General features: G+C 43.3%; 10 protein-coding genes, 1 long non-coding RNA gene and 1 pseudogene across 12 annotated transcripts; 6 read left to right on the forward strand and 6 right to left on the reverse strand.

Moving 5' to 3' along the window:
• The first annotated feature begins 19,603 nt into the window (after window positions 1–19,603).
• Window positions 19,604–111,161, forward strand: kcnd3 (potassium voltage-gated channel, Shal-related subfamily, member 3). The gene is made up of 7 exons (XM_084553122.1): window positions 19,604–20,732; window positions 93,711–93,879; window positions 105,708–105,809; window positions 108,851–108,883; window positions 108,997–109,089; window positions 110,185–110,438; window positions 110,981–111,161. The coding sequence occupies exons 1-7, from the start codon at window positions 19,630–19,632 to the stop codon at window positions 111,153–111,155; spliced, it is 1,929 nt and encodes a 642-aa protein (XP_084409248.1). The 5' UTR covers window positions 19,604–19,629; the 3' UTR covers window positions 111,156–111,161.
• Window positions 111,162–114,205: 3,044 nt separating this feature from the next.
• Window positions 114,206–115,842, reverse strand: LOC311494199 (D(2)-like dopamine receptor). Its single transcript, XM_084553123.1, has 2 exons — window positions 114,756–115,842; window positions 114,206–114,383 (listed from the first exon to the last, which is right to left on the reverse strand). The coding sequence occupies exons 1-2, from the start codon at window positions 115,812–115,814 to the stop codon at window positions 114,228–114,230; spliced, it is 1,215 nt and encodes a 404-aa protein (XP_084409249.1). The 5' UTR covers window positions 115,815–115,842; the 3' UTR covers window positions 114,206–114,227.
• A 38-nt stretch (window positions 115,843–115,880) lies between these two features.
• ddx20 (DEAD (Asp-Glu-Ala-Asp) box polypeptide 20) lies at window positions 115,881–124,300 on the reverse strand. Its single transcript, XM_084553121.1, has 11 exons — window positions 124,099–124,300; window positions 121,445–121,539; window positions 120,876–121,044; window positions 120,678–120,792; window positions 120,357–120,499; window positions 119,964–120,102; window positions 119,765–119,823; window positions 118,870–118,952; window positions 118,639–118,744; window positions 117,891–117,992; window positions 115,881–117,795 (listed from the first exon to the last, which is right to left on the reverse strand). Exons 1-11 carry the CDS (start codon window positions 124,292–124,294, stop codon window positions 116,576–116,578), a joined length of 2,427 nt encoding a protein of 808 aa, XP_084409247.1. The 5' UTR covers window positions 124,295–124,300; the 3' UTR covers window positions 115,881–116,575.
• LOC311494200 lies at window positions 118,326–119,326 on the forward strand. The gene is made up of 3 exons (XR_014699269.1): window positions 118,326–118,669; window positions 118,873–118,976; window positions 119,069–119,326. It is a non-coding gene; the product is annotated as an uncharacterized lncRNA (long non-coding RNA).
• Window positions 124,301–125,523: 1,223 nt separating the features above from the next.
• On the forward strand, window positions 125,524–127,797 carry parapinopsina (parapinopsin a). Its single transcript, XM_084552749.1, has 5 exons — window positions 125,524–125,888; window positions 126,090–126,180; window positions 126,276–126,513; window positions 126,624–126,866; window positions 126,961–127,797. The coding sequence occupies exons 1-5, from the start codon at window positions 125,564–125,566 to the stop codon at window positions 127,099–127,101; spliced, it is 1,038 nt and encodes a 345-aa protein (XP_084408875.1). The 5' UTR covers window positions 125,524–125,563; the 3' UTR covers window positions 127,102–127,797.
• Window positions 127,798–127,960: 163 nt separating this feature from the next.
• Window positions 127,961–167,862, reverse strand: LOC311494422 (cyclin-dependent kinase 17-like). Its single transcript, XM_084553468.1, has 16 exons — window positions 167,442–167,862; window positions 161,215–161,375; window positions 147,603–147,736; window positions 143,655–143,780; window positions 138,193–138,249; window positions 137,984–138,098; window positions 137,682–137,776; window positions 137,540–137,602; window positions 137,322–137,445; window positions 136,166–136,286; window positions 135,697–135,794; window positions 135,502–135,607; window positions 135,319–135,361; window positions 135,139–135,229; window positions 134,982–135,059; window positions 127,961–131,145 (listed from the first exon to the last, which is right to left on the reverse strand). The coding sequence occupies exons 2-16, from the start codon at window positions 161,342–161,344 to the stop codon at window positions 131,108–131,110; spliced, it is 1,419 nt and encodes a 472-aa protein (XP_084409594.1). The 5' UTR covers window positions 161,345–161,375; window positions 167,442–167,862; the 3' UTR covers window positions 127,961–131,107.
• A 4,366-nt stretch (window positions 167,863–172,228) lies between these two features.
• Window positions 172,229–181,716, forward strand: LOC311494711 (transmembrane prolyl 4-hydroxylase-like). The gene is made up of 9 exons (XM_084553900.1): window positions 172,229–172,975; window positions 173,197–173,278; window positions 177,677–177,873; window positions 178,019–178,109; window positions 178,965–179,127; window positions 179,211–179,396; window positions 179,538–179,628; window positions 179,837–179,960; window positions 180,627–181,716. Exons 1-9 carry the CDS (start codon window positions 172,607–172,609, stop codon window positions 180,839–180,841), a joined length of 1,518 nt encoding a protein of 505 aa, XP_084410026.1. The 5' UTR covers window positions 172,229–172,606; the 3' UTR covers window positions 180,842–181,716.
• Window positions 173,634–175,390, reverse strand: LOC311494712 (secreted frizzled-related protein 5; the record flags this gene model as incomplete). The annotated part of the gene is made up of 4 exons (XM_084553901.1): window positions 173,634–173,953; window positions 174,085–174,171; window positions 174,254–174,423; window positions 174,861–175,390. The coding sequence occupies 4 exons, from the start codon at window positions 175,388–175,390 to the stop codon at window positions 173,634–173,636; spliced, it is 1,107 nt and encodes a 368-aa protein (XP_084410027.1).
• A 1,097-nt stretch (window positions 181,717–182,813) lies between the features above and the next one.
• LOC311494000 (sodium- and chloride-dependent creatine transporter 1) lies at window positions 182,814–196,845 on the forward strand. The gene is made up of 14 exons (XM_084552830.1): window positions 182,814–183,463; window positions 184,740–185,042; window positions 188,247–188,378; window positions 188,497–188,833; window positions 189,685–189,817; window positions 191,083–191,217; window positions 191,359–191,462; window positions 193,307–193,431; window positions 193,533–193,645; window positions 194,599–194,739; window positions 195,023–195,125; window positions 195,212–195,312; window positions 195,391–195,561; window positions 195,789–196,845. The coding sequence occupies exons 1-14, from the start codon at window positions 183,433–183,435 to the stop codon at window positions 195,915–195,917; spliced, it is 2,058 nt and encodes a 685-aa protein (XP_084408956.1). The 5' UTR covers window positions 182,814–183,432; the 3' UTR covers window positions 195,918–196,845.
• A 1,486-nt stretch (window positions 196,846–198,331) lies between these two features.
• LOC311494952 (solute carrier family 26 member 6-like) lies at window positions 198,332–206,602 on the reverse strand (the record flags this gene model as incomplete). The annotated part of the gene is given in 19 exon segments (XM_084554235.1): window positions 198,332–198,361; window positions 198,363–198,466; window positions 198,704–198,758; window positions 198,886–199,218; window positions 199,313–199,423; window positions 199,592–199,684; window positions 200,336–200,405; window positions 200,525–200,631; window positions 200,721–200,816; window positions 200,932–201,009; window positions 201,282–201,395; window positions 202,598–202,745; window positions 203,191–203,273; window positions 203,484–203,636; window positions 203,934–204,098; window positions 204,196–204,368; window positions 204,471–204,581; window positions 204,944–205,083; window positions 205,690–206,602. Coding segments are annotated over 19 exon segments (2,304 nt in total). The 5' UTR covers window positions 205,830–206,602.
• A 6,732-nt stretch (window positions 206,603–213,334) lies between these two features.
• LOC311494039 (kelch repeat and BTB domain-containing protein 12-like) lies at window positions 213,335–217,158 on the forward strand. The gene is made up of 9 exons (XM_084552881.1): window positions 213,335–213,578; window positions 213,677–213,858; window positions 213,989–214,121; window positions 214,218–214,451; window positions 214,536–214,894; window positions 215,101–215,374; window positions 215,964–216,111; window positions 216,197–216,394; window positions 216,618–217,158. Exons 1-9 carry the CDS (start codon window positions 213,408–213,410, stop codon window positions 216,764–216,766), a joined length of 1,848 nt encoding a protein of 615 aa, XP_084409007.1. The 5' UTR covers window positions 213,335–213,407; the 3' UTR covers window positions 216,767–217,158.
• Window positions 217,159–233,342: 16,184 nt separating this feature from the next.
• LOC311493941 (solute carrier family 26 member 6-like) lies at window positions 233,343–241,095 on the reverse strand (annotated as a pseudogene). Its single transcript, XR_014699964.1, has 18 exons — window positions 240,583–241,095; window positions 239,893–240,032; window positions 239,487–239,597; window positions 239,212–239,384; window positions 238,950–239,114; window positions 238,500–238,652; window positions 238,206–238,288; window positions 237,594–237,741; window positions 236,281–236,394; window positions 235,931–236,008; window positions 235,720–235,815; window positions 235,524–235,630; window positions 235,335–235,404; window positions 234,585–234,677; window positions 234,306–234,416; window positions 233,867–234,211; window positions 233,675–233,729; window positions 233,343–233,477 (listed from the first exon to the last, which is right to left on the reverse strand). The product of XR_014699964.1 is annotated as a solute carrier family 26 member 6-like (transcript).
• Between the last annotated feature and the right edge of the window lie 30,348 nt (window positions 241,096–271,443).

The raw sequence follows: 271,443 nt of genomic DNA on the forward strand, positions 1-271,443 counted from the left end.
AACCAATCAGCGCCATTCTGTTGTAAAACTAAATCAGTCATTAACGAATTATCGTTATTTATTAGATTAAGGCCCTGTCCACACGTACGAAAACGATCTTTTTCCTCTCCGTTTTCGACGTCATCATTTCAAGAAATATCCGCGTCCACACGGGTCCGTTTCTGCTCGACCGAAAACGCTACTTCCTATTCCAGGCCTATAAGTGGCGCTGTTTCGGTTTCAGAAAATCACCAAAAATGGAGAGGAAGATGCGGAGCATGCGCACAAAGCTTGAGCGCTGTTTACAAATCGCCTTTTTTGCTCAGCGTGGTGGCACAGGAGCATGATATTTTGCCCTAGTAACCCTAATAGGCTCAATATCGTCTCCAGCATGAAAACTAGCATGTAGTCCGCCATTGTTGTTGATGTTGTTACGAGACGTCTCGCGGGATGTGGAAGGCTGCTCGGGAGTGTGGCGATGACGTCATCGTTTTCCCGTTTTCCCCGTCCACAAGAAAACGCAGGAGCTGCGTTTTCGAATTTCTCCACCCTGGGACCCGTTTTCAGAAAAGTGCGTTTTAGGGCTATGCGTTTACAGGATACGTGTGGACGCTCGGCCAAAACGATTAAAAAAACCTCCGTTTTGGCGTATTTGGGTTTACGTGTGGACAGGGCCTAAAAGTTAGAAAAATATATGGTACAGGCAGCAGTGTCAGAAAGAAAACAACACCGAAACATCCAGCAGTAGCTTAAAAGGCGACAGGTGCATGCATGAGTTTGAGATAAGCTGTAACTCTGAGGTAAGAGTCAGCGTCCATGCGGGCGTAACAGGCCAAAATCTTGTTTTTTTTGTCAGCTACATGTATTGCTATCCTCAGTGTCATTCATTGCACTCTTGATCCATCACTTACTATTTTTATGAAGACATATTCTGTATCAGTACTTAGAGAAATAATGAGTAGTGTTTTCAAGTACAATCACACTGATCACAATTATCTTAAGAGTAATAGTGTTCTTGAACAGCCGAGTCTCAAGCTGCGATCAGTGCCTTTGCTCCACTCCTGACGACACCCACAAGTCCCTCTCAGCTTCATCACAGAGCATTCAGCCTCTTTGTTCATGAACCATAACTAATCAATATTCATGTGAGAAGGAGAAGGGAGTGATCAATGTGGCTCAAGGCTTTGAAGGGAGCAAAGCAGCAACTTCCCTCCTGTCTTCCTCTCTCCCGCTCTGCTCCCTCTTTCCCTCCTCCTCCTCCTCCTCCATTCATCATGCCGTTAAGAGCGCATGAGAGCATGAATATTATCTCTCCCCTGCACGAGCATAGCATGATGCAATGCATTTCAGCGTAGCCTTTGTGTGGATTTGGGGGATGTGTGTTACTGTTTCACACGGTGCCACTGGAAAGGCTTGGGATATGACCTACATGCAATTATACTAAACTCAATGCAGAAACAACTGCATTAATTATGAGCCAGGGTGTCTGCGAAGACAGACACCGATGCGGGAAACGTGTAGGAACATACTCTAGGCTCCGTCTGTTCTCCACCACACTTTTACTCTTCTCATTTTCATGCTGCTTAGCAGACGGAGGGTACTACTATGTCCCTGATAGCGCCCACCTGCAGGATTTCCAGTGAATCCTCCTGTTTTTTTTTTTAGTTGAACCACTGACACTCACATCTACTCTGCTCGGATTACCTCATGCTCCTCCGCTGAAAGAGCTGCTGGGAGTGATTGCGCTGTGATTGTTGTGTAATTTTTTACGGGAATGGTGCTGGAAAAGGAGGCTGCATTTAATAGCGATATCTATGAGCGCTCTCTAAAACGCAGAAAAAGATGAAAAAAAATCCCGCTTGAGAAGGATTTTAACACATTATGGTGTTGCACAGGAGAATGAATGCAAATGTGACAACTGCGGAATGCATAAAATGCAAACCAGCCTATGCATGAATGTGTATTATACTTCTGCGCCTGTGCATTTAAGCTTCTGTGTGCAGGCATTTGAATTTCTTTATCTGCTTCTCATTACTGTATTGTGAAAATGATCATATTCACACACAGACTGCTGAAGCACAAAGAAGTCATTCAGTACGAACGGCCTTCAAATCCATCAGGAACTTGGAAGGAAAGGTATCATTGCCTTTAAATAGGGGGGATAAAGTCGGGCAAAATAGCTCAGTGATCGAGTAGGATCATGCAGTGAAGGAAGGGGAAATGTTTTAAGCTTCTTTGAGAAAGAGAAAACTGGAATGCTGTGAGAGGGAAAAAAGAAAGCATTGAAAATGGGGTGTCATGAGAGCGATGAGTCTCCAGAGTTACAGGGACTGGTAGGGCTGGTGTTGATGCAGGCCATGAATAAGGAATTAGGCCTGAAAGTCCAGTGGGGGAGATGAGCGCTGTCCCACAGAGCTACCCAGGTCTGAGCCCAAGGGAGATTTGTCTCATTCATCATGAACTGCAGCTTAAGGTGAATGAAGGCAGAGGGACCAGAGAGATGAAGGGGGGTGTGATGCGACACGGGAGAGGGAAGATGACAGATGACGGCAGAGCTGGAAAAAGATTATTGAGGAGTTGGAAAATCAGATCAAGCCGAGGGAGAACGATGATGTGGAGGATGGGAAAAAAAAAATAAAAAATTCAAGGACGGGAAGGAAGACTGAAAAGAAATCGTGAATTAAAAGAGGAGGATAAGATGAGAAGGTGAAAGATGAATGAGGGGATATATCCATGGACACACAATCACAGTGCACAGTAACACAATGCTGCCTTTCGTTTATGATGATGAAGTGTTTAGTTCCATCATTACTGTGATTGCAAGAACAAAATGTTGCAGAATTTAAAGCAATTCATGAATAGGTCAATATTAAAAGTTTCTTTCAAATCTGCAAGAGTAGTAGAGATGTCACATTTATTAGGCGATGAGACACTGGACATTAAGCCATAGTCAGAAAAGTGAGGCACACTTTCATGGTACATGCACTGATCAGCCACAATATTAAAACCACTGACAGGAGAAGTAAATAACATTGACCATCTTGTGACAATACAATGTTCTTCTGGGAAATGTTTGGACCTGGCATTCATGTGGATGTTACTTAGACATGTAGCACCCACCTAGACCAGACCAGGCACCCCGACCCCATAGCAATGACACTCCTTGATAGCAGCAGCCATCCCCAGCAGGATGCAGCCTGACACTGGTGCACACACAAAAAAAAGGTTTAGGAGCAACTCAAAAAAAGAACAGCACAAGGTGTTGACCTGGCCTCCAAATTCACTAGATCCCAAACTGATCAAGTATCTGTGGGATGCACTGGAACAAGCCAGATCCACGGAGGCCCATCCTCTAAGCCCATAGGACCCAAAGGCCCCCACTACACGACACCCTCAGAAGGCCCATGTCCATTCTCTGATGGGTCAGGCCTTGAGTAGGACACCCTAGGACAGATTTTACATGCACCCCGTGATGAGGAGTTGCAGGTGGATGTATATATTTGTGTTAGCACCCCTGAAAATGTGAACATTATCACTTCTGTGTAACATTAAATATCCATTATTAAATTTGCAGCAGCAGTCAGAGATTGAAACAACTCCCCGGGGTATTACTTTAAAATGAATCCACTTCAACAGGATTTTGTCTCTCATCTTTGATTTATGGCGGCTTGGCAGCAAAATCAAACGAGCCACAGTGGTCGTTAGGTTTGGACAGAGATGTTGCTAGATTTCGGCTGGTGCTCGTAACATATGTGATGCTGACCCCCTCCTGTTAATAAATAATTAAAACTGTCTTAACTTTGGCACCTTTTTGAAAACTGTGCATCAATAGTTAATAGTATCACAGCTCATTGACAATGTTGTGATGTTTTAGTGGCCCTTAAGGGTTCATGTGCACAAAACTAAAGAAAAGCTTCTGTTATGGAAGCCCTTAACAGAATTTAATGAGCTGTTCGTCTCCTACAACAAAAATCATTGCGAACTGCGAGTGGTCATTCTTAGCAGGCAAGTTTGTAGTTAATTGATGGGTTCATCTGAAAAGGAAGAGCTAGCTGTCAGCAGGCACCAGCTGTGGACCAGCATGCTTGGTCAGCCAGTGTTCAGCTGTAGCTCGCGTTGCTTCCTCGTCTCTCTGTGTCTGCTCCTACATGTCACTTCTCTGTCTTCCTTTCTTTTTGTATCCCTCTGTTCCAACATACATAACTTGACTGAATCAACCAACTATGACAGCTGCAGCGAAGTCAACCTATGTGTGTATGCAGCAGTTTTTCCTCAGATGGGCTGCCCGATATGGATTTCCTGTCAAATGAGAATTCAGAGCATATACATGCTGTATGCCTTTCCCAGAGCCTAATTAATTCCCCGTTTTCCAAGGGCAATCTTGACACGTGTCCCAGAATGCAAGGCTGCCTTGGCAGATCGCTTTATGCATTCTGACTCTTTCCCTGTAGGTTTCCATGTATACCTACAGGATCGGCGCTCGTGCCAGCGAGCAAGGATGCTGAGGAAAAACGCTTTACAAAATATGCAAATTACGTACAGCAGGCGAACGCAGCGGCAGCGGCGTCGTAGAGGTGGTTGCGTTGAACAATACGAGAGTTGTACGTGCAGGTGTTCGAACTACAAGAGAGTGCATTCGGTTTGCAGCAGTTCCCCCACTTCAAAGGGGAGCTTTAGGTGTGTTTGTGTGTGAATATGTGGCTCGATATGTTAAAAGAACACTGACGCATTGTTTGAGAGCGCCTTTGATGTTGCAGAGGAGGAGTGTATCCGCGCCACAGTTAAAGGCAAATCAACTGATTATTAATCAACGTAGAATATTCTAATGACTTGGATCCAGACGCTAATCACACTCTCCTCACTGACTTTGATCATTTTTCAGTCTGAGCGGTCGGAGTACTTTAAAAAAAAAAAAACTCAAAGAAGCAGACAAGTTTAAGAGAAACAGATGAAAACAAGATCAAATACCTTCACTCTCAGTCTCCTCTTAACTAAAAGAGAGTGATGGTGTTGGTGGTGATGCGTTGTTTTGGTTTTTTTCTTAGATCGGGTAGTGGATCAGGTGCATTTCGTAATTACTACGTGACAGGGCGATAATACACGAACAAACGCTTACAGACACATGCAAACAAACCCACACAAGTGCACACATGCACACACACAAATGTCTCAAGCAGGTCAAGACACAGCTGTTTCATGGTCTGCAGCCCATTCCAGGTTTTTCAAAATACACAAGCCACAAATAGATCACTGCCTGTGTCTTTGAGCCAGGGCATTTGCGTTTAAAATGTCTTGATTTTTAGACAAGAAGGCTGAGGCACATCTCTATTCAGAGTGCCTGTCATCACCATCATCAGTTTCCATCCAAGTGAGGATCTAAGGCTGTGTGACACATCTTAATCATTGGCATAATGAATGGAGAATGAGCCCTTGTGAATTCCAGTTTTGGTCTGACAGAGGTGATCAATAACTACATACCACACCATCTCGTTAGGCTCTGCCCGGCCTGCTGAAGAGGACGGATCCTCCTGTAGCGTCTGATGCACGTAGTGTTAGTGGGGTCCCCGTCATTCAAAATTCCTTAGACTGACGAAGGAACAAAATATGAAAGAAAAGAAACACAGCGATGAATGTTAGTTTGTGTAATTTTGGCTGCGCAACATTGTGAAAGTTCACCTATCTGCCACAACATTAAAACCACTGTCAGGAGATGTGAATAACATTGACCATCTTGCGACGATTCAATGTTCTGCTGGGAAATGTTCGGACCTGGCATTCATGTGGATGTTACTTAGACATGTACCACCCTCCTAGACCAGACCAGGCACCCCCACCTCATAGCAATGACACGCCTTGATGGCAGCAGTCATCCCCAGGAGGATGCAACCTGACACAGGCACACACACAAAAATGGTTTAGGAACAACTCAAAAATCATTAAAAACAACACAAGGTGTTGACCTGGCCTCCAAATTCCCTAGAGCCCAAACTGATCAAGTATCTGTGAGGTGCACTGGTACAAGCCAGATCCCAAGCCCCCCCCCCCCCCCCCCCCCCATGTCCATTCTCTGATGAGTCCTGATGAGGACTGTTTTGGAGGCACCTACACAGTATTAGGAAGGTGGTCATAATGTTGTGCCTGATCTGTGTATGTCACAGACTGTAAAGATTAAGCAACAATGGAAAGATATATAGATATTTTATATGTTACAACTCATCAAGACTGTTTTTCCATGTAATATTCTTGCTACCTTGCTGCAGTTTTCTTAAAGAAAATGTTCGTCCAGTTGCAGGCTTCTATTTGGGAGCATTATCTCTTGCAACCCTCCATTGCACAGCTAATGTGATGAACCACTGATTCAGCAAACAGCAGAAATTCAAGGATGCCCGGTTGCAGTGTTGAATCTTTTTCGATGCCTGTCTGATTTATGGTAATAAGGCATCAGAAGAGTCTCTTCAATGCACTGCTCTCCTCTCGCTTTACCTGTTTCGGAGTAGAAGTGCATTTTCAGCAAGAAAACAATGACAGCTCGGCAAAACAGACCATATGCCATAGAATAAATGATATTACATCTCATTATAAATGGATTCATCTGCTTTGAATAGACTCCAGTTCTCCCGCCTTGGGACTTTCAATTACCAAATTACCCGACCCGCTGGGTACACACTGTCACTGATCTATAAGGGCCTTTTTAAACTCTGATTCACATGTTCTTTTCCTCCTTTCCATTTTCTTGGCACTCTTTTGTGTGTGCATGAGATAAAAATCTCCCGTGTCTACAAACCGCCCTTCTTTTAAACCTATCGGCCAGCTCCGTTTCATTTCATAGAGGTCTTTATCTCGTAATATTAATTTCACTGTTCAAAGTGGATGTTTGAATACATTTTTAGAAGGTTCTGAGTTATACAATGGATTCAATCAATTATGGAACAGATGTTAGCCTGTCAGTCAGAAAAGCAAACGAATTAACTGAGTCTCTCATAAGGTCATAGCTAATTGCTCACATGCTCATAAATAATACAAATGGTCATTTTGCATTAAGTAGCAGGGCGAGTATATGCAATAGAGTGCAACAAATTCCATCTGTTACATGACAGTAGAGCAAATTACTGATATTCTAATCTACAACTGGGAAGGTTTTGTAAAAGTATTGAGTATATCTATATAATCAATTGATATTTATGAACCCTTTGGTTTTTTTCATCTTTTTTAGGTTTGTCACTTCAACAGACGTTTGCAAATTATTTTGTTTTTATTTTTTTGCTCACTGTTAGACTGCGAGCAGCACTTTTTGATGGCGAAATTGGAAGTGAATCGGGACAAAGAAAGCAACAGTAATCACTGCTCAAAATTGAGGCAGGGCTGAGACATCAAAAGGAAGCTGAGGATAACTACGAGATAAGAGGGCATAAGACGGTGATGAGCACGGCAAGGAGCAGAACCTCAGTATTGTGATTCAGGCAAATCAAGAAAAATGAAATAGTCACTAGTATAATGGTCCCTCCTCATCTGCAGACCACCAACCAAGGGGCTCCCATCCTTTGTCAATACCGGAACATCTACATTACTGTAAACAAACTATAGCAGTGCAGGGGTCCATTGTGATTATTTCAAAAATGTGAAAAATGTACAGCTGACAAGTGGAGTGGAGGAAATGACCACACAGCGATCTATACTGAGAAGTAGTGAAAAGACTAGTGATATTTCCAATGACTGCTAACATTAGCACGGTGGCTAATGCTAGCTGAAGACTTTTTTGTTAACAGTATGAACACGAGAAACAATGAAAGCGTTGCACATGTGAGTTGCTCTGAGACAGACTTAAAATCCTAATATGAGCACAGCCTCAAATCAGAGCAAATAGTGGTCCGGTGAATTCAACTAAGCGGCATGTGGAGGCTGACTCTTCTGTGTAAGCCATGTGAGCCCTTGGAAAACTCTTGCGTAACATCGCCAATCTCCATTTATTTTTTTTTGTTCACCTAACAAATTAATAAACATCACCAGCAGTCATGTTTGATCTCGTTGCCCCTGAAACAAATTGAGACATATCCTGCTTTTTATCTGTCCGTTGCAGCCACCTTGCAGTTCTTGGTTGGCAATTATCTATTCCGTGATTGATGTATTCGGCTCTCACAGCACCTCTTTATTGCCGATAATGACAATAAGCCCAATAAGAGCAGCAAGTCTGAGCTCCCACACTAGTTGGGCCAGGGGTAGTTTACTTTGTTCTCTTAATTAGACCCCTCCAAATCCTGTCGGCAAAGTTTGACACATCATGCTCTAATTGCTAACATGCACAGATGCGATAAAGTATATTTGCTGTAGGATAAGGGGATTAGGATGCACTCCATGCACAAATCTGAACCTTGGGGATATGCAGTGGGAGCTGCGGGAAATGTTTGTGTGTACGAGGAAGTCACTGCGGAGAAAGAGGTGAACATGGTGCGTTAACTAATGCAGCATCAATAGGATATTGAACCAGGTGTCTCAGATGAGATTGGTGAAATGTTCCTATCGCCTTGAACACTGAATTCATAAACAGAACTCCTGAATAAGAGATTCACAGAAACTAATATAAAATAGATAGTTTCTTGCCGTCCTCCAAGACCCCCTGTGCCCTTGAATGACGGCTCTCCAACCGCTGATTAATCACAGTATCGGGTTAAAGGGTTTAAATAGTTTAACACCATATTTGAGGTCACTACAACTTTCTGTAAGTGGAGCAATACATGAGTTTCCAAATGCTATTCGATATTATCGTGGCCAGAGAAGAAAGCCACATTAAAACTGAACCAGTATTCCTTCTCCCTCAGGCTTCAGGCAGGGCTACAAATAGATCCAGTCCCCACTGAACCACAGTGACCTAGACACACCTGAGACAGCCCTCAGCCAATCAGCAGACAGGACACATGTCACACATGGCAGAAGATGGCCAGACACAAGGAAAATGGGTCACATGCAACATGCTAAATCTATCTATCCATCTATCCATCTATCTATCTAACTATCTAGCCAGGAGAATGTCAAGAAAACAGTAAGGTACAGAGAGTTCACCTCTTCAGAAAGGGTATCTGGGAATTTGACGGATGAATTTTGACATTGACAGTGTCCTCTCCATTAAAGCGCAAGAATTACTCAGGATCCTCCCACGGAAATAGAATCGTTCTCCCAGGCCAGTATTCCCACTTGAATTTCCCATATTGGCTATAATGTATTCATTAGTCCACAGATCACTCATGGCAGGGTTATGTTCCGCCATATTAGCTACGTATAGAAAATAATGAGAAATGCATATGCAGAGGGGGTGAAGCAATCTCAAAGCACGGCATAAAAAATGCAACGGCGCTGTGCACAAGGAAAGTCACATTAACCCATGCACACACACTTTCCTTCCGCTGTATGTACATATTCATATGAAAGTCCCCACACATGTAAACAGAGATTTATGTGTGTCCACATCAGACTCCTATAAAACACGGATCCTTTTAGCCAATGTTGCCGTGGTTACTGCATAAGCATTGGCTCACTTCCCCGCCTGCCCGTCTAAAAGTGACAGTGCGATCCGTGCCAAGCCTCTCACCCACCATCACCTCCGACCATTACTCTGTCTGCGTCTATCCTTAACAGTCATCAGTATCTCTCCTCTACTACAAAAGGACAGCCAGCTCTCCCTGAGTTATATTCGATCTTGTCAAAGTCACTCCCTTCCTTGCCAAACCCGGTGAGTGGCTACAAAACTCCAGTGGCAGTAGGCTTTCTTGCAGTGTGTGTATGGTGTATTATGCATTATGCATTTTAAAAATGTGTGAGAGTTGTGGGGAGAGCACTAAATTGAAGGAGGTTACTATATAAACACGGATGAATAAACTTCAGACATACACATATAGCACATAGTTTATAACTACATGTGTAGGCCCCTATAGGCAGTTTAGGCTTCTGCGTAAATTTGATGTCGTAGCTACGGCAACAGCGCAAAGCCGTAGCCAACGTGCACCTCCCCAGAAATGTAATGACACATCGTGGCGATGCTGACCGCAAGAGCTCTGATTGGTCCTCTTGGTAGTAGCGTATTTCTGCTTTAGTATTTCCAGCTGCTTCTCCATCTCTGCACTTTTCGAAATGATTGTTTTGGATCAATAAAGATGGAACACGTCGAGCAAAGGTCGACTGAGGAGGTTCGGAGATACAAACATTCGTACGACTCGTCTTCGGCAAAATTTCGGCAGAAGTTTCAGTTGCCATTGTTGAAAGTGAAGCAGTTAGTGGAACGTGAAGCAGGAAGTAGAAACAAAAATCAACCCGACCGTCAGAAAAGACACAGCAGCGACTAGCGTTTCGGTGGAGTTTTTACAGAGCGAGCCAGACTGACTAGCACACAAGTATACATGTCTCACACCAGCGTGTTCTATGTGCGTAGGTTACAGCGTCTATGTCCCGGCAGTACCCTAAATGAGCCTTTAGGTCTCAGAAAGGGGTGATTGGAAATGGTAAAATGAGCAGTAAAAGTGAAGCCGGGTGAATATCAGGAAAATTACTTTACCCCTTGTTAAACCTCACACTTCTTACCCTTGTTTTAAAGAGAAAAGTGAGCAAATGTCCCCGAAAGCATTAAAGACTGCTGCAATATATCTCAATTATTGATCACAGTAAAGTCATATTATTGTTATCTGCATTCCAGTTTTGCAAGATTTGAGTTTTGTTCTCTCAAAGCCAGGAGGCAGCAACTATTCAACCAGACGGACCTGCCCTGATTAGTGCTGCTCACCCTCATTAACCTTCAGTGATTACTTCTCATCATCACCATTAGGATGCCGTGGAGTTCTAGGTACTTAAGTAATCATCCAAGAAGTTTCGGGGCTCCTAATACAAATGAAAAAGAAGACAACCACCCTTGAAAAGAGATTGGTTTAATTAGGCAAAACAGCAAGTTGCTATTTTGCGACGAACAACACTTAATGACAATCTGATTGGAAAAAGTGTTAGGCAGAATCAAAGGGACGTGTCCCTGCTTTTCTCTGCCCGTCTGACGGAGTTCCTCTGCTGAACATCTGCAAAAGTGATTTGTGTGATCCTTGATTTCTGCTGCGTTTGATTGTGTATGTCGCATAATGTGATGCAGAGGAGCCTCTGGAATGAGAACTGAGCACTTTATTAGTCTCCCTTGGAAGCATTAGAGATGAGTCACAAAGAATAGGAAAGGAGACAAATCACCTTGGTGAGCCTCCTGTGAGCGTGATTGTGTGTTTGCGTTGAAGATGCTGGTATCAGTGATGATTTCATGACTAGTTTGAAACTTAACGGATAAACAGACCAGTATAAAGGTAGTTTAGAAAGTGTGGTGCCATCATATAGCATGACTGCCAGAAAGTAATATGAGTTTTGTTTTGTTAGGTTTTTAAGTCTAAGACCTAAGGGTCTTGAAGCACCAAGGTGGCAGTTGGTCATTTGCCAATGCTGGGCTGTTGGTGAGTGTGTATGACCCTAGTCGGACGCCTCTTTTTCAGATTCAGATTCAGTATGCTGCAGTATGTTACGCTGATCAACAAATCCATAGGGCACAGTCTCATCTTATTCCATCTCATTGTAACATTCGAATACATATTCACGACAACATGCACTGATCAGCACCATTCAATAGAGGCCAGCTCTATACGACAGTTAGTAGCATTTCCGAGTTTCCAAGCTTTCCAGCCAATCCTAGTTCTCCCGGTTTCCTCTTTTGAATTGACTTCTGCCACCTGCTGGCTCTTGCAGGTGCTAGCTGGCCCTTGACTGAAGTCTTTGTGGCGTGTTCAAGTGCAACTACTTGGTCCAGGCACAGGAGACGTGAAACGACATCCCAGTTTGATTTCATTTTACACTTTTGTTCGTCCGTATTGTATTGTGCCAGCGCTTCTTGAATGTGTAAAGCTTGTTTTAGATGAAAAATATACCTTTGCCTTATCGGCCTCACTGAAGCGCCTGTGTCAAGGTTCTGTAAAAGGTGTTTAGATTGAAGCTAGAGAAATCCTACAGTGTATTTCATTCCTGGCCTTGTAAAGTAAAGTATGCAGTCGTATGGATGTGTGTGTATTTGTGCGTTGCACTGAAAAGGTGTCTGTCCCTCTAGCTCCTTGTTTAACAGTGACTGTGACTGATTAGGGGAAAAGTGTGTCTGTTCAATGTACAGTAGACGTGGTGGTAGGGCTCTGACACTCACTTGGTGTTGAGTGAGTATAACTATCTGCGGAAGACGTGACCCTGAACCGAATCCACTGTCAGCAAGAGATTATATTCTCTCCAAGAAGATCTAGGAGTCAGTAATTAAAAGAGCGCCCTGAAACACGGAATCTGAGTTGATACAGCATGAGCGTGTCTGTCAATTCTTTGACTTTATCACAGCATATTCTTGACAGGTGATGTCTTATGTCTTAGTACTGTAATGTTATTGCTACTTGCCAAATACTGAACCATGGATTTCTGTAACAAAAGGGATTTGTGGCCTGTGAATCATTTAAGATTAGCGTTTGTGAGAAGTTTAATCAATGAGAAATTTTCTGATGTTCACATGAATTAACTAATGTAATCAAAGATCGTATTACGCCTTTAGAGTTGTTTAATGCAGCTGAGATGAGGATTAAACTAAATCCCTCCTCCTGGATGGTCAAACAATGAATAATCAGGTGCACCAGATGTAGTGACGCAGACGTGATTTGTATGCTTTGTTAACATTGAACCAAGGTGCAAACCAGGTGTGAGGACGTGGTGAAGACGCGCCTGCTTTCCTCCTCTTCAGCATCTATCAGGCGCTGATAAGCAGGAAGTGACCTCATTTAGATTCGGAGCATGGCGATGGATATGTTGCGAGTTGTGACTGCACCTGCGAGGAGTCTGACAAGGCCTCTTTGGAAAAAGAGATCTTAGCCGGCGTGCTCGGCCTGTTGCCACCGTGGCCCTGATCTGCATAAGCGTTTAAGCAAATGAGAGATGGATGAACTCATGTCTTGTTTTCCTTAACATAGTACAGGATGTGATACAAAGGTCCTTCTTTTGCTTCAGATACAAGAAAATTGCACAAGAAAAGAGGACTACTGAAGACTCTTTGTTGTGTATAATAATTCAAAAAGCCATACAGATAATGTATTTTAAATCACGCTGTGAATTTATTTTTGTGCAGACATAAAAGTCTCAAGGGATAGCAAATAATGCTCTGAGCTCTTCCATTTCCCAGTGTCATTTTTTATTATTTTTTTGTCTCCAAAGTTTAAGGCAAATGTAAAATGAAATCTTTATTTCTCTCCGGAAAAGAAGGAAAAACGATTGCGCCACCAGTTCTTCGGTCGTGTTTGTCGCGAGATTATCCCACAATTAATTTTCTTCAACAGGGGATCCACACACTTCTCCCTTGTGTAGGCTAATACATCGTTTGAAAATGAGTGAACTTTCGTAAACACCAATTTATCTAGAAAACTGGCAGCTAAAATTAAAACGGATACTGAGAAATGAGGTTCCACTGATGGCGCATGTGTTAAAAAGCATAGTTTTTGTTGTTGTTGTTGTTGTTTTGTACCTACATTTTTGTAGCAGCATTTGACAGATACTAAAATATAAAGAAAATACAGTTGCGACATTCACTGTTGGCAATCTTCCTGTATGGTCTGCATGCGTGTGTGTGTTGCTGCCAGATTTTCTGGAAGAGTGTATGTCTAGAATATCAACATCTTCTTTACGCCTCTGATTGCTCTGCCCTGAGGAGCAGACTGATGAAAAGGAAAATTGGGTCTTGAGTCACGGGTGAGTTTCAAGGCTTTTCTCCCTGCATGCCCTCCTGAGGAAATGACCCTATAGAGTGTTTCCTCATTGTAAACTCACTGTCGGATCAAACACACGAACCGTCAGAACCGTGTCTTCCTTGCAATTATTATGCTACAACACCTCACCTCGCTTACTGCTACCGTCTTGAAAGGAGCGCACTGTTATGTAGTCAAATCAATGGTTGATTTAAGGTTGAATACAGGGCCCACTCTAGCAAAGTTGGGCATCAGCAGGAAAAAACAAAAGCGTGACATTTTACAGGTTTGGAAGGGGGTGTCTCAGTCTCTCCGTGTGCTGGAATGGGGCCAAGAGCACATCTATAACCTCCCCTGTGTCACTGGCTGCCTAACTGAACCGTAGACAAAAGGGGTTGCCAAGTCGGTGTTTGGCACTCTGACAATAAACTCCGGCGGAGAGTAAATCCGCGAGGAAGATTTCAGATACCTAATGGGGATTAGACGAAGTGAGAAGGCAGGTTGTGAGGGAGTTTTAGAATAAGCGAACTCAAGGAAGCGGAAAAAACAAATGCACAACGAGGGAAAAGTCAAATGTCACGAGCTTACTTACGAATAAGCTGCACGCGAGGGAGGGTGGGGGGCAGCCTCGAGGCGGTCACCAGTGGTCAGCAGAGGTATTAAGGTAGCGGCATCTAGTCAGATAGGGGTGGCAAATTAATTGTCACTTTTACCTTAGCTTTACTGTCAGTAAACCGAGCTCATTAGATCAGAGCTGTTTGCTCTCTGGGAGTTAGAGACCCTTTAAATCACATCTTTCAAAGTACAAGTCGTGTACAAGCTGCATCAGGTGGGTAACATCATTATCTGCCTGGATGCCTTTTATATTCACGCATATTAACAGAAATGCTGCAATAATGCATGAGCACAGGGTTCCCAGGTCCACAAATGATGATCTTGAATAAATATATTACCTAAAATTGTAAATTAAAAGGCTTGGGGCAGGTGTTTAGTGCTTCAGTGCTTCTATAAAAACAGTTTGATAATGCATGTGGATGTCTGGACTTCTCACTAAACACTGTAAAATAAAATCATTATCAGCTCTTATAACATATTTTTTTTAAATGAGAATGACCTCCTCTTAAACTCAGTAGTTATTAATAATAATTGAATCCATACAAAACATGAAAAACTTGACAAGATACTTCAACAAGCAGACTAACGACGTGATGTCTCACTGCTTGGGATTATTATCCACCGGTATCGCCGCTTGTCTCCCTTAGGACAGCCGTTAAACAAACCTGTTTACTCACCTAATCCTCAAAGTTTTGCCAGTGAAACGCGGCTGGCTCGTTTCCCCGAGGCACGGCGGGGCAGCGAGGATTTAGAATTCTAATGTCAGCGTAGTGTCTTCGGATAATTACAGAAGGCAGTTGACCATGAAATTCAACCCACCTTGTTATTCAGTGACATTTGAATTATTGGAATCGCTCACAGACTCATCAGTTGAAAAGGCCAGCCTCTGAGCGCTATGTGTCCGTGTATTTAGGTGTGTGGACAATAACGTGTGCCTGTGTGGTTTTCTGGAACTTCTTCTGACAGCAGGGTTTAAGGAGTGGGGATATTTTTCACAAGGTGAGGTCATCTTGGTCATTCTGTATTTTTTATTTATTTTTTTTTACCAAGGGGCCAGTTTACGGTCAGGGACTTAATTGAGCCAACAAAAGGTGCTTCAGCGGATAGCTATACAAAGGGCGCGGAGGCACAAACAAGTGTGTGTGGCTGCGTATAGCGGTATGTCTAAGCAATAATCACGAGCAATTTGTCATTTTCAAACAAGGCCTTATAAAACCCACGGGGTGACTTTACATTGAATAACACAGTGTGTGCAGAAGTAGTTATTTTCCATATCGTGCCCATGCTCTGCATCCATGATCATAATGAGATAAACAGATGTGTTTCAGTCTGCATGTGAGCTGCGACCTCTGACGCTATTGGTATTCCAGTAGGCTATCAGAAGGGATCGAGTCCCCGCTGACTCAATTAGGACTGCATATTAGGACTGCATATTGTTCTGCATTGACTAATGTGGGAACACGGACATTGAAACGGCCCGAGTCTGAATATAAATGAACATTCACACAAGTTATTCCCCTCCCATTTACAGGCCGCAGCATCGACGGCTGTGCCACAGACTTCAGGATTGATTGACGTGTTTCAGCAAAGGGGTGAGAAAGCCAAAGCGGATCGACTTCTACTTGTCAGTCAGAATAACTTGCAACAGTCTTCGTCACCTGCTTCAGCGAATTGCACAGGCTTTACACGTACTTTGCAGCGCTGCTTGGTGTAAAAGGTGGGGTGTGTGAGCCCCGGCGCTACAGTTCACAGAAATGTACTTACTGTATGTGCTGCACCTGCTTGTTTTCATTGCAGACGCTGATTGCTCTGAGAGCTTTTCCACTGGAGCACTTTTGTTTGTTTTTGCTTTCATGTGTAAAGTTACATGTAGAGATGATTACCAGACTCTGCAGAGGCTCCCAGAAAAGAATGCAAACAGAAAATGTTATGGACCGAGATATACTATACTGTGCTGCAAGCTGAAGAGACACAGCAAAATATTATTTTATGTCCTTTTTTTATTGTATAGTTTTCTGACTGGCTGAATAAATATTGTCAGCCTTGCTGGAGTTCATCATCTCCATTAAAATGTCAGATTTACATTGTATTGCACTTCTGGGTAGGGTAATACAGTATATTACTGTATGTCTCTGGTACGAGGTGGGTCTCTAGAGCTGAGGTTGTTACGGTTCAACTCGGTTTTAAGGAATCAGGTCCAAGACCGGATATTCTCAGTGCAATCGAGTTGGATGGGATATTGGTTTTCTGGCACAAGTCTCCACTCTGTGAGTCAATATCTAACTCCAGAGTGGATCCAAACGGACTTGAGCATCACTTCTGATCAAACAATGACCCCAGGAGAATATTTTTCTAAACCAAAACGTAAAAGGTTCACGTAATGAAATAGCAATTATACTTTGGAATTTACTTTCAAAGAATTGTAACCTTCTCTCGCACTTAAGGACGTTATTTTTGTTTTGTTGTTCTTAGGACAACAGATTACTGTTCTTCAGATCAGCTCTCTGTTTTGGGACTATTGATTTATGCAGACTGGTTTTGGGTGGGTTTTGCAGAGGTTTGTTTTGGACCTGTGATAAAACATTATGTAAAGTTGGATAAAGCCTCGCTGATGTCTCCCACAGGACCCCTGAAGAGGAGTTTTATAGATCGGTGTAGTGGCTCCGGTCATCAGTAAGTTGGCATTGCCTGGATCCAAACTGACTGAACAATGGTCAAAGAGCTAGAGCATGAGTGAATTAGAACAACCTATGATGGGCCCTTGCTGTCTCTTAAAGTAGCCACTCCCTAAAAAATGCATAACTTAATCCTCGAAAGGGGTTAATAGCTATAGCGACAAAAAAGTTTTTTTGTGTACCCATCTCAAGTGGTCATACAAGGAATTTGCATTTTTCTTGCACCTCTACATTGGTTTTATTTGTCTTCCGAAGAGGTTGCCTCTTGTATAAGACCTCTGCTCAGAAGGAACAAAGGTCAACAGCTGAGGATGGCTGCTGCCATCAAGGAGTGTCATTGCTATGGGCTGGGGGTGCCTGGTCTGGTCTCGGTGGATGGTACATATCTAAGTAACATCCACACGAATGTCAGGTCCAGACGTTTCCCAGCAGAACATTGCATCGCCACAAGATGGTCAATGCTGTTCATTTCTTCTGTCAGTGGTTTTAATGTTGTGGCTGATCAGCGTATAGTCCTGCTTTTTCCTTTGTTCTTTGTCGAGTCATCTGTTATATTTTCCTCCTGTGCTGTTACCTCTGAAGTCACCTCTGTGGATTTTCCTTGTGGTCCCTGTTGTTGTTTCCTACCGTTTCAGTTCAGTTCAGTGAGTTTTTGTGGAGCTTTGTTTTCACGATTTTTTCTTGGATCTTCTTGTTTTTGGATTACCCCGCCGTCCCTGCAGCACCCTTTGTTCCTGTTTCTGTAAGTCATTAAATTTACTTTCAGTGGCTCAGTCTGCCTCTCTGGACTGTGTCTCTTGCATCGGTTGCTACATATCGTGACAGCAACAGGATCTCACCTTTTTAATAATAGTATCTGCAATAGTGCAGAAGGGAGCCAAGAACAGTGTTTCAAATGGTGTATAAAGAATGCACAGAATTCCTAACAAGTTCGTCTTAAAAAAAAAAAAAAGCATTAGTGTGTTTCTGTTAGCCACCCAATTGACAGTAAATAAATAATAAATACAATTAAAAAAAAAAATAAAAGTCACTACAGCTTTAATTAGCCTCAAGACAAAGGGGCCCAAAAGTAAAATTGTTTCAGGGCCCCCTGAATTCGCAGCTGTGGCCCTGCTGGGATGAATCGTGCAGATAACTCATCTGGAAACGCATACAGTGTAGCAGGATGTTCGTTTAAGAGGAGGAAACCCATTTATTTTTCCTGCGCATGGTCCTGAGCTCTGATCAGGGTCTGTGTGCAGTTTCGGTTCACAGTCGGCCCTGCGCCGAGAGAGGAAGAGAGAGAGAGAAAAAAAAAAGAGCGAGAGAGAGAGAGGGAGGGAGAGAGAGCGCTCCTCCTCTTCCTCCGTTTCTCGTCCACCACTCATCCCGAAACGCCAAGGTAAGACGGTCCTCACGACGGAGTCCTCTCATCGTTCTACCCCCTCGCATAATGGAAACTGAACTAAAACAGCTGTGGTACGTCCGTCACCGGCACTTTTACGCTTTCCCATCAGCTTTGTCTATTTATCCATTTCTCCCCCTCCTCGCAAAATAACTTCTTTCCTGGTATATATTTTTTCCCCCCTCTTTTCCTCCAGACGCGCTTTAAGACATAACCAAACCTACGACTTGTTACTAAAACTGCTTCGGAGGAAGGAAGGTCGTGCGTCTTTGGATGGAGAATTTTGAGTCGGTGAGTTGCAGGCTAATCGGTCACTGTGGTTCAAGACAAAGAGCGCTACTGTCAGCTGTGTTTAGTCATCAACCTGTTCGGCAAATTGGGTCGATCGCTTATTCCCGTGCTCAGTTTCGGCAGCCAATCTGTCAATTACAAATATCCGATATGCTTGTCTAGAATCGCAGTCATGTAGTCTAATTCAGTCGCGAGTTTGAGCTTAATAATCACAAACTAGTTTAATAAATCTTGAGCAAAAACAAAGATGCATCAGCAGTTTTCTTGCTGGAACTCAACAGGTTTTGGATGTCCTGTTCCCCTCTTAGGAAAACCTGCGAGAGAAAGCCCAGAGTTTTAGGAGGATGAGCAGTTGAACCTGTGGTGCAGTTGCTTTTTGATTGCTTGCCTTCAGTTTTTAGTGAACTGCGATCGGTAGAAGGCTATTTCTTAACAGTAACTCAGTAGAGGGGAACTGAAGAATATAGCCTTGAAGTAATTATAAGGAAGGTGATGCTTATTGGAAATCCGGTATGTACCTGTAATCACATTGAAGCTTCCTATATAGAAAGGCAGAGTGCACATAAAAGTCTTTAACCTAAGTGTGATGTTAAATTGAATTTCCATACTTGTACTTTTTTGCTATCTCAGCTAGACTGCCTTGTAGGAAAATGAATTCATTGTCGTTCATTCTGTGAATTCTCTTTTCTTGCTGGCCAACTGCATCAATGTCCGAGTGTCTCAGTTCGTCTTCCTTTTGTCTCTTTCCTCATTGACTGATCTCTTCCCTGTCACGATGAAAACAACAGTCATCCGCGACCCTGTGCTCATAAACTCCCTCCCTCTCTTGCCTTTAGATGGTGAATGAGCTGAAGTCAAGCTGGTTGTGAAGGTGCAGGACTTGTTCTCCCCTACGCCCCAAGCCGGACCCAACATGGCGGCGGGAGTAGCGGCATGGCTTCCCTTTGCCCGGGCGGCCGCGATCGGCTGGATGCCCGTGGCCAATTTGCCCATGCCAGTGGCTCCCACTGAAAAGAACAAGAGGCAGGATGAGCTCATCATTCTCAATGTCAGTGGACGGCGCTTTCAGACATGGAAGAACACGCTGGACCGCTACCCAGACACACTGCTGGGCAGCTCGGAGAAGGAGTTCTTCTACAACGAGGAGACCAAAGAGTACTTCTTCGACCGCGACCCTGACATGTTCCGCAGCGTGCTCAACTTCTACCGCACCGGCAAGCTCCACTATCCACGCTCTGAGTGCATCTCCTCTTATGACGAGGAGCTGGCCTTTTTTGGCATCATCCCAGAGATCATTGGTGACTGCTGCTACGAAGAGTACAAGGACAGGAAGAGGGAGAACGCGGAGCGTCTGATGGATGACCAGGAGGACAACAAGGATGCTAAGCTGCCCAACATGACCTTCAGGGAGACCATGTGGCGGGCTTTCGAGAACCCTCACACTTCCACCATGGCCCTCGTCTTCTACTACGTCACTGGCTTCTTCATTGCTGTCTCAGTCATCACCAATGTGGTAGAGACGGTGCCCTGTGGGTCAGCGCCCAACCAAAAGGAAGTGCCATGCGGTGAGCGCTACACTGTGGCCTTTTTCTGCATGGACACCGCCTGCGTCATGATCTTCACCGTGGAGTACCTGATGCGCTTGTTTGCTGCACCCAGCCGCTACCGTTTCATGAGATCCGTCATGAGCATCATCGACGTGGTGGCCATCCTACCCTACTACATTGGCCTGGTGATGACTGACAACGAGGATGTGAGTGGCGCTTTCGTGACACTCCGAGTTTTCCGCGTGTTCCGTATCTTTAAGTTCTCCCGTCACTCGCAGGGCCTGCGCATCCTAGGCTACACGCTGAAGAGCTGTGCCTCGGAGCTGGGCTTCCTGCTCTTCTCACTCACTATGGCCATAATTATCTTTGCTACCGTCATGTTCTACGCAGAGAAGGGTTCAAGCTCCAGCAAATTCACCAGCATCCCAGCCTCCTTCTGGTACACCATCGTTACTATGACAACGCTCGGGTAAGAGCAGAGCAGACTCCTCTCTTTTATCTCGTTGTGAGCGCCGTGTGTGTGTGTGAGTGTGTGTGTGTGTAAGTGCAAGCTTGTGTATGCGAGCGTGTGTGAATTTTGCGGACTCTCTTATGAGTGAGTAAATGTTTGATTGTGATCTGTGTGCCTGAGTTTGTGGCCCAAAAACCTACAATTGCTGCAGAAGCCGGTGCCACCCTCTGCTTTGCAAACTTCACGCATAATGACATGAAACCGGAGTGAAAGGGCACTTCACAGTCGACTGTGCCCACTGTGATTTTACTCATGGTATATGGGGGAAGAGCAGCCAGAGTTGTTCTCTCTCAGTAATGACTGTGCCATCGCTCGCCCTTTATACATCACTGATAAGAGGGAGAGAGAGATGTAGAGAAAAGGGGAAAGTTGAAAGCATCTCGGTGAAACAAAAGGTTAGGAAACAGGAGCAGATTATACTACTTCACTCTAACTTGCCCTGTGGTTAGCAGCAGTGCACTTTCAGAATTAACTGAAGCAGCGGCTTTGCATGTTGAGAACCCTCTTCCTTAGCTCATTGTTTGCGAGTTACTAGTTGCAGGACTTGACGTGCCTTAGGGGTTAAGGTCTCAGATGCAGGATATCAGAACACTCTCCATTTTAAGAGACAGGGCTTCATTTAATTGCGTTTAGGTTACCGGCAGCGCTAATTATTGTTATTGACACGCAATTTTAAAGGCATGCATGTTCCCATTATTTACCGAATGCCTAATTAAACTGCTGCCCAGAGCTGTTGATGTTGCATCCTTTTACTGGAGGCGTGAATTTATAAGACGAACACGTGGAACATTTTGCTGCATTGATCTGTTTTGTCTGGTTTGCCATCATTTTTATGCCATTGTGTATTTCTACCAGTCATTTTATGGCAGCGAGGGGAACCTCACATACATCATTAATTTTACAGTGAACACACACACACAGCTATGTGATGCGGCACTATTAGGGGCTAATGGTAATGTGTTTTATGAGTGTGCCCTGTTGTGGATGTGTGAGTCAGACTGAGAGGCTGACAAATTGCAGCATCCTGCTAAATGTCAGAGTCATGGAGGCCATAAATGGCTCTGAGCTCATTGCTGTGACACACTTGGCACCCTGTCATTGCGCCGTGCCATTCACAACCTGCCCAGAAGATCTGGTGTTTTGCAGATATTTGATTCTGGATCGGTTGTTTGGTCTACAGGCAGACAAGTAGCCGTTGAACCTTGGAGAGCAGAACGATGTTATCTGCTCTGTTTGTTCATTTTCTGGACACACAGCAGGAGCTTTTGTTGCTCTCCATCTCATCCCACAGACTGCCTCCTTTCACGTGAGATGCTGAAGTGGTCTCCTGTTGCGTTTACAGTAGGACTGGAATGTGTGTGTGGGTGTGTGTGTGTGTGTGACTGTGTTTTAAGAGAGGGGTAGTTCTTGAGCTTGGCCTCATCAATAAAGCAGGGGCCAGAAGTGGGTGTCAGAGTGACTAATGATGTGGCCCACTGCATCTGCTGACTAATGTAAACCTGCCTGACATTCTGGTCTCTGCTCACCGTTTACGTCATAAACACACAATCTAACCATGTACACATAGGCAATATTTGTCTTTGTGCATAAGACAAATATTGGCATGCATGTTTTATGCATGCGTGTGAGTTTAAAACTTTAACAGTGATCATTCTTGTGGATCTGCAGTCAAAAAATGTGCAATACAGCCATGGAACGACATCTTTTTTCTTACGTCCTCCACTTGCTCGCAGAGGTATTTGTGAAAAAGTACCTCCACCGTCTTCTGTGCAGCACTATATACTCATCTATCTAAATATGATAAAAGCCATTTCACAGAGACAATGTTTTCCTTGTCTTCTCACCTTCTCGTCTAGTTTCCTCGGGGCGTATAGCTGTGCTCTTGAGTGTCTTCGTCTTTGTTCTCCTCACCGAGACACTCATATCATCTGCGCTCTCATATTTAATTTACCGCTAACTTCTGAGCTTTAGCCCTCGTCTTTAAGATGTACTCAGAGAATTTTTGTCTGTGTTTTGACTTTCTTTTTGCTTGCAAGTGAATGTATGAGATTGTCAGATTGAGTGCACATTGGCGCTATGACACACTTCAATAGGGGTGCCCTACCTGGGCCACTCAGTGCATGCAGCCTTGCCCACTGTGGGTTTTTGAGCATTTTGTTTGTCTGTCTATAATCCGACCTGAATCAGAATCCATAATCCTCCTGCAACAACAGACAATGAAATACCAGGTGAATAGCTTTTTGAAGAGGAGCTATTCTCCTATTTCTTCCTGGAAATGAAAGTTTCTTTAATGATAGCCACATGGCAGAGGAGGAGGGAAATGGGGAAAGAGGTGAAAAAAAGTAGGACGCAATTCAAAATAGGGATGCAAGCATTTGGATTTGATCTTTTTTGCTTTATCAAAAGTAGAGTGCAGGAAGATTAAATTGCATGCAACATACAGTGTTTTAGTGTGAACTCGCTTTGATACCACAATGATAAGAGTCTCAAATCCTTTCAAGCAGACCATAAATTATGTGCTGCTCCTAATGACCCCCCCAAAAAAGGATTTAAACATCCAAGTGAGTTTGCAAGCTACCAACTGGCATCCTTAGAGGCTTGCGCTCACTCCATAGCAGGGCTAAAAAGCTTAGCTCAAATCCCGCAAATGAGGCACGCAGGCAGGCTGGCAGGCAATGGCGAGGCTTTAGCTAAATCAGAGACATTTAGGCAATAGGACCTGTGAGGGATTTTGTTCTCTAGGTTGTTAAACAAATTGATTGTGACCTTTGTGTGATATTAATTTTGTGCGTTTGTCATATTTGGCTTAACCTGTGCTATAAACGGGGGGAAAGCAGAGCCAGCGTTCATATGTGTTTGTGAGAGAAACATGGCAAAAGGCTAAACCTCAGTTTGTCATCATTGGTGACCGGTCCAGACATTGTGTATTAATCGCACTGCGAAAGAGACAAAGGGAATAATGGAAGAGAAGTGCATTAGTGCGAATGCAGTGCAGCTTTTTGGAATTATCGCTTACAAAACTTTTTGTATCTGTTGAATGGAACAAGGGTTTTGACTTGCATTTTAAATATTGTAAGCCTAAAATGTTGTCACAGATGAAACCCTAAAAAAATAGCAAATGCCCACTACACTATCTATAAGCCATTAAAGTTAATGATATTTAAGATGTCACATATCATATACCATACATTTCGACTTTAGCAATGAGTCAGACCGCTGTATTACATTTAGAATCACTTCACTGTTTTGTTCCCAGTGACATTATGCTCATTAAAATGTTAATGCAGTCACAGACCGAGATACTCTCCTGTCTGTGTCTTATCAAATTTTACTCCCTGACTGCACCACTTGAGAAACTCATTTTCTCCACCTAGGCAACAGAACGTGCATTATCTAATTAACAGAAGCAAATAAATTGCTTTGTCCATGTATGGTCCCTTCTCAGAGTGCCTCTTTGGTGATTCTTAAGAAACATTAAAACCATATGAAGGTTGACGTATAAAAATCTGCCGTGAAGATCCCCGCTGCTGTTTTGAAGTAAGCCCCAGTGATTTCTCTCTGCTGTTAGGCTGATATTGCTCTCAAGTGTTGCCAGCTGGTGAGACTCTGAGGGTCAAAGCTGGCATTAGTGGTACAACTAGCTATTTGGAATATAGCACTAGTATCTGAGGCAGTTATTGGTACGCTGTTAACGTTTCCATCGCTGTAATGCTGTTCCAGATCGCCCAATCACTGCCAACATCCAAACTGTTCAGTAGTTTTTGTACTTCTAATGCCGTGCTTGTTGATGTTCATTTCTCTGAGTTGGTGAAAATGGAAACCAATTAGGGCTCTGTAGCCAGGATTTAAATTGTGTCATATTCCTGCATACACACATTAGCTTGTAAGCTGATATGTGACTGTAAATGTTCACAGGCATGGATTCAAGTGACGCGGCTGTGCAGTTAGTTGCTGCCTTTCAGAAATTTCCAAATTGCTGCACTTCAAATATATCGCTGCCAACTACCACTACAGTACCACGGCCTCTGTGTCTGATGGTGGCGGGGTGGATGGTTCGCTCGCCACTTAGATGCAATATTGTGCCAGTTCGCTCTCCATAAGAGCCCACTCAAAGTCCAGTTCTCGCGGATTAAAATGATCTCACATTCATGTGCAATTTTGAATGTTGAACTAAATTCACAATCCCAAAAATGAACTACTTAATGTTCATTTCTTTCCTTTTTTTTAATGAGCTGCTCAGAAATTGATTCTTTCTCAGTAGAACCTCCGCCTTCTCGTCTATCTTCAGCTCCCTAACTCTTCATAAACTTTCTGCATGCAACTGTAGGATTGCAGAGATCACTTTTAAAAGCCAAGGCTGCTGTTTATAGATTTATTTCTTTTTTTTGCAGACGTGGGTCGACTTTTAGACTTGTTATGCACACACTGTACAAAATGTGAGCTCTTTGTCAGTTGGAATCTGAACTTGAATCTGAGCTTATTTGCTCATATAACCACTTTAAATATTCATATGCTCCGGACTCAGCAGCACCAGCAGTCAAATGGTCTGAATCGCCAGTTGCACTAGAGATGCCGGTGTTGCAGAAAGCAAATATTGTGCTTCAGTGCCGTCACGTTCCATTACATTAGTCGCGACCGTATGCGCTCAGTTCATGGTTCACCGTGGTCAGTGAACACGCTCATTTAGTGTGTCCATGCACAGACTATTTGATATTTGTGCAAATCAACAAAACGCCATCTAACATGTGCACCGTGTCAGGCTGGGTTAACAAAGCCTTTTGTTGGCATGTAAAGAAAAACTTTCTTTTAGTCCTTTTATTACTGTGGTATACAGCCTCAGTAGTGATTGTATGCATGTCCGTCATTGTGTATTTGAGAAGCTGTTGCTTTTTCAAATACAGGAAATGTTGAATATTTGCATAATAAAAGTAAAATGTCACACAATGCAATTCGCTCCAAACTCATTTTTTTCGGAACATCATCACCACTTAAGCACTTAGGATTGCATTTTGTAATTTGCGTTTCTTGCCATGTGATCACTTTACAAGACGACAGTTGGATGTAGTCGACGGTGTCTATTTGAGGATGGAAAAAACACCAGTAGTCCCCGTCTTTTGTTAAAAGGTTGTCGACGCAATTCAAGCACAACAAAGCGTGTTAGCTGCTCTCTATGCATCCCGTCATCTTTGTGGTCTCTTTGGCTGTCCCAGCTGATGAAGCGCAGATAAGAGCTCGAGTGCAGGTTGTATCGTAGTCATTAGCATAGCTATGCCGGAGTGTGATTAATATCCTTATCAAAAATCGTCTCCTTTTGATCACGGCGCCTTGAGGATCAATGCGCCGCTCTCTGTCTCCCAGACAACCGTGCAAGACCTCTCTGGTACATTGTAGTTGGCCGCGGTGTCGCGGGTTTAATGTGCACGCGGCAGATAAACACAAATTTGTGCCAATAAATATGGGTGCCTTCTTTGTGTTTATGTTTCCACTGTTTTTCCACTGTCTTCCGCGCGGCGCCCGGCCCTGATTTATCGACCATTTATTTTGGAGCCAACAGCTTGTGCAAAACGATGATCGATGCAGATGAGTGAGTATCGATCCGGGCGGCAGAGAGAAACGGGACAGCCATTGTTAGTGTTACTAATTGATATGGGTGATGAGACTGTGAGTGAGACCTTTTACCTTGGCTTTATGAGAGCAGATAAGGAAGTAATTTCTCCATGATGATATAGACGTAGATCTGTTTGTAACCTTTTTTCCCTTTATTTTCGTTTTAAGGTCAGGAGTTTGCATAATGGCAGGAGATCATTAGTGCAAGGCGTACACAACAGAGGTTTGGAGGAGTGTAAATGATTTATTCATCTACAATATGGCTTATTTATTATAACTTGCAAGAAAAGTGGCTTTAGGGTTGTGTAGAATCCTGGTACAGAAATATACGCTGAAAAGGAAACTAGTCTCTATGTACGGTCAGATCATTCCAGGGCATACACCGAGTCAAATCAACACATTTTCTCTTTTAAATATTTTTAATTTCTTAAGTAGATCAAGTCATTTGAGGGGTTTAATCGTGGCTACTGTATGTTGATAAATGAAGATATTCCAGGCAGCAATGAGATTGTATCACCACGCTATAATGTCGGCTGAGCTCATCATCCCCAAACCAAGCCAGTGCACAACCATGCTTCAAGGATTCAAGGATTCAAGGATTCTTTATTGTCATTACAACACATGTTGGTACATGGGAAGGAACGAAATTGGTTTCTCTGGTCCCGATTCAAGCCATAAGTAAAAAAAAAAAGTATAAATATAGAATAGAATTAGCTATCTAAGTATGGTACAGTGTATAAATATAGGCGGTAAAGGTATCAACACTAAGGTTAACTGCAATGAATGACCAGTGATATTCAGTCCTGTACCATTGCGGTAGTGTGCAAATGTGCAAAAGTGACAGTGCAAACCCAACTGCAATCTGTGCAGATGTGTCCGCGGGTGGCTGTTCTTAGCGGTTAAATAATTTCCTTTGCAGAAAATATGTAATAATAAAGTGCTTGTTCGTGTACATTAGTGGCCTACACTACAGCAGCAAAAACTACTACTTATCACAGTAGGTAAAACAAAGCGTTGAGCGGGTACTTCACTATCACTACCACTCCATTTACTCCTGGCGTTAACATGCAGTCTCTGCCTAGGTGGGAAAAAAAATAAAAAAAATAGAAATGTGTAAAATGTAAATCTCCAGATAAAGTTCGCATGGTAATAATGTGACCAAGCAACACGTCAGCCCACGTCCCTAAGCTGAACACCTAACCCCCCGTTTTAGCTCGTTTTCCGCACCAAAACATGATGCATTGACTGTCCCGACATTAATATTTTGCAGCCGATGGAGAAATATGGACAGAAGGTCGCGGGTCAAAGATTTCACTTTCTGGTTCTATTCTCCAGAGTGGTCCGCCGGCTTGCGCAGTCTCATTTTTCTCACTTTTGTGTTGTTCTTTTTTTTTTGTCCGCAACAGCAAACAGGGAATAAAGCTATGGCAGAACAGGCATTTGGCAGGAACCCAGCCACGTCCCCCAACTTTAAATAGCAGTTAAGAGATGGGGAAGGCTTTGTATCTTGATTTTAATATACTGGAGATTGCCATGAATTATGCATTTAATTACTTCTCCTTACCTACACTGACACTGGCGGGTGGAAGACAAACATTACAACATAGCATAATCCATAATAAATGGTCCACTTTTTCTTATTCCCGTGGAGAATGAAAACCGCATTTGCGTTGACTATCATTATTCGTTCTTGTTTGCTATAGAGAGAAAACGCTGCATTAAAAAGCTTCAGCTACAACTACAGTTACCTTTGGCCTTAAGGTGGTTGCTATAGAACCGTGACCTCCGTTTGAACTCAATGATATTGAAATCATTCTTTATTACACATACACAAGCGCCTATCGGAGAAATGAGTCTAAACCTTTGACCCCTGAGCGGTTATTTTCCTTCCGTTTGTCTTTCCTCCTGCTGCCTTCCAGGAGCATGAGGAGATAATGTCCTCTATGCTGCCGCCTCTCACTTACCCAGAATCTGATGCTCCTTTCTTCTTCCACTGGCACAAAAGGAAAACAAACGGGGAAGAAAATAGAAATGTTAGCCCGTTTCCATCTTTCTCACCTTGACAATTTGTTCCAGGTATTCATTGTTTTCAGATGGCAAATCCTATCAACTGGATTACCAACTTGTTTTATCTGAACGTCTCCCTTGCCCACTGCTTCTCATTCTTATTCTGAACTCACGTGTCGGACTGAGTGTGCATGCCAACACTGCAGTGAAGCTAATACAGCAAGCACATATACATTTAGCATGTTCTGTTCTGAAACCTCTTATTCAGTGAAGTAATTATGTGCTTCCACATTTAGTTTCACAACCCATGGCCACTGAATTGTGACTATACTGGGCTTGTTATAAAGGCAGAAAAAAAAATCAAAAGTCATTTTCCAGGTCTGTGGTCTCTAAGTACACTGCAATAGCTCGCAGTATTTTCCTGTTTCTGCCGAAGCTACTGAATGAAACGTACAACTGCCTCAATTACGGACGGGGATGCAGCGTCCGCTGTGATGCACCAGAGCGCAAGAGGAGAAATCACAAGCCTAAATTGTGTGTTTAACCCTGTGGGACCGTTTTAGTCGGTCTTTGTAATACCTTGTGGCATCTCTGCCGTATAGATGCAGTAATACATCGTGCTTAAAGAAAACCGACTCCAAAGCAACATTTGTATCTCAATAAAGAACTGATAGCAGCAGCGTGTTAACATGGGGATTATATGGGGTTGTTTTGTAGTGACTGCTCTAAAGAACAAGCTCATTTATTGCCACAATAATAGCAACTGTTTAAAATGAAGCCTAAAAAGCCTAAAGCGCTGCCTGACTCAAAAAAAACAACAACCAAAAAAAACCCTACAAACTCCATCATCTGTATGAATCAAGAAACTTTTACTATATAATAATATTTTGATGATTGTGCAGGTCTTTTTCTTCTGCCGTCATAGCTGCTGCTTTGCTTTGAATCAGCAGAATCTTTATTGGCCAGGCATGTCAACGCATAGATGGAATTTTGCTTCTCTCAATAAACTCACATTAATAGAGCAGACTTACAGCAGAACAAGTACATCAAAGTCAGTTTTATTATAAATCCCTATATCGGATTTCAAACATTTGCCTCGAGCTATTATTAAATTCCTTCAAAGCTCTTTCCCGTAACATATACAGTACACGTGAGTCTGAACAGACATGGATTGAAACTGCAACATAAGATGTTGGCAGACAGCTGCACGGCAGTAATTTTAGTTTATATGAAATAATAATAATGGAGCGAAACTGCATACCTGATGAAATGATTTATTGTAGAAGGGGTTTTTAAAATATGTTGTATTAGATCTACAGATCTGCAGCCTTGCTGAGCCAAGCAATAACTTTAGCCTGTTCACGTTAAAAGGACTCGTTTGTAGGAATTAGTTGGAATAGGCAGAAATAGAATATAGTATTCACATTTTTGGGATTGTGTTAGAATGAATCCTTCTTATATGATGCAGGTAGCAGGTTCTCCAGTGGAGACTTTGCCGCCATGTTTCCAGGCCTGAACAGACAAACCAAGCAATGGCTCCAGAGGATGCCTTTCAAAAATTTTACAGTGAAGCATGTAGGTTGTGCTACATGCTTGGAAAGGTCATATTCAGTTGTTAGCAGTGTCACCTTTATATATTTCTAATAAGAACTGAACACAAAGCACAGCCAAGATTCACAGGACCATGTGAATTATGTCATTTTTCAAGTATTTGTTTGGTGGAATTAATTTTTTGTATTATTTATTTAATATAACTTGATAATGATGACACATGTTTGTCTCCTCGATGCCTTTGATGGTCAGAATTTCATGTCAGTCCATCCAGTGTGTTGAGATGTTTCAGGCAGGACTAAACACTGAACTGTCAGACTGACCGTCAAACTGACACTATCATTACCCCTGATAGCAAGATTGACATTGGTCATATTTTGTGTAGTGGCAGTTACTTTCCTAGTACAGTGAAGGTGTCTTCCAGAGATGTTATATCAATGGACTTCAGTACCCTGTTATTTATCTGTGACTGCAGAGACCCAGCTAAAGATTGATTGATCCAAGAACCTCAAATGAAACCTGCAAACATTCAGCAAACTCTATATGAAGAATAACCAGAGTAAAAGTGTCAAAGGGAAGTTATCTGCTAGTTAGTTCAGTTGTTGTCTGCTCATATTTTTGTGTCGAGGTCAGTACTGCACCGCGGTCTGAAATGATTCCTTACAGCTCTGCTAGATCCCCGCTCGGACCTCCCCTCTTGGTATGTATTTAGCCCTCTTTTCATGCAGAGATCTGGATGGTTGCCCACTCTTTGAAAAGCGGTATAGAACGCCAAGCCTTCCAAACATTTGCAGATGGGTATTTACCTGACCACTTGTCAGCCAAGGAGAGAAGGAAGGGAGGGGGGTGGCTTATTGTCACAATGTGACTTTGAAGGGTAATTTTCAAGGAGGGTCTTTCTGTAAGATATACAAGACATGTGCTTTGTTTTGCTACCCCCTTTTCATCCTTGATGTGCCATGCATGCAAATGTTGCCCATACACATAGGACACTGCGTCCTGACTAACTTAATCTTGACTAACTGATAGAAGTGATTGGAGTGATGCTCAAGGTGCTGAAAGGTGTTGAGGCATCATGGACATACGTCAGACGTGTGAACATTTCATTATAGAAACCGTCTCTCTCCCCTGCCTCCCCGTCTCTATTTTGCTGTTTGTCACAGGTGATTGCCTTCGGCTATGGTCCTTCCAAGCCTACTGCACTTGTGCCCAGTCCAATTCAATTACCAGCCGACACTCAGTGAGGAGCCTGAAAATGAGTTGGTGATTATCAGTTTCCAGGGTGTTTAGCAGCTTTCTGGGCAGCTGATGACTGCTGTACACACCAAGCCCTGAAGCCTTCTCATAATTTCCCACAAACATTCGGACTTTGCGGTTGTCGCCATGGTACCAACACGGCCATTGTGATTGCCTCCAAAATAAGTAGTTCATGGTCAATGGAGGATGAACTGCAGTCACTTTGGTGATCCCTTAACTTTTCATCTTGCTAAACACTGGCAGAAACGACCCCATCAAACTGAGCTGTGCTTTGCTTGTAGTTCTAATAGATAAAGCTGAGCATGCTAACATGCTTAACCAAGATGACAGGCATGTTAAACAATGCACCTTCCTAAAATCTAGTTTGCAAGCAAGAACAAGGCAAATCTCATTCAGAAAGATATAATGGCCATTAAATGTATAGACCAGACAAAGGGATGTGATTTCCAACTCCTTTTTGGTGTGATTGCCCTACCTCGCATCAATAAAGGCTGATTAAAGAGGACGATTGCACCATCACTTAGTAGAGCATTGTAGTTGTTGCTTTACTGGAGTGGCCCTTGATTTAGCTGGCTGTAAGCAAACACCCGAATGTAAACAATTATGGATTAGACCGCATTGCATCCACTGGGCAGACACGCTCATTACTGAGTGGATAATGTGGGCTGAAGTGATTGTGAGTGATAGTTCTCCATATATGTAGGCCAAGTTATAGAAATAAATCGCCTCTCATTTCCCTGTAGAGAATGTGATAAACGCGGTCTGAATGGCTCTGAATAATCTTCCCTTATTCGCAGCCAGGCTTTTGAACAGGTAGACATTATTGTTCCTTGTTTGTTTTTTTTTGTTGTTCTCTCACTCCTATATGCATTTGCTCTCACTCACACTCACACTGCGTCTTTCTGGGCGTACTGTAATTCATAAACTGTGTTCTGTGCTGATTATCCAGGGTGACAAAAGCAATTGTTCTGCTACACTAAATCTGTGGGGATTAATGCTCGTCTCTGGAGCTGTTCCCTCTGCTTTTACAGGCATGTGTGTCTTTGCCTGTGTGTGTGTGTGGTTGTGTATGTGCGGTTGTGTTCTCCTTTTCCCTCCCCTCCACCCTGTCAGCCTTCACCAAGGATGATCTTAGTGAATTTCTTGTCAGGACATTTGATTTGTTGCAGTTTATTAAAGAAATATACAACAAAGTAAAGTGTGTAAAAGTGTGCTCCTCAGTCAGCGGTTGAAAATGGTCTCATCCGCTGTGAATTGTCATTCTCATGTCAGTACATGGGCACAGGACGTGTCCTTCACAAAGCTAGGAATCAACTTATTTTTTTCCATACAGATGTCTTTGGGGGATTACCCATGCTGAGGGATTAATCCAGCCATGTGCCATCTGACAGCAACAAGCACTGGGAAGAGCATAAAAGTCAAGTCATGGACTAACACCATTAATAGATTTCAGTAAGCCTTTTTTCCCCTTTAAAGGTTGACTGGTGGCAATATTAATTCAATTTCCCCTCCCCTCTTACGAGTAACCCGTCTTCTACCTCTGTGCTCCGTGAGGGGGACAAGGCCACGGTCCACTGCTGCTCAATAAGAAGTGTCCTCAAAGGATTTTTTTTTGCCAGCCTCATTTCACGGGAGACAATCTGCATTATGTTTTAATCTTATTAGCAATGAATTAACACCACATCAATGACCTGCTCAAAACAGAGCGCTGCTTAGACCATCCAGTTTTCAGCCGGTCGGCAAAACCGATTTAGGAGGAAGGAGGCTCATTGAAGCTATCAGTTTACCGTGGGTTACAAAACACGCTGAACGCAACATAACCGAACCGCTTAAGCTTTTAAGGGAAGATGGTCCGTAACCTCGGTATCAAATATAAGAGCAATACACTTCAGTCTCGCACACGAGGGGCAATTGAACATGTGCAGTGTGAGCAAATTGATTTTCTCTCTCTGCAGAGGCCTGGTGGATAGGAAATAACCTCTACATCCAGATGCTGTGCACAACATAAAGGGTTTATCCTGGAAATAGGATTTTGTTAAATGCACATAGGATTGACCGATTGTGCCAAAAGTAAAACAAAAAATAAAATAAAAAATTGGTTCAGTCTCGGTTCAAATGAAATTTGTAAGTACAGGGTGTGTATCTGTTAAAGGCTGTACAGACCATGAAGTAAATCAAGTGGTGTTTTGTTGAGGATTTAATCTGCAGACTTCTTACAACTTCAAATTTTATTATTGTTTTTTCAGCCCGATATCTTATTAAAGATAATTTGGGACCATAAATCACCTCAGTTAAGATGTCATTTGTAAAGATAAACGACAAGAAATTAAATTTTGCAGGGAAACACTTAAAATCTCTCTTGCATATGCAATCTTAATACCCTATCTTGCATTATGTGTCGGCTCGCTTATCTCCTTTCCTTCTTTTTTATTTCTTTATAACACATATTTGGTTTCTTACTTACTCTCTCTGTCTGCCTCCTATTTTCTTTCCCCCTGATGTTGCAACAACTAGAAAAAGAGACTTTAGACTTCAGGTTGTTTTTAAGTGTTCCCTTGTCAAGTTGTGCATTGCAGTGCCTTGACGTCCAAGAGAAGCTTGCATATACTCTTCTCCGAATCTTGAACCCCCCGACACACACGATGACTTCCAACCTGCATTGCTGCAGTGCACAGGCATCCAGTCGAACCAAGCCACATTACAATTATTTTGTCAGAGTTTGTGCTCTGTGCTCAATAGCCCTGGGCATGTGCAGGCACACGGCAGGGGAATCTCATCTCCCCAGCATGTTTTTTTTTTTTGTTTTGTTTTGTTTTATTTTGAGGTGAAATAGAAAATGATCTGCTGTTCATTATTAATATTACAAAAGCAAGAGCAGAGGAGGGGAAGGATGAAGCAGGAGGAGAAACAAAGCCCGTTGGTTTGATCGCCGCTTCTATGGAACGCATAAATACGCTGAAACAACTGGTGCGCAACGTTATCGCATTTCACAGAGGGTTGTCACATTTGAGAGAGTATTCTTGGTAATGAGTGGAAAAACACTCAGCGGAGTCCGTACTTCAATAAAGTAAAGAAATTTCCCTCTGCTGCTCTGGCAGAATGAAAATTAACTGTATGTCTTTATGAAGCTTCTCACTGCTGCCATTGCAGCGGGGAAAGGAAACATCCAGTGTTTGGTAACCTCTGTGTGTGGCTCTACTGGCAGATTTATTTTATTTCTTTCATCTTTTCGGTCAGTGCAGAGAGAATGATAACTGAAGAATGTTAATATACATCGGGCTCAGATAATGTACTTGAAGGTAGGGCTGGGCAATCATATATATATATATATAAATTCATCAAGATTACGACCGACCCAGTTTTAATTATGCCGATACGTTGGGTAAATTAATTCTTCCACTTGCGCTTAATGCTCTGGAGCTGCCTCAACTTCCCTATAACGTCAGAAACAAATGGAAGTCTACTTTAAAGAATAACTTTGTGATTTCTTTAACCTTATGCCTTATTTTCCTATGTATTTAAATGTAAATGATCAATGTAGGGATAAAAATCTTCCCTATTGGCCAACCTGAGCCAGACGAATGTACCTGGAAAGCAACCCATTATAGTTATTATCTGAAGGGAAACAACCAATGACAGTTCAGCCATTGTCATTTCACTCATCAACATGACCACCTTCCTAATATTGTGTAGGTCTCCCTTGTGCCTCCAAAACAATTCTGAATGGACATGGGCCTTCTGAGGGTGTCCTGTGGTGTCTGGTAACATAATGTACTATGGGGGAGGGGGGGTACAACTAGTCTGCTCTAGTTGTTTGGTATATGTCTAAATAACATCCATATGAATGCAGCAGAACATTGTATTGTCACGAGATGGTCAATAATGCTACCCCTGATTGGCGCATACATCTATGGTTTGACTGAATCAGCATAGCAATCAGTAGTTCTTATAAGGAACTGCTCGCAGCAAAAAAGCTCATTTGGTTTTCATAAGAGTGACTGTCATGCACAAACCTTCCTTCCAAAGTCAGAAATTATCTACGCACACACTATCTGCTGTACACAACCCCCTGGGGCTCTCCTATTGCATGTTATGGCTTGTTGATCTGATATGTTAAAGCTAACGCTTAACACGGGTCTGAACCAGTGAAGGTGATGTAAGAATTTCACTCAGATATACACAGTCTGATGCATTAAACACAACAACAGATTGAGTTTAGTGCAATAATAAAACACACACACACTATTTGTTTCAATAAATAATAGTAATATTGATTTTAGAAACTGAAAGTGGGTTGTCTGCATGACTAAAACACTATAGCTGTCCTTGGGGGGGTATATCTTTAAAGTCCAGGTTTCTGTCGGCTCACATTACCAATGTGCCTAATCAGTGTTGGATGGGGATGATACCGCCGGCCTAATGGGTGGATATAGATCAGGCTTCAGTGATGGATGCGTTGGTCAAGTGCTCTGGACCATGATGAATGTTCCCAGCCCAAGGTGGGCCAGGTTAGCAGCAGGTGGCTGTAAGTGGAGCAACAGCTTTCCAGTAGTTCCCCTTTAACTGTGAACGTTGTGGCCAGACGCGGCATTGAGCGCTCTGAGCTCCACTCTGTTCATGCCACATTTGACAAATTGCATGCATGTACGATCCAAAAACAATCTCTCAAGAGCGAAGAACAATTCAGAAGTTGAGTGACGGATGCAAAATGAACCCCACGCGACACACAGCTCCGGGAGTGTGGAGGCCTCTGTGTTGGTTGTGCTGTAGCTGTACCATAGGGGAGCTGTGACGTTTAAACACATGCAGATGAGGCCCGAGCTGCTGTAATTAGCAGATGTTGGACTGTAAATTGCAATTCAACTTTCACCTCTGTATTATCTGTTTCTCTTCCAATGTAATTCCAAACAGCTGCAGAAGAGACCTTAAACGCTACCTTCGAGGTTTGTCCTAGACTTGAAAACATCTTGTGGGCTTTTTTTTTTTTTTTTTTTTTTACATGCTGTTCATCATTAGTGAGCCTGACAAATTTGCTTTTCACAAAGACAAAGTGAAGACACTTTGGAAGGAGGAGTGTGGAGAAACAAATAGTTGCCCAGATGAGGTTGAAGAGGGCATTTTGTCGACCTGTCAAATGAGAGATACTGAAGCGGAGAGACAAAAGATGGTCAGGGAGCACGCTAAAGTTGTTAAGGAAGACAGAGCAGTGGTAGAAAAGCGTGTGTGTGCGTGTGTCTGTGTGTGTTTGTTTTTCCTCTCCCTGTAGAGCAGCTCTTAGTCGTAAACTTGGCCTGTGCTCCAGTCTCCAGCCGAGAGGTCATTGATGTGTGTTCTATACAGAAGGCATGCTGGGAAACGGTAACAGATTTGAGCCAGGCCCCATGGACAAGCAGTCTGATACCAAGAACCTGGCCAAATGGTTTTAGAAATTCACAGATGGCTGCTATTGAGTGTTTACCATGCCAAATGTGTGTGTGTGCGCGCGTTTGTGCATGTGTGCGCCGTGTCTGTCTGTGCATACATGCAGGGCTTCGTTTGTGTGTGCAGTATATGGATACAAAGATGAAGCAGATTCAGCAGAGTGGTTAAATAGCTTTTGCAGATTAGTCTTAAAATTTGTAGAAAAATAAAGCATGTTCTGTGCTTCAGACTCCACAGTGTGCAGAGGCGTGTTGGCCTAACCAGTCGAATTGTTTGCCTGCCATCACAGGCTATCAAAATAATCTGTGTTTGTCCTAAAATATCAGATGATGTTTGCGTCGCCTCGCAGAATATCGTATTCTCCCTCTCAGTTTCATTATGTTTGTTTAGCGGTTATGAAGAAGCTTTAAGGTCTAACGCACAACACCTTGTAAATCGTCCCTTTGCTTCACCTGCGCGCGTTGTTGTTCGACTGCAGCTGTAATTGTTGTACTCCGAGGTTTGGTTATGGCTATTTTTAGTACCCCCGGTCGTGATTGCCCCTTAATCTTTTATGCATCCCCCGCGGGTGTGAAGACTAAACAGATGAACAAAACAAGACTGCAGTGATTTTATTAGCGGGATGCGACTCCAGCCGGAGCCCAACAAGACCTGGGGGTGTTGACATAATCAGAACAGACTGAGGCCAACATTAATACCTAAAGTATAAATATTGCAATTTTAAACCACGCCGGCATGGCAGTGTGGGATGGCAATCGGTCACTTTGGCCCAGAGAGAAACATCCCTGCGGCTGTTTAATGGAATGCCGTGGAATTTGGTAAATTTGATAATCCTCCGTGTTTCCTCTGGAGCCTTCATCAGGTCAAGATTGAACTTTGTCCCACTTTTTTTAATGATGAAATGCATGTGAAACTAATGACATCCACTCCATCAGTCGCTGTACTTTATGTCCACTGACATCGTACCTGAAATACAAGAATTAGACCTGCTAAACATGAGCATGTTAGCATTTAGCTCAAAGCAAGATGTGGTCTTTTCTTACTGCCCTGAATATTAAAACTGCAGTGATGTATCAGCTACAACGCAGACTGGTACAATACTCTTCCCTGAATAACTCCATCCCTGCCAGTCACGCTCGGATTTGTTATTGGTGCACGACAGCCCCTCGCGAGAGCGATTCAGAAAGACTGGGACAGAAAAGGGGACATGAGATGGTCTCCGTTGGACACAGATGCAGTTATGATTAGACCAACGTCAGAGGACGGCGCAATTCATCAGGCCATTTATGAGAGGATCATCAGATAAATGCTTTAGTAAGTGGAGGCCGGTCGCAGAACGGGGTGATGGATGTGATAGCGGTATAATCCAATAAGTGGTTGTGGCCCCTGCACTGCAGCATTACAGTACAAAGATGTATCGCGGAACGGGAAGTCCCATTTATTATTGGTATGGTAATTTGGCCGCAGCTGATTTGACTCTCTCTGAACCATCACTCATATTAGTGTCTTACCTCCGAGTGCATTTGTTGTGCTTAGTATGGTGTTAGAAAAAAACATTCTTGGCTACGTTACTGTTGGGCTGTTTTGATTTTGCTCCTCAAACTGGATTTATTGATTGATGTCGCTTAATCCATCTCTAATGTGTGTGTGTGTGTGTGTGTGTGTGTGTGTGTGTGTGTGTGTGTGTGGCTCCGTATCCCAGTCATTTTGGGATTAAGAAGTGATTGAATGGCTTTATGGGTATAATCCTGATTTGATTTCATCATGATATGAATTTTTTTTTTCCCCCTTCTCCGCGGTGTTTCCATTGTGCGTTCAGTTTCATTTTAACGCATTCAATTTATGTGGTTTTATGGAAGCTTTCGGCACCTTTGCCTCCTGGCAGGGAAAGAAAATATTGAGGGCAACAGTTATCTTCAGTTGCTCATCTGAAAAATGGACTGTAATTACATTAGATACGGGGGTTTTATCTACACAGAAAGGCAATTTAACGATGCCGCACAAAGTAAAGATTTCACGGTTCAGACGTGAAAACACACAGAGGCGTAGTCTGCCAAAGTCTCTCTTACTCCGTGGTGTGAACACCTATTGGCATATATCACACATGCGGGCTAAAAATAGAAGCCATCCACGCTCTCATCATCAGCCCCTCCCTCCTATTATCTCCCCTTTCTCAACACATCTCCCTCCTCCTGCCTCCTCCTGCCTCCTCCTGCCTCCTCCCCGCCCTCTTCACATGCACACAACACCACACCTCTCATCCACCACCGTGCACAATATGTACATTCTCTATATCCTAACGGGAGCGGTCGAGACGCATACATGTGAAGACGAGGCATGAGCAATTTTTAGGTGTCATATTTTTAAACATGTCACCTCCTGATGGGCTGTTTGTGTTTCCGTGGTAACCCTTGCGGCTGTAAATGAGAAATATGTGTCGGGCACGTAATTATAACACATGCGCGCATTCGTGGCTGCGGCGGCAGAGGTTCCCACCTAAGAGGAGCAGTGGTAGAGTGTTAAGATCTCTCTCCTCCGTTTTCACAGCATCCTAAAATTTGTTTCAAGTATCTGATTTGTTATTACTACGTCTTCCTCTCTTCACCCACTCTTACATCTCTCTCTCTCTCTTGTTAGATAGATAGATAGATAGATAGATAGATAGATAGATAGATAGATAGATAGATAGATAGATAGATGCTTGTTACTGCAACATTATGTGTTTAATTACTGAGGTGACCTGATAAAAATAGCGTTGCAAGGGTATTTGAGTATTTTTCACGCCGAGAGCAAAGAGAAGTCAATCAAACTAGTCTTCATTCTGCTCAGCTCATGTGGTTAATACACAATGACTCACTCATGTGTGAACGCCGTCTACATCAGACACCTGTTGCGGCTCTAATTGTTCCGTGTGACAGTTTACCACGGTCAGATTGGCTGTATATGACGGCGTCTTTGTGACATGCAGGCAGGAGCCAGCTGTTACCCCGAATAGCTCTTGGCTTCCACCAGGTTTTTCGTCGGTGTGTGTGTGTGTGTGTGTGTGTGTGTGTGTGTGTGTGTGAGACAAATTGGACATCAACTCCTTGGCCCATTACTCCCGAGCTTCCATTTCGTTTTCTTTGCATCTTCGTCTTGTGCCGCCTCTCCTCTCTCTGTCTTTATAAAGGAGCGTACGCGCGTGTTTATATGAATGTGTGTGCGTGAACGCCTCCCCACAGGCTCCTCGGTGCTGATGATTGCACCGGCCATTTCCCTTTGAGGCTCTCCCTGGATGACAGTTTCACACATCCGTTATCAGCCCTCTCTTTCCCACAAAATCGATAGTCCTTCCTCAGTTTTCTCTGCATATATCTGAGGGGTGTTGCTGCAGCTGCTTTTTTAGTGCATGCACTCAGCATTGTGGATACACACGGCTTGCTATAGACATGGGAAAAACATGTAAACCTAAAAGCATGGATTTGTAGATTAAATTCTGATTCATAAGGTCTCCCTTTGATTCGATCAGTTTTGCTTGGGTGCAATTGTGGCGCACAATTGGAAGGATTTAGATGGTGCGTTGTCAGTAATCTTGGAACTTTATGACTCGGACAGCAACATGGAAGCTATGACTGACAGTATCATTTGCATTACATCCGCTGTGTTAGCTCATAAATGTCGGCTGCGACTTGCATGTTCGCAGTCGGCCTCGGCTGTTTCGTTGCTGCTTCTGCTTCGTGTTGTAAATTATACATGAGTTTGGTCCATAGACCAGCCGACATCAGAAAATATTACGCGCGGACATGTGAGGTTCCTCAATATGAGGAGCCTCGTAGTACAATAGCTAAAAGAGATCAATCAAACTTTACTGATCTGCGGTTGCTGTGTGTCGTCCCACAATTCCACAAACGCTGGGGGGGTCACCGAATAAGACTTTGCATGAAATCCGAAATAGAAACGAACATCACAGCTCGAGAAGCTCCCCTCGAGCTGATTCAGAAAAGATTGATCTGTGGGTTTTACAAATCAATATGAGACCAATCAAATAATAACAGATTTGAATTCAGTTTTGCAATAGAACTCTAACGGCCTTAAAGTTGTCTCTGTGGCATTTCATCTGTCAGAGCCTAAAGAGCCTATGGTCATTATCATTACCACATCCGCATGAAACACCAGCCAGAGACATACATGAGGCTATGTCTCTGTTATTATTTTGTGGACTAATGGAAGGAGATGACAAGGGAGAACAGGCGGGAAATAATTACGTAGCGGGGGAACGGTATACGCGCACGAAAGATGCACGTGACGTTGGCGGCGTGTTATTGTCACTGAAGGCTGCAGACAGTCACAGAGACATCTGACATTCGTATAAAGAACCAATGGCAGCATGGAGCGCTCATCTATCATTGCTCTTTCTCTGATCCTCACAGTACTGCCGCCATATATAATTCATCAGCACAGAGGACCGGGAGCGACAGGCATGATGAGTGCACTGTTGGTGAAAGATGGGAGGCAGTTGTGTACAATAATACACACTCGACAGCTATGACCATAAAGATGACGACGTTTAGAACATGTATGAACATTTGTGGTACACTATCTGCCTCATACAAACACAATAGATGATTTTTATTTTTTTTCTGTGAAGATTAATAGAAAAAATCCCCAGTGAAAGGAAAACAGTTAAGATTAATGTGGCCCATCAAAGAGGTTTGTAATTGAACTTCATTTAGTGCAGTCAGTCTTCTTGACGGAAGAAAAAAATGCATTTATGTTTCATTGTAAATTGTACAGGTGTGATGCATTGTGGTTTTGTTACAATTAAAAAACAGCCCCTTCCTGGTTTTGCTTCGTTACCCGTGTACTCCCATCGGGAATGATTCATTTCACACCAGCGATATTAAGGAAGACAGGGATAATGTGCCAAAGCTGACTTCCTCTGTGTGTGCATTAACTTCACAACATGGAGCCAAAGACTGATTACTACAAAGTTTTACCCGTTTTCCAGCGGTTATTATAACATAAAGCCGCACTGATCCCAGCAGTTTGCTGCAGCGCAGAGCAATTACCCTCTAGCTTGATGGTTAGAAAAGAATCTTCCGGTGTTGGAAAGACAATTATTTGCTATAAGTTGGTGAAATCACTATGTATTATTCGCATTACGTGCACAGTTTCGGGTCAGGGGTGGCAATTTTGTCGCAGCAGGTGGCTTGATAGAGAAAAAGACTGACGCTAAGAGCTCTCCAAGTGCACCCACCCAACTCTGGCTCCAACGCTGCTGCGACCACATTACATACTCTGCAGAGCGTGCAGCGCCGCACATGAGCTCCACTCTCCATTTCTTCCCCTCTCGCTCTGACTGTACCACATGACCCCTCCAATCACCCGCGCTCATTCCACCTCTCTGCTCTGTTTTCCGCCACTTCGTTCATCCCGGCTCCACAGCACATTTTACCCCCCCACCCACTATCCTCCCATTCTGCCATCACTCCCCGTTTCAAAGGGCGTCTGTGTTATTTATCAAAAAATGCGATGCGGGTCGAAGGCCTCGCCGACAGGCAAGAGCTGTAAGAAATGGCAAGGAGGGGAAAGATGAAAGGGCAGACAGGATTGGACAATGACCTAGAGACAGACTGTGTAATCAGTCTGTCTGTCTCTTACCTTCACTGGTGCGGCAGGTAGCTTGCAGGGTCACGAGAACAGTGTTTGATTGGTACAAGGTTGTCAAGGCACAGTCATTTGGAGGGCCAGCATTGGCAGAGGAGTGGCTGCAGGCAACTTGCTGACAGTATCTTCCAGATTGATGAGGGCTGACTTTCACCCCCTTGACACCTTTCCATGAGCCCTTGTCCCAGTGAAGCGGGTGGGAGACAAAAGAGCTATTTTTGGCACCCGGGGTGTCTTCAGTGTCGAAAAGATGCCATAAACGAGATGATAAGCGGAAAGGAGGATAGTAAAGCCTGTGGAATGGGAAGGACAACGTAGGAGACAATTCCAAATGTTTTCTCATGTCGTTTATTAAACCATTGTTTCCCACCTGGCTACATTAAACAGAGTAAACCATAATACATGTTTAATGCTTATTAAACCGTTACAGGCATCTGCATTTTACTTAGTGAATTACTGATGCCACTTATTACTCATAAGTAGCAGACAGCTATATATACATGTTGGACGTTAGAGTATTAGAGCTCTGTTTCTCTCTGTTTCCTCTCTTGGCTTCATGATTCTTGGACATGAAAGATGCAGAGTGTCGTAGGTGGGAGAGTTGTGTAAGTGAGGAGGCGCAGGAAGAGATGGGAGGTCAAGTAGCGCTGATTATGTAAAAAGAGTCAGAGAGGGCTGGAAACACATGCTGCTGTACCTTTGGAGAGATTAGATTATGGGGAGTGCGATTCTCCTAATGCACTGAGTAACTGAGACATGTCATTTGTATTAACTTCCTTTCATCTTTATTTTTAATTCGGTCTCCAGCCACCCGTGTTTCAAGTCGTCAACTTCACTTTTCCTTTTCAAGTGTTCTCCCAGCTGCATCATTTAGTTTCTCTTTTAGATGAGTTCATGTGAATAAGATGGGTTGTCTGAGCCCCGAGGAGGAGACTGTCTGAACATCAGCACTGACAGCAGTTCACCCTTCAGGGACCACAGAATGGACATACACACAAGCTGTCTGATAACACGCACAGGCATACGCTGCAGTTCATCATCTCCATCGTATCATTTTTCATCTGACATCTTGATTCATTACTCAGGTTCACTCATTTGTCTTTTCTGTTTAACACATTTTTCTCACACCAAAAACTGCCTTGAGAAATTGGGCTTATCACTCTTCCACAAACAAAAATAAGAGAAGCAGATGTACAGTGTTCACGGCCGGTTGCAAATTGACCCAGCGCTATTTTTAACCAAACCCCGATTTGAAAGATTTTATTTACAGCATGTTTTTTAATAGTCTCTTAAAGCGTCGATCATTGTCTAAGGTCATGATATGTAGCAAGGCAGGGAGGACCCAGGTGCAAGACACACAGTCCAGAGAGGCAGGCTGAGCAACTCACAGGAAATTTAACAACTTACAAAAACAGGAACAGAAGATGCTGCAGGGATGGCGGGGTAATCCAAACAAACTGGTGAAGGCGAAAAACCAAAAGCTCAACAAAAACTCACTGAACTGAATTGAACTGAAACGCTAGGAAACAACAACAACAACAGGGGTAACGCCACGAGGAAAATCCACACAGGTGACTTCACATGGGTAACAGCACGGGAGGAAAATGTAACAGATGACTTGACAAAGAACAAAGGGAAAGGCAGGACTATACACTGATCTGCCACAACATCAAAACCACTGACAGGACGAGTAAATATAACTGACAATGCAATGTTTTGCTGGGAAACTTTTAGACCTGGCAATTGTGTGGATGTTACTTAGACATGTACAGCCCACCTAGACCAGACTGGACACCCCCACCCCACTGTTGGATAACACTTGTAATTGGATAACACCTATGGCAATACTGCTTATTGCCATAGATGCTGCCAAACAGAACAACAATTTATTTGAGATTGCCACTTTGTTTCTTGACAGTATAATTGGAAAAATGAATAAATTCTATGAGCCCAAGGTCAGTTGCCAGCATTCACGGATCTATGTGAATTTATAGACACGTGTTTTTCAAAAAGAGGTCGGTATGCGTTTCTTTCCTTCAATACTGTCTGACGCTCACTGGACTGTGTGTCCTTGGTAAAAGAGTGAAGGACCAGTACATACGTCACTGCCACTTCTCATGACTGTTTCCACATCCCTTTATTCATCACTCCCATGCGGCGTTCTGGCACCCTGCTGAGAGCACAGATATGGAGTGTAAAGGAAATGGAATTGCCACACTGGAGGATCTGCGCTTTTATTTTCCTCCCACATCAACGAACAGCAGACATGTGATCTGAGTAGGGAATTAGCCTATAAAACGGAAACAGGGTCTATATATTCACAATAGATGGCTGTGTGCGTGTGCGTTAGTGCTGGTGTTGATTTTTTGTGTATATGTGGGGTATGAGTCTTAGACTCAGAGTGGGAAGCTGCAGGTGTTGTGTGTGTGTGTGTGTGTGTGTGTGTGTGTGTGTGTGTGTGTGTTAATAGAGGGTGTAAGGGGGGAGTATAAGCCATCAGCTTACATGCCTGTGGCTAGCCCAACTTATTCATGACTTTGATCCAGTGCTCAGAAGAGCAGCCCAACAGATCTCAGTAGAGGGATAGGGGAGGAATAGCCAAAAGTAACAGATAACAAACAACAAATGGAGAAGCATGGAAAGAAGGCGGATGAAGTGGTATGGTGGAGAAAATCGATGACTGATTGATCATTAAAGACAGGAACGCTGATGGATAGCTCCTTGATTGATTTCGAATTCTCTAGTCTGCCTCAAAAGGATAAGGTGAATGGACAAATGGGGGGTAGGAGAGTCAAAGGTGTGGGGATGTGATGAAAGAAGGGATCAGCAGTGATTTCCCAGGAGGGATAGAGGTAGATGAATGAAGAAGAGATTACGGATGGAACGGGCAGTAAAGCGAAAATGAGAAGACTTAATTAAATGCCAGCCGCCCAAGGGGTAGCTGGTACCCTCGGCCTTGAAATGCACCCCCTGAGCCGGGCAGTGACCCGCAACCTCACATTCTCAACTTTACAATGACAAATAATGCCCATTGTGTATTATTCTTTAAAGTGTCGTAAAATACCGGAGTCTTAAAGGCATAGTTTGACATTTTGGGAAATGTTCTTATTTGCTTTTTTTGTTGTGAATTAGTCAAAAAGATTCATACAACTCTCATCCATTTTTTATGCTACAGCCGGGCGACTGCTAGCTTAGATAACCACAAGAAATATTCAGACTTTTTTTTGGCCACAGAGGACACAAAACATAAAAATGTATGCCTACTGGCACGTCTTAACATAATTTATTAACATGTTCGGTTTTGATTGGCCAGGTATCGTGTCTTCCGGGCTAGCTGTTCCCCCTGCTACCAATTTTTATGCTAAGGTGTAGCTTCATATTCAACGTTGTGTTTTCACAAAACGTTTTGTATTCAAATCGTCAACTGTAGGTTCTGTGAAGGCCGCTGAAAGCGCCAAGGCTAAAACTAATGACCAGGCAGCTTACTGTTGGACATTTTAAGAGGTGTCAAACTCATTTTAGTTCGGGGGCCACATACGCCCAATTTGGTCTCAAGCAGGCCAGACCAGTAACAGTTAATTTCTGCTATGTAATTTTCGCACTTCATGCTGCGGGCCTGACTAGATCCTCTGGTGGGCCACTTTTGGCCCACGGGCCGTTTGTTTGACACCTGTGTTTTAAGGCATAACGCACAGATGAGGCCGTTGAGAACATCAGTACTTTACTCATACATGTTATAAAACTACAAACACCAGCAAACATGGCACAACTCGTGAACTCTGACCTTTCTAGTTACGAGGTCTTGAATACCAGAGAAGGCTGTTCATATGAGCTCTTCTTGTGAAGACGGTAAACACATTTGAAGGCAGCATTACAGACAGGCGTGAGAGTGGCATCTATCTTCAAGTGCTGAAAAGGAAGAAGCAGGTAACCACTACATTGGTATTTCTGTTTCACTTGATTACGAATGTGTTGCTTGTCAAAATAGCTGTTGAAAGTGTCGGAACAGAAAGAAAAATTAACGAGTGATGACAGGTGATTGCTGATGGAATAGTTAAACTGGAACGATAGCGCACAATTATGCAGGAAGGATGCAGTGGAAAAACAAAAACGCCTGGAGTCTGATGTCACGCTTCAAATGAGTAACTATGAATCACTGGGCCCCTTCGTCCCTGTCCGATTGTCTTTAGACGGATGAATGGCACGCCTTGGGTCAAGAGTAGTAGCTCGGTTAGCAGCTGGGGCCTGCGATGATAGAACGGAGTGAGCCCCGGGAGCACACTCGGCGAGATCTTGCTAAACTTGGAGCAACTGGAAAATAGACTCATTCATCTGCCGGCTACCTCCAGCTAATCCTGACCTGCTGTGAATCATTAATGACAACTCATCTGCTTCACGCGCTGTCATGGGGACTTAGAAGATGCCTTCAGACCTACGTCTAGAATACTAAGTACATACACTCGCTAATTGGCCTTGTGTGAAGGCTGACACATTTACAGGGAAACATCCAAAGATTTGCTTTTTTTTTTCTCTTTTGTATTAGCAAGCTACTTGATCATAATGTCGTCACACTTGCTTGACTCATATTCAAGCTCAAGAGGCGGTAGAAATAATGTGTTTTGATTAATATTTTGAAGTGTCATTCATCATCAGTTGCACAGAAGACGTTTTTACGATGGTTTCGCTTTTTCCGAGTTGAGGTGCACTCAATGGGAGATGGAAACACAGTCGTTTTCAAATACGTTCTCATGTAGGAAACATTTAATTAATTAAGTTTCTGCTCTTCTGAATAAGACAGTGTCTCTCCCATGTGTATGCCGCCCATCATTGTTGTATGGCTCTTGATGCGTGCATTCAAATTTTGCATTCATCTCTGTATTCATTCATTACAACTTGCCCACTTGAGGAAACTGACAGTTGTGTTCCTTCACCTTGATGGAAACTAATTTAAAATTTTCTTTCTCTCTTCTTCATTTTTTGTGCTTGGTATGTTAAGTTGAAACGTAAGTGTATCCAACACTATCCAACCAAATGCTGAGGAGACACTAATAATGTCATGTAGACATGAGGGAGACAAATAAGAAGTGAGGGAGGGCGTGAGGGGGGAATGATACGGATGGATGGTTTTTGAGTCCAGCTTTCCATTCTTTCCCCAGTGGAAAACAGTGAGGAGGTGTCCAAGGTTGCTTGATCTTAGATTAGATGGCTGCGCTCTCGCAGTGGGCTCCCTAGCATAGCACAGCACGCCACACATGCTTGCAAACCCACGCGACACACAGGCACACACGTACAATTCCCTTACTTTTATCGAGATAAGCCCAAGACGCAAATGAACCGTTATTAGAGCAAAATTGCCACCTTTATGTCATATGTCCCCTGGAACGACTATAATGTGGAGGGATTTAACAGTTTAACCATTTTAGAACTCATTAAACTGGCTGCAATCTTAGTGTCCTTACACAAGTTTATTTTTAGTTTCACGGTGTCTTACAACCACTAAGAAACGTTCCTTTTATGTATGAATTTAGCAGCAGCTTCGGGGACCATTTGAGTCATCATGCACTCGTGATTGGTATGTGTGGTTCTGGCAAGCATTGCTGTGACAGATGGACCGCAGACATGATATTGTCCTAGGAGGCCTGAACCACTGACTTCTAGCAGCGGGGTTCATGAGAGGGGAGGATTGGATCGTCCCAGGTGGGAGTCAGAGCCAAACAGTAGAGGCTAGTCTCACGCTAAGACGCCTAATGAACCAGGCTGTCTCTGTGGTCCGAGACTGCAGGTGCGGCGAGGGAGCACGGGGAGAGGCAGGGAAAACGGGAGGAGGTTGGAAAGGAACGATGGAAAGTAAAAGGGAGAATTAACATGGTTCCAGGATGATGTCATCCACGTAGATGGGATGGGCGGAGGGGGCTGGCCTCATTGGCTGCATCTTCATTTGGTTACATATGTGTCGCTCCATGCCTGCATGTCAGTGTTGCTGTTTTTCATAACGGATGCCTTTTGTATGTGGGCATGGATGCGAACGCGCGTGAGACATGGATGTTTATATCTCTCGCCCCAGGTGACGCTTCGTCATCACATTTTCTTTCATTTGCAAAGGCTGAGCACATAGGTTAGCCTGACACCACTTCAGAGCCGCGTTTGTTTGCTGCTTACTTATTTAGGGCCTAAAGCTGAGATGGAAAGGTTGCGCAAGTCAAGACCCCTTTTCCCGCACGGCACAAAGCTTATTTTCATCTTCAATAACTGTTTACTTACGTTGCCTGTCAGACATGATGTTAAATCTGCCAGATCGTTGTCTGATGGAAATATGAAACTGTTTGGATTCCCGGGGAGCCACAAAGGATGGGAAAACAAGGGGGTGAGAGAGAGAGAGAGGGAGGGAGGGAGGGAGGGAGGGAGAGGGAAACCTTGCGAAGCGCGCACTGTCAAAGACTAATGTTGGGCCCAGTGATGTGGGGTAATCTGTCAGCGCTAACAGATTGTGTGATAGGGTAAATAGGGCTTGTTGTGGTGGCTGTCTGGCTGGCTGGCCGGCCGTCTGCATCTCCCGTTCTCTCTCCGCTCTCTTTGGTATTCATGGCCTGTGGAATAATGAATATGATGCATTATCCAGAATCTGTTGCCCGTGGTTGTGGGTCGCAGCACAGCAGCTGGACACGGCCCTCTCTCCAACTTGCTTTCTCTCTTGTGCACGCGGAAACGTTCGCACACACACACAATTAACCCTCCAGCCAGAGGCCTTTCAGAGAGTGATTTTGACACATTTGAGATTTTTATCTATTTCATTTGTCCAGGGCTTTTCTGGCATGTGCGTGTGCTCTCTTTCACCCGTTTAATGGCCGCTACATTGAGATGCACACCACAAAGCCTCCTGTTTTGTATTTCGTCGGTTGAAGAAAAGTTTTGTTAAACAGTGGGACATGAGTGAACGCTGGGCTCATCTGTGTGCCTCTGCATGTCCCTGTTTTCCTCTCACAAGGAGAAGGAAGGAAGGAAGGAAGGAACAAAATGCGCGATGAAACAACTGTCATTTTGAATACCGTCCATTTGCAACAGGATGTCACATTTTTGGCTTTCAAGCTCTTTTGTACTCTGCTGCAAATTTGTGTCGGGTCATTTGTGTTACAAGGAAAGTCTCATCCTTCCTTTCATTATGTTGTTCACAAGGTGTTTCAGTCTTGCAGAGAGAAGCCATTACCGTTCTTCAAAGATAGAATGGAAATGGTGATATGTGAAGCAAAATGCTCGGTCGCGGAAAAGGTGATATTGCGCGAATTACTATTTTCATAACTCAGGTTTTGGTGGATTCTGAAACCTGAAAAAATACCATTGTCAAATCTTGAAATAGGTGTTATGAGGAAATAACTTTCTCTCAGTGTTTCTGTCTGCCATCATCATTAACTTTTTCCATCGTTTGTGTTTCATAAACTTCAAGGCAGCATGCCCTGGTCCTCAATGTGACTCGCTCATTTTTTCTCATCTTACACAACTCTCACGCATACTTTTGTGATGTTTAATGATCCTCAGACAGCAGTCCATAGATTCAGAAGCTGCCAGATGAAGGATCCAGTTAGGTGGAACTGAAAGGTATTACTTATCAACTCTGAGAGTGCTGGCCTGGGGCTTCAGTTGAAGGCAGTCTCAAAACAAGCCGTACCGGGGGACGAGACAAGACAAAGGATTTCCAGTTTAGACTATTTTATTTGTGGTTTTCGCTTGGGAGGGGGGAAAATGCACCATTGCAGACTGAGGTGGGTGTCGGAAACTTTTGATGATCTGTTCCGTAGAAAAATATTAACCCTCAATAACCCTGAAAGCAATCTGATTTGATCTGGAAAACATGCATTGTTTCTGTAAGTGTGGCAAACATCAGGTGACGTGACCAGGAATAGAAACATGGCGGTAACGAAACAATGAGTTATTTGAGTGTTTGGAAGGATGAACAAAGCTGTAATCAATGTGGTCAGCAAGGTTGGAAATGTGGATCTGCCTCAGTCCGTCTCGGCCATTTTTTTTATTTATTTTTTTTACTTTTTTAATGAATTCAGACAAAAGTCTTCAGTTATAATCCCAGCAGAGTATCAAAAAAGTTATAATCTGCCTGATGTTCTAGGGGCTATAACTTATCAAATCATTTTATTGGAGAACCAAAAGTTAGTTTCAGTAGGACTGAAGAAATACTGTCCATGTAAATGTAGCTATTTTTTGTGTAAAGCTTGGTTAGCACTAAACATGACAATCAGTAATCAGTACAGTTTGAAGATAACCAAGTCAGTACATTTGGAGGTTATCATCGCATTCAAACCATCGTTACTTGCAACCAAAATAGCGTTTACAATCACAATAAAATAGTCTATCCCCCTAGAACTAGAGTTCCTGGGACTGAGAATTAATACTGCTGACGTTGCTTGGCAACAGCTGGAACTTTTGACATGTTTCCACAATGTAAAGAGACAGAAAACTATTTTTTCATTCTCACATCATAAGTATCAAAATCCTCAGTGGAAAGGGGAATCGTGTTGCATCCTCAAACACAACAGATTGAATAACAGATAAAAAAGAAAGAAATGTTGGTCAGTATTTTCTTGGGTACTCTCCATTAAAACATTTAACAGTAGGCAGACTCCTTTTTTAACATGCTTAACGTACCAATATATAGGCCTACAATATAATTTTTGGACTTTATAGTGATCAGCCTTGTCAAACGTGTGGCATTTTTCCACTCTCTGCTCTGATTTATCTCCATTTTTACATCCACTCGTGTTCTATACTTGCTACTATACTATAAACAGGCGGTCACACGTATACCATCCCACGCTACCACTACTGCTGTTTACTTCCTCAAGTGACTTGTACTATCAAGGTGTTTTTCTAATGCAAGCGGCGTTTATGATCTCTATTATAATTCTGTCTCGGCAGAGTTTTTAAATTAAATATTACTCTTTTCAGGAACATTTGCTCATTACAGTAACCCACGGGTCAAACAACAACAACAACAACATCATAATTGTAAATAAAAAAATGGCATCAATATTGTTTATTGCCCTTGCACTGACATTGATAAATTGCTCCTGAGGAGTGTGAGTTAGTTGTTTGAGGAAGATTTATTTTCCAGCTCCGAGCAGATTGCCTGTTTAATTGTGATTCAGCAGAAGTCACAACTCAGCACTTTTAATCCAGGGAAACAGTCCTGCTTGGGTGGAAGTGTGTCATGTGGGGAGAGGGTGTTCAGAGGATCGGGAGCAGGCATCTCCCGTCATCCCAGGGCAATTTATCACTGTGTCTCTGCCTCTAATGTGAGCATAGTTAAACAGGAGGTCTGGACGGCTAGTGGCTGCATTTTTAATATTTGTGTCGATCAATAAAAAAAAAAAAAAAAAAAGGCTGCTGTACTTAATAGCTTTGGCCCTGGAGGCTGTTTGGCCCTGTTTAGGTTACTTTCCTCTTTCCTGTGTAAACATAAATTAGCTGTAATTGAACAAACAGTCACATTTGCACGGCTGAACGCGTGCTACTGTGAGCTGTATGCCAGCCAGTCAGCCCTGACTCGGTGATCAACACACTTTGCTCTCTCTCTCTCCCTCCCTCTCCCTCTCTCTCCCTCTTCTCCAGTCATCTCGCTGTCACTTCCTCTCTAGCTGTCATCATTTCGTGCCTCCGCCTCACTGATCTGCGTTCTCTCTCTCGTTCAAATTAATTAGGCGTTTTAGTTAATTACCTGCCTGCTTTAGCATAATGGCAGCACCCCCATACAGTTGTTTTATGGAAACCGAGACAGCCGTCATTAACCTCCAGTCTCTTCATTGCGTTCGCTCCGTCTCTCTTTAACTAACTCTCCGCGTAGCTGTCATCCGCCTGCAGTACGCCGCTGCAGTTCACTGTCGACTTTTGTTTTTGCTTTTTCAACATTCCTTTTTTATTTTTTCATCTCCACATTTCGCATCGAAGGACAACAACAGAAATCTCTTGAAACAACATTAGTGTTTCTCCATCACCGGGGGGCATCAGCTCTTTTACGAATGAGTGGGGTTTTCATGTGTTGCCTCGGCATTGATGAGGCCTCTTGTTTACTCAACAGGCTTATATTTACTTTGTTTTTATGAAGTGAATCCTGCTCCTTTCACTGCTTAGAACCTCTCCATTATGCCTTATTAAAATGGCCTGAGAGACGCTATTACTAGGGTGTGACTGTCACTCCGGGAGGGCAAACCTTATTTAAATTTCTCTGAAACAGTTCTCGTCCTCCCGCTGTGTGTTGGTGACTCCTTGTTATTATGTTTGTCTGTTCCTCTCTGCGTGCATCTCACTCTGCGTGTCTCTCTAAGTGCCCGCTGTTGTCGGTATTACTCAGGGTCGGCCGTACCCAGGTGTGTGTATGTGTAATTATCAGCGCAGAGAGCTTGTCTCCATTCATTTTTAATGAGCAATGAGGCTGCGTTGCCTCCATTAATAGAGAATTAGACCGTCCATCAGCCGCTACGGCGCATAAAAGCCTTGTTCTCTGTATTCGGGGTTCAGACTGTACTGCGAGAGGCGATTAATGATGCCTCGTGACTCCCTGACAATAACTCAGAGAGTATAAGATGGACAGAGAGAAGTAAGGAGGGAGGGGAAAGGAGGAAGAAGTGAGGATGGGAGGGGTTACACAAGGGAGCCCTTCAGCACTCACAACACTGTCAGTGTGAGGCAATGAGGCTTAACCACAAGTACTGGGTGTTTCAGAGGGATTCATTAGCATGAGACTGTAGTGTAGAACTTGATAGTGTTATGGTAACACATCTGTGCATGCATATGTTTGTGCGTATGTTACCAAGGAAATTGCTGGGATATGAGGTTGCAATGATCCTGCTTTAAGTTGATCAGAATAAAACGATCAATCACACAGGTTGTAAATGAACTCCAGTTTGAACACGGCGCTGAGTCTTTTTGGCCAGTCAGGTTAAGTTTTGTTTCTACTTCCTGCTTAACTTTCAAAAACTGCGACTGAAACTTTCGCCAAAGACGAATCGTACAAATGTTTGTATCTCCGGACCTCCTCAGTTAACCTTTCCTAGATTTGTTCCATCTTGATTGATCCAAAACAATCAATTTGAAAACTGCGGAGATGGAGAAGCAGCCGGAAATACTGAAGCGGAAACACGCTACTACCAAGCGGACCAATCACAGCTTTTGCGGTCTGCGTCGTCGCACCTCGTAGTCACATTTCTGGGGAGCAGGGCCTGTAGCTTCTGCGTCAATTTCATGCAGAAGCCTAAACTGCCTATTTCAGTGGTAGTGCATGTGTGGATGAAAGGTTTGCAAAGTAAAAGTAAACCTTTATTTTTGCAAACTTATTGCTGCAGCACACGAGCTGACTCATAGAATGTTCTTAAAAGGACAGTGTAAGACGGTGTTTAAAGTCTGTCTGATTCTGCGACTGAGCTGCAAACTGCAAATTAATTATTCCACATACTCAGTCCGGAGGCGAGCCCGAACTTCCCCCGCGGACGACATTTTTGTGACGGACACTTGGTCTGGAGTCACACTTGCTAATTTGAGATTAGAACGTTCACGGGTCCAGCTTCTCAGCAGTGGTTACCTAAGGCTATGTGGTTGGGATTGTTTCTCTCTGCTGTTTTATAGACTAATTATTCAGGTAATTGAGGAAATAAGATAAGAAATTAAAATTATTAGATGCAGTCCTAAGTGTCACTAATCATGCTGATGAGAGTAATCTTATAGTCAATACTCAAAATGCATATGAAAGCATGTGTGCGTGTGTGTGTGGGTGTGTTTGGGTGTCTGCAGACCAGCTACCTGGACTATCTGGTGCTCAGCCCTATCTAAGCTCTGCCGTTCTTCCTTTGAGTGAGGTATTTAAGAGAGGAAGCAATTTATTACCATAATATTGAATCATGTACTTTCTTATGGTCGGTAATGAAAAATGAATGGTTATTTTTTTTCCGTGGCGATCCTGCAGGAGCTGATTGCCAGACATTATACACATCAACACGCACACGGCCTTGAGAGACGGGACCAACTGCTGCCGCTGGGCCGCCATTCATTTAGAAGAGAATTGGAAAATCACGCCAACTGAGTGATTAGTCAGGCTTATTTCTTTGTGAAGTTGAGAATTTAACCTGCATTAACCCAACCGTTGGATGATCCCGGCGCTTAGGATTGTGGGTGTGCCGAGGATGACACCGGATCTTCTCCAGGCTCTGTCCCTGTGTCGCTGCTGTCGGTGATGGGTTAGGAGAAACCATTGAACCCCTCACCTCAATTTCCAGGGAAATGACAATGACAAAGATGTTATGTTGCACTTGCAGGAGAGCGAAAAGCTGCGTAACACCTTGGTAATCTATGATACTCGGTACAATGGAACATGAGGCGGCGCGCAGGCTGCCCTTCTGCTGCCTGATGCAGTGTATGCCACATTGCTCTTCCTGTCACACGGGGAAACAGGATTTATCACGAGCCCGTTTCAAGGCAGCAACGTGTGTCTGGAATTGATTTCTCATCTCGTCTATGAGAAAAGCTGCAATGCATGTGACTATTTTTCTGATTGTGCCTCATGACATTCAGCTATTACCGAGGGCCCTCATAATCTGTCTCTGGAGTGTGTTTAATTTGGTCATCCAAATGTTTACCTCTATCACTGCACTGTTTAGCGCCTCCAGAGAGACCCCTGTGTGTTGCATTGACCCGTATAAGTGTGTTTCATCTGCGTGCGTACGTCTGGAGTCTGTTTCGTGTGATCTTCGCTTGCGTGGGAATGTTACCGGCCCTCGGTGCCAGTGCAACACTGTCGCACAAGTCTCTGTGGGATCTCCACTCCTGCGCTCTTTGCATACACACTAATTACAGGCAGCTGAGACCACCGAGGACAGCCACGACAGGCTGATGCACTCGGATCAGATAATACACACAAACACACGCAGCGGCACACACTTACACAGGCTTTGCACGACGCTGTGCTTTTTCATGGATTGCAAGAGATTTCGTTCGTTCAGTTGGTTGCCGTTGAAATTAACGTTATGTGACCCTCACTTTCCAAAAACATGCTTAGAGAACTTGTAAATCCATCCCTGGGATTGCTGTTCTGTTTTACCTTGCGCCTTCGCGTTTTTCCTCTTGAGGATTTTTTGGTAAAGAGGATTTGGGGCTTAAATGTGAGCAAATGTCCTCAAAAAAGTATTTTTAGGCGTATTTCTGCTTGGCCGTGAGATGCTCTTTGCTACGTTTATCGTGCATGCAGGCACAGTGACACATGCGTCACTCACCCTCGTATCTCTGGGCAGTCACACAGACAATACTGTAACACGCTCTCCTGTGGTCGCAGACAGACCGATCAATAGTGGCTCTTAAAAGAGTTCTATATAGAAACAAATCTTTAGCTCAAATGGCTCTGCAGCAACACCGCCGAGCAGGTCTATAGCGTTCAACCTGAGTACTAATGTGTGTGACATTATGCCTCGGGACATGAGTGCATTAATGTTTGGTGGTGCTGATGGAGATTTTTAAGCTCTGCGTGGCACAGAAGGGAGGCGTATCATACCGGAACATCATTCCATAAGCGTTGGGTACATTTTGAATGTGTAGGAGTGGGGACTGTGGCTCACTTGCAACGATGTTCTCGTTTGCAGCCTTTTCCATGCCTCGGTAAATTAACTGCATCACTCTGACCCAGAAACTCCCTCATCCCAAAGATGCTACAGTTGCCAAGAAACATGCGCGTTTGTGTGTTTCCTCCATGCTCCACTGACTTACATTAGAGTCCAGCCTTTCTGTGTGCTCACATTAGCTTGGCCTGGCTACCACAGTAGCACAGTGGCTACCTGGAGGCCACGGACGAGCACAACAGCACTGCTTCTTGTTGCCTGGCATTTTATTGTGTCTCATATACTGAGATGAATGCCATTACTAAAGCAAGAAACTCACTTAGAACAAATCAAAAAGTCTCCTGTCACTCACTGCAGCCCAGCGCCACATACGTCAAATCCAGCAGAAGCAGACTATCGGTGGTGACTCAAGAAAATGGCAGAAATATACAAAAAATATGTAAATATAATTCATTTTACTCATAGTGCTCCTCATATTTGCTGCCCTGAAAGTGGTGGACACACCCTTTCTCCGGCTGAGTAAGGCTAGCTAGCTCCATGGTTAGGCAGCCTGTCCTCACAATATCCAGCTTTTCCTTCCGTCCGCCGTGAAAATGGCTTTCTAAGAAGATCTGCAACCAAATTGAACCAAATCCTTCCACCATCATGGGTTCAAAAAAAAAAAAGAAATAGATTTGCTTCTGCAGCTCTCAACAAAACTGAGCTTAAACTAATCTGACCGCCCTATCAGAGGATGCAAAAACGCTTACGCTACCGTAGGCCACAGAGAAGGCCTAAGAATACGGACTTGATATGTGACTGATTAAAGGAACTGCGTCATTACAATGTGTGCCAAGCTTCAGCCGCCTGCAGTTTTGATTGTGAAGGCCCAGGGAGATTTCTTTGACTCCGGCAACACATGAAGGCTGAAATATGACACTATAGAAGCACTGCAGCAGAGAGACAGACAAGCCATAACATGAAAAGAATGGCTCTAACGGCTCACCACTGCTTTTTAGGGAGACATTTTTTAGAAAAGTCTTTTTTTTTCCCCCTGCTGTGACTGAATAGGTTAACTTCATAGAGTATTTGTGAACAAACAAGCATGTTAAATATATGTTGTGCTGCACATAAACTCCACAGTTTATGTTGTTTTTGATTAAGATACTGCCACAGGCTCAACACTCATGTTCTAAAGGATATTTTGAAGTTGTTTGTTTTTGAGTTTTTGTCTTCTAGATTCAGTTCACACCATTTGCACTTACCTTGAGCTGAACATTATTGGTTTGGAGACAGAGAAAAAGCCAGAAAAGAACATGAACTGCAGTACTGCGCAAACTTTCCAGACTTTGTAGACTTTTAATAATAATGCAGTGCATAGTCATCAGTTACTGTCAGTAAAAAAGAAAAGCAAAGAACGAAATCTAACAGCTCAAGTTCGGTCTCCTTGATATATTTGCACGCAAGTTTTTATGGTAGCTTGTTCCAAGCATTTTAGATAACTCGCCGCAGTTCTGTGCATTTACTCTGCTTCTGCCTCGTCATGTGGTCCCAGACTGACTCTATGATGTTGAGATCAGGGCTCTGTGGGGGGCATTGTTTCAGGACTCCTTGTTCTGTCACTGAATATAGTTTTTTTGGAGTTTTTATCACTCAGTAGAATGGATTCGGTACAATATGACTGAATAAAAAAAAAAGTAAAGATCTCTACTGCCAAAGAAAATGTGCACACTATTGTATGTGTGTCCCCCGTGCAGACCTTTGTGCTTTCTGTGTTAGTGACTTATTGATCCTTAAGGTGCAGATGTATTGACCTCAGCTTGGTAAAGTATTGATTTCCTTCAGGGGATCTACAATGAAATTAGTGCTTTTGAACTGTCCACACCAAAGGATCTGCTATTAACATGTTGCTCTGCAGGCTGGTGGCCACAGAGGCCCCACGTTCCGCAAGACAGACTCTAAAGAAACAACATTCGCAAATATCAATCAAGGGGTGTTTGGCTTCTCGGGATAATGAGAATTCATCTATTTAGCCTCCAGTACAGAAGCTAATGAAATACGGTAGAGCACATTTGTCTGTCTTTGTTTGTATACCTTTGTTTTGGATTTATCCAGTCTGCATGCAGCGCTGTGCGAGACCAGAGCGCAGGGTGAATGAAGTTACGGTTTGCTGACAGCAATGCAGCATCGTTTTGGTGCAGGAATACAGTATTGATGAAATAACGAGGTTGTACAATGTACAAACACAAATGCACACATATACAATACATGCATGCATACATTCAAGCTCCAGATTCGTGTCAGGCTTATGCAGCTGCTCTAGTCCATTTAATCCAAATGTACAGATCACTGACACTGAGTCCTTGTTCGCTATGCGTGTGCACAAAACAAAGAAGTTTCCCAGCTACTCAATAAAGCTATTTTTGTTTGTCCATTTTGATTGCAAATCTTGTTTTCCAAATGAGCGCGTGAACAAACAAACTGGCAGCGCGCACAAATTCTCCCATTCAGCCGAGCCATTTCTGAAACCTGGGCTAATATTTGTATGGATTATTGGCCTTTGTGCTTATCTGCTGCACCATATTGCCGGACTAAAACCTTATTACCAGCCCACTGAATGAGGGAAAAAGAAAAAAAAAGGCTTTCGACATGCACACACAGTCACGCGCTCACAAACCGGTTTCACAGAGACGCACAAACATTTGTTCGACATGTAACAAAAGCGCACACGGTGGCTAAGGGCAAAGCAGGCCAAAAGTTCAACACAGCCTCATTCAGTCCAGGAGCTGCTGTAATAAATGCTTGTTTTATTTTTTTTTACCCTATAGGGAAAATTAAGGAATACTTTAGATGTGTAATAGCATTATGGGGAATGAAATCACTTCCACGGCTTTGCAGAGACCTACTGCAAGGCTGTTGCTTCCTTTCCTCCTTGGTCTCATCTGTGATCCTCTATTGATTAACTGTTCTCCTCTCTGTTGTATATCTGTCCATGTGTCCAGGGCCCCTCACCTCTGCATCTTTTAGCGCCCTGCGCGAACATACAAGGGAGTAGGAAATGGCTGAGTACTGAGGGAGGAGGAGGGGGAGGAGGGGAGGGGGGGGGCATGTACAAGTGTTACCGCTGGGCTTCAGTGAGTAATGACTGGTCTTATTGCTGGCAAATCAGGAAGGCCCTCCCGAGACAAAGAGGAACAACCTCTGCATCCCCTCCTTAACTTCAGCAGCTTGTCTTCTCAGTCCGCGCCCCCCCTCTCGTGCGTTTCCTCCTCTTTGTTTTTTTGACGGAGGTCTTATTCCTCGCGCTCTTTACGCTCTCCTTTCTTCCGAGCCACCACTTCATCATCCATGTAATGTTGTTTCATAGCTCCGTGACTTTCCCATTCCTCATGTCGCAGCAACAAGTGTTCCCATGGCAACTTTCCTAGAGATAAAAGAAGACTTATAAGGGGACACGGGGACGGGCAAAATTACGTAAACTAGCGTGCAATAAGCCGATGGTAAACAGGCGCAATGCAGAGGGAATGATGGAAGACGTTTCTGTTTGACTCCGTCAGTAGAGTTTGTAATGGACCTGTCGGGAAATCTCTGGCAGAGTTTGTGTTCCAGTGTCAACAGAAAGTGACAGATATGTTTTTCAGTGTAGGAGATTGGTGCTGGGTGTCAGAGTGAGCTGTAAGTGGCTGGGTATTGACATCATACCGGGTGCCAAGTCTGTCTGTGTGTTCATTCCTCCTCCTGGCAGCTAATGAAAAAACCTGTTTTTGATATGTCACTTTTACTCCCTCCCGGTACATATATAGCAAGGATTATACGGAGACATGACTGACGAGCACGTGGGCGCGTGGGCCTGCGCGTGGGTGCGCTGGGGGGAGGGAGGGAGGCTCGACAAGAAGACAAGAGGAGAGCACGTAAATTGGCGGCATGTGTTTAAACATCAGGCACATCGAGCAGAAAACACAGAGACGTTCAGTAGGTCTCCATGTTCAAATGTCAGGCCCCAGGTTATTTATAGCCACTCTAATTAAACCATGCGCTGTGCCTTGCCTGCTGTCTCTCTTTCTTTTTCTCTCATGGCCCTCTTTCTTACCCTTTACTCCTCCCATTTCTCTTTTTCTTTCTCAACTAATTTTCTCTCTCACTGTCTTTTTTGTTATTTTATTTTTTTTTACCACCCCTTCCCCCTTCCCCCTTCCCCCCATCTCGAGTTTTCTACTGCGCTATCCTCCACAGGCCGGTCATTAGTGCGGAAATCCTATAAATCCTGTTTGATTGTGATCCGCCGCGCTTCTCTTTTGTGCAGCTCTTATGATAAACACTAGACACACTTGATCTGCTGAGATTAAACTCTGTCTCGCCCTGTCAGCCCGGTGACAGGAACGCGCACAAACGCACACGTCATTTCAAGGCTTGATTGTCAGCTGGCCTACTCCTGGGGGATGGTTTCCATAGCGACCCCAGATGTAGCATCCGAGGGTGTTGTTGCTGTGTATTTCGAGCGCCATGTTTATTTTTTCCCCTTGTGATACTCTACCCCTCTATCCAACGAAGCACAGTCGCACAGAGGGGCCTTAACCCAGATTACGCATCAACATGTAATTATGCACCCATTACGTTACATCCTCCCTTGAAGACAGTGCTTTGTACGAGATGTCTCTCTGTGTGCCTCTCGAGGCAAAACTACATTAAAATAGAATGAAAGAAGCATCAATCAAAGCGTATGTAACATTTTCACAGACACACACACAAAAAAAGTTTTTACAATTACTTTGAGTGTATGCTTTTGGTGCATGCAGCAACCGATCAGGCATAACATTAAAACCACTGACAGGAGAAGTGAATAATGTTGACCATCTTGTGGCAATACAATGTTCTGCTGGGAACATTTTGGACCTGGTATTCATTCATTCATGTGGGACCACCCACCTAGACCAGACCAGGCACCCCCACCCCATAGCAATGACACTCCTTGATGGCAGCAGCCATGCCCAGCAGGATGCAGCCTGACACAGACACAAAAACAGTTTAGGAACAACTTAAAAAAGATGGAAAACATCATAAGTTGTTGACCTGGCCTCCAATTTCACGAGATTCCAAACTCTCTGGAACAAGCCTGACACAGAGGCCACTCTCCTCAACCCATAGGACCCAAAGGACCCCACTAACAACATTCTGTTGCCAGACACCACTGTCAAGACAGTTTGCAAGGTAAGGAGATTAGGACCCAGATGCAGGATTGAACAGGCTGAGCCAGGTGTAGGCGAAAAGGTATTTAACAAACAAACAAAAAAAAAAAACAAAGGCGCTTCAGACGAGGCAGGGAATCTTAACTTGATGAAACCAAAAACTTCTTTGAAACATAACCTATGAACTTGCATCTAAACCATGAGAAAACCAAAAACTGTGACAAGTTACTAGAATCAAGGCTCGAGCTAAACAAGATGAGGCAAAACTGTGGGACATGTACGACGTGTGACGAGTGCGACGTCACAGAGAACAAAGGGGAAGGCAGGGCTATATATACACGCAGAGGGGACAGAGGCATGACGAGACACAGGTGACACAAATCAAGACAGAACACAAGGAGAAACCAATGACCTAATCAAAAGGGGAGGAACACAAAACAGGAAATCAAGAACTTAACAAAATAAAACAGGAAATAGAAACGCTTGAAAACCTTTTTCACAAGATCACGACAACAACATAACACCCTCAGAAGACCCATTCTCTGATGAGTCCCAACTGTTTTACAAAGGGAGACCTACACGATATTAGGAAGGTGGTCATAATGTTATGCCTGATCGGTGTATGTGCATCCACGTCCGTGTGCCTAAGGCCACGAGAGCTCAACAGCATGTGTCCGCTGATGAGAGGCTTGTCATTGTATCATGGTATTAATCGCAGCAAGGGGCGAGAGACTGTTGACCTGTCAGATTCTGCCCTTCTCCCCCCATGCTGTCATCACTTACCTCCTGCCCTCTTTAATGTTCCCTGGAAGCTACACACCAAACGCAGACGTGCCTCTGACGCCCTCACCTTCCTTCCTTGCTTTAAAAAATCTCTGTGTCAGGAGGATTTGCAACTTTAAGAGCTTCCATGTTCAGCTGCACTTCATCCTGCCATCACTGAACACGTCACTCAGCACGCGAAATCTACGCACCGTGTGATTTTGTGATGCAGAGAATTGGCTTCTTAACTGGGGATTATAGCAACTAATTAAAATGACTATGTTTGCGTCAACCGCTGATTCAAGTGAGTCACGAGTTGATTAAAACTGTGTTTTTGCCAAGCAGTCCACCTCATCAGCCGTCTATAGACCGTGTTTGCTATGGTAACGCTGGCCCGCAATCATCCTGATTGTAAACTAGCGTCGCATGCCTGCATCGGGCTAAAAACAGTTCTGCGAAGCTAAAGGTTCGTCCTGTCTTGGTGTAGGTGGATGTCTTTGTATGTACATGTCTGTAAGTGCGTGTGCCCGTTGCTATTTATACACTTCCTCATCCATATATGGTTCATCTTCTCCGCATGGATGGCCAGGAAAAGCTGCAATTATGAGACGGGGCTTATAAATAGAACAGCTGACTGTAAAGTCTCCTGCTGGTTGAATATAAGCATGTGGGTTTTGTGTGTTTGTTCATGTGTGTGTGTGTCTGTGTGTGTGTGTGTGTGTGTGCGCGCTGTGATGAGGCAGCCAGTCTGAGCCTCCGTATGCCAGTCTGCGTCTCTCCTGTGCGGTGACACTTGCACATCAGAGGAATCAGGCGGGGGAATTGTAAACCAGACTCTCATTTTCCTCTTGTCCTCTCATCTCTGAGTAGATTTCCACTCGTGGTGTCTTTGTGCCTCGCTACCACGTTACAGTAACTCGCATGGAAATGAAATGTTCTCTAACGGAGCTGCTGACAAATACTGCAATTAACCCAATCCGGGGGGAGCGGTAGCTCTCTGCGCAACCCCAGTAACACTTGAGTGGAGGCAGGAAATAACCTGACTTCATTTTTATTATCTTTCGCTGCGTGTCTCGTATTGCGTATCTGCAAATTCTGTTCTTTCCCCCCCGTTATTTTGAGTTTGTAAGTGTGTTTATTCTGACAGTAATAAATTGGCAAAGTTAACTAAAATGATAGGATCTTTCAAACTTGTTCAAATAACAGCTGAGAAATCTGCTGCTGTTGCTTTTGTATCAAGTACCACTAGACTGTAGCCGGATAGAAGCCATCTGCATGGATTAATCTTGAAGTTTTGATGTCACAAAAAGAAGGAGAAAAACATTAGCATGGTTGATCAACTCTTCAAACGTTGCAGTCTTCAGGTCCGGTGAGTGCTCAACTTTCTGTGTTCAATTTTAAACAACAGTAGTGTTTCGAAATTCACTCACTACACAAGTGAGTGAATATTGTACACCGTGTACTTCAGGGAATTGCATAAACAGAAGTGCGTAATTTAAGGTGTGCTGTTGGCTTTGCGTGCCAGCCACTCAGTAAATGCTTTCCACAACCTGCTTTCTGTCTAAAACCAGCTCCTCATTATACACCGGCCTCATTACCGGAGCTCAGAGCCATCTAGAGTCGCACTCTGTCAAAGAGAAATGCATCTCAGCGTCACACCGTCAGAGTCATCAGCGCAGCCATCTCAGACCCCGCTCACAGTTGCCGGGGCGGGAGGCTGCTTCATATTCAAGAGTCGGAGTCAATCAGAGGATCGGTAAGTCAGTAATCATAAATGAGTCCGGATGCTTTCACGCCCACTAGCTAGGTATTAGACATCAGTAGGCAGAGCGCGTCTGCTACATTAATGGACACTATTTGGCAATGCCACACCGTGTCGGGCCGTGCCAGCTGCGGCTTTTCAGGAAGGGATGGGAAAGTAGTGAGAGATGGAAGTGTGAAGGTGAAAAGAGATTACTTTTTTTGCTGAGGGGCAACGTGTTCCGAGCTAATCCAAGATGGCATCTTATTGCAATGTGGGATTGCGTTTATATATGTTAGCTCATGGCATCCCTTTTTATTCCCTTTCAGCTCCTCTTTTTACCCTTTTCTGCGATACTACTGCAATAAATTATTATTTAATGCATGAAATTAACTGTGACATATGGGCAACTACAGCTCTATAAATTAAAACTCTGACCATTAACCTTGCTATATGTCTCTTACTTCCGCTCCCAGCTTAAAGTCTGCCACATTACCAGCAGCAAAGTCACCGCATTATATTTTATTGGCCTCTCAGTCTCAGTACATGTAAAGCTACAGAGGGCACAGCACCTGATGAAGGGCAGAAGACTGATATAGTGAGTCCCATTACTTAGGATTAATCAACTGGCATATTGGAAAGAGTGAGACGGGTCGGCGGTGGTGGTGGTGGCGAGAGCCTCCAAAGTGACAAGCTGTGAGGCCGTGAATGTTCATCAATCTGTCCTGATAAAGACAATGAGATTCATGGAAATTCAACAGCTCTATTAGTTTTAGGAACGGGGGAAAGGTTTCCAGAGGAGACGGGGTGGTGACTCATGTGAGACACTAATAATCCCCACATGGCTTTAAATACAGTATGGCGGTTGATTCTGGGTGACACTTTAATGACAGTTATGTCTTCTTTATGGTGATGCACGGTCACTTTATCTATCAAAGCGTTAAGAATGTATTTGAAGCTAAACGTGGAAAACAACCGCTGTGACATGTGTCATGAGAAATATTTTGGGTGCAAAACACAACTGGGGGCGGCACAGTGGCGAGGTGGTTAGCACTGATGCCTCACAGCGAGAAGGTCCCGGGTTTGAATCCATGGGCCGACTGGGGCCTTTCTGTGTGGAGTCTTGCATGTTCTTCCTGTGTCTGTGTGGGTTCTCTCCGGGTACTCCGCCTTCCTCCCACCATCCAAAGACATGCTCATTAGGTTAATTGGTGATTCTAAATTGGCCGTAGGTGTGCGTGTGAGTGTGAATGGTTGTCTGTCTCTCTGTGTTAGCCCTGCGATGGACTGGCGACCTGTCCAGGGTGTACCCCGCCTCTCGCCCGATGACAGCTGGGATAGGCTCCAGCAGACCCCTTCACAGGAACAAGCGGTTACAGAAGATGAATGAATGAATGAATGAACACAACTGGGGCCAAATGAGACTTCTCTACATTGAGTCTTTATAGTCATCTATGGAAAATAAGTACCTAACAATAAAGCATGTATCTCTTGTGTAATGTGTTTCCACTCTGTAAATCATCATATAGGGATTGAAACAGGAAAAACAGGTTGTCTGAATAGAGAGTGCCAGTGAGCAGCCTTTAATGGATCTTTAGAAGTTAAATACAGAAGATAAATCCAGAAACATACAAATAAACTGATTTTATTGCCCAGAACAGAGTATGTTGTGTTATTATTATGTATAGTGCGAGCGCTTGTATTTTTCTCCAATAGTCTCATTACACTTTTATTGCGTTTAAATCCTGCGTATTTATGTCACATTACATAAAAAAAAACAAGCAATGCAAGGACGGAAATGTATGCAGTATCTAATTTGTACCTAGTCTGGTTACTTGTTGCAAAAACATTTTCCTCTCATAGAATAACAATGAACTGAATTAAAAGTAGATTATAATTATACTGTTTATGACCTGAAACCAGAGTTTAATATATCAGCGACGTCCCTGCGACATGTTCAGAAGTGTTTGAGCTCATCTTCTATAGTTTTCTTTCTGTCTTCTCAATACCGCAGCTATTTTTCCTGCCTAAAACTATTGATTTACTGAACTGCATTTCATATATAATGACCTTAGGTAGATTAACTTTGGCTTTGGTTGCTTAAAATACGTTTAACTTGAAAGTTTGTGCCTTTTTTTTATTTATTTATTTTATTTTTTGGGCCCTGACGCAATTGTAGCTTTATTGCTCAGTCTCTGTGATTTGGTTACGTGTTTTTACCCTCTCTTATCGGTTTGATCCGTTTGCTCTGTGTTGCATTTAAATCAAATAAATCAGTAATAAAAAAAAAAAAACTGCCTGTACCTGGCATGGGCCCGGGCTGATAATAGAATAAGCGATGGAGGGGAAGCGAGAGAAAAAACAGGGGTGAGAGAAGAGAGAGTGGAGAGAGATATTCACATTATACTGGGTTGTGCAATCTCCGGAGGAGAGCTTTTGTTTGTGTTAGTTTTGCATGCATGCAGTGCCATGGATCAAACAGACACACAGAGCCTAATTGGGTACGGAAAGGAATTTTGTGTGTGTGCGTCTGCATGTGTTGTTGACTGCGCGTGTGGCACATTATTTCCCCTCGCTCTCTCCGACTTTGCATACTTTCTTCCGTTCAATTCAAATGACTTTATTGGCATTACAGTATGAATACTGCCATGAATTTGCTTTCATACTCTTCCTCAGTTGCATAATTAATGTCTGTACTTTTTGCAGCGCAAAACACGGGGCTGATTTTCTCCATGTCGCTATTATTGTACGCATCTTCATAATGAAACTTGTACCAACAATATCCATAGAACTGTTTCAGGCTGCTGAACATAAACAAATTGTGAGAACCATAGTTTCCTACAATTTGCACCTATTATTTTTTATTTTGTACCTCCACTGACCTGAAACAGCGCGTGCTGCACCATCTACAGCAAACATAAGGGTTTAATTGGAAATGGATTGTTTTTGACTTGACACTATTTTTTGTGAATAAATTAGCTCTGCTATATGTGCATTACTGTTTGTTGCTGCCCTAAAGCTCAATGGAAGAAATGTATGTTGCAAAAGAAAACAAAAAACTCACCTAACCTTAACCCTTTATAGGCCCATAATGTCTATTTTTTTTTTCTTCTATGCATTTATACATTGTTGCCCATAAAGTTGGAATAAAACATTTTTACCTCTTCTCATGAAATGATTGTGACAATGTGATTTATATAAATAGGAATAAAAAGAGGAATGTGTCTGAAAAACAAAATGATTCAGACTTTATGGGCAACAGTGTGTATACATATATACAGTATATAAATGCCAGCATCTCAACAGAAAACCTCTGTCAGCTTTATGCCCTGTGGGTACCATTACAGTTAGTTTTGTCTGATTCTTACTGTGGCGTACTCCGATGCCACTGTGAGTTCTACAGCAGAGAATCAACCGGAGAGCAAAGACGTTTAAGTTGCTTTATTGAGAACACAACACTCTACACAACATTCGTTGTCGTTCGCAGGCTTGCACTTGTTTTCTCCACTGCCGACAGCTATGAGTGTGTCTCTCTGCATTGTGTCTCGTCCTCCAGGTCCAACACGCTACTGTGTTAAAAGGAGAGAGTGATTAGTCCAACAGGATGCAGGTGTGCCAGTCACTCTCACCTGGTGCTGCTCTCCTGAGCCCTCTCCACACCTCTCTCCTGCAGCTGATGCACCACGCCCCCTCCACACTTACATATACATTATATACCTATACAACTAAACAATATGGAGTTATATTCATGTTACACTCTAACGAGTGGAACCAACATTTAGCAGATAAATAATAATACAGGTGCAAGTCTGATTACATTTAGCGCAAGCCATTAAAGTTAATCTATAAATATTAACAGCAGAAAATATATATATATTATATTTTTTTTGTGATGAATAGTATTATTAGGTAAAAGCTAAGTGGTTTTGTCATTCCTAAGTCTCATGTTAAAAGACACTTTAACGAAACAATGTATGAATAAATGTTTAAAAGATCAATGGTAAAAGGATTAGTAGATAAATGGCCCTAAATCTCTTCAACCCTGCAGGAAGAAATGCATGTCCCAAAAGAAAACACAGACTTTTTTATATGTCCATATTGTTTTGTTTTTCTATTTTCTCTATTTAATTTATTTATTTTTGCATTCTAGTGGCATGCATGCACCACAGTGGTTTGGGCTTAGTTATGGATTGCTATGAAAATTCATGGTCCCATGAGATTGACTCTAATAAATATGGAGTGACGTAACCTTTCCCGTATCCCTGAAGCGTTCCCATACCCAATCAAGCCAATATGTGCAATTGTAGATGAAATATGTCAGCATATTATAATAATGTATTGGATGAACTGCCATGAAGTGGGGTTGACACTTTTATGAGCTTGCTCTCAATAAATTGTAATAAGCTTTTATAAGTGTAAAATACCTTACCCGTAAACTGCTGTGATCACATTCCTATCTTACCCAATACAGTTTGTTTTTAGTCAGTAGCAAATGTACAATACTATACTGACATGCATAACAAAATGGTAAATATAGTAAATCTGCTCAACATTTGCGTGTTTAACTCAAAGTACCACAAGTACAGCTTTAAACAAAGTCAAAAAGTAGAAGTTCAGATGCGAGGATTGCTTTTTATACAGTAAGGTAAGAATATCTGAATGTTTGGAGATTCCTCATTCAAGATTTGTGGCTGGATACCAGCTCAAAAAACAAAACAAAAAAAAAACATCCATTCTCTTTGAACAAGACACAGAAACACATCATTATTTAGAAGAGGCAACCTTGGTGGAAAAGCACAACAAATCTGAAGATGAGCAGCACATGCCGATTCCCATGAGATAAAGTGTCTTTTGCACTACAAGCATATACCTCTACACCCGGGGCCTGGTTGCGCTGGTCTCTCCCATCTTTAGTCAGTGCCGTTTGAAAACATTCTTAGAGGATGGTGCAAGGAGCGAGGGATGAGCTAACTGTAGTACACGGACAAAGAGAGCTGCTTTCGGCTATGCAGGACAGAGAGCAGGGAGAGCACCGAGTGGCCGCAGGCTCTCGCCCCACACCGGGCAGCATGAGCTGAGGATAAAGGCACCGTCACAGTGGTCTCTGGTGGAGAAATCAATGCATTATTAAACATTATTATTAAAAGTTTTGACAGCGGTGTGAGCTCTGACTCCCTAAGGAAGACGACAAAGAGCATGGCAGTTAAAATATTCACTCACTTGATAAGCATAGCGCACGCAATGTGTATCAGTTGACATATTGTTATGAGATAGCAATCAATAAATGACTAACAGCAAATAATGAACTTTATCTTTCGGTATTGTTTAGCACAGAAAGCCACAGTAGTTTCTGCTCAACAGAAACGTCCACGTCTGCTGGTTTAGGCTGAGACAATTGTGTGCTTCTACCTTTTGGGCAAGGCCATGTCCTGCTTTTGGCGTGATCTGGCTCCAGGATTTATGCACGCAGCACCCTCAGCCACGGCTTTTGCATTGACTAACATTTATGCCAGATCTCTTTGACAGTAGAGCTGAAACAAGTAGTCAGTTGTTGTATCTTTTAAAATTCATGCAAAATCATTCAATGGTTCATAATATTGACCTGAATATTTTGGGCTTTTTCAACTTTATATATTAAATTATTGAAAGAAAATCCTTCCCAAATGAATAGATAATGACAATAATTGTTAATAACAACACAGGTCACCAGAAAATGTGGCCAGAAGCAAGTGCCAAACATTAAATTCAATGGCCACCGATTGCTGATTTATTTGAGCCCGTGTGTCTTGGGCGCCCTTAATCGTGTTTTTAGCAAAACAGCACTGTTACCACCCAAGTCATTTATTTGAGCAATATTCTGCATTAAGCTCGGTCATAGCTTTGTGATTATAGTGTGATTTCCGTGGACCGGTTACATATTCAGTTTGAATGAATTTATCTTGTCCTTATCCTCCGCCATTTACAGAAACATCACACCTTCCACGTCTACTTCTTCAATTAAACACAATGACTCACGCTGAGATTTTCGACAAACAATAAGCCGCGATGACAGGCTGAACAGCTGCCTGACAACATTTGAAAAAGAGTCATCCCTGCTCGCAAGCCTCTAAATGAACAAACACGTGCGGATAGCATATGCTATTAAATGATCAGGTCAAGTTGATCCTCAAATATGATTTTTGTGCTTTTTAGCAGACGTGAATTGATTGGAAGGCAACCCCTAAATACTTTGTAGTTGTCATGTAGTTACTGACCTATTCGTGAAATCCAGAAATTGGTGCAACAACGTGCGTAATGTGGTCCAACTACAGCTGCCAGTTCCTATTAGTGCACTCTTTAAATTGCCCTTTCCAGGTTAATTATTTACTGAGCTGTATTCTCAAGGAAGCAGACCATGAAATTAAGCAAAATCAAATGAAAAATTGCCCCCGCTTAAAAAAAAACAAAAAACGACTGGCAATAAAGTCAGCCAATCGCGCATATAGCCGATATATTCATCTAATTGCCCAACACAGGCGTTCGCATGTATCCCTAAAGGCAACACACGCTCATATAGACCAAACACTTACAATTAGATGTAAGTGCATGCTAATACATGTCTGTATGTGTGAATGCTGATACCTCACTGAAGGTTTCCCATGAGATGCGGCGGCATTGTTGGTTAAAAGACTAAAAATAGCTCACAGCGCAGAGGGGCGACTCCACAGGCCTGAAAAGAGGTCACTGTGTTTTGACCTTTCCTGGTGGGAGCATCCTGCTTCTGCAAGGCTGTGTTGTGGCCCTTTCTGCGCACCTGTTTGTCTTGCCACGTGTGTCCGGCCACCCTGCCACGCGTCCCCTGTTTCTTTGGGTTTGCATCTGTACGATCTAATTTGCAAAGTTTGACCCTGCCGTCTACCCGAATCACCTCCGATGAGAGAGTAGCTCTCATACCAGGAAGTCTGGAAGAAAGAGACGAAGTGAGATTAGCCTTGCTTCACCAATTTTAACCCAGCCCGAGAGCCGAGAGATGAGCTGAGAATCACCACCTATGCTTTTTTTTTTTCTTCTTTTCTCACAAAGAAGGTGAGTTAAGATGGAATAGGTGATTACAGGTGTTCTATTTACGGGGGGAAAAAAGAAAAAAAAAGAGCTAGAAGAAGAAAGCAAGTGATTGGAAGAGAAAAAGGTGAGGCATCAGTAGCGAGAAGAGCAGGAATTCTCTTTGTTCCCACTTCAAAGGCGACTCATAGTCATCCGGAGCCGTTCAGTCATGGCTCATTTAATAAACCATGCATGAATACAAAAGCATGACTTTGCTTTATCAGTATAGGGCCTAGTGTCGAAGTTGGGTTGTGACAGCTGATGTGGAGGAAGTGACACAGTTGTTCGGGTGATAATGAGTTATAACGAAGCGGAGACGCTGATGACGACAGCACACCGGCAAATGCTGCGGGTGTCTTTGTTTCTAAGCTGTCTGGATGATGCTAGATGGAGTAAGTGTCTGTGCCGGGTGCCGAGTGTGTTTGTGTGTGTGTGTGTGTATATGTGTGTAGGCAATGGCCACAGGTAGTAGTGAAAGCGGCAGACCTCCTGGGAACAGAGCCATCTCCACAGGGGTTTGAATGCTGCCATTGTTATCTCTTTTCCTGCAGGGCCCCGCAAGCTTTCCCCTGACTTCTTAGGGCACAGTATCTGTCATGACTTTTTCTCTCTGTTGCTCTTTACAGGCATGCAGTCTGTAACATATCCGGGCTCTTCTGTCGGACACCATGCGACCTTTTGGCTTTCACATATACGGTATCTGTCAGAAAAGCTGGCTGTTCGATTGGGACTGGGCTGTTTACAGGTGGATGTGTGTGTTTATTTATAAGGCAAGGTGCTCGTTTACTGAAAGAGACCCCGGAGATGTCTTCTTTGTCTCATCCTCTGTGCTGAGAGTTTTCTAATTGCACCATTAGACCAATACGCTGCCCTTTTAACTCGCCAGTGCAGCTCATGTAGGTTATTAAATGTATTTTCTGAAGATTCACAGTGATATGGCTTTGTTTACAGGCTACATTATATTTATCGATCTTGTGCATGACTTTTAGGACAGTCTAACTGCTCTATTATGGAAGCGGTACTAGGCCGTGTGCTTGTAGAGTATCTTTCTTTTCATATGAACAGTTGGCAGAGCATCTCTGTGCGCCACCCTGCAGGTCTGAAAGGGGCGGAGCTTGCACACAGTCTGACACTTGCACATTTAGTCAAACGTGGCTAACACAAGGCGGCAAAGCTGGAACTTTTTGAAACTTTTTTTTTTTTCCTGTCTAATTTCCCCTTATGGTAAAGTCATGAAGTATAAGCGCACAGATAAAAGGCGGGCCATAGGTTCAAGTTAAAGCGAAGGCCACAGAAATGAGAGGCTTTGTGAGCCTTAGTCTTTAGGAGCTGTGGGACACAAGCACCAGATCGCTCCCTTTTGATGGTAAGTACAATGTGAGCCCTTGTTCTCAGTGGGATAAGAATAGTCTCCCTTGCATTGCAATTCACTTTTCTTCTTTTTTTTTTTTTTGCTTTTTTGCTTTTACTTTCTGCTATTTTTGCTCAGTTACTAAATCTATATTCATACTGCATATGAACACATACTCTAAGTGTGCGTCTCCAGGATGAAACAGTGCTCCATTCTGTGCGTTTAATGTTAAATCCGTGTTCTTTCATAATAGCTGTGAGGGAGCACACACGAACTTTAGCTGTAACAATAGCAGAGAAGGCCTCGAGCTGTGATGCGGAGCTGCACGGCTCTCTCACCGAGGGGGGAAGAAAAACCGGGATGAATTATTCACTACGTTTCATCTTCGTGGCACATCAGGTGCTACAAATTGTGCTGTAAATGTTGAAGCCCAGACAAGTGCATCATGTCGGACGCAGAGCGGGCATATGGGGGAGGTAATTGAATCCGAAAGGGGTGTTATCAGGACCAGGGCAAAAAAAAAAAAAAAGAAAAAAAAATTCCTCATTTATAACAGTAGCAGCTCGGATGTTTAGCTTTTATATTTATCCTCTGTAAACATGCTGACAGTTATCTAATTTGATGGCCTTTGAAAACTCAGCTACGGCACAGAAACCGCAGCTGGCGCCTAAAAGCAAAATGTGAAATGAAATGGAAAAAAAGTGCCTATTTGCTGCAATACAGTCAGTCTAAACTGATTTTGATTTACACATTAAATGCTTAACTATAATATTCACACAGTTGTCTGTGCGGTTGTGATTGCCTGTAATTATTGTTATTACATAAAAGTATGATGTTTTTTTCTCCATCAAATGAGAGAACGTGTAGCTGAGGTGCTGTCTCTGTAATCTCAAACAGTGTGTGCTCATGTGTGATGTGCAAATGTGTAGCCATGTGCTTCTATAATGTGAATGTAGTACCCACAGGTGATGTCATGCTCATTAAGGCGCATGCTCTTTCTCCCCACCACACACACACACACACCACTCCCCACTGTGCTCTAATAGAATAATGGAAGAATACATTCATATTTTTAGAGGTTTAGCTCATCTTGGTATAATGACATGCATTATTCCTTACTTTCTATTCATGTAGCCCTAATTGTCCTCGGGTTTGGTGGTTATGAAGACGTCTCTGCAACCGTTTTTATACCCTGAGACAAACGTTATCTGGTTAAAAACATGCGTTCACTGTTCAGTGTGTTCACCGTTCCCTGCCGCAGTTGAGCCATCCTACATCTTTTGAAGTTATTGTGTTTCCTCCTCCTTAATTTCCTGCCTTGTCTGTTTGTGCTCGCTCTGCTGCGAGCCTACGTACACCCTACACACACCTCCCATCAGCCCCCCTGAGCCCCACATGAAACGCCTGCTCTGCAGCCAGCCGGCGCTTGCTGCTTTGGAGTCCAAGCAGCAGGCTGACAGTCGGCAAAGCCTTACAAGGATATTCTCAGCTGCCGCTGTTGTTACCGCTGATGACCCACTAGACCTGTTCTGTGGTATACTGATGTGGTTCGATATGCAGCGTGGGCTGTGTAGGAGTCACAACACTTGTTTAAACACTCATTCGCTCTGGCTCACTGGAACTCAACCTGCATGCTGAATTTAGCTCTCTAGCTCTGTCTTTTACTGCCTTCACACTGCGTAACGGCTCCTTTTCTTGCTGCATTGCATTTTTTTTTTTTTTTTTTTTTGTCTTGCTTACACTTTTTTTTCTTCCATTACTTTCTGCTTAGACTTTCCATGCTTTGTACTCTTTGTACTGTTGCACTACTCTTTCTGTCTCGATTAGCACAAGGATTCATTCTTGTGTCATTGTGTCTCAATTTCTTATTCTCTAAGTCATACAGTATTTCCCCACTACAACAGTCAAAAATTATGCTTTCTTAAAAAGCCCAGTGGGAGTCATGAATAATTCTTTTGTTTATTTGTCTTCTTAGGCCTCAAAAAGCTCTGCCGAGATGGCTATGGCCACCGTGGCCCCAAGCGGGTCGTTGCCTGAAACCGTGCTGGAGGGGGATACAGGTTGAAGGCAGAACAGATTAAATAAGCCAGGAGTCATCGGAGCCCCAAGGGCACTGCGTTTTGCCCCAATTAATTGTGTTTGTCAGCGCGTGAAACTCCAAGGTCCCAGCTCTGGCAGTAAGACGAGAGTGCAGAAAGGTCTGGTATTGCTCAATGTTGCCATCCCCTTCCAGGCTTCTTCTCTTGCCTTTTCCTTCCTGAGGTGTGTCAGCCTCTGGCCTGGACCACCAGGTACACATAGCTCATGTGGCAGGCGAATTCAAGCTACTTTAAGATTCGCACCTCTTACTGATTTAGTGGCTAATTTAAAACAAACTTTAATCGTCTTAGTAAGTTGATTACATTTCAGCCAATTATGGGTGTTTTGGAACAGGGCTTGGATGCTGTGTAATGGAACACAGCTTTTGGCTGCGAGGGACCTGTGGGGCTCTGGGTTATTGTGAATGTAATTGTGTGGAACTAAACAATGGAGCATCATCCACACAGACAGCCTGTGGTTAGCCCGATGCAGCCCTCACAGATGTGTTCGCGAGTCTGCGTGTGTGTGTGCGTGCATGTCTTACGCCGGTTTGGCAGGTTTTGTTTGCGTGTATATTTCGCTGGCCTTTCAGAAAAAATAAAATCAAGCAGACGTGGTCATAAGGTTGCAGGCAGGCGTGAGTAGGTAGGTTTTTGTTCTCCTTTTCAGTCAGTTGGCCGACTGACAGAGGAAGTAGCAGCCACGTTTTGGCTAAGCTGAATGTTTTGAACAGAATGAAGTGTAACATCTAATTTGCCTCTTGTAAAGGTCAGTGCACACAGTTTGACTTCGGAGCTTTTGGCCATCTCCACTGTGAACATTTGGGCTTTTTTTTTTTTTTTTTTTGGTGGGTTGTCGGAGTAAAACCCAACTTGGCATGTGGTAAAATAGCATTTCTGACATCTTGAACATAAGTCCACTTCCAGAGATGAGATGTGAGGGGGGGAAAGCGTGTATCTACCTTATGTGTACTGTATATGAGAATGCTAATTGCAACTTTCCCGCCGCCGGCATTGTGGCAAAGAGGCTAACGTAGCTTGAATATTTGGCCATAGGCTGTTTCTTTGCTCCAGGCTTACCACACATACATCTCTTCGCACGCTCCTGCCTTGCAAACAGCACAAGCGAGCACACACACATCCACACACACACAAACACAATACACGAGGGGGGGAGCTGGCAGGCCTTCTGGTTCAATCACATCAAATTATGAAACAGGCTAATATGGAAATGGGATAATAATCATGCAAAGTTACACACTTGCATCTTCGCGTTTGTCTCTTGCAGACCTGCAGCCTTTGAAATGGAAAAGCTTTCAGTGCAACTCCAAATGTTTACCGAGGAGAACGGAATTTCCATCTGTGCTTTTTCCATAACCCTGTTAGTTGGTTGTTTTGAAGCTGGTGACCAAATTAATAGGTTGCACGGCACATCATTACAAACACCGCCGCCACAGCATTTCGCAATCTTCAACAGTTTCCTTCACGGAGACAATAACCGTAATATCTTCATCTAAATGTTAAGCAGAAACTTCTCCTGAGAGACAGTTTATTTGTAGATAGAAAAAATAATAATAAATGCCCATGAAAGGACTCTTACCATCTATTTCTCAAGCTAATTTGTCGTAAACTATTCTTGATTGCTCAGGAGAGTGCACTAAAACAGGATTTTAAATGAATATTTTGCTCTCTGTTGGCACCAATTAGTTAGCAGAATGCTCAGCAAGTGGAAAGTGAAAAATATTTCATTTGATCGGGGCTCCCTTAGGTTAGCTGCAAACCTCTTTAGGACGCCTCTCTTAAGGTTAACAAGGATGGCCCTTAGCAGTCGCTTCCAGGAATTGGAATAGTGCACACACACACACACACAGAGAGTATGGAGTGGAGCATGGTAGAGTTTATATGCAGCTACTCAAGGGCTCCCTGCTGATCTCTGCTCTCGCATCGCAGAGACACAGACGTACAGCAGCAGCAGATTTAGTGTGTTTTCCACTGCCTTGTAGTTTTTTTTTTGTCCTCGCACAGACATGCTTCCAGAGGCAGACAGCAGTGATGTGTATCTGAGTTTTTGTATGTGGCTGGCGGTGTGTTTTATGTGCGTGTGTGTGTGCAGTCGGGTCTTAGGGTTGTATATTCCTTCCCCAGCAGCTCTGAAATGTTTTGACAGAGCGATTGGCCTCAACATACACAGCTCAGAAGAAGGAATGTCAGGCCGTGAAAGTCTACTAACTCCACCGGAGCACAGTGGGCGCGTGTGTGACTGCTTGAATCTGCAAATATGTATGTGTAAATGGCAAGTACGCGTCTCTGTTTGGGTTTTTTTTTCTGTTTGTGCATCTTTCTCCGCCACAGTGCATATGCTAACACAGAGGGGCCGGGCCTGCTGGTAGCATTAACGGCACTAAAAATACCATGCTGTTTTCCCTCGCCATATTGTACGCAATATATGTTAGTGTTGATGAGGTTTCCTGGAGGGGTGCAAAAGAGGGTATGAATAACAAAGATGAAATCTTGGCTGTATTGTCATAGGGGCATAGATGTTCTTCTCCTGAATGCTGTTGTCTACTACTTAAACATAATGAGCTTCCTTGGCTCACATATATCGGCATGCCCTATCCATATGGACGCATTAATTGCATCCTCCAAAATGCGCCCATTCTAAGCTGGTCAAGGGAAGAGTGGGCTGGTAAGAGGGCAGAGATCAGCCGGCACACCAGCTGCTTGAGTGCATAGATGGCAATGATGGAGGCAAGAGGCTAGAACAGCCAGCTGGAGAGGGCAGGGAGTGGGGCAGAGCGAGCTCTGGAGAAGGCCAGACGCCCCGGCTGTCAGGCAGTCTGCGCGAGCTTCATTTACAGGTGTGTGCAGGGTCGTGTTCTCTCACGCAAGCTCAAGCCCTCCCGGACGGATTTACAAGACAGACATGAACAGAAGCTTGGTATGTGTACGCATGTATCTGTCAGCATCTGGTATGTCTACAGAGTTATTGCAGATGTGAGGACATATGTTAGAACAACAGTAACGTATAAGCTTCCCATCTTCTTCTTTGCTCAACTTCTTTAATCTCAAACATATCCATATACACTGATCAGCCACAACATTAAAACCACTGACAGGAGAAGTAAATAACATTGACCCTCTTGTGACAATACAATGTTCTGCTGGGACACTTTTGAACCTTGCATTCATGTGGATGTTACTTAGACGTGTACCACCCACCTAGACCAGACCAGACACCCTCACCCCATAGCAATGACACTCCTTGATGGCAGCAGCCATCCCCAGCAGGATGCAACCTGCCACAGGCAAAAATGGTTTAGAAACAACTGTCATAAGGTTTTGATCTGGCCTCCAAATTCACTAGATCCCAAACTGATGAAGTATCTGCAGGATGCACTTGAACAACCCTGATCCACAGAGGCCCCATAGCCCCCCCACTAACAACAACCCGTTGCCAAACACCACAGGAGAGACCTGGGGTCACCAGGGAGACCTACACAATATTAGGAAGGTGGTCATAATGTTATGCCTGATGGGTGTAAAAACAAAATAAAAAAATGCTAGACGACAAAGAGCGCTCAAAAAGAACATAAACTGGTAACCTGTCCACAGAGGAGTGTCAGGTCCTATCTGGTGATATACTGTACAAGAACACACTGGACTGTGTCTGGCTTTCTAAGTGTGTGTGTTTGGACAGAAGCCAAACGGGGATCCCAGCCAAAGAAGGAAGAGTTTAATACAGAGCACGTCTTAAAGGGAGGGTGAGAGAGAGCAGCCCATCTGTCCACGGAGAGTGGTAGAGGTTAATGCAATCCCTTTAAGTGGACACAGAGCCAGTTAAGTGGCAATCAAGAGAGCAAGATACTAAATAAGTCATACACTAAAGCCCACTGTGGATGTAACCTCGTTTTGTTTATTCCACGACAAACAGGCAAACATTCTGTATAAAAAAATGTTTAGAATCAGATATCTCCCTCAATAGTTTATAAAGTGTTCTAATATTTATGAGAGGGCTGATGTTTAGCATGCGGTTTGTGTCTGAGGTTTGTCTTTTCTTTCCGTAGATGGCTATTCAGGGACTCCTAAGGTTCCAACTCCAAAGAACAAAGCTGAAAAAAAATGAACTTGACTTATTTAGTAGTATTGTAGTAGTAGTTTTAACACTCATCCAAGTGACAAGGTTTTTATTAAGAACATCGGTAGGTGGTGCCAACTTGAGAGTCATCTGACTTGGGTCTATAACGACCCGATTATCACCTGTAATTAGAGAAATTAGTTTTCTTCCTTCAATGAATCTTACTCTAGCAGCCCGTTAAAAGCCAAAGACTTCAAACTCTTTTGTTTTGTTTTTATAAACCATTACTTGGAAGACTTCAAACCTTTACAGACATATTAACATTCAAATGCCAGCCTGAAAGGCATCGGGGTTGTGTTATGCTATTGACCAATGTTCTTGGATGCTGCAAAGAACGCCATGAAAAAAATGCCACCATGCCACCTCATGGCCTTCCGGCTTTGAGGTTTATTTTTGTGAATGTGGCTTGCACGTGTGCGCACATGTGTGGAAGGAGATCCGAGGGAAGGGAGCTTGAACGCAGCACAACCTGATAGATTGGCTGTGCGCAGCGTTTGAGATGGCTGTCTGATGGATTAGTATCAGTGGCATTAGCGCTGATGTGTGATGGAAATGATTTGTGATGCCTGGATTCTCCCCCCATCTTCCATCCTTCTCAGCTGATCCCATTACAGCTGAGAGGCTTTATATCATCCATCCCATTGGTTACTGTATGTTTTCGTGAGCGTGTGTGTGAGGAACATATTTTTGCACGCACGCACCTATACGTATGTAATTTAAATGTGTATAATGCCCCACAAACTGTGATCTGAAAGCTTGATTCTGTCAGAGATGTTTCCTTCCTCCTTCATTCATCACCATGGTTACTAATTGGCTTACGGTGCATGTTAACAAGCTGTCCCTTTCATATTGGCCCCTGCTCTCAATGTGGAACACATTTCTTTTTCCGTTCAAAGGGTTAATCCCCAGCACTCCTACAGAGAGTTACTCTTTTTCCTGCCACTCTTCCTTTGAGGGTTATTTTTGCGTCTGACCTTGAGGAAAAACTGACCTTTTTGAAATTAAAATTTAATAGTGCCTGCATGTAGCCTGCCCTCTTTTCCGCACCTCCACCCACTGCTCTCTCACTCTTTCTCACACACGGAGCGCTCAGTCAGGGCACAATCAGACAGAATCAATACATGAAATGTAAGAGTGGTTCTGCTCAAACACTCCTCTCCGCGCTGCTTCACATCAGAAGACCTCACCTGATGGTCTGGCCAGTGCTTTGACAGGCGCCGCATCAGTAGCTCTTTGACTGTTTTACTTTTTTTTTAAAAAAACAACATTTCTCTGTCAGTGTGGTGCATAATTATCTGCTACGTTCTTTTTATGCTATCGCTCTCTCTGCAGACTGAATCCTGAGCAGATGCTAATAGTTGTTCCCATTCTGACATTGCTTTAGTTAAGTCCCCGGTGTGATGTATCCACAGTTGCTCCTACACAGACACCGTAACACAAAACCAGTCCTCATTACATGTCAGGATATATGACCGGCTAATTCTCCCATCAAAACCTAACCTGGCAACCCGACACTACACCCACGCCCGTTTGACGATGTGCTGCTGGGGACAACGCCGCAGCGACCTGGTCAAAGATCAAGTAGCTCTGCACGATTCGCACATTAACCTACATCTCCATTCTGATTCGATAACAAGTGCCTGTCATTGAAGGGTAGAGTTGCAGTGTGGGATGAACCCTGCTTGGATATAGGCTTACAGAAGGCGTTTGGATGTAACTTGGCCCAACACTAAAGGGCCAGCTTTTCAGTTCAAATTTAGCAGGGGGGGAAATGCCAGGGATGAATTAGTGATGTGTTGGAAAGCTCCAGAGGAGCGTGGAGTACGGACTGATGGATAAATAATACCGATCATAATACAGTAAACATTGCGTGTGGGTAGCTACATGTGTGTAGGGGTGGGTGGTTACACTGCAGGAGTGGGAGGACAGCATGTGCTGCGCTGTATAGTGCATACTTGTGAAACTCTACAGTATATATTTACAGTGACACTCGACAGCTTATTTCTTGCACCCACACAGCCAAACAAAAACACCTACGTGCACTCTTCCCCCCCCCACCTGTCTGTGCTGCCTGTTGTGAGTCATCTGCCCAGTTGGAGAACACACACATATGGGCGAAGGCACATACACAGAGGTGACAAATTCCAATAAAGCTCAGAGCTCTTTTCCAGTATGTGTGCACAGACTGTCTGACATTTGGTCTATGCCCTGGGGGCTTCTGCACATCCATTCCGCCCCAGCAAAGGGGCCTGTCACTGGGCCTCCTCTCTCCCACAGGTAGCCTCCCTGGAGCTCACCTGTTATCTCTCTGCATCCTGTGCCTGAAGCTCTCCCTTGACTGCCCTGGGTGCTCCCTCTGTTGAATCATACACGCACCAAACACACATGCCAGTCTCGCCAAGGCAGTGAAATAGGACAGGAGGCTGGGCTGGAGACACCTCTCCTGAGTCTCAGTGTTGGCCTACTTTCTCCTGCAGCCTACTTTTCTTGACTAACACACGCATCCAGACAGCTACCTTCATCCACAAACACTGATCCATTCTGACAGGCAGACTGTTGCCACAATTGGTTTGGGGGGTAAAACTGGTACTTATACGCCCTTTTGATTCTTGCATTTAATATGTACAACTCACTCATCTCAGTCTTGCCATGCTTACATTTCACGGATAGATATGTCAAGTCGAGATGACACGTCGCTGCCTCCGACACTCTGAGCAGACAGCACATTGACCAGCCTAGAGCGGATTTAGAGGCACCAGCGAGCTCGGGTTGGCTGCATTGACCGCCTCGGCATCACACTTGCTCATAGATCAGCGCAGTCGATGCTGCCGTTGTGGCGGACACTGATGAGAAGAGCCATGTTGGCCATGTTCACAGTCAATAAGTCAGGCAGCGTAAAACAGTGTGTGATAAGCCTGGCCTGCAGTGAGCCAATATTCTCGGCCGCAGATAAACAATCTGACAGAGACATCTTTGATTCAAGGGGAGGCGGGGAGAGGGGTGAGCAGCAAATTGTGTGTATCAACTCCCGAATTCACTTTCAGCGAGATCCAGCTTTGTTGGATACTCTCTGTGTGAAGTGAAATATATTTTTTTGCCTCTGAAACTCTGAACTACAGTGTGGAGCTTAGAAGAGGAGTGTCTGTGAAGCTCTCAGAAACCAGTCAAGTATGAATTACACTTAAATCAGATGGGTTTGATGCTCACCCCTGATACGTTAGATTAGCGCTAAACGCTAACCGTACCGGGCCCTGCTACCATAAATGTGTTTTGCTGCCGCTAATGGGTAATGTAGCCCCGCTCTAATGTAACCTGCCACTGATGTTAATGTAACCCTTTTAACCGCAGTGACATGGTACTCTGTATGCTGCTCAGCATTGCAGCACTCACAGGGTCCCCATGACAACAGGCAACATCAAAGAACTGAGAATAAGAGCTGGCTTTGGTATTGAAATGAAGGACGGATGAGAATGTGTTTTTAGGGCGATGCACTCCAAATTATTGAAGGATATTTAAAATTTACTGACACACCGTAGACAGAAAAAAAAAGACACACAGGACCCCGTGTGGACCATTAACGTATTCCCTTTCCCCTCACGCTAAACCCCACAATCTGTTTTAATTGATCGAACAGGCAGCGGTTTAATCCGAAAGGTCCACAAGCTACAGGGATGTGGGGAAAAACGGCTTCAACCGTGGAGCCACGTGGGAGCGTGGGGACAAACAGGGGACCGGAGCTTAATTAATTTCTACCATCTTCTGGGGAAAAGTTCAATATTCAAGTCAAGTCAATCACCATGCTGCACCACCAGGGCCTCCGAGAGTGTTACTGGTATCGACTTTGTCAACACATTTGGCTACTTATTGACGTGCCGACACTGAATTAGATTGTAGGAGGCAATAGCTTTCCAGTTTAACCGGTATTAAAGTCACGTGCAGTACCAGAAAGGAAAGACAGCGGCACCCGGTGATAGTAACTACCTTCTACCGTACACGTAAGACTGTAGAACACGAACACACTGGAGCACACACTAATGCATGCACTCATTCTGCATTACAAGCTTTAATCACGCGAGCACATGCAAGTCCTTCGGGCTTTGCGAGAGGAGGAAATGTCTCAGGTCTGACCAAGTTAAACAAATGCAATCACTGTGACCCGATTGGGAGGATTGGGAGTATGTCTGACATCCTAAAATGCGCTCCACTATCCTCTCCCCCCCTTTTTCTATCAGTTTATCTCTCCTCCCTCTGTCTCATTTTGTGTTTGTCTCTGTCGAGGTCACCCTCAAATCCCACCTTCCCCTTTCGCTTCCACCTCACTGCAGTCTCTTTCCCCACATTTGCATTTTACTCCCCTTCCCTCCCTTTTAATGTATTTTTTATCTTCCCCATCTTCTGCTGCTGCTGCTGCTCCTTCTTCCCTTTGATCCCTGCGTGAAATGCGCACCGGGACCAGCCCGCCGGTCACCTTGCTGTTACGACCGCAGGCCTCTTGCAGAGTGGAGATGACCCCTGAACTCTCCTCCTGCGACCTTTCTCTTTCCCTCCTCTCGGCTGTGGCCTTATCTCGTCGCACAGTGTCGCTTCTTTTCATCTCTGAACATCTGTAACAGCAGGGGGGGAAGCACGGGAAGGGCAGTAGTGAACTGGTGTTAAACAAAAAAAAGAAAAAAAGAGGCAGATAGGATTGATTACCGTTAGAGCAGCGAAAATTGGAGGAGACTTATAATACTTGCCTACAGATGGCAACATCCAGTCCCTTACAAAAAGTCTCTCACTACACATCTGTATAAATGAACGAACAAAGGGGAAGCTTCTTTTGAACAGGAACTTACTAAAACGGGGATAAATCAGGGTGAAATTGAGGCAACAGTCAAGCCAGTGGCTGGTGATGATTCTATAATTACACACAGTGGTGCTTCCAGCTAAATACTGACATCAGCTTGCTAACATGGTCGCAGTCGCAATTAAACGTCTGATGCTTAGCAGATAAAGTTTAACATTTTCACTATATTAGCCAGGACGTGCTTGGACTTGACACAGAGAGAGCGGCTCAGGCTGACAAGGATGTCACTCGTTTTCCAGATATTTGGTTCTACTTGTCACGTCCTTGCGTCCGTTACATTGCCGGGGCTCCAAAGTTGCCACATGCCTTGTAATTGCTGTGTCATTCCGTTTTGTTTTCTGCCCTCCTCTTTCCTTAAATTGCTGACTATAATGTCACGCACTATTAGAGGCATATACAGTAGTGGCGCTGGAGTTGTGCAGGCTGCCGCCCTGTGAATTTGATCGTCAAGTGAAAGATGTGTTTACGGCTAAATTCTCTTTTGTTGCTGTCTTGCATCCAGTAATAAAGGCCCCACTCAGTTTTTGTTTGAAGCTTAATTGAACCACAGCTCCTCAGATTCTCTACTCCGTACCTTTTCCCTACCTCTCAGTGTACCCGAGATCGCAGAGATAGATGAGTTCCTCTGTCAATTAGCTAACAGACACTCTTACCAGCCCTATGATGCTTTAAAGTATTTTAGCAGAGTGTAGAGATATGCTATTATCACGACTGTGTACATAACTGCACACTGAAAATGACCACAACCCATTGTTAATGCCAGTACTGCCGTCGGCAGAGCAAGCTTTGGGGCCTCTTTCCGTCTCAGATGTAATTCATATTTAAATGTTGTTACGCTCCTTTTCTCCTGGTAATTGTGTTTGAACTTCCTGGTTACTCTTGGAAGTGGATTCACTGAAGCATTCTGTTGATCGCAGCCTGGTAATCGCTAATTACAAAGGCAGCGGCACACGCATGCATTGCGGGACGCTCTCGTGTACACACACATTCTCACACACAAATGAGCGAAGCTTGCAACGGGGTTCCTGGCCATTACTCACCGACATCCTGGCGAGCAAGCCCACTCGCACAGCTTAATGGGGCTCCTCTGAAAAACAACATCTGTAACGATACGTGTACATTTCCGAAGTGAAATTCAGAAGCTTGGCGTGGACTTGCTGCTGAATATTTTTCGGGGGGAAAAGATTTGAGCAAGTGATGCTCCAGTGAAGCAAGCAACAAGTTCCAATGGCTGAGCGTTATGAGAACCTGTTCATAAATGGAAATAATATATTCACCCTTAAACATTAACCTTGCATAGACACAGTGCAGGAGAAACATGCTATAAAGCTAACATCAGCTTATTTTCACCCTCAAGTTTTTATGCATCCAGCCTATACAGAGCATTATAAACATTGACTTGTAGTCTGACCACCTAATGAATGTTTTTTAGCCTACACAAACTTTTCTAGTTATTAAAAGTCTGATTATGTTCCCAACAACTACCTTAGCATAACAGCTTTTGGGTGACCATGCTGATATCTGCAGTTTGTTGCCGGGCAGGTAGCATCTGGATTTTGTCTTCAGTGGGAGAGCGCATAATCTGCATCAATTTTTGGGTCAAATGGTCTTCTGGCTCAGTGCTATGAGGCCATGAAGGCTTTCGCTTTTGTCTGTATCCTCTGCAACCCTTTGCCATTTCATCCACAAATTTGTCTCCTTTCAAGCAGTTCTCTGTTATCGTCCATTTCCGACATGTGATGAAAAGCGTGACACGCCGTGCAAATTTAAAAGAAACAAAAAGAGCAAACCAATCTGATTGACAAAGGAAAGGTCATTGATCATATTTTTAAATGGTTTTACCGACACATCAAAAACACGGGTATAATGACGGAGAGCAATGAGACTGAGTCAAAGCAGTAACATTTCAGACAGTAAAACCAAAACAACAACCTGAAAGATCCGATTACACCATCTAATATCATTATCAAAAACCACAGGAGCAACACAGTGACAGCTTCTGAAACCTGAGCTTGTTCCAGAATAGTAAGGGGCATAAGATACTTTACTGATAGATTTAGAGTATTATAGAATGTGCTGTACGGTTACTAGAAAATAACACAGGGACTGTGAACCTCCCTACTGTTTTTCTGCATGCCTTACATGGAAATAGCCCAATTGTACCATAAAAGATTATCTTCTCTGATCTTCTTTACAGTATATATAAATATGACTTACTACTGACCTAAAATTAACTGCAGGTACTTTAGCATGATGATATATGCTAGGGCTGTACAGTTAAAATCAAAATCAAGCATTCTGTCTGGCCACAGTAAACATAAAGGAAATGAAGTAAAACCCACTAAGATGTGAAAAGTCAGTGGCGAGATATTGTAAGTGTCAGAGTCAGTCCATTCAAAGTCACGGAAAGGTGTCGCAAACTGTGTGTGTGTGTGTGTGTGTGCGCGCACGCACGTTACAGACAAATGGCGGCAATCCTTTGGTGTGATTCCGTGTAAGACTGGCTGTGAAGTGAGTGATGATAATGACCTTTCCTCTGTGTGCAGTGCGGTGTGAGAGTAATTCCTTTCACTTTATCAATTTATCTGTGTGTTTCTTTCTCCCATTCCCTTCTCATCACTTGACAAATGCAAATGAGGAAATAAGCCAGATGTCTGCCACGGCACGGAACTCTGGAAGGCTAAGAAATCGGATTTGCCCATGAAGTCCTTGTTGTGGTATTTTTTTATTATTTTTTCGCATGGAATAAAAAGAAAACACTGAGCGTTCCAGTGTGGTATGCAAATAAATACATTTTCTGATTCAGTCCAGCTACGTGCCAGGTGACGGCTTCGCATTTACTCTGGCTCCAAGAACTTGTTGCAGCACCAAACACAAAGCTGAACAAAAACACCTTTTCTGTAAATTATATTCTGTATTAGGACTAGTTTTAGGGTGCTACTTAAGCTACTGCTTAAGTAGAAATGCTCATATTGCAAGTATGTGAACAATAGCTTTGGGATTTGAAATTCGGTCCTTATGTTCACATAAGTAAACGCCTTCATATTGCAGCAATACAGGGGTTTATTTCAGCCTTGCAGTGTTCTCCTTGGCCCTCGTGACCCAACTGTAGTACAATGAACCCCATAGGTGACTTTCAGTTTCCTCCTGCAGACAATAAGAGGTGGCTAACGGGAGCTGAGAGGCAATAAATGCACTGGAGACACTATAAGAGTAACCATAATGCCACCTCCCAGGAACACTTTTCTGTTTTCATTTTCACAGATTTCATCTGTAGCCATTGTTCCTACCTAGGTTTCTATCGTACTGTTGTTCAAAACAAGGTCACTGCTGCAATTAACGTGCAATTCAAAGACAACTGATTCACACAAGAGCTGTCGCTGCCACTCAATTCAAGCTTTGCGTTTTTATATGTCATCTCATTCAGGCACTCACCGTTTGTTTGACCTGGAATATACCTCCTCTTGTGATGTGGCATTTTATAGAAACGGCACAGTTTGGATATCCCTTGTCTACCGAGGGCCAAATGAAACATCCTCGTCCTCCTCAAAAGAATTTTGAACCTTCTTGACTTTCTTAACAAGGCCTCTTGCCAGGCAATCAATTTTCTAATAAGTCTTAGCCGAGCTCCACAAATCAGGATTGCAATCAGAGTTCATATCTGTGCTGGGTTGTCTTAGGGGAGAGGTGAGGCTATTATAGCTGCAGAGTATCTGATTAATCCACATTAAGACGTCTTTGGAGGCATATTCAGCGTAACCTATCAAACCCTCTGCACACTGACACTATCTGGATCTCAGTCTTTCTGTCGACTCACCTCTCTCTCAGCTGTTCTGTTATCTTTTTCCTCGTACTCTCTTCGTCTCTGTTCTACTACCTATCTGTCTCGTTACCTGTTGTCCCTCCCCCTCCTTATTTTTGGCTTTCCTGCAGTGACATTTGTGGGGGTGATTATAGATGGTAGTCCCATCCCTGAAGAGCCATGTGTCATCAGAGTTACTTCCATCTGAGTGAATGGCCATGAAATGTCAGATGAGAGTGCAGATGGATGGGTGGTTGAGGGTTAGAGGCCTGGAGAGTCAATCTTTCACTCTGTTGAACCCAAGAGAGCTAAGCTTCGTTGGCCTGTGGCAGGCTTCCCAGTAAGAATGGAGCTCTCTTAGCACTTATGGATAAATTTATGAGGCCTCATCACGTATATGGCCTCTGGTGTAACACATGTATTTACCATAGCAGCACTGAGCTGTGAATATGAATTGTTAAGTTTGGTGAAATTACCCTTCTTTGTATATGCAGTTTTGATTTAATGCAGTGTCACCCACTGATGACTGAAAAGCAGGCATTGTGTCAGGACCGGATAATGGTTGTTGAAGTTGCCATTTTGCAAATGCAGATGGATAGAGACGCAGTGAAGAGCAGTTTTAGAGCTCGATGTGAGTGGAACCAGCCGTCGGCATCTTGGCAGTGTCTGACTGCACCAAACTCGTGGCTAATTCAAAAAATGGGGAGAGAGGTGGAGTGCGAGTGGAGCTGAGATGCGTGACTGATAACCATGCAGGCTCCAAGCAGCAACCGGAAGAACGACACAGAGAAGTTTGACATTTCTGCCCCGCCTCAACCATAGAAGACACTTATTATTCACAATTATCAATCATTTTGCATGTGATTTTTTATATGTTAGCCATATGCTGATACATATTACATAACCCAAAGTATTATTAAAGTGGAGGCTCTATACACTGATCATGCATAACATTATGTCCTAATATTGTGTAGGTCTCCCTTGTGCCTTCAAAACAGTTGTGACTCATCAGAGAATGGACATGGGCCTTCTGAGGGTGTCCTGTGGTGTCTGGCAAAATAATGTTGTTAGTGGGGGCCTTTGGGTCCTGTGGGTTGAGGGGAGGGGCCTCTGTGCATCAGACTTGTTCCAGTGCATCCCACAGATACTTGATTAGTTTGAGATCTAGTGGATTTGGAGGCCAGGTCAACACCTTGTGCTGTTCTTCATGTTTTTGAGTTATTTCTAAACTGTTTTTGTGTGTGTGTGTTAGACTGCATCCTGCTGGGGATGGCTGCTGCCGTCAAGGAGTGTCATTGCTATGGAGTGGAGGTGCCTGGTCTGGTCTAGGTGGGTGGTACATGTCTAAGTAACATCCATACGAATGCTAGGTCCAAAAGTTTCCCAGCAGAACATTGCAATGTCACAAGATGGTCAATGTTATCTACTTTACATTATAGGTGACTACCCTGTTTTCTACAAAACACTTGGCTATAGATTACAAAGCTGCATAAACAAATATAGGCTGCCGACATACTGTAGTTATCTGAATTGGTCGTAAAGTAACGATGAAGACGCATAGAATCTGTAGTAGCTCTCCAAGGTGCTGAAGAGTCCCAGCACCCTCTCAGCAAAACTGTTGTGGACAATGATCAATGATATAGTTTGTTTCTTCTATTTTTCTTTGCTGGCAGAAATAACGATTGGATTATTCTTAGTGAAATCTCAATTGATGCTGAATACCGCGCCTCAGGTTATGACTACAAGATGAAAGAAGCCCACTGAGCATGCCAGCAAATGAATACAGAGTTATTGGGTTCGCACTTTCACGGCTCAGCGGGTGGAGCAGGGTCAGCGGTTCAGATTAAAGTCTGTGTCCATGTGTCAAATTTCCTGAAAATGACTGGTGGGAAAAATGTAGCAGTGGAAGCTGAAACCGGAGTAGGGTTGTGATTTTTGCTAGAAACATAATTCAGAGGTTAATGAATTATCATAATATAATATAGGTGATAACCTAATCCGTTAGTCGGGGAGCTGTTTAGCTGTTTACGTGTGCAATTTTGTAAGTACTTTAAAACCTACAAGTTGAATTTAGAAGTTAATCTTCCACATTTGTCTATATTTAATACATTTTTGTTAAGACTATTTTCATTATTCTTTAATAATTCTGTTTGAATGCAATATGTAAAAGGGATGATCATTTTACCAGCTACACCTGTTGCCCATGATGTTGGAATAAAATATATTTTTTTTTCCTCTTCTCATGAAATGATTGATATATTCCTGATAGGTAAAGTGTATGTCTTCTTAAAACTTTATTGGTCAGTCTCTTCTAAACATGTAACTGATGTGTATAAATAGGAATAAAAAGAGAAATTAACCTGAAATCAACTTTATGGGCAGTTTAAACATATATGTGTAATCTTTCCATTCAGTTAACTTGATCGTTTTTTAATAGGTTCGTGTTTTATGTGTCGCTGTCAACGCCTCGCTGACTTACGGGAACACACACAAAGTAAACATGTCACACATACTGTGCACGCTAAGACATGCTCATTAACGCTGACTGTGCAGTCTCCCGTGGTAGGTGATTTCACTCTCTGGTGGGTCAGTCGCCGCAAGGGATATGCGGTCCAAACCGAATCACTCGGGCTGTACCTGGATGGAACCATGGAAAATCACAGACAAATCACATGGCAGTCGGTCTGTAAATGGAAACTCAACCCGCGTCGCTCCTAACACATCTCACCATCCAGCTTCTCTCACTCTCCCTGTCTTTTTTAATAGCTGCTTCCTGTCGTGAAAGTCTCACCGAGAATGACACCATAATCGTGCGGCACATAAATAAAGGCGATTTACGACACACAAAGTGAAAACAAGTACCTCCAGTAAATGTATTTTTTTATCTATACTGAGTTCAGATCCATTTACGTCAAGCTTTTTGTGCAGATGGCTTTTAGTATGCAAATAAATAAAAAGTCCTGTCACCACAACAACCGCTTAAAAAGCGTACGCTAATAGTATTCGTGTAAATAGTGTTGGTCTGATGTTGTCTCTTGCTCATTGCCACTTTCATAATGGTTGTTTTCTATTACGCCATATGGCTGGGTTTAGCTGTGGGTGTTTATGGGGATGAGCTGCACTTTGCCGACCTGCCATGACACGACCTGTCATCATCACAGACCTGCGTGTCTGTCAGCTCTCAGGCCATCACCGATAAGCACATCCATCACACGTACCTTCACAAAAGCACTCAGGCCCACTCAATAACCCTCCATCCATCCTTCCTTGACTTTATTAATACAACCCGCAGAGACCCGGCCCTCTTACGATGAGATGTGACAACCCTGACCAAGAACTGACCTGTCGGCCAGACCCGGGTGTTTTCATGCGCGTGCTGTACTGTAATAGTTCATACTGTACACAGCCAGCACATGGTTCTGGGTGTTTGTGCACATTTTAGTAAGGGGGAGAGCTGCCGGAGAGATAAAAAAAAATAAATAAAAATCTTCTGGGTGTGCTGTGTCTCCCAAAAACATATCTCTCCTTCCAGTACCCCCACCTTCGACGTCGCCTTGTGCAGTCAGATGCGGCGCCATCATTCACAGGAGAAGAAATGAACCTCGTTTATCACGTGCGCAAAAGACGCAAATTATGGCTTTTTCTTTCTTTAACGTGCACTGTTTCTTTATTTCTGCGCCACGTTTAATGGCATCATCACAGACGGGCCAGCTTGACTAAATGGGAGCGGCAAATTGACTGTAGTATTAGCAGAGAAGGGCCTCTATCAGGCAATCTGATAGGATCCCATTAAAGAAAGCTTGCAGATGAATATGATTAGCTTTTCATTCCCCCTAATGGAAACATCTTCAGAAGAGGGGAGGAGATGAAATGTTTTGTGGTGATAGGGCCTTTGTACCACTGATGGGATTGTTATTGCCTAATTTGGGTAGAAAGGCCATTAAAGTTCTTGGAGGGGACGATGAATGTTCTCTGTAAGTATACTCTCTGGTTATGGCTGTGGACCAGTGGTTCACTGTGTGTGGGCAGTGCTTTACTTTGTTGACGCGACTACCACCCTCCACTTAAATGGCCTCACACTGGGCTTGCTTTTTTGCCGAAATCTGTGACTAATGAGTACGAGCTTTCATCTCCCGTTTCATCTCCCCCTCCTCCAAAATAAACTGAATGGGTCTTTTTTTTTTTTGTCTGCGCGGTGTGTATGTGTGTTACCGCAGATTTTACTATCTCCAGCAGACTGTGACAGGAGTGCTTCATTAGATTATAAAATGACTATCAGGAGCGCAACTTCTTAGGCAGATTATTGTTCATTTGTGGAGAGCCTCTCGGGTACCGTTTGCCAAGTACTCGAATAACAACCAGCGCTATTGTGTGTGAGCTGTCAAAGTGGATCAGTCTGATAAGTGCTATTCAGATTCGGGATATTAGCATTGGGTGAACTTCTAAAGTGTTGCGCGAGTCCTTCTAGCCGTTTACGGGCTTTCTACGCAAATGTTCGCCCCCTCGTCGTGTTAGGTCGCTTATTATTTATGAAATTATGGTGTATCGTAAGGTTTTATAACAAGAATCACGGTATCTGATGGAAGGTTTATAACTCAATGTAGCGTGGTGTGTCTTGGTTCATGTGTATATGGATTCAATGGGGGGGCTGTAATATACCAGATGCATCAGAGGACTATTGCCAATTGCACTTCCATCCTTGTGCCGTTAGTATAATGTGAATTTGTTTGCAGACTACAATTACTGTTGATAAGAAATAAGTGGAAGCAAGTCATTTCCTGAAAATAATTCGGCAAAACCATGTGTGACATGTGTTTTTTCTATTGCACCAATGAGGCATAACATTATGACTATTGTGTAGGTCTCCCTTGTGCCTCCAAAACTCATCAGAGAATGGACATGGTCTTCTGATGGTGTCCTGTGGTGTCTGGCAAAATAATGTTGTTAGTGGGGGCCTTTGGGTCCTATGGGTTGAGGGGAGGGGCCTCTATGGATCAGGCTTGTTCCAGTGCATCCTGCAGATACTTGATCAGTTTGGGATATAGTAAAGTTGGAGGCCAGGTCAACACCTTGTGCTGTTTTTCATGTTTTTTTTTAGTTGTTCCTAAAGCATTTTTGAAAGCTGCTGCCATCGAGGAGTGTCATTGCTATGGGGTAGGGGCGCCTGGTCTGGTCTAGTTGGGTAGACATGTGCTTTTACATGTCTAAGTAACATCCACATGAATGCCATGTCCACTGCCATCTTGTGACAATGCTATTGCAGTGTTATTTACTTCCCCTGTCAGCGCTTTTAATGTTGTGACTGATTGTTGTATGTATTACTGATGAGGAGTATTTAGAATTCCATAATCATAGCTGGCTGTTGTTGAGTAAATGTTTAGCATTTTCATATACAATGCACTTTATAGGTTTAATTAGTCAGTGAAGCAACGAGTAACATTAGATAAATAAATGCAGAGGAATTAATCAATAAAGGAAAATACTCATGTCGGGACTTCAGACTTTTTCCTTATATGGCTGATACATGTGTATGACAAACTCAGCATAAATCCTTCTTAATAGATAGCGTTTTAGCGTTTACTGCGTATGTACGTGATTCCAGTAGACCTCTATGCAATATGCACCTATCTGCGATGTATATCTCCACTCCACAGTTCACCGGGAGCACTGTGTCTCAGTTTCACTGTTTTCTGACACGTTGCATTGCTTTCTAAAGCGCTTAATGTGACGGGACGGAGGAGAGACAGATTCCCCTGCAACATTTTGTCGCTGTCTTTCTGGGTTTTCTTCCACGACTTTTATTTCCAGTCCCTCAGCGTGAACACTGCTCCCTTGAATCATTATCTCGTGTGTCTGCAACACCTAAGAAAATTTGTAATACGCATGTCGACATATGTAACGGCATGCGCTCTGCCCCCCGGCAAAAAACGCTGAGGTTTTTATTGTGGTGAAATTAATAAACGGGGAGTTTGAAGTAGAAGACGAGGCGGCTTTTTGAACTGAGTTGCTGGTTTATACAGATCTCTGTGGAGGGCAGAAGGGTCGTCCTTTTGACGATCAGTTCACAGCGCAGCGCTTAAAGACATTTAGGTTCAGGCTCAACTTGAGTCAGCTCTAATAAATTCAGCTGAACTTCTTGTTTAGCTGGAAAACAAGAACAAATTACCTGCTCTTTTCACTCCTGAATAAGAAATGAATGCCATTAGAAAGAAAGGTTGTTTTCCCAGCTTAAGCTGTGCGCCCTTAAGTTTTGAAATCTCTTCTCCTCTGTCTTCTGATTATTTCCTTCCACTGTTGATTCCCGCAGCATGGCTTCTACCTTGGTTTCAAAAACAAACAAAAAAAAGGATTTGATATAGATATTGCAATTGTGTTGTCTGCCTTCGAACTCAAGACGAAATTGCTTTTGACTTGCAAATATTTCAGTCTGAATTGGGTTAAATGGCTTGTGGGAAATGTCCCTGGCATTCACAGTGTCCTCCTCTTTCTCCTCTCTAAAGGTTAATAGTATCTGCTCTCGGTGAATGAGCCAGTGGACTTTACTGTGCCACTCAGCGGCAGCGGGGGGTTTTGGTTGGAGCCTCTCTCATTCTCTGCTAGGGTGGAATTGAGGCAGCAGGTCAGGTTTCATTCTGGCCAGGATAGATGAATGCAGCTCGGACCAGCCAGGAAAAAGCTATGAAATCCGCGTAGAAATGGAGTGAATGGGCAGCAAATTGAAATGGCTGATGGAGCAGGGCGTGTGTGTTTCTTGAATGACCTCCAGACGTCTGTGCAACGGCTGCAAGGTTGAGCTCTCGCGGACGGATTGGATTAAATGCATAAAAAAGAAGTTTAACCAAACGCATCCTCTCTTCCCCTCTCTCACCTACCACAGGTACGGAGACATGGTTCCCAAGACGATCGCAGGGAAGATCTTTGGTTCGATCTGCTCACTGAGTGGGGTGCTGGTAATTGCCCTGCCTGTCCCTGTCATCGTGTCCAACTTTAGCCGCATCTATCACCAGAACCAGAGAGCAGACAAGCGGCGGGCGCAGAAGGTACAGGTGAACACAGTTTTATTTCCCTTCAACTGGGCCTCAGAGGGTTGGACCTACAGACCTACAGACCTACAGAGCTCTGACGTCTCTGCACCTCATAGGGTTCAGATCTTCACTAAGCATGTATACTGTAGGCTGTACATTGACTTCACATTAACAGTAAGCACGTGGTACCTACCATTTCCAGTGAGTATCAACATTCTTTCATGGACTGCTTTCCTTGATGTGAACACGTAAACCCTGACCTTCCCTTATTATGAAAAAAAAATACATTTTTAGACAATTTTAAATCCTTATCTAATATGTCTGTATGTAACTTCAAGAAAGAATTTTCAAATTTTTTTTGGCCAGTAATGTCATAGAGGGGTTAAAAGGGGACAATGTAATGTCATACTAATCATAAAGGTAACATAAAATCTGTTGCAGAACTCATTACGGTTGTTAAACCTTCCTTTTCAAAATTCCCGTCTCAGCCTTGTGCTTCACTTTCTTTCCTTTTGCAAACACAAAAGCTGACCTGAAATTAGCGAGATGTCATCGTCTGTCTTTCACTTCAGTCTCCCTATTGTACTTGTGGAAATGCGTCCTGTTCCTAGTTGTCAGAATAATGAACAGTGACTCACGTAGTTGCGGGAAAGGGGAGAAAATTACAGTTTTCATGGCCTCAGAAGTAAGTTCAGGACACTACTGCGAGACTAGAGCTGGGGTTTCAGCTCTAGTGTCTACTCACTAAGCAGATGCTTATCAGCCTTTACCTGTATTACCACTTGAAGCTGTTGCAGCCGGGTCAAACAGATCACCAGACGGTCCAGCAGCCCCGAGCATCAGTGTTCAGATCAGCGTGCGGGCTCAGAGTCATTAGCCGAGAGGTGGTGACTTCTTTCTCTGCATCCTTAGACGGATCGAAAATAGGTCAGCTAGGAAAACATGTTTGTTTTTCTGTATTCCAGTCTTCTCTTCCATAACCCTGTTTTTCTTTTTTAATAAATGCATTTGTCTCTGACTTCAGGAATGTGACACTCTCTTGTATAGACAGACTGAGGCTGCTGAGTGAGTTCAATATGTCCACCAGACAGACCAGTGTCAAGAGCCACCTTGGGTCAGAGAATCTGGTCTCATATCATAAACTCAGAAGTCTTGCTGTGTATTTTGAACAGCCACCCTCCTTCAGGGCTGCTGCAGCGTTTCAGTGTGAAACAGTGCCGAGCTGGCCAAACAACAACGACTGTAATGCCTTTACAAAATTCACAGAGTGAAGCTCTGGCTCCATCCCTTTGAAGGCGAGTCAGAAAAAGTCCTTGGATTTTATCGCATGCTGCAGGATGATGCATGGTTGAAATCGTGCTCTAGCTTGCCTGGCTTAATGGCTTCGTTTGCCAGGAACCAAACGAGACCATGAAGCCAGAGACACAAGACCACATACACTACGGTCTCCCATCGCTGCGTCTCAATAAAGCAAAACTTAACGCAACTGTCATGCGTTTTTTCTTAGTTTGGTGGATTTGTGCTCTGGGTGACTTCACAACAGTGGCCGTGGCTTCTCTTTGTTACTGTTATTATTGTGACTAGTGTTCCAGATAGCTAGCCAACTGTTAACTGAGCAGCTGGCATCGTTGCGTAAAATGTTCACCACTTCAAAGCCAGCATGATGGAGTAAGAAGCCTATTGCACAGTGTGGAAAAACTGTTTCTGTAAACAGTACACTAGATGTTTTAAATTTATTTTTGGACTCCTCAGCCAGGGGACAATCACGGGTACGACTGGGAATCACACTTTGAGTATTACCTAAAATTATTCATGTAATTATTCATCACTAAACCTGTCCTGACATCGACGGCTAAAACTTCTGATCAGTTTCCTTTTTTGGTGTTTAAGACTCTGTTAAAAAGATAAAATAAGCCTTTAATTTGTCCTTTCAGATTAGATAAGGTCCTAAGTCTTTAATTCATCACAAAGACACTTTAATTGACCACACACCTTGTGGGACAATCTGTGGGATAGGATGAGCCTTGCGAGTATTTAGAAATGGATTATGCATTCATAACAAGATAGAAAAGATAAACACCATTCCAAACTATTTTACTCTGCCCGGCACCCAAAACTGTAATGTATATAATATCAGCAATAAATACAATAGTTAGAACAATTTACAGTGTGAAACCTTTATAAATTATCTGTATTTGTGCATCTGCAAACCTAGCAATTGGCTGGTCGTGTCACTGTCAATCAGATCTCATCAATCCACAACCACGTGGTCTGGGTCTTTGCGTATATGAACATCTTCAGAATAAATGTTGCATGAGATGAAAGGAAGGAGTTTTTAAAGCTACAGTAATCTCTTTCTCTACCCCAAAGATATATGCGGCCTACGCTGAACTACTTTTTCTGCTTCGGGAAAACTCATTATTTGTAAAAAGTCAAATTCCCCCAAACCAAACTAAATGCTATCTTTACTCCAATCGTATTCAAAAACCCAGAGCCTAAATCCTAAAGTAGCCTTTCAAAGAAGTGAATATCAGCAATTACTTTATTTTCTTTGTTGGGCTGTCCTTGTGAAAGTTCATACTTGTAAGCATAGCAATAAAAAATACACAGAGGCACTCATTTATAATGGGATTATGGAAAGTTGTGTGTAAACGGTGGAAGCTTTAAAGATCCTGTCTTCCTTCGGGTAAATAGCCCCGCCTTTAGACCTTTAACGAATCGTGTTGTGGTGCGTCCGTGAGCCACACTGGGTAGCGGCATCAGCTGGCTCGCATAAAAAAAGCCGGGCTGGTAATCATAGTTTGAGGGCAAACCTGACAGCTTTTGTTCTCCAGAGATAGATGGCGTGTTTGTTTGGAGCTGGCAGACATGCGCACACTGACACACATTTCCAGAGTCCATTCCTCTCTCTCATCACCGCCGTTCACACCTCCCCTAGCGAGGCTTTTTTCACTCCCTTGCCTTATTTCTCATACCTCATCTCTGCTCCTCTGCCTCCGTCCATTACCACTACCCCATACCTATCTTCTTTCTCTCTAACCCTCTCCGTGATTAATGCCATCCATCTCGGCACATGCTCTCCGGTTGTAGTTTAAATCTGCTTAAAGTCCTGCGACCGTGGCGCCCTCGCTGCCCAGTCTTAACTAACCGTGTGTGTGCCGAGCAACACACTCGGGGAAGGAAAGTTGACAGAAAGAGGGTACGGTGTGATAGATAGGAAACAAATTAAAAAGATAAGAGATGTGTAGATGCAGAAAAGAGAGGGGAAAGGAGCGGTGGCGAGGAACGCCAGAGGGAAGGAGCGAGCAGGGGAGGCAAGGGGGGGTGGTGGGGGCGGAGAAAGGGGGTGGAGCTGGAGGCAATGTGTGTCCTAATGCTGTGTTCTTTCCTGAAATAGCTATCACCCAGATGAGGTGCTGGCTGGAAGGAAGGTGTACGTCTGTCCGTTTTGCTTGTATGTGCATCGGTTTGAGTCCTTGTACGCATGGATGTGTGTGTGTGCGTGAGTGCATCCACCTTACTTCCTGACTTCCTGTCAGGCCTTGATCTCTTTCACCGTCCTGTGTGTGCTCTCCGAGCCGCGGCGTGGCACAGCGTAGCGTTCACAACCCAGTAACGGACACCCACACCTCCAGAAGCACCCACCAACGGAGCGCTGTAGCATGACAGTGCTGTTCTCATTAACTAGGACTAAATGACTCTCCCGGGCACTTGAATGCCTCCTTGGTTTGCCTGCAGTGAGGTCAGCGATTTGCTCGAGCACCCAATGGATAGTTTTTCTCATTTCTCACAACGCCGTGACTAAAACGCCTTATCATTGCCTTCTTAATAATATTCCACCTGGATGCTTTGATCCTTGACAGAGTTATGTATTGCTAAGGCAAATCAAGGTCTAAGCGCCAAGGAATGGTGACAGATTTGCAAATGGGTTATTTTAGCGCATTTAGGAGATGCAATCTGTCTTTAATTAGGCTGCAGGATTAAGTGTTGCTCAGCATTTACGCTTGTGCTCCTAAAAGCAGCTGAGTATGTCCTGAATTGTATATTGTGCCAGATTTAGCAGAAGCGATTCGATTTCACATCCTCGACTGGTTGTTCACTAAAACAGCCTTTGCTCTCAGCCTTGTTGTATTCCACTGTGTATGAGGCGAAGTCGGCTGGTCGTCTTGTCAGCTGGTCGGTCGGTCCACCCTGCCAGTCCAGATATCGAAATATTTCAAGTTATCGAATAAATTGCCATGAAATTTTAAACGAAAAATTAATTCTTCTCGATGGCACTACACACCCCTATGAGAACGATATTTAGGTTCAGAGTTATATGTCCATCAGTGGATGGCTGGCATTTGAGGCAGTTTGTTAAATCAGTCTGTTAATTTACTGATCTGAAATAGTCAGATCACAATTCAGATGCACAACACTCTAGTTTATGTCCAAGTATTTGCAAAAGCTAAACTTCAGGGAATCCCACTTGCTATACTTTCGAAGCATTTAAAGCTAATAAGCAAAAGTTAGCAAAAAGAAAAAGATAATAAAAATGTCAGATAACACCATCACAAAAGCTATATGGGTGAGTAAACGTTCGTATTTTATGCTAGAAATAAGGTCCACGTGGTAAAATACAGTAGTTCCCCTTTAAACATCGGCTTGTTTTTATTTGATTAGCATCCTGATATTAGCATTTAGCTCATACCGCTGCTGTGTTGGAGCACAGCCCCAGAGATCCTCTAATGTGGCTGTAGACACTTTGCAATCTGAGGCAATTAAAATGGATTTTATGAACCTTTTTAACAAGCTCGCTGACATGTGTCCACCATATTACATGTTACATCATTAATTTATTGTTATTTGACAGTAGGTTGGCAGACAAGTCTATCACGGGATAATAATTGTATTTTCAGAGCATGATAGAGCCATTATCATTGTATGGGTCCACTGTTTCATTGCTAATAGCCGCTGTGATTTTTAATGCCCCACTTGAGCCATAAATTACTCGGGCATGCCATATCCTTCAATACCCCATTACTGCCCTCAATGTAACGTGTAGTGTTCTTTAACGCTCAACGAGATAAATGACTTGTGACCTTCTCTGTTGTTAAACCAAGCCTTTAGGTCTGGTCTTTAACCATAGCCAAACGTCCTTTTCCCCGCCTTTACAGCCAGCGAGTGGTTATGTTTCACCGAAGATCCATTCTTCCTCAGATCAGTTCTTAGAATAAGTCTTTGTTTAACTGAGAGTAAAATAGGATAGCCGTCTGAGATTGCCTTTCACAGTACTTAAACGACGAGGGGAGAGAGGATCGGGGGGACAAAGACGGGAGGGGTGGGGTTATTGAGGAGAGGAAGCGCAGCATTTGTCTTCCAGCAGTTTCCAGGCTCCTCCGTCCTCGTCCCTTTTTCCCCCCTCTTCACTTGCTCTTCTCCTCGTTTCTCACCCCACCCATCCACATCCATCTTCATTCAGGTCTAATTGTTAGCTGTTCTGGGCTCCCATTACAATTAGCCATCCATCTGGGCGGTGGCGGAGAGGCGGCCCCCTGATCCATCTCACGGCACAAAGGGAAGATGCACGAGGATGCCACTAGTTGCTGCGTGTGGAAATTGGGGGACGCACGGCTGAGACGCAGACATATCTTCTCTATTCTGCCTCCGCGTAGCCTTCAGTGTCACTGCTTTTTATTCCGCAATGAATTGAACACTTCCTTAAAGTCTTTCACTGTCTTTACCCATGAGCCCTTAAAGTGTTTTGAAACATAGAGTCTAATCTTAGTGGTCCCTCTGAGATTATTTGCATAAAGGTAATGATATCTTCAGGTAGGAAGGTAGTTACAAATTCAGATCGCATACCTGAAAGAGGGAACGATTCAAATGGATAATCACAAAAGGGCAAGTGTCAGAGAATGATTAAAAAATGGGAGGGCTGCAGGAATTAAAATGAGCTTTTAAGTCTGCCCGTGGTATTGGTTCTGTGAACAATATGTACTTAGGACCACCTCTACCCAAACAGTAAATACAAACATATACTATATGTGTGCATATAAGCTGCAACTGAAGCTTTTTCAACATAGCCTAAGCATAGCATTAAACTTCTGGAAAGTGAGACCAGTCATATTAGAATGAGAATAAGCGGTGCTCCCCTTTTATTGAACTTCTGAAACTATTGAAATCTTCCCTTATGATTGTTGTGGGCATTTGTCTCATGAGGAATGAGCAGATTGTTTTCCTCTCAACACTTGACATAAGAATCATTAAGTCTTAGTCTGAGTTAACGAACATCCTTCATTATGATGCTGACAGTGTGGCGTCACAAGCATCCCTCGGCAAACTGATAAATAAATCGCTGAATGCTTCGTCTTTAATAAACTTTTTAATATCTCAACTTTGCGTTCTCTCACTGCTCAACCTGGCTCTGTTGTTTGCAGCTTTGGTGTTTTCTAATACAACCATTGACGCTGCCGAACTGCTTTTAATGTTTTTGTCTGTGGTTTTCAGTTTCTGTTGTGTATTGGTTGGTTGTGTATTGATCTGACAAATGCAGATGATTCACAAGTTTGTGCCGTTTGATGAATCTAACTCGAATGAGGCTCAGAAAAAAAGTTTCATGATAAGAATACAAAGCCGTTCTTGCGTTAGGTCCAGTCTCCAGTGCTCATGTGTCCTTGTTGATAAATTGTATTTGTACACCTTTCTTGTACGTGAGCTGAAATGACTTCATTTCCAAATCACAGATCTTGTAAATAGCCCACCCCACAAAGATAAAGATATTCTGCTGCACGGTGTCTCAGTGGTAGATTGTGAGTCTGGCCCTGGGTGCAGAGCAGCACAATCTATACATACACATCTCTTATTGAGCGTTTCCCTATTATTGTTCTTGCTCCCGGTGTCATCTCTTTTTTTTTGCGTTTTTCTCACTTTGACTAGAAACATGTTGTTGTCTCCGAAGTTAGCGAATGGTAAAATTATTGTGCATTACCCTGGCTCGAGGCTGACACGGCAGAAACAAAACAGAAACGCGTCCTCCTCCCCTCACATCTTTTATTCCCGCTCCCTCTCCCCCTCGCTCCGCTCTAAATCATCTCGCTATTGTTTTTAGCCCTCCCTCAGAAGGTTGAAGTCAAAAGGTGAGGATGACTTCTGGCTGAGAGTGTTTTGCCCTTCTAGACAATCGATAAAGTTGTCTGCGCGCCGCAAGAAGACGGAGGGGGAAAAGAAAAAAAGGAAAGACGGGGAGATGTTGATGGGGGACGTTGCTGCGGGGGGTCAAGAGTTCCGCTATGAAGGATGTCTTAAAAAAAATAAATAAACCCAAACAAAAGAAAAATATCTGCATCACATCAGCTTGCAGGGCAAAGTCGTAATCCAGGCTTAGTGAAGCTATTTTGCTGAGGTTAGGCTGTCTTTGTTACAGGTGTAAGAGCCATAATAAAGATATATTTGAAGGTATTCTGTGTAAGGTCTAATTGAAGGTTGGGGCTTTAAATAGGAACCTACCCTCATTGGGTTCCACCCAGAAGGGAAACAGTTTTTGACCGCTGTTGTGGTATTTTGCTGCAGTAGCTTTAGACAGTTCGTTCACATCGTGGTATGTAATTATGTGTTTGAGTTCTATGGATCCACATTCTGGGGAAGAACAGAGGGATTCGGAGTCATCCAATGCAAAGTTTTGTCTCTGTCAGAAGCGGGGATTGGAGATTTTGGACCCAAATGCAGGACTCAGAGCAGGAGTGGGTGAAAAAAGTGTTTTTAATTAACAAAAAGACAAGGCTCACAAACCGAAAGCGCTGCCCAGGTGGCAGGAAATCCAAGAACTAAAAAACTAATCAAAACACTATCAAAACTATGACCTGGCATGAAAATCTGTGGCAAGAACAAGACATGAAAAACTGTGACATGAAACGCTTAGCAGACGAACAGTATGACGCGACAGGGAACAAAGGGGAAGGCAGGGCTATATATACACACGAGGAACAGAGGGGTGACGAGACACAGGTGAAGCAAATCAACAAGACAAGGTGAAACCAATGAGCTAATCAAAAGCAAAAAGACATGGAGTAACACGAACAGGAAATCCAGAACTTAACAAAATAAAACAGGAAACAGAACAGAAAAACTAAACACTAAACCATGACTATGAAAAAAACAAGAACTTAACAAAATGCAATAAACAGAAACCCAAGAAACTAAACATGACGGAAAACATGACAGACTCGGACTATGTTATATTCATGGGTGTTCTGGCGAGGGGAGTAACCCCTCAGTGGCTTAAAGCGTTGGCTTAGCTTCTATAACAGGTGTCTGTGGGCCACTGGTGTCACGGACATTATTTCCTCAAAATCAATTTTGCCATCGTCCAGACTTTCTTTTCTTCACTCAGTCCCAGTAATCCTTTCCCCCCCCCCGACATTTCTCCCCCTTTTCCTCTCTGGCTCTCTTTTTGTGTGACCATACAGCATCATACCTCAGAGGAAGTAACTATCTAATTTCCTTGTGTCAGAAACGTCGGCACGTATAAAAACAGCTCTTAAGACTGAGTGGCAGCAGCAAAACAAAATGCCTCGTCCACGTTTTTTTTTTTTTTTTTGCGTATGGACTTCCTCATCAGATGGTCTCCTCTTTCACTCACTGTGTGGTTCTGAGGCGGGCCCGAGGCAGAACCTAATCTGGTCTCATAGCTCGATTGCTCCACTTTTCACACAGCCAAATCCTTTATAGGCACTCGAGCAAAGGCTGTAACTCACGAGGTGGCATGATTTTTCATCTTTCACTTTCAACTAAAAGATGAACTTCTAACAAAACTTCCCTGGCAGTGCTCAGCGGAGTGCGGCACGGGAAGACGAATGGTTATGAAGAGTTTTTTTTTAATCATTTGAGGATATGCCAGGTTAGATCCCTCAGCTGGCAGCGAATGACTGTGTTAAAATGAAGCTTTTTTTTTTTTGCTGGCTTGGATCTTATAGCTATAATCTTTAAAGTGTGATTGATCCTAAATTGCGGCTCTATGGCAGAAAGCAGGAAAACAAAGATGCAGCATCAGTTTATTGGCTGCTGAGGGGGTGGTAACATCTGTACTGTTTCAATCAGCAGTATTGAGCATCGGCGCTCTGATTGGTTGGCAGGTGTTAAAATAATTAGGATTTTTGAGAGCTAGTGTTTTTCCAAGGTTGATTGATTTCAAGTCAAGCTGCATTTTTATCTTCTGAAGCACACACACATCTAGTCTGTAAATCACAGGGCCTGCATTGGCGAGAAGTATAGTTTGTGGTTTGATGATGATACCCCATTATCTTAATACTGCGGGTTTTCCATCTGCAGAGATTCTGTTCTGTTGAGGTCTGCTACCAACAAACATGAAGTCTGAGCTTCTTAGTAACGACACAAAACAAACCTTCACGTGGGGTGAAGCTGCTCCCTGCTAATGTCAGGCTAGTTGGCCAATTAGCTGGTCGGCTGCTACGGGTAAAACAGCATGTAAATTTACCTCACAGGGTCCTCACCTTCGCTGCCAATGCTAACGGCACGCTGTCTACTCGTGTCTTAGAAACTAAAACGCAAGGTTGTTTACTTTGTCTCTCGTTCCCCAGCTGGTGCGCAGACTACCCGCTGATGTCAATCAAATACAGGCACTGACAAGGCCCTCCAGCCAAAAAGAAGAAAATAAGCATTTCTGATGTTTCCACAAATTATTTTTTTTTCTTCCATTTACTACAGTGATTTACTTAACCCCTGCAGCATTGTCTCTGTGGGTCCGACTCCCCTCCATGTGTAATCCCATTTGATTTTAATGTTGGCCAGGCTCTTAATGACTGAATACACTCTGTGTAGTGCAACTACCAGCAAATTTACCAGCAAAATGTATTAAGTTTTAATTATGCAACAAACACAAACTGAATCACTTATTCAAAGGCAGCTTTCTGTGAAACCTATAATCCCAAGTGTTGTCTGTATGAGGGAAAATACTGTTCCAGTGCTGAGGAATATTTATTTCTGTATGCATTTTTCTGTAGTGCAATTGAGCGCTTAAGTTTAAGTGTCTTAAGGCGTCTGTGTGATTATTTCTTTGTGTAAAAGAACGTACTGCTGCTGAACGATATTTCTGGCCGTTTAAACTTCCACATGGCAATCTGTGTATTTGTTAATGAAAGCCCTCTATCCTTGATTTCCTCACACTTATCTGGCCGACGCTTCGTTCTGCAAGCTCTGCCTGAAAGCACAGATGGGTCGTAGGTGCAAGACGGGTACGCAGGTCTCAGAGGTCCTGCAAATCAATCAAAAAAAACTGCAAAAGTGTATTCAATCTAGCGGGACATGTTCTTAACATCCCCTCCATTACTTTCACGCTGCCTGGCAACCATTGCCACGGTCGCAGCTCCTGTTTGCATGGTGACCCCAGAGACATGATCCCATTGGCTGAGCGCAGTGCCAGAACATAAAGAAAGGTTATCCAAAAGCCCATGTGGGAATGCTGCACCAGCACAAATGCAGTAACGCGGAGTGTGAGTCAAAAGAGAGTGAGGGAAACTTGTCAAGGAGAGCGGGAGGAAAGATGAGACAAAAAGATACCGGAGAGCAGGAAAAGATCAACACATTTAAGGGAGTTAGCTATAGAGGTTAAAGTGTATGTGTGCGTTCATGCACCCCTGTTTATCTCCCCGTCTCGCTCCAGATTACTACATCATAGCACGAGCTATCTGCAGGCCAACAAACATTACTGCGCTTTAAAATGAGGCTCAAGTGCGTGGATGAGTTCGAATTACCATTCATTACCATACTCTTACTGAGTCAGGTATTCCTGCTGGTGCTCCGCGATATATGGTTTGCATGTATATGTATGGAAATTCACCCATGAAGGGAAGGCATGCATGCATAAGCACATGGAGATAAGCAAACATACATCCGCACACTCAATTAACCCCCCCAGCGGTGGATGGGCCCCCTGCTAAACGAGCTCTGTGTCGGCTCATTATCAGCTTAGCTCGCATTATTCCTCTACCAATTTCTCTTCAATGAATCCATCATTCTGTTTTAAAGCACAGAAAGGAACGTGAGAGAAAACATACACTTTGTGGCTGCACCCAGCTTGACACCCAACTGTTTGATTTGATGGGAAAATGGCGGGCCCTTGAGGGGAAATTGACTCAGATTACACAATACTGTAAAAGCCCTTGTTTTTTTTGTTTTTTTGTTTTTTTTAGCGCAGACATTTATTGAGACCCACATTTGTACATGGACACGTACACATAATGTGCACTCAGACACAAAGAACAGCACATAGTTGGAGTAGAATCCCTCCTCTGTATGAAGGTTGTATAAAAGATAGATCCTCTAGTTCATCTCTGTTATTTCTTCACTCAATATATTTGACAGAATGAGAGAAAGAGATGCTGGACTGTGCACTGACTATGCACCAAGAGTACAGTGGGAATGAACAAGTTACTTGATTTATTTAACGAAACAAAACCAACAAAACAGGAACAAAAACAGTCCAAGTAAACTGAACTTATTGTTTTAACTACAGAGAACTCTTAGCTTCTTAATTGATGCAGGATTTACCTGCTCCTCTCCCAGCTGCCACTCAGCTTTTCAACCCAAGGAATGCGTTCTCATGTAGTCACCATAAATTATTCATAAGTATCACTGGAGATCAGAGTGAATTTATTGCAGGAGATCAGAGTGAATGCTTTAGTAGACCATGTTTGATTTGATCTATAAGATCACAACTAAAGCATCAAGCATGGAAAAGTATTGTACCTCAAACCAGCGGGGTTGTCAGGATGATACCAAATCATTCCAGAATTAGATGTGGTGTAGACGCTTTCTAACACGTGGTTTCTGTGGACTCTTGCTCTTTGCAGAAAGCCCGCTTGGCCAGAATACGAATAGCCAAGGCAGGAAGCTCCAACGCCTTCCTCCACAGTAAGCGCAACGGTCTGTTCAACGAAGCTCTGGAGCTCACGGTAAGACTCGCCTGTGAAGCCTCACAATGCTTTGTTACGGTCTGTTCATGGAATACCCAACCATGTATGATACCATCTTTTATTCCATTAAAGTTGTACACATGCTTGCACTGCATTCAAGCACATATGTCTGTGTATAGAAAGTAAAAAGTGTCTGTAACAATGTTAGTTCACTAAAGAAAAACAACATAAAGTGAATAACACTACACCTGGAGGTTGATAAGTTGTTCACATAGTTTATCTTTGGGATTTTGAAGAGAGCCTCCAGCACACCATATCCCCTAGCAAGGCTAATGCAGCTGCATCCTCTACCTCTCTCCTTGGGATTACTTCCTGCTCTCTCTGCTGCAAAAAAAAATTAAAAAATAAATAACATCCTCTGCACTCATATTAAGAGATGCCATTTTCACCATGGGAAACGTAGTTAGTTTGCAATACAAGCAAGCAGTGGATTTTGAGCACCATCTAGAGCGCTAGATCACTGGATGCCCACAGGTGGAGACGAGATATCTGAGCTGAAACGGCTTACGGGTCTTCTGAAAACCAATCATGCCACAAGTTCTGGGAAGAACAACACATTTTGAAATTGAACCCAAAGACACAGAGGACACTCTAAATCCCTAATTAAAATTAACAGAGGTAACGTAAAAAAAAAAAAAAAAACTTAAAGTGGTCTTCTTATCGATGACACTAACAGCCTGACCTCTCTGGTAAGTAAGTCATCAGATGCCGGCCTGTCCTTTAATTATCCCCGCTTCCCGTCAGAGCAGCTAACTGTGCTCTCATTCAATAAGCAGCACTTCTAATGCGAGCATCTCCAATCTCCAGCTGCCCAGCTGAGGAACAGGCTTCGGGCAATGCAGCAGGAAGAGTAAACACAACTCAAGGATGTTCCTTGCCTCACCAAAATGCTGCGGTTCACAAGCACTATAGTGGCCCGGGGCTGAAAGAGCACAAAAACAAGCGCTCATCCCACCCTCTCACATCCCACCCTATGTATCTCTGTTGCTTCATCTCCCTTCAGTAGCCGTGATGAGGAACACATCGGAGTGGCACCAGCAATGTTCAAACAATGGATGACTAACATACCAAATTAGAGCCTAAAGAAACAATACAGAGAAATAAGGTTTACAGTGTTGTAGTCTGTATTACAGTAGAACTTTCCTGCACACTAAATACTGATGGGATAAAGTTGCTTTGTTGAAGTCTTCCTAAGATTTGCAAACATTTTCTAAGCAGTTTATTTTATAACTAAATAAAATACTGTATATACTTATTATTTATTCCCCCATAGAGTACACACATCTTCATTAAGACTCTGATTTTAAAAGAAAATAAATATCTAGCTCACCACTAGAGCAGAAATAAGTAATTAAAGTATCTGTCAAAAAAAAAAAAAAAAAACACCAGGAAATATTTGTTTCCCCGTTTCTGTATTGTGCAAGTTCAGCTCTAAACTAATTAAGTGGAGCTTTACCATAAGTGGGAGTTCTTTGCAGCGATAAAGAAGTCATGAATTCACAAGCAACCACTCACTTGTGCTCACTTTACATATAAATGCAGCTTTCATTTCCTTTCTTCGTATATACCTTTTTTTGTCTTCTATCACATGAATCATTTTGACAAATTGGACTTAAAAGTGGCCTCGGTTAAAGCAGCCGAAGATAAGTCAAGCGTAGGTTGAACCACAAAGAAGAGTACTCAGTGTTTTTGTCGCTCAGAAGATCAAGCTGTTTCTACTCTACGGCATGGCGGCCACCTGGGCGGAGAGCCACAGCCGCCTCCAGACAGACTGCTGCATGCGGTCGCACGTATAGGGAAGGACAGAAATAACTCGGGCCCAGACACCTGTGTTTTACTGCTGTGCTAGGTACAGATAAGCAGCGTGAAAACAAGTGAGCGGTCTCGTCTAGAAGAACACCGAGTCATCAGGGCGGGAATGTACCCTCTCAGCAAAGAAGCCTGTGCTTATACGACACCAGCCGCCCGCTTAACAAACAGTAAATTGCTACTACAAATCTTCCAAACATGGCATTTTACTTGCCTCTCGGCGGTGCTGTGGAGCATGTAGGATCAGGGCAGTACTTTCCCGGCTTTGTTTTTTTTTTATAAACAGCTCAACTACAGATTCTGCTGGGAAACACTGATGCAACCCACTGAAAGTCTATATGTGGAACGCTGCCGTAAGTCTGACAAGAGCAATGACGACGTTCTGCATTTGTTCTGAGGAAACGTCTTCCCAGGCTCGAGCGATCATTCAGAATGTTTTTCTTTCCTAATGATGCAAAGTACTCTGTGTTTTCTGACTACTAGCTTGTCCAAAAATCCTATTTAGTTGTTAGAGACAAATCCTTATGTAAATTGAATAGGCACTTATTCCAAATATTAGAAACTTGCTGCACATCACTGTAAATTATATTACAGCTCGTGCTTCTAATGGTATTGATCTTTCACTTCTACTTAAAGGAGATGTTTTCTACAAATTGAAACTCTTGCTCTGTTATATATTTTTTGCTGGTTAACTTTCTTTGTTGCTTGACTATCGACGAGCCTCCCCAGCAGTCGATAGTCCACTCATCCTCTGACTCACCTCACCACTGCCCAGAAATGAGTTCTGCGTCCAAACGTCCACGGAACCAGAAATAGCCCGAGCTCCTTCATGCGGGGGTTACACACACAGACAAATAAACACATAAGCAGGCCACGGCATAAAAAATGAGGAATATGGAAAACAAGTCATTAACGAGTTGCCTGTAGTGAGCCTTTGCAATAACAGAAATGGAGGCAAAATGTCACGGTGGAAATTTCTCCATGAATCGTATAAGCTGTGTATCTATTAGGAGCGAGTTGTGCTATAGGTCTCCCTCCCAGAACAGATCAATGAACCTGGCTACGCTGATGTTGGCAGACGTGCCTCTCAGGGTGGGGGGCAGTAACACTCCCCCATGTCTGACTGGCACGACTGGCTGCCTGTTCTGAACTATGAACACTAGTAAAACTCTACCTGTCTGTTCTCCTTTTGTCTCCTTCTCCATCTGAAGCAACTTCCATACAAGATGAACTTTTCAGATCAGGTACTGAGACAGAGATTGGCCGCGCACCTCCCACATCTGATTAGCGTCTTCCTACAAGGGAACACGGAGTAACGCTGGTTGTTTGTGTGTGTTTTTGTGTGTGTGTGTTGCAGAATTCCACTGAGGAGGAGCAACGTATAAACAAGTCTACCTCTCTATTAGAGAGCCAGCACCACCACCTGCTGCACTGTCTGGAGAAAACCACCGTGAGTGCACGAGCTTTTTCATCTTTAAACAACGTTGGTTTTAAAGTTGCTATTAAATATCATTATAGAACCCTAAATTGTGCAGTCGGCCGTGCCTCCTCTGTCGCTGCAGCTCAAACAACATACTGGCAACGTGGCAGAATATAGATCTACAGTATTTTGCGGTGTGCACAGGCTCTGCTCACTGTTGCGTAATGTCCAGTACATCCCATTTCCCCTATGATACACGCTTGCCTGCCTGTATGTGATACAAACACTGTATGTTTCAGCCAAGCATAACTCAAATGACAGCCTTATTCATTATTCGCTCTGCTTTACGCACTTGTGGAAGAAATGGCCACGCGATGGCCAGAATGAATGTGAGTTAAACCTGCAATAACAGATTCTAGAGACAGCGTCTCCTTTTGAAGCTGATACAGTGTGGCAGACATTAGCAAACAGTTGCCTGTTTACACATGCAGCAGAAGGGCATTAATTAATTTGGAGTCATGTTTGTGTCCAAATGATATTTAATTCAAGTCCAATATTCACTCTTATTTCAGTTGTAGTTTGCGCTGCCAGATCTAGAAGGAAATATCTGGCTGTCGACGCGTTATAAAACCTCCTTAACACACACGCGTTTGTCTAGTGGTCTTTGTAAGGACATTTTTGGACATAATACGTTATCTAGCCTTTTACCATAACCCTATCCTTCAAGTGCCTAATTCTAACCTTTATTGTAAAACTAAGTCCTTTGAAGGGGTGTAAAAAAAAAAAGAAAAAGAAAAAAGTGAAGACTTCTCAAAAGGTCCCTTTTTCTAAATGTCTTCACTTTACTGGTATAAACTGGCCCTCACAAAGATAGCTGGACAAGTACAGCCATACCCACACCTACAAAAAAAAATAATAATCACACGTTCTGAGAGGAGTTATTGACCCAGGCTATGGAGCAGAAAATGACAGGATATATCAAGCCATATACAGTACATGATCATAAATATAAATGTTGTAAATGTCAAATCTTTTTTTATGACTCACTCCCTCCCTTCCTCTCTCTCTCTGCCTCTCTCACCCTCCCTCTCTCCGCTCTCCTCTTCACCTGGTCTCTGGTTTCAGAACCACGAGTTCGTGGATGAGCAGTATTACCAGCAGAGTTACCTGGAGGCAGGGCTGCAGAACTACCCGTCTCGGAGCCCGTCCATCGTCAGCCAGGACGGCGTGACGGGGACATGCTGCACCCGCCGGAGCAAGAAGCACCACACCCCCTTACCGAACGCCAGTGCCCCAGCACACATGCAGCCTTTGACGCACACACACCAACAAGGCTTGCAGGAGCTCAGCACCATCCACATCCAGCCCCTCAGCACCAGGTGAGATCAGGAATTTAGGGCCGTCAGGGCTAATGGGCAGCAATAAAGAGCTTTTTAACATCCCCTAGCATTAGCCTTATTACCCACCGTGTAACTAATGACAACTAACAACGAGGTGCTAATTTACTTTCAGGGATTCCAGAAATATTTAGTCATCTCTGATTCCGAGAAACTGAATTTTGTCCCGATCGAGTCTTTGACCTTTATTTTGTCTTTTCTTTTAGCAAATTGGGGCCAGTAAGACTCCAAATTGATCTTAAAGATGAAGAATCTTATAATTAACCTGCTTGTAAACCACTTTCTTCTCACACAAATGGAAAATACACAGCAACATGGGTATCCCATTGGAGTTGCTTCTCTGGCAATCTGATAAGAGTAGGTTTAGGTTTGGTTTGGTCCACAAACCTCCTGTTCTTCCTTTGTCTATTTATAGTTTACTTTGGATTCAAAAGACCCATGTGCAAACTTTCATGTTTAAAGGCACCTCAAAGAAAGAAGAAGGAGGATCTCTAATCCTTGTTTTTTCTTTATTTTACCTTTAGCCGCTCCAGTCTGAACATGCGCGTAGATGAGCCAGCACCTCTGAACTGCCAGGGCAGCCAGATCACCACAGCGATCATCAGCATTCCCACGCCACCTGTGACGACTCCCGAGGGCGACGCTCACCTGCCCGCAGCCCCCACCCACCAAAATGTCGTGAAGGTGTCCGCACTGTGAAGACTAACGTGCAGGCGCGTCACACAGAAAAGACTCATCGAGACAGATTGAGGGACAGAGGAGGACTGAGAACGACGGAGGAGAAAGGCGTTCGGAGTCCTAGTCTGGTCCTGGTGAAGCCTGCCCTCTTCTGGTCATGTACTGTAACGACATGGACTCCCTGTACAGACAGAGGATGGCTTTTAGATACAGTATCTTCATGTTAGTGGTTGGCAAACGTGTGTGTGCGAGCGTGTGCACGAGTGAAAGAGATGGAAAAGGTTTGTGGGGAGTTGTTTTAGGTGAGGAGGTGAGCGAGTGCGTGCCTCCCAAGTGTCCGAGGTGAGTTCCCAGAGCAAGTCATGTGTCACTGTGCACAAAGCACCTTTTTTATGATTTATGCTTCAGTTTGACTTTTTTTTTTTAAGCAGGAGAAACGAAGGAGTATGAGGGAAACTCTAAGGGAAAGAACACATCAAAACTTTCTTCCCCCCACTGATTCAACCCTGCCCTGCTGTTTTGTGTAATTTTTGGTCCACTTACCTGTCGATAGATGAATATACCACCATTCCTTATCAGGTCCAACATGAGTAAAAAAATCTTACAAAGATGAAACGCGGTGGGTGTGTCTGCGATGGCGTTTCCAGTGAGTTTCGTATTTGTGAACGAGTGCATGTGAACTTTTGCTAGGTAGACGATTTGTGACATTTCGGGTCGGAGGTGTGTGCGTGGGCGCGCGTGTGTGTGTTTGTCTCAGCCGATTGAAAACTTGTGTTTCAATTCTTCTGGAAGTCTCTATGGCTCAATATATGGTATATTTGACTAGCTGCCACTCTTAAGGGTTCACGGCACACATTTCTGTCCAAAATTCTCAGCCACAAGGCTTCTCACACGACATGTGCCTGTTTTGCTGGAGTAAAAACAGTCGTATTTGTTTTTATGGTTTCCTCAATTTCTCCCCCGTTCTATCCCCCTTTTGGCTCCTACAGCCCGACGGACCTCAAGTAACTCAACTTCTCTTAACGGAGAAACAAAAAAAAAAGTACATTTTTGAATTCTAACCACCACGATTAAAAGCACAAGGCGTTCGCTGAGAATTTCTGACACAAATCTGTCCTGAGCCCACGATCTTTGTGAATATTGTTAATAGAATATTTTGTAATATTTGACCTTTGTTTGGCAGAACCAGTGACGCTGTCTTCTCGTTCTCTCTCTCTCTCTCTTTCCCTCACTCTGTCTTTTTCTCTTTCTCTCTCTCTCTCTCTCTCGTTGTTGTCCTGTTGTAACCCTACCTCCTGTGTGATCAACAGTATGCTTTCAGTAGTCTTTATAGCTGTCAACGTTTTTTCTTCCCCAAACTCAGCGGGCATTTTTCAAAGTTGTTGAGTATGTGTACTCTATGTGGTTAGGAAAAAACTTGGTGTTTGTAATTTTTGTCCTCCTTGGTGTTTCAAAAGGATTTTATTTACTTTTATCTTCTGGGGAATTTCAAGCAGGGGAGTCTGTTGTAACGGTGACCACAGAGACATAGAGGACACTGGATGAACCATCCACAGATCTCTGTCACACACTCACAAAAAAAAAACAACAACAACATGCTGTTCAATCTTTTCTCTCGACTACCGCACCAATGACTTAAGTATTATTCTTATCAAATCCCATCAAAGCTGACCTTTGTAACTATGGACGATGACCTTTTGGCTAACATCCAAGCTGATGCCGCTCTGTTGGCCTTTTTTATTTTTTTTTTAAATCATCATCTTGAATGTCACTTTGGGTTCTGCAGCCCCGGAGGCCGTTACTGAAGTTGGATGAGACCGACGCTGGGGTCTCACCAAAACAGGGAAGAGCAGCTTCTGTCACAGCGGGTCGGAGCACCCACTTCTGCTCCATGTAGATTAAATAAAATGGTGTTCAAGAGCACACAGTCTGCATATTTCAAAAGCAATACTGGAATTGGGTCTGATATAATATGTCTGCCCACATGTAGCTGACTTTTTTTTTTTTTTTTTTTCCTGTAGAATTATTTAGAACGAGTGTTAAACTGGCAGCAAATGTATCACGGTCTTTTAAAAATATATATATATTAGCTTAAAATTCAGGCAGAACTCCAGAAAACACATATCAGCACATCAGCCACAGGTGGAAATGTGGTCATGTATGTGGACATGCTGGTACCACATCAGTGCATCATTGAAGGTCCTCAGATGTGCTACAGAAAGACAAAACAGTTCGACAGAATTAGAGCAAGACGTCTTTTACCTCTGATATTTCTGGTACGATCGCTGGTAATTTAGTACTGCACACAGTGACAACTGCCTAGATCCAGTGTTAGTGTTTAGTCAAACTGTGCGCAAATTTCCTAAGAGAAAAAAAAAAAAGACGAGCACAGACAGTCAGAGCTTTTCAGTGTATTTCAAAGAGACATTGACTTCATATTCACAGCATAGAGTCCGACATTTACTGTACAATCTATCGGGAACTACAACAGGAGTATGACATAGGTAACGGCAGAAGTGAGGCTCCCTGTATTTTGTTGCTAAGGACAGTGATTAAACGTGATTAATCTCCCGCTTCCCTGTTTCAGGACAGGTTGTTTTGTGTCAGCTGCACTTTCAAATGACACAGTTTAAAATATTATGTGAGCATATATTCCGCTTCAAGTGTCAAAGGATTGCTTTTTTTTTTTTTTTTTAATTATTTTATTTACAAATGACAAAAACAGGTCTGTGGTTGTGTTTGTCTCTCTCTTTCTCTGTTATGTGCTCTCCTTTGATTGTCTTTTTTCTGGGCTCACTCAGTTTTCCTCTCACTCTTTTGCTTTGCCCTCCTATGCCACCTGTCGTTGTTGAGACTACTGCTGTGCGTATCTTGTCGGGTGTTGGATATTATTTATGACCTTGTCTTGTGTCCCGGCTGTGAAACGCCTGATAAAAACATCTATATCTGCCACAAATACACAATCTGTGGGCTCTCTTCTTCACCTGCCTCGAAATCATTCCGTGTGCAATCACAAGGTAGTGGCTTTATTGAGCTTCAGTGGTATTTTCTGCATTCATAAAGTGCAGTCCCTCTGACCCATGTCCAGGACTTCTAGGCTCTCGGTTTTAGGGGGCACCTGGGGATGGAGGATAGGACCTTGGCGAGTTCAGAGCGAAACTGCCTGGTGACGAAAGTGTAAATGAGGGGATCCACTGCAGCCTGCACACAGGTCAGCACCACCGCTGACGTCTCCAGCTCCGTCAGCAACTGTAGGATGAAGCAGGAGCAGACTTAGAATAGTGCACTTACATGGAACAGTGCCAAAAATTATTTCTTTAGGGTGGCTTTACATATAGGCCAGCAATAAATGGTTGACCTTTTCAGATTACTCTAGCAGCATCTCCTTAATTTGACCTGCCAATAGTTCCAAATCCAAACAAGCACAATGGAACCAGTAGCAAAAACTCAAGATGTTCAGTTTCTGCCAATTTGTGTTGAGAGGCTGACCTTACACCTGTTGCTTGAAAGTTCACATTTACAGCTGAGCACACATCAGAAACCTCAAAACAAAATTATGTGTGTATTGCAGGGATGCGTTGTAATGTATGATATTGTGTAAACAAAAACTTCTAAACTCACTCCGTCCGCGTCTTGCCATGAGATGACGTTCATTAGCAAAATAACCACCATGGGCACCCAGAAAAGCGTGAACGCAATGATTATGTATCCAAACCGCTGCGCCAGCTTCCCCTCCATGCGCTTCTTCCCTCGCTCCTTGGCCCCAGGTGTGAGAATGCACACCGCCCCGACGATCGCTGAAGGGCCACCCAGGATCCCTGCTGCGGAGGCGCCCGCGCACGGCGTGCCCGCTTCGTCCACCAGGACCACCGTCCTGCGGGGAGGCAGCGGGCTGCAGGAGCCCACGAGTGGCAGAGACGTGAAGGGGCCCCGCAGAGCCGCCTCTGGTGCCGAGGCGGGGACATCCACCCAGCCCCACACGTGCTTCGACGCCGTCGGCAGCAGCTGGACTCCACGGTTGAACACTTTCTTTCGGTGCTGCCTCACGACTCTGAATATCCGCGCGTAGTGGATGACAATCACGGCCAGGGACAGCCCCCACACCGGCACCAGCACGTACGGCCCAAACGGATCAGAGTATGGGAGCAGGTCATCGCCACGGGCCCCGATGTGCGGGCGGCAGAGCATGTACAGGAGCGCATTTTTGGAAAGAGTCAGAGAGATCACAGCCAGAATGAGGCCGCACACCCAGATGGACATAATCCAGACACGAACCCTCGTTTTCCTCCCCTCGGTTTGAAATGGGAAGGCGATTGCCTGGAAGCGCTCCACGCTGATGCTCACCAGCGTGAGCAGCTGGACGCAGCTGCACAGGGCATAGGTGAACTGCTGCAGGGTGCACACGGACACCTGGGGCTCCTTCCCGTAGCGCAGGAAAGAGAAGAGCAGCAGCGGCGTGTCCACGGAGCACTTGAGTAGATCGCTGGCCGCCAAGCTGACCAGCAGGGCATTGTTACACGTCTGGAGACTCTTCGTTCTGAACACGACCCAGCAGACCCACAAGTTCCCAGGTAAACCCATAACCAGTGTTAAAGTCAGCACCGTGCAGTTGAATGTGAGGAACGCGGTGTCCATGTGAGCCGTCAGCCCGGCTGTTTGGTTCCAAGTGCCAACTTCCATAACCTCTGCTGCATCTCTCCTGAAACCTTTAAGGTGAAATATCCCTTTCATACATCCTTGACAAATCAGTCTCCCGCTTTTAGTCCATATAAGTGTGTTACAGCACAGAGCCAGCATGGGACAACCTTGCTGCATGATTCAAATTGACAACATACATGCTACAAATGATAAAATTAGCAGAAGTGGACTCCTTATTTAGATTCATTTTCATTTATTTTGTTGTTGTTGCCCCGGCGACACGCCTTCTGTGTTGCCCAACACTGATTGGGTGTATGGTAGGTAAGGGTTGATTAGCCTGTAATCAGGAGCAGGTGGAGCTGCCTGACCTTGGTGTGATCTGTTGAAGAGATCACACACGGCTCATGGCACAGATTGACCTTCCGCTACACGCAACACGGTAAGGCAGCTGGTTTAGTACGTAGACACAAATGCAGGCTCGGTGTAGACGTCCCACACTCCTGCCCCATGATGTGAAATCAGTTTATAGCTTCTTAATGCACAGAGGGGGGGAAAAAATGGTACTGAAAACACGCTGGCTTATGTAATTTATTAGAAAAGCAAGTGTGACAACCATAGGTGGTATGAACTCACTGGACAACACAGAATTAAGTGCGATGCGTTAAATCCAAAGTGCAAACATGTTACGCTCAAGTCCCCCTGTTCAAATTAATTCATACACGACACTATTAGACAGGGACTCTTGGTTTAGTGGATTTTTTTCTACACAACAGGATAACTGGAAGTGCTGAGTAACCAAGTCATTATTTCATGAGCTCTTCCATGTAGACGGCGTTCATGCGATAAGCTGCCATCCAGTTGTAGGCTGCGCTGTAGTAGCTTTGGTCTTGAAAAGGCGACGTGGAGCTGTAGTAATCATTCCAGGCTCTGTAACAGGCTCTCCAGTAACTTTCAGCACTCCACTCCTCCTCCTCCTCCTCCTCCTCCTCCTCCTCCTCCTCCTCTTTGTCAGTGCAATCCTCCTCATCCCTCTCCCTCTTTGGCTCTCTTTTCATCTCTTGTGAGAGCCTTTTGCTCGGTTTTCCAATCTCCTTTTTCATCTTTTTCGATTCATCTCGGCGAGTCTGTGCCGGAGCCGTCCGATTGGTTTGCCCGCCTGATTTAACGCTCGCCGCAGACTCGCTGCTCTCAGTGTGAGACAGGGCTCTCCCACTTGTTGCTCGGGGTGTCTGGCCGTGCACTCTGGGTGCGGGGGAAGCACAAGCTTCGGATCTAGTGGTGCTCGCCTTTGATTTGGGCACAGTGGGTGTGGGTGTTTCAGCTTGAGGCTGAGTGACTGCTCTGTGTTCACCTCTCGCGGCCTGATTTGAACTTTGCGGCGTCACACCGTCCTGATCCTCCTCCATATCGGAGTCAGAACTAGAAGAACTAGAAATCGCCCTTGGGGGTTGAAAGTTCGACTTCCACCGTTTGGCATTCCTTGTTAGATTTAAAGGACTGTCATCGTGAAGTGTGACAGACTCCCTGTGCCCACTCTGATCATTGGCGTCACCGTCCTCTCGGCCTCTGAACTCCCTGATGACCTCCACTGATCTCCCTAACCCCGTCGTGATGAACTTCTGGAAGTCCCACTCAGCCTCCTCGAGGCTCATGAACCGTGTGCCATTATTTTTGAATGCACTGAGAGGAAGGATCTTTGGCAGCGCGTCTTGTAGCTCTTTCCGAGTCGGATTCACTTGAGGAGGACGTTGCGGCAAAGCGTCCTTGGTGGGGGATATCCTTCTAGCACTCTCTTCACCATGTGCTCCTTGTCTGGGTGCAGGATGGGTTTTCTCTGGGGGCTTTCTTTGACTGTTCTGCTCTTCAGCTTTACCCACAACGGAATCAGGCGCATGCACTTCGGCCTTCGTGCGCCTCTTCTTCTCTGTCCTAGAGAACAGCCGGGATTGCGGGTCTGGTGTGGAGGCCTCGGCGCAGACATCCCAATCACATGGTTCATCCATCAACCCAGGCTCTATGGTAGCTGAAAGGACAGCAGACGGAGGATGAATATTAAATTAAAGGGAGGTGGATGTTGAACATATTGAAACCGCACGCAAGCACGTGGACGGGACTCACACGGCAGAGCAGACAAACTAAGGCCACACTTTTGAGCGATGGCCATCATCTTGTTCTCCTCCTCGCCATGGCAACAGTAGGTCACAGCCAGCCCCTGAGTGCCTGCAAAGAAAATGCAATCTTGATGAGGGCCCCATTTAAACACACACACTCCACTCCTCTCCATTTCTAGCCAGACAATGTGCTTAAGATTGAATCCTCCCATCTCCAAGAAACATTAGATTATTACAATTGAAAGCAGGTGGCTCTGAATCTACTGACCTTGATGCCTGAGCTATGTTTGTCAAACCTGATAATACTTGAGAGACTAAAGCTAATCTTCATAATGGTTTTTAATGCAGTCAAGACGAAGAGGACAGTCCTCTGTGGTCAAGTGACTCAAGCTTAAATAAGAGCAGCGGGACTTCTAAAAAGGTAAACACATGCCGTATTTAAAACACACACTGAATATGCTTGAATGCAGCAAAACTAGCTGCCAGTAATTGTTCTCAAGCCACTGTAGTTAGAGTTTCGAGTCAAGGTGGTGAGGGAAAAACTGATAACAGGATGTTTCTTCCAAAGTTTGAATCAAATTGAGGACAGATTCTGCAATAATGATGCAACTTCTCCACAAACAACCCTCCCCTGCTGCACAGTGTCATCAGCCACCTGGGCTGCCCGCCTGGGTGATGTGACAAGGTGCAAGTGCTGAATATCAAACAGCACTGCCGGCTTCTGCTACAACCAACAACTAGCAGCGGGGACTAACCGAAGCGCCCGGCCCGTCCGATCCTGTGCATGTAGGTTTCCCAGTCCTGTGGCACGTCCAGGTTTATGACCAAGTTGACTTTCTCTGCGTCTATACCCCTGGATGTCTGACACAGAGGAAAGAGGAGGATGAATGTCATTGTGCAGAAGTGGATCATAAACAACCAGATAAGTACGCAGCGATGCAAGCGACATGTGAAAATGTCACGACGGAAGCCGTTTTGTGTCTCACCAGGTCAGTGGAGATGAGCACCCTGCACTGGTACTGCTTCAGCTTGGACATCGCCTCCAGTCTCTGGTCCTGACTCAGGCCACCTGCACACACGTCGTCCCACTCAAGTCTGATCAACTCAAATCAACTCTACTCACACAGTCAACAATACGAAACCTATTCATTTGCCTTTTTAACGTATCTGTTTGCTTTCTGGCAGAGCACAAGAAGAGAAGATCAACACCAACCTGATTGAACTTCAGTGGCTTGTGCTCATCGTATTTGGAAATTAACCTGTATTAGGTTGCTTACACCTCCTTAGAGCACAATGTTAAATAAATGTTAAATTTTAAACAGTTCAGTTGTATTGTTATAGGTTTATATGCACATTATCAAACTTGCAAATGTGCTAGAAAGCGGCGCTGCCATTAACTTCTGCTCTAAGGAGTCTTTGTTGAGTTCTCATCTAAAATTTAACTGGCGAGGCAACTCCCAGGCACTGACCAACCAACAATCTGACGAAACTCACTGCAATAGCAGAAATACTTTTGACAGTTGGGTCATTTTGAAGCATGGTGATAGCGGATAGATGCAATCACTGCCTCACACAAATCGACGGCATCGATGATGTCCCAGCGTCATTGCAGTCCTACTTAAGTTAATCTTCTCATCAGAGTCTCAAGCTGCAAACTAAATCTAGAACTTTTTGTTTTATGATTTAAGGTTCATGGAAAAAGCCGCCTTTCACAAAAGTGGTGCTGCACCGACTAATATAAAACCAAAAGCAGCATATATACAACAACAGATATGCATCTAACATTTCATTTAAGATGAGGACGTTTGTTGTTTTCTCTCGAGCTGGAGTATTGAACAATTTATGCGCATGTCAGTCCTTTTTCCCCACAGGCTCTCTCACCTGAGATGCAAACAGCGGGTAAGCCTTTGGAGGAGAGGATGTCCGCCAGGTGCTGAGCCCTGTGGGAAAACAAACCAAACCCAACAGCACTTCAGAAACTGCACCACGCAAAGATCAATCTCACAGCAAATAATAAAAATTTAAAAAAAAAATCAGCAGCTCCTATGAAGAGGAGGGAAAACATCAAACCAGTTGGTACCTTGTGTGCAAGTTGGAAAACACTAGAGCTTGGTTGAAGGGGATTTTACTGAACAGCTCCAGCAAGTGCTGCACCTTCTCCTCAAACACCCTGTGAGGTAGCGGATGGGACTGCACCAGCTTGTAATACTGCTTCAGACCTGGCAGGAGGAACACAAGGACAACATGCACAAGATCATTAATTCAACTGACAAACAACTATGCCCCTCTTCTCCCAAACAAAGAACTGTGTTTTTTCTCAAAACATGCCACGCTCCAAACAGGAGTTTAAATATATCAACTAAACATACAATACCTGATACGCATCTCATAAACATTAAATCCATTATTTTAACCTTTTAAATTAGCACTTTTTTCCTCAGCTTTGTGTAGTAGTAACAGCTGGGGGTCTTACCTTTCAGGCCCATGTCACTCGGATTAAGTCTAACAAAGGTGGGCTCTCTCATGTAGCGGGTAAGGTGCTGAGCAAGGGATTCTGGGTAGGTGGCAGAGAGAGCGAGCATCTGTTTGTTCACGGGCAGAGAGGAGAAGATCCAGCTGAAGAGAGGAGCAGAGAGACGGGCGGATTTCAGTAAATGATGGTTTGTAATAAACGCGATTATCTGTACTTTCGTTCATTTGGTGGTGGCCTATCATTTCCGCCGTAACACCCTGGTTGAATAATCTGCACTCGCTAATTAAATAGGAGTATGATTAAATAGGAGTATGACGGTACTTTATCTGTTCCTGGAAGCTGCCCTCCTCCAGGAGCTTGTCCGCCTCATCCAGAACAAACAGCCTGACGCTGGCGGTGGACAACATGCCCAACTCGATAAGCTGCTTGATGCGGCCTGAGCACACAAACGGGATCATTGTTTTACAAAACATGAACCCAACAATGAATACATGAACGTCTATTAATATCCGTCCTTACCAGGTGAGCCCACGGCTATGTGGCACTTCTTCAGGTGGAGTTTGTCTTGACTCACGGGCCGGCCCCCGATGAAAACGTGGCACTCCAGGCCCTCCATGGCGCAGCCTATAGCCATCACCACAGAGTGGATCTGCACTGCTATCTCACGTGTTGGAGCCAACACAAGAACCTGCAGGAGGGAAGAAGGGTTTGTTTGTGGAGAAAGTTATCGGTCAACAACCTCTTCAAGTTGATTGGGAGCAAATTAAGGACGGGCAGGTGCTGGGTCGTTCCCAATCGGTAAGACCCCACGGCTAATGAGATTACGGTGCACTAGAATGCACAGAACCAGGCGTACCCTTCCCTTATCAATAATTGCTCTCCCTCATTTATACTTTTGACACTAAGAAGCTTAAACTCATCAGATTAGGACCCTCAACACCAATGTGATTACTGATCACGACCATCTGTTGACGGGTGAAAACTTTCAAATTAAAGACCTGTTCTAATTATGCATTTGAAGAAATATAAAAGGCATACGAACGATTATTTGCGACAAAGGAGCATCGTATCCGAGCAAATGCACGCACCTGAGTTGCAGGATTCTCCAGGACCAGAGAGTCGAGGGCGATGGTGCTGAAAACGCACGTCTTTCCCGTGCCCGACTTGGCCTGCACAATCAAATCTGAGGCCAGAAATAGACAAGGAGGGGCGTTCAATTAGTCGGGACAATCACAAATTTGGCACCCACAATTAATTATACTTGACTGCAACAAGTGCCCAATCTGCTGCATCAAATCAAGCGTCTCCCGGCCGCGGCTTAACTATCCGTCCAACCTCAGGTGTTTACCTCGGGTGATTAACTGCTCTCTGCTTCAGGTGCAGACAAGAGCTTTTTCTAAAAATACAGCCAACAATAATATAATAATAATATGCAATTGACAATATCTCTTATGCACTTGCTTTTTCTTCTATAGTTACAATTTTGTAAGTCAAAAAGGCAAAAAAAAAAAATATGAGCAATAAATGAATGAATTAATGAATGAATAAGAAGTGAGTTAATATTCTTTTTAATAATAATTTTAAAAAAAAAAGAACAAAAAAGTAATCAGTAGTCTTGAAAATTGCAGTTCAAATACATATAGCTTTTTGAGGATTCGACTGATATGAAGACACGTGAGGCCCAAAGAATAACATTTAATAATATGAATATTCACATTAGTTAGTGGAAACAAACTCTCGCATACATGGCCCAGCAAAAGTATGACAAAACCATTGCTCTTGTCCTTATTCTCATGAGGAGACGTGTGTCAGATTAGACCAGTGTTGTAATATTTTCTGGGTTTAATTTTGAGTCACTGAGCTGCTATCACATCATATAGGATTATAGGGACTCTCAGGGCTACTGTACGTCTCTCAGCTGTGTTTATGGTGTGAACGAGCACACATGAAGGTGGAATGAAAAGCTGGGGGAAGAGAGGTAGATGCAATATTATCGAAAAACAGATAATGGCACGAGTTTTTCAGATAATCTCGACAGAGAATCACTAATAGTGTTGCACTGGGTTGTACGTACAATATGGGGGAATCCACAAAGAGTTCCTCCTTCTGCAAACACAGGGTGATACTGAATGAGAAGGTCTATGAAAATATGCCTATAAAATGCCTGATTTGACTTGACTCTGATCATATGAAGTCAAAACTTTTGCATGACAAGTTTGCTGCAATCTGAGAGACTTTGAGTCTATACCTGTCCAGAGGCTGATGAACATTATGGTGTCTTTCAACGTCACTGCAACCTCAATCAGTATACACGCAGTAAACTTGATAAATATGGGATCAAAGGCCTGGTGTACACTGGTAAACCTGCTGGAGGAGCTTCAGAGAGCAACCCGCCTGAACAAGTGGTCTCTGACAGGACTTCAGGTCTCCAGGGACACAACACCACATGTGATAGATTCATTCCCTGACATGACAACGTCCCTCAGCACTACTGACCACAAAGGACAGTAGCATAATGTATGTTCCAGTAATGTTTACACTAGGTTTGCCAGGCTCTGCAGCCTTCACAGACAAAAGAAACGAGAAAAGCGAGAGATGCAAAGACGAGACGAGCCTTAAGGGCTCACATGCCTTAAACGCCACACACATTTAGCAGATTTTGCATCATTACACCATAATTTTTTTTGCAGACTCTATTCTGTTGTAGCTTTAGCCTAAAATGAACGACCAAAGCGCGCACTTAAACTCCAAAGATGGCAGCTCGTCTGATGAATATGCCAAGAAGAAAGGGGTGACTTTGGACAAATTTAGCCAGGCTTGTAAATACTTGCTGTAAGTGCAAAGAAGCGTCTGCAGAGAATTAAATTAATGGTCTGTGTACATTTGATATTTTTACTTTGGAATCTGGGGTAAATGTCTGTAGACTGACGGAAGATAACGCAAAATATGGTATGCAAAAGTAAAGGGGTCCAAAGACTTGCAAGGAACATAGCAAACACCATCCTATACCTATCAAGCATTACATTATGACCACCTTCCTAATATTGTGTTGGTCTCCTTTGTGCCTCCAAAACAGTTGTGACTCATCAGAGAATGGACATGGGCCTTCTGAGGGTGTCCTGTGGTGTCTGGCAACAGGATGTTGTTAGTGGGGGCCTTTGGGTCCTGTAGGTTGAGGGGAGGGGCCTCTGTGGATCAGGTTTGTTCCAGTACATCCCACAGATACTTGATCAGTTTGGGATCTAGAGAATCTGGAGGCCAGGTCAACACCTTGTGCTGTTTTTCATGTTTTTTGAGTTGCTCCTAAACCGTTTTTGTGTGTGTGTCTGTCAGACTGCATCCTACTGGGGATGCTATAGGGTGGGGGTGCCTAGTCTGGTCTAGGTGGGTGGTACATGTCTAAGTAACATCCACACAAATACCAGGTCCAAAAATTTCCCATTGACTTGTCATAATGTTATTTACCTCTCCTGACAGTGGTTTTAATGTTGTGGCTGATCGATGTATTCAGGCAATCGACATACATAGATAAATATATAAAAACATAAATAAACAAACAGATAATGTTTAGTTACAGATGTTGAACGTGGATTTTTAAAATTATTTATTCACTTACTGCTGCTGTGTGGTGTTCAGAGAGGTTTTCATGTGAAAATAGTTTGATTTAGTGTATTTTCTTGAGTACTAATCAATTTAACGACACTACTGATGCTACACTAAACACACAGTCCTGTGCACCCACCGAGTCCGCAGCGGCCCAGCGGGATCGCCTTGAGCTGGATCGGGGACGGCTTCTGGAAGCCCGAGGCTGACAGTCCTTCCAGCACGGCCTGGGACAGCAGCAGGGAGCCGAAGTCGATCCCCTCGGACAGAAGCACATCGTCGGTCCGCTTTCGCGTTTCTATGTCGTGGGCTGCTTTCCTCATGGAGGCAGCCATGTTTGCTGGACTGTTTACCGCTGCTGCTGCTGCTCAAAGGAAACCGGTTAAAGCGCCTCAGAGGTGTGCTCGTAGCGCCCTCTAGTGACACGGAGGGAGAATAAACCCGCCGGTGCTGCAGGGGAACTGTAGTCTTGCACATGATCTTTGTATTGATAACTAAATTAAGAATTTGAAACTAGACACTTTCTTATCAACTGTAAGTCTATAGGTCTCACGTTTATTTTAATAAAATATTTCCTGATTATTTATTTATCAGTTATTCTGTAAGATCACCAATGAATGCTCAGTTTTCTTGTTTCCAATAATAATGCCACACAGTTCTACATTAATACGATTTTACTGAATGGGTTTGTGTTGCAGTCTCTTAGATTAATAATGCACAGCAGTGAGAATATAACATTTTTTATATACACAAAGAAATAAGTTTATCTAAATTTATCAGCTTGGTGAATTATGAGAAAGTGGACTTTACTACATTACATTGTTGTCGTTGTTGCACCTTGCATAGATGAATACTCCTCGCATTTAGCCTGCTTATTTATTTAAGTGTTATTGAGCAACGCTATCAGGCTCTAACAATGCCTCAACTTCCCGTCAATTGATTTCCCCCTCGAAGCGAGCGCCCGCACAAGCCACGCTGCAGAGAATCAAAGTAGAAATCTCTGCGTGCTAAATAATTTAGTATATACAAAAATGTGTGACATTAGCAAGACATAGAGCTACTTAAATGCCTTTAACCGGTAGAAATGTATTTATCTCTAGAAGGCCACAGTGCAGTGAGTTGAATCCTGTTTCATTAGTCATGAGCAGCTATAAATCCAGCAATCATAGAAAGTGCAGTCTTAAGGGGATATTAGACAGAATTATTGTCTTCACAATCCGGATCTACGGATTTGGTTTCAAATCATCTGTAGTAAAAGAAAAAGTCATCTCCAGCCTCTGTTTGCTGGGCTTATTAATAAGAGGACCCTATCCCCATCTCTTCTCTCAGGTTGCGCCAGGACATCCAACATGCAGCATGTCTAGAGAAGATGGCTGGTAGATGTTGATATTACGAGCTAACCATTTGTGATTTTTACGCAACCACCCAGCTCTAACTTTTACATTTGCTTCATATTTTGTGAACCTCCAGTGGACATTTTGGACATTTAGAAGTTGGATTTGTTTTTGAACTTTACATGGACCACTGACACATTGCAACCAGGAAGTAGTCAGATCCATTTGGGCTCTGTAAATCAGTCCCTCATCTAATCTTCACACCGCAAAATGGAGAGTGTTGCAGTACACGGAAACTCTTCCGCCAGCTCAGCTAACCCAGAGCTCCTGTCTCGGACCGGTTACACAATACTGGCCGTCATCATGGGCGTGTTCTCTGTATCTGGAATCATCCTCAATGTCTTGGTGATCGTGGTGACAGTGAGATACAGACAGCTAAGGCAGCCTCTCAGCTATGCCCTGGTTAACTTGGCCGTATGTGACCTGGGCTGTGCCGTGTTCGGAGGCCTGCCTACCACAGTAACCAGTGCCATGGGATACTTCAGCCTGGGCCGTGTGGGCTGTGTGGTAGAGGGCTTTGCTGTTGCCTTTTTTGGTGAGTCGACTTTCCTTTAACCATACGAGACATTTGTATATAGAGTTATAATATAGAATATTATAAATACCCATGCCTAATATGTTGCCGGTCCTTTGCACACCAGCTTAGGACCTAACCGTACTTGGCTCTACTACATTTCCATTAAAAGTTAACTATAGAAATAAAAAATGACTCTTTCTTTTCTTTTTTTTCTCCCAGGTATAGCAAGCCTGTGTACAATTGGAGTCATTTCTGTTGAGCGCTACATAGTGGTGTGTTATCCCATGGGTTCCGTCCTGTTTCAGACCAGGTACAATGGTTGTCCATCACTAAGCAGCATCACACAGAGTAAAGAAAACACCATTGCTTCACCAGCAAGTGAGACACCATCTCTGTTGTTCTCAGGCACGCAGTGGCTGGAGTGGTACTGTCCTGGGTGTGGTCATTTGTGTGGAACACTCCGCCTCTATTTGGCTGGGGAAGCTTTGAGTTAGAGGGAGTCAAAACTTCCTGTGCTCCCAACTGGTACAACCGTGAAGTCGGGAACATGTCCTACATCGTCATATACTTCGTCCTCTGCTTTTCTTTGCCCTTCTCTGTCATCATGGTGTCCTACTCTCGACTTTTATGGACCCTGCGCCAGGTGAGCAATGAAGAGGCTGGACTTTTTTTTCTTTCTTACAAGTTTTTGATTGAGCTGAAATCATAATAAAGTCTTTTTTTTTTTTTTTTGCTTGTGTTTTGGTGTGCTAGGTGACCAAACTGCAGGTATCCGAGGCTGGAAGCACAAACCGTGTGGAGGTCCAGGTGGCACGTATGATAGTGGTGATGGTGTTGACCTTCCTAGTCACCTGGCTACCGTATGCTGCAATGGCCCTTGCCGTCATTATGGACTCCAATCTAAATATTGACCCGGTCATCGCTACCATACCTGTTTACTTTGCTAAAAGTAGCACTGTCTACAACCCCATCATTTATATCTTCATGAACAGACAGGTAATCCTCCATGAAACACAATTATATTTGAAAGAAGAGAAAGAGTTTAAGGCTGTGTAATCATAACTAACATAAATCACATGCTTGTCTTCAGTTTCGAGGCTACGCTATTCCTACTGTTCTATGTGGATGGAACCCGTGGGCGTCGGAACTGCAAACATCTGAGGGTGAGACCACCGTCGCCTCAATCAGCAAGAGCCAGAAAGTCTCACCTAAAAGATCTCTAAAAGAATAACTGTATGAATGATCATCTGAACTACTTTGCCAGCCAAACGGACTACAAGGATACAGCTTTTCACAACTTTAAACAAAATATGAGAAACTGATAAGGATATTAGATATGAAAAAGGCTGTACAGCTCTGTTGTAGTAATGTACCGTAGGCTTTAAACAATATTATCTTGCTCTCTGTCACTGACTAGGATGTTTTATTGATTTTGGCCTTATCTTTCATCAAATTAACAAGATGTGAATATAAAGATTTAAAAAATCTACACAACCTGTGTTATGTTACCTACAATGGTATTTTAATAGATATGATGTAAAACTCATAGACTGTATAAATATGGACGACGTGTCCCCACTTCCTTGCATTGGACAAACTGACGCTATTTTCCCAGGGGTTAGGGGCAGCACCATCTTGCGACTTTGGAGCCAGAATCTGCGCAGTACAGCCCGAGAGTGGAGCCACGATATCAATGACCCGCCTACACTTCCGAGAGACTCACTGGCGTTTTCGTTTAATTAATACTGCGCTCTGCTCTACCTCCACCGGTTACAAGAAAATGTTGGATTATGCACTGTATATATTTATTTATTTATTCCAACTCTCACGGTCCTGTAGGACCTTCGCAGCCGGTTGGCATGGCAACTTGAAATGATCATGAGGTCACATCCCGTTTATTTAGCATCAAATAACTAAAACGAAACTTGAATATACATCAGTATTATATTAACGACCTAAAATGACTGAAACCATCCTTGAATAAATAAAAATAAATAAAAATTTGACTGTATTATCGTGTCTTAGTTCGGCCAAAGTCCCACCCACTAACAAGGAGGTTGTGGAGCTTAGGACCTGGCTTACTGCAGTCAGACAGCAGGGGGAGCTCTACTTGCTTTGGCTTCACTTTTTAGCAGCTATTCCACTGTCCATTTTTATACAGTCCATGGTAAAACCTGTGTAATGTGAACTCAGTTCTTTCTCTGAAGGTCTCCAAGTCAAGGCTTTGATTGCTTACATGCAGTGTAACTATATAAGTAGAGGTTATTTCTTAGATGTACAGTTTTGAATTCTTTTGTTGAGCCGTTCATCAGATTGTGTGAGATTATGCACGGGCTCCCAATAAAGTGGCCACCGAGTATACTAATCTTACAATTGACTTGAATTGAGCTGAATGATATCAAGAAATTGTGAACAGGTGAAGGACTGCGAACCGTCATGGCAATTTATGACAAGGAAAAAAAGTAGTTGCATGACTGTGTTTTTTTTTGTTTTTTTTTTTATTCTTTATTATTAGGTGTACACATCCTGTTTGCTTCTTAAGGTCTGTCCTCTAACGTGGGACACACCCCTCACACACACACCAGACCTTTGTTACCATTATGGCTTTTATTAATAAGAAAAGTTATAATAATCAGTGTCTTTAACTCCTCTTTGCAACATGATACTTCAATCCCAGCCTTTTGGATCCAGCATGTTAAACAGCAAAATAATAATAATAATAAAAAAAAAAGAAGCGATCAGTTTTGTCAAGTCTCACAGTTTGATCATTCACAGTCATTTCCACTTTCCTAAATAAACACAAATGCAATCATACTTATCCTATTACCATGGCTTTTTATTGATTACAGAAATATTGCTATGACTTTCATGAAAGAAAAGCAAAAAAAAAATAAAATAAATAAAAATAAAAACCCAGAATGTGAATAGCTGTATCAAACCTGTACAGATTAGTATATACAGAGTGAGGGATCACCTATGTACATGCTACATACGGTCCCACTCTGGGAAAATAAGTAGTCCTTCTGCCAGGCACGGACGTCGGATCACTTTCTGAATCCATTCAAGATGCAGAAGTGACCCGATGTCGGCGCCTGAGGAACAGGAAACTCCGATCTACACTCACGGGCCACCTCAGAGATACAGTACATGTTGACGTGTCAACTGATTGGTGTGTGAAACAGTTGTGTGCTTGAACACCTGGAGCTTGGGAGGACTGACTTTGGTCCTGTTGTTTCTGGCAGCTTGGAATAATAACAGCATGAGACAACAGCGTGTTTGAGTGCTTCAGGTCCTTTGAAATAATTAGAGAGCCCAGTTAGACAGGCTACACAACAGTTTCCACTATACCTAGAAGGTGAGTCGGATTTGCCCTGGTCCCAGTGTTACCAGCACATCACGCACTTACTGAACCATGCTGTCTTTGTGTTGTTTAAGGTTACCAGATGTTACGCGGTGTAAAAATCATGTGATGACTCATGCAAGAAATTTAAAGAAGGTATTCCTTTCTTTCCAGCAGCAGCTACTTCACATACCAATTAAAAACATCTGTGTTTAATAAGGAAACATGCTTAAAGAGATGACAAGAAAGGACGTGAGCTAGGTAGTCTCTATGGTCAAATGAACGGGGTGACACAGAACAGAAGACCGACGCAGGTTAACGCGGAGAAATTCAGTTTAAAATCAGCTTTGCAAAAGGGTTTCAGGCTACGTTTTAACATTCTCTACCGGAGAGGGAGACATACGAGACCATCTGTACCTCGCGGCATCCGACAAAACGACACTAGCAATAAGTCCTGAGCTCAAGGAATGTGCAACACGTCCCCAGCCAGTCGCCAACTGTAAAAAGACTGAGAACAGCATCCTGGAATTATCATTGCTATCTGACAAGTAAAACATATGATCATATATACAGATTTAGAAAAAAAAATAGTAAAAATAAAAGCACAGAAAGTTAGGCAGGAGAAGGCGGGGTCGTTAAATGGTCTAATCTAAAGAGGTAAGAGTCAGGTGCAGAGAGAACGGTTCAACATCGACACCTGCAGGACAGACGACTAATCAAGACAGCTTCTGAGTCAAGGCGAGAGAGGAAGGGGGTGTCTAAGAATAAGCAGGTGAGGATTTGTACACTTCCTTTACCTCTGTCCTTCACCGTTGTCCTTCTTGCGGACTCAAACGGGAGCATCTTGCGGTGTCCTTTACAGCAACGTGACATATGTAAATTACTGTCTACTACTTGCAGAGTGGTTTTTAAATGCAGAGCGGTGAAGTGTGCATTGTCCATTTCCTATGGTTTGTGAGTTATTATTTCGTTGTTTTTTTTTTTTGGTTTGCCATTTGGATTCTTCTTCACTCCAATATCTCTAGCGTGTACGTCACATCCTACTACACTGCTTGAGTGACTGATGAGGTAAAGTAATGACAGCCACCCTGAAACCTCAACTGGACAATAAGGTGCAAAAGATTATCTCTGTAAACTCCAATATACACACTCGTAACTTTCAAGTGAACCATCAGTTTGTGTTGAAGAGGAAGAAGAAGAAGACGAGAGAAACAGAGAGAGAGAGGGAGAGAGAGAGAGAGAGAGAGAGAGAGAGATTGTGTGTGTTGTTTTTAAAGAGCATGTAATAAAGGGTCAAGAGGTTAGGCAAGGGTTCAGGTGCAATATTTAGAGTTTGGATTCAGGCTGAGGCGTGAAAAAAGCGGAGTTCTACAGCTCAGTCTCATTATGTACAAGAATAGTTTCGAGGGCGCGTGGGGGGAGGGGACTGAAAAGAGAGCCACATGGTTTCATCCCTCTCTTTCGCTTTTGATTCCACTTGGACTCCTCCTTCGTTACAGCTCACTGATACAGCAAGTTCTGTTTGACAACAGCTCAAATCCTAAACGCTGCCCTCCTCTGGGCAGCGGCGGTAGTAGCAGCAAGGAGAACTTGAAACTCTCCCACTTTTCTTCCAGCATGGCGCACGTTTTTTTTACTTTATTATTTTTATTTTTTTTCCGTTTGTTGTTGTCTTTAGGGTTGAGCTCAGTCTTTATATTTAACTATGAATTCTTCAGCCTTATTTCTGGGTGGTATGTGTGTGTGTGTGGTTTACGTGGCAGGGCGTGTGTGTGTGTGTGTGTCACTCCTTCGGTGTGCGTGCGGCAGGGTCAGTGAATGTATGTCTGACGAGACAGCTCCACGTGTCACTGTCCTCCTCGTCTCGTCTCGTCTCGTCTCATCGGCCCCGCCAGCACTAAAACAACACACTCTGCCTCCTGCTCTTCCCCTGGGCTGAAAGAGAGAAAGAGAATAAAGAAAGAGAGAGACATGTGAAAAAATGGGTTTGGACTTCATCTGGACACACCACCACAAACCTGCAAATTTCATCTCATGCTTGCAAAACAAAATATATACTACTTGGCCAAAAGCACTGGACACACACAGGGCTGCAACAACAATGGTTTATATTCTTGATTAATCTAGCAACTTCTACATTAATCAATTAATCATTCAGTCTGGAAACATTTCCAAATGATGAAAAATGCAAAAACACCTAATAATAGGACCTAACAATATTAAATGTGTATAATTAATAACAAATAATAAATAACTAATTTTCTATCTTTTGACTAATTGATTAAATGAGTAATTGTTGCAGCTCTACACACACAAATATCACACACATTCCACAGCATCTCTTTCCCACCTGGATTAAATCAACCACTCAAAAAAACATTAAATAAAATAAAACTTTAAGAGGGTTATAATGTTTAGTTGAAACCGTTTTAGAGATGAGTTGTTTGTAGTTTGTGTGCATTAAACAAAGAGTCACGGATTTACGTCGTCTTGTTTGGCATTGGTTTAGACTGGATGGACGAAATATATGAGGCACTTCATAGAAGCACCTTGTCAAGTTGATCATAAGAATCAACTCCTCGCTAAAACCGTTTCAACGAGGACATTATACGCTTTGTAAAATTACAATATACTGTAGGACCATTGCATTCCACTGACTGCTTTTTAGCTAGGTTAGCATGTGACAGTACATCTGATGCCACTGTCACAAAAATGACTTTTCACCAGATTTTTCTGGCTGCAGGGATTTTCTCCCTTTCAGCATCAAGACGATAAATGAGAGTGGATCCTGATGTCAGGTGACACAGAAACATACACCGATCAGGCATAACATTAAGACCACCTTTCTAATATTGTGTAGGTCTCATTTGTCCCCATTTTGACTCATCAGAGAATGGACATGGGCCTTCTGACATGGGTGTCCTGTGGTGTCTGGCAACAGAATGTTGTTAGTGGGGGGCCTTTGGGTCCTATGGGTTGAGGGGAGGGGCCTCTGTGGATCATCCCACAGATACTTGATCAGTTTGGGATCTAGTGAATTTGGAGGCCAGGTCAACACCTTGTGCTGTTTTTCATGTTTGTTTTTTTGAGTTGTTCCTAAACCCTTTTTGTGTGTGTGCCTGTGTCAGGCTGCATCGTGCTGGGGATGGCTGCTGCCATCAAGGAGTGTCATTGCTATGGGTGTGGGTTTAGGTGGGTGGTGCATGTCTAAGTAACATCCGCATGAAATCAGAACGATTCCCAGCAGAACTTTGCACTGTCAGAAGATGGTCAATCTTATTCACTTCTTATATCGGTGGTCATAATGTTATGCTTGATCAGTGTATTTGGGATACAGGACACGGAGGTCATGACTTGAGGGATATAGTAAAAAAACAATGTGTGCCTCTTAATTTCCAGATGAATTCCACAACAATCGTATTCCTAATGGTGTGAAGAAGGGATCTGAAACAACATTCATATATTCAAGTTGGAAAATCCCGGCTACAACCTTGTGTGCAACAGGGCATTGTCGTGTTGTAACAGACAGCAGTCTACGCAAGAAAGCTGACACAAACTTGGAAGCCCACTACACATTAAATTGACAAAAGTGCACAGAAACATTTGGCTTACGTAGTAATACGTAACACTGCGTGTGTGGCCTCGTGTCACTGCAACCAGATCATACTTACCGAAAACTGTCACACACAAACACTCATATCCATGCCAATGGAAAAAAAGGGCAACACACACTCAAGCAAACCCACACTACACAAAATCCCCCACTTACAGACTCAACAAAGGGCTACATCTCCCGTTGCAGAAACCTAAACAGGACTGCAAGTGAAAATAATCAAATGACTCCCTGTTCTCTCGTCACATTCTCCGCTTTTATGAAAACTGTGTTGCCCCTTTGATCCCTGAAAAGAACACTGGGAGTGGCTCGCTCTGAGAGAAAGAGGATTAGGCAAGTGAAAGCTGATATGATGCTACGGGGCTTGAAATGTGGGTCGGGTGGGTGGGTGGGGGCACGGGGAGAAAGAACGTGGGGAGGAATTAACAAAAGGTGATATAGAAACAAAGGAAAGTGGAAGCTTAAACGGGTAGTCAAATAATGTCGTGTTTCATATCAGGGAATGCAATGAGGGAAGAGAAATGCAATGGCATTTAGTGTAGTTCAGCCACTGTGAGTCATAGAGTGGAGCTGCAACAACGACAAAGTGTGGACAGAGAAGAGAAAGGCCAGATGGTAGCCAAACAGAAATTAGAGAAGGAAAACTGAGCAGACGACAGACAGAATGAAAGAGACAGTATTTACCAGAACAGTAGGGCCCACTCAGCCAGTGGAAGTGGACGAGAGATTGTGACTCTGAGCCCTGGGATTGGCTGCCTCTCTCTGGAAGTACTGCGAGGGTGCGGAGCCTAGCCTATGGGCCATCGCTTTTAAGGATAAGGGAGAGGAGGGGGGGAGGTTGGGAGTATTGAGGTGTTACGGAGGAGTTGGAGTAGGGTACACAGGGGGGAGATTGGAGAAAGGATTAAGGGAAAGATGAACAGTGCAAAAGAAGAGAGTGCGGGTACCAGAGAGAAGGGACAGTTTGTCAGAACAGGACAGGGAGGGCAACGGAAGCAGGAAAAAAAAAAGAGACACACACAGAGACTGTGATAAAGACAGAAACACTGAAGTATATCAAAGCAAATGTCGACGGCACATCAGATATGTACAGTTAATGTGTAGAGGCTCAGGCAGAGGTAAAACCCCCGGCTTTGGGTCAATATTCTTACTAATTTAACAGTTTTCTATGGCAATGATTTGTTTACCTGTGATGGGACGTCTGACTAAAGCTAGTTACAAATGATTCTGTGGTCAAAGAGTCAATAGTTACAATTATATGTTATTTTTTTAATATTGTAAAGTCTGACAGACCCTAAAGCAATGATGACCTTTAGTCATACAGCTTCATCATACTGTTTATATCAAATTATGTATGATTTGCCTTTATTGGTTTCCACTGCTCCACTGTTATAATAAGGAGGATGGATGTGTACGCTCACTGTGAAGCAAAATCTATGTAAACCAAGGACACTCAGCCTTGTTATCAGGTCTGCAAGGTTGTACTTTGAAGCTGAGTGATTCAAATTCTAGCCATCTTAGAAAGCTAAGATTTAACAGTACGCTAAATTCAACGTACGGCACAGACTATTGCAGACTATTGAACAGGAGTACTGAATTTTTTTGACATGACGGATCATGCTGGATGGGAAGTGGAGGAATGAAAGTTATTGCAGTTTATCCTAAAGGGACATGACTGTCTGTGTCTGTGTACATTTCACGGTGGCAGCCGAAAACTTTTAACCTCGCAACGGTGCACGAAGAAATGTCAGCGAATTATCATTTAAAATTCTTTATGTGGGATCAAACATGTCCGTATAAAATCATGTCCCTCTAATCTGATAGTATTTTATATATTTTAGTAAAGACTAAAAATATAGGGATTTATGGATTTACATATGGTAATGAGCAAAAGGTTAAGTTTAATATTATGTGTGTGGATTGTAAATACCGAGACTTGCGGACCTATAGGTGCATGACCCTGGTGACAGGCTGAGGACCTGTGTGCGACATGACCACACAGTGGCATGAGAGACGACAAAAAGCACACACTTAAGAGCAAAAAGAGAAGAAGAAGGAGGAGGAGGAAGACAGGGAGCCAGTCCTATCCTCGTCATCATTTTTGCATTGAGGATTTCTAATTTTCCCTATTATTTTTCCTTCCTATTCATTTACTTACTTGACTCTGGGTAGGTCGAGGATCTCTTCCCCGGGTCTTTCTGGAGCTGAATGCCTTTTACAGAGAAGATCGATGCAGCTGATGAAAACAAAGAAGGCTGGTGAGGCGGGGTCTATGAAATAAATATGTACATTCAAGTCAAACTATGTGTACTCACTGTCAGCCAGTGTTTGAACCTGCTCCCCGAGACTTCTGAAGTACGAGTGTCTGAGGGCGTCCTCAGCTGATACGCGCTTCTTCGCCTCAAACTGCAGACACAGAGATTGTTCACTGAACGCGTAAGGGGTACATAAATTAAAAGTTGTTGTAGCTATCTGTGGGCAGCAATGTCCTTTACCTGTAGGAGCATCGAGATCAAGTCAAGACCGTCGTTGTCTATCCTGTGTGGATACAAGTGGAAGGGAAAGAGGAGTGAAATCAATCCTAAAGCCTTATCTTAACATATACAGTATAACATATCACTGAGTCTATACACACACCCATCCAGGGCCGTGTGCACATGCATCCCTAGTCTACACACCTGGGTGCGTGGTTGACAAGGGGCTCTGCGTGGTAGCGGGGGAAATTGTACGTCTTGAACTCTTCACCGGTGGTGATACCGGGCCAAGTCTCTTCTGTAGGAGTACCTGTTAAAGACAACGAGGATTTGACATAAAGAACACGCTCAAGAAACAAAAAGCCTGACTCATTCGTTCAAATTCCACTGCTGTCTCACCGAGGATGCGGAATATGAGGTGAAGCTCGTCCTCCACAGTCGATCCAGGGAACAGAGGTCTGCCTGTGATCATTTCATAAAAGATACAACCCACACCCCTGGAAGAAAGACAGAAAAAAATGGCACGCACATTGATTTAGAACAAAGCACATAACAAATTAAATTAATTCTACTATTTAGTAAGCCATGGTGATGCATTAAAATTCATCTTGAGCCAATTTAAAGAGATTCTCTACGCAATTATAAAGAAGAGGTAGACTTTTTAATTAAGATTTGCAATGTTTACAACATAAATTAAGTGCAAAGTGCTCAAATGCTGATTAAAGTATTGTCAAACAGTGAATATTTAATGGAAAAAATTAAATACTCCTAATGGAGCAAAACAAGAGACTAATTCCAAGCTGACTATTTGGAAGTCTGAGGTATTGAAAACAAAAAGCAGTGTTGTATGAATGTGTGTTTATCTCACCACATGTCAATGGGTGTGGAGTACTCAGTGGAGCCCAGCAGCACGTCTGGTGGCCGGTACCATAGTGTTACCACTTCATTCGAGTACGTCTTCGTAGGGACGGACTTAGCTCGGGCCAAACCTGAATACAAAAGATTTTGCAAACTATAAATACTTGATGGTGAAGAGTTTATTCTTAGCCCAGAACATTGATTTAACTAGTAATTCACAAAAAAAAAAAAAGAATAACACTTGAGTATATAAGACAGTAGATCCTGTTCCAGGTTTTAACTAAAGAGGGCAGTGTTGGGTGGTGAGCTATTTTAAACTACACTGATCAGGCATAACATTATGACCGCTGACAGGAGAAGTAAATAACATTGACCATCTTGTGACAATTCAGTGTTCTGCTGGGAAACTTTTGGACCTGGCATTCATGTGGATGTTACTTAGACATGTACCGCCCACCTACACCGGACCCATAGCAATGACACTCCTTGATGGCAGAAGCCATCCCCAGCAGGATGCAGCCTGACACAGGCACACACATATAAAAAACGGTTTAGGAACAACTCAAAAAAACATGAAAAACAGCACAAGGTGTTGACCTGGCCTCCAAATTCACTAGATCCCAAACTGATCAAGTATCTGTAGGATGCACTGGAACAAGCCTGATCCACAGAGGCCCCTCCCCTCAACCCATAGGACCCAAAGGCCCCCACTAACAACATTCTGTTTCAAGACACCACAGGACACCCTCAGAAGGCCCATGTCCATTATCTGTGAGTCACAACTGTTTTGGAGGCACAAGGAAGACCTACACAATATTAGGAAGGTGGTCATAATGTTATGCCTGTTTTGTTCTGTCTGAGGAGCACTGTGCCCTCTAGTGGGACTTTCATTTTGTATTTCATTGTACATCTTTTTTCTGTTCATCACCAGTGTATTAGAACAAGAAACAAGCTCAATGTCATGTTCAATCAGGCTGCTTCCTTTACAACTAAATGTTTAACACACAAGAACAACATGACTTCAGGCAGCGATCTCTGATGTCATGCAGGTGAATATGTACTTGCAGCAAATCCTTTTCAACTTAGCACAGTTTGAAGCAGGGATACAGGAACTATAAAGATAACATCCTGACGGCGAGCCTCTGGTTGGGTAAACTGTGACGTACCAAAGTCTGCCAGTTTGAGTTCTCCTTTTTCATTGATGAGCAAGTTCTGGGGTTTAAGGTCTCTGTGGAGGACCTTCCTTCTGTGGCAGTAGGCGAGACCTCTTAAAAGCTGGAATAAGAAGATCTGAGGAGGAGAGAAGAGGAATGTGACTAAAACACAAACGCAGCAGCCAAAGTCCTTCTCAATTAACAGTGCTAACCGAATCTGAATGAATTACCTTGACATTGTGAACACTCATGATGCTCCCACAGTCGTCCATATATTGCTTCAGGTCTTTTTCCTGAAAGAATTTCAAGCAAGGCATTATAGAGATATAATTGACCCTTTAAAGACACTGCAAACATTTAAGTGTCTCTCACCAGGTACTCAAACACGAGTGTCAGGCACTTGTCAGTGTGGATAATGTCATGAAGAGTGACAATATTGGCGTGCTTCAAGTCTTTCAGCAGAGACACTAGAGGAGGAGACAGATCAGAGACTGTCAGTCAAACAGGCAGCATGTGAGAAGTAGCCCAGAATTCACAAACAGCAAGGGACGCTTTGCACAAGGTACACCGTCAAACCTCTACAAGCTTCCCGAATAATACGCAGTATGTGACATGTTGACTTCTGAGTCGTGCAGCACTTTCAGATCACATCACTTAAACGTGCGGTTCCGTACCTTCTCGGATGGCTGTGCAGGGCGCCCCCTCCTCGTGCTCCAGTCGGATCTCTTTCAGAGCTACTAAATTGTCTGTCAACTTGCTTCGACCCTTAAACACCGTAGCATAGGTGCCCTGCAAACATGGGAGATGAAAGCATTTGTGAAATAAAGCAAAGTGAATGATGTATTTTTTTTTTTTTTTGTTTGATTTTCTGTACTGTTCTCACCTCCCCTAGTTTGTCCAGTTTGATGTAGGTCTCAAGTTTCCCAAAGCCGATTTCAGACTGCAGTTGACAGAAAGAAGAAAGTTGAGGAAGCAGTAATATTACGGAGCATCATTAGACCTGTTTGCATTTATTTTTGGTCCAGCCTGATGTTAGGTAACTGGAGCTAACTATCTCTTGAATCCAGTTCTCTAAACTCCAGTTTAGCTATGTTATACATCTGGCCTACAACTGCAGGGGTCTGAATCAACTGCCATTATTTCATCCTCTGCCTGATTATCCAGCCATTATCTATTGGCGCTTATCATCTAGAGGGTTGCGGGAAGGGCCTATTACAGCCGTCATTGGGTGAGAGGTAGCCAGTTCACCACAGGGCTGACACAGAAAAGCAAACAACCATTCACACTCACATTCACACCTACAGACAATTTGGAATCACCAATTAACCAAACAAGCACATCTTTGGACTTTGAACCCAGAGCCTTCTTGACGTGTGGTTGTGTTAAACATTAGCTTGGTTTATTATTATTTAATATCTCTGGCACACTTATACAGAGCAACAGCCTCTGCACATATGGAGTCTATCCGGGAAAACATCTGCTATCATCTTACGACTTTGGGACTTTGATCAACGGTCGATGTTCCAGAGCTTCCGGTGGAGCCAGCAGATATCCAGACTGAATATAATGGATATCTGGACCACGAGTGCGTGTTGCACTTGTAAATTGAGACATGAGAATGGAGCTGGAGTTGAGAGATGACGGCTACCACCTGACTACAGCGGATATGTTTAAAATATTTGCTCGACAAACTTATCTCGCTTGCTGAAAGGGTACGACAGGGCGTGGTGTCCCCTGCGCTCTTCACGTCGGCCATCTAAACTGTCTCTGAAGGAACATCAGTGTGAAATACCTGCTGGCCCAGCACAGCATCACGAGCGCTGCACATACGACACAGCTGCGCGCCAATGACGTGGCTGGCATTATTTGATGTTTGAGTGCAATTCTTCAAGTTGTGCAGACATCATCACATTTTTCTCAGGAGATTTAACATAAATGCAGGTGCACCCACACACCGTGTGAATAAAAGACACTGAACGTGGCCCAACTCTATAACTTACATGCATCTTTTGGTGCAACTTTAATCAGAGCTCTTGACACTGGCAGAGCTAGTTGTCTCTTTCATTTAACACTTTGCCTGAATTGAAAATGTGATTCCTTCCTCTTTGTTTCTTTAACGCTACAAAGTGAAGTCGTCGTCATTTGCACATCACTGCAGGAAGTCGGTACAGCAAAGACAACCAAGTGTGGCAAAACATGCATTACGTATTCATATGAAAACAGATATCCAGCGGGCATACTTCACATCTCTGTCCCTGAATTAATCCTGAATACAGTTAATAAAGGCTTAGTTGTATAATGTATGTGGCCCCTGGGTCTCAGGGTCATGAATTATAGATGGATGTGGCTATGTCACACTGTGATACTTACAGGCCTGCCAGAGTTGATCTCTCTTTGTTTGTCACTGTTTGTCTATCTCTGTCAGGATGGTTTCAGCCATGTTTTATCCATGCCCATCTCTCTGAACGCACCCATCGCTCTTAATCTTGCATTCGCCATACCCGCCTTGACGCTGATGCCAGGCTAAAGCATGTATGTGTGTGTGTGTGTGTGTGTGTGTGCACGTGTGTGTGAGGGGGAGGGTCTCCAGTGACCAAGTTAGCTGATGAAGCATGTGATCTCTTTAAAGCCATGCCTAAAAACCAACGCAAGCTCAGACGGCAAGAGGACACATTTACATTTACGCTGAAACAAGACAGCGTGCGACTGTGTGCGAGCAAAATCCGGTTTGCGAAAAGACATAAATGTATTATTTTATTAATGCATACAAATCATTAACTAGCTTTGCATGTGGTGATGCGGAATGATCGAGAATGGAAAAAAGCTAAAGAAGGAACACATGAATACAAACTGAGGACACGTGGGTGAGCATTAACATATGCGCAGGAAGTATATACCTAGGCTTTTTTTTTTTTTTTTTTTTTTAATATTTTTTTTGTGGGCTTTTGTTGCCTTTATGATAGACAGCTGAAGGTGGACAGGAAAGGGGGGCAGAGAGAGAGGGGATGACACGCAGCAAAGAGCCACAGGTCGGACTCGAACCCTGGGCTGCTGCATCGAGGACTCAGCCTCGGCACATGGGTCGCCAGCTCTACCCACTGAGCTATCCCAGCGACCCATACCTAGGCTTTTTTAACATGAAGCATACAGTCTATGCTCAGTGCACACACACACAAACACACACACGCACAGGCTGCTCCCATTGCTGTGTTTGTGACAGGAGCTGTCAGGAGCTGTTGCTGAGCTGTGCTGCTCTTTTGGCAGCGGAGCTAGTATCACGAGCAAAGCATGCACGATCACGCACGCGCATTCAAAACATGCACAATGGGCATATGTTACTTTCTCTTCCACCACTGAAGTCTCCCTAAAACAAAGAAAGACCAATTGCGTACAGTCCACTTTCTTCTGAGTGCAACTGTACTCCCCAAGTACCTTTCGTATGTGTGTTTGCAAGTGTGTGTTTGCCAGTGTGTGTGTGTGTGTGTGCGGTGCGCCTGCGTATGCTTTAGATGGCAAAGGGTTCATTTCATTCCCAACGCTCCAGCGAGCTTACTCAGCAGAACTAGGTCAGACTAAGTTTTAGAGACCGAATTAAAGCAACACAAAACCAAACAATATGCGCACTATGACCGAGCCTTTACAAGGTACCGAGGAGACTACAGATAGATGGACTCGTAGCAAGAGCGAGACATGTGGGAAGAGAAATTTCCGCAGCCATAACCAGCATGTGTGCCGAGTAGAAGTCCGTGACTACTGACCGCATTTCTTATTAATCATGGTCTCCCAGTGTGCTGTTTATAAGAAAGCTTCATGTTTACAGAGAGGACTGAGTAGGAGAGGAAAAAATGACAGCCTTCTGTGAAGAGAAGGGGTGGCAGGCAGAGGGAGGTGGAAGGAAAGAAGAAGAGCTGCCAGTCCTCTGAGCTATAATCAGTCGACCAATCAACACGTTACGCAGTTTTTCATGTAAACCTGCCGATAGCAACGCGCACAGTTTGATCCAAAGGAGAGGAACAAAACACGTGATGTAGTTATTGGCATAGCTAAACAAACTATTGTATTTTAACGCAGAAGTCGGGGAATAATAGACCTGTTTCTGTTATTCTGAGAGCAACCGAGGTGTGATTTTGTGTTGCACGCTGAAAAGTTGGAGGTGTGCTTCACAGTGGCTGCTGCTTCAGTTCCAAATATTTCAATCGATCCGTTGTCAAACCATGCCAAAAATGGCCACCGTCTCGTTTTGGCGGACGCGTTTCTACAACAGTGGTGGTTGTATTATCTGTGACTACTTCATGATGATGTTTTGTTTTGCCATTTAAATGCTTTTAATCGGAAACTGCAGCAGAAGGAAATGTTCAGTTCGCATTGGCAGCAATCGCAAGCCATTGGATTACATAATATCCTGATATTTACAGAGATTACATTAGCAGAACCTTTTTTTTATGTATATATCTTTTCGTCTGTCACTCAGGAGGTGAACAAGTTCGCAAAAAAATCCAGCGCAGCATAACATGATTAAGCGTTGCGCTCAAGGATTAACACGGCATCTCGTTCTTTGGCACCACACACACTGAATCTCACTGGACTGCTGTGAAAATTGATCAACGGGCGACAGCCATGAACGAAAACTGACACCAACCAACTTCACTTGCATTACACTGGAAACGATTCACTGATCAAAATACACGGGTCCAAACGTAACGCATCTGCTACGGGACACCGGACACATGTTCTACGTTACGGTAACAGATGCAACCGCACTGATAGCACGGAGGATGTTACGTCAATATGCTCCACAGTGCCGACTGTGGACGCACATTAGATCTTTTGTGACATATTAAACTCTTTCAGCTCCGGTTAAAGGTGCTCAAACTGATCTTAACAGGCAGAGTAAGACATATGAGGAATGAAGTCAATAGCACCAGCTTAGGTCATGTTAAAGGTAGGCCTGAAGCATACTGCAATAAACTTCATACTTCTGCATGGGACACTAAAATGAGCAAAGTAATACACTCTAATATAAAATATCGCTGTATACACATTCTAAAAACTCAATAAGATGGCACACACATAATAAAACCAAGTTTTCCTGGTATTCAACCAGAATTGTGTTACTTTTTAGTTCTTTGGCCATTTGTCCTTGCTAACATATTTATCATTTTTGTTAATAATGCATCCAGTCATTTATGCCTTTTCCCTCTTACATCCTCGCTCTCCATCTCTCTTCAAGGTGTCCTGTGGCGTAATCCTAGTCAGGAAAGGAGCCGCAGCAGATGAGTCTGACACTGCTGCTGAATTATTGATTGATCTATTACATCACATGCATTCGACAACTCTAAAGACACACATGGGCGGACAGATGTAAGAAAATGTCCACTACTCATTTACGGTGTAGAGACACACACACAACTTTACAGACTTCCCTCTTCTTCTCGCTCCGCCATATACTTTTTTTTTTTTTTTTTTACTCTCCCTATAAAAGATTCTTTCCTTTCATCTCGGCGAGACTCCTGCAGAAAAGCTGCGTCATTAAATTGCTTCAAGCAGAGAGCTAGAGGCAGCGCGCCGGCCCCCGGTCGATAATTACAGCAAAGATGGTTGATGGAGGGCGAATCCTCTATGCTTCCCTGTAGAACGCCGAGGCTTGCGCTAATCTAGTTTAAGGTAATGTATCGGTGGAGTGGACTGAATTTAATTTAAAACACAGGGAGCGTGTCAGGTGGGGAACGAGAGAAACAAAGAGCATTGCTCTCTTTTTTTTTTTCCTTCTCAGTCATACATGAAGGCCGACTTGAAAATTTAAGTGATGGCAGAAACAAAAGAGTGAGTGTGAGCAAAATAAAAACTGAGTGAAAGAGCAGGAGCACCTCAGCAACAAAGAGGCATAAAGGAACATGCTGCATATTCATGAATATCTCCCTACTTTTTTTTTCCCATCATCCCCCTCTCTCTCTCCCGCTCCTCGATTCATACCCACAATGCTCTTGGCCTGGATACATAATACAAAATTTATCATTCATCCCCCTACTGAGCCATTGTGAGCTCTATAGCATAACTCAGTGTGTGTTTAGAATTAGCCTGTGTTTGAGTGGCTGCTCTGTGTGTGTGTGTCACATGATATAATGGTCTTCGTCAACCATTTTAGTCGAGCACAATGGCACCGAAAGTTCATATTACTTTTGTTTCCAAACAAAGCCAAGCAAAAAAAGGACAGCACACACACACCCAGCTGAACTGACAAAGGTGAACGGGCAAAGAGCTGGGGAGCAGCACGGCCAGTTCAGCCGCTTTGCACACGTGCACACAGATGCAAATACGTGAACACAAACAGCACTGAGTACTGACCAGTGATGCGCGTCGTAGCCTGCGGCTCATGGGCTTGTCAAAGGGAGGGCTGTTCATGGCAAACTTCTCCAAGTAGCCCTCCGGTAGCCTAATATCAGCTGGGAGAGACAAGCGTTTGTTTATGTCCTGAAAAAGAAGAAAACAGGGAGACAGAGAGGACTTTGTGAGTTTATGAAATTGGAAAATGAAACCATTTGTTGTTTTTGAAGGAGAGTTTTCCGTACATATTAAAAACATCAACACACATGCATATGTCCTTTAAATGTGTTGTGACAAGCTGCTATGAGATGACAAATATAAAGCATTAACAATTACAATAGTCTGTTAATCAGTCATCAGCACAAACATATTTCTTGGCAGTTCTTTGGCGACTCCCCCTTCATTTATAATCCTTATTTGGCCTAAAATTCTGTCTCTTTGGTTAGCTTTGATTATTCGGACACTTTTGTGACTGGTAAATGCACTTAGTTTTCTCCTGGCATTAAATTCTCACCTTTTTTTTTATCTCCAGGTGCCATTTGTTGCGGTGAATGACTGATGATTTATTAGAGGAAGTTATCATTTACGACATAAAAGAGGACTGTGTGCTACGTGACGGGACAAATTCCAAGAAGTTTAATATTCAAAATACACTGTTGGCAGTCTGAGAGCGTTGGCGTGCCACTGCTCCCAAACTTACAGACTCATCATCTTATCACGTTTGATACGTTCTATTTTTGTGCCAACTGATGCAGACTGACGACAATAAATCTTAATTCCCAGCCGAGAACAACGTCATCTTATACTTGGGTTCGTTGCTGCAGTACCTCACCTTCTATTGAGTCAATTTGCGAGACTCGTTTCCCACAATGCACTGCTCCTATACACTATCTGTGTAAAACACGTTCGTCGGCGAGGTGCCAATCACACATCGTTTCCATGGCAGCGGTGGCTGGCTGGCCCGGTCCCACAGCCCTACATTGTGTGTGTGTGTGTGTGTGTGTATGTATGTGTCCCCGATGTGAAATGTGTGAAAAGATTTGTGTGTTTACATGTGAACGTTAGCGGTAGTTCAGGGTAGTGTGTGTGTGTGTGTACGCCTGAAGATCAAAGAAGAGGGATTTTACGCCTGTAATGGTTTTATCTGAGCTCTCTGGCTCACATTACAACAAAATGCGCTATTACATATACACCATATGTGCCTAAATACGGTGGCACACTGCACAGTCTGAAAATATACATCGGCACAGTGTGGAAATATAACGCTCTGCCATAATACTAAGCCATAATCAAGACTCTTTGTCACATTGTTCTAGCTGCAGAAGACAAAAAAAAACATCATATAACACAACAACAACAACAACAACACTAAAGGTGCATTCAAGAGAATTGTACGTATAATATGTATAAGATAAATCATTGTCTTAAACTTTCCAACAGATAGGTTTCATGTTATGCTCCATTCCCAACACAAATGACTCCCGAAGACCAAAAACAACAGAGCTTCACACAGCCACACTGTCCATACTCTGTTTCAGGAGTCTAACAATGGACACAAGTTCACAAAGACACTCATGCCCCCTCATTCACTGGCTGAGACCGAATAACGGCCGACACGCACGCGTTCCCGTACTCACAATGCAGAACAGATCTAGTAGCTCCCTCATTGTCCTCCTTAAACGCGTTTCTGTACGCACTCGCACATTCAACGATGCATGTCTCTGACCTGACACATGACTGCACACACGCTGACAGAGAAAGAGAGAGGGCTGGCACCGTGGTAGAGTGCCATCCACATGCTCGGGAAGAGGAGGAGGAAAAAAAAAAAAAAAAAAGAGGAGGAGCGGGGAAAGCAGGAGCAGAGGAGAGAGGAATGGACAGATTCCTGAGGGGAGAAAGGCAGATGGGGGGAAGGGGTGAATAGAGGGATGTGGAGAGGAAAACATTGTTTTTATCTTCTCTCCTGCCATCACTTTGTCCTCCACCTCTCCTTCTTCCTCTTCCCTCTCTTATCATCTCCCTTTTCTTTGTCGTACCAATAATTATTCCAACATCCATAATTACTCTTTCACCCCGGCATTTTGCTCTCCCACACTTTCCCTTCATCCCTTTCTCTCTCTCTCTCTCTCTCTCTCTCTCTGGTAAACATGGTCTAAATTAGTCCCCTCCGCTCTTCGCAGCAGTCAGAGGCTGTGTGTCCAGAGGCACTTCCCGTAATACTGCTGCGCTCATCACTCTGCAACTCCTTCAAACAGAACAGGCACACAGACTGACCAAGACATGACCACATACTTTGGATTGTGGTACAGCAACAAAGAGCAACTCTATCTGTCCACGGACAGGTGCACTTATGCAGATAGGCAGCTTACGGAATATTAAAAGTGAAGCATAGGTACCATACACAGTACAGTCTATCATGGCATATAGCGAGTGTGCCATTTTGTTGTCTACATTTGCACATTGCACAGACATATTTAGATGGCTGCAAGTTGTGCAATGAGTGGCATGTGCACGAATGATTAGTGTGGAAATTAGCTTATTGCTAAATATGACAAATCAGATACTAGAACGTATAAAACCATATATCTGCCATTTTTTATCAACATAAACACTCCATCTGCACCTAAAGTACCCAGAACTTTTAGTTCCAGGAACTAAAGTTTTTCGAGGAAATAAACTGTGTGACAACAGTTGGTTATTTGTGCATTTACCACAGCCTGAAGACCAATAAAAATTAGGCAAATTAGTCAGCTGATATACAAAAAGCAGCTATTTTTACACATCAGCTTTGCATGTGACTGAACCATCGACTAAATAAAGATGGACAGAACAGTTCCTAAAAACTGAAGCCAAAGCATGTAGAGCTGCTGTATAGGTCATAAGCTCCACCTCCTCCATGTTAGTGGATGGGAGTGGGGCCAAACTGAAACACTAAAGTACACGTCAAATAACTTTTCGAGGATGATTTCCGTCATTTTAGGTAGTTAATATAATACTAATGCATACTCAGCATCCATTTTTCTGATTTTGTTTCATTTTAGTCAGTCATTTGACCCTATAGAAACAGGATGTGACATCATGACTGGTTGCCATGCATATTGCTCAGTGAATCTGACATTTTTTGTAACTGGTGGAAGTAGAGATCTCTGGCTACAAACTTGCAAGATGTCGCCACCCATATCTCCGAAAAACTAGTGTCAGTTTGGCCAATGCAAGGAAGTGAGGACGCATTGTCCGTATTTATATACAGTCTATGGACTGTACAGCCAACTCCAGTCCAGCAGGAGGCAGTAATGCAGAAGACTATACAATGAGGAGAATCAAGTTGTGCTGCTGTTGATTGTGACTAACTGCTGGAAAAAAATGGGGTCACTCAGTTGAGAAAAAAAAAAAGAGAGCTATTAGCAAAGTGGATACCGAACACCCAAAATGCTACTTCTTAAAGTTAATAAAGTAAAGTGAGCAACAGTGGAGACTGGTCATGCGTACTCGACATATCAGAAATGGTAAGTGCTACAAGCTCCACCCTAAAGGTCACGACCTTTTGAAAGTTAATACCCTCCGAGCGGTGACTTTTAGGGGGGAAAATAATCTCCCCGGATCCTAAACTAGATCTTGGTTCCTGCAGTGAAAACGCCAAAGGTTCCTACTACTCCCTGGGGAAAATTAATGCAGTGGAAACACGGCTTATGTTAAAGCGCCTCAGTACTAGTTTGGCATTTCTTTTATGCAATTTCTTGTGATTTATCAGCCCACATACAGCATTCAACGATGGCAGTATGTCAGCAACATGGCAAAGCTGATAAATGAACTTGCCTAATTTATTAGTCAAGCTCTATGATTTGACACACTTCTTAATTCTATACATAGGATTTCCTTTATAGTATGTGGTATAATAGCAAACATGTAAATGTTTTGAGGATTGAGTTGCACGAGTGTCTGGCGAGTTCGTATCCCAGTTTCCAGTACCTCGTTAGAGATGCGCCGATGGTGGTTGTTCCTCATTCGAACCCTCACTGGACTCTGGACCTCATCGGAGGACGTCCCAGATGCCTGGTCACTCTCCCCATCTGAACCCATCTTCACATTTTCATGGACGATACCTGTAAAACACAGAGATACACCGTTATTATCAGAAACCATTGTACTGGCAGACAAGTCCAAATTGAGTATTAATATTTTGCATTAATCTTTGTTAGAAAGCACGTTTTGGAACTTTTTTTGTTTTGCTGAATGACACTAATCCCATTTCCCTCTCTTCTCCTCGTCTGTTGTTACATTCCCTCTATGGGGGTCATCAGAAGACACACCAATTTGTCCTTCTTAAATTTCATTCACTCGTCTGAGGAAAGCCATAGAGGGGTCCCAACCCCGCAGATGATGGATTGTACCACCAGCCGTGCAGGGGTGTTAACCGAGTGTGTCTAAAATGCCATTGGTGAGATGAGGTAGTCAGAGATCAATATCACCCTCCATGCAATGGGAGCTTTCCCGTCTCTGGCTGCCAACCACCCCCCCCTACACCTCCATCCTCCCCAGAATCCATCTGATTAATGAGTCACGGTGCAGCAGACAGGACTGCCTCCTTCAATGGTGTGTGTGAGTAAATGTGGGGGAAGGGTCTCGCTTTGGCTTTCAGCTCTAGAGTCTGGGTCATGTGCAGCTCATACAGTATGTGTGAGCATCTGCGCGTGCTTGTTTGCCTTGTGTACGGAGGGCTAGGCTAAAGAGCCCGGTAGACGTTGAAGCTCTCTCCCAACACGGGTTAACATTTTCCCTTGCATACCATCTACTGTTTATTCTCACAACAGCCACCATCAGCAGAGCAGAGCCACATAGGGGGGAGATTGGGGGGAGGGTGGTTTTGTGATATTTGTCGGAAGAAGTGATGAAGTGGAAAGGAAAATAAGTCCCCTGAGTGACTGTGACACCTCGGCCATGAGATATAACAACTGAAGGCCAGATAGGTATCTGTCTGTCAGCTGTGAAACATCTGAGGCTTATTCTGGGTCATTCGTTTGTATGTTTTTTTTAACGTAAGTAGGGTTTGGATTTGAAAAAAGCCCAGATGATGTACAGATTCTCTCTTAGGATTGAAGAACGGAAATGCAGACGAAAAGTACATGGAATACAGACTCAGTGAGCAGTATGAAGAAAAAAATCATAAAATTGTGGTTTAAAATGCATTTACAAAGGCCTAAAGTGTTTAATATTAAATAAGTAAATAATAGTGTGAAGAAATGTCAGAAAATATGAAAAGAAATTATTCAAAACCAGCTCAATTTTCTAAAATGTCATTTTAATTTTTATGGTTTTACAGGATGTACTTACTTAAACTGAAAAAACGTTAAATCTCCCTGTTGGAGCTGAGAACATTTTCTGCTATAACACTGGTTTTATGCCACTTCTAATTTCAGAAATTCACATCGCCCACTCGGCTTTCTGCAACTACACAGGCCCCCTGCCTGCACCCATTAAGCCGAACCATAACAGTTCTGAATTAACCAACTAGAAGCTGCTGCTGCTGTCAATATGTCGTCCCACGACTATACTTTCCCCAAAATTATAACCCGATTGAGGTCATACTATGAAACTAAACTTTCCAAAGCCCTCCTGTGGAGAAGCCAGAAAAAATATTTTAAGTGGGTCAAAAATGTTCACACAAACTACCTGTGAAAACCTCAGCGGACAAGTTTAGCCTTTATTCATCCGATGGTCTATCTGTTGAGAGCGACAGCATACGCTCATTAGCGAAACACAGTCCATCTGTGAAAATGCTTAGTAAACCACTCCTCAGTCGCTTCCATCTCCAAGTCTGATGTAAAGCCGGCGGGCATCAAAGCCAGACACAAGGATACAGGGAAGTAATACCTTGGTGAGAAAACTGAGATGTCACTTGTCATTTCAGGAATCGGGAATCAACCCTCACAACCCTGATGGCGTAACATTAAACTCAAGGTAACTGACACCCGAGTCTGGGGGAAATTGATCCAGGTTATCTGCACACTGACAGAACGCACACGCCAGACCACACACTCACAACGAGCGAGTACTTTAATGCTCATTATACCACAGGCGCTTCTCACTTTCTCAAAGGTCCTCATCTTGTCTGTTTGTGTAAACTGTTGAGCGCAGATGTGGGTGGATGCGACAGGATGACCTGCAGGCCTGGGAGGGAAAATTCCATCACCTGGGACCCAAAACAAAATAATACCACGGCACTAAGACGTGCTGTACGTGCATTTGTCTCTCCAAGGCACTTGTGATAGTGCAGTCTCACTCGCACTAAACGTTATTCTCCAGTCTCCTGCAGGTTCTTTCTGTTCCACTTCCATACAGGAGCAGACAGTAAATGTCAAGAGCTACCACTGCCTCCCGGTGTGAAGCCAGGCTGGCCTAGTTAGGGTTGCTGACTCCCTGCAAGTGCGTCTGGAAAAGTGAGTGGGCTACTCTTACCTCACCCAGCCCAGCGTGAATTTCAAACTCATCTCCAGCACATGAGAGCAGAACTTAAAAAAAAAAAAAAGAAAAGCCAGAGGAGAGGATGTTCAAAGAAAAAGTTCAAAGAGAGGCGGAAATATCGGGATTTCTGGGACTTAAGCCCTCAGCTGGTAAGGCCAGACGCTGATTTTCAGTGAGTTGCTCAAGGGTGCACTGGTAGAATTCACAACCACTGCCCACATCCACATTACCGACTATTATTACAATAGGCTTTGAACTTTTCTTTTTCACTGTAAGGCAAGGAGTTCTCAAACTCTTTTTAAGCCCAGGACATTGCACCGTATGAATTCAGTCCAAGCAGCATGAATAGAGAACAGAGAAGAATAGAAGAACTTGTAGGAATCTACGCTTCTCCAAAGAATTCATGAGATCCCTGTAGATACTCACACATGAGCCAGCACACCACTGCTTCTCTCATGATTAAACCAGCCAGGGAATCAGATTCTGATGAGTTAAAGATTGATCAGGCGATCCAGAGATAAAGGTACACGCATAAACATTAAGACGTGTGACTGATCTTAACTTCATGCCGCACAGAGTGTAATCAGGATATACAGACATGAGCCGATGCAATTGGAATACAACTATATACAACCATATTTGATATGGCCCAAAAGGTTTAGAGTTACTTATAGTACCGAAAAATTTTAAATTACTGTTTAAAACGAAAATCTGATCAGTATATACTGTACTTGGACCTGTAGAAATGGAGGATCGGGGTGATGAGACTCACCAATGCGGTTTCCTGGAGGACGGCATGAGTCCAGCACTCGAAGCATACGGAAAGGTGACAGCCTCAGTGGGGTGTCTCTCATCCCCTCTCCCATTCTAGCTTCCCCGGTCTTAGAGTCCCCCCCCAGCCTGGGAGCGCGAGCAGGCAACCCTTGGGGGTTATCTGGCGTATCCATTTTTAATTTTTTTCCCCCAGAGGATTCAAAAGGCTAACATTTGAAAGTCAATGGAAAAATTGTAGCCACAGAAAAACAGGTCTTTTCAAGAAGTTGCGCCTACTTCCGTTGAGTCTTGGTGTCTAGTCAACCAGTCTGGATGGCATCCAGGTTTAAGGAGCTGCAGGTTGATTGAGGGCCCAAGCTTTCTGGGAAAAATCGAGTCTTCGGGCTTCCCCTGTACCGCCAGAAAAGCCTGATGCAGTAGAGAACGCGTCTCACATTGCGAGGATAGCGCAGACCGCACGGGCACACTAATCACAATGCAACAACTCCCTCGGCTGCTACTCCACTTTAACACTCTCTCTCTCTCTCTCCTTCTATGTTTTTTCTGTAGGCGATCCCTCTCTCCACCTCGTCTTGTTTCTCTTCTTTTTTTCTCTCTCTCTCTCTCTCCGCAGTCACACTCTGCTTGCTGACTAAGGAAGGTCAAACACCGAGCAGGTAGGCAAAAATGCTGCAGAGACAGTCCAACGCAGGCACGCTAAGAACTGTTACAACCGGTCATCTCAGAATTACAGGTGTTCCGTCTTCGCCTGAATCTCCTGGACACGGGCGCACAAACACGTGTAAAGACTCGCAGCGTGTTCAGCGTACAGCTCCCAGTGGGGAAAAACACTTTCCTCAATTTCAATTTTATCCTTCCTCACCGTCTCCCAGAACCACCGTCCTTCACATCTACTCCGGTCTTTTCTTTTTCCGGACGGTTTTCTCCTTCTTTGACAGATCTCCTCTCTTTGTCCTGCTTGATCTTCCACTGTTATTCTGCACTCCACTCTATTCAGGCTGCTGTGCTGCTCTCCTTCTCTCCACTCCCCTCTCTCTCTCTCTCTCTCTCTCTCGATTACTCCCTCCTTCCCTCCTGCGCCCCTATCAGTGCTTTCAGTATGGTTAGTCCTCTTGCTGCCTCCCTTCACCTTGCCATTATTCCCCTCCCTCTCATGGGATAGCAATCTCCCCCCACCTCCATCTCTCTCCCTCCCCCTCCTCCCTCATTCTTGCGATCTCTGTCTGGGTCCAGAGATGGTGTTGAATGTCAGTACAGTCATCCTCTGTTTCTATTCATGAGCCGATGACAACATTTTCTGCCCGATCAGTCGCTTTCTCACATCCCTCCATCTCTATTGCCCTATCTTGTTTGTCTTCTCCTTCGCGTGCTCCGTCCCGCTTCTTCCTCCCTCTGCATCCTTGTCCTCATCACTGTCCTGCGCAGAAAATGAAACCCCGACTCTTTTGAGCGAAGCCTCTGGCATCCCGGCTCCCCTCTCCTCCATGCTATCCACTACTCCCCCTCCTTCTCTCTCTGTCCTCCGTGGACATGAAGTACAGTCCATTATGCATGTTCAACGCAAGAAAGCACACATACACACAAACTCCTCTTCACATGTCTGCGCACATACAGGTAACATACTGCTCACATGCATGTCTCTGTCATGCCTGCAGTTGCACGCAGTTGAAAACACCTGTGTTATTAGTACAACTCCAAAACTTCTATCTAAGATAAAATGTGCAGCGTTGCCTTTAGGAGAAGAAATACAATCATCTAAAGTTAATTTTTCTACAGTGTTATAGCCACTATATTTAGAAGTAAAATTACCTTTCCTCAAATTTCAAATAATGGAGGGAGCTATCTTAAGCGTGAAGCAAATGGCTGTTTTGTAATCACTGCATTTGTCGGACTACCAGACTGCATCTAAGCCTCCACCAGACTACTGGAGGTTATATGCTGTATAATAGGTTATGTATAAATCATTTTTGGCTATCTACATGCTCTACAGTTTTGAGGTTTAGTACTTTGAGTATTTCAAATTTATGTTACTTGCATCCCACAATTGTATAATGAGGTATATTGTACCATGTTTATTCAGTGGAATTATTCAGGTTGTTTTTTTACAAATTTTGGTATAAAATAAACTGACCATATGCATACAACATAAAAAATAAAAATGTAAAAAATATTCCTTCCATGTACGTTTAAAACACATTTTTAAATGCATTAACTATGGAAATTATGTGATCAACTGTGATAAAATAATTTAATCTGCTGACAGCCCTAAATACTGTATAATGGGCTGTCAGTAGCAGCTAATATCATTTTTATTAGCATATACACCAATCAGCCACAACATTAAAACCACTGACAGGAGAAGTAAATAACACTGACCATCTTATGACAATACAGTGTTCTGCTGGGAAAATTGTGGACCTGGCATTCATTCATGTGGATGTTACTTAGACATGTACCACCCACCTAGACCAGACCAGGCACCCCCATCCCATAGCAATGACACTCCTTGATGGCAGCAGCCATCCCCAGCAGGATGCAGCCTGACACACACACACACACACAAAAACGGTTTAAGAACAACTCAAAAAAACATGAAAAAACGGCACAAGGTGTTGACCTGGCCTCCAAATTCACTAGATCCCAAACTGATCAAGTATCTGTGGGATGCACTGGAACAAGCCTGATCCACAGAGACCCTTCCCCTCAACCCATAGGACCCAAAGGCCCCCACTAAGAACATCCTGTTACCAGACACCACAGGACACCCTCAGAAGGCCCATGTACATTCTCTGATGAGCCACAACTGTTTTGGAGCCACAGGGAGACATACACAATATCAGGCTAAAATCATATGATTCATTCATACAAAAAAAATGATGGTGGCTTTTCTGCATAATCAATATGTTGACTTATTTAACTTCAAGTACATGTTGTTGCCAATACTGTACTTTTAGTTTTTAGTGAGATTTAATATCACATTTTTAAGCATCCCTTATAGTATCGTATGGTGTACCTCATTCTGCCACTGGAAATAACTGCTTCATTCGAGTGCGTATTTCATGGGGCCTTTCAAGTGTGATATTTGAGAAACATGCTTCCCGCTGTCAGGGTGTTGAGTGTCATCACCATTTTTTTTTTCCTTTTACATCTGTACATGCACATTTCCCTCTGGGCTTTCTATGGAACAGCGGACCTAGGACCATAGAAACCCATAAGACGAGTTCAGAGAACATGGATGCGTTGAACAGCAAGTGAATCGAAAATGTCAGCCAGATAAAGCATGAAATGCCATCTTTCCTCATGACGTTCTCAAGGATGACGCCTCTGAAGGATGTTTTTGAGTAATGTGAGATAAAGCCTTACCTCTCCCTTCATGTCAATAATTGGCTTCTAAACCTTAACAAAACATGATCATGCAGAGACGCTCACACGCCCCACGTGTCAATAACGATGCACTTAACCTGAAGACTACTTGCACAACTGGATGCACTGTATACTGTAAATACTTGGAATTGCAAACATCTTTTAAACATTACAAAGGATGCACGGACAATTCACTGTCACTAAAGTCTAAATGAGATGTACTTGGGAGTGTGTGTTATTTGGACCCATTACTCTACATTCAGCGCCATTTACAGTGCACTGACTTACACGTATTGATGTGCAGTGATGAATCCACGGGCTTCAGGCTCAAGGACAAAAGCTCCCCAACTCAGCCTTTCGCCCATCACCGTCTCCCTGTCGCTTAATATTCACAAGAGCAGCTGTATACATCGAGGACTTCTATTCCTGCTTTGCAGCCACCTCCACACAGCTTTCCACTCTATTTTTTTTTTAAACCACAAATGCCACTTTCTGCCTCAAGACTTGCGAGACAATAAACATCAAAGTGCATAACATCCCTGAGGATCATGCACGCGTAGAGAAACAAGCTCACAAGGATGGGGGATGAGAGAATTTAGACTGCAGTAATTACCTCTAAACCTTTTATCTGCATCAGAGGAATCTTATTATTCAATTACTGGGACCTACTGAGTGCCTCCTGCAACCTACCGGCTCTGTTTTATGCTGGTCCCCAACATCTTACCCCCACACCCCACCCACAGTCTATATCCCTCTGGAAGCCACCAGCATCCTTCGCCTCAAGCATTAGCTAGTGCAACAGCAAGCTGCCCTAACACGCATGAAAAGCATCCACTGCATTGTTGTTATTAAATCCAATCTGAGACTGAGCAAATGGACGGCCGAGAGTATAGGGAGCGAGGGAGAGCGATTAACGCAGCGTTAATGCATTACATTAAATCCCTGGCACAGACATGGTCTCTCACGGTGAACAATACACCAGGAGAGATAAGGGCGCTCGCAAAAGCTTACAATCTTTTATCTTTCTGGTTTTATCTGGAGGTTAAATATAGCGCTGTGATGTATGTAGAGAGAAAAAGGCAGATCGAGAGACCGCGGGGAGGAAAGAAAGAAGGAGAGGAGACATCTGTGGCAGCATCGGAAATAGCAGCCCGCGAGTCCTTTTTTCGGCGGAGTCCTTTTTTTTCCCAGTGACAGACGGGAGGCCCGGCTAATCCTCAACAGTGTAACTACAGTTACTCTCGGAGGACGGAGGAGCTAGAGATGAGGTAATGGTGAAAGGCAAAAATGGAAAGTGCAGCGCTCATCTTTGCTGACTGTTAAGTACAGTGCATGGGTGGGGGGTGGGTGTTGGCCCAGTTAGCAACAACTGGATGGCAAACCTGTAATGTTTCTCTGGCTACTGACCAAACATCTCTAACGTGCACAGGCTGCATAACCTTAAAAGTCAAGGTCTGATTTCACAGATGATAATAGCACATTGATGAATTGAGTACGTTAAAAAAAATAAATATATATATATACACGAGGAGAGAGTGAGAGACAGGGAAAGGGAGGGTAATCTCTTTAGTGCAGCAGGAAAGAGAGATTGCATCATCATGTCGCTCCATTAAAGGCTGCAACGTGCTCCGACTGCTGAGTGGCACACAGTGAGTCAGCGCGACCGACCAGTGAGACACACACACACACACAAAACGTACCTCTTAACATTTCAAACTACACCTTATCTAGATTTTAATAATAGAGTGGCGTCTATTTTAGGGTCTCAGATGTGCAATGTCCTTTTTGGGGCTTTTCTGTGCTCAGACACACAGCTGGTTGGATTTCACGGAATGAAGTCACTCTGCCAGAGCATCAGTCTGCAGGATTACTACTGGTACAGTCACATGTTTCGCTGGTACCTCTTCCGTTAGAGCTAAACAAACCTTTACATAGTTTCTCAACAAGAAAGCAGTGACAAGTTTAACCTTAAATAATGGAATAGCTCACCAAATACTCACAGATTTGTCATGTTCTAATGGAAAATAAATAAATATACGGCCGGTTTTGTTAACTACCGACTGACTTGGAGATCAGTCCGATTGGCTGTTCGGCTTTTAGTGAACCGGTGCATGAGAGAGGAATTTGACTAAGTTCAAAGGTCTCACAGAAGTGACACAGAGTTTTATTTCATCTGAACATTCAAATGGGCAAATGTTTTCACAACAACATGATCATCTAAAATGAATAAACTGTAGACCAACTGATCGGCAGGACTGTACGTGCCAGTTGGCTGTTGCTGGAGTCTTTCCAGTGTGTTTCGAGGTAATTTTTCTGGTCCAGATGTTCACTGATGATTGTGTCAGCTCAGTGTGTCTGGGCCTGCAGATGACTTTGAGGGACGAGCATGTATAATTAATAGGCGGTTAGGCTTCTGCGTCACTTTGACGCTGTAGCTACGGCGACTGCCCATACCCGTGGCCTGACGCGCACCTCTCAAGAAGTGTAAATACGCATTGCGGCAACGCAGACCGCAAGAGCTGTGATTGGTCCTCTTGGTAGTAGCATGTTTCCGCTTTAGTATTTCCAGCTGCTTCTCCAGCTCCGCAGTTTTCGAATTGATTGTTGTGGATCACCAAAGATGGAACACATCGAGGAAAGGTTAACTGAGGAGGTTTGGAGATACAAACATTTGTATGACTCGTCTAAATTTCAGCGGAAGTTTCAGTCGCCATTGTTGAATGTGAAGCCGAAAGTGGAAACAAAAATTAACCCAACACAGCACAGACTAGGGTTTGGGTGGTGTTTTTACAGAGCGAGCCCGAATAAAAATGGCATAATCTCCACTTTAGGATGCTCCATTAGCAGGAATGGAATATAATATTCATAATATTGTTTTATTTTGGTGTATAATCACCTCTAATTATGAACTGTAGCACTTTGTTACGTTAAAATGTCGTACATAGGGAGCAGGAGGTTTTCTTCCACGGAGTCAACCATGTTTTTACATTAACCTAGAATGGACAAACTAAACATGGGCTCCAAAGATGGCACCGTTTCATTCTTTAAAGGGAGGGTTTTAAGTTTTAGCATTGTTCCGTCTTTCAAGCTGTGCGGTGCTGCTGGTAGTACGTCTATGGCTGGAAGGCTGGAGAGAAGCTCAACACTTTTCTGGTGCCAATTATCAAAAAACACCAAGTTCTGAAAGTTTTGCACTGCCTGTGAGACAGCATTTAACTTTAAAGCTCAATGGCTTTTCTTCTCTCTCTAAAGGTTACTTGTCAAAGCGAGGTACTGAAAGCTTTCCATTTTCGAAGGCGGACCAAAACTCAGGAATCGCATGAGCAACAGTACAGAAAATGTACAAACGATACCCACCCCTAAGCTTCGGTATCTGTTTCCTCACGGGGATCATTTACGTTTTATCCAAACATACTTATCGTATTCCCAGCTTGCAGGATCGCAGTGAACTGTGAGCTCCCGTTATAAGACTAGTTCTCTTCAGGTAGAGCTGAATGGAAGCAAGGAGCCTTGTCTATCTGGGGTTCACTCAGCCGAGGACTCGGGGGACACACAGCACAAAGCCAATGTGATTCCTGGAGGAGCCATTGTGGAACAATCTCCTACTACTTTGTCTGTCTCACCCACCCTTCAGCCCCTCATAAATCTCTCCCTGTTTTCTTGGCTCGGTTTCATTCCAAGCCCATCTCGAGCATCATTATCTTCAGTTCCTCTCTTTCCATCCATCCTCAACTTTCTCCTCCTCGGTGCGTCCTGCCCTACTGCTCCTGATATAAGCCGTTCTGCCACAGTGGGAAATGAGATTACTGGGATCCATCTAACCGCAGACCACATTACATAATGCAGGCGGAGGGGAAAAAGTGATTGTGTGCGAGCATGTGCACGTGCGTATGTGCTCTGTGTGTACGTTGGATTAAGGTCATTAGAGTTTTATCCTTTTACATTCGTTGTAAATTTAGCCAAGCCACTCGGATAGCCAAGTAATGTAGGTAAATACTGTTCTATAATCGGTGAAGGCCCACTTACATGAGTGTACGCACACACACACAGAGAGAAACATCCCCGTATGATAAGTTACACTGGCATCTACATGACATCAGTGTGAAAGGTTTCCGCCCACAGGTGGCAGTATTGCTCAAACTGCTCAAGCCTGACATTCTGATTAGAAAGGAAAAAATATTCATAAATACACTAATGAGTGTTAGGTGATGAACTGCTGACAGAGATGTGCAGACAATCTTACAACACAGGCGACATGAGGCGCCTGCAGGAGGGAGTGTGCTTGCTTTACCCCCATTTCTTTTAAAAACAAGGTAAAAATAGACCTGTGGAACCATTCACTGGCCTCACCGGGATTATATTATCTGCCTCTTACTGATGGCATTACTGTGCATGCAGCGGTTACGGTACTGTAACTGGATAATTAAATCAGTAACAATGATTTATAAATACATGACATGGCTTGCACAGAGTAGCATAACATGTAATATAACTTGGCATGCTTGTAGGTATGTCCGTGTGTGAATGTGTGCGTGTGTCTGTACCAAGAGATCCAGTCCTGTGCAGGCTCAGGAAGGCTCTGTCTCTCTCCAGCCCCCCGCCCAGCTCTCTGCGCAGGGCGGTGCGGCCCAGATGACCGGCATATTGACGCAGGAAGGAGGGAGCGCTATGGGAGGCGGGAGGGTGCACGGCGCACACGACCACGGGCTCTGAGATACACAACGCAGACGGACAGCCGGGGAAAAGGGGGGAGGGGGGGGCAGAATGTAAGCAGGAAAGAGGAGAGCGCCAGAGAAGGTGAGGAAGAGAAGAAAGAACTCAGATGAGCAGCAGTTTGACAAAAATAGAAGAAAATGGTCAAACGCATAGGAAGAAAGGATGAGGATACACGCAAAGGAAAGAAACAGAGGGGAGGAGAGTTGAGCAGTGGTAGAGGAAAGAGAGGCAGTAAAGGTGGCGGATTTTGACGGAAATTGCAGGAGGAGAAACGGGAAAGAGGAAGAAAAAGAGACAACACAAGGTCACACAGAGACCTGACACATAGAGGCAGCAGAACACGTAGGAACAGCACAATATGTAGTGGTGATAGATCAGAAGGTGGGATTTCATAGAAGTATTCACGTTAGAAGTGGAAACAGAAATCAGAAAAGTGGATAGTGTGTGAGGCATGAGGCATGCAGAGCGGAAACTATGTTGAGTCACGGACTGATATAAAGACTGATTATGAAGAACAGAGAGTAGGAAAGACGTGCACACGAAAGCCACAGAGGTACTGGAGCCTATCACGTCAGCAATCAAAGGGCGGCAACAAATATTTTGCTCTAGTGCCGTGGCAGAAAATTATTGACTATGGGTCAGTTTTGAGCTCAAGGATAAGTGCCTCCGTGGGTTTTATCAAAGCAAAATACCTTTAATCCCATCTAAATGCACACGCGCAACATCTCCTACTGTATATTTCAGATTCACTAGTGTAAATCAGTCCTCTTAGTGGAATTTGTGTGGAAGCTCCCACGCTACTCTCCTTTTTCCTCCACAGCGCACTTTTCACTTTCAATTTCGCTGTGATCATCGTCAGGCGTTAGGGTTTAACGTTCCCCTAAGTTCCTCACAACAGTCTCGCTAAAAGTAAAACCAGATCTGAGGCCAGCGCCAGACTCGACATAACTTCTCATTATCACTTTGAAAAATGTGTGAATTATTTTTTACCACCCTTTTCACACTCAGACTAATACATATAGACACGTGTGTGTCTGTGTGTGTGTGTGTGTGTGTGCGTGGTGGGATGAGACAGCATGGGGAACAAGGCAAGAAAAGATGGTAATGTGGAGCAGTAGTTAAAGTTTAATGTCCCTGTCCTCATCCTCTACTACATCACTTCCTCCACTTCCCTCTCACGCGCTGCTGCTGCTGCTGCTTGCGCTCTCTGGAAATTAACTGACAAAGCTCGAGCTATTAAAGACAAAAGAGAGGGATGTAAAAATAGAAGGGATTAATAAGGTGGCGGTATAGACGCTGCTGCGCGGGAGCAGGACTAACAGCAACTACGCCCGGACGCCGAGGCCTTTCGTGTTTTCCTTCTTTCTCTCTCAGATAGACGTATCTGCTGCAGCAGACGGAGACAACCTCCCTCGCTCTAGGTTCTGACCTGGTTTCAGACTGGCGCCGGAACAAGACGCAAGCACTCACAAAGGCGATCACATGAACTCACTGTCCGGGTGACACCGGTGAGAGCTGCAATCCTGGAAGATGCCCAGCAGATGGCACCAGGAGTTTCTGAGAGTGACGTTGCTTTTCCCTTTCTTTCTCATGTGAATACATAACATAGTGTGAAGCTTTGGGGATTTGCATACATTTCCAGCCAACTCTGCCTGCCTGGTGGTGGTTTTTAAGAGGGGAAGTGAACCGTGAAGTGTTGTGATGATGAAGTAAAATGCGTGCCTTTTTGAAATACTGTCTGTAAATACTTAAATTAAATCAAATCTTTCAGAATACATACACCTGCAATGTCCGCCGCCATCATTTCCCATAACCTTCCTGCATACTGATCAGGAGTGACCTCTGCTTTGAGCCTTTCCTCCTACACCATCAATTTCAAAACACTACGTCGGTTAATGCTTCTCCGTGCACCGAAAAGCTCCAAATGAAGGCGCGAGGTCTTGAACTGCTAGAGGACCAGAGCAAGTGCTCTTTAATAACCGCTCCTCTGTGGCAGGACACTTGCCATAACAGATGTTTTGAGTCAAACTAATCACTGTGTGACTCCCAGGAGGGTTATAAGGGCGACACAATTACTCTTCATCATAATGACACATACAGCTCTGCTACCTTGTTTAAAGCTTCTTGTGTTTTGAACTCTACTACAGCGCAGGCGGCGCAAAAATCGCGTGGCGTGGTCTGGTCTGTGAAGTGTGAATTTTGAAAAAAGGTGCACGTCCGCAAACATGCTTGTGTACACGTATGTGTGTTAGTGCACATGTCTCACCGTTGTCCCTCGCCGTGGATGGCTCATCCAACGCCATCTGCTCTGCAAGCTCGGACAGGGAGTCATCGACGGGCCGAGCGCTGCGTAGAGACATGGACAGCCTCCGCTTGATTATCTTCATCCTGTCCATCTTCCCAACAGCACCACTGGGGCCCACGGGCCTAAAGGGGTAGAAACCAACATCATCATCATCATCAACAACAGCACCCACGTCCCCAACATCACACACACGGCCATTGTTCTCATTAAAGCCATTAACAGCTAGATGCACGCTAGCACATTTATCTTCATTGTACAGTGAAATGACTGTGATCATTTTCTACAGCTCTTTGGGTTCCCAATGATTGTGTTTGCTCACGCAGCGTGTGTTCTCATTGTCATGTATCCCAAGTGCAAACGTAGCAGAATAAAAGACAAAGAACGGCAGAGACACGAGCCCAGAGAGGCAAACAGAACGAGAGGGAAAGAGGACAACAAAGTAAAATGTACAAAAAAAAACAAACATGTAAATGGCTGACTCTGCAGCGCCCCAGAGGTTTCAGACAAGAGCAGCTTGTCCCAGATGAGCGGTGATTGACACACAGTTGCTGCTCCTACGTGGGGCACTAGTATTCTACAAATAATCAAAGCTAAAGTACTGGACTGAGAGGGATAGTCTTCGATATCCGTTCAATAGGGAAATATCACGCTTGATGCTTGATTGGCAGGAAAGAAGAGATTGTCAGAAAAGGTGACAAAGAGAAGAAAGAAATCAGACGAGCAGCAGTTTGACCAAAATAGAAAAAAGGGGTCAAAAGCATAGAAAAGCTGGTTGAGAATAAAGGCAAAGGAGAAAAACAGAGGGAAGAAGGGTTGAGCAATGGCAGAGGAAAGAGAGCAAGTAAAAGTGGCAGATTTTGACAGAGGTGAAAAAAAAAAAAAGACAAACACAAGGTCAAGCAGAGACCTGACACATAGAGGCAGCGGAACATGTAGGAACAGCACAATATGTAGTAGTGATAGATCAGAAGGTGGGATTGCGTACAGCTGAAGTATTCACTTTAGAAAAGCAAACAGAAATCAGAAAAGAAGATAGCGTGTGAGGCATGAGGCATGCAGAGCGGAAACTGTGTTGAGTCACGGACTGATAAAGAATGATTACGAAGAACAGAGAATAAGACGTGCACGCGAAAGCCACAGAGGTGTGGGAGCCTATCACGTTGGCAATCAAAGGGCTGCAGCAAATATTGTGCTCTGGTGCTGTGGCAGAAAACGAATCCCATCAGATTCACTGGTATAAATTAAGGCAGGAAGGATCTTCCAATCGGACGGAGAGGGACCGCGCTTGATATCTGCTCAAATATAGATCCCTGGTTGGCTTTCTGCACGTTTGCCCCATATGAGGTCGACATCAGGGGACGGGTTTTCTGCAGGGACAGAAACATGACGGTAGCGAAACAGTGGGACATCCAAAAAAAAAAAAAAAAGGGAACAAAGCAAGAATCTATGCGGGCACCGGTCTTGACCGTCTCATTCTATGGAATAAATTCATCATCGTCAATAAAGTTGTTCAATTTCCAGCAGATTTGACACGCAACGGCAGGCAGGACCACATAATACCCCGAGGGCAACAATGGCAGGAAAACAAATACATAAGCATACAGGTTCGATCGCAGGTTCATGTTCCAATGTAATATTTATGGCAGATCAAACAACACTCCACTGTATGCTTGTGTCCATGTGACAACCTCCAAACCACTCTGGTGATGTGAAGCTGGTTTCAACTCCTGTACAGTACATATGCAGCTGCAGGAGAGAGAAACAGTCCACCCTTAAAAGAAATGGGGGGAAAGCACGTGTTGTTTTTCCAGCAAAGTGCTCTGTACTTTCACTGGCGAGCTGACCATGAGCATTGGAGGTTGTATACCTCTTAACGTCAGCGGCCTTTCAAAATTCCACGGTATATTGTTTTGAGTGCCCCACAGCAGACGTTTAAGATTGGCTTCATGAGTACAGTATATATGTGTCTCTGCGTACGCGCATATTTATGTGCGGAAGTCACTTTGTCCATCACACTCCTCTGCTCTCCGCTTTGCTGGCCCGGAGGCAGAGTATTTCTGTCTCCCTTCCACTTCCTGACTCTTCCATCTAACCCATAAGGGCTCCCGGAGCTGACAAGCACGCACACAACGGGAGCACACAAATACACGTTGCACCCACCGCCGCCGCTCTCTTTGTGTCCCAGCTTGGGGGCTTCAACAAAAGCCATTCATCCTTTCAGGCCCTCAGTCTTTCAGGCCTATTAGAGACAACCGATGCTCCGAGGGAATTCAAACATCCTCGCTCGGGACAACTGGCTTGTTTTTTGTTTTTTTTCTCTCAGCAAAAGATGTGCTTAGAAGAGTATCTACTGACTCTGCTGGAGCCCAGTTGGATGTGGTTTGCACATGAGCTGGATCTCTATGACACGAAAAGTTGTTGTTTTTTTAAAAAAAAAAACGGAGGGAACAAAAGAGAAAAAAGAACTCACATTTGTTTCATATCATCCATCACACGGATTATCGTTGTGGAGCAAATCTCCCTCCCCCCTCATTAGCATGTTTTCCAACACTTCATTAGGAGAGAGAAAAAAGAACCTGCTCGTAAGAGGGGACTGGGTTCTCCTCATGCAACCTCGCAGTGATCACCCACAAATTACTACCAGGAATGAGCGAGTCGCATTAGGAGGGGAAACGGTCGATATATAATGTTCCGCTTATTATCCAGATAAATTCATGCCAGCGTTATCGTTAACACACACTCATAGACCCATACTAATAACTAATTTCATGGTCTTCGTCTTATCTGTGAGAAATTAGGACAAACAGTAATGGGAATCTTATAAGGGGAAACACTTCAGGGTGCCACTCTACAGTATATTATGTATTTGGATGAGATTTCCCAATTCTAGTCCAGCCATGATAAAGTCCATCATTTTATGGCAATATTTAACTAATATCTTAGCAAATCCTACTTAGATTGTTAAGTTTCTCGTCTTTTAAAACTTTTTTTGAGAAGTGCCAGCTGCACCAACAAACTTTTAATGGATACAAGAGCATTTCTTTTAGATAGCTTAATATTTTATTTAAGTATTTGTTGCAAGCTATAGTGTTTGCTTCTGTGCAAGTAAACTGCATTCTGTAAGCTAAGTTTACATTTAAAAAAAACTTTTGAGGACATTCTGGAGTGCATAAGTGGAGGCTAAAAGTTTCAGAAGGGAATAAATGTTGCGAATGTGCATCGCTCACCGAGCCTTGTCTGGCGCAGACGGAGGTGGCAGTGAGAAGCGCTTGGTGGAGGCACATCAGTGAGTGGGACGGGACATGTGGCTGCAGGCTGCACCATGTGCAGGCCACACTCGCCAGACACCTGGCAAACCGCGAAACAGCTCCGATACACAACTCCCACTAAACGCAGGGACGCACTCCGGCTGACAAAGGATACACTCTCTCCACCGAGATCGAAACAGACAGCACAAGCAGTTTTGCCGTGAAACATAACATGTGTAAACGGAACCGAGAGCAGAGAGCAGGGGTCAACGGCATAAGTGATACAAAGGAGTAGAGGAACGTCTTTGTACCAAGTCGTTCATCTGTGTCTGCTAGCAGCCTGTGACCATGTGCACATGTGCGGGCCGGTTGCATGGATGTGGTAGCTTGGAGGTGAACTGACACACCCCTGAGGAGCAGAGAGAAGGAAGTCTGATTTATTCAAGACGCGCACCATTTGGGTTGCTAGGCTACGGGCCGAGACTGGAACCGCAGTTTCTGTCTCTGAGGTGGAGGGAAGAAGCAGAAGGAGACTTGAGAATTCACATCCATCTATAACTGTACGGCATGCACACAGACGCACACGCCAACACTTTCTCAAACATGCTCATGTCAGCTTTAGAAACTTCCAGTCATCCGGTTCTTGTGACTCCACGGTGCACTGCATCATGCAATCCCTGCCAGCTCTGGCGTTCCTCTTCCAATTATGCCTCTTTAGGAGGCGAAAGAATGAACAGACCTATAGACCTGAGCCTTGCAGAGTCTATGTACCGTTACACACACTCACTATCTGGCTGCACATATGAGACTGTCACATACAAACCTACACAGAAACAGACATATTTGATTTCCGTCATATCGCCTTAAATCCTACACCCCTTTTTATTTCCTTTTCATCACAAACAAATAAGTATTCTTCTGCAGTTCAGTGACACATGAATCATACGCATGCATGCACACACATGCAATGTGGCAAAGTGGAACGGGCACTCAGTGGCATTCCAAACACTGATTTTGCACAGTGCCCCGAGGATGCATGAGTAATGCACAAATCTGCCCGACTACACACGTCCCCATAAACAAAAAGCTAACGCGAAACAATAGTCCATTTTCCTGAAAAGCCCAAATGGCTTCTCCTCGGCATCCGTTCCATCACGTAAACCTAAACCTCCAAGAGCTGGATGGAGAGAAGAAATCGCGGAAGCGGGAGCAACGAAGGAGCAGACCCAAAACAAATCACACATTGCAAAAAGAGTGGGCAAAAGATTTGAAATGCCATTTTCAGCTGCGACGGGAGGAGGAAGAATAACGCCTGACTCTGTGATTGTTGGCAGATCTGGCTCACAGGGTTCACACAAAGTACAGAAAGATTCAGATAACTTTATTTCGGGCCGGGGCATTGTGGATGAAATCGATTGCACAGTATAAATACGAATTGTTTTCCCATATCCACACAGCAAATGCATGCAAACAAAAAAATATCTGCGGTGACCTGTATTGCACTGTTGCTTGTTTCTTCAGATACTACTCACATAGAAATAGGCCTATACTATTTAGTTAACTCTAAATGAAGAAAGAAAAAATAGAGTTTGTCTAAAAAGTTGGTACAAAATAACATTTGAATGAGCCAGTTATTTAGTCCCATCATATCACATCTACATTATTATTGCTACTAGTTAAGACTGTAGGTGCTGTAAAAGACATCTTGAATCTCCATAAGAATCTCTACAGATAAAATAAATCAATAAAAATTCATTGTACAAACAGACTAGGGTGACATTCAAGATGAGGCTTCCATTGCAACTACACATTAACTGGACTACTTTGCCAAGAAGAAAAAGAAACAAAGAAAAGGAGGATTATAAAGGTCATAAAACACGTGTTTATTTAAAGGAGTGTGCTGCTCGTAACAGCAGAGGAGTGCATATCACAAAGACTGTTAAATATAATAATAAAAAGAGTGACAGCCCGGTGTTGTTACTGTTCATGGATCATTAGAGTGAACACTCGGTAGTGGCGCATTGCAAGGGCACAGGAACTGATTGATGCGCAGGATTTTCAATCTGAGCATCCCACATTGAGACGGACACATAAATAATTTAACGCCAAATGACCCTCTCAACACGCTAAGTGTTCGGAGACGCGCGTTTACCGACGGCATTAATCGTTCAGTCTGTTTGGCTTGTTAGTGCACGGCTCGATAACAACGCGGGAGCGCGGCACCGGACTGCCGGGGAGGGAAGCTCCTGGCGGTATCCCGTGTAACTCGACGTGACTGCGGACCGAGAGGCCGCACGACGACTACCACGGGACACGGAACCAAACGCGCCGCGCTCGGTGTGGTCGGGCCTCTCTCTCTCTGGCAGAGATTCCTCCACCTTCCGGGCCTTTTGCGTTTTCGGTCAGTCCCTCTCTCCCCGTGTTTTCCTGACGCGAGTATCCGGGAGGAGGAGAATCAAGCAGGGCAAGGAAAAGTTACACCTCCGCCCCGTCGGGTTAAAAAACTCAGTGGAAATGGGGCTGGGGTAATCTCCGAGGCTGTCCCTGCGTGTACGCGTGTTTTTACGTGGGTTAGGACGCCGAAATCGCTGCCGGATTTCAACTGTTTTTCTCTAGGGAGGGGAATTCGGACTGGAGTGTGGTGCCCGCATCGCCATTTAGGCTACCGACTTTAACTCGCCACGGTGTCACTTTAATGTTATTATGTTTTCTAGCGTGATCCGCGGTGAGCGAAGTGCCCACGCGCACAATTACGCAGTGTGATCCAGTCAAAATCATTCAAATACGTATATTTTCATGACCAGGAAAATAAGTCCACCTGCAATGTCAGGTGATAGGACAACCGTGGCTATCGGGGTTATCCCAACATTGTCATTTCCAGGATCCCAAAAAGAGGAATGGCCGAACATAAACAAACACAAAAACACCGCTGCCACTGACCTGCTAGTGTTTCTGCTGCAGGAGACTATTGTTCCACTTGTGTGGGGTAATCCAGGCAGCACGCTGGGATGAATCCACTGCGACAAGTTCCTCCAACTACTTTGCTGTAAAATACACCAGGCTGCCCCTCACCAGTCCGATTATTCTTATCCCAGAGTTGCACTGCCCGTCGCAGTGTCCCATCGACTGAACAAGTGCATTGTTGGCCCGTAGAAAGTCATTATTTTGGGTTAACTTTCGCTTATAAACACCGCCGTCCCGTCCGGTGATGATCAGCCATATCGCTGCTGCTGCGTGGATCCCGAGTGGAAGCAGAGGTCTTGTGTCCGAAATTGTTTCCTCTTCGGGAAGTGCTCCCTGTTGGCCCGCCCCGTCCCGAAAATAGCGCGTGAGCGCGCGTTGAGAGCAAATCTCGCCCACGAAATGGTTTGCTCGTGCCACGGAGGTTGTAAAGAAAGCCCAGCCGGAAGCCCAGATTTGTCGCTTTAGAGATATTTGCGTGTTTGGTAGCGTTTTGTGAAAGAGAAACACATTCAGTGACTGAAATATTTAGAGCTATCATGTGGGAATATTTTATATATTATTTTAGTGTAGACTGTAAATATATTTCATGCTTTGATTACAAGAGAAATGTGTGGGCTTATTCTCAAAATTGTTGTGTGATGATGAACTTCACTGTCAGATCTGTTCACCTTGGACACTTGTATAAACACAGGAATGCAGATTTCTTAGGATTTTGGCCAACCATTTATTTGGAAAAACATCTAGGATCTCGAAGAGATTGTTGGTTGAGGCCTGTGGTAAGCTCGATCAGTCGGAGGCATTTTCTGGTTTCCTCAGTTTCATCTATTCAAAAATGTGTGTGTCGCTGCAGTATAAACATTTTGCCTTGAATGTGAGCCAGAAAGCTCACAAAGCTGAGTGAGCTCCTACCACGGTTACTCCCTTTAGTTTTAATTTGCAAATGACACATCAACTGTTTCCTCCTAAATCCGTCTCATAAGGTTCATAATCCATGTTCTGCTCAGCAAAGAAACACAGGAATGAAGAAACCTGGTTTATTAAAAACTGGAGTTTTATTTTGGTGTTTTTTTTCCCTTCGTTTCTACCACAACATTATTCCCATCAAGTGAATCACTGACGGCAGGAAAGACAGAAATATAAGAATTCAGAGTAATCTGGATATAAATGCGACCTCTGATTAATCTCTGACGATCAACTGAAAAAAAGAAGAAGTAAATTCTTGAGCTGAGTGCTCAGTTTGATTTGACCCAGTGAATCGATGGATGGTTTGTTTGTGAGTCAGCAGCTTTTTGCTAATAATTATTTCAGTTACAAAAAATCCTTCACAAATCTTTCATCAGGATTCACCCGCCGATACTTTTGTAGTTCTGCTTTGTTCAGCGTAGAACTCATCTGCCCGCGTTTGGTTGTGGAGACCAATGGAATGCTTGATTGTGTGTTTTTACTGCTTTGGATCAATTCCTCGTGTGCGCTTGTTGTCTTGTGTCAGTCCCACAGATCAAGATCAGGACTAGAAGTGCCTCAGGCCTCGGTCTGAGACAGATAATGTAAGGTATCCACTTCCTTGTGTGGCTACATCAATCACAGTGACATTGAGAGCATACATACCTCGGTTTCAATGGCACTTGAAACTTGCTAAGCCACTTGCTTTGATTTATTCAGCATCAGGCCTATGGGCATCGCTTCTAGCGCCAAACACCAGAACACAAATCTGAACGATCAGAACACTCTGATCTTTCGGGTTGGTTTAGTCCAGCATCTCTCAATGTGCTCACGGCACAGAAGAAGAACACAGCCACGCAGGTGGCAAATAAGCAATAAGTGCACTGGCATTGCTTTGTTTTAAACCTAGCTTATCTGCTGATGTCCGTGCTGCTCAATCTCTCCAGCCACGTGTAGCACCAAGCAGCAGTAATGAACGCAAGGATTAAAAGAGTACAATAGAAACATAATGTGGAACTTAATGGCCGTATAGCTTTATCAGCACAAAGTCCACGTGAAAGTCTCATGTTTATGCAACAACAATTAGCCTCTGAATCTCAGACATGTACGCATACGTAATCACATAGTCACACAAAGGTCAACATTTATGAAAACCCTTATGTGTTGAAATTTCAACTTATATTATAATGCCCCCTTTGATGTTCTTTAACTCCAGAGCCAGGTCATGAGGACGTCTTCGTCATACAGTGGCAGGCCTCGATTGAAGACAGTCATGACTCAGCGTCTGAGACGTTAAATGAACTCACTGCTACTGGAATTGTTTCACCCACCCCATGCAGAAGTGAACATAGATATAACAGCTCTTACTGGTTACCTTTCAGGAAGCTTGCACACAATGAGAAAGATGAATATGGCAGGGAGCAGGAGGAGAGCGTACATCCCTTTCCTCATGAGGCCTCCAAGATGTCGAAAAGCACGCCATGGTGTTGCAGGCCCCATTTCAATCACATCAGCAATAATGAGTAGGTTTACTCACTGAAGCTGACGTCCAGTCGGTCAAATAAAATCATCACTGGGTTCGGGAAGCTGTCTGCAGTGGCTGGCGTGGACCCAGGTAGCTCTCTCAGCAACCTTCACAGCCGTTTCACTGGTGAGGAGGAACACATCGTCGTTCTGTGCATGCAAGCTCCGAGTCACATTCAGGACACAGTGTTCTGTGGATGCAAATCAATTATCTGTGCCGCTTAACAGCAGCAGAACCAACAGTTCAGATGTGTCTGAATGCAAAGATTGCCAAGTTAGAGTTCTGAAGACTTAGTAGAGGACTCAAGCTGCCATCTGTTCAAGATCCTGACATAATTGGCAGCGCAGCAGTAATTAAAAGTCTTCAAGTTTTACTCTGGACTGATGAAGTCTGACTTGTTCTTCTCTGAGGGTGTCTTTGTCACACTGAAGCCATCCTGCAAACTACTGATACTGAGTGTGACGGCTGTTTCCAGGAATCATGAACTAATTTCCAAGTGTACGCAAGTAAACAAGTAGGTACTATCTGGGTGCATGCATTAATGTGTCCCCTCCTGTTATAATAAATAATAATACAAAATCATATGCTAAAAACTACCCAAAGAACATCAACAAACCAGGTTAATTACATCAATGTCATTTTCATAATCAACAACAACAGAATCGCGCTTCTCTTGTACAAAACGGTACCCCACTAACATCGCCAACAGAGACAGTTTTGGGCTTCATGGCTCCCCTTACTACCTCCGTGGCACGAGCAAAACGCTCCGTGGACGAGCTTCGCTCTCTGCTCTGAACGCGCGTCCACCGTGCTGCTTTCGGGGGGCGGGCCAACGGGGAACACGTCCAGAGGAGGAAACAGATTCTGATAGAAGATGAGAAAACACCGCAAGGGGTGTGTGAATGTGTGTGTGTCAGACCTTTCAGCGTCCACCCCCAACCAAATACCGTCTCTCTCCGGTAGAAGGGAGGTCGGGTAGATTTATTTGGGGGGCATCGACACCCGGGAAATTAGCCTTCATTATCCAAGCCCCATTCCAATCTAAATATGCGCCTCAGAGAAAACTCCTAGTGAATAATGCATGAAAATTATGGAAATTGAACTGTGTGATCCGCTGATGCTTGGCTGGCATCGACACTGAGTAAATACTGCCAAGTTTCCCTGCTGAAATAATACGTTTCTGAAGACATAAAGTTTAAGGATGCACACATTAGATGAACTGTAATGTTCAGCTCTTTCTATGGAAAATGTGCCAGCACTTTTGTTCCATTGATATTGTGTGTTATTACAGCCCACGACATCCTGTTTTGAATTAAATAAAAGTTAATGACGTTAAATAATGACTTATTTTTCGAGGGGATCACCTGGATTCCCCAGCAATGACGCCTGGAATCACAGATGACACAGCAAACTCTGTTGGTGAGAGGCGCTCTTCCTGCTGGCCTTCATCGCCACCCTGCGGTCCACTGAAACAACAGGAGTTTGGATTCACTCAGGCTGCATCACAAAGGTACTAATGCCTGAAGTGTTGGCCAGTTTTCCAGATCATTTAACAACTGAAATGGAGCAAAATTAATAAGGACTCCTTAAGGTGCATTATCTCACAAATCATAATAACACTGATTAGAGACACTACATCTCGGTTACAAGCTTCACTTGCAAAAGGGTAAATATGTCTCAAATATGTCTACTTAAATATAATGAGGAAGAATAAGGATACTTTAGGTAAATGCAAATGGAAACAAGTGTATAATATGTGAAATAAGAATACCTCAAGAAAAATAAATATAGATTTTTGTGACCTATATTTAAAGAAGATCACTTTAAACAATATCAGGAAATGATGGAATAATGGAAAGTACAGAGTTATAGCGCTAGGCTATTGCATTTGTTTGATTTGATTTTCCAATTCAGGATATCTCACCACTGGTGCTTATTTAATGCCTCTAGCAGTTCTCCTTCTCTTTGTAGACTTTGTAATGCTACTTCATTTAAAAAGTAAAGCAAAAATGCCATTACAGATAGGCTTACTGCTGGAGATAAACATTTTACATAGAGCATTATCCACACACCCTATGTGTAGACATTTTTCGTAAGCAAACGTGTAGTTTTAGGCGTTTTATTTAAAAAAAACTGACTGAAGAGGTTAAAAACAATGCAATGTTTTAGCAAGGATTTCGAAATGTCAAAATTATCAATACGTACACAAGGCAGTCAACGGTGGTGACCGATAGGGGGCGCCGGTGGTTTACTGCAGCCGCTGAAACTGCGGCTTCCTTGGTAGTGACTCGTTAGCTTGTCCGTCTTGTTGTTAGGCAGGTTGTCAGGGGCAGCGCATCAGTTAGCTAACACGGGATTAAGGACTTTGTCAATGATGACACTAATATTTACGAACGAAAACGACTGTCGGTATACTTGCTTTTTCACCGCCCTAAACTGGATTGTTACTTTGGATAAAAGCAGCAGAGACGACTGCGCCGGTACCTATCAAAACAACCATACGTTTGCAGTGAGGTTGGCTCTGTAGCTTGTTAGCTAGATTTGCTAACGTGCAGCAGCCAAACTGTCTGACAGGCCTAATTTGATAGACGTTTGCTGTAACGCGACTCAGTAAATACTTCCAGCTCTACGTCGCTGTTAATTTGCAGTCCAAAAAAAATAAATAAATAAAAAAATGGAAGACGCTCAGGGAAATTTGATGGAGCAGGAAGAGTCCGACGGCTGCGACAAAACATCAGCGTTACCTTTCAATCCCAGGCTTCGCTCCACTCGACTGCAGCTCCAGAGAAGCAGCGTCTGTTCTCGGGCATATTTTGTTGTGGTCATGGTTTTCTTTCACGTGTACATCCTGAATGTCATCGCCCTGCTGCTCTACGTGCACTACAACAACGGCCCCGGGGACCTGGTCAGTGGAGACGGAAGCTCCTCAGCTGCAGTCAGCGATAGTGGAAGCTCTTTACCCCATCCTGCCCCAACTTCAAGAGAGCTACATGTGGAGGACTACAGCCAGAGTTTCAGTCTTCCTCGGATTGAGGGGATACGGGTAAGACGACCGATGGAGTCCTGTAGTGCATTGCCCTTTGTAAAATAATAAGACAAGAAAACAATAAAACAATAAAAAAGAAAACCCAGTCACAGTATCGGGACTTGTTTGTTATATATGCATTTGTTTTATTATTTGTTGTATTTTCAGCTGAAATTCATTTGGAGATGCTACAGTAGAGTAATCCCCATGCACTCATAATGGGTTTTCTGCGTCTGCAGGTTGGACACGTTCAGCAGGTGTCCCTTGTCCCCGACAGAACACATGAGATGAAGACACTCAGTCTGAAGCCTCTGCTATTTGGTAGGTACACTGTGGTTTTTGGGTATGAGCTGCTGTTTTATTGGGATTTAGGACACAAAATTCTCAATTTAAGAAATACAAATGTCGACCAGCAGCAATATTAAGTTAAAATTAACAAATATGTACATTTTCTATTAAACATCGCTTATTTCTTTGACCTCCACTGCCCGAAAGATACATTGTTGATGACTAGCATATCGCATGTTATTCCTTCTGTGACATGATGAAACTAGGCTAAGCATTATTTACGTTTGTAGGCTTGTGGTCAAATTCTAAATGCCTTCCACTAACTACAGCTGTTTAAATCCTGTTTCACTGTGCAGTTGTTTAGATATTTTTAACTGAGTGCACAATCCTAGTTCCTGCATCGGTGACGTTTCCACTTGCGCGCAGCTGCCATCAGGTCCTTGTCTCGTCTTTGCCAGACGTAAGCCCTGTTGACCACCAGGCGGTCCCCCTGTACCGTGCCTGTTACCAGGAAGGTACCGCCTCGCGGGTGTTGACGTGTCATGTTCCCAACGCAGGTGGCATCCCTCTCGAGCCACAGCTCAATGCGGGAGCGGATCTGCCCACCTAACAGGGGTCCGTGCTTCAGGACTTCCAAATTAGCGGCTAGTGAGAACTGAGACAGACTCACTGGACTATATCTGAGTCTTGTCAGACGCAGCTTCACAACTGGGAAGATAGCAGATAGACACAAAGCCTGAGTGGCATTCTTTGTTTATCGAACACTGCAGTCTTGTCTGATAATTGTAAACATTAATAGGTGCAGAAAGGATCCTAGGCTGAGGAGTACTAGTACTTACCAAAATCACTCCTGCAAAAGGTTTCGAGTGTATCCTTCAAGGAGGAGGCTTCCTCCAGCTCACAATCCCGACAGCTTGCCTGGGGCACTGAAATAGTCAAACCAGTAATTGAATAATTTGTTCAATGAAGTCAACTCAACCATGTGGGACCGTGTCGTCAGTTTCTCACCTCTATGCCCCCCCACAGTGGTGTTGGTGATGGAGGAGATACACATAAGATGGTCCGCAGGATACTGATCACACCGCAGAATTTCTGGCCAGGGGTAGCCATAGCAACTCATGATTGGTGCGCAGCTGTCCCGCACAGACTCACACAAACTCCTGCAGGGTGAAATAAACCTGATAAAGAAGAGATGGAGAGGAGAGGGGACGTGGGCAGATGTGAATAGGCAAAAGGATTTGAATCAATAGCATAGTGGCGATGAAAACACTACCCGGTATCAGATAACATTTGGTCCTTGTTTTTCTTTTTCTCAACTGAGAGGTGCTAATCTGACAAAGAGGGGATTATAGCACTTTGATGGCCTTGATTCTCTGAAACCAGAAACTTTTCAGTGAGACTAGAGTCAATTTGCATAGCTGTCAAAGGACATTATCCCCTGATGACTTTGCTCCAATGTGACAATGTCAATGGTATTTGTACGTATGGGACCTCTCTCCTGGCTACTACACTGTTGCAGCATGGAGTGAATTTCTCAAACAAAGCTGGTAATGTGTCCATCGAAAAGTTAAAAGTTTGACTACATAAAAAATACATTTTGTTATTTTCAACTTACCTGTCAAGGCAGATGGGAGCAAAGAGAGAGCAGAGAAAGATGCGGGCATCAGGGTGGCACTCTCTAGCTAGCAGTGGCAACCAGCTGGCACTCTGTTGTACAGCCTCAGCTGGAGACTCGTGACCCAGCAGGTTGGGCATCCTCATGGTATCGTAGCCAATGTTTTGGCACAGAGCCATGCCCGACGGGATCGGGACACAGCGAGAGGAGCTGCGGGGTTCCCATAGTCCACCTTCACCGACAGAAAGCGTGGACCTGAAGTTAGCATTGGTTCCAGGGTCCTCCCACACCTCATCATCATCTTCTGCTGCACCTACTTCGGAGAAATGAGTGTCTCCAAATCCCGTTTCACTGTTTTCTGCAAGACTCGCCTTGTCCCTGCCCTTGTCCTTTAGCCCGGGTCGAATCCTACCCTCTGCCCTCAGTTGTCCCTCCGGCCCTGCCCTTACTCTACCAGTACTCAGTGCTAATGGGCTGTTAGGCCCAGCAAGCAGAAGGAGAAGTATTAGTGAGGCTGAACGGGAAGGCATTCTGAATAAAAAATAAGGACGCAGCACTGCAGACACTCTGGGATTTAAGCTGGGAATCCTGAAGTGTGTTTCTCGAGTAAATGATGATCTCTGTGTGAAAGTGGAGGAGGATTGCAGAATAGGTATATTTATAGTGGGCGGCAAACAGATTTGCATAGGAAGGGGAGGTGTGGAGAGCAGGACTGAGAAGGGGTGGGGAACATATTAAAGTGTTAAGAGCGTGGATGTGGATCCAGCAGATTTAAATGTGTTGGGCAGAGCTCAAGATTTTTAATGTTTCAAGATTTTGCATTTTGATACTTTGAGCCATTCTTATACTCACAGCTTGAATTGACAGATATACTGCTATATGCTATAAATAGTCTAATGTAGCAAAACTCCTCCACCCTTTCCATCTCACATTTTCTTCCAACCCACACTTAACTGCTGTGTCCTCCCCTGACCTCTTTGCACTTCATATTTGTCTACTGTCTTCAGAAGATTTCCATATTTGAGTCGATTTTTCTGAATACTTGTATTATTATTGTGTCTAACACTAGATGTTCAAAATATTAAAGAGACTGTTAAGTGCCCCTAGTGTGAGCTCATTGCTGTCCCATAAACCTTCAAGAGTCATTGATCAAAAAGTCTCTTGAAATAGCAAAACATGCAAGACCTGTGTCACTATGAATGTGCCCAGTGTGTGTGTGCACGTTTGTCTGTGTGTGTGAACATGTGCATAGGATACAAACAAAATTGGTGTTGTCCTGCTGTGCGGCCATGGCCTGATTCCTGTTCAGACAAGCAGGTCACTTCCTTTCCGGGGTAGAAAGAGCTACCACAGTGGGAGGGAGAAAACGGCAGGGTCAGCCCCTATTCATATCAGTTGTCCAGATTAATGAGGCTTGACTGGACAATAGGAATTAACCAAGAGTACAGTGTGAAAGACACGGGTGACAAACAAGTTCCTGTACTGTCAGCAGCGAACCTGCCGGAAGCCTTTAATAAGGAGGGGAAATGACTGAGAGACATGGAAGAAATCGCGAAACAGCTTTCACACTCTTAATAAGACCAATGAATGTATCATAAACAATCCATAAAACAGGAGTTTACACCTACTGAAATAAATATTTAGATCAGATCTCAACACCTAAAGGGACCAGTTGATGGAGAGTTGAAGAGTTAAGATCATATTCTGCTTGTGTTACTACTTTGTAATGTAATAATTAATATTATGGTATATGTTTGTGACTCCCTGAAGCCTGCACTGTATTCCCCCTTCCAGAAAAAAGGCCGGTGTTACTAATTAAAACTGCCCGTGGGACAGGCTGAGCCTCAAATGAATCGCTGTGGAGGGACAGTGGGGAATAGCTTCTGCTCATTAAATACACAGTGTGCCGTATGTACACTGTCACTTAAGCGTTTGTGTGCATAAACACAACCTAAAAATGCAACACATACAGATACTAATAAATCAGCACAGACTTGACAAAGACTAAAATTGAAGTTGTTATTACTTCAGTCTCATTTATTATGTGGTATTTTTACTTTTCATTGCAAAAATTATACATGAGGAGCTGAAAATAATTTAGAGATCTGTCTGATCCCTCATTGATCAGCCTGTCTCCAAGTTCACCTTGAAAGGTTTTGTTAGGCAATCTAAATAATTAGTTTAGTCATCTGACAGATCAAAGAGCACTGTCAACAGAAACCTTTCTAATCCAATTACGATCAATCAGTCCGTCCCCAGTTCAGGAGTGCAATGAACTTGATTTGACTTGTGTGTCTACGGAGGCTTTGGGTGTTAATTTTCCAATTTCAGTCAAGAAAGAAAGAATAATTGAAGTGATATATTAGAGGTTAGTAACTGGTATCAATCTGCTGTTGACCATAAATGGTTTTGCTTCTTATCACTCAGTGACTTTACTGTCATTTAACACTCGTGTAATCTTAACGTGTGAATGTGTGAGTCATCACGCACAGCAGTTAATCTATGAACAAACTCTGAATCTCGGCCACGCTTTGCATGTTTTTGATTAGCCTTGCCTAATCTCCAAGCCAATCTCTTTGATGGATCATATATCCTTGATCCTCATTTTAATCTTGTGATATCAATAACCTGCGACTGAGTCAAGGTGATTTTATTTCCCATGGAAAAAGCAATAAGCATGATTGTGTGGTGCTCCACTGACTCCGTTGTTGGAAACGTGAATATGTCTGCATTTCACCCAGTGTGCAGCTGCACATGCTAATGGATTTAATAAGTCTTAACACACACCACTGTTGTCTTTGACATATTTCTTTCAGAGATCCCTGGCTTCCTGTCAGAAGAGGAGAGCCGTTTGGTGGTGCAGCTGGCTCAGCTCAAGGGTCTGATGGACAGCCAGGCGACAGCACCCAGCCAGGGACAAGAGGAGTCAAACCAGCCACTGCTTTCTCTCAGCACAGAAGAGGTCTTCAGCTTGTTGGACTTGAACCAAGATGGGTTCCTTCAGAAGCAAGAGGTGACAAGAGAAATACACTGTGCATTCATATTCCATACAGCGGCAGGAGGAAAACAGATTCCCCAAAAAATCCATTCATGAGAAGTTACAAGAAATGTTCTGTAGAAATGCTAAAAAAAAAAAAAAATTCTGGTCTTTCCTCCAGATTGTGAGTCATTCACGTTCTCGAGACGGAACTTGGTTGAGCCCAGACAACTTGCGGCAGATACTGACCGGTCTGGAAGAGTGCCCAACAGGTCTGTGTTTCTGTAATTCGTCTTTATCACTATATTTGTGATTAAACTGTGTTTTGAAATGGAATACTTTATACTTAATAATGAAATAATCCTTTCACAATGTATTCTGAATGTATCAAAGGAATATTTTGAATTTTGAGCTGGCTCTTTGAGACACATATCCAGAAATTTAAAGAAATGTTTGTTACTTTCAGTGCCAAATGCTTTTACAGATCCAGCTATTAATTTTTAAACGATTTGAACTTTGTCTTCATCTTATTACACTTTCCTTTTGTTGTGTGTGTGTGTGTGAGTGTGTTTCTGCAGTGACTATGTACTGTAAGAGTACAGTAAATGGCTGACGGCTGGCTGTGATTGCGTGCGAGTCTTTGTGAGTGGCAAAGCAGGAAGAGGGGTGACACCGTTTTGACCTGATAACCATTGTGCCAGGCGTTCTACACATCCCAGTCCGGATGTGTCTCGTCCTCTCTCATTAAAATCTGATTATTCTCAAGCCCCTTTTCTTAATTTTACCCCAGATAACCCTGTATACCCCAAACTCCCTCCTCCTCCACCACACTCTTTGGTTAATCCACCCCCATCCCCGGCCACCTCTTCTCTGGCACCCCAGAGCTATTGTTGAGGCTGGGGCGCGGTCTCCCAGGGGAACTGATGGGGGCCAGACAATAATTCAGCAGAGAGAACAGCAAAGGGCTGGGCAAAGAGGGACGAAATAGAGTAGAGAAGGAAGCCTGTTATAGCCTACCATTCAATGTTCTGTACAAGAATTCAAAGATAAATTGCAATGAACTGTAATCTCAATACTGCGTAAGTGAGATACTTGTTTAATAATTTCTGCACTTGCTTGTTGGGCAGGGACGCTGACCTTGGGAGACTTCAGGCGTGTTTATGATGTATCTCAACGTCCAGGACAACAGCGCACTGGGAAACTCCATGGTCAGTTCCAACAGAGAAGCAAGCATACCTGGCTCTACCAAGGCCCAGGATCTCACCATGTGTTGCACACGCTCAGGAACAGGTCACTACCTGCACACACACTTTGTCTTCCTCTTACACTTGCAACTGAAATCTTATACACTCTTTTGCTTTCCCGTTCTTCAGAGTAATCAGTTTGACACGTCTGCCCTCTGCATTGGTTGAACTGAGTGAGCCGCTGCAGGTAATACGCTATGAGCACGGAGACTTCAGTAATGCTCACCATGACAGCAGCCCCTCCCGCTCGGAGACTACCTGTGCACACACACGACTGGCAGGAAACACATCTGCTCTCACAGAGGTCTCTTGCAGGTATTTGGGATTTGTATTTTCTGTTTATTTTTCACATTCTGATAGTTCATTAGCTATGAAATTTTACAACCAATACGATAAGCTTCTCAGTAGACCACGGCCATTATAATGAATGATTATTATGATCTTCTTTTACCCCAGGTATCTTACTGTGTTATTCTACCTCAGCTCTGCAGAGGAAGGTGGTGAAACCACCTTTCCTGTGGCAGACAATCGTACCTACGAGGAGCAGGTCAGTGGGCTTTTACGATCCACAGTCATAAACGAGCATAGCTTTTCTTCTTTTATTTCTTTAGCCTGAAACAATGATAGGTATACGTGTGTACGTCAGTGCTATTGATAATACAGACAGGTGATGATCCGTTCCATGACAAGGAATCTGACACTTAAGTGAACGCACAAGCTGAGACACCACCTGATTACAGTTTTGTGTCCCCTAGGCACTGGTCCAGAATGGGGTTGATTTAACGGACACCCAAGAGACATGTGGCAGAGGGAATCTGAGAATGAAACCTAGTGCTGGGACAGCTCTTCTCTGGTACAACCATCTCTCCGATGGTAGAGGTGAGAATAGAAAGCTTTAGCGTTTTATTTGCTCGCACATAGTTGGTAGGTGGATTTACGTCATTTTAATACTTTAATTAAAAATGCACTTAAGGGACGACACCCAAACATGAAGTGTATTTTTTTATTCCAACTTCTCTGTAGATGTTTACCTTACAGAGCTACAGAGCTACAGAGCTGAATTGCATATACTGCACGAAAAGATAGCTGATATCAGTAGCCTGGGAATGCCAAACATATGCGCTAATTCAAATTATGTTCTTGAGCAGCTCAGTTAATTTTTGATTTTCAAGGGGCTGCCATGCATTTGTATTTAGACCTACAACCAATCAGAGCAACAAAATGTTATGTAGCCATCCTGGTTGTTTATGAAAGTTCTGCCAGAGCAAATGAAATGAAGTCTCGTATTTGCCTTGTTCTCGGGCTATAGTATCAGCTGACGAGCATATGATCTGCTGAACAGCTAGTAGTCGAACAAATATTCACGTTTTCAGTCATCTTTTTTTACTTTTTGTTACTCTCTTTTACCATTTATTTGATTGTGTTTATAACAGCATAACAGTAAAAACATAGCTATAGTATATCTGGTTGGACATGTTCCTATTTTGTCCTTAAATATGCAGCGACAGTACATTTCATGCTCATCTTCTCCCTCGACTTCCTCAGGTTGGATGGGTGAGTTAGATGAGTATTCCCTGCACGGCGACTGCCCAGTCAGGCGTGGGGTGAAGTGGGTGGCCAACAGCTGGGTAAATGTGGACCCAGATCATCAGCAGCAGGCTCGCTACCAGAGACTAGTTGCTCAGAGACATCAAGCCAAGTCGGGCATGGAGGACCATTACCAGTCTCTCTCGCACAGCGACCTACACCAGGATCTATAGCCAGGTATTTTTAAGGACAAGACAAAACAACCATCATTTTAAAACGGAGTCAGTGTGATGGGGCACACTTTTCCTCACCGTCAGATGTTGCGGTGGAAAGAAAATTTGCACAAAATACCGTCACATATCTTCTCCTATCAGTAAGTTTGCCCTGTAATTTTGGTGAATTTTATCACGGATTTTAATATAGTATTATGCAGTCAGCTTAATGGGTTTCTTCAGAATTGATTTATAATACATAAGTAAAGGTTTAGCAGCTTGAACGCTATTCTCTATTAAATTGCGCCTTAAAAATAAAATCACAGATTTCACAGTAACAGATATACAGTATATGGATACGTATACTGTCATGTGTAAGCCAGCTTTCCTGCCTTCCATTTAGTTTTATTAAGCATGTGTCCTAGTTACAGGTTAATGCTTTTTAATATTAGGGAATTAAAGCCTTTTGTTACAAGCCATATCACAATATTCACATGTGAATGTGTTCCTGGGGGAAATTCTAGTGTCTCTGTTCTATTCTTGAGTTTCCATTGTTAATGAGCTTTTATTTTGAGGTGTTATTTAATAGGGGTGTGCAATACCTACTCCTCTTTAGTGTGGACAAAGTGATTGTTTGTCACTCTGGCTGTGTGAAGTCAGTCTTTCAGGTGTAATTCCAACTTACGCATTTGGTATTCCAACTTTTATGTTTCTTTTTATCACGTCAAACATATTTATTTGTCTGAGACTATTTAAATGTTATTTATTGCCTCCAAATGGCAAATTAATTTATCGTAATGCATATTTATAACGGCTTGATGTTGCACTGAAACTATCACCGTGTTTTATTGTATTTGTAATGTATGATATGAAATACATAAAGAACTGTTTTATTATGTTGTGTGATCCTTTCATGTTTGAGACTGTTAGTATATAAAATGACCACTAGATGTCGCCCAACATCAAATATCCCTACAACTTACTTTGACAAGTTCATTTGAAATGGCTCGCGTGGTGATATAATTCACAGCTGCTGCTACTGGGGCATCTTGCTGGCACCGGGTTCAGTGGATTAGCCACTAATGTATCAGTGCATATGTGTCACAGGATCAATGTGACTAACCACCATGATCTTGCAGTGCGACCTCACAATTACATGTCTCTGTCAGGGATTCCGCGCAAACTCAATTGAAACCGTGAACGGCCCTGCAAGTGTCCTGGTCTCATACTTCAAATCAAATCAGCAGAATTACGCAACTCTCCAGGACACGGAGTCCTAACTAAAACTGCATGACCAACAAAGGATGCAAAAATACATTCAGCACCTCTCAGATTAAAGGGTGTATGAAGTTGGTTGTTATTGCAAAACGTGCATTTTAATGTTGCATCTGTTGGAGGCAGCTAATTGTAACACTTTAGAGTTTGCTGTGGGCAGTTTTTAACCTCTAAGATAAGAACTTGTAGGCGAACTAACGAGTAAATACAGTTAAAGAAATAGGGAGGAGTTAAGAATACCACACTGCAGCCATACGGGAACCAGTAGCTCATTTGATATTTCAGGCTAAATAATAATAATGTCATAATAAACACAAATTATCGCGCACACCAATTCCCAGCTACATCGCAACAATAACAATCATAACAATAAATCTGTTGTAGGACCAATGAAGTCATAATATGTTTATGTTTGGGGACATCTCGGTGCCACTAGGGCTCCCAGCCTTTAACACAGTTGAGATATAGAGGAAATAAGAAGAGCAAAACATGCGCAACAAACTCCGCTTTGGGCATCTATCTGTGATTTCAGGTCAAGGACGTACGCAGCGTAATAAATCCATCCTTGTGACTCCTTTTTTGCGACTGAGCGCTGCTGCTGATGCTGTGCGCACCGCACTGAGGCGGCCTCAGCCAATCACGTCAGCCGCGCGGAGGGAGGGAGGGAGGGAGGGAGGAGGAGGAGGCGGGGGGAGAGAACGAGAGCGTCCGTCACAGCTAACGGACCGTGGAGCAGTAGGCACGCATTCTTCGTCCGTCGAATCCGCGGCATCCCGTACAGGTTCATGGACTTTTGACTGGGGCCGCTGAGACAAAAAAAAAAAAAAAAACATCTTCACCCTAAGGCGCAGTATCATTTTCATTTAACTGTTATCCATGAGATTCTTCAGGCTTACCTTCAAGTGCTTCGTCGACTGCTTTTGAATCTCCTCCGTCAACGGCTCAACTGACCGCGGCGCTTTGTGAAAATTTCCATCTCTCGGCTGAGCTGAGGGGTTCAAACGTGTGCTACAACCACAAGAAAAAAGGAAAAAAGAAAAAAAAAAACTGCGATTTTTTTTTTTGTTTTTGTTTTTAATTTCAGGAAGGAGGAAAAAAAAAAAAACAAACTCAGAAAAAAAAAAAAGACGACTGGAGCACTGAATATTGTGGCTACATCTCTCTTGTCTGCCTCTCTGAGCCCCGCCGGGTGCCTTTTATTAACCAGGCATTTATAGCTGCAACTTCGGCTGCTGCCCTTGGCTAAACAAAAACAAAAAAAATAAAAAAAAAATAAAAACAGCTTTTTGAAAAGAGAGAAGAAGAAAAAAATCGTTTTTGCGCCGCTACCCAACAGTATGTCACCTGAGTTGGAAGAGAACAGCCAAGGTGAGTATGACGAATGACCTCCACTGCTTATTAACATTTATTTATTTATTTATTATTATTCGCCATATAACTCAACCGCTAGCTAAACTTTGATATGTAAGGCTATTATACTGGGGGTAAAAGCAACCCCACAACAGCTGCACTTAACCTGCCCTCTATATATCTCATTACATCATGCCTAGCACTATAAACACGGCACCAGTGACTGTGAGGTCATTTGGAATGTAATGTTGTTGAACAGGTGTCACTCTAGGTGAATACAGTATAGATTTATTTCCAAATAAAACACCAGCCTATATGTCTGTTTTATGAGTATATCATCGTTCATGCTGCCATGGCTCATCCTGCTTGTAAAATCATGTGACTCATATCTGCTTTCAGTATAGATCATCATATCCTTAACATGTGCCCTGCTTAAGTTCAAGAACAAAACAAAAAAAGACGTTTGTCCTTTATTCCTAACCTAGTAATTAACACATTTTTTTTATATAACACGCCAAAAATAATCCCATACAGCTATTATTCCTCGCACAAATTATCCTAAACCGCAGGTATCCTCTTATTAAGTTGCTCCGTTACATTTCCTACTCTGTTCCCTCCTTTTCTGTTCACACGCCACCTCAAACTGCTCTGATCTGGATTCATCTGCCTTGCCTTGCATCCAGCGCAGAGCGGCGGCCGACGTTCGTGTCACAGAGCAGCACTGACGAAGTGACACGTTGCGTTTGTTTGTGCTCGAGAGTCTGCACGCACTTGTTCAGTGGCCGCCTGTGTGGAATAGGAGAAAGCAAAAGGTTTGTAGGTGGCAGAGGAGCTTGAGATGCACCTTGAGGCGACCCTCTGCTGTGTTGTACCGCAGCACACTAATCACTCTGTCTGGGAGACAGTGGCAGAGGGAATGAACATCGAGGAGGGGGGGGGGGATCAGAGATGACAGGGTAGCTGCAACAGCATGTGGGCAGATTACGCACTAAAATAATGTAGTCAATGTACACAGTGAGATGTATTTTAGTTCTCTTGCCGCTTAAAGTAGGCTTGTTGTAATTGGCCACTGCATTGACTCACTGACTCTTTTTGCAATGAATGGGAAGCAGGCTCTCCGTCTCTCCATTCAGCTTTAGCCTGAGAGGTCCACGAGACTATGGTTCCTCTGTGTGATGTGAAGTTCTGATTACATTTCTGTATTGTCTGCGTGATTCCCTTTGATGTGGATATTTCGACGTCAGATCTTCTATTTACTGTGCTTTCTCACCTGGCCCCTGTTTATCGTCTGTAGGTGACATCAGTGCCCCCCAGTTGGAGGCAGGGACCCTGTCGGAGGAGGAGGGTGGGGGGTCAGCTCGCCCCCTCGTGCCAATGCCCGGAGGGGGCCTGGGGTGCGATGAGGGCGGCGGGGCTGGCCCACCACAGACCCAAGACGGGGCTGCAGCTGGGGCTGGAAATGGGTCTGTAACAGTACCGGTGGTGGAGAGAGAAACCTGGACCAGACAGATGGACTTCATCATGTCCTGCGTGGGTTTTGCCGTTGGCTTGGGCAACGTGTGGAGGTTCCCTTACCTATGCTACAAAAACGGAGGAGGTGAGCTTCAACTCAAAGCACTGTTTTGTTTACGTCGTTCTCTCTGTTGCAGTGAACATATGAGATTTTCCACTTTAAACTGTCTTAGTCTCGTTTTACAAAACTATGTATGATAGTTATTCAAGGCTGATTTTCAAAGACTACAGATGTTAGGTGGTGATTGAGTACTCTGAATGTTCATACTAATCATATACATCATATTATGGGTTTATCTTCAAACTATTAGTGCACTACTGGGAAAGGTCATCAGCTTCCTCCCGGTGTGTCCCCACCAATTGCTTTGACTCAATAATTGTGGTCTGCCACAGTAAAATATTTGAAAGCTTGAAAAGTATACTGCAGATGACTTCTCCTTTTATATGTGTCATGTAACAATCCCACGTGTCTTGAGTCTGTTGGTGAGGAAGTCCACTGACCACAAAGACAGCCTGGCCCCTTGAGAACTAAAACTAAAGTAGTTGACTATTTTATCTGGGGCGAGTGTGTTTAAATGCTAACCATACTTCAGTAAAACAAATACTGACCTCTCCGGCACTCACTAATGTAAAATAAAATCCCAACATCCAAGTAAATAGAAAGTTTTAGAGCTACCATCTTCAGAATTTATGCGTTTACAGAAACTGAATTCTGTTAAATTTACTGGGTAAAGGTAAGTTTCTCATCCTGTAATCGGCCTTTATTCTTCTGTAACAGAGAAATCAATACATGCATTGTGCTGAAGTCAATATGTAACAGCTTAAATACACTCACAGAGTTGGAAGAATAATAGTGAAAGGCGGTATAATGAGACGTGTTAGTATACGCAAAGAGTAGACAAAGCAGGGCCTGCGTGGCTTCCAACACGTAGCTCAAAACCTCTCCCTCCCCACGTGGTCTCACTATATTTATTGAAGCTCATTACTTAACAGACACTTAGCACACCCTACAGGGTTTCTCTTGCTCTCATTGGCAGGTCAGGTAATTTGAGCTGTTATAAGTCTTGTATTCTCTCCTATTTGCATTTATGACAACTTGTCCAACAGTAACCTGACCTGACTGCCGCTTTCAGCCTTGGCTCTTTCTTATCTCTGCCCTGCCTACTGTTCTGGGGTTTTTATGAGGTGTTTAGTTAGAAATAGGACTGAATGCGTGACTGTGTGTGTGTGTGTGTGTGTATTTATCAGTCCAGCCCTCCCTTTCCCTTTTGTGTGTGTGTGTCTTGTGACCAGTGGCTCTGATACCCACCTTCTGGTATCGTATAACAATGGCCTGCCTCACACAGTCCACCCCCTGTGCTCCTGCCCAACACTCATGAGGCACACAAAGGTGCTCTCTCCCACCCTCCTCCTGATAAGGAGGCATATGGATATGCCACACAATAACTGTCCTGTGACTGTGCCCATCCTTCCCTCCCCTTAAACGTCAGCGCACCCATATCCGCTACAGTACTTACGTCCTTGGCCAAACCACATAGGGTACACCTTGTAATTCAACAAAAAGATCAGATAAGAGCTGTACGACCTACTTGTTACTGAAACAAGGACACACTCGGCTGGAGACAGTGAGCGGTGAACGTTCTCTAAATTTGTGGAATTAATGCTCTGCGGATCTCATCTCTGTATCTGTAACTCAGCCAGCCCTAATGTGTCTGGTCCGGTCATGATTAGAGAGGATTTACTTAAGCCTGTTTAGGAGGCAGTTCCTTGATGATTTACCCAATATGTTGGGATATGTCAGCACGAGCATTTTCTCCAGCCATTCCATTCAGTCCTCTTATTGCATCTCCCTCTCTCCCTTTCTCTCTGCATCTCCCTCGCTCTACCACCCCTTTCTCTCTTAGGCTCACGCTCACGAATGTTTCCTTATATGGCTACAGCCCTCTGCTCTCAGAGTGACATAAAGAATGATGAAATGAATGAGGCACAAGTTGTCAAGCAATGGGCCTGTTGTGGAGCCAACCGGGTCAACGCCTTAGTGTGTCATTTTTGTTATTTGTTGTACACCCCCTTACCACAGCGTTGTCCCAGTTTTTCTGCCTGCCTCCCCTGTAATCTATCCATCTTTCCCTCCTTTCTTCTCAGCCCCTTTCTGCTCTGCGTCACAGCTCGTCATGTGACTCCCTCCCATCTGCGCAATGTGGTGGCATCACTCAGTTTTATTATTGCTCAAACCAAATCGGCACAATTGGGTTTAGTGAGCTGAATGGCTCATGCCGTCTTTTTATGTCTTTTTCTGCAGAACAGATCAGGCTTTGGCTACAGAATGAGAAACTAAAAGGAGATTATTTATAGGAACCATTTGCTCTGGAACCACTGCTGCTAATCTCAATGAAACAAGTCCCCGATGTCTCAGTCAGGATTAACAATTCCTGGCTGAGTCTGTTGTCTTCTTCCCGTCTGAATTGACAGTCCTTTGTCTGTCTCCTCGCCATGCAGCTTTCAAGTTCAAGGACAATACTGTGCTTGCCCAAAACACTTGTGGAATGGGATACAATGTGCCTATCTCCCACATAGACTTTCAATGCAGTCTCTTATCTGTGGACTTGTTTGTCCTCCTTCCTGACTTTCACCCTATTGTCCTTTATTTCTTCTCCTCCACCTCCTCCTCCACTTGACTGCCTCTTGTTGCGCAGACTGATTAAATACTAAGGGCCGCGTTGGTGTTTGTGCAGCTTGTGTCCTTAAAAACGTTAAACGTGACTCTCAATATCAGATTTTCTGTCTGTTGAAGTGTTAGCACTATAACTCGGCCTCCGAGGGCGGCACATATTTAAAGAACCCGGTTCAAATAGTTCAGCAACTGAAAACCACAGTTCATTTTAATATGAATTGCTTAATTAATAATGTTAATGATATAATTACCTGAAAGCTTGCAGATGTCGATTATCATGATAATGTGCTCTGAATTTGCAGACCTCTTTCTACTGCCATCTCCCTGTGTCTGCTGTCCCTTTAATTTTGAACTATTTATGTATTTAAAGGATACAAGAGAATAAAATTAAAGCCATGTATCTAATGCATATTAATTCAGTCCATTCACACCAGTTTGCAAAACAAATCATCTGTAAGACATCTCCTCATAGTTACTGAAACCATGCCACTGCTTTATGGGGAAATTACTGAGTTATACTAAATGTTTGGCATGCACTACCCAGTGTGAAACATTGTCTCTACCTGCTTGTTAATTCAGCCACCGTGTGATGAATATTTGTGTTGACTGTTGCAGGGGTTTTCCTGATCCCTTACCTGCTGATTGTCTTCATCGGGGGAATCCCAGTTTTCTTCCTGGAGATTGCACTCGGACAGTTCATGAAGCAGGGAGGCGTCTCTGCCTGGAACATCGCACCTCTTTTCAAAGGTACCTATCTCTTTGTTTGATATGCACACAGTACACACCTATATTTTTATATATTTAAATCCTGTCGTACCTATGGATTTGCATATTACATCCCAGCACACTTCTATCTCTCTTTCAGGTCTGGGCCTGGCCTCTATGGTGATAGTGTTCTTCTGTAACACCTACTACATCATGATCCTGGTGTGGGGCCTCTATTTTCTCTTCCACTCTTTCACTAACCCGCTGCCCTGGGCCACCTGTGGACACACCTGGAACACTCCCAACTGTACGCAGGACTTCCGACGCGCCTGCCACAACCGCAGCGCTGCCCAGTCTGCTCTGCCGTCAGCGGATGCCACCCCCTCCAACCTCCTCTCCTCCACGTCCCCACTGAACCTGTCCTCAGCCCAGCTTCTCCTCAATGGCAGCTGCGTGGAAGCTGAGGGCATGCGCTCCCCAGTCATCGAATTCTGGGAGTATGTCATGCCTTGAGTTGAACAGAGTTTAAACAGAATTTACAGTACATTTTATTATCGAAACTAAACCATAAACATTTGAATATGTTTATTAACTTCCACATTGAATTGAAGCGGCCTTGTACTTTGTGATGTTCATGTACTCGGTTTTAAAGCCATTACAGACCTTTATTATGATCATTCTGATATTGTTTTGTCAAGTAACAAAATTGGTCTTATATTTACACCGAACAGGCATAACATTATGACTGTTGTGACAGGTGAAAAGATAGATGAATAGCAGATAAATAAATAATCCTTTTAATATAACCCACCAGTAACCATCTCGTGACAACACAATGTTCTGCTGGGAAATGTTTGGAGCTGGCATTCACACAGACTTAACTTAGACAAGTACCACCCACCTAGACCAGACCAGACTCACCCACCCCATAGGAATGACACTCCTTGATGGCAGCAGCCATCCCCAGCAGGATGCAGCCTGACACAGAAAACACACACAAAAATGGTTTAGCCTGATCCACAGAGGCCCCTCCCCTCAGTCCACAGGACCCAAACTGACAACATTGTGTTGCCAGACACCACAGGACACCCTCAGAAGGCCCATGTCCATTCTCTTATGAGTCACAATTGTTTTGGAGGCACAAGGGAGACCTACCCAATGTTAGGAAATTATGTTATGCCCGATTAGTGTTATGCAAAATGTTATGCAAAATTCAGTTCAACCTGTGAGAACCGTTAAAGTTATGAATATATAATCTAAAACATAATTAGCTTTGAATATGAGTTTGGTGTGTTAGAAAAAGTTTATTTTTTTTCTTAGTTGCACTCTTCTTTGTTTTTCCTTCTAGACGTAAAGTTCTTCGTCTGTCTGGAGGGCTGCACGAGCCTGGCGAGATAAGCTATGAGTTGGTGCTGTGCCTCATAGTCACTTGGATCATTGTTTACTTCTGCATGTGGAAAGGGGTTAAATCTACTGGCAAGGTAAAGTGTTTAAAGTGTTTTCTGGCTGTTCAATTCCTAATGCTTGATTTCACATGTTATTGTTTGGGTTTTATTGAGTACAGATTACTATTTGTGGCTTAATTCGTATTCTGTGCACGAAACTTTACCTGTTGCTGTCAGAGTTCATGGAGTGCAGGCTACTGTTGTACGTGGCTTCATGCAAAGGTTTAAATAGTTGCAGCATTTTGCTCTTTGACACCAAATCAGATTTAGTATAGAGAGAGGATCAGTGTCTAGGCTGAAACGCATAGGGACACAAATATAAGCACGCGTATATACTATGAATGTCTGCTCATTTCTGTAGTTGTTCCCAGTCAGACTATAATCTTCCACTGATCCGTAGCTCTTTATTATACTCTGCTTACGCATTATTCAGGACGACTTCCATTTAGAAGAAGAAGAAGAAAAGATTCCCACTCCTCTTTTAATTCTGATACATTGGCATAATGAACACATGTTCATTTCGTAGCATGTGGAGATGTCTGTGTTTGCATACTTGTGTCTCCAGAGTAGCCAAAGCTCATAGAGGGAGGGAAAAAAAATAATGAAAGCTATTGAGCCAGCCAGCTGTAAGCCGATTAGTAACTTTCCACCAAGTACATGTTTGAAAGCTGGAAAGGGGCTTTTCTGCCCATGTTCGCCCTAGATCAAGGCAAATATGTGCTTTCTCACTACTTTGCTGTTTCCATACAGATTTAGCTCGGGCTCGATGCTTAGGTAGCAGGGGGTTGCTTTCTCAGCATAACTTGATAAAGTTCCCTTCTGAAAAGGTCTGCCAAAAACCCCTGCTATTGCAGGAGGTTTACAAATTGTCTGGCTTTCCATTTACAGGCTACCTTTTCTTCAAAGTAACATGACAGGCCCATTACACATCTACTACAGGAAGGACCTAATGGGCTTCTACTTATGACTTGAGTATTTGCAAAGCAGGTAATTGCTTAATCAAAGTGATAAAACATACATAGGTGGAGTTACATTTGACCATAGCTGATGAACCATGTTGATAAGCACTAAACCTTTCCAGTTAGCCTGTTAAATTCATCATATAACCACATCTTTTTTTATGTACTTACTTCATGTAATGTGAGGGGTTTAAATGTTTACTGGGGAGTTTTCTACTTTCACTTAATGCAAGTTAATGAATAGCACTCAAACTCCACATCCCCACCCAAAGTATATCCTACATATTGCTCCAACTGTGTCTACAAATGTACTTCACTGCTTTTTTTTCTATTTCTCCGTAGGTTGTGTACTTCACAGCACTGTTCCCCTACCTGGTTCTGGTCGTTCTTCTGGCCCATGGAGTCACGCTGCCTGGGGCTTTGGATGGCATTGTTTACTACCTGAAACCAGACTGGTCGAAACTCGGAGAAGCACAGGTTTAACATTTGCATAAGCTTGCCCTTGAGTATCAAGCAGTGTAGCGACAAGGAAATATGACTGAATAGTACGTCAATATCTAAGAAACAAAGGTCAAAAGTTTGTGTAACATCACTCACACACATTTCTTTTTATGATAGGTCTGGATTGATGCCGGCACTCAGATATTTTTCTCCTATGCTATCGGACTTGGTGCCCTGACAGCGCTGGGCAGCTACAACCGCTTCCATAACAACTGTTACCAGTGAGTTTATACACAACATAAAATCAGACGCCACTGTCATTGGAGAGAGGCCAGTATCAACACATAGTTACGGCTTTACTCTGCATACTGCTCCATAGGAATGCAGACTCAAGCAGTACAAAAAAAAAACAACTAGAAAAAGTCATATTTCCACTTGAAATAGGCTTTCCTTCACTACACATACTCTGGCAGAGGGCTTGAAACCTCATTCTGCTGTCACATGAACTACCAAAAATATCCTTTTGTAGTAAAAATACTTTTGAATGCCTTGTTGAAGGTCCTTGTTGGTCTCTGGACACCACAACAAGCTTTAAACCGCCCGCATATACTTTATGGGTGTGTGTAGAAAATACAAGGCCCAACGGCTTCCTTGCACATTACTTATTTCCCTTTCCTGAGTTAGGAATACCTCCTTAATCCCTGAGTATCTGTTCTACTTTCAAGCTAATGTTACATTTTGAATTTCAAGTGGTTGCATTATGTCTTTAATGAAGACTGGTGAGGATTATAAACTTCCATATGTGTAACCTACCCATTAGGACTCTTACAAGGTAGTTAGCTCCATAAGTAATAAAGGGGCTCATGAATCTCCCACAGTCTGACATTTTCTCTCTCTTGACCTTAATTGGAAGTTGAAAGATGGGTTCTCATTCTGAGCTATGTCAGCTATGTTTCTCACGCACACTGGGGTAGGCCTGGAAATAAATGGCAAGATCTTAATATAAACTGTATGTAGATGCTACGGTGTATTTGTAGCCATATTAGTGGTGAGGCTTTAAGGCATCTCATTAGCATCTGTGAACCTGTTAGTCCAGTTTATGACAACCGTTAACTACCGTTTAATTTAAAACAAAAAAAAACGTTTTGCATTTTGGTGTAACAATTAACAGCTTTCTTAAAGTAGACCCATTAATGTTCCACAATGTGAAAGAGCTCTTATGTTTTTCTTTGTTGCCTCGATGCAGTGACAAACTGGTATAATGGCACATGTGCCCAGCCTCTCCTTAAAGGCATTTATTATGCTTTTATTTGTTCCTGTGAAAAGAATGATGAAACGGTTTGAGGAAGAAGTCGATATCTTCCCTGTTATGTAACAGCCACACACCTGACCTATTTTGATCTTAGAAAATTGCCGCCTTGTCTTTGTTCAGCTGTCTAATCAGTAGCCAGACGGAAGAGTGAATGAGTTGTAAATGAGTTAACTAACAACCAATCACTTTCCCCGGTGTCTATCAAAATTTTCCTCCTTTGTTTTTGGCGTCATAGGTTCCGTTTTTCCTGAAAACACAGCATTGACTAGAGTTTGTTTTCGTGTTATTCATTCGTACGCGGCGCGTTGTTTATACTGTACATTCTTCATATCAGACAGGATTCTTGGTTAGCGTTGCCAGCCAAACTGGAATTGTCAAGATAAACAGAAGGTCATTCCTCACTATGCAGACAGATAAACAAGGAGGTTATTGACTTCAGACTTAAAGGAAAATTCAGTCTCCAAGATTTTTTATTTATTTTTCATTACAGTATTTTTATTACAGTGTTTAGATGCATCTATATATATATGTAGCAAGTATTCTTTCTTCCTTCAGACCTTGAAACACATTTATTATATGTGCACTTTGTTCTCTACCTGCAAGCTGCTGCTTTCAGATAAATTGCTATTGATCCCCTATTTAGCATCCCGGCCCATCCACTCTGTGCCAGTGTTTGTCTTGAATATCTTACATGAGCCTCATGTTACAACACATCATAATGCCGTTTCTCTTCTCGTAATGTCTTTTCTTTTTTCTTGTCCTGTTTACCCTCTTGCTCAATTCCTTGGTCTTTCTCTATGTGTTTCTCCGTAGGGATGCATTTGTGCTGGCCCTCATTAACAGTGGAACCAGCTTCTTCGCTGGCTTTGTGGTATTTTCTGTGCTTGGTTTCATGGCTGCAGAGCAGGGAGTGGACATCAGTAAGGTAGCTGAGAGTGGTAAGAATACAGCTTCCCCAACACGTGGTCACCCAACATCCAGTGTAATGAGCTAAGTATTGAGCCATAATCTCTCGATATTCTGTTTCTTAATCTTGCAGGTCCGGGCCTGGCCTTTATAGCCTACCCCAAGGCTGTGACTCTGATGCCTCTGGCACCGCTCTGGGCAGCACTTTTCTTCTTTATGTTACTCATACTGGGCCTGGACAGTCAGGTAATACTATTGTTTTGCTTTATATGCACCGATCAGCCACAACATTAAAACCACCGACAGGAGAAGTTACTTAGACATGTACCACCCACCTAGACCAGACCAGGCCCCTCTCCTCAACCCATAGGACCCAAAGGTCCCAGTAACAACATCCTGTTGCCAGACACCACAGGACACCCTCAAAAGGCACATGTCCAATCTCTGATGTATCAGAACTGTTTTGGAGACACAAGGGAGACCTAGAAAATATTAGAAAGGTGGTCATAATGTTATGCCTGATCAAAGTATATATATTCTCTTTTGACCCTGAAGAAAAAGATCGCTCAGAGACTGTGTTTGCTTGTGTGAAACAATACATGCTTCTATATTTGGGTGTCATTTTGATTCACATTCATAATACAGTACCTGGCTGCAAAAATACATTCCTGCCTCTTTTTCTTTCTCACTTCCTCTCACACAAGGGTGACATAAACAGTCTAAAAACATCACGTCCATATTTAGCGTTGCATTTCTTAGCAGCCTGCTTGTTGTGTGTCTGTTTGAGCCAGTGCCTACATCCATTGTTTTATAGCCCAGGGATTTGTCAATGAGCTTCTGTCTGATTCACACAGAGAACGTCTGTCTGCTCTCCAATCCATTCATTTACTCTGGCTTTCTGGTCTCTCCCTCATTTCTTCTCTATGCATCTTCGTTTTTTTTTTTCTTCTTCTTTAGCCACAGAGAAGTCTAGCATCCAGCATTGTACTGAAACAAAGAATTAAGTTTCTGTATATTAATAATTAACTAATTGTTTTTTTTATTTTCTGGGATATTTTTGTTTGACGTCATCCAGCTCTACCTAGTAGATAGAATATTATTAATATTTTAGTGACTGACGATGTTAATGACGCATGTTTAGAGTTCACTGCTTCTTCTTTCTCACCTTTATTGTCCTCTCTCTTCCCTTTATGTTTCAGTTTGTAGGTGTAGAGGGTTTGATAACAGGAATCATGGATATGCTGCCACCAAAATCTGCCCTGGGCTCTCTGCGGCGAGAGGTGGTGGCTGCCATCTGCTGCTTCATCTGCTTCCTCATTGACATGTCCATGGTCACAGAGGTACAGTGAGGATCTTCAGTTTGAGACGTCAATTGGTTATATTCTTAGGTGGAGTTATTTTTACATGATGACACCACAGACTTGTAGGTCAGCTGTAGCTAAGCACTTTCAAATGTTCTATATTTTAATATTTCTTCCAAATACATTGATACCTAATGCTGTAACTCGAATATTAAATCATTACCAGAACTGGGATGAAAGCCTAAACGGTAGACAAGGGTGGAAACAGGTCACACATTAAGTATTAATGGGGTGGTCTGTCTGCTCTCCCTGTTTCTGTTAGGGGGGGATGTATGTCTTCCAGCTGTTTGACTACTACTCTGCCAGTGGCATCACTTTGTTGTGGCAGGCCTTCTGGGAGTGTGTGGTGATTGCGTGGGTTTATGGTGAGACAGTACTTCACAATTACAGTACAAATTATGCACAAATTATTCAGCACAGTATCACAGCACCCTTACGTCTTTCCTGTCAGGCGCAGACCGTTTCATGGATGACGTGGCTCGTATGATCGGCTATCAGCCCCTGCCCTACATGAAGTGGTGCTGGTCCTACGTAACACCTTTTGTCTGTGTGGTACGTGCTGATCTGTTTGTTTTTAAAGTAAGCTTAATATGCAAGTTGTGAAGTGCTGATCTTTTTGTTTGCATACAGGGAGTGTTCCTGTTCCATGTGGTGAACTACAAGCCTTTGACCTACAATACAGTGTACACATACCCCATTTGGGGTGAAGTGCTTGGCTGGGTGCTGGCCCTGTCGTCTATGCTCTGTATTCCTCTCACCGTTCTCTACAAACTACTGCGCTGCAAAGGATCTTTGCGGGAGGTCAGTATTCGCCGGTGCAGGCATGCATGTTCAAACGCATGCTCTTGTGCGTGTTTCCAGTTGTTGATAAATCCATAGGAAAGTGTCTCCTTGGAGATTGCCCTCCCTCTCCTATCAGTTATTTGGTTTGCTCATGTCATTATTACTCATTAGTGATGGCTCATTAGAGAAACCTGAAGCATCTGTCCAATAAACAGCTCATCGTGTCTTTGTATTTTTGTCTGTAGCGATGGCAACACCTAACCACTCCAGTCTGGGGCAGACATCACCTGGAGTACCTGGCCCCAGAGAGTGAAGCCAAACTGCTGCCGCCTGCAGGCACTAAGAGCACACTGCTCTTTGAGAGTGTCATCTGATGAGCTTAGCTCTGCAGAACACAGAGCCAAGGTCATCTTTGACATCAGCACACACATTCACAAAATACATGCACACTACACTTGCCTGGTATGAGCAAAACACAGATTAGTTAAACACCCGACGGTTTTAAAGCTTACGATAAAGCCCTGGACAAATGGACCAAAGATTAGATTGAAGAACTGAAACACACCCACACCCATATCATCATCACATCCTGACATACCCTCTGCTCTGTTTTCTGATTCTACCTCGCTGGCTCTCCCGTCTCTTTCCGCCCCCTGCCTTTGTGCCGTCCCGTCTCGTCTCGTTCTGTGAGTGTGATGTATCTGGTGTCGTTGCAATATCTTCCCTTTCTGCACTTTTCTGTCAAGTTTACGTCGGCCTCACCTGTCTCAAGCTGTCACGACTTTTTTTTTCCTGAAGCAGAAACATAAACAAATCCGGTAATAAGAGACCTCATAACTGCTGCTGATAATGCCATGGCCAGAGTGAGTATGTGTGTAAAAGCATGTATGCCTATGCCCGGTATGTTGGGGTGTGCATGTGTGTGTAAGAAGGAGCGCTTGTTGGACCGTGGCAGTGGTGTATTCATTTACGTGTGACATTGCCTTTGATCATTGTTTTTCTGCCAGCTGTGCTCTCTGCATCAACTATACAAAAAAAAACTTCCATTTGCAAAAAAAAAAAAAAAGAGTAATCAATGCATCACCACTTCCAGCTGTGTATTATAAACTAACTTAAGTATCCTGTGTATTGTAGGGTCTGTGAATCAGTGTTAATATTTGGAGGGGATGATGATTGTTATTTCCACATTAAGAGAAGGAAAGAAACTTCTGATTGAACCATGTAACGAGCAGGAGGCCGGGTTGAGGGGAGGGGAAAGAGACTTGATGCGATGTCACGAGAGAAGCAATAAACAACCAGATTAAGATGGAAGTAAAATGTTTTCATGGGTCTTTATTTACCTTTATCATAACAGTACATACAGTGTATATTTACAAAAAAATAATAAATTCTGGTTCAGTCACTTTAAACACGTTACACATTTACATTTGTTCAACCCTATAAAGCTGCTAACTCTGTCACCAGTTAAGACAAGAAATATTGAACGCTTGGAGTGGTTAATAATCCAGCAAAAAGTAATTAGAAGAGCCCTGATATTTATCAGTGTTTCCTGCAGCCTGATTATCTGTTTGTGGTGGTTATCACCAACATCCCACCAAGATTCAGCTGAAAAACATCCCTGCACTCATGAGCTAATGACTGATTTGGAAACTCATTTTTACCCAGTATAGAAGCACACACAAATGCATCCTTCAGACCTCCTAACATCAAACCTTTGATGCTTTCAAATACATTCATGAATATATTTTTGAAAAGCAAAAAAAAAAAAGTGTATGTCTGGGAGTTGTTATCTTTGGCTGGGCCATGCACCCCACCTCGGTTCATGGAAAACTTAGCGTCTTACTGGACTGTGGTCAGCTACTAATAGTTACAATAGCAGATGACAGTGACTACTGAAAATAGAAGGGAGCTCAATGTCAGAGGACTCAGACATGAGAATACCTACTATAAATACACTCGTATTTTGTTGCTCCAGCTCTTCAAATGTAACACGCACACACTACTCTATATCTGCCATTTAGCTCATCGTTCGTTGCAGGCCAAATGAGAGGTCGTGGAAGAATTAAGCACCCCTCCATGAGGGAGCGGCACTCCCATATATTTAGATATTATTGATTTCTTTTTTTTATTTGTTGGAGATATATGGCTTTCCTCCTCTTTAATGATACAGACTGACAGACACGTGACCATGTCTGGCCTGTGTGTCCCACGCATTTTATCAAGCAGGTCTACCTTGTGTTATGTGTTTACAACATCACCTCTCAGAATATGAGTTTCTCCTTACAATCAACCTTTCACTCGCTCTCAGGCTATAAATACAGACTCCTATTAGTCCGGTGTTACATTCTCCCACTCAACCCCCGCCCCTTCTTTGTGTCTCACACACACCACAGGCCAGAGAGCTGCAATGACGTATTGCCTGGCTATCTCATTAGACGATATCATAAAAAGCCTGTTGCCACAGCAACGGCTCCCAGTATTTCTATGGAAACGAGCCGCCATGTCAAGATGGTGCATTCTCCCCCACTGAAAGGGGAGGAGACAGTGGCAACCAATGGTGAGCAACTGTACTGGCAGACGAAGAAGAGGAGGAGGAGGAGGAAGATTGCTGGAGTTGAAACAATCTGATGACCCCTGCTGGTCACATCTGGGCGATGCAGGCAACATCATTCTGAAAAACAAAAATAAAAAATAGAATGAGAAGATTTGGGTTGAGAGGATGAGAGATTCAGAATAGAAATCACAGCAGTGGTTGGTGATGAGTAGAGATGTGCACGGTGACTTACCACTAGGCAATGAAGTCTGTCTGTCCCCTTTTTCTTGAGAATATGAAGCACTGCGTCATGAACTGTGACAAACAGCCTGCTCTTTGGGATGGAATCGGAAAAGAAATCTGCCGATTCCAGCTGTTCCACGACGCAGGCTGACATTTGACCGCACATGCAGACAGAAAGGGATGCGCGATGGTGAGAAATCATTAATGCACGGGGGGGGGCATTTTGTTATTCCAGAAATGAATATTTATGTTTGACTGACGTGTCCGACAGGGCACAATGCGGCGCCACTGAGGCGGAGTCCTTGATGCATTCATTATGAAAAGCCTCAGACTCTGCATTAAGGACATTAACTGTGTCTATGTTTTGTCTGGCGTGTACCTCACCTTGGCAGCCTGCTAGATAGATGTCCAAACCAACCTCTCCAAAGTCCCTGAAAATCTAGGAGAAAAAGACAAACATTGTTTTGTGTTTGTTTTTGTCTTCCGTTGTTCCTTTTACTGTGTATCTGTTGCAGCGCTTACATATTTGATATTTAATGATTAAATGTGTCATTTCAAATGCGTACATTTTTCAGTGTCTTCACAGAGACCGTGTCCACGAAGTTGGTCGTGGAAATGTCCAAGATGATGCTGTGCGTGCCTGATCTGCAGGCCCTTCCTTTCTCCTCATCCACGTCGTCGGAAACGTGGGTGATGCTGTCATAATCATGGCTGCCTGAGACTGAATCTGAGTCTGACGTGGTTGGGTCGGACTGGTAAGCCAAGTTAATTTGGCCTTGGCCTATAGCTGTTTCTGTTGAGTTTAAGGCTGCACCATTAACTCCAGAGTGAGGGATGTTTCTCTTAGTCATCTTCTTCAAGGTGACTGAGTTATCAGACAGGTTGTTCAAAGATTTTTTCTGCCAAAAGATTAAAAGAAAAGGGGCAAGAACCATTAGAAACTTGAAAATCATAACCTACTGGTGTCAAAATGTGTCGTTTAGAATAACACACTTGTCTCTTCGCCTCTTTTTTGGCTTGCTTTTTCTCCTTCTCTTGTTGGCGTTTCTCCTTTGCGTGTTGTTTCTTCTTTGCCGTTAGCAGCTTCCCTATTTCAATTCCGCTCTGTGCAAGAAGCCAAGCATGCCATTAAGGAGAGAGAACAGAAAGTGAGACGAGAGGGAGAGATAATGAAAGCTATTACGAGTAATGCAGATATCGGAAAGGGACTACGTTGCAACGAAACGCTCACACAGCCCACGCGCAAGCGATCGTGGACACACGTATGTACACCTTCTCTTGCAGGACCTCCAAATACATCTCAGCATTTGTGTAGTAGATAGTCGTGGACGAACGGAAGATTTTAATTCCTGGAATCTCTTTAGCCTGCAAAATCAAGAAGCAGAAGACTTCAGAAAGTCCCTGAAACACCCTGTTCCGCTCACATACGCACTTTCTTTTATTTTATTAGCTCCTGCCCCAGTTATGTTCTGACTAAACTGCTATTGAAAGTGGATGTAACTCCATCCACAGAGTGCTCCTCCAGAAATTCCAGGAAGAAAAGTGTAGTTTCTCATTTACATGTAGTATCTTGTAATGCTAGTTCTTTCTTCCTCTGACGTTTTTGTGGTCAACGCACTATAATAACTGTGAATTCTGTAATGGACCAGTCAACCCAGAGTTTGCAGCCACGCTAGAAACCCTGTGAAGTACTTAAGCACATACGCACTACGACTTGCTGTTTCCCATGATTCCCATGTCAGTTCAGCGGATTAGCATGCTAACACTGGCTACAGTGAATGTGGTTAGGTTTGAAAGTGGAAACATTTTCATGCTGATTGTGAGATTCCTAGAGAAATGGAATCACTTTCCACTGATAATGAACTCTCCTCTGAGGAAACGTTAACCCTAGATATCTGAGAATATGAATGAACAGATGCACATCTATCTACATGACTACTGTTGTGGTTTTACGATCCAATTCAACCTGCCCTCAAAGTGTCTGCGGATGAACGTGATACTAAGCAATATCTTTACCTCCTTGTAGGTGTCTGTGTCCAGATACAAGTCAGTTCCTGAAACTTTGCCCAAGATGGAGTATCGGGGCCTGAAAGGTATTAAAGTGCCATGATTACAGCAGCTCTGCGGCTCTGTGAAAATCTGATTAATGCTCCTCATTATGTTTGCATGCGCATCAATTATTAATCATTCGCGGGGTGTAGTTACGTTTGTGTTCTGAAGATGAAAGTGAGCATGGAAAAGGCAACGGAGACAGCCAGACCCAGGTCCAGGTTTAGCAGTATGGTGCTTGTGAACGTTACCAGCCACACCAACTAGAGGGCAGTATGACAGACAACACTGGGGTGAGGTGTGCACAGTCTTCAGCTGAGCAGCGTGACTCTTAGAGATGATGAAGTCTTACCAGATCAACTTTGTTGGCCTTCCACAGCATAGGTATGTCTGCAAACTGTTTGAACATTCCTTTCAAATTCACAAACACTATTGTGGATAAGACAGCCTGAGACACACACACAGAGAGATGAATTCACACGTGGTTATTAAACTGTCTGCCGGGAGAGACGCCGATCGTTAGTGAGAAATGGTACAAAATGGTACAGCAGGGAGAGTGTTACCTTGGGGAGATCTTTAAAGAGAGAGCCTATTTTCAAAACGGTGATGAGCACAATGACGGAGGATACCAGCCCTGCAACCTGACAAGACACACACGGGGGAAAACACACACTTATTGTCCAATAAAGGGTCTCAAGAAGAACATAAGATGTAATCAGTGGTAGATTACTGTGCAAAGGTTCACAGGTTTTTTAACCACTATGATTCAGACGCCTGACTGGAACCCAAATCCACATAAGACATGGCAACATATCCGCCAAGAGAATCTTTCCTCTACTTTTGGTAATGAAGCGCCTGAAGCGTTTACACAGTAATGTATTTGTGCAGTTCGATCACACGTGTTGGTTTTTACTTGTGTCTTGCCCCCTGTGCTCTCCTGGACGAGACTCCGAGACAAGGAGGAGGTCACAGCGTAACACTGAAAAAAGCCGCCGATAGCGTTACTAAATCCCAGGGCAACCAGCTCCTGGAAAAAAAAAAAAGAGAGAGAAGCAGCCAGACAGACGCTTAGCACATTGGTTAAAAAGAATAAGTTGCACATATAAAAGCAGAGCAGCAGACGACCTTTGATACCAATATAGACACGTTAATGTCAAGCCCTCGGCTGACATGTCTTGACATTTGGATCAATAAGGTTAGCGGGCTATTCGTTAAATTTATGGCCGGGTCACTGCTACGCTCCAAGCCGCGGCCAGTTTATTTAAGACAGTTGACTGGGTGAAGCTTGATGGGCATTAATTTTTTAGCAAGCCAGCTCCTCGAGGCTCTGAGTGCTCCCAACCCATCTCCCTCCAGAGCAGAATGACCCCGGTCACAGGCCCCCCCTGCAAGAGTGTTTACGTGTGAACAAGGTACTTTTAGGGATTTTTAGGGACTTTCTTTGTATGCTGGGACATTTTTTCCAGTAAACTGATGACGTAGCATGAATTGCTCACAAAAGGTAGACAGGGCGGTCCAATCCCAGGGCATAGTGCGGTATAAAGATGAGGACAATGAGAAGACAATGAATGTCCAGCCAATCCCTTAGGGGCGTTTATGTGATCCAGCTACGGCCTCTCATTACCATAAGCATGACTTGTGGCATCATGAAGAAACAAGAGAAACCTCTTTTCCTATATTCACACAAACATGCAGAAAAATTGCCATTTATGAGCAAAGTTGTTTCAAACAAGTGACTATAGCGCTAGAATAACTCATTTGTAGTTCACAGCTTCAACAAACGAGAGATAGTAACTGTTAAAAATGTGTTGAGGGAGCGGTTGGTATGACCTAAAACCATTTTTGCTTTGTTGCGTCTGTCATGCTGTTACAGCTACAGTCTGAGTCTGAGATAAAACACTGTATTGTTTTTGGAGCTTAAGCCCACAAACGACCTGAACGTAGCTTAGTTGAACTGAACCGTGCCCCAGAAACACAAAATGAAAAGATAAACCTAAATCTGTAAACTTATTCCCATCTGCAGTTAAGAAGAGGCTTGGTCCATGACACGCTGAATGCGCCGATCGGGGCCAACTGTGAGTGGCTAGAGAATAAAGTCTAATATTAGGTCATAGTTTTAGTTGTTGTAGACAGTTCGCAGACTGAAGCTGGTACTCCAAGTATTCCTCTGTCAGTTGTTGCGCACTGCGGTACTCTTACTCTCCACGGTGTGCATTTGTCTTTCCTCACCTGGTTGCTGTCCACCTTGTAGCCGTGTTTGAGGGCAAACGTTTTGCCCAGGGAAATGTTGATGGCATAGCCCACGATGGCCAAAGCAAAGGCATCACCTACAACATTGGAGAACAAGGAGGCGTCTGGAGCACGAGGGGGCTTGAGCCTGGAGCGGGGAACAAAAATGCTTTAGGTTTTTGAAATTTTTGAGGGTTAGGGTTAAGGTTAGGGATTTGAGTTGAGGTTTTCAAAGCATTTGTGGATATTACTGCAGTCTGCTGTCATGCTCTGCTCACTTTTAACTGTTTCATGACTGCTGGGGAAACCTTATTCGCCTAGGAGTTTTCATGTGAACATTTCAGGGAACTCCTTTTCTAGAAAGTAACTCACACAAAGCCGTGACCCTGTTTCTTTGTAGAGAGCGTTGCTTTGTCTTATCAGCGCCGCAGCATATCTGATAACGATGAAATGTGGAACTTTGACGTCTGCCATCTGGTAAACACTCTTTCACCAGCAGCTGTCCCTGACTTTCAACCAAATCCGGGCCCATCTCTTTCCCTTTCTGTTTTGCCCACACACACGTTTAAAGAAACACACAAAGCTGAACGTACCCACTGGGAATCTCTCCAACCACATCAATATTGTATTTACTAGGGAGTCCGCAGAAGTGGGTAATGATTGTTGCTGCGATGATCTGTTGAACAAAAAAGAGAGTTTTGGCATCATATAGCTGGGTGAATCATTACTTTCCACATATACAGCCCCTTTTCAGCAAGTTGTAAAATGAGGTCAATCCTGAATAATCTTTGTAGCCATGATGCCCCCTGCTGGACAATTAAATGAATGCACTAGCTCCTTGAGGAAATATAGAAGGAAGTGAGAAAAGAGCAAAGGGTGGACTCACAACTATGAGCTCTATAGGGATGGGCATCGGCAGCTTACGTCTGTAGCAGTCATTGATTTCTTTGGCTACGATGAGAACAGTGAGCGCCACCAGGCTAACCACCAGCTCCGGCACTTTAGTCTGGGGCAGCAACCTGCAAATATCCACCAGAGTCTGGGCAACGGAAAAAGAGAATTAACAGAGAGCTGAACAAAGACTGAAATCAAAACTGATGTTGAATTAATTTTGTAGTGATGTGCTGAATGAATCCCAGCTGTTTCCCTTAACATGTGACGCTACAGCAAGAATGCAGCTTTTTATTTTTATTTTTTGCACATTGATCGGTAACCCTGTGTCACATTCTTATTCCATGAGGAAAATGTTGCCTGGCAAGCACATGTGTCTCAGTGGGCAGAGCAGGGCCGTCAGTAAATGCAGGGTACCGAAGTGCAAGTATCATAACATACTCACATAAATGAGTGACAGAGGACCAGTGAAGCGAGATGGTTGGACTCCAAACAGATACTTGAGCTGAGAGACACACACATGGCATGCCGACGCCGTAGTGTAGCCACGAATCAGTGGCTCAGACAGGTAGGTGACCACAAAGCCGAACCGCAACACACCCAACAGGATCTTAAGACGGGACGGTAGACAGCGGGTTAATCAAAAGTAGTGACAGTGTTTCTTAGCATTTAATTCAAATCACTGATTCACACATAGAAGCACGCACCTGAAAGATTCCTGTTAAGACCGTGAGCGAGCATGCTATCTGGACTCGTTGCGCGTCCCTTGCATCGATGTCCAAACTGCCCGTCTCATTCGTCCCATTGACGATATAGTTGCTGTCTGGTGCCAGCCTTTCTGTCACACTCCCAATCATGATGCTGATCACAGCAAACGTGCCTTGGCATGCAAAACACAAGCACGTCAACCCATGCATTTACGCGCAAAGGCTGAAGGTAGAATCAGTTTAGCCGTCTACACACATGTTCCCTCTCAGCTCACCTATGGAGATGTGTCTGGAGGTACCGAAGATGAAATAGACCAGCACTGGGTACAGGGAGGTGTAAAGGCCAAACACTGGGCGCAAGGAAGCCAGAAGAGCATACGCCATGCCTGGTAAAACAAAAAAAATGTAAGCATGTTACCTTACTGAAACCAATTCAATGATTGCTAATGGAATAGTTTCACATTTGGGCTGGTTTTCTCTTTTTTGATGAGTATGAGACAGAACGGACTCCAGTAATGCCACAATTTCTTTCTTCTTCTTTCTTTATTTCTTCTCCTGCATCCAGCGTTTATGCTAAACTAACCCGAATGATGACGATGAAGGTGCCATCAATTCTCTCACGGCACTCATGCCAAGAAAGAGAACGCATGCTCCCGAATGTGGAACTTGAATGCCGAGCTAAAGTCTTATCCAAGGTGCATGGATAGACTCTGAGCTCCCTCTGGTGTACACATTCGTGCATACAAACCCTGCGGCAGATGCATGATGCCCACACTACAGCCAGATATCACATCCCCCATGGCACTTTCCCTGAAGGGGTAACGGGGCAGCCAGCCGAAGACGGGCAACCAACTCACGAGTGTGTGTTTCAGCCTGGGCACCGAACACCTGAAACAATTATTGCAGAAATACAAAACATTTATGCAGAGCCAACAAGAGACAGGCTGGATGCAAAATACAGGTATGTGTTAGTCTACAATAATGTGTTACTTTACAGTGGGACTTGAGAATTGCAACAGCTGTTACACTTTTTATCAGCCGGCCTTGTAGAAGAGTGACGCTCAGGATAACATAAGCTGCAACATATTGACGTGCTACTGTTCACCTCAGTCACCACAAATCACACAATATATTATATTAAAATGTAACAATGCCAGCCTCAGAGAAGAATTCATTTATTTTTTCCTGGACGAAGTTGAGAAACTCAATAAACTAGGTCTTATCTTCCTCTGAATGTGCACCATGTACTTGTGATCGCTCAACAGTTTTATATGGTATATCACGGGACATTGTAAAAGCTTCCAACTAAAAAATGTTTTCAAGGATTGTGCAGACTAATTAAACTAAAAATAAAGAAAGAAATAATTTGCATGCAAGTGGACAGGTTTAGCAAGCAGTTAGAAGAACATCCCATTTGTGTCCGTTTTATTTAGTTCTCTCATTTGCAAGCGTCGCCTCCCTTCTCTCGGTACACTCCTCTCTATTTTTTTTTACCTCAGGGTTTCTTTCACCCGTTCAACCAGTGTTGGCTTAGTGGACCACGTCCCTTTTTGTGCCACTTCATCCAAGCGTGGCTCATCCAGAATCTCCCTCTGCACAAAGTAGTCCGTGGGTGACAGGTCCATCTCCTCCATGTTGCCGCTTCGTCGAGCTTATTCAGCGGGCCCTTGCAAAGCTGCCGTCCTACTCTCTGCCCTAGGGTCCTATTCAGAGCTACTTACAGGTGTCACAACTGTGGGACTGTGGGAGGTACTGCCCTGTCCCTGTTCTTATAACAGAGCAGCCACCGTCCCACATGTCCCTGTTCTGCATACACACACCTGCATTAGGGTAAACCTTGGGAAAGGTTAAAAAAAACTGCAGGTAATGAACAGTATGGCAACATGCATGGCATAATGTAATGCATATTCATTAACACCCACTCTTAGTTCTATGTTGAGGAGCAAAGTTTGTACTGGAGTTTTTCTGTAATGAAGTGCTGGCCGCATTTTTGTGTACGCGCCATATTGTCCGAAACATCTTATCTTTATAGCTCACTTGGGAGATAAAGCAACAACATTTTTATTGCCAACAGCAAAAGTAGGACCTATTGCGCTACTGTGTCTAATATGTTTATTGTATTTTGTGTCTAAAGTGCCTATAATAACCAGATGACCTATGGTAATCAACAGATTTTGCATACTTCCTTGTACATTTTATTATTACGATTTATTTGTTTATGTTGTTTTTTTCCTCACTAAATCAGCGGTCACTCACTTGCTTCTTTGCTATTTTAAAGGTCACATTTTTTGCCCGCTATCTCTGAGAATAAAAATAAAATAAACCGAACAAGAAGTTACATAAGCGGATCGACGTCTTCTCACGTTTCGACCAAACTCAGACCTTACAGATTTCCTACCCTCTCATATAATCCATATCCATATACCTAAAAGTACCCAAGGTGTCACTTGAGCCTCAAGACATACGTGAAAGGGCATTTTCCTTTGAACCAAATGACCTTATAACTCACATTCATCAGTCACGCCGCTGACAGGGCCCCTTTCATCACCTGTGGGATGTTTATGTTGAGCTAGTTAACATTTAATAGGGTCTTTGTCAAAATGATTTTCAATATTGATTGGGCTTTATGATCAGTCTGTGTTTAAAGGAAAGGGAGAGGTGTGCTATAAAGTCTGAGATAAGCAGGTTTAAGGAGGAAACGTCAGTGTAGAAAAATCTGATGAGAGACAAAATCATTTTATATGAACAACATTAAAGTCTAGATTGGTTAGCATTGAGAGATGTTTGTATTTAGTGGGAAAGAGGGAAATAAATATTGAGCCGTGCATAAGTAATTTTTGTCTTTCAACTTTTAGCATCACTGTTTACTTTGAATGCAACTTGCGCAGCATAGCGGCGTGTCGTGCTTTGGCAGAAATACAGTACAATGGATGTTCTTTATGGTGTAGGCGTATCCTTTATGGTTTATGTTTTATGTGTTGTCTTTGGCGGTGAACATTTTAATGATGCTTATGTTCACTTAAGTGGTCAAAGTAAATGATCATGTCACTGGAGAATAAAACTGTATAGCCTTGTTGTATTTTATTACGTTTTATTTCATTTCAGTTCTGGACAAAGTGCTGATAAGAACAGCTTCACTCAGTGCGCCTTCTTATTTAGAGATTAATTTCAAAGCCTGTCTGTACATGCTTCACCCCTGCAGCAGCACAGTTCAGGAAGACGTTTGACGCGTTTTAAATAGTTGAATCTTAACAGGGTTTTTTTCGTCTTTGGGTTTTTATATTATCGAGTGAGCCCTGGCAAAGCCATGTCAAAGTCCTGGCTGGCAGGTAGCATGAAGGAACAACTGGCATACAGGAGTGCATTTCACTTTTGTCACTGAAATAACTAACAGCAATAGATGAGCGTTGGACATGCCACGGAACATTCTTGCACACATTAACCCCCGGTTCCTGTTACACACATGAAAATGTGCGCTGTTACAACTCTGGAACATTTTGATGACCAAGCACGGCCGAAGGGATGAACTGTGAGAACAAACATTGGTAAGCACATGCATATTCATACATAGCTCCATAAGCATTCAGTTCAGCAGAAAGCATGAGGGAGCAAACACTGTGGGGCAGATTGGTCCCGTTAAGCCCTTACATAATGTGGACAGGTTTAAGAAACAAACACAGACACAAATTTCATCCAAAATTCATCCATGTTAGACGTGTACGCTTCACCTTGTGTAACACTATTTTTAAAAAGGCCATATTGTTAGAAGACATACTCATGCTTAGATCAGCTTTCTTTGCTAAAGGTTGCATTTCTGCTACTACCAGTTGGTAGAGGCTGGATGTTTCAATCAGTCCCTATTATTTTAGCTACACACTTTGCAGGAACTCCTCAGCTTACAGCCGTGCAAGATTTATGGGAAACTAATATATGGTTGTTGATTTCTTTAACAATTCTGAATTTATTCAAATTATTGGACACCTTGTAACAGCTCCTGGCTTAAAAGCATCCCGAGTTGGTGAGTCACTTTTGTAGTGTGGCATCCAAAACACTTTAAATCTAGTTTAGTCTAAAACAAAGGAAACAAGACTTGTTTTATTTCTCTTCACGTACTGAAGTAGCCACTTGGATGAGTGGTGAAACGTATTCAAGAAAACTCAAACAAGTTCAGTTGCCTTTGTTTAAGCTTTGTTTTAGATACACCATGACCTGGATGACTCTTCACAGAATCTTCACAGACTTTTGTTGTTCTAATTCACATTAACAGCATGGATGCAGCGTTTGTATGATCTTTGTTGAAGGGAATGTTGCAACAACTTCAAAAATGGAAGAGAATGCGTTGCATAGGATAAGAAACAGGATAAACGGGCAAAGACACATATTCATGTTATCTTGACGTGATTGATGCGGGTATTATCCCCGCGCTAGTCTTCTAAGTACCGGTGTAGCTGCTGCACACCTCTTTGCTTGTATGAACTCTTATCAAAAGGTAAATAGCTAGATAGATGATTTAACTACAGGGACTAGGAGATGAAGTGTTTGTTAAGTGATAGCAAGTTAAGGGTGGAAGATTTTCTTGTGGCCAGAAAAAGTCAATGTTTTTCCTGACCCACTTTCTGGAAAAGGTTTCAGTTGTTCGCGGGAATGGCAGAACAGCTTTTCATTGTGGTTATAACTGAGTGAGAAATCGAGAAAGTGTTACTACACACTTTCGAGCTGCATTGTGGTATGGGAAGAAGAAAAAGAAGAAAAAGGATTGTAAAAAGGGTAAAAAAATAAAATACATGTCATGTAGTGCAGGCCAAACATATGTCAGTGACAATGTTTACAGTCTAATGTTTAGAAGATTACATTAGCTTTGTTCACAGTCTTATTTTTCCATGTTAGCACACAGCTGAGACTGAAGATACAGCTGGTACTTGCCATCTATGGAATGTACTTAAAGCCACAAATATGAGCCTTAGGGCAGTGCTGGAGGAAAAGGCAGAGCATGAGTAGGAGTCATTGAATAAATTAAAATGTGTGTGCACAGAATGAATGGACGGAAAGAATGAGTATTTTCTACCTCAAATTACCCCTGTTTTAAAGCAACTTTTTTGTCATATCTTTCACATCATTCAACGCTTCATTCAGTCTCTTCCTTGTCATGTGAGGCATTTCTGAGGTAAACAAGTGGCAAAAGGTCTGATTGAAGAGTGGGACTCAGAGCTGGCAGGGTGACAGTACCCCCGCCGACACATGCAAGCGATCATGTTTCACACGTGCCAGACAATGCATACACATCCTGACTAGATGTCACTAATTAATCTGCACTGCCTGTAAACTGCAAGGAGCAAAACGTCTTGCTCCCACTGTTGCGTAAAGTGGTATGCTCGACTGTGTGTGAAAACACAATTAGCCTGAAAAAACACACTATGGAACTTTAACCTCCAATAACCCGTCTGGGAAGCAGACACACACACACACCCACACACACACACACACACACACACACACACACACACACACACACCCTTCCGCATTTGAACCTGTCTACAGAATGATCATCGTGTGCTTCGTGTGTATGGATTTTTGTAACTGTTTGACCATGTGTGTTCAGTTGATGGCCTCATCGTTTGTCCAAAGATTCCCATAAAATGTTCCACAACAGTCAATGGCAGGCGCCAACAGCAGGCGTCAATGGCAGGGTCAAAGCTGCACCGAGCTGCTGAGTTACAGCCATAAAACCTGCTTTCAAGCATACTATAACTTCATGTGTTAAATAGCTACATATTCACCACTGAGTTTAGCGATTATTAAGGTTTCCAAATACGCGAGCCACGTGATATTTTTTTGTGATCATGCATATGTTTCATTTGTACACACATTCCATAATGTATATGCATGTATATATTAAATTATCCACTCTTGGTCAGAATTGTCAGTAACGATTCTTCTTCTTGGTTAGTAACCCTTATATCCCCTGTCGGTGTATATTGTATCATTGTTTCATTGTTTCATTGTTCAAAAACAAATGATGGTTCCACTGACACTGAACCGGATGGGATGGCATGTTGTTGCACAATGTTGTGGTAGCCATGATGGCTAAGTGTAGTTAGGAGTTCTGAATAGCCAAACATAATACTGGACTCACCATACCCATAAAGATGATGATTATGATGATATTCTTCTTCTTCTTCTTCTTCTGCTCCTCCTCCTCCTTCTTCTTCTTCTCCTGCTTCTCCTCTTCTCCCCCTTCTCGTTGCTCTTCTTCTCCTTCTTCTTCTCCTCCTTCTTCTCCTACTTGCTCTTCTTTTTCTCCTCCCCCTCCTTCTTCTTCTTCCTCTTCTCCTCCTACTTATTCTTCTTCTTGTTGCTCTGCTTCGTCTTCTTCTTCTTCTCCGCCTTGACCTTCTTCTTCTTCTTGCTCTTCTTCTCCCCTTCTTCTTTCCTCTTCCTCCTCTTCTTGCTCTTCTCCTTTTCCTTCTTCTCCTTCTTTTCCTTCTTCTTGCTCTTCTTCTTTTCCTTCTTCTTCTTGTTGCTCTTCTTCTCCTCCTTGTTGTTGCTCTTCTTCTTCTCCTCCTCCTTCTCTGTCTTCTTCTTCTCTTTTTTTTCCCTCTACTTCTTCCTGTTGCTCTTTTTCAGGTGATGAGCTCTGACGATAGTCTGCAAAATGAGTCTAAAATATGAAATGCCATTATACACATGCTCCACTTCTCTAAGGAAAAATTACATAATATATTTCCAGAGGTATCACCTATATTTGATAAATGCAAATCTTCCATTGCAACCCATCTTCATAGTTATGCACTATGCCCCAAAATTTACTCTTTCTGGTCTGGTGTTTTTAGTATAATGTCCGAGGTTATGAGGTTTGTGATAAAGCCAGAACCCTTACTTATTATTCTTGGGGTGTCTGAAACCTTTAACAAATTAAACAAAGCACAACAATGTTTTATTTCATATGGTCTTATAATAGTGACAAAATTGATTCTTACGTTATGGAAGAGTGTAAACGCACCAACATCTAAGATGTGGCTGGAGGAATTACCTAATACACTCCATCTGGAAAGAATAAGGTATGTTCTGAAAGACAGACTCCAACATTTTGACGCAACTTTGCAACCTCTTATACAGTACCTTGCTAATATGAACCTAACTTAACATTCGGTCTCCTATGCATAGCATGGTTCTCGTGAAATTTTCCATGCAGGTCTGCTCCAGAGTGTGGGGGGTGGTTGGGGTTTTTTTTTTTTTTTTTTTTTTTTTTTGGTCAACCTGTCATGTTCTGTTTCTGCTGTTGTCTCTGTTTACGTGTTCTGTAATTATTATGTTTGTATGTTTGTATTATAAATGCCCAATAAAAATACATGGACAAAATATGAAATTCCTTTTTTACTTTCTACAAGTCTTCCATATGTAATGTTCCAAAGTAGTAACTAAATAAGTAGCAGACAAAAAAAGTGAAAAACTTTTGACATTTGACACAGTCCCTGAGATGGATGAAGTAAAGTCACGCAAAGATGCAAGTACAGCAATGTAAAAAAGTTTTCCAACAAGTTAATTTCTAAGCAGCAGTTTGTTATTCTGGGAGCATTGTTGTGGAGCAGTAGTAACACAGTAATCTGTTTTGTGTAGAGCTGGGACAACCTCATAAACATCTGAAATTTGACAAGAGGCCACCCAACCAAAAAATGTAGTACTCTACTGTAGTAAACATTACTGCTCGTTTATATATTTATTCAGAGGCCTTCAGATAACTCTCTGACTAATGGAAAAAACTCCTTCAGACCCTTACTACCTTTCTCCTGATGATGCATCTTAAGTCTAGAATCACACGGTCTGTACATGTGATGTGATGAAACGTATTTTATCGCATATATGCACTTTCTATATGAAATCTGCACCTTTTTATCTGAAAGAAAGTGACGCTTAAAAGAGCTGTATGAATGAATGAGCACAAGAACTGACTGCACGGTCACTTTTGGAAACTTGAACAGACCAACAGCTCCACTGGCACTTGTGCTGGTCTATTTTAAACTTTTTCTAGTGAGCCTGAAATTGCTGCAGCTCTCTCACAGCAAACAGCACTGAACACAAGACAGATCTGTCAACAAACAAAAATGAACCAGCCTGTGTTTTAGTTGAAGGGACCTAAACAGTGAGGCTTTTAGACCTTGGTCTGGGATAGCCTCCCGGACAGCACCGGTGGTATGATGACAAATTTTGCATGCGTTTGGCTAAAGTCATGCTAATGTGCTACGGCTCACGCTGTGAACTGCCTGTGCATGTCTGCGTGGTGAGCTGTGTATGTTTAGCTCACCCACTGACGGTGTGACTCCATGTGATTTGGCAGACCAGCTGCTCGCTCAACGGTAACATGTAGCAGAGAGGCCAAATGGAGCAAGGCCATTCAGCGCCTAACATCCTTACTGACAAATATACAGTGTGAGAGTTCAACTGTGTGTTGCTGAAAGTACTGGTTTAAGTTATGAGATGTATTAGTACGACACATTATATTCTTGTCAGTGCTCCCCTTGTACAATCTGTTGTGTTCTCTTTTGTGTTTGGTAAAGGTTACAGGTTAAACTGTTGTAAAGTCAGAAAGGGATTTTACCTGCAGTCTCTCACTTGTGTTTCAGGAAACAACCAAGTGCCCACAATGTTTTGAACATTCGGGAAATTCACTCAGGCAAATCACCTACCAGTGATTCATTAGCTCAGCTGGAAGAAACAGAAAGTGGAACCAAATGGGTGTCTTTACGCGGATTAAACTGAATGAAAGGGATTACTTTCCAATCAATCTTTACTGAAGAAAACATTTTTTCTTCGCATGCAATTTCAAGAAAACAGTTTCAAACAGCTGTATTCGTTTCCACTTGTCCTTGAATCACCTCACTTTAAAATTTGTGTGAGAAGGAGATGATAAAGTAAATAAAATGTTGGAATCAGATGAGAACATTCCTTCATAGTAGAATAAAAAATAAATTAATCAAAAAACAATGATTTGATAGAAATACGCTGACATAATGTATATTTGCTTGACCTGAGTTGAAAACAGCACAAATGAAGCAGTGGAAAGTCAATAGGTACTTTAAGCACAAGTGCGTATGAATTACCCCCTCATGTCTTTTCTAATTTCTTTGACTGATGTGTTTAGCACAAATCCACCACAGATTCTCCACCTCTATGCTGAGAGAAAGCGGTCCAGGCATCCAGAACGACAATCAAGAATGGATCCTGAGGAGCGGCACTCGGCGCAGGCAGAGCATGGCTCACTTCTGCTCAGACAGCTGGAGAAGATGAGAGCGAGGGAGGAGCTCACTGACGTGGTGCTGCTGGCAGAGGGGATTCCCTTTCATTGCCACAAGGTGGTACTGTCTGCATTCAGCCCTTACTTTCAGGTAGAGCCATGCAGGACGCACACACGGGAAGTTACTGAAGTTATATTGCAATGCCATTAGTCCGTAGTTGTAATATTTTGATAAATAATTTTGTCCAGGCCATGTTTACTTGTGGTCTGAAGGAGACACGAGGAGCAGAGGTACCTCTCAGAGACACTCCTAGTCAGATCCTGGAGCTTCTACTGGACTACATGTACCGTGCTGAACTGCTGCTTTCCAATGACAACATCCAGGGTGTGGCAGCTGCTGCATTTCTGCTCCACGTTGAAGGAGCATTCAGGTGGGAGAAGAAACAGGGGAAGAAAGTGGGGTGTTTATCATTATTCCAGTAATTGTTATTATGTGGTGGATCATTGAAAAAGTACTGAAGATTTTTCCTCTCATCATCACCTTCCTCTTATCAAGTAAAGGTTGTGTCAGAGTCACATGGAGGCCCGCATGGATCCATCCAACTGTGTCGGTCTGTATCACTGGGCCAGGGACCTGGGAGCAACTGGTCTGGCTGACTGCGCTTTCAGATATCTCTGCCAGCACTTTACAGAGGTGAGGCTTCAAAAATAGTTCATAACTCGATATGAAAATTTGCTTCAACAGTCTTGGCTTCCCTACAATATGGACTGGTTATCATTCCTTCTTTAGGTCTGTGAGGAAGAAGAAGTGCTGGAGCTGGATGCCCAAAGTCTTGGGGATCTGCTGAGTTCAGATGATCTCAACATATCACAGGAAGAGGTTGTGTTGGAGCTTGTGCTGCGCTGGGTGGAGAAGCGCAGGGGTGACTCACAAAGTGAAGCACAGGCTGTGGGGTTACTCAGGCGTGTCCGTCTGGAGCTTGTGGAGCCTGGATTTCTCCGTAAAGCAAGGAGGAGAAACCCGGTGAGGGAAGAGGTAGAAGGGCCAAGTGAAAATGACTTTTATCTAGAGATAACTAACTTTAATGCTTAAAAATGGGTCTCCCAGGTGCTTCTTCGGGATGCTGAGTGCTTTGGCATGATTGACGCTGCTCTGCAGACCTCAGGGCTCTGTGAAACATCAGCTCCACCTCGCCCGGCTCTTCGCTATGGCATGGAGACAACTGACTTGCTGCTGTGTTTGGGCGGAGTGAATATGGAGGGAGTCCCTGCCCGACGTGGAGGGCTTGCTGACCTGAGTTTTTGCTTTGCCCCCCATGGAAGAAAGATCTACTACATCCCCTCTCCACTGAGAGGCTGTGGAGGCGTGGGACAGATCACAGCAGGAGCAGTCACTCGAGACAACAACATAGTGGTGGCCGTAGAGGCAGAAGACCAACACAGGATGAAGAGGGTTGATATCTACAGGTGTGTATTGTATGTGTTAATATATAGTTTTTTCATATACCGATCAGCCACAACATTAAAACCACTGGAAGTGTAAGAAGTAAATAACATTGACCATCTTGTGACAATTTTGGTTATAATATTATGCCTGATCGGTGTATACAGCATATGTGGATAAATTTTTTTTGCCATTCACTGTAAATCAGATCCGTCTGTTTATGTTCCAGGTACAAAAATTCAGAGGAGAACAGCTGGGTGGAGCTGTGCTCAGCAGCATACAGGGACATGTATGCTTTAGGGCTGGCAGGCGATGCCCTCTATTTGATAGGAGGTCAGATGAAAGTGCGTAATCACTACGTCATCACCAACAGTGTGGAGAGATGGTCGCTGAAGAGAGGAGGCAGCTGGCTCAGCTTCTCTCCTCTGCCTCTCCCTTTAGCCTGCCACAGTGCTGTGAGCCTGAATGAACATATCTATGTGCTGGGCGGCTGGACACCGCAGGTACACAGACCTGTTGTGCAGTAGCAAATGAGCAAAAAGGAGTAGCAATGTTTCTTTGATTAAGATGATGCGGGTTCATTATCAGGCCAGTGGACCTGCAAAAAAAGATTCTCCCCCCATAGGTATCAGAATGGCTCAGCTTTTCATCTGAAAACATTTATGGAAAACTCTTTAAGCAATGGGTTCTGTCATAAATAATCTTGTCATAAAGTATGAATAGTTATAACTATTGTCTAGGGTAGGAAAAAGGCAATGTGACAAAATCTCACATGCCAGAATTTGTGATATTTGAGTCTAAATGTGATTATGAGATTGTCCGTCAGTGAGTTTAAATTGAAATCAAGTCTTTGGCACCCTCTGTTGGTAACATCAAGCAAGTGCGTTAAAGACATTACCAAGACCCAAGGGCTCTGAGATGAGTCTGAGAGAACATCATAGTATCATAGTACTGGTTCTTAGTGAGAGTCTGAAAGATTCAGTCCAATGTTTGCCACATTTTCTCCAAAGCTGCTTCCCATCTCTCAGATTATCACTCCATTTTCTTGTATTTTGTCTTCTTCATCTTCCTACCTCTGTTCTTGTCCCTCAGCATCAGCCGGATGACGAGCCCGACAAGCTGAGTAACCGTGTTTTTCAGTTTGACCCTGGCAAAGATAGGTGGACAGAGTCCGCCAGGATGAAGTACTCAAGGTACCGCTGCGGCACGGCTGTCCTGAATGGAGAAATCTACATATTAGGTCAGAAAACACAACTGAATTAAGCATCGTATTGGCGTTACAGCATTTTCCTCATGAAAGCGAGATTAAGCGTGTGTGTTCTCAGGTGGTATAGGATGCGACGGAGAGGACCGCGGACAATCACGGCGTTGTTTGAGCTCGGTGGAGATCTACAACCCAGATACAGACACCTGGAGGGTGGGACCAACCCTCCCCACATCTCTACTCTCCCTTCGAACCAACGCCTCCAACACAGGAGTAGTAGAGGGAAAGATCTACTTGTGTGGATACTACAAAGGGGCCGGTCAGTTGCTGAATGCCTGTGAATTTCTATTTAACAACCCTTTTTCCATTGTCTCCATGAATATTTCTACCAGATTCACTTGGAGGTAAATGCCCTTTGCTTAAATTCAGCTGCACAAACACCAGTCTCTGTTAGAGTTAGGGAATGCCAGCTTAATGATGAGTCTGGAAATCAGATTTTGGTCTTCCGTCACTTACTCACATACTTTCTCCCGTGGCTCCAGGCCGTCATGAGATCATCACCAAGGAGATTTTGGAACTGGATCCTGCGGACAATGTGTGGACTGTGGTGGAAAGACGAGCTGCCATGCACGACAGCTACGACGTCTGTCTGGTGGCTAATCTCAATCCTCGAGACCTCTTCACGCCCTAATGTATCTCTGCCACAGTCTGAGCAACAAAGCTAGGGCCCAGTGTGTGTGGGAACTGAGCAACTATTCACTGAACTTCACAAAAGCTTTATCCAAACTCGGCCTCGCTCTTGAATTTCTAATGTATCAGCAGCAAGGTCAAAATGCATGTGAACTCTCCTTGGGTGCCGTTGTGTTCTTTACGTGTGCGTGTTAAAACTCAGGTAAAAAACTGAAAAGGTATTGTTTGTATTTGACTTGATTTGGTTCCACTTTATTGGTAAAGGTTTGAGCAATATAAACTACTTTCTGTTGGACGAAAATGACGTGCTGTGTCCTTTGTAGCACAAATCCACATGTAATTCAATTTTAAGGTTAATTTCACATAAAAATGTTAACAAATATTCAATGAGCATTGTGGGAAATATGGTTATTTGCTTTCTTGACAAGAAAATACCACTGTCATGTCTGTCTAATGCACATGACGCTTGGGTGAGAAGACATTCCAGTCTGTTGAGCACTTGCTTAACTTAAATTAAATTAAATTAATATAGTTACCCCCTTAATAATGGGGTCAAAATAAGGACACACTTTTGCTTAAGTTGTTCTTCGCGACCAGCATTGCCATGACGCCCCTCAGCAAGAATGACCTGATGTTGGTGTTCCTTTCTGTGCCTCCACTGCTTGTTTGCGTTTAGCACATCGTTTTTACGGCCCGACACACTTTACAAAAGGCATGGTAGACACTTACGTGACTCGCGACGACAAAGGTGAACGTGTCACATCACGCAGATTGAAACTCTGAAGCATATTTTTCGTTTGTTGTCTCCATCTTGCTCATTTTGTGTAGCCCGGGAATTGACGTGAGCTTGGACGTGGGCAGTGACGTATGGCACACAAGGCACGTAGGGCGGGAGCGTTTGGGTTGGGTTGCCAGGTTGTCAAGTACCAGGACACATGAAACACCATTGACTCATTTAAAAAATCGTGAGATGGCGGGAGAAATTACAAATCAGGAGCAGGACAGGAGAAATTTTTAAAAATCGGGAAACTCCCGCATAAATCGGGAGTGTTGGCAGGTATGCGATTATATATATATGGTTTTGTGAACAAATTGCATCAAACAACTTTCATAGAGTTAACTGGTCATGTAGTTTGTATATTTTATTAAACTTGTAAGAGACATACAGGTTGAGAGAGAGGAGTACGGGGTGCTTGATTGTGTGTGTGTTGCAGAAGGGGTGGTTCACGTGGGAGTAGGTGTGTGTGCGTGCGGAAGTGTGTGTGCATAAAGGTGTGCACTCACCAGTGACATCAGATGAGAGAGTCAGGGTTGGGTAGTAGCCGTAATTTTTGTTGACCTCTACTCATTCATTCATTACCCTTTTTATCTGTTTAATCCGCTGGTCTCATTCTTCCATTCATCCATCTTTGCTGCGCTGTGATAGCTCTGTGCTGTTGTTCACAATAAATGCACCACAATAAATGTACTATCCGTCATCACAACCTCCTATAGCGCGTCACAAATCTGCGAACCTGAGGACCCAACCTCATACTTTCAGCGGCTAAAAGGTTTGTGTTGGAAGCCGCAACATTTTGTCAACAAAAAAGGCGTTTAATGAAAATCATCAAGCCGCACCAAAGAACCAAGTCGTCACAACGACAAGCCCGAGAACAAAGGTGCCACAGCTAGTGCTACACCACGCCATCCATTCACCTGGGAACAGGTAGGCCTGAACCTGTTAATGTTTGTGGATTAAGGAATCCGCTTCGATTGGAATGCATTGTGTCAAATGAAGACAATGTATTAAATGGATGTTACGCTGGTTGCATTGGCGCATTGAGGGTGGCGCAACTTCTCCCTGCTTTATTGGATCGTGATGTCGGGACTTTGTGGCATAAATACGTGGTGGCTGATGCTGTCTAAAGGTAGCCTAGAATCTAGACGCGCCCCTAGCGGCAGCAAATTACATTTGCTTCCAGGGGCAGTCTAGTTACTCTCCGTTGACTTGAGATTTCGAAAAATCCAAGATGTACCGGGCCAATCACGAGTCAGTGGGCGGGCTTAACATGATGACGACTGACCTGCGAGAGAACTATGGCTGTCTCCTTGTTGAGCTTTACCGTCTTCTTCCAGGACGAAGGCAGAAGCATCAAACGAGGTGAAAATCATTATAAATCGGGTTATGTCGAGAGCTGTAGTTACACGAAGGGAGTTTTGGTCGGTTCTGTACGCGCCAGCATGCGGGTAAGCGGTAAGCGACTTGGACTTGTAGTTCTTTTAATTACGTATTTTCCATAGCGTTTTACTTAACTATCTTGCGACAAACAGACAAAAATCATTTTTTATTCTGAAAAACAATATATGTATAATCCAAGGCACAAGTCGATCGGGACCAGAAAATAATTTATCTTTCGCCATAGACCGCCGTTCATATTTTTTCGAAAGATAGGTCCCATGGAGGCAATCGGAAGGGGCGGGACTTCGGCTCTCTATAAGTTCCGTGAATTACGCGTGAATTCCCCATCCTGCTAGAACTACCAGAGCGATGGCTGCTGCTAGTGAACAACTTTCTTTCGAATCGGCTTTGGCCGCCACTCTGAAAGACTTGAAGTTAAGCTTTTCTCTGAGAAAGGAACTCTCTTTTCCGTCGCTCTGACTACGTCACCTTCTGCGTTGCTCTGATTGGTTATAGCGCTATCCTGTTGCGTGGAGAGGGAGTTTGAAAGACAACCGTTTATCCCACCCCTCCGGTTGAGCCCTGTCTATGGAGAGTGCCCAGACCCTACATTTAATGTGGGTCTGGCTCGTCAGGCTAGTCTAAAGGCCTATTGCTTGTTGAAATGCTTGGATCGAATTTGCTCTGTCAATGAATTTAAATGCAATGTCTATGGATGGATTTGGAATGCGCTTTTGAATGAAATGTGATTGTGTTGCTTCATACAAAACACAATCTAATGGAAATGAGTCAAATAAACGCTGTTGCTGAATGTTCAAACATGGAAAATGAAAAAAGGGAAATCAAACTGACGGCCAAAGCTTTGTAAAATAAAATCGAACGGTTGCAGCATGAGCGCAAAAGTGCCGTTAATAAAATCAAAGCGCTTATTCCACAAATAAAAGCGCACATGAAATCAAAAGAAGATGTAACTGAAATCCCCTCACAACTGTGTGGGGAAGCCTGGCCAGAGCGATAGGAATTAGTAGGAGACAGACTCAAAGCGTTGTTCCAGTCCAAAAAAAGTTGTCACTTACCTTTTCCATTCCGGCACCTTTCCATTGGCCTTTAACTTCCATTGCTCTTTATCCTCTCTACCTAATCTTAAACAAACAAATAAACTATAACCTCATTGCAAAATACCCCCATTGATGGTTCTGTCTGTGATCCTCGGTGATGAGATCACAGAGACCTTAAAAGCAGGAAGAAATCCAAATTTCCCTTCTTTTGTCTCTGGAACACATGGTGGGTATGGTAAGTAAATCAACAATTAACTTAAATAATGCACATTTGAAATAAACTAGTTTTAACTTAATACTTGTTCGTGTCTGATTTTATATGGAAATATTGGAGTATGATTTGTAACCAAATATAATGCAAACACAAACAAACCCGGGATAGTAAGTGTAGGCACATTACAGAAAAAGGTGGAATTTGACAAACAAATATTAAATAAACATGATTATGCAGAAACAGTAAATGAGACAAATGGTGTGGTTCTCACCCACTTTGTCACAAACTGAATAACTTGAATGCACTGTGTAAAAAGGCCACTGACCTGCACAATGAATTACTGCCACTGCTTCCTGATGATGAAGGTAAAAAACAAAATTAGTGGTTTTCTAGCATTATGGATTACAGTGATGCATTCAAAGAACAAGTGGAAAAATGGAAAAAGGAAAATCCGCATGATAACTCAAATAAATTACCACTTCAGACAAATACTTCTGAGCAGCCACCAAAGGAAATAAACCATGTAGAACAAGTTCCTGTCGAAAAAAGCAAGGATTTGTCTGTTGCTGACCCTCCTGTACCTGTTCCCACTGTACAAGATCCTCAGGATGAACTACAGCCCTGTCACAGCATCTCAAATGCAACCAAGAGATCACGCTCACATCATTCCTCATCCTTAGCCTCACGCTCATCTGCTCGCTTAAAAACGGAAACAAATATTGGAATTTTGACAGCAAAACAAAAGGCATTAAAGGAAAAACATGCATTGGATGAAGAGGAGTTAAAGCTACGCAAAAGAAGAGAACAGCTTTCACTGGAGAATGAAATCGCTGAGGAAATGGCAAAACTAAGTGTTATAAAATCACAAGGCAGTGTTGGCAGTAAATCAAAGTCAAAGGTTTCAGATGGGATGAACTCATACTATGAAAGGACATGCTCAAAACAACAACTTGATGTCAAGGCTACTGAATTTGTCCCATCATTGCCAGTTAAACTAAAACCCAATGCAACTGAAACCACACAGACAGCTGTGAAGCCTAAAGTCACTCACTTACCTGACATAAAACATCTCCCAGGTCCTTCTTACATGCTCCAACGTTATCTAATGGCTCCTGAAGATCCTGTGACCAACGTTACACAAACTGATGCATCACAAAATGACAGTGTGTTGGACATAATGAGAAAACAAAATGAAATTACAACACTCTTAATGCAACAACAATGTCTCTCAGCACTCCCAAAAAGGGAAATTCCCATTTTCGATGGTAACCCACTCAAATACCATTCGTTTATTCAAGCTTTTGAAAATGGAATCAAGCGAAACACCAATAACAACTGTGACAGACTCTACTCTCTTGAACAGTACACCAAAGGGCATGCAAAGGAGCTAGTGAGGAGCTGTCAGTACATTGAGCCGGGCAGAGGATATGTGAAGGCGAAGCCTCTATTGAAAGAGCACTATGGTAATGAGCAAAAGGTGGCAGCAGCATACATGGAGAGAGCTTTGTCATGGCCCACTATTAAAACAGAAGATGTGAGGGCCCTCCAGGAGTACGGCCTCTTTCTGCGTGGATCCTGCAACGCTATGGAGGATGTGCAGTATTTAAATTATCTGAACACACCCACAAACATGTTGGAAATCATCAAAAAACTGCCGTACAAACTCCGAGACCGCTGGAGGTGCCACGCATGTGACCTGCAGGAAAGGTACAATAGAAGAGCAAGGTTTATGGACATTGCCAACTTTGTTGAAAAACAGGTGAAAATCTTGACAGACCCTGTGTTCAGAAACATTCAGGACACTGTTATATCAATCAAACAAATGAAACACAAACCTCACCCTCGCAGAAAATTGACTTCCTGAAGGAAAATGGTGCTTGTTTTCGTTGCCTGTGTATAGGACACATCAGCAAAAATTGCCAAAGGAAGATTTCCTGCTCGAAGTGTGGCCAAAAACACCCGACTGCGCTCCATAAGGACAGTGTGGCAACTGCAGAACCGGCTGAGAGAAGCGTCCAGGTTACAGTGGACGACACCTTGGTTTCCAGTGGGCTTACAGGGGCTGGTGAGATGGATTGCAAGCTTCCTATCGTGCCAATCCAAGTGAAGGTGAAGAAGGGCAATTAAATCATTCTCACATACGCCTTTTTGGACCAGGGAAGTACTGCAGTGTTCTGTACTGAGAGTCTGAAGCAGAAGCTCAATTTGTCCGGGAAGAAAGCCAACATTCTTCTCAGGACTATGGGGCAGGAGAAGGTGGTCAGTAGCTACATCGTGCCAGAGCTGGAGGTGGCAGCACTTGAAGATGACAGCTTCATTGAGTTGCCAAAAGCGTACACTCAGTTGTCAATGCCAGTCCACAAAGCAAACATACCCACAAATAAGGATCTGATAAGGTGACCATATTTAAAACACATCTCCTTACCACAGATTGAGGCTGGAATTGAGTTGCTGATTGGAATGAATGTCCCACGAGCCATGGAACCGCTTGAAGTCATCCGCAGTGAGCATAATGGACCCTACGCTATAAGGACGATGCTGGGCTGGACGGTAAATGGACCACTGACAGGAAACGGTGGAGAGGCCAATTACTGTGAGCAGCCAGTAACTGTGAACCGTGTGTCCATTGTAAATTTGGATGAACTGTGGCAACAGCAATTTAAGATGGACTTTCCAGAATCTGCTGTGGAGGAACAAGTGGGTCTGTCCAGGGAAGACCTGAGGTTCATGGAGATGGTCACAAAGTCAGCCAAACACGTCAATGGTCACTACCAGGTCGCCCTGCCTTTGAAAAATTCAAACATCAGCATGCCAAATAACAGGAAAGTAGTCGAACAACGTCAAAACCATCTGAAGAGGAGGCTCCAGAGGGATCCAGTGTTTTACAGGGAGTATAACACCTTTATTAATGATCTACTTGGTAAAGGCTATGCTGAAAGAGTTCCTGATGTAGAGCTGGAAAGAAGTAATGGCAGGGTCTGGTACATACCGCACCATGGTGTCCACCACCCAACAAAGGGAAAACTCAGAGTTGTGTTTGATTGTGGTGCCAGTTACAAAGGACAATCTCTGAATGAAGAGCTGTTGCAAGGGCCCGATCTAACCAGCTCACTAATTGGAGTTGTGACCAGGTTCAGGAGGGAACCTGTGGTCATCATGGCTGACATAGAAGCTATGTTTCACCAAGTGCAAGTGCTCCCAGATGATGCTGATCTGCTGCGATTCCTCTGGTGGCCACAAAGAGACCAGAGCCAATCACCATGTGAATACAGGATGAAGGTACACCTTTTCGGACATGAGCATAAGGAGGAGACGGTGGACAAGCTGCAGCACTGCTTTTATGTGGATGATTGTTTGGTGGCAGTTGCAACAGAGGAGGAAGCACTGACCCTCTGTCATGAGCTCATGTCTCTGTGCGCTAAAGGGGGATTCTGTTTGACCAAGTGGCACAGTAACAGGTCTGAAGTGCTCAAGGCCATCCCAGAGCCCCGCAGAGCTAAAGGCGTGGGGCAGTTGGAGCTGGACCGGGAGTTTGTGCCCATTGAAAGAGTGCTGGGTGTAGAGTGATGTATCAAGTCAGACACCTTTAAATTCAAAATTGTATGGAAGGACAGACCACTCAACCGCAGAGGCATCCTTTCTACAGTAAGCTCTATTTATGACCCTCTGGGCATGTTAAGTCCCCTTGTTCTGACAGCAAAAAGGATCTTGAGGGATTTGTGCAGAAGAGGAGTTGGTTGGGATGACCCCATACCAGAGACTGTCTCCAAAGAGTGGCTTAAGTGGGTGCAAGGCCTCCACCTACTGGACAACTTTGAGCTACCCAGATGTCTAAAACCTCTGGAGTTTGGAGATGTTATTACTGTGCAACTACACCATTTATGCGATGCTTCTGAGGAAGGCTATGGTACAGTCACTTACCGGCTGTTACAGAACGAGCACCTCCAAATGCACAGTGCTTTCATTATGGGAAAGGCTTGTGTTGCCCCACTGAAGACAGTTACAATTCCAAGAATGGAACTGATTGCTGCAACAATGGCCAGCCGCATGGATTTCCTGTGCAAGAAAGAGCTACACATGAGTCTTCAGGAATCTGTGTTTTGGACTGATAGTGCTTCTGTGCTGAAATACATTAACAACGAAAGCTCCAGATTTAAGGTGTTTGTTGCCAATCGTGTTTCGGAGATACTGAAATCATCTCACCCTGCTCAGTGGAGGTACGTGGATACAGCTTCAAATCCAGCAGACGCAGCATCCAGAGGGGTCAAAGTGGAAGCATTTCTGAAGGACAGACTCTGGTTAACGGGACCTCCATTTCTTTGTCAACCTGAAACAGAATGGCCTGTGAACCCTGAGCCTGTGAGCCATCTCTCCCAGGACGATCCAGAGGTGAAGAAAAGTGTCGTTGTCAACGCTGTACAAACTGGAGAGGATCCCACTACTCACCTGATCCATCATTATTCCTCATGGATCCGATTAAAGAAAGCTGTGGCGTGGTGGCTGAAATACAAGGAATGGTTGTGGTCCTGTATCAGGAAGAGAAAAAAGCTAACAGCCAATCAGAGTGAAGAAAGCATGCAGCAACAGAGAACGATGGAGCAGGAAAGGTGCACATTTAGAAGCGCAGCTGTCCTGGGAGCTCTTACAGTGGAGGACATTAACAATGCGGAGCTGACCATAATTCAGTTTTGCCAGAGGAGAAAGTTTTTAGAGGAGCTCTCGTGTCTGGAAAAGGGACAAAATGTCAAGAAAAGTAGTCACCTGTACAAGTTGTGTCCAAGGATGGAGTCTTGCGTGTGGGAGGACGGCTCAGTAAAGCAGCACTGCCTTTGGAGTCTAAGCATCCTATCATTCTGTCAATAGACCTTCATATTTCTAACCTGCTGCTGAGAAATATACATCAAGAGGTAGGACACAGTGGCCGCAACCACATGTTGTCCAAGCTCAGGGAGAAATACTGGATGACAGGAGTGAGCACTGTCATTAGGAGAGTTCTGTCCAAGTGCACCATCTGCAGAAGACTTAATGCCACTCCAGTTTACCAGCAGATGGCAGACTTGCCCACAGAACGACTCAAGCCTGATGAACCTCCATTCACTTGTGTGGGAGTTGATTATTTTGGACCCATTGAAGTGAGGAGCAGGAGGAGTACAGTGAAGAGGTATGGTGTCCTATTTACCTGTCTTGCATTGAGAGCTATTCACATCGAGGTGGCACCTTCTCTGGATACTGACTCCTTCATAAATGCAAGGCGTTTTATTTCCAGAAGAGGACAGGTCCGCGATCTGCGTTCTGACAATGGGACAAATTTTGTGGGAGCAGAACATGAGTTAAAAACAGCACTTGCGCAGTGGAACCAGGCACAGGTGCATGATGTGTTACTCCAAAAGGGCATCAACCCCCCTGCTGGGTCACATCATGGAGGAGTGTGGGAAAGGCTGATCAGATCAGTGAGGAAAGTCCTGAACTCCACTCTCAAGGTACAACGCTTGGATGAGGAGGGACTCCCCACAGTTCTCTGTGAAGTGGAAGCCATTATTAACTGCAGGCCCATCACCAAGGCCTCCACGGATCCTAACGACCTGGAAGCACTGACACCGAACCATCCGTTACTGCTTAAAAACCAGCCTTCATTACCACCTGGAGAGTTCCAAGCAGCAGACCTGTACGCACACAGAAGATGGAGGCAAGTCCAGTACATATCTGATCTGTTCTGGAAGCGCTGGACAAAGGAGTACCTGCCTCTGTTACAGGAACGACAGAGATGGACTGGGGTCTACAGAAATCTAGTTTTGCTTATGGACAGTACTGCACCTTGTAATTCCTGGATTATGGGACGTGTCTTACAAACCTTTCCGGATCGCAAGGGATTTTTTGCGTCAAATTCGGATTAAGACAAGAACCAGTTGCTTGGACAGACCCATATCCAAGGTATGTTTGTTGCTGGAGAAGGAGGAGGCAGCATGAGGACGTTGCTGACCTCTATAGGGACTTTGTGTTTTCCGGACTTGAGCTGGACTTTGCACTAGTCGGTCATAGAGATGACCAGAAGAAGGAATATTCATTGTAATGGCTTATTCATGGACTTGAGCAATTTATTAGACATTTTTGAAATTGATATGATGATTTATTATGTCTCCTATTGTGTTTTGAAATGTGAATTATTATGTGAGACCTAATAATTAGGGGCTGGTGTGTAAGAGACATACAGGTTGAGAGAGAGGAGCACGGGGTGCTTGAGTGTGTGTGTGTTGCAGAAGGGGTGGTTCACATGGGAGTAGGCATGTGTGCGTGCGGAGGTGTGTGTGCACAAAGGTGTGCACTCACCAGTGACATCAGATGAGAGAGTCAGGGTTGGGCAGTAGCCGTAATTTTTGTTGACCTCTACTCATTCATTCATTACCCTTTTTATCTGTTTAATCCGCTGGTCTCATTCTTCCATTCATCCATCTTTGCTGCGCTGTGATAGCTCTGTGCTGTTGTTCACAATAAATGCACCAAAAGCATCTTTGGATCTCAGCGTATCTGTCATCATAACCTCCTACAGCGCGTCACAAATCTGCGAACCTGAGGACCCAACCGCATACTTTCAGCGGCTAAAAGGTTTGTGTTGGAAGCCGCAACAAAACTAATTTATACAGAGGTCAAAAAATGAGTCCTAACACGTTAAAAAATGTACCTCCGTGAGGTTGGTAAATTTCCCTAAATTCAAATCAGAGTTTGGCATGACGTCCTCAGCGTATGTACGTATGATACTGTAGTCGGCCTGCTGCGTCACCTTGCTAGCTGGTTTGTGTGAACGTCGTAAAAACTCCTCATGGTACATGACATTTAAAGCTACAGTAGCCGACCTGCACCAGCTCTGAGACCCTCTGTGGCGACACAGACACGAATAAAGCAGCAGGATATATTACTGCACATGCGCTGTGTTTGTTTGGATAGTTGGAGAACTCGGTTTCAGGCAGGTTGCATCTTCTTTGCTTAGTGTCCAGGATGAGGCTGAGCCGTATCCCCCTGGCGTGACCGGTGATGGGAGTCCTGCTGTACTGGCCGAATGTTGTCGGTGAGAAACACGTGTTTGAAGTATTGTTTTATGTACTTGAATTGTGAGTGAGTTCACTGTGTCATGGCAACTGCTTCCCAAGTAACTTCCCAACGATAACGTGTAGATAAATGTGCTAGCTAGCCCACTAGAGCAAGTAGTGTGCGTATTCACTCCGGATGCAGCGAGGGGTCACGTAGGGACCATCAATAAATTGCAGAATAAATTACACAAAATCATGTTATATTCAATATCTTAATTTCTACATAAACATGTTAGTGAGAATTATGAATGAAACATATACATGTACCTCCTGCCTCATGTAGCACACTATTTTGATGTGTAATACCTAATTAATTTATTTTAACTTAATATGTAGAAAGAAGATAATTGTTGTTTTTTTTTGTTTTGTTTTTTTATATAGTTTAGCGGGCGGCACAGTGGCGAGGTGGTTAGCACTGATGCCTCACAGCAAGAAGGTCACCGGTTCGAATCCATGGGCCGGCTGGCCTTTCTGTGTGGAGTTTGCATGTTCTCCCTGTGTCTGCGTGGGTTCTCTCCGGGTACTCCGGCTTCCTCCCACCATCCAAAGACATGCTCATTAGGTTAATTGGTGATGATGCATGTGAGTGTGAATGGTTGTCTGTATCTGTGTGTGGCCCTGCGATGGACTGGCGACCTGGCGACCCCCGTGACCCTTAACAGGACTAAACGGGTATAGAAGATGAATGAATGAATGAATAAATATAGTTTAGCTTTCATGTCACGTGATCCACCTGACTACAAGCTTTTCCCAAATTGTACTGCCACACTGGACAAAAAGGACACACACCAGGCTTCAGTGGCTGTTACTGTTACTAATATGTTATGGGAAAAATCATTTTATTTTATTACTTTTTCATTCAGTAATTTTCTCAATAGCTTCCACATCATGTGACCCACTTAATCCAAATTTATGGACAAATAGGACACACCTATTTATATCGGATTCAACTGCTTCTTCTGTTTTAAATGAGTTTTATAGGAAAAAATCATAATTATTACTGTTTCATTGGAAACTCATTAGTTTTCTCAGTGGCTTCCACGCCATGTGACCCACTGACTCCACTTATGCCAAATTGTACTAGTACACTGGACAAATAAGACTCACCTCTAAATATAGGATTCAATAGCTGTTACTATTTTATATTAATATGTTAAGGGAAAAATCATAATTTTTACTTTTTTTGAGTTCAAGGGCTTATTCATTTTTCTATTAATATTTTTATGAAAAAAATAATTATTCCTGTAGCTTCCATGTCATGTGTTTTTATATTTACAGTTTTTCATTTTTTACAGTGTGTGCATCGCAAAATTACTGTTACCCTTCATTTTTATTCCACTGTTACCATTCTTTAAAGAAAACACTCAGTGAGACAGGATGTGTAGTGGGGCTGTTAGGGGCAGGGCGGGGGGCGGTGTAGTGGAGCTGTTAGGGGCGGGATGTTGGTGGGACAGTGGGGCTGTTAGGGGCAGGGGGTTGTTGGGGGGTGTGGTTGGCGGGGGCATGGGTAGGTTCTAGAGGGGTAGGAGCGTCCTGGGGGGAGTAGGAGAGTAGAGTAATGGAAGGATGGTGAAGAGAAGAGGGGCGAGGGTGCGGGAGACAGGAATGGTGGAATAATGGGGGGGTCAAGGTGGATGGGTCATGGAGGGAAGGTGGAGAGCCGAGGTGGATGGGTCATTGAGGAAGAGGGTGGCGAGCTGAGGTGGATAGGTCATGGAGGGAGGGTGGTGAGCTGAGGTGGATGGGTCATCGAGGAAGAGGGTGAAGAGCTGAGATGGATGGGTCATGGAGGGAGGGTGGCGAGCTGAGGTGGATGGGTCATGGAGGGAGGGTGCAGAGCTGAGGTGGATGGGTCATGGAGGGAGGGTGGAGAGCTGAGGTGGATGGGTCATGGAGGGAGGGTGGAAAAAATGAGGAGTGAGGGTGGTGGAGATCTGGTAGCAGAGGTAATGTGGAGAGGATGGGGAGGATGGAGAGGTTAGGATGGCTGAGATGGAGGAAGGGTTAAAGAAGGTGGTTTTGGCCAACCTAACTAGGATCTGCCACTCTCACATTCTTTCACTCTTCTTTCTCCCGCCAGTGCCTACATCCATTGTTTTATAGCCCAGGGATTTGTCAATGAGCTTCTGTCTGATTCACACAGAGAACGTCTGCTCTTCAGTCCACTGGCTTTCTGGTCTTGTTTGACGTCATCTAGCTCTACCTAGTAGATAGAATATTATTAATATTTTAGTGGCTGACGATGTTAATGACGCATGTTTAGAGTTCACTGCTTCTTCTTTCTCACTTTTATTGTCCTCTCTCTTCCCTTAATGTTTCAGTTTGTAGGTGTAGATGGTTTGATAACAGGAATCATGGATATGCTGCCACCAAAATCAAAGGATCTTTGCAGGAGCTCAGTATTCGCCAGTGCAGGCATGCATGTTCGAACGCATGCTCTTGTGTGTGTTTCCAATTGTTGATAAATCCATAGAAGAGTGCCTCCTTGGAGATTGCCCTTCCTCTCCTATCAGTTATTTGGTTTGCTCATGTCATTATTACTCATTAGTGATGGATCATTAGAGAAACCTGAAGCATCTGTCCAATAAACAGCTCATCGTGTCTTTGTATTTTTGTCTGTAGCGATGGCAACACCTAACCACTCCAGTCTGGGGCAGACATCACCTGGAGTACCTGGCCCCAGAGAGTGAAGCCAAACTGCTGCCGCCTGCAGGCACTAAGAGCACACTGCTCTTTGAGAGTGTCATCTGATGAGCTTAGCTCTGCAGAACACAGAGCCAAGGTCATCTTTGACATCAGCACACACATTCACAAAATACATGCACACTACACTTGCCTGGTATGAGCAAAACACAGATTAGTTAAACACCCGACGGTTTTAAAGCTTACGATAAAGCCCTGGACAAATGGACCAAAGATTAGACTGAAGAACTGAAAAACACCCATATCATCATCACATCCTGACATACCCTCTGCTCTGTTTTCTGATTCTACCTCGCTGGCTCTCCCGTCTCTTTCCGCCCCCTGCCTTTGTGCTGTCCCGTCTCGTCTCGTTCTGTGAGTGATGTATCTGGTGTCGTTGCAATATCTTCCCTTTCCGCACTTTTCTGTCAAGTTTACGTCGGCCTCACCTGTCTCAAGCTGTCACAACTTTTTATTTTTTTTCCTGAAGCAGAAACATAAACAAATCCAGTAATACTTTACAAATGAGAGACCTCATAACTGCTGATAATGCCATGGCCAGAGTGAGTATGTGTGTAAAAGCATGTATGCCTATGCCCGGTATGTTGGGGTGTGCATGTGTGTGTAAGAAGGAGCGCTTGTTGGACCGTGGCAGTGGTGTATTCATTTACGTGTGACATTGCCTTTGATCATTGTTTTTCTGCCAGCTGTGCTCTCTGCATCAACTATACAAAAATAACTTCAATTTGCAAAAAAAAATAAGAGTAATCAATGCATCACCACTTCCAGCTGTGTATTATAGGCAAGGCAAGGCAATTTTATTTATATTGCACATTTCATACCAAAGGCAACCCAAAGTGCTTTTACACAAATGAAATGAAGAATGCACATTGATTCACAGACACAAGTACCAGTCACGAGGTGAAAAATAAAAATTAAAAAAGATTAAAAGATTAAAAGATAAAACTGTAAAATAAGCAATAAAAACAAATAAATAAAAAACAAATAAAAAGACTAAAAAGACTAAAAGCAGATGAAACAGAAAGATGATTTAAGAAAAGGCAACATAAAAAAGATGGGTCTTGATTCTGGTTTTAAAGCAATCAATTGAGGGTGCAGTTCTAATTGAAATGGGAAGCTGATTCCACAGCTGAGTAGCATAAAAACTAAAGGCGGCTTCACCACTTTTGGTTCTAACAGTTGGTTTTGATAAAAGCAGTCTGTCTTGGGATCTAAGGGGTCTAGAGGGGGTGTAATATTGAAGGAGGTCTACAAGATAAGTGGGCCCCCTCCCATTTAATGATTTAAAAACAACGAGCAGTACTTTAAAATCTATTCTTTGACTGACTGGTAGCCAGTGTAGAGTTTTAAGTAGAGGTGTGATGTGGTCTGACCTCTTTGCTCTTATAAGGACCCTTGCAGCTGCGTTCTGGATCAGCTGGAGCTGCCTGATGTTTTTCTTGGGTAGGCCTGTAAGAAGACCATTACAGTAGTCAAGCTTGTTGGATATAAAGGCATGAATGAGTTTCTCCAGATCCGATTTTGTCATGAGACTTGTTGTTAAATGTAAGGTCAGTGTCAATTTGGACTCCAAGGTTTTTAACAGTGGTCTTAACCTGGAATCCCTTGTTTGAGAGTGATGTTGTTAGTTCAAGCCTATCCTTTTTGCTACCAAAGACAATCACTTCAGTTTTCTCCTTGTTTAGTTGGAGGAAATTCTGACACATCCATACGTTGATATAAGTAAGACATTGATGTAGGGCTTGAAGTGGGCTTGAGTCATTGCGTGACAGAGATAGATAGATTTGTGCGTCATCTGCATAACTATGGTATGAAATCTGGTACTTTTGAATAATCTGGCCAAGTGGAAGCATGTACAGATTAAAAAGTAGAGGACCCAAGATGGACCCTTGGGGGACACCACATGTTAGTGGAATGGGTGAAGAGGACCAGCTACCAATGGTGACAGTGAAATTCCGATCGTCAAGGTAGGATTTAAGCCAGTTTAAAACTGTGCCTGATAGACCAACCCAGTGTTCCAGTCTATGAAGAAGAATGGCATGGTCCACTGTGTCAAATGCTGCGCTGAGGTCCAGCAAGACTAGCACTGATGTTCTTTGTGAGTCTGTATTAAGGCGATTATAAACTAACTTAGGTATCCTGTGTATTGTAGGGTCTGTGAATCAGTGTTAATATTTGGAGGGGATGATGATTGTTATTTCCACATTAAGAGAAGGAAAGAAACTTCTGATTGAACCATGTAACGAGCAGGAGGCCGGGTTGTGGGGAGGGGAAAGAGACTTGATGCGATGTCACGAGAGAAGCAATAAACAACCAGATTAAGATGGAAGTAAAATGTTTTCATGGGTCTTTATTTACCTCTATCATAACAGTACATACAGTGTATATTTACAAAAAAAAAATTCTGGTTCAGTCACTTTAAACACGTTACACATTTACATTAGTTCAACCCTATAAAGCTGCAAACTCTGTCATCAGTTAAGACAAGAAATATTGAACGCTTGGAGTGGTTAATAATCTAGCAAAAACACTCGTATTTTGTTGCTCCAGCTCTTCAAATGTAACAAGCCCCCACTACACTATATCTGCCATTTTGCTCATTGTTCGTTGCAGGCCAAATGAGAGGTCGTGGAAGAATTAAGCACCCCTCCATGAGGGAGCGGCACTCCCATATATTTAGATATTATTGATTTATTTTTTTTTATTTGTTGGAGATATATGGCTTTCCTCCTCTTTAATGATACAGACTGACAGACACGTGACCATGTCTGGCCCGTGTGTCCCACGCATTTTATCAAGCAGGTCTACGTGACCTATGTGTTTACAACATCACCTCTCAGAATATGAGTTTCTCCTTACAATCAACCTTTCACTCGCTCTCAGGCTATAAATACAGACTCCTATTAGTCCGGTGTTACATTCTCCCACTCAGCCCCCGCCCCTTCTTTGTGTCTCACACACACCACAGGCCAGAGAGCTGCAATGACGTATTGCCTGGCTATCTCATTAGACGATATCATAAAAAGCCTGTTGCCACAGCAACAGCTCCCAGTATTTCTATGGAAATGAGCCACCATGTCAAGATGGTGCATTCTCCCCCACTGAAAGGGGAGGAGACAGTGGCAACCAATGGAGAGCAACTGTACTGGCAGACGAAGAAGAGGAGGAGGAGGAGGAAGATTGCTGGAGTTGAAACAATCTGATGACCCCTGCTGGTCACATCTGGGTGATGTAGGCAACATCATTCTGAAAAATAAAACAAAATAAAATGAGAAGATTTGATTGAGAGGATGAGAGATTCAGAATAAAAAACACAGCAGTGGTTGGTGATGAGTAGAGATGTGCACGGTGACTTACCACTAGGCAATGAAGTCTGTCTGTCCCCTTTTTCTTGAGAATATGAAGCACTGCGTCATGAACTGTGACTAACAGCCTGCTCTTTGGGATCGACTCGGAAAAGAAATCTGCCGATTCCAGCTGTTCCACGACGCAGGCTGACATTTTGGGGGGGGGGGGGGGACATTTTGTTATTCCAGAAATGAATATTTATGTTTGACTGACGTGTCCGACAGGGCACAATGCGGCGCCACTGAGGCGGAGTGCGGCGCCTTGATGCATTCATTATGAAAAGCCTCAGACTCTGCATTAAGGACATTAACTGTGTCTGTGTTTTGTCTGGTGTGTACCTCACCTTGGCAGCCTGCTAGATAGATGTCCAAACCAACCTCTCCAAAGTCCTTGAAAATCTAGGAGAAAAAGACAAACACTGTTTTGTGTTTGTTTTTGTCTTCCGTTGTTCCTTTTACTGTGTATCTGTTGCAGCGTTTACATATTTGATATTTAATGATTAAATGTGTCATTTCAAATGTCAGCACACACGTACCTTTTTCAGTGTCTTCACAGAGACCGTGTCCACTAAGCTGGTCGTGGAAATGTCCAAGATAATGCTGTGCGTGCCTGATCTGCAGGCCCTTCCTTTCTCCTCATCCACGTAGTCGGAAACGTGGGTGATGCTGTCAAAATCATGGCCGCCTGAGACTGAATCTGAGTCTGACTCTAAGTCTGACGTGGTTGGGTCGGACTGGTAAGCCAAGTTAATTTGGCCTTGGCCTATAGCTGTTTCTGTTGAGTTTAAGGCTGCACCATTAACTCCAGAGTGAGGGATGTTTCTCTTAGACATCTTCTCCAAGGTGACTGAGTTATCAGACAGGTTGTTCAAAGATTTTTTCTGCCAAAAGATTAAAAGAAAAGGGGCAACAACCATTAGAAACTTGAAAATCATAACCTACTGGTGTCAAAATGTGTCATTTAGAATAACACACTTGTCTCTCCGCCTCTTTTTTGGCTTGCTTTTTCTCCTTCTCTTGTTGGCGTTTCTCCTTTGCGCGTTGTTTCTTCTTTGCCTTTAGCAGCTTCCCTATTTGAAGTCCGCTCTGTGCAAGAAGCCAAGCATGCCATTAAGGAGAGAGAACAGAAAGTGAGACGAGAGGGAGAGATAATGAAAGCTATTACGAGTAATGCAGATATCGGAAAGCGGCTACGTTGCAACGAAACGCTCACACAGCCCATGCGCAAGTGATCGTGGACACATGTATGCACACCTTCTCTTGCAGGACCTCCAAATACATCTCAGCATTTGTGTAGTAGATAGTCGTGGACGAACGGAAGATTTTAATTCCTGGAATCTCTTTAGCCTGCAAAATCAAGAAGCAGAAGACTTCAGAAAGTCCCTGAAACACCCTGTTCCGCTCACATACGCACTTTCTTTTATTTTATTAGCTCCTGCCCCAGTTATGTTCTGACTAAACTGCTACTGAAAGTGGATGTAACTCCATCCACAGAGTGCTCCTCCAGAAATTCCAGGAAGAAAAGCATAGTTTCTCATTTACATGTAGTATCTTGTAGTGCTAGTTCTTTCTTCCTCTGACGTTTCTGTGGCCACCGCGCTATAATAACGATGAATTCTTTAATGGAACAATCAACCCAGAGTCTGCAGCCACGCTAGAAACCCTGTGAAGCCGTACTTAAGCACATACGCACTATGACTTGCCACTGTTTCCCATGATTCCCATGTCAGTTCAGCGGATTAGCATGCTAACACTGGCTACAGTGAATGTGGTTAGGTTTGAAAGTGGAAACATTTTCATGCTGATTGTGAGATTCCTAGAGAAATGGAATCACTTTCCACTGATAATGAACTCTCCTCTGAGGAAACGTTAACCATAGATATCTGAGAATATGAATGAACAGATGCACATCTATCTGCATGACTACTGTTGTGGTTCTACGATCCAATTCAACCTGCCCTCAAAGTGTCTGCGGATGAACGTGATACTGAGCAATATCTTTACCTCCTTGTAGGTGTCTGTGTCCAGATACAAGTCAGTTCCTGAAACTTTGCCCAAGATGGAGTATCGGGGCCTGAAAGGTATTAAAGTGCCATGATTACAGCAGCTCTGCGGCTCTGTGAAAATCTGATTAATGCTCCTCATTATGTTTGCATGCGCATCAATTATTAATCATTCGCGGGGTGTAGTTACATCTGTGTTCTGAAGATGAAAGTGAGCATGGAAAAGACAACGGAGACAGCCAGACCCAGGTCCAGGTTTAGCAGTATGGTGCTTGCGAACGTTACCAGCCACACCAACTAGAGGGCAGTATGACAGACAACACTGGGATGAGGTGTGCACAGTCTTCAGCTGAGCAGCATGACTCTTAGAGATGATGAAGTCTTACCAGATCAGCTTTGTTGGCCTTCCACAGCATAGGTATGTCTGCGAACTGTTTGAACATTCCTTTCAAATTCACAAACACTATTGTGGATAAGACAGCCTGAGACACACACACAGAGAGATGAATTCACACGTGGTTATTAAACTGTCTGCCGGGAGAGACACAGATCGTTAGTGAGGAATGGTACAAAATGGTACAGCAGGGAGAGTGTTACCTTGGGGAGATCTTCAAAGAGAGAGCCTATTTTCAAAACGGCGATGAGCACAATGACAGAGGATATCAGCCCTGCAACCTGACAAGACACACACGGGGGAAAACACATATTTATTGTCCAATAAAGGGTCTCAAGAAGAACATAAGATGCAATCAGTGGTAGATTACTGTGCAAAGGTTCACAGGTTTTGTAATCACTATGATTCAGGCGCCTGACTGGATCCCAAATCCACATAAGACATGGCAACATATCCGCCAAGAGAATCTTTCCTCTACTTTTGGTAATGAAGCGCCTGAAGCGTTTACACAGTAATATATTTGTGCAGTTCGATCACACGTGTTGGTTTTTACTTGTGTCTTGCCCCCTGTGCTCTCCTGGACGAGACTCCGAGACATGGAGGAAGTCACAGCGTAACACCGAAAAACGCCGCCGATAGCGTTACTAAATCCCAGGGCAACCAGCTCCTGGAAGAAAAAAAAGAAGCAGACAGACAGACGCTTAACACATTGGTTAAAAAGAATACGTTGCACATATAAAAGCAGAGAAGCAGATGACGTTTGATACCAATATAGACACGTTGTTAATGTCAGGCCCTCGGCTGACATGTCTTGACATTTGGATCAATAAGGTTAGCGGGCTATTCGTTAAATTTATGGCCGGGTCACTGCTACGCTCAAAGCCGCGCCCAGTTTATTTAAGACAGCTGACTGGGTGAAGCTTGATGGGCATTCATTTTTTAGCAAGCCAGCTCCTCGAGGCTCTGAGTGCTTCCAACCCATCTCCCTCCAGAGTAGAATGACCCCGGTCACAGGCCCCCCCTGCAAGAATTTTTATGTGTGAACAAGGTACTTTTAGGGATTTTTAGGGACTTTCTTTGTATGCTGGGACATTTTTTCCAGTAAACTGATGACGTAGCATGAATTGCTCGCAAAAGGTAGACAGGGCGGTCCAATCCCAGGGCATAGTGCAGTATAAAGATGAGGACAATGAGAAGACAATGAATGTCCAGCCAATTCCTTAGGGGCGTTTATGTGATCCAGCTATGGCCTCTCATTACCATAAGCATGACTTGTGGCATCATGAAGAAACAAGAGAAACCTCTTTTCCCTATAATCACACAAACATGCAGAAAAATTGCCATTTATGAGCAAAGTTGTTTCAAAAAAGTGACTATAGCGCTAGAATAACTCATTTGTAGTTCACAGCTTCAACAAACGAGAGATAGTAACTGTTAAAAATGTGTTGAGGGAGCGGTTGGTATGACCTAAAACCATTTTTGTTTTGTTGCGTCTGTCATGCTGTTACAGCTACAGTCTGAGTCTGAGATAAAACACTGTATTGTTTTTGGAGCTTACACCGACTAACGACCTGAACGCAGCTTAGTTGAACTGAACTGTGCCCCAGAAACACAAAATGAAAAGATAAACCTAAATCCGTAAACTTATTTCCATCTGCAGTTAAGAAGAGGCTTGGTCCATGACACGCTGAATGCGTCAATCAGGGCCAACTGTGAGTGGCTAGAGAATAAAGTCTAATATTAGGTCATAGTTTTAGTTGTCGTAGACAGTTCGCAGACTGAAGCTGGTACTCCAAGCATTCCTCTGTCGGTTGTTGCACACTGCGGTACTCTTACTCTCCACGGTGTGCATTTGTCTTTCCTCACCTGGTTGCTGTCCACCTTGTAGCCGTGTTTGAGGGCAAACGTTTTGCCCAGGGAAATGTTGATGGCATAGCCCACGATGGCCACAGCAAAGGCATCACCTACAACATCTGAGAACAAGGAGAGGTCTGGAGCACGAGGGGGCTTGAGCCTGGAGCGGGGGACAAAAATGCTTTAGGTTTTTGAAATTTTTGAGGGTTAGGGTTAGGTCTTAGGGTTGAGGTTTTCAAAGCGTTTGTGGATATTACTATAGTCTGCTGTCATGCTCTGCTCACTTTTAACTGCTTTAAGACTGCTGGGGAAACCTGGGGAGTTTTCACATGAACATTTCAGGGAACTCCTTTTCTAGAAAGTAACTAACACAAACGCCGTGACCCTGTTTCTTCGTAGAGAGCGTTGCTTTGACTTATCACCTCCCAAAGGGATCAATAAAGTTGTCTATCTATCTATCAGCATATCTGATAACGATGAAATGTGGAACTTTGACGTCTGCCATCTGATAAACACTCTTTCACCAGCAGCTGTCCCTGACTTTCAACCAAATCCGGGCCCATCTCTTTCCCTTTCTGTTTTGCCCACACACACGTTTAAAGAAACACACAAAGCTGAACGTACCCACTGGGAATCGCTCCAACCACATCAATATAGTATTTACTAGGGAGTCCGCAGAAGTGGGTAATGACTGTTGCTGTGACGATCTGTTGAACAAAAAAGAAAGTTTCGGCATCATATAGCTGGGTGAATCATTACTTTCCACATATACAGCCCCTCTTTTCAGAAAGTGTAAAATGAGGTCAATAATGTATAATCTTTGTAGCCATGATGCCCCCCTGCTGGACAATTAAATGAATGCACCAGCTCCTTGGGGATATAAACAAGAAGTGAGTAAAGAGCAAAGGGTGGACTCACAACTATGAACTCTATAGGGATGGGCATCGGCAGCTTACGTCTGTAGCAGTCATTGATTTCTTTGGCTACAATGAGAACAGTGAGCGCCACCAGGCTAACCACCAGCTCCGGCACTTTAGTCTGGGGCAGCAACCTGCAAATATCCATCAGAGTCTGGGCAACGGAAAAAGAGAATTAACAGAGAGCTGAACAAAGACTGAAATCAAAACTGATATTGAATTAATTTTGTAGTGATCCGCTGAATAAATCCTGGCTGTTTCCCTTAACGTGTGACGCTCCAGCAAGAATGCAGCTTTTTATTTTTATTTTTTGCACATTGATCGGTAACCCTGTGTCACGTTCTTATTCCATGAGGAAAATGTCGCCTGGCAAGCACACGTGTCTCAGTGGGCGGAGCAGGGCCGTCAGTAAATGCAGGGTACCGAAGTGCAAGTATCATAACATACTCACATAAATGAGTGACAGAGGACCAGTGAAGCGAGATGGTTGGACTCCAAACAGATACTTGAGCTGAGAGACACACCCGTGGCATGCCGACGCCGTAGTGAAGCCACGAATCAGTGGCTCAGACAGGTAGGTGACCACAAAGCCGAACCGCAACACACCCAACAGGATCTTAGGACGGGACGGTAGACAGCGGGTTAATCAAAAGTAGTGAGAGTGTTTCTTAGTATTTAATTCAAATCACTGATTCACACATAGAAGCACGCACCTGAAAGATTCCTGTTAAGACCGTGAGTGAGCATGCTATCTGGACTCGGTGCGCATCTCTTGCATCGATGTCCAAACTGCCCGTCTCATTCGTCCCATTGACGACATAGTTTCTGTCCGGTGCCAGCCTTTCTGTCACACTCCCAATCATGATGCTGATCACAGAAAACGTGCCTGGGCATGCAAAACACAAGCACGTCAACCCATGCATTTATGCGCAAAGGCTGAAGGTAGAATCAGTTTAGCCGTCTACACACGTGTTCCCTCTCAGCTCACCTATGGAGATGTGTCTGGAGGTACCGAAGATGAAATAGACCAGCACTGGGTACAGGGAGGAGTAAAGGCCAAACACTGGGCCCAAAGAAGCCAGAAGAGCATATGCCATGCCTGGTAATACAAAACAAATTAAGCATGTTACCTTACTGAAACCAATTCAATGATTGCTAATGGAATAGTTTCACATTTGGGCTGGTGTTCTCTTTTTTTGGTGAGTATGAGACAGAACGGACTCCAGTAATGCCACAATTTCTTTTTTTTATTTCTTCTCCTGCATCCAGCGTCTATGCTAAACTAACCCGAATGATGACGATGAAGGTGCCATCAATTCTCTCACGCCGCTCATGCCAAGAAAGAGAACGCATGTTCCCGAATGTGGAATGTGTACACATTCATGCATACAAACCCTGCGGCAGATGCATGATGCCCACACTACAGCCAGATATCACATCCCCCATGGCACTTTCCCTGAAGGAGTAACGGGGCAGCCAGCCGAAGACGGGCAACCAACTCACGAGTGTGTGTTTCAGCCTGGGCACCGAATACCTGCAACAATTACTGCAGAAATACAAAACATTTATGCAGAGCCATCAAGAGACAGGCTGGATGCAAAATACAGGTATGTGTTAGTCTACAATAATGTGTTACTTTACAGTGGGACTTGAGAATTGCAACAGCTGTTACACTTTTTATCAGCCGGCCTTGTAGAAGATTGACGCTCAGAATAACATAAGCTGCAACATATTGACGTGCTACTGTTCACCTCAGTCACCACAAATCACACAATATATTATATTAAAATGTAACAATGCCAGCCTCAGAGAACAATTAATTTATTTTGTACTTGTAATCGCTCAACAGTTTTATATGGTATATCACGGGACATTGTAAAAGCTTCCAACTAAAAAATGTTTTAAAGGATTGTGCAGACTAATTAAACTAAAAATAAAGAAATAAATAATTTGCATGCAAGTTGACAGGTTTAGCAAGCAGTTAGAAGAACATCCCATTTGTGTCCGTTTTATTTAGTTCTCTCGTTTGCAAGCGTGGCCTCCCTTCTCTCGGTCCACTCCTCTCTATTTTTATTTTTTTTTACCTCAGGGTCTCTTTCACCCGTTCAACCAGTGTTGGTTTAGTGGACCACGTCCCTTTTTGTGCCACTTCATCCAAGCGTAACTCATCCAGAATCTCCCTCTGCACAAAGTAGTCCGTGGGTGACAGGTCTATCTCCTCCATGTTGCCGCTTCGTCGAGCTACTTCAGTGGGCCCTTGCAAAGCTGTCGTCCTGCTCTCTGCCTTAGGGTCCTATTCAGAGATACTTACAGGTGTCACAACTGTGGGACTGTGAGAGGTACTGCCCTGTCCCTGTTCTTATAAGAGAGCAGCCACCATCCCACATGTCCCTGTTCTGCATAAACACACCTGCATTAGGGTAAACCTTGGGAAAGGTTCAAAAAAACTGCAGGTAATAAAGAGTATGGCAACATGCATGGCATAATGTAATGCATATTCATTAACACCCACTCTTAGTTCTATGTTGAGGAGCAAACATCTTATCTTTATAGCTCACTTGGGTGATAAAGCAACAACACTTTTATTTCCAACAGGAAAAGCATGACCTATTGCGCTACTGTGACTAATATGTTTATTGTATTTTGGCTGTCCAAAAAGGATATCCTAAATCTAAGGTACCTATAATAAACAGATGACCTACGGTAATCAACAGATTTTGCATACTTCCTTGTACATTTTATTATTACGATTTATTTGTTTATGTTGTTTTTTTCCTCACTAAATCAGCGGTCGCTCACGTGCGTCTTTGCTATTTTAAAGGTCACATTGTTTGCCCGCTATCTCTAATAAACCGAACAAGAAGTTACATAAGCTGATCGACTCAGACCCTACAGATTTCCTACCCTCTCATATAATCCATATCCATATACTTAAAAGTGCCCAAGGTGTCACTTGAGCCTAAAAACATATTTTCTTTGAAAAAAAATGACCTTATAACTCACATTCATCAGACACGCTGCTGACAGGGCCTCTTTCATCATCTGTGGGATTTTTATGTTGAGCTAGTTAACATTTAATATGGTCTTTGTCAAAATGATTTTCAATATTGATTGGGCTTTCTGATCAGTCTGTGTGAAAAGGAAAGGGAGAGGTGTGCTATAATGAATGAATGAATGAACTTTATTGTCACTATAACAATTACAGCGAAATTAAAGTCTGAGATAAGCAGGTTTAAGGAGAAAAAGTCAGTGTAGAAAAATCTGATGAGAGACTAAATCAATTTATATGAACAACATTAAACTCTAGATTGGTTAGCATTGAGGGATGTTTGTATTTAGTGGGAAAGAGGAAAATAAATATTAAGCCGTGCATAAGTAATTTTTGTCTTTCAACTTAGCATCACTGTTTACTTTGAATGCAACTTGCACAGCATAGGGGCGTGTCGTGCTTTGGCAGAAATACTGTACAATGGATGTTCTTTATGGTTTAGGCGTATCCTTTATGGTTTATGTTCTACGTGTTGTCTTTGGCGGTGAACATTTTAATGATGCTTATGTTCACTGGAAGTGTTCAAAATAAACAATCATATCACTGGAGAATAAAACTGTAACTGTATAGCCTTGTTGTATTTTATTACGTTTTATTTCATTTCAGTTCTGGACAAAGTGCTGATAAAAACAGCTTCACTCAGTGTGCCTTCTTATTTACCCTTAGCAAAAAGTTTATTCAAGTGTACTACAAGTATACTTATTTTATACTAAAATTGAGGTAGTATACTTGAAGTTTACATTTTATATACTATATTTCATATACTTAAGAATAGTATAGTGAAGTATACTTGGCTTATACTGAAAAGTATAAAGAAAAGTCTAAGACTAAGTATATATACAGTCAGGTCCATAAATATTGGGACATTGACACAATTCTAATCTTTTTGGCTCTATACACCACCACAATGGATTTGAAATGAAACGAACAAGATGTGCTTTAACTGCAGACTTTCAGCTTTAATTTGAGGGTATTTACATCCAAACCAGGTGAACGGTGTAGGAATTACAACAGTTTGTATATGTGCCTCCCACTTTTTAAGGGACCAAAAGTAATGGGACAAATTAACAATCATAAATCAAACTTTCACTTTTTAATACTTGGTTGCAAATCCTTTGCAGTCAATAGACATCACCAGACGCTGGGTTTCATCCCTGGTGATGCTCTGCCAGGCCTCTACTGCAACCGTCTTCATTTCCTGCTTGTTCTTGGGGCATTCTCCCTTCAGTTTTGTCTTCAGCAAGTGAAATGCAGGTCAAGTGATTGACTTGGCCATTGCATAACATTCCACCTCTTTGCCTTAAAAAACTCTTTGGTTGCTTTCGCAGTATGCTTCGGGTCATTGTCCATCTGCACTGTGAAGTGCCGTCCAATGAGTTCCGAAGCATTTCGCTGAATATGAGCAGATGATATTGCCCGAAACACTTCAGAATTCATCCTGCTGCTTTTGTCAGCAGTCACATCATCAATAAATACAAGGGAACCAGCTCCATTGGCAGCCATACATGCCCACGCCATGACACTACCACCACCATGCTTCACTGATGAGGTGGTATGCTTTGGATCATGAGCAGTTCCTTTCCTTCTCCATACTCTTCTCTTCCCATCACTCTGGTACAAGTTGATCTTTGTCTCATCTGTCCATAGGATGTTGTTCCAGAACTGTGAAGGCTTTTTTAGATGTTGTTTGGCAAACTCTAATCTGGCCTTCCTGTTTTTGACGCTCACCAATGGTTTACATCTTGTTGTGGACCCTCTGTATTCACTCTGGTGAATTCTTCTCTTGATTGTTGACTTTGACACACATACACCTACCTCCTGGAGAGTGTTCTTGATCTGGCCAACTGTTGTGAAGGGTGTTTTCTTCACCAGGGAAAGAATTCTTTGGTCATCCACCACAGTTGTTTTCCTTTGTCTTCCGGGTCTTTTGGTGTTGCTGAGCTCACCGGTACGTTCTTTCTTTTTAAGAATGTTCCAAACAGTTGATTTGGCCACACCTAATGTTTTTGCTATCTCTCTGATGGGTTTGTTTTGATTTTTCAGCCTGATGATGGCTTGCTTCACTGATAGTGACAGCTCTTTGGATGTCATATTGACAGTTGACAGCAACTGATTCCAAATGCAAATAGCACACTTGAAATGAACTCTAGACCTTTTATCTGCTCCTTGTAAATGGGATAATGAGGGAATAACACACACCTGGCCATGGAACAGCTGAGCAGCCAATTGTCCCATTACTTTTGGTCCCTTAAAAAGTGGGAGGCACATATACAAACTGTTGTAATTCCTACACCCTTCACCTGATTTGGATGTAAATACCCTCAAATTAAAGCTGAAAGTCTGCAGTTAAACCAGATCTTGTTCATTTCATTTCATATCCATTGTGGTGGTGTATAGAGCCAAAAATATTAGAATTGTGTTGATGTCCCAATATTTATGGACCTGACTGTATACTAAGACTTACACTTATACTTTAAGACTAAAGCTTATACTTGTACTTTGGTATACTTTTTACTACTTTCTGCCACAAAGTACTAATACTTAGTATATCTTAGTCCAAGTACAGAATAAGATCAAGTCATTGACTTGTGCATATATTTAATTTAGCAGAATAAAAATGTTTTTCCACTACACAATTTGTTTGTGGTATTACCCCTTTTAGAAACTTACATGCTAAAGATCATATAGTGCTGAACTTTAAAAGTTTACAGTAAATGGTATGTGTGCTTACTAGCATAATCTTTATGTACTTTAAAAACATACACAACAACAGAAACATTGACTTGACTTTACTGATCAAGTTCTAGTCCCTTTCATAAGAGTTTGGCAGTGGTGTGAAATACACAGCATCATCTGTTTCAACAAGAACACATTTTGTTTTAATCATTTCAGGCCAGACAGCATTAACAGTTTCGTTTTTTTTATCCTCATATATAAAGTACTTTGTACTGTGAATCTTTACATACAGGCCTGTCTGATTAAGTAAGTACCTCAACTAAAACACAACATAGTTTGGCACATGAAAAAGAAGCAGAAATTTGATGTCAACACGTTTGTTTAAAAATAACCAAGTCATTAATTAAACTAAATGTATCATCTTTCAAGCATACAGCACTGGTGTATCTCTTCCTTAGTCTGAAATGTCCACATCCAATTTGCTTGTGGTAGGGTTCTCAGTGTTGAGTTCATCATCTTCTTCTTCACTGTTGGAATCGTTACTATAGTGTTCTTATGTGTTGATTTGGTTATTATTAAAATTCAATCAAGCAGGATAAGAAAGTTACCCAGATACATGGGGGAATGTATCCTGGCAACAGAAGATGTCCTGGCATATTTCAAGATTGGATGTCTTTAATAACTTGGACAAACTGTGTCATTACGTATGTAACTGTTGAAAGGCAGTATCCAAAAGCCTAGGTGTGGAGGAGCACCTACTGTTGAATCATCTCTAACTGCTCTGTGGGAAACAATAGGCCAACTCATGTAATCTTGTGTGTTGTCCTGTAGTTCTGTCTTGTCATGGAAAGGTGGAGTGTTCAAATATGAATGTCAATAATTACTCAAGTCATTTCATTCCCCATGGGCATACTGAGTGCATTTTTAACATAAAAATCATCCCAACATTTTTTGCGAAGATGCCTCCAAATGAGACTGTACATAGTGCAAGGGTAGCAATTACCTTTGAAAATAAAACCAGATTCAACATTTCGCCTTAAATTACTATAAATATTTGTACTATATATCTATATCTATATCTATATAGAGATATAGATATAGATATATAGATATTCAAAACTAGGCTACAAATTGATGCATTCAATCAAAGTTGCTCAACTAAATGTATTACAAATTAATGCAACTAGTAATTTATATAGTCCCCAAATAAACTAAAAATAAAACATTACATTTTAGTCTGACATTTTCAACTGATGATAATTTTTCTTACATATCAAACCAGTTCAACATAAATATGTAACTGGAAACAGCCATTTAATATAAAGCTAGACACATGGAAATCTTGGAGCTAACCTCACATCACCAGCAGCCTGTGGAAAGTAATGGAATGGAATATTCCACCAACTGTGTTGAACATAAAGCTCTGCTGCACTGTAAGCAGCAAGCTAGCTGCTGTGTTCTGATCTTAGACATCATGAAATCATAACAGACTTAATTCATTATCTGTTACTTACTTTTACTTTCCATCTGTACATGGTAGTCCTTGGAATCTCTGCTGTGTAATCCTCCAAATGTCTTTTACAAGGTCCACGACGTTTCTCGATGTTAGCTCTAATGAGCTAATTCAGAAGCTTCTCCAGCTCTCGCTGTCACAGTGTTGCGCACATAAACTATACGGTCGCGCATTGCACTTCCAGTCCATGTTCCCGCCTCCCTACCTGGCAGCCAATTCAAATTGGCGTCCATCGCTGCAGGTAACGATCTTGTTCTCCAAAGAAAAACCAACGGTCCTGTTCTCAACAAGGAAAGAAGGAGAAAAGTATGGAGTGAGATATGTCGCAATATATGTCGCAATATTATTCGTATACGCAAACACCGAAATCCACTCGTATGATAGAATTCGCAAGCGCAAAGTCAAGATTCGTGACATGTAAATTTAATTTGCAAGCGCAAAGTCAAGATTCGTGACTTGTAAATTGGTATTTGCACAAAGGTGTAATGATTTATTCAAATGTTTGTAAACTTGCAAATTAAATCATACCAATTTGTACAAATATATCACTCGCATTTGCATCTGTCTTGAAATTTCATTTGCGACTGTTACTTTCCGTGTGTGAAATGTTGAATCAGCCTTTGCGGATCGGCTTTTCCAATCCGATCCGTATGCGAAGGTCTCAACCCATGCGAGAGTCAACCCACGCGAGAGTCACTTGAGGTCTGACACCAGAATATTGTCATCAGGATCAGTTTTAATAGAATTACAGTAGCCATATTACCTAATGACACAAAAATGTTAATTTCCAATCATTTGTGCTTTGTGTGTATGTTTCAGCTGCTGTAAGGCGTAACTGTCTAACATCTGGGGCCACAGACCAGGAAATAGACTGGACCATCAAAAGATGGTTACATCTCTCTCCAGGTAGTGATGGTGGCAGACTGAAGAGGATGAAGAGAGAGCATGGACAGCACCATATCTTAAACTCGTGCTGAGAGTGGGGAGAATCCAATTTAGCCAGTTTATTGACATGTGTAGAATCATAAATGTAGTTTTTAAATTTGTTAAGTGTTTGTTAAATGTGCAGGTGTGTGTACTGTGTTGACATATTGTTGTCAATTTCTCAATAAGTTCACAACATGGAAAAATTGAAAAAAAACTTTTCTTATAATAATAATAAAAGAAAACCTAAGTAGACGAAAATGAATGCAGTTGGCAGTGAAAAAAGTTACTAAGTAAACAGTTATAATACAGTTATAATACTGTACTTGTTGATTTTATATATATATATTTATATAAATAATCTGGATCAAATATGGCACATGAATTAAGTGGCTGAGTTAAGGTTGAATTAAGGCTGACATCAGGAACCACTTCTGAAAATGGTTTGGCCCACCATAGGGCCAGATTAGGGCCAGCTCTGGTTGCAGTTTGGCTGAGTTGTGGGCCTTATGTGGCACACATGTTGGATGCCAGATGTGGACCACATAAGGGCCGCAGTTCATTCATGCATGTGGGCCAAGTGCAAGTGGGTTGTGTGGCCCATCACTAGGCCAGACCAGTTTTGCTATGGCGGAATGACCGATAGCATAGGTCTTGTATGAGAATCAATGGAAATTGGTGAAAACAGATCAGATCATTGTAATATTGAAATAAATGAAGGTTTCTGTCCCTGCTAGCTTAAAATAGAGTCTCATGCCAAATCCAGAGATACATAGCTTTCAGAAAAATACTTTTTAGTTAGTTAGTTAGTGCATACTGTAAGCTAAGTTGACTAGCCTGCTGGCAAGCTGCAAATGATAATTTTGGTGAAGCCAAATGCAACATAACGACACAAACATTGCCCGCAGGCCAAGGTAATTCAACATCCATAAAATATATTTTATGGATGTTGAATTACCTTGGCCTGCAGTGATTTGTCCAAATTCAAAACACGTTGTCAAATCTGGGATCTAGGTCCGAATGGCCTGTAGGGAGAAGCTCCTCCTCATTCCTTCTGTGTTTGTCTTCAAGGAGCGGAAACACTTGATCTCAACAGAGCGAGGAGGCTGTTGTTCTGGGTATCTTCTTGGCCTTGGTCCAGCACCACTTGTTGTGTATTGACTTGTCCAGGTCTCTGCAGATGGTATGCTCCATCCTCCACTCTCTCCACTCCACTCTTGTTAAGACTCATATAACACTGTATAAAGACTATTAAGAATTTAACATTATGATCCCACAGTGAAGTTGACATTTAACCTTTTGGATATAAAACATTGCGTTTTATCCTATCAGACATTGATGTAATTTGTTTTGTCATAATTATCATGTGAATTCTTGGCCAAAAACATGTTTACTGTGGTCGCAAGGACCTTGGCCTTTGACCCTTGAACACATAGTATTTCTGAGATATCGTGGTCATAAGAATGGAGCTGACTGATGTAGAACCAAACTAACTTTTTGTCGATTTCCTGGTCTGTGGCCCCAGATGTTAGACAGTTACACCTTACAGCAGCTGAAACATAGACACAAAGCACAAATGATTGGAAATTAACATTTTTGTGTCATTAGGTAATATGGCTACTGTAATTCTATTAAAACTGATCCTGATGACAATATTCTGGTGTCAGACCAGAATATGGGGGGGGGGGTTTGACTCTCGCATGGGTTGAGACCTTCGCGTACGGATCGGATTGGAAAAATGTGAAAGGAATGTCTCAAAATTACGTAAGCGGAAGCAGGGATGAATGTGCCCGTTGGATGATCCGCAAAGGCAGATTCAACACTTCACACATGGAAAGTAAGAGTCGCAAATTAAATTTCAAGACAGATGCAAATGGGAGAAGTGATATATTTGTACAAATTGGTATGATTTAATTTGCAAGTTTACAAACATTTGAATAAATCATTACACCTTTGTGCAAATACCAATTTACAAGTCACGAATCTTGACTTTGCGCTTGCAAATTAAATTTACAATCACGAATCTTGACTTTGCGCTTGCGAATTCTATCATACGCGTGGATTTCGGTGTTTGCGTATACGAATCATTTTGCGACATATCTCGCTCCATAGCATTAAAGGCAGAAAAAAGTCAGACGGTCCAGCCTTTTTCCCAGCAAAGGTTTTAATGATTGGTGGTAAGTTGTTGCATTTTATTTCTTCCCAGTTACCTTGATAGCATTGATTTAATCTGTCACTTTGTCATAGCCCAGTTGTTTGCACGTGATGTCACCGCCGGCATGCTGCCATTTGTTTTCCATCAGTTACCACTCTGTCATATTCAGTCTAGTTCAGGGATGGGCAACTGGCGGCCCAGGGGCCGCACATGGCCCGCGACCTCGCTCGAAGTGGCCTTTAGTCCTCTGCGGCACTGAATCAGTTGAAATGACACAGTTGGCCACTAGATGGCCTCTAATGTAGACGCCGCCTCGTGCACGCTTCCACCGGGTCTTCTCCACAAGTGAAGAAGAGACGTTGAGCCATGGCTAAGAGCGGAGGAAAGAGAAAACTCGATCGAGAAAATCGTGTGTGTGTTTCAGGTGAAAGGTTATCTGTTCACAGAATTTAAAAGCAAACCTATGTGCTTAGTCTGATTAGAGACGTTATCTGCCATGAAAGATTTCTATTTATGTCACGGGGCAGAAGTGTGGTTTTTAGCATGATCGTATTGTTTTGACTTTGTTTTATTGACTTTTAACATTGCATGCTTTTACTTGTGTTGTTTTTAACCATTTTATTATGTTTTTAACTGCATGCGTGTGATTTTAACTTCTGCCCGTGAACACATCACCACACCTGGGAGGCTCCGCCCTCTCCCCGTACCACTGAACCAATCGGCAGCGGGGGAGAGTGGCGGAGGGATATAAAGAGAGCACGACCCGGAAAAGATGGAAAAGGCACGATGGGAAAAAGTCGAAGCGATTGCGCCGGAATTGTGTCGAGGCTTCGAAACAATCCGACACACGTAACTCCATGGTGACATCTAGTGGCCTGTTTTGATAACATCACATTTTAACCATGAAGCGCAACTGCTTCAGACAAAGAATATAAATAGCCGTCATGGAGCGCGATGTTTCGTCAACCGCCAGGTGGTTCAGTGGTTAACTCGTTCAGTGGTTAACTCGATTCCCTGCTGATGCTTAAAATGTCTGAACTAGTTTATCCCTAGATTAAACTGAGCATTTTATACATATCTGCTAGTTACAGATGTTTTGTTATTTCAGTTTCATAGTATATTATCCTTTGGGATATACTCAAGAAAAATGTTACAATGGTTTTAAATTGTACTGTATGCTTTTGGCCCAGGCTTTTTTTTTGGGAACATGTTGTAGGGAAATAAAGGATAAATGAATGAAGCAGGTTAGACTAATCAGGTTCAACATGGGAAAAATAAACTACAACACATTTGTATGTCAACATAAATTTTTATTTAAGAATAACAGTTGTTCTGCCGTCTTGGCATTTAATCTGTTTCTTGTTTTGGAGTAAACCTCCCCAGCCTTGCCACCAGGTGAAACCAGTTTGAAACACCATGAAGCCTCACTTAGCCATGGTCACGTGACATGGGCGTTTTGAACCACACTTCGAAACCCGTTTCGAAACACTTGCGTTTCGGAAGCTCGACCCTGTTTCGAAACGTCAGCTTCGAGCGTCACACCCCTAGTAACATGTAGGAACAAAAGGGAACCACGGACGGACGGACAGAATGAGGACTGATCAAGGACCAAGAACCAAGAGTCATCATGCAAGAGGAACGCCGGAGGGACGTCGTGGCGGCGTGAGGGGAGGAGAACGAAGAGGAGGCCGCGAACGAGCCAAGAACGGGCAAAGGCAGCGGGTGTCCCAGCAGCGGGTGTGCCGGCCGCACGGACGAAGAGACCGCGGAGCGTTACTACACGAAGTACTCGCAGCGGCAGGGCATTGCGCCCTGCCTGGCGGGTAAGTTTCTCCCTATGGGCCGTCAGTAACGCTCTTGTGTGTGGTTGTGCGGCGGCACCGGTACCCGTGCGATGTGTGGACACCCGTACTGGCCATGTGTTTTTATCCAACAGGTGTCAGCCGGGCAGCCCACTGCCAAGGGCCAGAAGAGGCGCCTGCGGCACCTGGAGCGGTGGAAGGCCTCCGTCATCTCCCCTCTGAGCCGCCTCGTCCCCGGTCTGGTGGCCATGATTGACTCTTTTTATTTTATTTTAGTAATGGACAGTTTTAACGTTCATTTGCATTTTTTTTTACTTTTGGTTTTAAAACCTTTTAAGGTTTTACCGTTTTTGTTCTTTTATTGTTTTATTTATTTTTGTTTTAAGTTCTTTTAATAAACCCTTGTTTTTAGTACACCGGCTCTCATTGGTTTTCCGTCCTCTCTCTCCTCTGGTCACTGTCAGCGTGCTCTCCCCCGATAAATCACCAGTACCTGTGCTTCCCCCTTTCCCTTCAATAATATAACCTGTTCTTCATTTCATCATTCCACTTCTCATTCCCCTCTTTCCCCCCTCGTGACATTTAAGTTGTCACTACAACACGTTGCTCAAAGCTAATATGAGATACTGAAGCTGCAAGGGCTGCTATAGTTGCGGACCTCAAATCAAAAGTACGCAAACAACAGCGACTTTTTACCAGTGCCCACTGCTGGTAGTGGTGAGGTAGAGTGGGTATACAGGGAAAATGTTGAACTCTTTCTTAGTGTAAAAATGCACAAATTAGTTCTTGCAATTAATGTTTGTCTAATATTCTGAAGGTTTCTGCCATCCTTGAAGAGGATGGTGATTTGTATGTTTTATTTTCATGAGCCCTTTGTGTCACGGGGCAGAAGTGTGGGTTTTAGCATGATTTGAATTGTTTGTTTTTATTGAATTTAAACCTTTGCATGCTTTTACTTGTGTTGTTTTTAACCATTTTATTTATTATGTTTTTAATGCATGCGTGTGTTTTTAAATAACTTCTGCCCGCGAACACACCACACCTGGGAGGCTCCGCCCTCTCCCCGTACCACGGAACCAATCGGCAGCGGGGGAGAGTGGCGGAGGGGTATAAAGAGAGCACGACCCGGAAAAGATTAAAAGGAGGCACAATGGGAGAAAGACGCCAGAGGTCCGGCGATAACATGTGAACAGAAGGAGAACGTGATGGATGGATGGATGGACGGACGTGATGGACTGACTGATCGAGGAACCAAGAACCAGGACTGGACAGAGTCACCATGGGAGAGGAACGCCAGAGGGACGTCGTGGCGGCGTGAGGGGAGGAGAATGAAGAGGAGGCCGTGATCGAGCCGAGAACGAGGCGAAGGCAGCGGGTGTCCCAGCAGCGGGTGTGCCGGCCGCACGTATGAAGAGACCGCGGAGCGTTACTACATGAAGTTCTCGCAGCGGCAGGGCAGTGCGCCCTGCCTGGCGGGTAAGTTTCGCCCTATGGGCCGTCAGTAACGCTCTCGTGTGTGGTTGTGCGGCGGCACCTGTACCCGTGCGATGTGTGGACACCCGTACTGGCCATGTTGTTTCTTATCTTCCAGGTGTCAGCCGGGCAGCCCACTGCTAAGGGCCAGAAGAGGCGCCTGCGGCACCTGGAGCGGTGGAAGGCCTCCGTCATCTCCCCTCTGAGCCGCCTCGTCCCCGGTTTGGCGGCCATGATTGACTCTCTTTTTATTTTGTTTTAGTAGTGGACAGTTTTTAATGTTTATTTGTATTCTTTTAACTTTTGGTTTTAAAACCTTTTTAAGGTTTTAACGTTTTGTTCTTTTATTGTTTTTTATTTATTTTAAGTTCTTTTAATAAACCTTTTGTTTTTAGTACACCGGCTCCCGTTGGTTTGCCGTCCTCTCTCTCCTCTGGTCGCTGTCAGCGTGCTCTCCCCCGATAAAATCACCAGTACCTGTGCATCCCCCCCCTTTCCCTTCAGTAGTAATAATCTCTTCTTTCATCACATCATCTCCACTTCTCATCTTCCCCTCTTTTCCCCCCTCGTGACAGAAAATGGCGTTGTCGGCAGGATCGGGGTAAGAGCACCTGCAGTGACTATGAGAGGAGGCGGCCATGTTGTATGCCGGTGTACCCTGGTACACCTTGATTAGAGTTTTAGGGACCAAGTGACTGTTTTAAAATGCATGACTGGAAGGAACAAATGCAAGAGTTGGCAGAAGGCATGAAGGGTTATGTTTCGAGTGCATTGGCTGGGAAAGAAGGAAAAGTCGGACCTGAGTTTTTCGAGGGGGTCGAAAGGGACAAACCCCCAGTGTGTTGTGAAGACGGTTAATGTTTGCAGGGACTGCAATTATTAAGATCTGGGGAGATGTCACGGGGCAGAAGTGTGGGTTTTAGCATGATTTGAATTGTTTGTTTTTATTGAATTTAAACCTTTGCATGCTTTTACTTGTGTTGTTTTTAACCATTTTATTTATTATGTTTTTAATGCATGCGTGTGTTTTTAAATAACTTCTGCCCGCGAACACACCACACCTGGGAGGCTCCGCCCTCTCCCCGTACCACGGAACCAATCGGCAGCGGGGGAGAGTGGCGGAGGGGTATAAAGAGAGCACGACCCGGAAAAGATTAAAAGGAGGCACAATGGGAGAAAGACGCCAGAGGTCCGGCGATAACATGTGAACAGAAGGAGAACGTGATGGATGGATGGATGGACGGACGTGATGGAGTGACTGATCGAGGAACCAGGACTGGACAGAGTCACCATGGGAGAGGAACGCCAGAGGGACGTCGTGGCGGCGTGAGGGGAGGAGAATGAAGAGGAGGCCGTGATCGAGCCGAGAACGAGGCGAAGGCAGCGGGTGTCCCAGCAGCGGGTGTGCCGGCCGCACGTATGAAGAGACCGCGGAGCGTTACTACATGAAGTTCTCGCAGCGGCAGGGCAGTGCGCCCTGCCTGGCGGGTAAGTTTCGCCCTATGGGCCGTCAGTAACGCTCTCGTGTGTGGTTGTGCGGCGGCACCTGTACCCGTGCGATGTGTGGACACCCGTACTGGCCATGTTGTTTCTTATCTTCCAGGTGTCAGCCGGGCAGCCCACTGCTAAGGGCCAGAAGAGGCGCCTGCGGCACCTGGAGCGGTGGAAGGCCTCCGTCATCTCCCCTCTGAGCCGCCTCGTCCCCGGTTTGGCGGCCATGATTGACTCTCTTTTTATTTTGTTTTAGTAGTGGACAGTTTTTAATGTTTATTTGTATTCTTTTAACTTTTGGTTTTAAAACCTTTTTAAGGTTTTAACGTTTTGTTCTTTTATTGTTTTTTATTTATTTTAAGTTCTTTTAATAAACCTTTTGTTTTTAGTACACCGGCTCTCGTTGGTTTGCCGTCCTCTCTCTCCTCTGGTCGCTGTCAGCGTGCTCTCCCCCGATAAATCACCAGTACCTGTGCTTCCCCCCCCTTTCCCTTCAATAACAATAATAACCTTCCCTTCATCTCATCATATCCACTTCTCATCTCCCCCTCTTTCCCCTCGTGACATTTGCACTAAAAAAAAAAAAAAAAACTGGTTATTTTTTGTTTTCTTCAATAACACACACACACACACACACACACACACACACACACACACACACAGATATATATATATATAATCTAAAAACGTCTCTCTCACCCTCCTGGGGTGGTTTCTGTGTCATCCTCAAGCTTGGGTCCTCCTGTTAGTTTGAGGGTTCTGCGCAGTATCTTAGCTGTTCCTAGGACTGCGCTCTTCTGGACTGAGGCTTCTGATGTTGGTCCTGGGATCTGTTGGAGCCACTCCCCCAGTTTGGGGGTCACTGCCCCGAGTGCTCGCCTTGACCTTCCACATCTGTTCCAGCTGTTCTTTCAACCCTTGGTACCTTTCAACCTATTCGTGTTCCTTCTTTCTGATGTTGGTGTCTGCTGGTTCATCTATCACCACCGCCTTCTTCTGCTCTTTGTCTAGCCTATATATATATATATATATTATGGCATGCCGTTCAGGAAATGAATCTTCGTATATATAGAATGAAACTCTGAATATATGGAATGAAACTTTGAAACTTGAATATATGGAATGAAACGCATTCCCCAGTGTGTTTATCATGTCCTCATTGTTTAATATTGCCGCAACGAGATTGCGAGCGGCCTGACTCATTGTCACTTTTTGCTGCAGCATCCACACACTAAACAAGATGGCCGCAGGCACTGCCGTGAAGTCTGACGTCAGTCAACTTTCATTCAATATTCAAAGTTTCACTCCATATATTCAAAGGTTCATTCCATATATTCAAACTTTCATTCAATATATTCAAAGGTTCATTCCATATATTCAAACTTTCATTCAATATATTCAAAGGTTCATTCCATATATTCAAGGTTCATTCAATATATTCAAGTTTCATTCCATATATTCAAAGTTTCATTCAATATATTCAAGTTTCATTCCATATATTCAAAGTTTCATTCAATATATTCAAGTTTCATTCCATATATTCAAAGTTTCATTCCATATATTCAGAGTTTCATTCAATATATTCAAAGATTAATTTCCTGAACGGCATGCCATAATATATGTATATAGACACACACACACACACACATTTTTCAAATGGCTAAGTGGTTACAGTTTTTCTCAATTGCTAAAACACAATTTCTGAAACCTTGCTCCATTTTCTCAAAACCTTAAACACAAAACCTCAGCTTCAAGCACGATTTACAAAACCTCTGACTCCTCTTGCAAAATCAAACCTTCGCCTCAAAACAGTTTAACGTGTGCCCAAAATGAAACTTTCGCCTCAAAACAGTTTTACGTGTGCCCAAAATGAAACTTTCGCCTCAAAACAGTTTTACGTGTGCCCAAAATGAAACTTTCGCCTCAAAACAGTTTTACCTGTGCTCAAAATCAAACACTGCTCTCAAATAATAAACAAATTGCTCAAAATGACATACACTATCAAGCAGTCAGTAAACAATGCACCAAAAAATAGAATTCACATTGTTCAAAACATATAGTTCTCAGGGAGAAGTACATTTTTAATCTCAAAACAAATTTCATATGTTTCTGTCATTATACAAAAAGCTCAAAATTGATCAGAAATTACTGTTTTGCTCTTTGCATTTTTTTTTGTTCTTCCTCCTTCTTGTACCCCTTTACAGTGCTGTACCCTGCATCTCAAAAACTTTATCTCTGTGATACTGTAATTCTTGTTCTTTGATGATATGAACCTGTAACCAGTCGAAATCTATTGAGCAGTCAGTACTGAAAACAAATGGAAAGCACAATGTTCAGGGCCATACAATTTGTTTATTGTACCATATACAGCCAACAACATGGTCTATGATTGTTGCTCGAATTGCATCGGATATTTCCACTCTTTGTCTTCCTCTTCCTCTTCCTCTTCGTCCTCCTCTTTCTCTTTCTGGCCCTCCTCCTCTTTCTCCTCGTCCCCCACCTCGCATACGCACTCGTCCTCGTCCTCTCACATAAATTCTTCTGTCCATTCTCACACTTTCTCATTCCCACCTTCAACAACCTGTTTGCTCTCTGAACTGGCTTATATTGGTTGTCACATCATTTGAAAGAAGTGAAATCAATTTTGACTGATTGTGTTCAATCAATGACATTTCTGCTCTCTTTATATGTAATTGTTGCCACTTGTGTTTACCAGTATGGATGACATGTGCATTAGAGTGCAGAATGTGTTTTAAGAATGAGAATGTGTTTAGAGTTTTGCTAAACCATGTGAAATGGTTTAAGGTATTGACAACAGACTGAACAGTTAGCTTAATGAGTTCAAGCAACTGAGAACTTTCTTCAGCCAATGGAGTTTAGTGTTTTAGCAACTGAGAAAAACTGTAAACTCAAAAGAAATTTCATGTTTCTGTCATTATACAAAAAGCTCAAAATTGATCAGAAATTACTGTGTTTTGCTCTTTGCATTTTTTTTTTTTTGTTCTTCCTCCTTCTTGTACGCTTATTTTTACAGTGCTGTACCCTGCATCTCAAAAACTTTATCTCTGTGATACTGTAATTCTTGTTCTTTGATGATATGAACCTGTAACCAGTCGAAATCTATTGAGCAGTCAGTACTGAAAACAAATGGAAAGCACAATGTTCAGGGCCATACAATTTGTTTATTGTACCATATACAGCCTACAATGCACTGTGCTACAGTATACAATGAAAGTGACAAAAATCAAAGGACTAAACATGTGATCAATGGGCTTCTTCTTGTCTTTGGGCTGGGTCAGGCCAGAGCACTTCATCGACATCACATGCAATATTTTCCCACCTTCAACAACCTGTTTGCTCTCTGAACTGGCTTATATTGGTTGTCACATCATTTGAAACAAGTGAAATCAATTTTGACTGACTGTGTTCAATCAATGACATTTCTGCTCTCTTTATACAGTATGTAATTGTTGCCACTTGTGTTTACCAGTATGGATGACATGTGCATTAGAGTGCAGAATGTGTTTTAAGAATGAGAATGTGTTTAGAGTTTTGCTAAACCATGTGAAATGGTTTAAGGTATTGACAACAGACTGAACAGTTAGCTTACAGTTTTTTTCAATTGCTTACACACAAATCCTTTATGTAGCACACACTTTCTAAAACCTTTGACTCAAACTTCACAACTCTACATCAATTCAGCAAAACCATACACTAATTCTCAGCCTTGACACAGTTTTCAATTTAGCTTTTAACTTTTTGCAATTCAATACACACAATTCTCTACCTAACACACAAAAATCTATCAGGAAGTAACTTGATTTCCTATTTCAAACACAACCAATGAAAATGCCACACTTAGTCATCAGTGCCTCAGACTCCATCCTCATGTGTGCAAACAATAATTGCTTTACTGAACACCAACCAATCACTGCCTGATATAGGCCTATAAATAGGCCAAAGGTCAAGTAACCTGTCTTGAACAATGGATAACGTCAATGCAGAGAGAGACAGGGGAGTCAGAGGAGGACACAGAGGACGGCGAGGAGTTTGAGTTCGTGGAGGACACTTTGGAAGAGGAGCAGTAAGAGGAAGAGGACACTTTGGAAGAGGAGCAGGAAGAGGAAGAGGAAGAGGAAGAGGAGGACTTGGAGGAGTAAGGGAAAGGGAGGAACCAAGGAGAGTAGTCCCTGATGAGATTAGGGCTACTCTCATTGATCATGTCATCAATCATGGGTTGACCATGAGAGAGGCTGGACTCAGAGTCCAACCCAACTTGAGTCGATTTACAGTGGCAGCCATAATTCGAACATTTCGAAATGAGAACAGGTATGAGATGGACCCTAAATACACACCCAACTAGTTCTCTCGTTCTCTGTCTCTCTCTCTTTTTCTCTCTCTCTCTCTCTCTCTCTCTCTCTCTCACACACACACACACACACACACACACACACTTTTGTCATGCATTACTGTAAATCTCTATTTTTTTGGTTGATGTACCACCATATGTGGTGGTTGGTGTACATGCTTTGTTTTTTCCTAGGTGCTGTACAAAACTGAATTCACTACAGCAACTGATTTATTCAGAAAAATAAACATGTTTGGTTCCAATATTGATTGGATTGATTTATTTTTGCATATTACTGTATTTTCACTCTTATATGGCAATATTTTAAAAAAATCCATAAAAACAAAAGAGCTTTAGATTAAGAGTAACAGTGTGTACATGATAGACATAAGTTTATAATACTATGGAAAATGTGTTTATGATGTGAGACAAATGCTTGCTTTTGAGATATGTGTACAATATTTTGAACGCTGTGTTTGATTTTGCAAGATAGGGGTCACTTTTTGCATTTCATTTGAGCAATTATTGAATTTGTGTGTAGAGCTTTGAAAAAAACAGATAGAGCTTTGAAAATGTGTGTAAGCAATTGAAAAAAACTGTAATGAGTTCAAGCAACTGAGAACATTCTTCAGCCAATGGATTTTAGTGTTTTAGCAACTGAGAAAAACTGTAAGTGTGTGGTCCTATGTGGCCCTCTGGTAGTGTTGATTAAAAAGTGTGGCCCCCTCCATCATTTACAGTTTTTTACAATCACTTTGCTACTATTTTCAGAACCTTGATGTCATTTTTCACAACTCTAGACACAAAACTCAAAACGGTTATCACTTGTAACACAGGCTGTCTAATGTTCAAAACATTGCATTGTGCATTCACATCTTTAAATAAATCTTGCACTTGCACAATCATTGGTTCAAAAAACAAATTTACTGTGAAATACCATTGAAACAGAACTATAGATCACCCACACACAAGCAACCGATAGTTTCACTGTGTCATTGTTCGTACAATCATTAAATATTGTAGAACAAAATAGGTGATACAGGTTTCATTATGGTACTACATGTACAGTACAGTAAATACATCTCTGTAAAAGTACTGCAGTAGTAGAGAGAATACTACAGACAGTGGAATCATTGAACAAAGTTTGTAATACAGTATATTGATGCAAAACACTAGATATAGATAGATAGATAGATACATAGATAGATAGATAGATAGATACTTTATTGATCCCCAAGGGGAAATTCAAGACAGTACAATCACAACATAGGTTTACAGTATTTGAATCAAAGCAAAAATACTGTAATTAGCTATGAAATACAGTAGAAAATAAAAGACAGTACTGTAAAACATCAAATGCAGTGTTCCTCAACTTGCTTGCTTGTACTGTACATGTAAGAAACAAAACAGGAGTGATTACTGTACTTCTACATTGTCATCAACTCTGTGTTGTGGATTTGGCCACAGGTTCTCATCTACATGACAATGGATGTTTTCATTAGCCAAACATCTTGGAAAAAACCTTCGGGCATGGCGAATCCAGGCCTGACAGTGGTCTGCTGTGATGTCATTGCAGGCGTCATCCATGGATATTGTAGACTAATTGGTTCATGCTCCACGCTAATTGGTGACAATGAATCTCGTTACGTAAAGTATCTTGAAGCTTTCATGATTGGACATGGAAGATTGTTTGTCTGTTTCCATACAACTATGCATTTAGAGTAATGCAACAGTTACTTATCATTTTGAGCAGTTGTATCAATTGATAGTTAGATCATTGTAAGGAAATGAATAGACACTCATTTGAAATGTAATGTGTGACGTGCCTTTTGAAATAGTAGTATTTTGATGTTAAGTTGTATCATATTGAACAGGTGATTTTTTTTGAATGAACAAATGATCTAAGTTTTATGTGTATTGTATCCAAGCAATTGAGAAAAGGGTTAGAGTTTTGAAAAATGTGCATTTTGATCATTGGTTGTGAGTTTTGTGTCTAGAGTTGTGAAAAATGACATCAAGGTTCTGAAAATAGCAGCAAAGTGATTGTAAAAAACTGTAAGTTGCCCATCCCTGGTCTAGCTGATTGGGGTGTGATGTATGTGCATCCCCTCTATAGAATTTTGTTTCCTGATTGCATTTAAGTTCAGAAATGTACCTGATAAACCGTCCTTCATGCCTCTTTAACAAGTGTGTTAATTGTGGATGGTGAATAAAAATAACACTGAAGTAATGTTTTGTGTTTTTTCACTCGTTCCCTGAAACCACCATGCAAGATGTGAGACCAATCAGAAGAAAGAAATGCAACAATATAAGCTATGCCAAGCAAGCAGCTGAAAAGAAGTCATAAAAGTAACGTTTTTGTTTCTGTCAAGGTATTTATTTATTTATTTATCCAAAGACGTGCACTCTTCTTTTACCTTTTCAGTTTTCAGTTGGAGACACATTTTTCAGCAAAGAAGGACTTGATTTCATAGACGCTCTTTGTTTTTTAAATGCACATCTTTAATGATTTAAGCAGGTATTTGTAAATACACTGTATGGTATGTTTTAAAATGTTCTATAAATATATCAAACTTGTTCTCAACATTCTGTCTTGTGATTTTGTAAATACATTGCAGTCTAGTGTACACACAATATGGGTTAACTTTAAGAATACTTTAAGAAGTATATTTCAAGTATATAAATAGTATGCTACAAGTGATATGCTAAGCAAACGTATACAACAAAAAGTAAACTAGTAAAATAGCAAGAAATTGTGTTTTTCAGTTTTAGTAATTCTAAGTTCATAGGCTACTTACCCTTAGCAAAAAGTAGTATACTTGAAGTTCATTTTATTAAGTATGCTTGAGTATATGTATACGTATAGCAAGTATACTACAGACCATGTACTTGTAGTGTACTAGAAAGTATACTAATTTAATACTTCTTCGGACTAAATTGGAACAGTTTTAAGTTTATAAAAGTATACTTTAAGTATAAGGTAATTTTCAGTCTACAAACGTACACTTTCAAGTATACAACAAGTACACTCATCTATATACTACTAGTGTACTAGGTATATACTTCTAGTCCACATTTTAGTTTATAAAAGTATACTTTAAGTATACCACAAGTACACTCTTCAATATACTACTAGTGTACTAGGTATATACTTCTAGTCCACATTTTAGTTTATAAAAGTATACTTTAAGTATACCACAAGTACACTCATCTATGTACTGCTAGTGTAGTGTACTAGTTATATACTTCTAGTCCACATTTTAGTTTTTAAAAGTATACTTAAAGTAAACTTAAAGTATACTTTTATATACTTAAAACGTTCCAATTTAGCTGGAAGAAGTATTAAATTAGTATACTTTCTAGCACACTACAAGTACATGGTCTGTAGTATACTTACTATACTTATACTTATACTCAAGTATACTTAATAAAATGAACTTCAAGTACACTACTTTTTGCTAAGGGTAGAGATTCATTTCAAAGCCTGTCTTTACATGCTTCACCCCTGCAGCAGCACAGTTCAGGAAGACGTTTGACGTGTTTTAAATAGTTGAAACTTAACAGGTTTTTTTTTCGTCTTTGGGTTTTTATATTATCGAGTGAGCCCTGGCAAAGCCATGTCAAAGTCCTGGCTGGCAGGTAGCATGAAAGAACAACTGCCATACAGGAGGACATTTCACTTTTGTCACTGAAATATCTAACAGCAATAGATGAACGTTGGACGTGCCACGGAACATTCTTGCACACATCAAGCCCCGGTTCCTGTTACACACATGAAAATGTGTGCTGTTACAACTCTGTAACATTTTGATGACCAAGCACGGCCGAAGGGATGAACTGTGAGAACAAACATTGGTAAGCACATGCATATTCATACATAGCTCCATAAGCATTCAGTTCAGCAGGAAGCATGAGGGAGCAAACACTGTGGGGCAGATTGGTCCCGTTAAGCCCTTACATAATGTGGACAGGTTTAAGAAACAAACACAGACACAAATTTCATCCAAAATTCATCCATGTTAGACGTGTACGCTTCACCTTGTGTAACACTATTTTTAAAAAGGCCATATTGTTAGAAGAAATACTCATGCTTAGATCAGCTTTCTTTGCTAAAGGTTGCATTTCTGCTACTATCAGTCGGTAAAAGCTGGGTGTTTCAGTCAGTCCCTATTATTTTAGCTACACACTTTGCAGGAACTCCTCAGCTTACAGCCGTACAATATTTATGGGAAACTAATATATGGTTGTTGATTTCTTTAACAATTCTGAATTTATTCAAATTATTGGACACCTTGTAACAGCTCCTGGCTTAAAAGCATCCCTAGTTGGTGAGTCACTTTTGTAGTGTGGCATCCAAAACAAAGGAAACTAGACTTGTTTTAGTTCTCTTGAAAACATTTCAAGGGAGCATTTTACGTACTGAAGTAGCCACTTTGATGAGTGGTGAAATGTATTTAAGAAAACTCAAACAAGTCCAGATGCCTTTGTTTAAGCTTTATTTTACATACACCATGACCTGGATGACTCTTCACAGAATCTTCACAGACTTTTGTAGTTCTAATTCCCATTACAGTTTTTGTCTGTTGCTTCAACACGTTTTGCAAAACTCGGCTCAGTGTTTCAAAACTCTTCACACAAGCAAATAAGACACAACACTGGGAAATAAACCATTCACATCTATGTCAAACTGAAACTTTGCTATCAAAACCTAACAATCCTTTGTCAAAATGTCACTCTGATGACAAAATGATACCCACTTGCATCATATGAATACACTGTCAGATCAGCAGCAACACACTATTCTGCTTTATATAAAACATTGCAGTCTTTTGTTTTCACTGTTTTTATTCAGTTCCACAGACGGAAAGTTTTCACAACAACCAAAAAGTGAAATACTCAAAATCTTTACATTACAGTAGTGTATTTTACAGTACAGTAAATTTAGTTAAAGCAAAAATAAAACAAAAATAACACAAACAATACACTGCGGTAAACACAGAAAAACACAATTCTGCACAAATGGGCTTATGGATCCTGCCGTCTGTTTGCGTCCACGTTTGCGTTAGGTTTTCTAGCCATTCTGTAGAAAAATGCAACCACAAATTGTTATTGTTTGCTTCTTTTTTTACAGTACTACACAGTACTGAAACATCTCAACACATTATCATGGTATGTTTCCCAAAACTACCACTTTTGTTCGAAAAGGAGCATTAGCCACCCTGCAATACAGTATGTGATATGGTAACGTGATATCGTACAGTACTGTAAATACTCTAGATAAAGTCTGAGTAGAGTAAAGAGTTGAAGACATACCTGTTTTCCAGTCGGAATGTCCTTATTATGGATGAAAAAGTGAAACCGCTTAGATTAGGGTGGACTCTATGCCCAGCTTCCCTCATAGTCAGGCCATGGTTTATGACATGGTCCACCGAAGTTGAAAATCCGAAATAATGGTCCTTGCATGGCCTCATCGACCACGTCCTCCTCTCTTTCTCTGTCTTCCTCTTCCTCTGCCTCTAACTCTCCCTGCCTCCATGCTTGCAAAGTTCTCAAAATGGCTTACCTGAGGTCTTTTTGTAGCTGGCTGATTGGTGTTCAGTTTTCTAAGTAAGTATTTTCTGGTGTGTGTCTAAGTGCTTTCAATAAATCAGTGTGTGTTGTATTTTGAATAGATGTGTTTTCCTAATGGTACCCTGAGATTACATTTTTGAACTCATTGTCCTATGTGGGAAATAGTGTGTAGTGTGCAGCAGCAAGTGTCTTGCAGAAAAGGGCAAGTGTGTTACAGAATTTCAACTAAAGTGCAAAGCAGCGCTTTTGTTTAAGGTATGGTTACACTTTGTTTAAGGTATAGTAACAACAACTTCAAGTTATGTTACTTTGGTTTAAGCAAGTGTCTATAGTGTTCAAACAACGGGTAAAAACTAATAGCATGGATGCAGCATTTGTATGATCTTTGTTGAAGGGAATGTTGCAACAACTTCAAAAATGGAAGAGAATGCGTTGCATAGGATAACAAACAGGATAAACGGGCAAAGACACATATTCATGTTATCTTGACGTGATTGATGCGGGTATTATCCCCGCGCTAGTCTTCTAAGTACTGGTGCAGCTGCTGCACACCTCTTTGCTTGTATGAATTCTTATCAAAAGATAAATAGATAGATGATTTAACTACAGGGACTAGGAGATGAAGTGTTTGCTAAGTGATAGCAAGTTAAGGGTTGAAGATTTTCTCGTGGCCAGAAAAAGTCAATGTTTTTCCTGACCCACTTTCTGGAAAAGGTTTCAGTTGTTCACAGGAATGGCAGAACAGCTTTTCATTGGGGTTATAACTGAGTGAGAAATCGAGAAAGTGTTACGACACACTTTCGATCTGCATTGTGCTATGGGAAGAAGAAAAATAAGAAAAAGGATGGTAAAAAGGGTAAAAAAATAAAATATATGTCATGTAGTGCAGGCCAAACATAAGTAAATGACAATGTTTACAGTCTAATGTTTAGAAGATTACATTAGCTTTGTTCACAGTCTTATTTTTCCATGTTAGCATGTTAGCACACAGCTCAGACTGAAGATACAGCTGGTAATGTCAGTGCAATTTTAGCCATATATGCAATGTACTTAAAGCCACAAATATGAGCCTTAGGGCAGTGCTGGAGGAAAAGGCAGAGCATGAGTAGGAGTCATTAAATAGATTAAAATGTGTGTGCACAGAATGAATGGACGGAAAGAATGAGTATTTTCTACCTCAAATGAACCATGTTTAAAAGCAACTTTTTTGTCATATCTTTCACATCATTCAACACTTCATTCAGTCTCTTCCTTGTCATGTGAGGCATTCCTGAGGTAAACAATTGGCAAAAGGTCTGATTAAAGAGCAGGACTCAGAGCTGGCAGGGTGACAGTACCCCCGCTGACACATGCAAGCGATCATGTTTCACACGTGCCAGACAATGAATACACATCCTGACTAGATGTCACTGATTAACTCGACTGTGTGTGAAAACACAATTAACCTGTAACAACACACTATGGAACTTTAACCTCCAATAACCCGTCCGGGAAGCAGACACACACACACACACACCCTTCCGCATTTGAACCTATCTACAGATTGATAAGATAAGATAAGACATGTTTATTGATCCCACGTATGGGAAATTAACTTGTCACAGTAGCACGGAATTTGTTAAAAATATATACAAAACAGTGACGACTTTGACTTCGACAGGGGAACATTACCAGGGGACTAAAAAAAAACAAGTACTGATTTGAAAAATATACACAAAAATCATGTGCTTCATCAAAGATCATCATGTGCTTTGTGTGTATGGATTTTTGTAACTGTTTGACCGTGTGTGTTCAGTTGAGGGCATCATCGTTTGTCCAAAGATTCCCATAAAATGTTCCACAACAGTCAACGGCAGGCGTCAATGGCAGGGTCAAAGCTGCACCGAGCTGCTGAGTTACAGCCATAAAACCTGCTGTCAAGCATACTATAACTTCATGTGTTAAATAGCTACATATTCACCACTGAGTTTAGCGATTATTATTAAGGTTTCCAAATACGCGAGCCACGTGATATTTTTTTGTGATCATGCATATGTTTCATTTGTACACACATTTCATAATGTATATGCATGTATATATTAAATTATCCACTCTTGGTCAGAATTGTCAGTAACGATTCTTCTTCTTGGTCAGTAACCCTTATATCCCCTGTAGGTGTATATTGTATCATTGTTTCATTGTTTCATTGTTCAAAAACAAATGATGGTTCCACTGACACTGAACCAGATGGGATGGCATGTTGTTGCACAATGTTGTGGTAGCCATGATGGCTAAGTGTAGTTAGGAGTTCTGAATAGCCAAACATAATACTGGACTCACCATACCCATAAAGATGATGATTATGATGATATTCTTCTTCTTCTTCCTTCTTCTACTCCACGTGTGGTGTGTGGTTGAGAGGAGAGGAGAGAGAGATTATATATATACATTACTTTATTTTCCTATTTTCTAACTGTTTGTTTATTGTATGGTCATTGTTAACATTGTGCAACTTTTGTTTGTTATAGTTTAGTGTTAGTTTATTTATCTTTTTAGTTTTGTTGTTGGTGTCTCCGTGTTTCCTTGGCGGGGATGGCGTCCACCGAGACGCCGTCCCTGTCTCTGAAGCATGGAGTGCGCATTGTTCCTCCGTCAGATACGACGGTGGAGCAGGTGCTGTTGGTGGTGGGAGATCAGGTCGGACACCGGAACATTACCTTCGCTTCCCGCATGAACAAAGCGGTGGTTGTTTTTATGAATAGTCAGGAGCTAGTAGCTCAGCTCGTAGAGAGCGGCCTCGTGTTAAACGAGGAGTATGTGCCGGTGTCTCCGCTGGCGGTCCCATCCACCAGGATCACGGTGTCCGGGGTTCCCCCGTTTTGTGACAAACGAGGCGCTGGAGAAAGAACTGAAGAGGTTCGGTAAGTTCGCCAGCGGCTTTCGATCGGTGGGTCTGGGGTGTAGAGACGCCAAACTGAAACACGTCCAGTCTTTTAGGAGGCAGGTGTTAATGTTTTTAGACTCACCCACTCAGACACTGGATGTTTCTTTTCGTGTTAAACATGAAGACAGTTTCTATATGGTGTACGCCAGCTCTGGGAGCATTAAGTGTTTTGAGTGTGGAGACGTGGGACATAAGCGGATCGGCTGTCCGCACAGGCGGCAGGCGGAGGCCGCCCCGCCGGTGGCGGGGGTCGCTGCTGCGGAGGTCTCTGAGACTGAAGCGGGGGGGTCGAGTGCGGGCCCCGCGGCGGATGCGGATTCAGCGCCTGCGGCAGGGTCCGCGGCGGCTGATCGGTCCGCGGCTGCGGTGGATGCGTCTTCCGTGGCTTTTCCGGAGCCTGAGGTCGCCGCTGGCCCCGCGGCAGTGGGTTCCGACGTTACTGGCCCGGTGGTTGGAGCCGGTAACGGGGATACTGAGGGGACAGGACAGGAGGTAGGAGGAACCACTGAAAGCCAGAAAGAGGCTGATGTGGTAAAAGACAACATGACCAATAACAGTGTTTTAGATATGGAGTGTGATTATGACTCTGACTGTGCTTCTGTGGCTGACAGTGTGTCTCAGAGCGCTGATTTATACTCTTTAGATGAGATGAATCACTTTTTAGACGACACCTTTGGTAAAACGGCCAGTGTCTTTGAATATTTTCCAGATGGTAGAAAGTTTATTGAAACCGCAAACACTTTGCAACGAGTTGTTGGTTTTGACTTGTTAGATGAAAAAAAACGTTTTCGTCTCAAAAAGTACATCACCACAGTTAGAAAAAATTTAAAGATAACTGAAAGGAAAAGAGCAAAGAAAATGAAGGTCTAAGAAAAAGTAAAAATCATGACCATACAACACTGGGTGTTTTCTTTCTGCTTGGCTTTTAGATGTGTTCTTTTTCTGTCTATGCTCTCTCTCTCTTCTATGCGGGTTTTAAAGGTTGCCTCTCTTAATATCAACGGGGGTAGAAACGCACAGAAGAGAGCATTAATTAGTGAGACAATAAGCCAGAAAAAACTTGATGTAGTTTTCATTCAGGAAACACACAGTGATTGTGTGAATGAGTCGGATTGGAAGTTATGGTGGGGGGGGCAGCTTGTTCTTAGTCATGGCTCCAATGTCAGTGCAGGAGTTGCTGTTTTATTTTCTCCCTCTGTCAACGTAAACATTTTAAATAGCACAGAGGTTGTGGAGGGAAGGATCCTCTCAATAAGGGCAGAAACACACGGCTCTGTTTTTACCTTTATCAACGTTTATGCCCCCAGTCGAGGCCCAGAGCGCTCAGTTGTTTTTAACACATTAAAAAACCACCTAACAACGTGTGGTCAGGGGCAGTGTGTAGTCATGGGGGGGGACTGGAACTGCTGCACAGACCCTATAGATAGGACTGGTCAGGAGCTGCATCCCCAGTCAGCTGCAACCTTACACCAGCTATTGAAAGAGGCAGACCTAGTTGACGTGTGGAGGACGAAGCAGCCTGCAGTCCGGCAGTTCACCTGGGTAAAGGTAGTGGGAGGGGTGGTCAGTGCCGCCAGGTTAGACAGGGTTTACCTGTCAGCTGATTTTATGAACAGAGCTGCTAAGTGTTACCCTCCCAGTGGGGTTCTCTGACCACCATGTGGTCTGCTTAGAGTTGGTTTTATCAGCCAACAGCAGCACAAAATCTTACTGGCATTTTAATGTTAAACTTTTATTGGACCGTGTTTTTTGTAAAAAATTTAAACTATTCTGGGCTTACTGGAAGTCAAGAAAACACCTTTTCCCCTCCCTGAGTCAATGGTGGGAGGTAGGAAAAGGCCAAATTAAGGTGTTCTGCCAAAAATATACGGCCTATTCTACCTCAAAAATTAAAGCGGCTGTGCAGAAACTAGAAGCAGAAATATTAAACCTAGAGAGGGCCTCAGGTCAACAGAGCAACCTGCTACAATGCAAAACACAACAGCTGAACACCTTCCTGCAGGAGAGAGCTAAAGGGGCATTAGTCAGAGCCAGGTACACACAATTAAACAACATGGACGCACCAACTAAATACTTCTTCAGCCTGGAGAGGTCGGTGGCACAGAGGAAGCAGATGGTGTGTCTCCAGCTGCCTGATGGGAGGCTGACATCAGACCAGATCCAGATCAGGAGACAAGTGGTGGCTTTCTACACCGATTTGTTTGGCGACGAAAGCTGCGACATGGACGCTGGTGCTGAACTGCTAAAAGACCTTCCTCAGCTGAGTCCAGATGAGCGAGGTGCCCTGGGAGCAGACATCACGCTGGAGGAGTTATCCATCGCTATGTCCCAGATGGCTGCAGGAAAAGCTCCAGGAATCGATGGATTACCTGTTGACTTTTTTAAACATTTCTGGACAGAGCTGGGGCCGGACCTCTTAGATGTTTTAAAAGAATCTTTTATGAATGGTTCTTTACCCTCTTCCTGCAGGCGAGCAGTGATATCACTTCTGCCTAAGAAAGGAGATCTAACATCCTTGAAGAACTGGCGACCGGTCGCTCTACTATGTACTGACTATAAGATTCTCTCTAAGTTTTTATCAAACAGACTGAAGGTTTTTATTGAATTGCTTATTGGCGTAGATCAGTCATACTGTGTCCCAGATAGGTCCATGCTAGACAACTTGTTTTTAATGAGAGACAGCATTGACGTATGTAACCAATAGGGACTAGATGTGGGTGTCGTCTCCATTGATCAGGAAAAGGCCTTTGATCGCGTGGACCACTCCTTTTTATTTGCCACACTGACAGCTTTTGGTGTTGGGGAGCATTTTCTGTCATGGGTGAAACTGTTATATAGTGAGGCCCATTGTGTGATTAAGGCAGGGGGAGGTCTCACTATTCCGGTCCCAGTGAGGAGGGGGATTAGACAGGGTTGCCCCATCTCAGGCCAGCTCTACAGTTTGGCCATAGAGCCACTCCTCCACAGATTGAGGTCCCGGCTGAGGGGTCTCTCTCTACCGGGGATGGCTGACTGCCCTAATGTGGTCATATCAGCCTATGCTGATGATTGTAATGTTTTTATTCGTGACCAGGGGGATGTTAAAGAGCTGGAGAGGGCCCTAGTACTATATCAGAGAGCCTCCTCAGCTAAGGTTAATTGGGTGAAAAGTGGAGCTTATCTGGTGGGGAGGTGGGTTTCAGAACGTCCCCCTACCCTTCCAGGGAACCTAAGTTGGGAGAGAGGAGGGTTAAAAACACTAGGGATACACCTGGGAAATTAGGTCATAGAAAGAAGGAACTGGGAGGGAGTGCTGGTAAAGGTTGAAGCCAAGTTGTCTAAATGGAAATGGCTGCTCCCCCAGCTGTCCTACAGGGGAAGAGTTCTGGTCATTAACAACCTCATTGCCTCTGCATTGTGGCACAGACTTCAAGTCCTCGTTCCACCACTGGGCCTTGTGGAAGCACTTCAGAGGCTGCTACTGGACTTCTTCTGGTCAGGTCGTCACTGGCTGCGGGCGTCGGTCCTGTATCTCCCTGTGGCAGAGGGCGGGCAGGGCCTGGTAGACATCAAGTCCAGAATAGCAGCTTTCAGGCTCCAGGCTGCTCAGAAGCTGCTGTACGGCTGCTCTCCCTGCTGGCTGGCTCCGGCTCAGCTCATCCTCAGGAAGGCCGGAGGGCTAGGACTGGACAAACACCTGTTCCTGCTGGATTCCCAGTGGAGACACTGCGAACTCACACCTTTTTATAGGTCAGTGATGGACTCCTGGAGGAGTCTGGACGTCATCCGACCTCCTGACCCCTGACCTGGAATGTGGCTGTTTGAGGAACCACTTTTTAATAACAGCTTCCTGCCCAGTAGGGTGCTGACATCGGCTACAGTGAGATCTGTTTTTATCAAGGCTGGTATCGTCAAACTGGGCCAGGTAATGAAGGTAACACCAATTTCACTGGCTGAGTTTTTAAACGTCCGGTCTTCCAGGCTGATGGAGAAGGCTGTCACCGAGCTGCTGTCGTCCCTGTCTGCTCCACTGAGGGCTTTTGTCCAGGACAGGGTCTTGGTCGACCAGTGGAGCCAGGGATCGGACTATGTCTTCCCATCTGTGTCCGTCAGACCTACAGTGGGAGAGTGGACAGGGAAAAAAGGATTCCTTCTCTCCATGAAGACTCCAGTTCTGGAGAAGTTCATCTCCTGTGGGAAGAAAAATCTATACCTTAGCTGTGTCAAGGTGCTGAACTTTGATTCGCTCTCTGAGATCAGAGAATCAAAATGGACTGAGGTCTTTGGTCCAGACTCTTCCCCTAAAGACTGCTGGCGGCTCCTGTATAAGGCCCCTGTTGAAAAACGGATGGCTGACCTCCAGTGGAGGATTATACATGGAGTGATAGCTACAAACAGATACATAGCTCACCTGGATCCCAGCACTGGGGAGGGATGTCCCTTCTGTGGGCAGACAGAGACGCTAGAGCATTTGGTGGTCACCTGTCCTCGCTTAGGAGGCTTATTTAGTTTTTTGCAGCGGTGGGTAGCGGCTCTGGGAGAGGTTTTTTCAGTGTCAGTGTTTGTCTTTGGCCTGAAATATACAGTCAAAAAGAAACGAACATTGGTTTTAATTAACTTCCTGTTGGCTAATGCCAAGCTGGCAATATGGAAGAGCCGCAAAAACCGGGTGTGGGCTGGACAGAGCCGGTCCTCTGTCTGAAGGCTTTGGTCTCTGCTAGGCTAAAGATAGAGCATGCGTTTTATAGACTGACTGGTAACCTGGGTGTTTTTAAAGATGTGTGGGGTGTCAGGCAGGTCCTGTGTTCAGTAAGGGAGGATGGGTCATTACAGCTCAGTTTTTAGGGTGTATGTGTGTGTGTGAGTGTGAAATTTGTATGCATATATATTTTGTTGTAATGTATTATTGACAATGAAAAAATGACTTTAGAATTAAAGTATTCTTAAAGTCAAAGTCTTCTTCTCCTCCTTCTTGTTGTTGCTCTTCTTCTTCTCCTCCTTCTCTGTCTTCTTCTTCTTTTTTCCCCTCTACTTCTTCCTG

This window comes from Chelon labrosus, assembly GCF_963514085.1.
Source record: "Chelon labrosus genome assembly, chromosome: 10".
Classification (NCBI taxonomy): domain Eukaryota; kingdom Metazoa; phylum Chordata; class Actinopteri; order Mugiliformes; family Mugilidae; genus Chelon; species Chelon labrosus.

Bases quoted from the DNA above. Each gene is read 5' to 3' on its own strand.
- kcnd3 (XM_084553122.1), top strand. From the start codon at position 19,630: ATGGCGGCGGGAGTAGCGGCATGGCTTCCCTTTGCCCGGGCGGCCGCG. The intron at 105,810-108,850 runs GTAAGACTCGCC...CTCCATCTGAAG, and splicing joins ACGAAGCTCTGGAGCTCACG to CAACTTCCATACAAGATGAA. The intron at 109,090-110,184 runs GTGAGTGCACGA...CTCTGGTTTCAG, and splicing joins ACTGTCTGGAGAAAACCACC to AACCACGAGTTCGTGGATGA.
- LOC311494199 (XM_084553123.1), bottom strand. From the start codon at position 115,814: ATGGAAGTTGGCACTTGGAACCAAACAGCCGGGCTGACGGCTCACATG. The intron at 114,384-114,755 runs GTGAGTTTAGAA...TTCATCCTACAG, and splicing joins CATGGCAAGACGCGGACGGA to TTGCTGACGGAGCTGGAGAC.
- ddx20 (XM_084553121.1), bottom strand. From the start codon at position 124,294: ATGGCTGCCTCCATGAGGAAAGCAGCCCACGACATAGAAACGCGAAAG. The intron at 121,045-121,444 runs GTGCGTGCATTT...TCCCTCCTGCAG, and splicing joins TGGAGAATCCTGCAACTCAG to GTTCTTGTGTTGGCTCCAAC. The intron at 120,103-120,356 runs GTAAGACCCCCA...TCCTCCTGCCAG, and splicing joins GAGTGACATGGGCCTGAAAG to GTCTGAAGCAGTATTACAAG.
- parapinopsina (XM_084552749.1), top strand. From the start codon at position 125,564: ATGGAGAGTGTTGCAGTACACGGAAACTCTTCCGCCAGCTCAGCTAAC. The intron at 126,514-126,623 runs GTGAGCAATGAA...TTGGTGTGCTAG, and splicing joins TTTTATGGACCCTGCGCCAG to GTGACCAAACTGCAGGTATC. The intron at 126,867-126,960 runs GTAATCCTCCAT...GCTTGTCTTCAG, and splicing joins ATATCTTCATGAACAGACAG to TTTCGAGGCTACGCTATTCC.
- LOC311494422 (XM_084553468.1), bottom strand. From the start codon at position 161,344: ATGGACAGGATGAAGATAATCAAGCGGAGGCTGTCCATGTCTCTACGC. The intron at 136,287-137,321 runs GTACGTCACAGT...TTTTGTATTCAG, and splicing joins ACTCAAACTGGCAGACTTTG to GTTTGGCCCGAGCTAAGTCC. The intron at 135,795-136,165 runs GTGAGATAAACA...TCTTTCTTCCAG, and splicing joins TCCACACCCATTGACATGTG to GGGTGTGGGTTGTATCTTTT.
- LOC311494711 (XM_084553900.1), top strand. From the start codon at position 172,607: ATGGAAGACGCTCAGGGAAATTTGATGGAGCAGGAAGAGTCCGACGGC. The intron at 178,110-178,964 runs GTCTGTGTTTCT...CTTGTTGGGCAG, and splicing joins TCTGGAAGAGTGCCCAACAG to GGACGCTGACCTTGGGAGAC. The intron at 179,961-180,626 runs GTGAGAATAGAA...CGACTTCCTCAG, and splicing joins CCATCTCTCCGATGGTAGAG to GTTGGATGGGTGAGTTAGAT.
- LOC311494000 (XM_084552830.1), top strand. From the start codon at position 183,433: ATGTCACCTGAGTTGGAAGAGAACAGCCAAG. The intron at 191,218-191,358 runs GTTTAACATTTG...TTTTTATGATAG, and splicing joins CGAAACTCGGAGAAGCACAG to GTCTGGATTGATGCCGGCAC. The intron at 195,313-195,390 runs GTACGTGCTGAT...GTTTGCATACAG, and splicing joins TAACACCTTTTGTCTGTGTG to GGAGTGTTCCTGTTCCATGT.
- LOC311494039 (XM_084552881.1), top strand. From the start codon at position 213,408: ATGGATCCTGAGGAGCGGCACTCGGCGCAGGCAGAGCATGGCTCACTT. The intron at 213,579-213,676 runs GTAGAGCCATGC...AATTTTGTCCAG, and splicing joins CATTCAGCCCTTACTTTCAG to GCCATGTTTACTTGTGGTCT. The intron at 214,895-215,100 runs GTGTGTATTGTA...TTTATGTTCCAG, and splicing joins AAGAGGGTTGATATCTACAG to GTACAAAAATTCAGAGGAGA.